This window comes from Trachypithecus francoisi, unplaced genomic scaffold (genome assembly GCF_009764315.1).
Source record: "Trachypithecus francoisi isolate TF-2019V2 unplaced genomic scaffold, Tfra_2.0 Lachesis_group5, whole genome shotgun sequence".
NCBI classification, from domain to species: domain Eukaryota; kingdom Metazoa; phylum Chordata; class Mammalia; order Primates; family Cercopithecidae; genus Trachypithecus; species Trachypithecus francoisi.
The window spans coordinates 26,921,535-27,209,892 of NW_022681470.1; the positions used below are offsets into that span (position 1 = coordinate 26,921,535).

General features: G+C 38.1%; 1 protein-coding gene, 4 long non-coding RNA genes and 1 pseudogene across 6 annotated transcripts; 3 read left to right on the top strand and 3 right to left on the bottom strand.

Moving 5' to 3' along the window:
- The first annotated feature begins 379 nt into the window (after nucleotides 1-379).
- Nucleotides 380-22,701, top strand: METTL11B (methyltransferase like 11B). The gene is made up of 4 exons (XM_033198050.1): nucleotides 380-679; nucleotides 14,942-15,117; nucleotides 20,309-20,558; nucleotides 21,299-22,701. Exons 1-4 carry the CDS (start codon nucleotides 526-528, stop codon nucleotides 21,568-21,570), a joined length of 852 nt encoding a protein of 283 aa, XP_033053941.1. The 5' UTR covers nucleotides 380-525; the 3' UTR covers nucleotides 21,571-22,701.
- Nucleotides 22,702-28,422: 5,721 nt separating this feature from the next.
- On the top strand, nucleotides 28,423-103,731 carry LOC117075112. 2 transcript variants are annotated; one of them, XR_004433852.1, is made up of 4 exons: nucleotides 28,423-28,737; nucleotides 59,241-59,310; nucleotides 60,172-60,298; nucleotides 103,654-103,731. It is a non-coding gene; the product is annotated as an uncharacterized LOC117075112 (long non-coding RNA). The 2 variants fall into 2 exon arrangements; XR_004433853.1 differs by lacking the exon at nucleotides 103,654-103,731 and adding an exon at nucleotides 82,241-82,314.
- On the bottom strand, nucleotides 77,644-80,046 carry LOC117075113. The gene is made up of 3 exons (XR_004433854.1): nucleotides 79,938-80,046; nucleotides 78,335-78,437; nucleotides 77,644-77,889 (listed from the first exon to the last, which is right to left on the bottom strand). It is a non-coding gene; the product is annotated as an uncharacterized LOC117075113 (long non-coding RNA).
- A 12,684-nt stretch (nucleotides 103,732-116,415) lies between the features above and the next one.
- LOC117075602 lies at nucleotides 116,416-130,042 on the bottom strand. The gene is made up of 3 exons (XR_004434060.1): nucleotides 129,951-130,042; nucleotides 124,462-125,437; nucleotides 116,416-116,794 (listed from the first exon to the last, which is right to left on the bottom strand). It is a non-coding gene; the product is annotated as an uncharacterized LOC117075602 (long non-coding RNA).
- A 52,620-nt stretch (nucleotides 130,043-182,662) lies between these two features.
- LOC117074846 lies at nucleotides 182,663-195,515 on the top strand. The gene is made up of 3 exons (XR_004433735.1): nucleotides 182,663-182,911; nucleotides 184,709-184,710; nucleotides 195,505-195,515. It is a non-coding gene; the product is annotated as an uncharacterized LOC117074846 (long non-coding RNA).
- Nucleotides 195,516-213,276: 17,761 nt separating this feature from the next.
- On the bottom strand, nucleotides 213,277-214,376 carry LOC117074042 (annotated as a pseudogene).
- Nucleotides 214,377-288,358: the final 73,982 nt, after the last annotated feature.

Here is a 288,358-nt window from a genome sequence, read left to right on the forward strand (position 1 = left end):
ATGGGTGGCTAAGATGACTTTGAAGGGTCCTTGTAATTTGAGGATTCAGTGTTCTAGGAGGAGTGATGGAAATCAGGTAACAAGATCTCCTGCAAAATATTCACAACTCTTTGAAATGGAAATTAGGCTATTCCAATTTAGAAATCAAATTAAGGCAAATATTCAGGGTGTTAGCAGGCTGCGCTCTTGCCTGTTTGAAGTGGCGGCTAAAGGAGAGAGGCGTACTTTTTCCTGGATGAAGCAGGATCTCTCTCAGCCAGTTTTCATCCTTACTTAGCACCTGCTGGTTTGGAGTGGTGTCACCCAAGCAATCAGACAGGGGGGATGTGCCAAGAGCCTGCCCTCCTCTCCCACTGTGTGCTGCCCCTCCTCCCTACACCCCATGACAGCATGTCCTGATACAGATGGACAGGGGACTGGTTTAAAATGACAGTCTCAAGTTCGTTTAGAAAGAGAAGGCTAATTCAAAGAAACAGCAAGGCAAGCTTCCTTTCTCTGTAGAAATCATTATTATCCCCCTTCATCATGGCCCACCTGGGTGCCCATTTTGCCTTTAGATCCCGCTGGCAGAAGACCGACGATGAACTCTGTCGATATAGCATGTCTTTTATCCTTCACAAAGCCATTCGCAATGACTTCTTTCAGAGCTATCTCTACCTGCTGGAAAAAATTCCCCTGGGTAAGTGAGTCAGAGCTATTAGATAAGAAACAAGAAATGACTGAAGGAATTGCATGAGGTCATGGGGCTTCTAGAAGAGAATTTAAAACAAGGATACTTTTTAGATAAGAAAAACTCCACAACCAATGTCATTGGGCTGAAATGTTTCAATGGAATTCTTTTATGGAGAATACAAAGATTAAGTGCCTAAAATAGAGTCAGGACTTTATTTTGGGATTTCCATGCACCCTCAGACACTGTGATTTGCTTCTCTGGGTGTCCGTTGCCTGAGTATCAGGCTTGTAGAAACTCAGACATGTTTAATATTTACAAAAAATTGTAATTGGGCAAATTTGATAATTCAAAGATGAGAGTATTAATGCATTAATACACTGAGTAAGTGTTAAAAAGAAAGACATAATAGATCAAAATGTGCTTGGGGTATGTATGTATGTTTATGTGTGTGTGCTTGTGTACACACTTATAATCCTCTCTGGTCTTCTTGAATCACAAGAATAGTCAGAGAGCTTTAAAAAAGCAGATTTTAGCTTGGTTTTTGAATATTAAGAAATCAGTAGTCTGTCTCCATTTTTGTTATTTCCTCTAGTTTTCAGAGAATTGGACAACAGAGCAATAAAAAGCTTATATGGTTTGCCTACTCTACTTTTTTCCGCCTCTGTGAAAGTAGTTACTTAAGGGCACCCTAAATAGCACTGAAGAGGAAATAACTTACCATTAAAGAGTAAAGTACCCTCCTCCCTTTGATTTATATTTTACCCTGGTGAAAGCAAGAAGGCTGTGTATCAGCCTAGTCTGTTTTCTCAAGGTCGTCTGAAAGCCCCATTGTGCACTTGAGGTGGTCAGGGTTTCCAGCTGTTGAAGCAGCTACATAATTCTTTGTATTGCATTCAAGCAACTGAATGTTAGCAGCCTGCCAACACCTCTTTCCATAAATCCATTTATGAGGGATCTTTGATTCTAAACATACAAATACCTTCATTTAATATTTATATAACTTCCTTCTAAAACTTTTTATCATCTATGACTTTATTTGATTCTCATAGTCACGCTATGGAATAGATGGGGTAGGTTATCATTATTTTTTTCTACCTACCTTCCCTCCTTCTTCCTTTCATTTTACTTTTTCAAAGGAGGGCAATAAAATTCAGAGATGGTGATATTTAATCTAGATAGAGTAATATCAAAGCAAAGACCAAAGTCCAGGGCTTTTTTTGGTAGATCACAGTGCCCATGAGTAATTCTTTTAGGACATATAATACATCTCATCTATATCCAAAAGGAAAAAATAATAGAGCAGTTTAAGTGGAAGGTGATGATGTTCTAGCCAATTCATATACTGCAGAGCATTGCTTTTCTGGAGACACTCTTCAGGCCATACCTCAATAAGAGTAGCTTTGTAGCCTTGGTTTTATTAGACTGGAGAAAGGTATCAATTACAATAGCTGAGAAGAGAGTCACTAACAGGCAGATGACTGCCAAACTTTACAAATATTTACTAGAGAGAAAAAGAAGTCACCTTTGAAAGCAGCTGAAGATGAATGAAAAAGTAGAATACAATAGTCTCTTCTGAAAAGCAGATGAAAATTAATTTGGTACAAGTGGACAATAATTTATATTTGATCTCAATCCCTTTTATTGTCCAATAAAATCATGGTGATCTTGTGTTTTTCTCCTTTGTAAGTATGCTAATGGTTTACCAATTATTTTCAACCTTTTAAAAAAACATATTATCAAAAGGCAAAGTTTTTGACAAAATATTCCATGGACGCCTAGTGTAAAAGTGAAACTTCTCTGCAAAGGATTGGGGTCAGGACCCTTTCCTTGGTCTAGTCTCTTAGACTCAGACTTACCACTGTCTCCGGAGGCACTTTTTTTTTTTTTTTTTTTCTGGAGATGGAGTCTCGCTGTGTCGCCCAGGCTGGAGTGCAGTGGCGCCATCTCAGCTCACTGAAAGCTCCGCCTCCCGGGTTCACGCCATTCTTCTGCCTCAGCCTCCTGAGTAGCTGGGACTACCGGCGACCGCTACCATGCCTGGCTAATTTTTCGTATTTTTAGTAGAGACGGGGTTTCACTGTATTAGCCAGGATTGTCTCGATCTCCTGACCTCGTGATCCGCCCGTACTGAGACTCTTCTATAATACCTGTGGGGTTCCATAAACACAGTTTGAAAACCATTAGTCTATTCCAAGCCAATATTGCCTTCATTTTACTTATTTGCAACTTTCCATAAATGGGCATTGCTTGTTTTCTCTGACCCTGATGATTTGACCTGGACATTAGTTTCAACTGAGAGTCACAGAGCTAGCCTCATCCACAGTACCTCTTTGAAGATAGAAATCTAGGGCTCCATTAGTCAATATGGACTGGGATATGCTGCAATAACAAATAAACTCTGGAATCTTGATAGCTGAACACATAGAGAATATTGTTTTCTCTTGCTACATCATTTTCAACGTGCATTATTGGAGGTGGAGGGGAGGCTATATTCCACACAGGCAATCAGGGATCCAGGATGATAGAGGCTTTGCCAGCTGGAACATTGCTAGTCACCAGGCAAGCAAATAGAGCAGCCAAAGTTTTGTCTACTAGCTCTTAAATACTTCAGCCCCAAAGGACATCAATTACACCTGTTTAGAATTCGTTGTCCAGAACTTCAAGAATGCTGGGCAATATGAAGGGAGCACATGTATATTTGTTCACTAGCAAATGTTCCTGCCACAGGGAAAAATATTTTATTTTGGAGATAAAAATACCAGACAATTCTTATTTCTGATCAATTCAGTCATATTTAATGTAAGAGATATTTATGGAATTTCATTATTGTCAAAGTACTGTGCATTAGAAAGGATTCAAATATTAATAAGACAGTTTCCATTCTTCTTCAGGATTTTATAATGTGACAATGGATGCAAATCTACAAATAACTATGTATTAATCCCTTTAAACTAAGCGTACAGGGAAATCAGGCTACCAGTTCTGTGAATACTCAGATTTTTTGCGGCTTTTTCCTCTAATGGGAGAAGCCGAATGTTCAGAAAGGAATCTGCATGTAAGTCTTATCTGCCAGTGTGAATTTTATTCAATTAGAAGGTTTCCCTTAATCCTTGATTCACTCATTTAAACTTTGGTTTTTGTCCCAGGAGTTTATAACTTATATTTATGGAATGCAATTGTGTGTATTAGTTCCCCTATTGGACTCTCATTCCCATGAGAGTGAAGACTTGCCTTTTTCTTTCTCTTCTATATCTATTTAGCATTTACCATGGTTCCCGGCACATCGGAAAAACTCAAAAAATATTTGTTAAATGAATTAAATGGCCCCTTACTAATAATTAATTGTGGATCAGCAAAATTCTGAGTTCAAATGTTTGCACTGCTACTACTAGAAAACTGACCTCTGCAAGTTACTAAAGCCTCTGAGTATAATTTTTCTTAAAACTATAGCAGAGTTGATTGAAGGATTAAATGTTGGTATATATGTGAAATAGTCCTCCTCAGTAAATATTAGTTTATTTCCTTCCTCTGAGCCAGGCCTCTTTCAAAGTCACCATGTAGCTTTCTCTAGAACAGGCATTACCAAAGACAATAAACTTAATTCAAAATATGAGAGTTTTCAGGCTGCAGCGAGTATTAATTATGTTTTTCCGTTTGGAAATAAAACTTAGCCAGAAGAGATGCTTCCTCTCCAGCTCTGCTGAGGTGTTTTACAGTCAGCTTCCTCTACTCTTGATAATTTCAAGACTTCATAGAAATGAAAATAAAGCCCTTCTTTCAAAAAGGCTAGGGAACTTCTCCTGTAGGGTCTGCACAGAGAGTTTGTTGTTTGGAGTAATTATATGGAAAGAACGGTGGCTAACCAGACTCTTTGATTCCTTCTTTCCTTCCTTTCTCCTTCCAACTGCCTAGATTAGGCAGCCAGTCTCACTCCAGCACACTATGTGGTGACATTCAGTCATGGAGAAATTTGCTGAAACATCCCTGGCAAGCTTCAGAGATTCATGGAATAGCAAAGACATATGTACTAAAAATCTCCAGTGGAAGACTCAGCTATGCTGTTGAACGTAACGGATCTTCAGGAAGAAGTGAGAACAAGCCTATCGTTGTTCTCAATGTTTTGCATATAACTATCTCAGTTCATTTTCATAACATCTCTATTAGGTGTGCTGTTATTTTCGCCATATGATATTTGAGGAACTGATACCCAGACGAGTTAAGTAACTTGCCAAAGACCTTATGGTGGTGAGTGGAGTAGCAGGATTAGGACCCAGGTGATCTAACTCCATGATCTTTTTTAAACCACTACATAATACAATGTTAAGTTAATGAAAACTTAACTCATGGGGCAATATAAGTTTTACCATATTTTATGATTTAACAGGAATAGAGAACAAACAGCCTATGAAGAACATTGGCTTCCTGTTGAGATAATCAAGATAGGCAGGTCAGTGAGTAGGTTTAAATAATCTAGGTACACCAACCAAAGTTCTGTTAGAAGCTTGGTGTGAACAAGTTTTCCAAAAGTGGCTATTCATGAACAAATAGGATACAGAACAGGAAAACAATTCAGTGGAAATCTCCAATGTATATGCCAGTGCTCAAAGGGTTCCACTGGAGCTGCTGGGATAACATCTCCACGTTTAGTAACAATTATTGAGGAATAACTTAACACTCAATGATTCTTCTAGTGTTATCCACATTTCTGAACACGTAGAAGTCAATGGACATTCATTAATTATATTATTGAGCAAAAGTCTATTACTCCTAGACGTTGTTAAAGGCTTAGCCCAACTTCATGTGCAGAACAATGGTTCTGTGTGGTTTAACAGAAAGACCAGAAGCTTTTGCATTTGAATAGGCACATGCCAGGACCTGGTTATGACATTTCTTTTCTATATGATATTAAGTTACCAAGTCTCTCAGATTCTCTTACTCATCTCTAAAATGATGATTATAATTCTAGTCTTATAGAATCATTGTGACAGTTAAAAGAGATAAAGTGAAGAGGTGACATGAAAGTACTCAGCATAATGCCTGGCACATAGGAGGTATCCTCTCTTGCATTGATCGCTTTTCAGAAGAATCAGTCTCTGAGGAGCAAATTAACTCTGGCTTTTAACTTTGATGGCAAAGACATAGATTGTTTAGCTACGCCTTTGCCATCAAAGTTAAAAGCTAGAGTTAATAACAACATCTCTTAAAAAGCACTTGGAACTTCCAGAATAAAACTCACCGCACAGCTATTAGTATTTTAAAAATTTATTTCATTCCCTTGATAGGCATTGCTGCACAACTCAGCAATGTACAATGATACATTTTCAAATATTTATCGCTACCTGTGCAATACAAATGCATTTTTCTCTTTCAAGCAATGAAGAAAATATAATTTTCCTTTTTATTTAGCGATATATTTTTAGGTACAGAGTATGAGAGGGATGATCTATAGATTTTCTATTTAAATAGACATAGGTTCAAGTTCCAGATATATCACTCTCCAGCTACTTAACCTTGAGCAACTTAGTTAATCTCTTAATGCCTTGGTTTCTTCTTTTGTAGAATGGATATATAATGTTTATCTTACATATTCAGTTCAATATAAATTTTTGCATATGTATTATATATAAACATGTTTGATCAATTATAGTTACTATTTTTTAATTATTTGAGTATGCCTAATTGGAAGGACAGGTATTTCATAAATGATACCAAAGGTATGACTTTATGTGTGCTTATGTCAGTTAATCCCTATCACCATTCAGCTCTTTGTTGAACCCATATATTATTCAAAGAACAAAAAGCTAGCTTTTAGTCAATGAACATTCAAAGAAGGCCCATCAGGAAGTTAGCATAACGTTAAGTGCTAAGGTTATAAAAAAATAAGACATAGCTTTATCCTGAAGAGTTTAGTGTAGAAGAGAGACCTACACAAATATTTTTTTAAAATGTGGTATTACAGTGATAGAGATCACTATAAAATTCTACAGAGGTGCAAAGGAAGCATGGGGACTGCTGAGTCAAATCTCATCATGAAAAATCTGTCTTTAGTATCTCCACTTGACTTCTGGCCTTTTCAGATTTGACAGTAGGTCAAATGGAGAGTTCAAGAAAGAATAGAGAGTCAGGAAGACACTCAGCAAGTAGGCAGGGGATAGATCTCTTGCTGAATTTGAGAAAGTAGATTGTCTTTCCCCAATTTAGAAGTCAGGAAAACACTAAACTAGCCCTCAGTTGAAAAGAAAAAAGCCCTACACAACTTTCAGAATAGGCAGTGCCCTATTTTAGAGATAAGAAACACCAGACACCTAAAGTCTATAGGGAGCAAATAAAACCTAGAGGGTTCCTCTGGGCAATTCAGAGACTTGGTAACGACAGCTTTCTAGCATCCTGGCACATTTAAACCTTGAATTTCACCAGAAACACTGATAAATCCCCTCCACCCCGACTGTTGGTGTAAAATAGAATGAGGAGGGTAACATTTGTTGAGTTTCTACTCTAAACCAAACACCATACTAGGTGTTTTCACATTCATTATCTCATTTAATAATCCCAACAAGTTGTATGACAGGTTTTGATATATTTGGGATATTTGTCTCACCCAAATCTCATGTTGAAATGGAATCCCCAATGTTGGAGGTGGGGCCAGGTAGGAGGTGTTTGGGTCATGAGGATGAATCCCTCATGCCTTGGTGCTGTCCTTACAATAAGTGAGTGAGTTCTTGTGAGAGCTGGTTGTTTAAAATTGTGTGGCACTTCACCCCACCTTTTACTCCCACTCTTGCCATGTGATGTGCTTGTTCCTGCTTCACTTTTAGATGTGAGTAAAAGCTCCCTAAGGCCTCCCCATAAGCTAAGCAGATGCCAGTGTCATGCTTCTTTTACAACCTGCAGAACTATTAGTCAATTAAACCTCTTTGTTTTATAAATTAGGCAGTCTCAGGTATTTCTTTATAGCAATGCAAGAATGGCCTAACATAGACAATTTGTACTGATGAGTAGAGCATTGCTCCTGAAATGCCTGACATGTGGAAGCTTCTGATACTTGAAAATGTGGAAGTAACTTTGGAACTGGGTAATGGGAAGAGGTTGGAAAAATTTGGAGGGCTCAGAAGACAGGATGATGAGGAAAATTTTGGAACTTCTTAGAGTTGTTAAATCACTCTGACCAAAATGCTGATAGTGACACAGACAGTGAGACCAGGCTGCTAAGATCTCAGATGGAAATAAGAAACTTATTGGGAAGTGGAGCAAAGGTCCCCCTTTTTATGCTTTAGCAAAGAGCTAAGTTGCACTGTATCCATGTCCTAGGGATCTCTGGAAGATTGAACTTAAGAGTGATGACTTAGCATATCTGGTGGAATAAATTTCTAAACAGCAAAACATACAAGATGTGGCCTGACTGCTTCTAACAGCTTAACCAAGATTTGGAAGCAAGCAAATGACTTAAAGTTGGAAGTTATATTTAAAGGGGAAGCACAGCATAAAAGTTGAAAATTTGCAGCCTAGCCATGTGGAAAGAAAACTTTTTCAGAGTAAGAATTCAAGCAGGTTGTGGAACAACCACTTGCTAGAGAGATTTGCATGACTAAAAGTGAGCCAGGTGCTAATAGCCAAGATGATGGGGAAAAGGTCTGGAAGGCATTTCAGAGATCTAAGAGACGGCCCCTCCCATCACAGACCCAGTAGTATAGGAAAACTCGTTTCAGGGGACCAGGCCCAGGGCCCTGCTACCTTGTGTAGCCTCAGGGTACTGTTCTCCATATCCCACTCCAGCTCCAGCTGTGGCTCAAAGGGGCACAGGTACAGCTCAGGCATCTGCTATGAAGGGCAGAAGTTGTAAGCCTTGTTGGCTTCCACATGGTGTTAAGCCTGTGGGTGCACAGAGTGCAAGAGTGGTGGAGGCTGCCAAGCCTCTAGATTTCAGAGGATGTATGGGCAGTCCTGGGCACCCAAGCAGAAGCCTGTTGCAAAGGTGGAGCCCCCACACCGAGATAACCTTTACGAGTGTGGAGGAGAAATGTGGGGTTAGAAGTCCCACACAGAGTCCCCACAGGGGCACTGCCTACTGTAGCTATCAGAAGGGGACCAACTGCCTCCAGACCTGAGAATGGCAGACCTACCTGCAGCTTACAACCTCAGTATGGTCCAGCCCAGGAGGGGAGCTGCCCAAGACCTTGGGAGCCCACACGTCATATCAGTGTGCCCAAAATGCGGGGCATGGACTGAAGGATTATTTTGGAGCTTTAAGATTTAATGACTGTCTGCTGGCTGGGGTTCAAGCTTGTGAGGGACCTTTAACCCCTTTCCTTTGGCCTATTTCTCCCTTTTGGAACGGGCATGTTTTCCTAATACCTGTATCCCTATCGTATCATGGAAGTAAATAACTTGTTTTGATTTTATGGGGTTGTAGGTGGAGGAACTCATCTCCAGATGAGATTTATGACTTGAGACTTGGGACTTTTGAGTTAATGCTGGAATGAGTTAAGACTTTGGGGGACTATTGAGAAGGGAATTTGAAATGGGAGAAGGACAAGAGATTTGGAGGTCCGGGGCAGAATAATATGGTTTAGATATTTGTCCCATCCAAATCTCATGTTAAAATCCCCAATGTTAGAAATGGGGCCTGGTGGGAGGTGTTTGGGTCATAGGGACAGGTCCCTCATGGCTTGGTGCTGTCCTCTTTGTGAGTTCTTATGAGATCTGGTTGTTTAAAAGTGTGTGACACTCCACCTCTCCCATTGCTCCTGCTCTGCCATGTGACATGCCTGCTCTGGCTTCACTTTCTGCCATGGTAGAAACTCCCTAAGACCTCCTCAGAAGCTTAGCAGATGCCAGCGCCATGCTTCTTGTACAGTGTGCAGAACTATAAGTCAATTAAACACCTCTTTTCTTTATAAATTACTCAGTCTCAGGTGTTTCTTTAGAGTAACACAAGAACAGCCTAAGAGAGGTATCATTACCTCTTTATAGAGGAAGAAGCTGAGGCTAACATGAGTTATGTAACCTATTCAAGGTCATAAAACTCATTTGCGTCAGAGCCGGCAAACAAATCCAGGGATGTCTTACTCCAACTTTTTCCTTCCTCTCTCTTTTTCCTTTTCTTTCTTCCTTCCCTCCCTTCCCTCCTCTCTTCCTTCCTTTTTTCCTGTTTTACCATTACTTCTTTAATGGCTAAATGGAGACGTACTCATCTGCAAATCTCTTTTATGGAAGGTCTTACCTTTCACAGGGGTATCTCCTAATTGGGCTTTTTTTTTTTTTTTTTTTTTTGCTGTTGCAAAGGGCTAACTTGATCAAATATTACCAGACTCAAATCATTTCAAAATTACTGTCTAAACCTAGCTTACAAGTCTTCTGAAGAATTTTAGATCATTTAAAATTGACAAACAGGTCTAATAGCTGGAATAGAGAAGTATTTTAAAATAGCTATATTCAACCACTTAAAAAAGAAGAAAGAAAAGAGGATACTCAGCACAGAAAAGCACTTAGCTATCAACAAAATTTCCTGTTTGTCAGAAAGTCTTCATTTTATTGCCAACTTGGATAATATTGTCTTGACTTGTTGTCCCTATCTCTGATACTGGACCAATATTTCCTTTCATGTCTAGATTAAGATTTTGAGTGAGTATTTTGTTTTTCTCCAAATTTTTATATTGAAAGACAGCAAAAGTCATCAAATGGCACATTGCCTCAAGGTAAACTTACTTCTTTGCATCTTAGAGTCAGAAGATGAGACCTTAAGCCACAAAATTCTTTTGCTACCTGCAGAAGATTTTCTCAAGGAGGCATTTGAAAATTCTGAGCTTTATCCAGATAATTCATGCCATGTGACATTTCTTTCCTGCTCATTTTTTGATAACCCAATTAAAAAGTATCCTTCCTGGTTAAGGTCTTATGGAGTCTTCTTGCTGCTACTTGCAGGCATCTGCTGCATGCCCAAGGCATTTTTTGGTACTATTCTTTGGGCATGCAGCCATGTGACTTAACTCCTCCATGCTAGGTGTAATCTCCATGAGAGAGATTGAGCTTTATGTTTATTTCCTGAATGTTGTATTGGGGCTTAATAACTGAATCATGAATGAATTGTCTTTCAATGTAAACTCTCCTGGATATCATTAACCTTTCCTAGAAATTTCATTTTTATTCTCCTTCAGAGTAAACAAACTCATACTCTATTTTTCTTTTCACCACAAGTAAATAGTGGAAGCTCCTTGGGAATTCAACTCATAATGTAGGTCAAGAAATAAATACTACATTAAATAAAAAACAAACAGTGTCTAGTTTTTGTCTTGAACTACCCCAAGTTTCATATAGACATTGCAATTCTTTAATTAGCCAGTATATATATTTGTATAGTAAAAAGCCATGTGCTGGTGACTGGTTGACTTATCTGAGTCAATATGCACAATTACAGAAGCTTTCAGGAGGGGAGAACCTGGGGCCGAACATGACATCTCATTTATCTTTTTTTTAGTGAAATGCTGCTGTCAATTAGGTGAAAATGAGAACTCAAGCCCATAACCATAAAAGCCCACCTATTGAGTCTGACGCCTGCTGAGATTGGCATTCACTTGTGGTCTAAATGTTGCTGGCATAATGGACCATTCCTATTTCTAGATTAAGGGTTTTAATAGACTGCACAAACCAGTTGACTTAAGCAGGTGATGATGAGTGTGGCTGCTTTGCTGCTTTGGTTGGATCAAGAGAGCCCTGGGCTATGGCTTGCCAATGATCCCAGAGCAGCATCCAACCCTGGGCAGCCTCTGTGAGCTGTGAGTTCCTAGCCTGATTTTCTGAGACATCCAGAAGAATTTGGAACAGTCATATTATTGGTGATGCCTGATTTTTGTCATCCCTGTTGAATTTATAAGCACTTATTAAGTCACTTGCTGTGTACACAACACTTTACCAAGTGCTAGGGAAGGGAGATTGGTGTAGGTCCATGGTTCTCAATGTTTTTGAATATAAGGACTATTCTTTTAATGTTGTATTTTCTCAGTCAGTAGCTAATTTGTGTGTAGAATAGCAAAAAAAGCTTCTATGTATTTATTTAAACTTTGAAAAGAGTTGAATTTTAAAATAACAATCTATGTATAATAGTTAATCTGTATGGAGGATATAAATAATATTGGTGGCCTCCAGAAAATGATGAACTACATGGAAACTGATTCTTGTTCTTGTTATCCCTTTCAGCAAATTCATGGTGATTCAGGGTACAAACACTGGCTCCAGTGTCTCCAAGTTGGAAAATGCTGATGCAATTCCATAGATGGAACACAGTCATAGTAATATAAGTGGTATTTTTTGGATTTTTAACTTTTAGAATCAAAATTTGGAACTATGTAATTGTTCAATTCTGAACACCATCCAACATCTCAGTCCTGGGGTTATCTGAAGAAAAATGTTCTTAAAGTGAAATAGGTATTTTTCTCTTTGATTTCTTCTACCCAAATTTATGCCATATTTTGGCTTGCTTCATGCCCTGATCATAACATTTTTGAACCATTGTATATTTTTCTTGGAGCTTTCAATTATCTTTTATTTTTGGTGGTTTAGATTAAAAAATATGCCTTCCTTAGAATATTTATAATATCTCCTTGCTTCTTGCCTACTCTGTTGCCTTGGATCTAGCTTATTCTACTTAAAGATATTATTTTTGAAGTCTATGTTTTGTCTTGTAATATAAACTGATTTCTTTCCAGATCTGATACATATCTGTCATTTTGGGATTTCTTTTCATTGGATACCTGGTTAATTACATCATCTTTCATCATGCATCTTCTCTTGATTGTAACCCTCACTGGGCTGGAATATAGCTTCAAGAAACTTCTGAAGAATGAATCTATAGGAGGTAAATATTCTTTGAAAATTTGACTGGGTATTAAGTTTAGTTTGCAAAAATTTGATCTCGGAATATTGGTGGCACTGTGCCATTGTTTTCTAGTGTTTCTGATGAGATCTGTGATATAAGCCTGATTCTAGTCTTTTGAACATAGAGTTGCCAAATAAAATACATGATGCCAGCTAAGTTTAATTTTAACATAATCACCAAATAATTTTTGGTGTAAGTATTTACTCTGGAATGTGCAATATTTCAGGCATACTCAAACCAATAAATTATTCATTATATGTCTGAAATTCAAATCTGTGTGTTGTGTATTTTTTTCCCCCTTGATGTTGCAACCCTATTTGAAGGTCAGCCAGTCTTCCTCCTCTAAATGACTTTTAGATCTTCTTACTACTCTTTCTGTTTTGAAATCTCTTAAAGATGTGCTTAAATGTGGCTTTAAAAAAAAATCTATGCACCTCAGCACTTTGTTGGATCTTACAATCTCTTTCAGCACCAGGGAATTTTCTTCTATTACTTCCTTTAATAATTTTCTTCCCTTCATTTTATTAGTTTTCTGGAATTCTAATTAGCTTGATGTTGGGCCTTCTGAATTGCTTATGTAAGTCTAGTCTTCTTATTTCTGTTCTGCACATCTATCTTTTTGTTTTATGTTCTGGAAATTTACTCAACTCTATATCTTAAAGTTTTTGGTTATCAAAACTTTAATTTCTAATAATTCTTTACTGCTCTTTTAATTATAATTTTCTTGGAATCTTATCTTTAATTTGTGGATGTGCCTATTCTCATATGTCTTCAAAGATATATGAGTTTTTTGTTTTGTTTTGGCTTAAATTCTCATCCATTTCCTGAATTATTTTTGTTTTCTTTGAGGTCAGTTCTGACTATCGCAATCTTTGTTTTTCAGGCTGCTACTTTACTCTCATGTGTTTGGAGATCATTTATCCACATTTAAGAATAAAAAACAAGGTAAATAATTCTAGGCAATGGATAAAGTTTCCTTTGTTTTGTACTTGTCCCCTAAATAGACAAGAAGCCCTACATGTGCAGGTGGATTTTACCATACTCTGATGAATGGGTGTAAGTGACAGCACTTGGAGTCTTCTATATGTGAAAATGAGTAGTATTCTAATATTTTAATGCTAACTGGTCTAGCTCTTCCTAGGCGATTGATCTACTTATTCATTTTAAAGACAACAGACACATTTTCCCTTTCTAGGATTACAGCTGTGCTTTCTGCTGCTTTTAGGAGGGTGCACTTGTCCTCTTACCTAGTTGTTCTCTAGACAGAGTTTTGATTTATGCTGTTTTTTTTTTTTGTTTGTTTGTTTCATTTTTGTTTTTTTGACTTCCATTCTCATTCTTACACTTGCCTTCCTGTTGATTCTAAGTCCAGAATGTAATTTCCTCTTGCAAATATTTTGGCCTGCAAATTCTTTTGCTTTGTTCCATCTGCTTTTCATTGTCGAGAAATTTATTGTAATCATGAATCCATCAGTGATACTCTGTCATTTTCCTCACTATTATGGGTTTAGTGTTTTAAGATAGTTCTCAGGGAATACTGGGAGGGAGAGAAGACAAATGCATGTACTCAGCCTACAATCTTGAACCAGAAGTTCCATCCTTTAATCTACTGTCTATCATTTTATTATGAATGTCTTATGATGAAAATATTTTATATCTGCATGGGTGAATTTTGGTTTGCAAAACACACTTATGTGTAGTCTCATTTATTCCTCAGAAGTTGTAACACATATTTTTCTTACACATTTTTGAAAATAATAAAATGACAAAGTAAATGTGAATGTGCCTGGCACACTACCTAGGACAGAATAGCTGCACAATAAATATTATGTCTCTTTTATTATTTTATTATCACAATGTAGAGTTCAGGCACATTTCTGTAATATTGGTATGAAGACATATTTGGATATGTATTGTTTGAAAAAGATATAAAAACAGTTACCCCTACCTTACGATTAGAAGCAAAGTAATTTTTTCATTAAACTTTATTATAAGCTTAATGAGAAAATTCTCAGAAAACATTTGAACTCAGGGATAAAACTCACTACAAAACTGATGACATTCTTTACATTATTGTAGCTAACACTGTTAAAAATTTTAATACACTGATATAGCTATGGGTTTATTCAACTATAGAGTTATTAAGTCATGAAAATGCCACATGATTGTAATCCATAGATGCGATCTCTGAAGATCAGAGGAGTTAAGACGTTTTCCCAGCATTACGTAGCATGTAAGTCACAGAGCCAAAACTCAAACCCAAATCTTTTGACTTCAAACCAGTGCTCTTTTCTCCACAGCACAGATTCACAGGCTTTTAAAAGGAAATGTAATGCATAAGGCTGAGCTTTTTTTCTTATAAATATTAATAACTATTAATAATGTTTCATTTGCAGTGAAATTGTATGCTTTAACGAGCCAAGTCATCAATGGCGAGATGCAGTTCTATGCCAGAGCAAAACTCTTCTACCAGGAAGTACCAGCCACAGAAGAGGGTATGATGGGAAATTTCATAGAACTGTCCAGTCCAGATATCCAGGCCTCTCGGAAATTTCTTAGGAAATTTATTGGGGTGAGTTATTCAACTGCAGCTTGATGAGAAGGCAAAGTCATTGCAAACACTGAGCTCGCATGCCTCTGTATTGTTACTTAAGTCACGATTAAGCCATATGACCCAGCCAAGAGTTCTGCCTGCAAGCCTGTTTTAAGATGTTCAGAAAGGATGAACCATTTATGATATGATAAATATAGTAACACTGGTTTATCCCACTTGGCATTTCACTCTCCTATCGCCAACTAATCTTACATGCTCCAGAGGAAGGTGAATTAGCAGTGTTGATATAAAATTTGGGAATGAAGAAGACATCTCTTTTAGAGTCTCATAAACATTTCATACCCAAATGATTGATGAGAGATCATGCCCTTTGGGATTTTGGGTTGACTTATTGACTCCCTGTAATAAAAATGAGATGTTGGAAGGAAACACATGATTATATTCAGTTTAAAAACAATGAAGGTAGAATCTTTTTATACTATTTTATACATAGTTTTGATTTTACCTTGAAAGAATGTTACCCTTTTGTAGTCCTGCATTGGGTCAACCCCTACTTCCTTACTGTCATGTCATATGAAGACAGACAGTATATTGTAGGAGTCAAAATTTTGGGCTTTAAGGCTATTGTGGTTCTTCTGCTTAATGTATAAGCAACTTTGAGCTTGTTACTTAAATGTATGAAGTGTCAGTTTTCTCTCTTGTGACTAGGGCATGACAATAGAAGCTACTTCACAGGATAATGTGGAGATCAAATGAAATAATACATGTCAGGTACCTGCTTTAGTGCACAAAATTAGTACCCAATAAAGTTAATTTATTACTATTACTACTAAAAACAGGCTTTCATATAATGTATTCATTCTATTTTAAGGAACTTCATTTTTAGAAAAGACTTAAACCCCAAGAAAGACTGGGTGTGGTGGCTCACACCTGTAATCCTAGCACTTTGTGAGGCTGAGGTGGGTGAATCACGAGGTCAAAGTTCGAGACCAGCCTGGCCAATATGGTGAAACCCTGTCTCTACTAAAAATACAAAAATTAACCGGGCATGGCATTGCACGCCTGTAGTCCCAACTATTCAGGAGGATGAGGCAGAAGAATCGCTTGAACCCGGGAGGCAGAGGTTGCAGTGAGCTGAGATCGTGCCACTGCATTCTAGCATGGGTGGCAGAGCAAGACTCTGTTTCAAACAAACAAACTAACAAAACAAAACAAAACAACAGCAGAAAAGACTTAACCCCCAAGATAAAGCTGCTGTTAGTTCTATCAAAGATGCAAAGTTCTAATTGGTAACAAGTTTTGTTCCAACACATTACAAAGTCATTGGTTTGAGATTTGGTGCCCATTTTATTCTGATAAAGGAAATATAAACATTAGGCCATCAACCAATTTAGTAGCAAAACATTAATATCTCTAGTGTTGAGGTGAGGTTCACTTCAAATCCAATCTTCCTGGAGCACCCAGTGTGTGAGTCCAGAGCCTGACAGTGGATAAAAATGTGATCAGGATGATGTATTTACTGGGGCCAAAGTGTCTGGACATTAGCTTCGGCCATAAAAGACTAGAGAGTCTAGGGATGAAGACAGTGGATATTTACAGGTTAGGTTAACTTGGAGTATTTCTAAATCAGTGCTGCTGACTGGCTTTACTGAATGCTGGTTCTGAGAGAGTCAATCTGCTAAGCACTTTAGAAGCATTGTCTCATTTACTCCTCATGCAAATTCTTGGAGGTAAGTGCTATTATTAGCTCTGTTTTTATAGTTGTGGAAACTGAGGCTTGAAGAGGTTAAATAAGTTGTCAAGATTACACAGCTGGTAAGAGACAGAATGGGGAATTAAGCCCAGCCAGGTCTGCCTGACACCAAACTCCCTGCTGTTAACCATGACATATTTTTTCCATTTGTCTCATGAAACTGAAAAATCCCTGCTTTATTTATTTATTTTTTTATTTACTTTTTTGGTGGACCATAGACCTCGACTCTCCTCCAGCCTGGCTGAAAGCAATCCCTCCTGCTTTCCTCGTGGTGAGGCCGACTTTGATCCCAAAGCATTTCAGAAGCTTAGTTAGTAATCCAGCTGTCTTGTCACTCCGTGTGGAATGCCAAGCTGACCACAGGGATGCTGGTCAGACAGAGCCCATAAGCACGCCCACAGACCTGGGAAAGGAAACAGCCTTGTGCTAGCATATTTATGTTGGAAAAGAGGCAACCTGCTCCTTTGAAACAAATATAAGGAGTCCTTTTTAGTAGACAAGGCTCATTGTAAAACTGTGACTTCTAAGTACAAACACAGTCCCTTTTTAAGGACTGATATTTTGGTACTTTGACCTTCATACTCTAATCTACTAGATTAGTATTCAGGTCAAGATACAAAGAGTTAGGGAATACGATTATCTGACATGACTTATTCTTGTGTCAACTGCGAAAAGAAGATTGTTTAAAGTTGTGCTTTCCTTTCAGCACTTAATGACATGAGGCAGTGGGAAAAGGTGTTTAAACTAGTTGCAAATGTATTTAGCAAATAAACAAATGATACCAAGATGATGTCAATGCCATAGTTGATAACTTTCCTGTTTTAGCTTTCTAGTGGGAAAAAGTAGTAATTCATAAAAAGTCATCAGTATTTATTTGATAGTATTTATTTTTTGACATTTCTCAGAGATTGGATAGCTAAAAAATCTGGGTCTACTAACTTGTTATATTTCATAGTTTTTATACAGTGACATGAGGCCCTTTCATTTTAGTTTTTTAGCTCCACTGGATAAACCTAAAATAATGTTCTTCAAAACAAAATACATAGGCAGAATCAAAACTAAACTGAAATTCCTAATAATGTTTTACTAGTTTATATGGATTCATAAATATAAACATGGCATAATAAATGAAAATGAAAATAACGAAATGGGCTCACACCTGTAATCCCATCACTTTGGGAGGCCGAGGCAGGTGGATCACCTGAGGCCAGGAGTTCCAGACCAGCCTGGCCAACATGGTAAATCCCCATTTCTGCTAAAAATACAAAGATTAGTGGGGTGTAATAGCTAGCGCACACCTGTAATCTGAGCTACTCGGGATACTGAGGCAGGAGAATCACTTGAACCCGGGAGGTGGAGGTTGCAGTGAGCTGAGATTCCCGCCACTGCACTCCAGGCTGGGTGACAGAGTGAGACTCCATCTCAAAAAACAAACAAACAAGACAGTCTTGTTTTGAAATCATACATTGCATGTAGTTCTAGTCATATTCATTCAAGGGCATCAGATTTCAATACAATCACAGTTTCAGGCAGCCATGGTGTCCAATAAAGTTCAGGGTGCTTTGTTGTTCCAGGATTCTACTTCTAAAACCGCTTTCTACACTAATGAGAGCAACAAGACCAATAGAGGCTTTTAAGGCCAAGTAATAATAAGAAAAATTTGAAATGAGAATCTCTTATTGAGCATACACATTTTTAGTAAAGTCATTTCTAATAATGACATAATTTTTCCATCTACTGCCCATCTTTTTGTTATGAATTTACTTAGAAGATGCTTCTTTCACAGCATTCATACTTAGGCCTTTTTCTGAATTAGCTTAGTCTAAATTATATTTGAATGTGACATGTGGCACAGTGTAAGTAAAAATGGCAAACACATGGCAGTATACTACCACTTCCCCTTCTCATGCTTGAGGCAGACATCACTAATCTATCATAGATCTCTTTTCTACTGTCTAAACGAAGCCTTATAATTCTTTGTAACATAGCATTAGACAGATATTACCAAGAGAATCAGAGTTATCACTTGAGGTGACATCTCTAATGTAGAACTGGCTTTGGATTCAGACAGTTCCTGTTCTAATTCTAATTCTGACATTAGTTATGAAATATTAGAAATCAGAATTTTCTCATCTCCAAAATGAGGATAATAATCTATATTGCGGAGTTTTCTTATTATAATTATTATAGCTAAGAGCTTGCTATGTATAAATAATAATTGTGGCTATTATTATTCCATTTTGAAAGAAGTTACAGTTCCTTCACTTTTTGTTCTTCATTGTAATTTCCTAGCATAACGAAGGCCATTTGGGTGGACTAGAAAGCTGGTTTTCTGATGTTTCCCTCTGTTTGTATTTCACCTTTGATCCTTAGCCAATTTTTTTTTTATTCTTAGTTCCTGAGAAATCAAGAGTAGGCTTTTCCCTTAAGATCTTGATTGGCAACTTCAAGTATCTTGTTACTGTAATTTCTAGCACAAAACTGCTTCAGCAGCCATCCCAATTATGACCAAATAATTTAGACCAGCTGAATCTTCATAAATCAGAAACGTTTTTTAAGTTTTATGGAAGCAAGTTTGAGAAAGTTTGCATTGGCTGATTTCTCCCCTACCTCCACCATCTTCCCATCCCCTCACTCCCAGCTAATTTAATGCACAGATGTACTTAAAAAAACCGTTTTTAGAATTTTTATGCCAAATAAATCATGTAGTTTCTGGTACCAAAAAAACCCAGAAAACAACATTTAGCATTAAAAGACACAAGGAAACTTTGCCGAAACTATCTTTTATCCATGTGAACTTGCTGTGTGCCATCAAGGCTGTATTTGAAATAAAATCCTGGCCAGGAATGGAAAAGTTAGCATTGTTCAGCTCAGGTTCCCAAACTTACCATCCATCCAAGAGGAGTAGATAATTCAGAGCCTTCAAAATTTGCCTACAAAAGATAAAATTCAACTATTCCAAACTGAAATGTTTCCATTGAATGAGTCTTTAATTTTAAAACTCAGGAAGGTTCTCACTGTTTGGTTCTGTTTTGCTTACATGGCAATAATCTATAGTGTAGAACCATTTAGCTGTGGATTTGTCTCAAATTTAGTCATTAACGTGTAATCTTCATAGGGCTAACAATGACTCATTTTTTTTTGGAGAAAATTACCAAGTGTGTAACCTAAGATACTATTTTTTAAAAATCTCATTTATAATTCTTTATTTGGATAAAGAAAGCAGGACTAGAAATATTTAGGTATTTTTTGAAAAGATAATTGAATGTATATCTTGATTGTGGTGGTAGGTGCATGGCTATATATATTTGTCCAAAACTATCAAATTGTACACAAGCAATGGTACATTTTATTGCATAAAAATTACCTAATAAAGTTGATTTAAAGAGGTAACTAGGGCGTGCAATTTTCAAGAATGGGTCTCTGTACTTGAAATATCAAGGTGCCTTTCTGCAGGGGCCTGGGAGAGCTGGAACAGACTGTGCCTTGGACTGCGGCTCCGGGATAGGAAGGGTCAGCAAACACGTCTTATTGCCTGTTTTCAACAGTGTGGAGCTGGTGGATATGATGGAATCCTTTCTCCTTGAAGCTCAGAACTACCTGCAGGTCAAAGGTGACAAAGTAGAAAGCTACCACTGCTACAGCCTGCAGGAATTCACACCCCCGTTCAGGAGATATGATGTCATCTGGATTCAGTGGGTCTCTGGTTAGTCCTGCATGACTTTGCCTCTGCTATTCTCCCCTTTTCAGCCAGAGAAGACAGTGCTTGGGGCTAATGAGGGCACCAGGGAAGAGTTAGCTGTAGTACTTCGAGCAGTTAGCTCCCTTAGGTGTCATGTGAACTCCCACAAAACTCTGATCTTCCAGATTTCTCCCTTGACATTTTCTGTACAATAAATTTACATTTCTTTAAGGATTTACGTTGGTTCTTGAACCAACCTAAATGGAGCAAGTGCCTTTGGACCAACCTAAATCCTTGAAGAAATCTAAATACTTGAAAAAATTTCAAAAGTGCAGTCAAAAAGATTAATCCCCATTTATTGGCAGAACTAGACATTCTTAGATTTAAATCCCCAGGAAATGAGACAGCAGTGAATTAGATTTTGGGGTGTGTGTATGTGTGACACAAAGATATAGTAATACAGTGGTTCTTCAGGGGACAGGGAGGGACTTGTGGGGGTAGACAATAATTTATCTCATGCCTATGAGGTTGACAGGCTAGGTAGGATAATATATTTTACAGACAGGGGACAGAGCCTTCTCTAAGAGGGTATGTGTCCCCTTATCTAAATTTTCAAAGCCTCCTGTAACTGAACGAGGCTATTAAATAATTCATGAATGAGTGAACAAATGATCTCCTGATTCTTAGCCGTGTTCTTCCCTACTCACCTTCCATCCTCCCTACCATATCATCCTGTTCCCCCATCCACTTGGTCCCCCTTGTAGGGCACCTGACTGATAAGGACCTTCTTGCATTTCTTTCCCGGTGCCGAGATGGACTGAAAGAAAATGGCGTCATCATATTGAAGGACAATGTGGCCCGAGAGGGCTGTATCCTCGATCTCTCTGACAGCAGTGTGACTCGGGACATGGACATCCTCCGGAGCCTCATAAGGAAGAGTGGGCTAGTGGTGCTGGGCCAGGAGAAGCAGGACGGCTTCCCAGAGCAGTACATCCCCGTGTGGATGTTCGCACTGCACAGCGACAGACACTCCTGAAAAAGCAGCGGGAATGAGCGCCCGGACTGGGCAGTGGTGCTTTGGGACGGGGCTGCTGTCCTTCCAGGTGCCCCTTGTAATGCAGATAGGGAAGGTGAGAAAAGGGATACAATGTATGTCTGGAAATAATTTATGATATAATATGCACCTGTTTTCAGTGGTTATACAATGCCACACTCTGATGAGACGTGCACAAATTCTGTGGATTTTCTGGAAAAAAAAAAAGTGAAATATCAGGAAACATGCTTTAAATCTGTTTGTATGTGTCTAAACTGTACAAGTGTGCATGAAAACAGAAGGCATAAAAGACAGCTGGCCTGCATCAATATTTGTAAAAATCGTCTTTAATAACATCCTTGGCAAAAATGGTGTTTTATTTTGTTTTTTGTTTTTTGTTTTTTTCATCACAAGATGAAATCAACATTCTGTGGGTCAAGGAAAACAAATAATTTAGCTTTGGGGGTTGTTCAAAAAAGCATTTGTTTACTCAAACACACACACACACACACACACACAGAAAGGAAAAGAAACAATGCCCACATATTCCAAACTATCTTGTTCCCTGATAATTATTATTAGAGTATTCTAGTGGGGGCGGGGGTGGGAGAAAATCTAGACTCCTTTCCCTACCTTCATGTTAGTTAAATTTTACTTCCTTCCTCTTTGGTACTACTACTTCTCTTGAACAAACATCTCCCTCTAATTAAGAAGACACTAGTCAAAATCATCTTGTGAACACAAGTCCATTATTTAATTTTGTCTTTAGACTTTCTCTTGGCAGAAAAGGTATCTGGTTTCACTTTCTATTTTGGGTCAGTTTTACTACCCAGTGATGTAATATGGATGTAATTTGATAACAGAGGTCTGCATTACAGTGATGGGAAGTATCTCCTTTCAGGAGAAAATGTTGTGCCCTGAAATTTCAGCCTTTAACATATAAGTAAATATCATTGATAATCTAATTTTAGTCTTTGGTTTTCAACATTGCTTCGTTCATTGCAGCTGCTTCTGGGGTCTTGATTGATATGAATATATACTGAAAAGAGAAGCAGCAAAACAAATGGACAAGGAAACGATAAACCTGAAAACTGAACTAGCAGGACATTGGTTTAATTAAAAATAATCTAAAATTAGTCAAAAAATGTAATTCAATTTTTATTAGCAGAATGCTAAATATAACTGCTGTTGTCTTTAAAACACTTCAACATCTTCACATTGAAGCACATTTGTGCTTGATATGTATTGAGTCTTCATGCAATGAAAATAATTTAAGTAAAGAAGATAGACTACATGGATATGCTATCATCATAAAATAGTATTTTCAGGTCACAGCTGTAATTTAAGAGGAAAACAATTATGATAAAACATTTGATACTTTGTTGTAGCTTTACCTTGGTAGTTTCATTTACTGTGCTGGAAAATTATTTCACCTATTCTGCTCTTGCCATCTTACAGCTGTTGTATGTTACTTGCCATGCTCTGGGGTAGCATGCCACTGATTCCATGACAAGCAAGCCAGGGACCAGAACCAAATTGAATGGTAAACCATTACCAAACAGCCTAAGTGCAGCAAAACAATGGTACTCATGTTTTAGGCCTCTGTAATTCTTAGAGCACATTAACAGAATCTTCTTTTTAGGCTCATCCTGGGAATTTTCTTTTTTTTTTTTTTTTTTGAGGCGGAGTCTCACTCTGTCGCCCGGACTGGAGTGCAGTGGCCGGATCTCAGCTCACTGCAAGCTCCGCCTCCCGAGTTTACGCCATTCTCCTGCCTCAGCCTCCCGAGTAGCTGGGACTACAGGCGCCCGCCACCTCGCCCGGCTAGTTTTTGTATTTTTAGTAGAGATGGGGTTTCACCGTGTTAGCCAGGATGGTCTCGATCTCCTGGGAATTTTCTATTTCTTTCACCAGTATCCTTAATTCTCTTAACCCTTGACTTTCTGCTTTGCCAATATTCACAAGCTGATTGACACAGTTGTCAATATTCTCTGCTATGGGTTTCTGAGCTTATGGAGGGAATGACACAATTTTCCTGCTGATACTGATACCTGATTTTCAACTCAGTTGGGTCATTGAGGTTGATCATCATTCCCTTTTTTCATCCTAAATCACATATTATTCTCCTTAGAAATTTTTCAGATTTTTATTGCTCTGTCCAATTTCCCAATTCTGTATCTATGCTTAATTTAATTGAGAAAGTAGACATTGGGAGTAAATAGTATCAACACCCCTTCTCCCCTGACCTGGCTTTATATTGTTAATAACGGGTACAAAGTAAAGGGTGGCTTGAGGGAAATTGGAGCCAGATCATGTACACTACAGGTCATGTTAAGGTTTGGACATGTTATTCAAAGAACAAGTGGAAGTTCTTGAAGGATGCAAGTAAAGGACTGATTTTTCTGCCTTTGGTAGTTGTCATAGAAACTGTGGAAAGCACACATTTAGCGTGAGACCTACTCCAGTCCTCTTCAATCTAATTGAGTAAGCGAAACACACTGCTCAAGTTTATCAACACATCTGAAAACTAGTGATACAATTGACAACCTATATTATTTCCCAAATACTGGTCCATAGTCCAGCTGCCTCAGAATCACTTGAGGGAGACTTATAAATAGAGATTCTCAAACTTGATCTCCATGATATATTGTTTTGTTAAGTTGGTCACTGATTCTGATCACTAGTTTTGTTTGAGGACATTGATGGGAAAGAGGTGTGGAGCTGAGCTCCTCAGAACCAGAGAAAGGTAAGGCAAGGGAAGCAAAAGTATGGACCAGGTTCAAGGGAAATCGTTGGATGATGAAATCCATAGTCCGCATTGATGCCAGTCCTTCTAAAATATGAATCTGATCATGCCATGTATAAATTTCCTTTTCCAAAAGTTTTATTTTAGGTTTGGGGGTACATGTGAAGGTTACATAGGTAAACACATGTCACAGGGGTTTGTTGTACATGTTGTTTCATCTGACTCAGGTATTAAGCCCAGTACCCAACAGTTACTTTTTCTGCTCCCCTCTCTCTTCCACCCTCACTGCTCAAGTAGACCCCAGTGGCTATTGTTTCCTTCTTTGTGTTGATAAATTTTTATCATTTAGCTCCCACTTATAAGTGAGAACATGCAGTATTTGGTTTTCTGTTCCTGAATTAGTTTGGTAAGGATAATAGCCTCCAGCTCCATCCATGTTCCTGGAAAAGACATGATTTCATTCTTTTTTTATGGCTGCATAGTATTCCATGGTGTGTATGTACCACATTTTCTTTATCCAATCTGTCATTGATGGGCATTTATGTTGATTCCATGCCTTTGCTATTGTGAACAGTGCTGCAATGAACATTTGCATACATGTTTCTTTATGGTACAGTGATTTATATTTCTCTGGGTAAGTACCTAGTAATGGGATTGCTGAGGGGTGGAATGGTAGTTCTGCTTTTAGCTCTTTGAGGAATCGCCATACTGCTTTCCACAATGGTTGAATTAATTTACACTCCCATTAACAGTATATAAATGTTACTTTTTCTTTGCAACCTCGCCAGCATCTGTTATTTTTTGACTTTTAAATAATGCCATTCTGACTGGTGTGAGATGGTATCTCATTGTGGTTTTGATTTGCATTTCTCTAATAATCAGTGATATCGAGCTCTTTTTCATGTGGTTCTTGGCCACATGTCTTCTTTTGAGAAGTGTCTGTTCATATCCTTTTGCCCATTTTTTAATGGGGTTGTTTTTCTCTTGCAAATTTAAGTTTCTTACAGATGCCAGATATCAGATGTTTGTCAGATGCATTGTTTGTAAGTATTTTCTCCCATTCCGTAGGTTGTCTGTTTACTCTGTTGATAGTTTCTTTTGCTGTGCAGAAGCTCTTAAGTTTAATTAGATCCCACTTGACAATTTTTGCTTTTGTTGTGATTGCTTTTGGTGTGCTTTTCATGAAATCTTTGCTTGTTTCTATGTCCAGAATAGTATTCTCTCGGTTGTCTTCCAGGGTTTTTATAGTTTTGGGTTTTACATTTAAGTCGTTAATTCCTCTTAAGTTCATTTTTGTATATGGTATAAGAAAGGGGTCCAGCTTCAATTTTTTGCAAATGGCTAACCAGTTATCCCAGCACCATTTATTAAATAGGGAGTCTTTTCCCCATTGCTCATTTTTTGTTAGCTTTATCGAAGATCAGATGGTTGCAGATATGTGGCCTTATTCCTTGGCTCTCTATTCTGTTTCATTGGTCTATGTGCCTGTTTTTGTACTGGTAACATGCTGTTTTGGTTACTCTAGCCTTGTTGGAGTAGGGTAACATGATACCTCCAGCTTTGTTCTTTTTGCTTAGGATTGTCTTGGCAATTCAGACTCTTTTTTGGTTCCATATGAATTTTAAAATAGTTTCTTCTAGTTCTGTGAAGAATGTCTTTGGTAGTTTCATAGAAATAGCATTGAATCTGTTAATCATTTTGGGCAGTATAACCATTTTAATGATATTAATTTTTTCTTTCCATGAGCATGGAGTGTTTTCCATTTGTGTCTTCTCTGATTTCTTTGAACAGTATTTTGTAATTCTCATTGTAGAGATCATTTACCTCCCTTGTTAGCTGTATTCCTATGTATTTTATTCTTTTTGTTACATTTTTGAGTAGGATTGCCTTCTGATTTGGATCTTGGTTTGACTGTTGTTGGTGTATAGGAATGCTACTGTTTTTTATACATTGATTTTGTATCCTGAAACTTTGATGAAGTTATTTATCAGCTGAAGGAGCTTTTGGGCTGAGACTATAGGGTTTTCTAGATATAGGAAATTCATAGCAATTCTAATTTCAGACAAAACAGATTTCAAACCAACAATGATAAAAAAAAAGATGAAGAAGGGAATTACATAAAGGTAAAGGGTCCAATTCAGCAAAAATACCTAACTGTCCTAAATATATATGCACCCAACACAGGAGCATCCAGATTCATAAAGCGAGTTCTTAGAGACCCACAAAGAGAAATAGATTCCCACAGAATAATAGTGGGAGACTTCAACACTCCACTGACAATGTTAGATCATGAAGTCTGAAAATTAACAAAGATATTCAGGACCTAAACTCAATATTAGGTCAAATGGGTTTGATAGACCTTTACAGAACTCTCCACCCAAAACCAGCAGAATATACACTCTTCTGATTGCCAGATGGCACGTACTCTAAAATCAACAACATAATTGGACATAGAACAATTCTCAACAAATGTAAAAGAACTGAAATCATACCAAACACACTCTCAGACCACAGCACAATAAAAATAGAAGACTGAAAATTGCTCAAAACCATGCAATTACATGGAAATTAAACAACATGCTTCTGAATGAATATTGGGTAAATAATGAAATTAAGACAGAAATCAAGACGTTCTTTGAAAATAATGAGAACAAAGATACAATATGTCAGAATCTCTGGGACACAGCTAAGGCAATATTAAGAGGGAAATTCATAGCACTAAATGCCCACATCAGAAAGTTAGAAAGACCTAAAATTAACAAACTAACTTCACAATGGAAAGAACTGGAGAAGCAAGAACAAATCAACCACAGTGGTAGCAGAAGATGAGAAATAACAAAAAAAAGAGCTGAAATGAAGGAAACTGAAACACGAAAAAACATTCAAAAGATCAATGAATCCAAGAGTTGTTTTTTGTTTTGTTTTGTTTTGTTCTTTTTTGGAAAAAAAAACAAGAAATGCCAGGCACTGTGGCTCATGCCTGTAATCCCAGCACTTTGGGAGGCTGAGACGGGTGGATCACGAGGTCAGGAGATTCAGACCATCCTGGCTAACATGGTGAAACCCCGTCTCTAGTAAAAATACAAAAAATTAGCTGGGCGTGGTGGCAGGCGCCTGTAGTCCCAGCTACTCAGGAGGCTAAGGCAGGAGAATGGCGTGAATCCGGGAGGCGAAGCTTGCAGTGAGCCGAGATGGCGCCACTGCACTCCAGCCTGGTGACAGAGCGAGACTCAAAAAAAGAAAAAAAAAAAAAAAAAGAAAAAGAGAAAGAAAACTGATAGACCACTACTTAGACTAATAAAGAAGAAAAAAGACCCAAATAAACACAATTAGAAATGATAAAGGAAATGTTACTACTGACCTCACAGATACAAAAACAACCATCAGAGACTACTATGACCACATCTACACACACAGACTAGAAAACCTAAAAGAGATGAATAAATTCCTGGACACATACACACTCTCAAGACTGAGCAAGGAAGAAGTTTATTCCCTGAATAGACCAATAATGAGCTCTGAAATTGAATCAGTAATAAATAGCCTACCAACCAAAAAAAGGCCAGGACCTGATGAATTCACAGCTGAATTCTACTAGACGTACAAAGAAGAGCTGGTACCATTCCTACAGAAACTACTCTAAAAAACTGAGGAGAAAGGACTCCTTCCCAACTCCTTCTACGAGGCTAGCATCATCTTGATGCTAAACTTTCAATGACTCTCCACCACCAAGAGGATTAATTTCTGTCTCCTTACAATGGCATATAAAGCCTTTTGTGATTTGGCCCTGGCTTCCCTCTCCACTCCTGCACCTATACTTAAGTACTTGTAGGTCCCATAGGGAGCCATAATTTGTGGCATTTTTACATGTTACTTCCTTGGCATATATATTTTATTTTTAATTTTTGTTAGGCCCAGACCACTTAGATGTTGCTGACTCCAGGAAAGCTTCCCTTACTCCCTGGTGCTGGGCTAAGCACCCCTATTCTGGGTTCCCCTCTGCTTGCCATATCACAGCACTTCCGTGACTTCATAATCGTCTGTTTACTTGCCATCTCCTCTATTAAATTCTGAGCTCCCTGATGGAGTATTCACGGTTAGAGTCTCAGTCTCTATTACCGTCCCTACTACACTTCAGGAACTCGAAAGCTTTGCTGAAATAATGTAAGGTGATAATACAAGTAGAAGGACTTGGGATATTCTTGACTTCTGAAGGAATCAAACAGGAATCAGAACAAAGCAGCAGGAAAATCGACGGGCTTTTTAAGTTCCATGAGAACTACGGTGTGCAAAACTGGTCAAAACAGTAATCAAACAACAATGCAAGTGGCGAGAATCAGGAAGTGCACAGAAACAAGAAGCTGGGTGCACACTGGGATCGGGCAAGCATCTGGGAGAAGATTGTAGCAAGACTGGATCCTGAGGTAAAATCCTGCCTAGTTAGGAAATCTGTCTTTCTCTCTCTCTCTCTCTCTTTTTTTTTTTTTGGAGACGGAGTTTCACTCTTGTTGCCCAGGCTGGAGTGCAATGGCGCGATTTCGGCTCTCCGCACGCAACCTCCGCCTCCTGGGTTTAAGCTGTTCTCCTGCCTCAGCTTCCCGAGTAGCTGGGATTACAGGCATGTGCCACCACGCCTGGCTAATTTTGTATTTTTAGTAGAGATGGGGTTTATCCATGTTGGTCAGACTGATCTTGAACTCCCAATCTAGGGTGATCTGCCCACCTCGGCCTCCCAAAGTGCTAGAATTACAGGCCTGAGCCACCGCGCCCAGCCCTCCCCTTTTTTTTTTTTTTTTTTTTTAAGAGGAGACAATCCGAGGATATGAGCAATCTGAAGTCCATAGTTTCATTAGGTGAGTGTGTACACTTGATAAGAGAGATAGATATGTTGCAATTGTGAGTAGGTTATATTAATAACAAAATCCTTACTCATTTCCTGCTATGCAAGAGGTCAGAAGAAACTAGGTTATAGATGACGTTAATCCTTCTGTGAATGTTGATTAGAGGGTGCTCACCTGATGTCACAGATGAGCTAATTGCAAACATGCCTGCAATCCTAGATGAACTTTGGAGGACCTCTTGATTTATATAGTGATTCATGAATGGGTGCACTCTTCATCTACTTCCTTTTTTGAGAACCTGAGCCACCAATCCTAAGCACTGGCATAGAAGCATGCAAAGTCTTAAAGCATCAGCAGTTTTATAGATTTGGGCCCATCATAAAAATATAAAACAAAGTGAATAAGGTCATCCACGTGAAAGATGATCTGCTTTGTATTATGGACACATTTTGGCCCCATCTTGATTTTTTTTTCTCTCCACCATTTCCTGTAACTGGCCTGTTTTGAGTGATGTATTGGAGAGAAGGCCTGTGTCAGATATCTTCAGCTGCCTGTCATGAGTAATTAAAACCAGTTGTGTTATTGCTTTCCTTAGTTCCAGCTGACTCTTTGATGCTTTGGTGTCCATGCCAAAAAACTACCTCTTATAATCATCAGAGGCCAGTGTTTTTGCAGAGGTCACTGCAAGCTAATTAAGCAAATATGTGAAAAATAGTTTTAAGTTATCTCTATTAGTGGAGTGTGTGTATACATGTATTTAGAGTGGGGGTTGAGGAGAGACTTTTAAAACAATAGCTGACTTCCAGAGCTAGTAATTTGGTGTCAGAGAACTACGTATATATGGCACTTTTGTACATTCATTAAGTTGGCACAGTTTGATCTTTTGTTGCATGACAGACACTGTATTAGTTTCAGCAAATAAACATATAGAAAATGTCTTAAAAGATCATGGGTCAGTAATGGTACAGATAGATACATAAATGATAGTAATAATTCAGTATAAAATGGACTAAATGAGTGGTATATACAAAAAGTTAAAATAATATAGGTAAAAGAATAACTCACTCCATCTCTGGGATTTGGGGGAGGTTACAGAGATTCATTCATTGAACACATTTTTTGGTTTTGTTTTGTTCTGTTTTTTTGAGACAGAGTCTTGCTCTTTCGCCCAGGCTGCAGTGCAGTGACATGATCTTGGCTCACTGCAACCTCCGCCTCCCACGTGCAAGTGATTCTTGTGCCCCAGCCTCCCAAGTAGCTGGGATTATGGGCGTGTGGCTAATTTTTTTATTTTTAGTAGAGACGGGGTTTTGCCATGTTGCCCAGGCTGGTCTCGAACTCCTGAGCTTAAGTAGTGCACCTGCCTTGGCCTCCCAAAGTGCTGGGATTACAGGCATGAGCCATCGTGCCCGGCCTCAAGACATTTTTTAATGCGTACTATGTGCCAGGCACTGCTCAAGGATCTCAGGCTACATCCAGGAATAAAACCAAGGTCCCTGGCCTTATAGAGCTTATATTCTAGGAGAGGTGGAGAGGTCATAAATATAAATAAGTAAATTATTTTTATGTTAGAAAGTGGTGGGGAAGGGAATAGAGTAGAAAAGGGGGATTGGAATTCACGGGGGATGTTTGTAACTTCCAAGAGTGGTCGGTATTGGCTTCATTGAAGAGGTGGCATTTGAGAAAAGAAATGCAAAGATGAGGGCATAAGCCATGTTGATATCTGGGGGAAAAGGGAATAGCTAGTGCGATGCCCTAAGTCTTGAGCGTGCCTGGCTCATTTGAGAGATAGCAAGAGGTCAGTGCAGCTGCAGCAGTGAATGAAGGAGAGAGTGTAGTCATATATGAGGTTCAGGAATATGACTGGGGCAAGATTATGTCGGATCTTGTAGGTCATTGAAAGGACTTTCACTTTTATTCTTAGTGAGAAGTGGAGCATTGCAGAGAAGTGGCATATGACTTATGTCTTAAAACGATCCTCGCCTGTAATCCCAGCACTTTGGGAGGCCGAGACGGGCGGATCATGAGGTCAGGAGATCGAGACCATCCTGGCTAACACTGTGAAACCCCGTCTCTACTAAAAATAAAATACAAAAAACTAGCCGGGCGAGGTGGCGGCGCCTGTAGTCCCAGCTACTCGGGAGGCTGAGGCAGGAGAATGGCGGGAACCGGGAGGCGGAGCTTGCAGTGAGCTGAGATCCGGCCACTGCACTCCAGTCCGGTGACAGAGCGAGACTCCGTCTCAAAAAAAAAAAAAAAAAAAAAAAAAAAAACGATCCTCGCTTCTGTGTCAAGAAATGATAACTGGGGTAAGAATGGAAGCAAGGAGACCAGTTAGACAAGGACTTGGTAAACTATGGTTCATGATCCAAATCTGGCTTATTGCTTTTTGTAAATAAACTTTTATTGGGACATAGCCAGGCCCATTTGCATTACCATAATAGAGGTGAGTAGTTGCCACAATGACTGTATGGCCCATGAAACAAAGAAATACTTACCATATTACTCCCTATGTAAAACGTTGCTTTCCCCTATGTTAGAATATTGCTGCATTTCAGGAGAGAAGTGATGGTGGCTCATACCAGGGTGTAGCACTGAAAGTAGTGAGAAGCGTTTGGGTTCTGCGTATACACAAAACTAAAACCAACTAGATTTGCTGAATGGTTGGGTGAGAGGGTGTAATAAAGGAAAAGTCAAAGGTGAGTGTCAAATGTTTGGCCTGAACTACCAGGAGAACATAGTTTCTATCATGTGAGATAGGGAAAGTTGGTGGTAAAACAGTTTTCATGGTGAAAGAAGATCAGGGATTAGAGCAGCTCAAACTCAACATTGGTGAGTGTTGGTACGACACCAAGTGAAAATGTTGAGGAGCCAATTGAATATGCAAATCTAAGTTCGGGAGAGACTACTAGGCTGGAGATGGAATATTGGGAGCCATCAGCATAGAGATACTGTTTAAGGTCATAGAGATACTGTTTAAGATTACCAAAGGAATGAGTAAAAACAGAGAAAAGAACAAAGGATGAATCCTAGAATGCATAATCATTAAGTTTGGGAAGAAAAGGAAAAACCATTAAAGGATATGAAGGAGGACTGACCAATAAAGTAGACCAGTAAATTAAATCAAGAGTAGGGTGTTCTGGAAGCCAAATGAAGAAAGTTTATCCAGGAGGACAGAGGAATCGAATATATCAAATATTTCTAATAAGTCAGATAAGAAGAGAACTGATAATTGACTGTTGCAATTTTGGTAGACTAGGTAGGACCAAAAATTGGATTGGAATAGATATAATTAAGTTTGGAAAGAGAAGAATTAGAGAGAAGGAGTACAGAAAACTCTTTCAAGGAGTTTTTGCTGGAAAGAGAGACGAATTTGCAAGCGAGTAAGGCAATGTCAGGCAAGGGAAGTAGGATTAAGAGAAAGATTCTTGTTTATAAGATGGAAGAAATAATTTTTCATATACTTTCAACTTTTGTTTTAGATTCAGGGGTATATGTGCAGGTTTGTTACATGGATATATTGTGTGATGCTGACGTTTGGGGTATGATTGATTCTGTCACCCAGGTAGTGAGCATAGTACCCAATAGTTTTTCAACCCTTGCCTACCTCTCTTCCTTCCCCCTCTAGGAGTCCCCAGTGTCTACTGTTGCCATCTTTACATCTATGAGTACCCAATGCATAGCTTTCACTTACAAGTGAGAACATGTGGTATTTGTTTTTCTGTTCCTGAATTAATTCACTTAGGAATAATGGTCTCCAGCTGCATCCATGTTGCAGCAAAGGACATAAGTTCATTCTTTTTTATGACCATGTATTATTCGATGGTGTATATGTACCACATTTTCTTTATCTAATCTACTATTGATGGACACCTAGGTTGATTCCATGTCTTTGCTATTGTGAATATTGCTGCAGTGAACATACACATGCATGTGTCTTTTTGGTAGAATGATTTGTTTTCCTTTGGGTATATAGCCAGTAATGGGATTACTGGGTGGAACAGTTGTTTCATTTTAAATTCTTTGAGAAATTTTCAAACTTCTTTCCACAGTGGCTGAACTAATTTACGTTATTTCCAGCAGTGTGTAAGCATTCCTTTTTCTCTGCAGCCTCGTTAGTGTCTGCTGTTTTTTGACTTTTTAATAGCAGCCATTCTGTCTGGTGTCAGATGGTATCTTATTGTGGTATTGACTTGAGATTTCTCTGATGATTAGTGATGTTGAACATTTTTTTCATGTTTGTTGGCTGCTTGGATGTTTTCTTTTGAGAAGCGTCTGTTCATGTCTTTTGCCCACTTTTTAATGAGGTTATTTGTTTTTTGCTTACTGAATTGTTTAAGTTCCTTATAGATCCTGGATATTAGAACTTTATCGTATGCATATTGTGAATATTTTCTCCCATTATGTAGGTTGTCTGTTTATTTTGTTAATGGTTTCTTTGGCTGTGCAGAAGCTCTTTGGTTTAATTAGGTCCCATTTGTCAAATTCTCTTTTTGTTGCAATGCTTTTGAGGATTTAGTCATAAATTATTTCCAAGGCCAATGCCCAGAATGGTGATTCCTAGGTTTTCTTCTAGGATTCTTGTAGTTTCAGCTGAAGGTGGAAGAAATAATTTTATTGTGTGTATGTATATTGATGGGAAAGATTTGATAGAGATGGAAAAATTAATGATTTAAGAGAGGAATTGCTAACATAATGTCATTGAGTAGTTAAGACAAGATAGAATCTGGTTTGCAAATGGGAAGATTGAATTTTAAATAGGAACATGATAAATAAATCTTTCCTAGAAGCAGTGGGAGTTTATGTGTGCAGATTCTGGAGGGGGTGGTGAGTGTCTATGGAAATCTCTTTTTATTTGCTTTAATTTTCTAAGTGAAGTAGAAAAAAAAAAGATCATTATCTGAGAGTAAAGACTGAGGTGGTGTATTGTGGGTTTGAGAACAGAGGAGAAAGAACAAAATAGCCATCAAGTATACAGTAGAATGAATGCATTGGAACAGTGTAGTATGAGCATCAAGCAGCAGACAGGCTAACTTAAGGTTCATAATCTTGTGCATTTGTCTTCAGCTCATTCTTTTGCATGGTTGTAGGCACAATGATAAATTTAAACAGGGTTGTGATTTTTTTCAAGTGAGTATAGCAGGGACAAGGAATTGAGAGTGTATACAAATAACTGAATATGCTAATTAACCTTAAGATGAATAAGTATGAAAGAGAGGATATTAATGAGGTTACAGACAGTGAAAAGATAGGAAGAGGAATGAATTGCAGATCCTGGTGAAGTTGGAATTGAGGAATTAGAATAAAGTGATAGATGGAAGTTATGATCAGAGAATGGGATAAACTGAGATTATACAGGGATTATTGGTGATCAGAAGGTCTAGGGTTATGAACATATAACTGTATGACTGAGGTAGTATGAGGGTCAGATCACTGAAAAAGAGGAGTTTAAGAAACTGAGACGCTAGAGTGTTAGATCGAATCTCTAATGGGTGTATTGCAGTCATCCAAGAATTAGGACATAAGTCGTATTGGGTAGGGTGAAAGTGAACCAAGAACTAAAATCAGTGGGAAATAAAGGGGTATTACCTGGGGGCTGGTTGGTGACATAAACAATGAGGGATTATGGGTAATATGATTGATGTAAGGTTAACCCCTAGAGTACCTAGTGAGGAGAGAAAGAAAGAGAATAGTTTGGAAATAGCGATGAGGAGCAAATGTGAATCTACTGCACATATGATTTAAATTTTTACGTGGAACTCCAAGGATAAGTGGTTGTTCTTGAGGCAGTGAGGTAGAGTCTGGGCAGGCATAGGGAAATCATTGGGCATTTAATTGCATGTGAAAAAACATGTAATTTAAGATATGGTGAATATATCCACATGGCTCAGTTATCAAATGGGAGCATGGTGGCTACAGATGTAGAGGTATCAGGACATGGTAAAACAAGATGGAAGAAAATGAAGTTGCTGAGACTTGCTAGGTTGGGGCAGATTGTGCAAAGAGGCTACCTAAGGTTTTTAGTCAGGGCACTCATCTCATCAGATTATTTCACAAAAATAAATCTTGCTACACCTTAGAAAGAGAGTTAGAAGCAAAGAAGGCAGCTAGAAATCTACAGCAATAATGAAAGCTACAGATAGAAGGGCTTGAACTTAGGCAGTTCAAGGGATAGATGAAACATTGGGAAGGGAAAATCAATAGGAACTGGTGATCATTTGGTGATCGTGGTTAGTGAGGCAAAGAAAGGAATCAAGGAAGATTTAAAGGTGTTTGACTACAGCCACTGGGTAAAATATATTACCTTTTACTAGTTTAGGGAATAAAGCAGAACAACTAAGATCGATTGACACATTATATATCTTTTAATAGGCAATAACATTGCAGAGTCCTAAGGCATACACCTTATTCTCTAGATAGATGTTTATTTATTTAATGCAACTCAGCATTTCTTAAAGTATCTTCAACACTGGTGAGGATTCCAAGAGACCAATCATATTCTCTTATCTAAATGATTTAGTCAATTTTTAAATAGACTTGAGGACCAAGGATCACATATTAGTTTACTATATATAAAGCAAAGTTGGAGAATGCATCTTGGATCTGCATTCCAAACCTTCTTCCCATGTCCTACCTCTTCCTAACTCACAAGTCTAGATCTTGGGATATGATTACCCCTGCCTGTCCACTGCACCCCATCCCCTCCCCAAAACAAAATAGTCTAGTGTGATGGGTTAATATTTGCCAAGACAGATACAAAGAGATCTACAATCTCCCTTGATCGAGGGAGAATGGACAGCCCTGACAGGAAAGGAGAAAAGGATTGACACATCTCTATGCTTTCTTTCCACAGTGAAATAGGAGCAAGCGAAAAGACCACAGCTTGCTTTGTGAGTCTAATCACTTTTCCAAATCCTAATGAGAGGAGCACTACTTTGACTGTGAGAAGGAATGAGTAAGATATAGAAAAGGGACAGAAATGTCCCCTCTTCCCTTACTGTTCTCTCCTGGAAGTGGAATGGAAATCTTTGCCTCTCTATGGAAATTGAGGAATGGGGTAATAAGCACTTCCCTAGAGAGGAAAGAGTCCATGTTAGATGTAAGCAAACTGGCAATATAAGTGCAGGTAAGGTAATCTAGTCATATGTGGCCTCTAAGTAAGAAAACATACCTTCCTGTGTACAAAATGTAGGGCCAGAGCACTCTAAGGGAAACAGAAGACAGAGAACTCAGGCAATATGTTCAGAACAACAACAACAAAAAATCAAGGTGCTGGGAAAAGATGATTGAAGCTCAGTATATCAATTACATCAATGATTGGATCGCAGGTTGAGCTAGGTGAAAAGAGGAATGTTTAGTATATGGATGCACGGTTGATATAAAACTCAATGGCAAGAATGCAGCCAAGACCTTGGGATGCGACCAGAGATGAGAAAGCTGCCAGAAACCAGGAAATAGACTCTTTCTATTCAAGCTTTGCTTTGCTCTGAACATATGCTTGAGTTTTCTCTTTCCTTGTGGGTGGCATTCTCTGCTCCCTAGTCCACATAACAGAAAACAGGGGCAACCTCAGCTTCCCAGTTTGCATGTTCTGGTTTCAGCCATGGAACAAATGATGGAGTGATGGACTATCTCTGTCTTGGTAGCCCTTGCCCTTGCTTTCAATTCTCATTTCACTGAGAATGGTCACCAATTGTTCTGGCAGAGTCTCACTTCTTGTCCTGTCAATCAACTGTGGCCAGGGAGTAAGGTCACATTTTGCAGTATGACTTTGTCTCTCTCTTTCTGACCACCCCCAACTCTCAGAGGCCTTTGAGCCAAAGCAACTCCATCTTGAATAGGAGCTGGGTAAAATAATGCTGAGACCTACTGGGCTGCATTCCCAAGCAGTTAAGGCATTCCCAGTCACAGGATGAAACAGGAGGTCAGCACAAAATACAGGTCATAAAGACGTTGCTGATAAAACAGGCTGCAGTAAGGAAGCTGGCTAAAACCCACCATAAACCAAGATGGCAATGAGAGGGACCTCTGGTTTTCCTCACTGCTACGCTCCCACCAGCACCATGACAGTTTACAAATGCCATAGCAGTGTCAAGAAGTCACCCTCTGTGGTCTAAAATGGGGTAGCATTAAAAATCTACCCCTTATTTAGCATATAATCAAGAAATAATCATAAAAATGGGCAACCAGCAGCCCTTGGGGGCTGCTCTGCCTATGGAATAGCCATGCTTTATTCCTTTGCTTTTTAAATACACTTGTTTTCAATTTACTCTATGGACTCTGCTCGAATTCTTTTTTTGTGTGTGTGAGATCCAAGAACCCTCTGTTTGGGTCTGGATTGAGACCCCTTTCTGGTAACACAACTATGGGCTATAGGTAAGGAGCACAGTTAAAGGAGGAGGCAAGCTGGGAAGGTACTCCAAAATTGTCTTCAGTGCCTGAATGTCTTCAGGGTCTTCGTTGTCTTCAGTGACTAAGATCAGAAAACAATAAGAAAATTTAAATTCATGTAATATGTCCATGCTATGCCCTAGAGATATAATTAAGCAGTCTCTTGACAGGAACTCTTTAAAAGAGTTTCTTGGGAAGTCAGCTCACACCTGCATTTGGAACCTTAGCAAGAATAAGAAGGCTGCAATTTTCCTGCACCGTTGGATTAAATACATGTACAGAAACGATTTGGGTTATTTCAAGAACAAAAGGATGTCCTGGAAGAATGTCTGATTCTCACCCCCTCTAGGAATATTTGTCAAGAAGGAAAAAGTAATGTGGCAGACAGGCCCTCTGTGTCTACCAGATGTTCTTTGACAATATGTATTGTTAAAACATAAATTACATTATGAGAATCAGGCCCATCAAACAATGAAATACCTAGTGACGTTTTGAGTCTTATTCATTAGGCCTTTCTGAGTATTGCTCTGAGTCTAGCCACCATTTCTTTTTAAAAATCGTATGAGTTAAGGTGTACATCATGCTATTTTGGTATACATGCTGAAATTATTACAATGGGTGAGCAAATTAACATATCCGTTTCTTGAAAGGAAATGTAAGTTTATCTCTGAGATGTGAACTGTTTGGCCTTTCCTTGGATCAGAAAGTACATGAGAAGAACTTTTCTGTCTCTTCCTCACCTCAGCCCTTTGGAATTTCCTTTCAAGTGGTGGGAAAATACTAATAATAAGCACTCAGTGAATGCTAAGTTCTTTACATCTATGAGTTTGCTTAATTCTTTCAACAGCCCTGTGAGATAGGTGTTTGCCCTTTATAAGTATAGAAATGGAGCCTTAGAGAGTTTAAGAAAATAGCCCAAGGTCATGTGACTGGTTAAAGGACCAATCACAAATTGGATCCCAGTGCTGCTGATATAAAAGTCTGTACTCTCAAAATAAACACCACCAATATGATGATGTCTGGGAAACATGAAAAGATTATAATAATTTATTTATATGACTCTGTTATTAGAAGAAATGGATTCAAACATCTGATTGTATATGAGAAAAACTTGGAAGTAGATTAGCAAGTAGAGCTTCGTAAACTTGATATAGTAATTTTCTTGAGTAATTACCTGAGGGTAATTTTCCATTACCCTCAGATGAGTGAGGATAATGGCTTTCCCCTTTCACTCCCAACAAGATTCCTGTCCCACTCATGTATAATGTCAGAAGATTCTTCAGATTATTTTTTCTTTTCTTAAATTTTGATTATCTTTTATTAATACATAATATTTGTACATGTTTATGGGATACATGTGATATTTTGTTACATGTATACAATGTGTAATGATCAAATAATGGTATTTAGGATATCCATCACCTCTATCATTTATCATTTCTTTATGTTGGGAACATTTTAAATCTTTCACTCTAGTTATTTTGAAATATACAATATATTGTCTATTAACTATAGTCACCGCTGTGCTATTGAACACTAGAATTTATTCCTTCCATCTAACTTTATGTTTGTACTCATTAACCAATCTCCCTTCATCACCCCCTCCCCACTGTTTTCCCAGCCTCTGGAAACTCTCATTCCACTCTCTACCCTATGAGATGAACTTTTTTTTTCCCCTCCATATACAGGTGAGAATGTGCAATGTATGTCTTTCTGTACTTGACTTATGTCACTTAACATAATGACCTCCAGTTCCATACATGTTGCTGCAGATTACAGGATTTCATTCTTTTATATGGATAAATAGTATTCCATTGTATATATACCACATTTTCTTTAACTATATATTCACTGATGGACTATTAGGTTGATTACATATCTTGGCTATTGTTAATAATGCTGCAAAAAACATGGGGGTACAGATATCCCTTTGATATATTGCTTTTCTTTCCTTTGGATAAATATGTAGCAGCTGGAGTGCTGGATCGTATGATATTTGTATTTTTAGATTTTTTTTTTTTTAGTTCAGAGGTACGTGTGCAGGATGTGCAGGTTTGTTACCTAGGTAAACATGTGCCATGATGGTTTGCTGCACCTAGGTGGTGTCCCATCACCTAGGTATTAAGTCCAGCATCCATTAGTTATTCTTCCTGATGCCCTCCCTCCTGGCTTCTCACCCTCTGACAGGCCCTAGTGTGTGTTGTTCCCCGCCCTGTGTCCATGCGTTCTCATCATTCAGCTCCCACTTATAAGTGAGAACATGCAGTATTTAGTTTTCTGTTCCTGAGTTAGTTTACTGGGAATAATGGCCTCTAGCTCCATCCACGTCCCTGCAAAGGACATGATCTTTTTATTTTTATGGTTGTATAGTGTTCCATGGTGTACATGTACCACATTTTCTTTATCCAGTCTATTATTCATGGACACTTAGGTTGATTCCATATCTTTGCTATTGTGAATAGTGATGTAAGGAAGGGGTCCTGTTTTGATTTTCTACATATGGTATGCAATGAACATACATGTACATGTATCTTTATAGTACAATGATTTATATTTCTTTGGGTATATTGCCAGTAATGGGATTGATGGGTTAAATAGCATTTCTGCCTGTAGGTCATTGAGGAGTCATCGCACTGTCTTCTATAATGGTTGAACTAGTTTACACTCCCACCAACAATGTATAATTATTCCCTTTTTTCTGTAACCTCACCACCAGCATCTGTTGCTTTTTGACTTTTTTTTTTTTTTTTTTTTTTGAGACAGGGTCTCACTCTGTCACTCGGGCTGGGGTGCAGTGGCATGGTCTCGGCTCACTGCAACCTCTGCCCCCTGATCTCAAGTGACCCTCCTGCCTCAGCCTCCCGAGTAGCTGGGACCACAGACATGTGCCACCATCTCTGACTAATTTTTGTATTTTTTGTAGAGACAGGATTTCATCATGTTGCCCAGGCTGGTCTTGAACTCCTGAGCTCAAGCATTCTGCCCACCTCAGCCTCCCAAAGTGCTGGGACTATAGGTGTGAGACACTGCACCCAGCCTTGACTTTTTGATAATAGCCTTTATGACTGGAATGAGATGGTATCTCATTTTGGTTTTGATTTGCATTTCTCTAATGATCAGTGATGTTGAGCTTTTTTTGTGTGTTTGTTGGCCCCATGTGTGTCTTCTTTTGAGAAGTGTTTGTCCATGTCCTTTGCCCACTTTTTAGTGGGGTTGTTTGTTATTTTCTCATACATTTGTTTAAGTTCCTTGTAGATGCTGGATATTAGACCTTTGTCAGATGGATAGACTGCAAAAATTTTCTTCCATTCTGTAGGTTGTCTGTTCACCCTGATGATAGTTTATTTTGCTGTGCAGAATCTCTTTAGTTTAATTAGATTCCATTTGTCAATTTTTGCTTTTGTTGCAATTGTTTTTGGCATTTTCATCATGAAATCTTTTACTGTACCTGTGTCCTAAATGGCATGGCCTAGATTTTCTTCTAGGATTTTTATAGTTTTGGTTTTACCTTTAAGTCTTTCATCCATCTTGAGTTGATTTTTGTATATGATATAAGGAAGGGGTCCTGTTTTAATTTTCTGCATATGGCTAGCCAGTTCTCTCAGCACCATTTATTAAATAGGAAATCCTTTCCCCATTGCTTTTGTCAGGTTTGTTAAAGATCAGATGGTTGCAGCTGTGCAGTCTTGTTTTTGTGTTCTCTATTTTGTTCCAATGGTCTATGTGTCTGTTCTTATAGCAGTACCATGCTGTTTTGGTTACTGTAGTCTTGTAGTATAGTTGGAAGCCGGGTAGTGTGATGCCTCCAGCTTTGTTGTTTTTGCCTAGGATTGTCTTGGCTATTTGAGCTCTTTTTTAGTTCCATATGAATTTTAAAATACTTTTTCCTAATTCTGTGAAGAATGTCAATAGTAGTTTAACGGGAATACATTGAATTCATAAATTGCTTTGGGCAGTATGGCTATTTTCACAATATTGATTCTTCTGAACGATGAGCATGGAATCTTTTTCCATTTGTTTGCGTCATCTCTGATTTCTTTGAGCAGTGGTTTGTAGTTCTCCTTGAAGAAATCCTTCACTTCCCTTATTATTGTTATTCCTAGGTGTCTTATTCTTTTTGTGGCAATTGTGAATGGGAGTTCATTCGTGATTTGGTGCTCTGCTTGCCTGTTGTTGGTATATAGGAATTCTTGTGATTTCTGCACATTGATTTTGTATCCTGAGACTTTGCTGAAGTTGCTTTCTTTGGTCGGTAGCTATTACTGCCTCAATTTCAGAACTCATTATTTGTCTATTTAGGTAATCAGTTTCTTCCTGGCTCAGTTTTGGGAGGGTGTATGTGTCCAGGAATTTATCCATTTCTTCTAGATTTTCTAGTTTATGTGCATAGAGGTGTTTATAGTATTCTCTTGTAGTTGTTTGTATTTCTGTGGTGTCAGTAGTGATGTCCCTTTTATCATTTCTGATTGTGTTTATTTGAATCTTCTCTTTTTTTCTTTATTAGTCTAGCTAGCAGTATATCCATTTTATTATACTTTTCAAAAAATCAATTCCTGGATTTATTGATTTTTTGAAGGTTTTTTTTGTGTGTGTGTGTTTCTGTATCCTTCAGTTCAGCTCTGATATTGGTTATTTCTTCTCTTCTGCTAGCTTTGGGGTTTATTTGTTCTTAGTACTCTAGTTCTTTTAGTTGTATGGTTAGGTTGTTAACTTGATACCATTCTAGCTTTTTGATATGGGCATTTAGTGCTATAAATTTCCCTTTTAACACTGCTTTAGCTGTATCCCGGAGATTCTGGACATTGTATTTTTTGTCCTCATTGGTTTCTGGGAACTTCTAAATATTTGCCTTGATTTCATTATTTACCGAAGAGTCATTCAGGAGCAGGTTGTTCAGTTTCCATGTAGTTGTGTGGTTTTGAGTGAATTTCTTAATTTTGAGTTCTAATTTGATTGTACTGTGGTCTGAGAGACTGTTTATTATGATTTTCATATTTTTGCACTTGCTGAGAGGTATTTTACTTCTGAGTATGTGATCAGTTTTAGAGTAAGTGCTGTGTGGCAATGAGAAGAAGGTATATTTTGTTGTTTTTCGATGGCAAGTTCTAGATATATATCTGTCAGGTCCACTTGATCCAGAGCTGAGTTCAAGTCCTGAATGTCTTTGCTAATTTTCTTTCTCAATGATCTGTCTGATATTGTCATTGGGATGTGGGATGTTAAAGTCTCCTACTATTACTGTGGTGGGCGTCTAAGTTACTTTGAAAATCTCTAAGAACTTGCTTTACAAATCTGGGTACTCCTGTATTGGGTTCATATATATTTAGGATAATTGGCTCTTCTTGTTGAATTGAACCCTTTACCATTACGTAGTATCCTTTGTTTTTGATCTTTGTTGGTTTAAAGTCTGTTCTGCCAGAAACTAGGATTGCAACCTCTGCTTTTTTCTGTTTTCCATTTGCTTGGTAAATTTTTCTCCATCCCTTCATTTTGAGCCTGTGAGTGTCATTACATGTGAGATGGGTCTCTTGATGACAGCATACTGATAGTCTTTGTTCTTCATCCAACTTACCACTCTGTGTCTCTTATCTGAGGCCTTTAGCCCATTTACATTTAAGGTTAGTGTTGTTATGTGTGGATTTGATCCTTCATCATGTTGCTAGCTGGTTATTTTGCAGGCTTGTTTATGTTGTTGCTTCATAGTGTCACTGATCTGTGTACTTCAGTATGTCTTTGTATTGGCTCATAATGATTTTTCCTTTCCATATTTACTGCTTCCTTCAGGAGCTCTTGCAAGGCAGCTCTATTGTTAACAAATTCTCTCCACATTTGCTTGTTTGAAAATAATCTTATTTCCCCTTTGCTTATGAAGCCCAGTTTGGCTGGATATGAAATTCTGGGTTGGAAACTCTTTTCTTCAAGAATGTTGAATTCTTAAAGAATTGACCCCCCATCTCTTCTAGCTGGTAGGATTTCTGTGGGGAGGTCCACTGTTAATCTGATAGGCTTCCCTTTGTAGGTGATGTGGGCTTTCTCTTTGGCTGCCCTTAACATTTTTTCTTTCATTTCAACCTTGGAGAATCTGACGATTCTGTCTCTTGGGCATAATATTCTCATGAGATATCTTACTGTTGTTCTTTGCATTTCCTGAATTTTAATGTTGGCCTGTCTTGCTAGGTTGGGGAAGTTCTCCTGGATATATCCTTGAGTATGTTTTCCCACTTGGGTCCATTCTTTCTGTCTCTTTCAGGTACCCCAATCAGTCATAGATTTGGTCTCTTTACATAATCCTATATTTCTCAGAGGTTTTGTTCATTCCTTTTCATTCTATTTCTCTATTCTTGTCTGTGTATCTTATTTCAGAATGATAGCCTTCAAGTTCTGATTTTTTTCCTGCACTTGGTCTATTCTGCTATTAATACTTATGATTGCATTGTGAAGTTCTTTTAGTGTGTTTTTCAGCTCTAACAGGTTGGTTTTGTTCCTCTTTAAACTGAATGTTTTAGCTGTCAGCTCCTGTGTTGTTTTATCATGATTCTTAGCTTCTTTGCATTGTGTTACATGTTCCTTTAGCTCAGCAAAGTTCCTTATTACCCACCTTCCGAAGCCTACTTATGTCATTTTAGCCATCTCAGCCTCAGCCCTTGCTAGAGAGGTATTGCAATCGTTTGTAGGAAAATGGGCACTCTGGCTTTTTGAGTTTTCAACATTTTTGTGTTGATTCTTTCTTATCTTGTTGGGCTTATCTACCTTCGATCTTTGAGGTTGCTAACCTTTGGATAGGGTTTTTGTGGGGTGTTGTTGTTTTCTGTTTGTTTGTTTTTCTTTTAACAGCCTGGTGACTCTTCCGAATATGGGCAAAAAATATTAAGTTATGTACAAAGGACCCCTGTATACACCTTTTGGAGTGGTGGATGGCTGCTTGGTAGTGACAGTGTAATAATGGCTTCTCTGAGTCATCGTGCTATGCCTGAGAGAGGTGAGAAGCCAGAGACAGCTGGTCTCAGAGAGGGAACAGTTCTTCAGCTCAACTTCGTATGGGTCAGGTTTTTCATTCCCCATGACAGGCATTAGATTTCAGTGGTCGCTAATCTGAGAACACGATCCAGACAGAGATTAATGAGAAACCCTAACCCTCTCTGGAATGTGGGCAGAGCCTGTGACTGCAGAGCATGGCTCCAGAAAAACTGGTTTAAGAAGCCAGAAGCCCAAATTGTCTAACGTAGGATATTAGACCCTTGGCTAAGGAAAGATGAACACCCTGAACACAGGCCCTGGTCTGGGCTTGGTATGCAATGCTCAGATCATATTCTTACCTTGTAAGTTCGACCCTGTGATGATCGGCAAGAAGGTGACTCAGTGTACAAACAGGCATCTTTAAATGTTAAGTTTCCCTGAGATATTAGGATTATTTAAAATCTAAAGCATGATGATCATGGCCCCTCCTTCAGAGAAGCGTGTAAGATTAATATCAATTTTTGGTGTCCTCCTTCAAGCTAATAATGGGAATGACTTGATTCATTTGTTCAATTGTTCATTCAACCACTAAACCGACAAGTATTTTTTTGGTACCTGATATATGCCAGGTGTTATGCTAGGCACTGGGGACACAAGTGACAATGTGATTTAAGCAACTTGAAAATTTGGTGAAGGGTGGACATAAACATGCACTCAAATAAAAATATAATTTTATGTATTTGTGTATTTATGTATTTAAATTTATTTATTTTGAGATGGAATCTCTCTCTGTTGCCCAGGCTGGAGTGCAGTGGCACAGTCTCAGCTCATTGCAACCTCTGACTCCCAGGTTCAAGTGATTCTTCTGCCTCAGCCTCCCGAGTAGCTGGGACTACAAGCACGTGCCACCATGCCTGGCTAATTTTTGTATTTTTAGTAGAGACGGGCTTTCATCATATTGGCCAGGCTGATCGCAGACTCCTGACCTTGTGATTCGCCTGCCTCGGCCTCCCAAAGTGCTGGGATTACAGAGGTGAGCCACTGCACCCGGCCAATAAATGTATAATTTTAATTGTGTTAAATGCCAAGAAAGATAATAATGGGAGTAGGAGCATCTAATTTATGTTTGAGGCTCTAGGAAGATTTTTCTCCTTAGTTAGTAAATCTTGAATTCTTTGGGGATCCCACTTACGGAAGGTTTATGTTTTTTTTTTTTTTTTTTTTTTTTTTTTTTTTTTTGAGACGGAGTCTAGCTCTGTCGCCCAGCTGGAGTGCAGTGGCCAGATCTCAGCTCACTGCAAGCTCCGCCTCCCGGGTTTACGCCATTCTCCTGCCTCAGCCTCCCGAGTAGCTGGGACTACAGGCGCCCGCCACCTCGCCCGGCTAGTTTTTTGTATTTTTTAGTAGAGACGAGGTTTCACCATGTTAGCCAGGATGGTCTCGATCTCCTGACCTTGTGATCCGCCCGTCTCGGCCTCCCAAAGTGCTGGGATTAAAGGCTTGAGCCACCGCGCCTGGCTGGAAGGTTTATGAAATGAGGACTGCAGTAAGATTCTCTGATGGGATCTCCATAGAAATCAGAGGCTATAAGTGAATTTGGAGGCAGAATAAATTTCCTTTCTGGTCTGCACATTCTCTCACACCGTACATTAGCCAGATATGTGTTATTCCCAGTTTCATTCCCAGCACCTAGACACAATGGCTAGCATGTAGTAGGTATTCATTAATGTTAATTGAATATATGAATAACTTAAAAGCTGACATTCTTATACTTACCTGTTTTTGTTTAAGTTGTTCAGGGCAGAGCTGAAAGTGGGAGACTCCCAGTTTGGGAGATGACCTACAGAATATGTGAAAAGCTTGTGAACAATACCAGACAGAAAAAGATAGCGAAGTCAAAGACCAGTTGGAAGGAAAAGGAATGATCTCATATTGAGACTTACAGGTCAGGAGGAGGCAACAGGTTCCTGCCAGTAAAGCTTTTCATTGCAGCCTTAGTGACTATCATCTAGGCCTTCATGCCAGGATGGCAGAGAAATGCTGTCTCTGTTCTTCACTGCCCTCCAACAGACTTTCAGTTATGAGATGAACAAGTTCTGGGGATCTAATATACTGCATGGGTGGTGAGGGATGTATTCATGAATTTGGTTGTGATGATACACAATGTTTACAAATATCAAGTCATCATGTTCTACATTTGAATATATACAATCTATTTGTCACTTAAATATTTTTATCAAGAAATAAAGAAATGAGAAGAAACCTTTTCAACTCTGGAGAGACCAATAAGTCAGGTAATGGCAGAATGAGGAGGAAGGCGAAGAAGTATGGAGAGTTTGAAATAGAGAACAATGAATAAAATGTATTTTCCTTTTTTTTGTCCATAATAACAAACTTTCTAAGATACGGAAAGTTTATTTTGGTTTAACTTTAGGTAACCCTATTGATATGGCCAAGTTTCCACACTAATGTCAGCAGTAGAATTGTGCAGGCTCTGAAATGAGGGATAATGTGGAAATGATCACTGGCTGGGATAGGACATTGTAATACTTGCCTAGTCTTCCATCTAAAAGTTAACTTACTTAGCTTCAGTGGGCAAAGAATACATCTGGTGACCTACTTAAAACAGGCCACACTTAAAGCTGTCCTGTGTTAAAGGGGACTCTCTTAAATGGACCACCCCGAATGTTACAAGAGATGGTGTCTTTCTGCCAATAAGCTTAGCAGTGTTTTATAAATAAAAAGATGATGTTAGGGAGAAGGGTTCTTCCGCCCTCTTTCTCTTTGTCTCTGCCTCTGTACGTCTGTCTTTTAATTCACATAGAGAATTTTATTATATAAATCTTCTGCTAATCTGTGCAATGACAAAGCAATTTCAACCCAGGAAAAATGATTCTACTCCCTTGCCTCTTACGTGAAATAAGACTGTTTCAGTTTTGTGAAAAACTAGGGCAGACTACATTCTACAGAAGCAACTTTTCTAAGTGACAGTAGATCCTCTAATCACTTCTTGGTTCCTACAGGACTTCTGCTGGGTCCCTGAAAGAAACCTCGCGTTCAGGGCGGAAACACGAAATGTAGGCTAGATGACAGCTGCTTCAAGAATGCAGTTGCTGGCTATCTCCTGACAGGGGGTTCTGTTGTGCTTTGAAGAATAATATGAAAATTCAAGCTCAGAATAAGCTTCTGTAATTTGAAAATTAAAACTCCACCCTAAACCTTCACCAGCATGTGAAGCCAAATCCTTTTAGATGTGCAAGAGGGATCTGTTTACTTTGTATGGAAAATCATTTTCTTTTTATTAGCAAGCTCTAGGGTTTCCTGATGATCTGAAGGGCTCCTGCCTTTCTGAGGGCAGTCCTGGGGCACTCTTGGCACAAATAGAGGCCAGAGAGATTGGAAATATTATTTTGCAACATTTTCTGCCTGGTTTTAAAGTCAAGGAAGACAAATGGTTCGGATAATTTCAGCAATACCTTTGAATGTGAATTGCCTCGTTGTCCTGAGCTGACCTAGTGAGGTTAAAATCAAACCAAACCCAAACAAACAAAAAAATAAAAATAAAAACTGAAACCAACATGCCATGAACAACTCTTCCCTTCCTCAGCCAGCCTGTTTGACCCAGAAAAAGGTAGCTCTCTTTTCCCTATTGTCAAAACCAACATAAGAATCTGCTCATTGCTTTTTGGACTCATGATGGGGAAGGGCGGGGTGGGGTGGGTAGCAGGGGGTTCAGTAATTGTCTTAGTGTTTCTTTTTTTTTTTTTTTTTTGCTGCTATAACAGAATATCACAGAGTGAGCAACTTATAAACAATAGTAGTTTATTTGGCTCACAGTTCTGGAGGCTGAGAAGTCCAAGATCAAGGGACTATATCTAGTGAGGGCCTTCTTGCTGCATTACAACATAGCAGAAGGCATCACATGGTGAGAGAACATGACATTTAACATAAGATTGAATTCACAGCCTCAAGTCCTTTTATAATTGGCATTAATCCATTTATGAGGGCAGGAGTCCTCATGGGAGTCCTCATGATTTAAACACATCCCATTAGGCCCCACCTCCCACCGCTGTTGCACTTGGGATTAAGTTTCCAACATATGCCTTTTGGGGGACACATTTAAACCATTACAGTTGTCATTAAATCTTTTTATTGATGTCACCATGCTCACTTTTATCTTCTTCCTGTTGTTGAATTGTTCACCTCTAATAAGCAAGCCATCCTGATTTGTTCTCATCTCACCTTAAATTCCACCAAGAGACCTCCTTTATCAGATTTATCTTGAACATTCCAGCCCACAGTTATCTCCCCATCTCTCACTCATAGCAGAAATATTATTCAGGTCCCCAAGCACTCTACTACTGGAATCCAGGTATTTTTTTTCCACCCCCCTGCCTCTTATGTGAAATAAGACTGTTTCTAGCAATCTGCTAACTTTTGTGAGCTACAAGATCATCCCTGGATTTCCTACCCAGAGACTAAAACCCTTGAATTTCAGTAGACTTTAGGCTTCTTGGTTCAACCACAGCTCCACCAGTGACTCCACTGTCAGCTCCCTTTGCCAGCTCCCTCTGCCTTTTAAATGCTGTGCAACCCACACTTCCCTTTTCTCTCTACTTTAACATCCATTCACCGACATAAGATCTGCTCTTTGTTCATGTTTCTCAGCCTCCAGCTTTTCTAGTGCCAATGTGCTCCATTTTTTGAGTGATCCTGTCTGTCAACTGTGGTTCATTGTAAAATGAGCATGCCCTAACCTGCACTTCCAGGTGGCTTCATGATATTATGGTAATTACATTCCCTGACTACCATATAGGCAAAATGAAACACATGCTATGAAAGTAGGTATGTGTTATGCTGGTTCACAAGGCAAACTTTAAAAGAAAATGAGTGAGATCCCCTTAGGACCTTTTCCACTGATTGGCCCCTTCTTTGAATGGGGGTTCGTAATAGTCACTGCTTCTCTACCAATAGCGTGAAATGCTTGCTTCTGGATCTTGTTTTTAAGTCTTTAGAACAGAGAGGTGATGATAAGTGGGTACTGTAATAAAGCCTCACTAGTGTACTTGATAAACCTTTTTTTTTTTTTCAGATGGAGTCTCTCTCTGTTGCCCGGGCTGGAGTGCAGTGGTGTGATCTTGGCTCACTGCAACCTCCACCTCCCAGGTTCAAGCTATTCTCCTGTCTCAGCCTCCCAAGTAGCTGGGATTACAGGCACACACTACCCCCTCCTGGCTAGCTTTTTGTATTTTTAGTAGAGACGGGGTTTCAGCATGTTGGCCAGCCTGGTCTCGAACTCCTGACCTCAGGTGATCCACTTGCCTTCGCCTCCCAAAATGCTGGGACTACAGGCGTGAGCCACTGCGCCCAGCCTAGTGTACTTGATAATCTTATGTGCACTATGAAGTTTGAGAAAAGATAAGGGTGGGGTAATGGGTAGAGATGGTTTCACTAAAGAACAACCTTGACCCAGGTACTAAATAGTTACTTTGTGTATGTTCCTTATTTAAATGTGGCAAGAAACTTTCATTTCAGACTTATCAATGGATCAGACTTTTTAGAGTTTATTTCCTAGCTGCTAATTTTTTGGATTGTTATTTAGAGCATGAACTTAAGAAGCTGAGAAATACGAGTTCAAATCATCCTTGTTTTCTGTGGGTAAGCATTTTAGTGCTTTAAAATAGGATTATCAATTTCTCGTCTGTAAAATATGGGAGTGACAGTGCCTACTTAATAGGATTGATGTGACAAATAACTGAGATATTTTAATCAAGGTGTGAATTACAGTGACTGTTCTACAGTAGATACTCAGTAAGTGAGAGTAGTGGTTACAACCTAGAAATATGCTTCTGGCTGGGGAGGAGACACCCAGAATCAATTCTGTTGGTATTAAAATTTTTTCTTTAAGGTTTTGCAGATGAAAAGTAAGGCCATGGTTCATAAAGATTCTGAGTTCAGAGTAATGGACTCATGGGTTCTCACAGAGCTAGTAAGGAAAAAATGAAAGGGAAAGTCAGCATACACACACGCACACACACACACACACACACACACACGTGCACACACACCCCACCCCTCAGTCTTTCAGATAGGGTCTTTAACAGTAAACCAAGGTTCACTTACAGAGTTCCCATAACAAATGAGCATATGGTGAGCATTTGACAGTGGGAAATACATATCCTTTAAGGAAGCTCTTAAGTTCTCGCAAATTCAATAAGAATAGAAGAATGTCTTAAAAATCAGAAGATATCGGAAACATAGGGAAACTCTCAGTAGTTTATTCTTTGTTAAAACTTGCAACATAGAGGTGTCTGTCTATATGTAGCCCTCTGAGTTAGGATGCATTCCTCCACACTACAGCCTGGAGAAAACAGATCTGCGTGTCCTTTAATCCATGACCATTGTAGATCAAGTTACCTCTTTGAAAGAACTTTTCTTTCTCTAGCCAACTAAATGAATAGAAAATGATGTACTTAATTGTTTTCTAAATTGCAATTTTTCTCCCACAGATGTTTTTTATCAGTGTTGAGCCCAATGGACTCTGTCAGTCACATGGGGAGATGAAGTCATGTGGTAATAAAAGAGACGGGGTTGGGGGAGGAAGGGAAATACCATACAGTATATTGTCTAATTGAAAAATGTGCCACATAAATGCTGAACTTGAAATCTCTCCCTCCCCAAGGGCTACTCGTGACAAACAATGCACACATCTTCTGCACTGGAAAGATTAGACTTCTCCCCTTTCTCCATTATTAATTCAGGTCAATGCAAGAGTTTCCTTTGTTGTTGTTGTTTTTTTTTTGCCTTTTTTGGGTTAAGTCATTCTACTGGAATTGTGATGCAAGGTAAGATTCCAAAGTGAAATCTTAAATGCAAAGGTAATGGCATCTGATCCAGAGGGTGAAGGTTACAGTGATGATGATAAAGGATAGCATTAGATTAAACTCTAACTTTGTAGAAGGAAGATGAGAACTAACAACAATATCCATGGATGTGTCTGAGAAATGGTTGCTAATGATAGTGCAACCTAAAATGTTGGGGAGGCTAGGAGAATTACAGCACTTGGAAAATTCAAAAAGGCTCAGGCTTCAATGCATGTTAATGAAAGCTGGAACCATAAGTACAGTGGAGCAGGAAGGACAGAGAGAAGGGAAGGCTGCATGTGTTTTTCATAGCAAGAAGGAGAATGCTACAGATGTAGGACCCATGTCAGCATCAGAGAGATTAGAAGACAAAGAGAGGCTGATGTTCACAAGCAAACCTAAAGAAGTAAAAGGTTATAACTTCCCCCTCCGCCAATAGCCCATTATGGAAAGCAAATGAGAATTGACTGCGGTACAAAAGTGTTGGCCTAGAAGGTCCTCTGAGAGCTCTTTCTAGTTCTCCACCTATCTTCATTTGCACTGCCTTTTACCCTCACTTGACTGTGCTTTAAATTTTCTGTAGGAAGTGACTTGTAACCAGTGAGATAGTAACTAAGGGGCTTTTATCAGCCCTCACTGTCAAGAAGACCTCTCTCTTATGTTGAAAAAAGAAAGGGCTCTTTCCTCTTGTTCTGCCATTATTGAAGAAAGACAGCATCTGGTCATTATATAAGAAACTCAATGAATCACTTATTTTATTTTTTGCTCATTTAATTTAGCTATGTCTCATATTTGACTAAAACTAACTCCAGGGATTTCTCCAGGTTCTTTGATTGCACTGGAATCTTAATGAGTCATCCATTTCTTTGAAATATGAGGATTATTACCCAAGTTTTATAATCCTTTAACTAAACAGTAATTTTTTGTAGTAATATTTGGAATAGCTAGATTCAAACTGCGTAAGAGAGAGTCACCATGTATAATACCAAAGCTTTATGGGGAAAAATCACATTGCATTAAGTTGCAGATGATTAGGGATTTGTCTGGGCTTTAAAACATACTTCAACCTTTCTGTTTCTCAGTGTTCATCTCTGTATTAAAATAAACATCCTCCTCATTATCATGATTGTCATTGTCATCGTCATCAGCATCATCATCACTTTTCTCTTCATCTTACCTTCTTGTTCTTCTTCCTCTTCTTTTTCCCTATTCTGCCCTGTCCTTTGTTTCTGTCCCCTACCTCCTTCTCCTCTTTCTTCTTTTTCTTGTCTCTTCTTGCATTTCTTTTCCCTTTTTTCTTTTACCTATCCTTCTCCTTCTCTTCATGTTTTCTTTTTTTCTCTTTCACTTTTTTCTTCCCCTCTCTCACTTCCTTCTTTCCATTTTCTCTATATATTTTTGACTTTTCACTCTGGGTCAAGGTTTAGTGAAGCCTCTTACTTATGTCATCTCATCATATCTTGGTAATGGGCCTAAATATTATTTTAAGAAAGGCAAAAGAAGTATCAGAAAGGAATAATTAATTTATTTATTTACATGGCTAGTAAATATGACTTTGGGTATCTCTAACTCCAAATCCATGCTTTTAGCCAAAACTTCTCTAGGAGACATGAAAAATATTGGGGGAGAAAGATTGAAATAATCAAAGTTGTAATTAAACTTTAAATTTATAATTTAAGAGTATAAAACATAACTTTAGACTTGTGAAAATTTGGAAGTTAATTGAAATAAGGTAATTAAAATGCTTATATGATAATATGGTTTTGCTGCGTCCCCATCCAAATCTCATCTTGAATTGTGGTTCCCATAATCCCCACGTGGTGGGAGGGACCTGGTGGGAGATAATTGAATCATGGGGGTAGTTTCTCCCATGCTATCCTTGTGATAGTAAGGAAGTTCTCACAAGATCTGATGGTTTTATAAGGGGCTTCCCCCTTCGCTGAATTCTCATTCTTCTCCTTCCTGCCACTTAGTGAAGAAGGATGTCTTTGCTTCCCCTTCTGCCATGTTTGTAAGTTTTCTGAGGCCTCCTCAGCCATGCTGAACTGTGAGTCAATTAAACATCTTTCCTTTATATAATAAATTACCCAGTCTCAGGTATCTCCTTATAGCAGCATGAGAATGGACTAATACAGTAAGTTGGTACTGCACAGAGTGGGGTACTGCTATAAAAATACCTGAAAATGTAGAAGCAATTTTGGAACTGGGTAACAGGCAGAGGTTGGAATGTTCGGAGGGCTCAGAATAAGACAGGAAAATGTGGGAAAGTTTGAAACTTCCTAGAGACTTGGAGGTCTCAGAAGACAGGAAGATGTGGGAAAGTTTGGAACGTCCTAGAGACTTGTTGAATGGCTTTGACAAAAATGCTAATAGTGATATAGACAATGAAGTCCAGGCTGAGGTGGTCTCAGATGGAGATGAGGAGCCTGTTGGGAACTAGAGTAAAGTCCACTCTTGCTGTGCAAAGAGACTGGCAGTATTTTGCTCCTACTTAAAGATTGATGGGCTTTGAACTTCAGAGAGATGATTTAGGGTATCTGGTGGAAGAAATTTCTAAGTGGCAAGGCATTCAAGAGGAAGCAGACCATTAAAGTTTGGGAAATTTGCAGCCTCGCAATGCAATAGAAAAGGAAACCTCATTTTCTAGAGAGAAATTGAAGCTGGCTCCAGAAATTTGCATAAGTTATGAGGAGCCAAATGTTAATTACCAAGACAATGGGGAAAATGTCTCCAGGGCATGTCAGAGACCTTCATGGCAGCTCTTCCCATGACAGGCCCAGAGGTCTAGGAGGAAAAAATGGTTTTGTGGGCTGGGCCCAGGGCCCACCTGCTCTATGCAGCCTTAGGACTTGGTGCCCAGTGTTCCAGCTGCTTCAGCTCCAGCTGTGGCTAAAAGGGGCCAACCTACAGCTCAGTCCATTGCTTCAGAGGGTGTAAGCCCCAAGCCTTGGCAGTTTACATGTGGTGTTGGCCTGCAGGTGCATAGAAATCAAGAACTGAGGTTTGGGAGCCTCTGTCTATATTTCAGAGGATGTTTGAAAATGCATGGATGTCCATGCAGAAGTTTGCTGCAGGGGTGGAGCTCTTGTAAAGAACCTCTGCTAGAGCAATGTGGAAGGAAACTGTTAGGTCAGATCCCCCATACAGAGTCCCCACTGGGGCACTGCCTAGTGGAGCTGTGAGAAGAAGTCCACCATCCTCCAGACCCCAAAATGGTAGATCCACTGACAGCTCGTACCATGCACCTGGAAAAGCTGCTGGCACTCAATGTCAGCCCATGAAAGCAGCCAGGAGGAAGGCTGTACCCTGCAAAGCTACAGAGGTGGAGCTGCCCAAGGCTGTGGGAACCCACCTCTTGCATCAGTGTGACCTGGATTCGAGACATGGTTTCAAAGGAGATCATTTTGAAACTTTAAGGTATAATGACTGCCTCGTTGGATTTTGGACTTGCATAGGGCCTATAAACCCTTTGTTTTGGCCAATTTCTCCCACTTGGAATGGGTGTATTTGCTCAATGCCTGTACCCCCGTTGTATCTAAGAAGCAACTAACTTGCTTTTGATTTTACAGGCTCATAGGCAGAAGGGACTTGCCTTGTCCCAGATGAGACATTGGACTTGGACTTTTGGGTTAATGCTAGAATGAGCTAAGATTTTGGGGGACTGTTAGAAAGCCATGATTGTGTTTTGAAATGTGAAGACATGAAATTTGGGAGGGTCCAAGGTGGAATTATATGGTTTGGCTGTGTCCCCATGCAAGTCTCATCCTGAATTATAGTTCCCATAATCCCCACATGTAGTGGGAGGGACCCAGTGGGAGTTAATTGAATTATGGGAGTGGTTTCCCTCATGCTGTTCTTGTGATAGTGAGGAAGTTCTCACAAGATCTGATGGTTTTATAAGCAGCTTCCCCCTTCACTTGATTCTCATTCTTCTCCTTCCTGCCATCCTGTGAAAAAGGATGTGTTCACTTCCCCTTCTGCCATGATGGTAAGTTTCCCAAGGCCTCCCCAGACATGCTGAACTGTGAGTCAATTAAACCTCTTTCCTTTATAAATTACCCAGTCTTGGGTTGTCTTTATAGAAGCATTAAAGCAGACAAACACATATATTAAATTTTTTTTTTTGAGACAGTGTCTTGCTCTGTTGCCAGGCTGGAGTATAGTGGTGTGATTGGCTCACTGCAACCTCCACCTCCTGGGTTCAAGCAATTCTGCCTCAGCCTCCCAAGTAGCTGGGACTCTAAATGTGTGCCGCCATACCTGGCTAATTTTTGTATTTTTCTTTTAGTAGAGATGAGGTTTCACTATGTTGGCCAGGCTGGTCTTGAACTCCTGACCTCAAGTAATTTGCCCACCTTGGCCTCCTAAAGTGCTGGGATTACAGGCATGAGCCACTGCACTTGGCCAGTAGTTTTTAACAGTATAATCTATAAAGAAGAAATGAAATAAGAATGTGATAGTACTTTGAAATATAGAAAGGTCTTTATATTAAATAATTATTTATTAAATATATTTATTAAAACTCACAGGGGATGCTCAAGGATGAATGCATGTGTTATTACAAAGGACTCAACAGTCCTTGGAAAATGCACATTTGTATTTGTTAGAATCAACTATCAAGTAACAGAGACCAAATTACCATAGCTTTACACTTTACAAAAAGAAGTCTGGAGATGGACTCTTCCAAGGCAGTCACAGTGGCTCATTGATGTCTTCCAGGTCCTCCATTCTTTGTTTCTTTTTATACTACCATTTTGAGTATGTTGGCTTTTGTTCCTTAGACTTGTACCTCATTATGCTAAGAGATCTGTTATAGCTCCTAGGATCATATCTCACCTAATTACATTATTACATTTAGAGACAGAGGGAAAAAGTTCTTCTTCTTTTGAGGATCTTTTTTTTTTTTTTTTTTTTTTTAAAGAAAGGAAATAGTTTCCAGAAACTGCTTCCACTCGACTCCCTAGCACACTTTCTCTTATGTGTCATTAGCCAGGTCTGGGTTACATACCCACTTCTGATCGCTGGCAGAGGAAATGGAATGGCAAGTGGGGCCAGAGAAGGAGCTAAGCTTCTTCAAAAATATAAGATGTCTGCTCGCTACCTGAATATGTTTGGAGTTTAATTAGCAAGTAAGAGGGCAAAATGGATGTTGCATAAACAATGAACACTGTCTGCTATATCACCTTATCCATTTCACAGGGAAAAAATATCTTCCTTAACTTCCCTCAACCGAGAGCAAACCAGTATGGAATATTTTGCCTTGAGGAAGCAAAGATGGGGAAGAAGACAGCATCCTATGGAATGTCACAGTTGGTTTGCCTCTTTCTTTCAAACTTTCATGTATTCTGTTAGTATTCTAATCTAAATACTAGGAGAATTGTGAGCAGAAAAGTAGAGCAGAATGACTGAAAATTAAAGAACAAGACAAGCTTTATTTTTTTGAGAAGAGATATAGACAAGTGAGGGATAGGCATGTAAATAAGTAAATATGTCACTGAAGATAGATGGAACATTACATGTGGCACAGCGCAAGGAGAAACAGAGTTCACTGCAGTCATGACAAAGGGGTGAGACAGGGACTCTGGAAAGGTCTGAAAGATTCAAAAGTAACTTTATCACCCTTTTTAAGAACACAGCACAGTGTGTCAATGGCCATAAGAATAGTCTAATATTCCAGATTGCTAATTGATGATGATGATGATGATGATGATGATGTTAATATATAGTGTTTACAACATGTCAGCTGCTGTTCTTAGGACTTTCTCCATGGTCATTTAACTGCTGTGACCGCACTACAAAGTAGGGTCTGTTATCATCCCATTTTTTTCATGAGGAAACTGGCACAGACAGGTGAAGAACTTCCCCAAGCTTAACACAGCTAGTAAATGGCAGATCTATGATTTTTTTTTTGTTGGTTTCTTACATTCTCCCAATAATGCTATTTATGCACAATGGATGGCCCTTGCAAATAATCATATTGAAAATTTTAATAACGTCTCTTTCATTACAAATTGATTCGGGAAAATTTCAATATTTATATACTTCACTCTTAAACATAAGCACTCTTTGAAAATCATTAGCAATTCTTCAAGAAGCCATCTTAGCAACAGTTACATAATTCACAATAAATATTAATTAAGGCTGTATAAGGAAGTTGAAAAAACCAAAGAACTCTGAACAAGTAATGTATGTATTTAAGTTATATTAGAGCAACAATTTGAACAGCAAAGTATTGTGCACATCCATAGCTCTTTAATTATAGCATAAGGAACATTTTAACATTTAAGGTGATTACACTGAGAGTAGGTGAACAACTGACTTGATCCAATGGAATTTTATCTATTGGCTTATTTCTTCTGTGCCTCTTCTTTCTTAGAATTCTTTTTCAGTTTGCAGTCTATTAGGGCCATTGTGATTACATCTTCAGTTAGCATGGAGCAGTGCAGCTCCATGGGAAAAAGGCATAGTTCCTTGTCAATATCTCTGCTTTTGGTGATCATGGCTTCTTCAACCACTTTTCCTTAACTTATCCAATGGCTAATAATCTTGGATCAATTTCAGAACCACAGCCAAACATTTAAAACCTGGCAGCCATAAGTTTTTCCTTTTCATTCACTTGAAACTTAATTTCATTAAATTACTACCAGCTAGAGCCTTCACCAATTTAGTTCGTTTTTGGATATTTTATCAAGGAGCCTTTCATTGTTTGAATTCTCTAAATGATCAACAACCTTCTTGTGATAGAGCAGGGCCTGGTGCAACAGCTCCTGGGTGGGGACATACAGGCTCATGAGCAGCAGGTTCAAAGCTACTGGCCACCAATGATCTACTCTAGCTGCCATATTGTCAAGGCCAGAACTGGAATTCAACCCAGATATTCTGGCCCCACAGTTCCTGTTCTTAACCCCTGGACTATATTATCTCTCTAGTGTCCATGTTTTACCTACTGTCTTAGAGTACTGAAGCCATGGCAAGGTTATAAATGGTAAAAATACAGCTAATAAAGAAGACCAATCAAGACTGTGTTATAAGGTTGAGGAGAAAAGGACACATGTGGCAATGATAAATTGCAATGTTTGGGGAAAGAAATGAGAATCAGTTATATTTTGAATGGAAACATGTTGGAGGAGGAGAAATTTGCAAAGTAATAATCAGACATGTTTCAGGTTGGCTAATAACCAACTGAGTTCTTAGGTCATCGCCTCTGAGAGTAGCATGGGTTGATGGGCACTGCTGTCCTGGCAGTTCTTTTTTTCTCTTTCTCACCATGTCACTGGCCTTTCTGGTGCACCTGGACCATAATAGCACTACTAGGCTGCTCTACCAGAGTACATTGTCTTTCACTGACATAGAAGAAATACCTTCTGATATTCCAGACACCTGCAATGGGATGGAGAATGGGAAGAGGGGCCTTCATTTTGGTGGCATTTCTTGTCTAAGCAGGGATGTGTCACTCAGTGGCAAGCTCTGCCTCTCAGATAATGAATGGGGCAGTGGATCATCCATTCCAAGGTCTTGAGGCAATATCAGGATACCTCTGAGGCTTAGTTTATAATGTAGTAGTTTCTTCTGTTTGTCATATGGCAAGGCAGAGTGGACTTTCATAATCTTGTTTTTGTGGTCTAGTGGTGAAGTCTTATCTTTGGGACAGCAGCCCAATTATTCATAATTATTGAAGAAGTAAGTCACAAGGTAGTTTCATATATGCATCTGCCTAAAGGTCAGATGGAACTGTGGAACTCCATGACAAGCTCACAGAATGTTCCATTCTCCATCTGCATGCAGCCTGATAACTGTATTTTCACAGAATTAGATACTTATAATATTTAAGGTATTTTGAGGTAATGTATCTCATTCAAATCTCTCTCTTTACAGATGAGGAAACTGAGGCCCAGAGAGATGAAATGATTTTCCATGTTAATACAGAGACAGCTGGTACTGGACCGTATGTTCTTTTACTTAGTAGTCAATGCTCTTTCCTATACACCTCCCTGGCTTGGAAAAATAACATTGTCTGGAAATGGGAAAGATAATTATAACTGGGACAATAGTAGAGAGAAGAAACTTTAGAAACTCTGACTAGAGCAGAAGGGCAAGCAAACCAGTTTGACTCAGCAGTTGTTTGAAACTGAGGCTTATTGGATGTTAAATTATAGGAGCCTCTATCCCATTGACTGAATTGTTTTTTTGTGGGGGGAGTAATCTTCTCACCCACATGAAAGTAAGGAATTCTTCCATAAGCATTTAAGTACTACTATTAAGGGAACTCAAAGAGGTCATTTACAAAATAGCTCATTTACCCTTCCCACCAAGAATTTGTTGCTTTAATTGAGGGGAGTGGTTTTTTGAGAATTGGCTGGCCCCGCATTCAGCTTAAATCATTTGCTTTCCATCTTACTCCTCCTTTCCCTTGACCTTATCTGGGATTTTACTTTATTAATTAACTTGAAAAGTGCTTTCTAGAGGTAGCATGAGCTTTTGGTTAAAAAAAAGTTCAAAAAACACCCCCAAAATGTAGTGAGAAGAAAATCATTTGAATTCCTATCCCCGCCAGGCTTCTAGTTCTCTTTTCTAACGACAGACTCTCAAACAAGCTTTTTCTGTTTTCCTAAGCTATGTCTAATTAAGTATATGTTACTATATAGCTGCCTCTTTTTTACACACGGCACCATATTATTCTGTGTCGTACCCTTTCTTTTTCACTTCATATTTCTTAAAGATGATTGCCTATCTGTGTAGAGATTTACTTCATTCCATTTACATTTTACAATATTGATAAAGTGTATTTTGTTTTATCTCTTTCTAGTGCCTCATGTGTGGCCAGATCCCAGAAGATGAGTTTCTCTAAGAAGACCACATGAACCATCCCGAAAGGCCTGTTGCTTCGAGGCTCAGGAATCCAGGGACCCCTTCCTATTATGTAAACTTCCTGGGTGAGTGTTTTATAGTGAAATCATATGTCAAATTGTGATTCTCAGACAACCTTCCCAGTCTGGCTTAAGAGGAGAGGGTTGTCGGGGGAGGTCCTGGGAAAGCCGACTTGCCTTAAGATTGTCTTCTTGGCTGCTGGGTGAAGCTGCACTCCTACTCTGAGATTTCTCTGAGGAGACATTGGGTTTTCCTGGCAGGCAGAGCTTCAGGCTACTCAGCGGAATGTCTATGGTTCTGTAGCTTCAAGAGGAGCCAGGAAGCTGAGCTTCCAAGCCAAGGGAAACACTGCTTCAGACTCAAGACCACGATTTGGCAGAGACCACAGGGCCTGCTGAATTTAGGAGAGGACTCATACCCCTTCCTTACTCAAACCACTCTTTCCCACTAAAAGAGGATGGAGGTGACATAAGAAATCTGCTTTATTCACCAGCACATAGCAGTTGCTTGGGTGAAATGGACTCCGGTCCCATTTTGGTACAATAGGAAAGGCAAGTGCCTCCCTCTCTATCTGGGAAGAAAGGAGAAGGAAGCCAGAGTGGAAATCAGACATCTCAAGTCTCAGCAGCAGTCTTGGTCTGTGCTTAGACAAATAATCTCAAGGCGACCCAAATCCCCCTGTTCATTCTGAAAACAGACAGTGCCAGAGTGAAACAGAATTAAATTGTTTCTCTTTCATGGCAGCTGAAGTGTAAAAACCATTCTATTCCGACTTGTGGTCAGAATATCCTGACACCTCATAAATTATCTTAAGGGGTCAGGGCTCAGGGAGGTTTGGGAAGGCTGCGAGTCCACACTGCAGTCAACGTTCTGCGCTGCACGGCAGCAGCGGGAGCGCCTCCTTCCTGGTCTTTCCGATAGGCAGGCACCAATGTGTAGGATGTGGAGGAATGTAGTGTCCTCAGAGCCAGTTTTTATGAATTGGGACAAGCATTTTCCCTCCTTTTATGCTTGTAGGATTTGTATGGCCACAGCAACTACCTTCATGAAGGTTTTTAAGGAAGTGAGAAAAGCACAGTGATAGCTTCCATGTCGGACAGAAATTCTAGGGTGGATTTATCTTAGCAGAAAAAAAGACAGGGGAGGGATGGAGACAATAGAGACATATACTTACACAAGATGAAGAACTAGAGAGAAAAAAATGAATCAAGGAGAAGAGAAAGGAAGGTGGGAAGGGGAAACGTGGGTGACAGGAAGAAAAGTTTTCTTGATTCAGATATACACCCCCAAGCGTGCGCGCGCGCACACACACACACACACTGTTTCTAACACACACACTCTCACAACACACTCTCTCACACACACACATACACACACACACACACACATACACATGCCTCCTCAGCAGAGTGGAACTCTTGGACTTCTCTGCCTCCTGGTGAGTTTCTTTTAGCCCCCACATTCATCTGTGCCTTACACACAGTAGGTGCTCCATAAATGTTTGCCTACTGGTAACATCCACATATTGGTCCCCAGAGAAGGAAACAGATTTATTTTGGGAAATTCCAAGTATGTAAAGCAAAGTCATTTGGAGCAAACAGTATTCTGATAGCCTGAACCACCATAAGGTTGAAAGAATCTGGGTATTTGTGGGTGTGTCTGGACATACTGTGTGTGGGAGTGTGAGTGGGTGGTCTGGATGGGTGGGTAATAAGTGACAGGAGGGGCCTTGAAAATATAAAGGGCTCCATAACTACTGTAAAAATAAAACTGGGAATAGCATGCCCAGACCTCCAGTCATGCGGTGACCAAACCTGACCTTGGCAGAGATGAATACATTTTGGAGATGGATTCAAAAATTATTAGTCAATGTTTTTGGTCCCTATGGGCTTTTTTTTTTCTTTTTTAAAGAGCAGCTGGGCGGGTTTTTGGCAAGGCAAATGACTGCCACAGCCTGTAGAATTCCAGAGCCCTTCCAAGCTTTTTCTAGACTCTTTTGTATTAATGCTTTTTTATTTCTGGTTCATTGTTTTCCTAATGGGATATGTCTTCTGCCTCCCCTCTTGGACAAAGGATATGATTTCTCACTGTCTCTGCTCTTAATTTCTTCCTTTATGGAAATTTTGTCTTGAGGACATAATTATGATCAGAAATACATTAGAAATGTATTGTTTTTCCTAATTGTGTCATCCATTCCTGATATCTGCATCTCTTAAACATCAGTGGCTAGTAAAGAGATGGAAGTTAGTAAAACAAGCCACGTCATGGATGGATGATCCTTCTCCCAATTCCTCTGGCCTGGAGAAACAAAAGAAGATCCAAGGCAGAAGACAGTTAAAACCCTGTTCACATCAGGCTTCTAAATAGGTTGCAGTATATGATTTTCTGCAGCTGTCCCAGTGCATAAACATGCTCATTGGAATGTTTTTTGTAATAGTGAAGGGAGGCAGGACAAAAGGAAGTATTGATGGGATGCAGAGGGAAATCCTATACTATCCATATTATAACTGTGGATACCTGACAAGTCTTGAGTTGGTATATGTATGTCTTCATACATATATCTACTAATATACCATAGCAAGCTCTGTGATATGTAATTTAGATTTTTTTAAATTAGAGAAATAGTTCACAAGGTTAGTAACACATCTTTAAACTTTGTGGTTATTTGGGGTATTAGGTGGTAAGTCTTAGAAATAAACTTTCTTAGATGCTGGAGATTACATGCTACAGGTTTAGACATTAAGGAGTGTCATAAAACTAAAATGTTCTCTAAAAGTACATTGATAACAACCTTCATACTATATCTCTATTTCCTTTACATATCTTTTGAGGTTTACCTAACCATTCCCCAACTAATCAGCCTAATTGTTGATTTCATACAACTACCTCCTTCCTGTAATTGCTGTGTACATTTGTGTGTATTTGTGTTGATTTTGTATATTTTATTTCTTTCTCATTAGACCATAATCTCATTGGGGATAGGAATCAGTACTTATCAGTACTTTTTTTTTTTTTTTTTTTTGGCCCAGGGTCTCACTCTATTACTCTGGGCTGGAGTGCAGCACCAGGATCTCAGCTCACTGCAGCCTTACCCTCCTGGGCTCAGGTGGGAATCAGTAATATTTATTCTGTATCCCCAAGTGCCTGGGATTATTTTGTAAATCCTATGCATAGTCAATAAATAAAGAACATATTCTACTCTCAGAGGAGCAATTTAATGCTAGGTTGGCTTGTTTTACTAACTTCCATCTCTTTTCTAGTCAGTGATGCTCAAGAAATGCTGATATCAGCAATGGGATATCACAATTAAGAAAAAAATACACTTTTAAAATTATATAATACTCTTCCAAGTCAAGAGTAAATTGCCTATTAATTTTCCATGGCTTTGTAGGTAGCAAAATGGCATTTAAACTGTAGGTATACATTTCTGATCATAAGCAATTATCCATCTTTTAATCAAATATAAACTATCTAGTTACTAAATATTTTAAAGTCACTTTTTCTTGAGGTATTCTTTTTAATTCTTCTTGGAGCATTCTATTGGACCCCCCACTGTCATCATCTCCTGAATTTTAAGCCTGGTCCTATAGTCCAAAGAATCACACATGGACAATCAACTGAATACATTTGACCTATTTCTGAACAAGGTTCTATGTCCTCTGACACCATTAACCAAAACAACTGACTTTAAGTTCTAGTCCTTATAAAATGCAAAATCGCTGCCCTAGCTCATTACTTCAATCCTCTCCTCAAAATCTTTTGCTGGATTGCAGACTGATTCATGCTTTAGCTCCTTTTCTCCCACTGTAATATTTGGCTATGTGGGTCCTAGACACATTGCAAAATGCATTCTACAGCTTTCTTCCTCTTCTTTCTGGAGATCCAGCATGTCTCCCCTGGCCTATCACCAAACTGCTTCTGTGTGCTGTTCTGCCTATCTACATTAATACCACCCATCCTGAGCTTAGTTCTCTTATGAGACTCCCTTTATTCAGCTCTCTTTATGGGAAGAACTACTGAATGAATTTAGAATGAATTGCCAATTAATCGGTAATGATGTATTTTGGAAAAATGTGCTCCTCATTCTATCTCTTGGAATATAAAATCTTCATCCCAGTGCTTCAAATTCATCCATCTATCCATTAGCCTGGGAGAAAACTATAATTTGTTTTATAAGGAATTCAACCAGGTAGATATGAATTAGTCAGATTCTAACATACAAGATAGATTTTGAACAAAACAATAGGCTTGAGAGGCAGCCAGGCATTGTTGAGAAAGTTTGTTCCAAATAACTTCTTTGCTCCTTTGGCATATGAACAACTTAGCTTGAAGTGCTTATTCTCTGAGAACACCCCTCTAGCCTAGAGAAGATGACTCTTCTGCTACAATCCCCAGGTGAGCTCCATGGCAGCAGAAGGGTAGTAAAAGAAAAGCCCGCCCCTCTTTTGGCTCTAGGGATTGTGAATAAAGGGAGTGGGAGAGTAAATCAGTGAAGCAATCAAACATCTCTCTCCCCGTTTACTATAAGGTAAATAGTAAGCTCCAAGAAGCAGGTTAGGACTTGGGAGGTGGCCACCTTACAGGCTGCCTTAAACTAAGCTGGGTCATAGTCAAACCAACCAGAGATTGTAGTGAGCTCAGGCAGAAGAAACTCTGAGGTCATCCTTTCCTGAGGCATGCTTGGTTCCCTTGTGCACAGACAAATTCCAGAAAGAACTGGAAATCTGGTTAGGAAACTTGGCAAAGCAGGTGTCACTGTATTGGGGAGGGTGAAACGGTTCTGTAGCAGGAGTTGCAAGGCAGACCCCTGGAACTAGGGCCCAGTGATAGTCACAGCCAAACCTCATAAGGGTCTCTAACACCAATAAGAGTTGAGGTGAGGCAGAGTCAGCCAAAGGTCACTGCTGAGCCCACCAAACCCAAGCTAAGACCTACTAGATGGAAAGTTAAACTGACCACAGACCTCAACTGTTGGATGCCAGTGAGGCAAGCAACACCTGTGTTGACAAGGATGGTACCCCAGAGACAGAGGGAGGGGACGTTGCTCCTGAGAACGCTGACTCTTCCTTTATGGACTTTGAGGTCCCACCAGTCATACTCCTCTTCCTCATTCATTCGTGTATCCCTGCCTTTAACCCAGGGCTGGAAGGCTTTCAAAGAAATTAGAATTTTTTTTTTTTTTTAACAAAAATGATGTTAAACACTTCTTAAAATAGACTGTTTATGTTATGGATCAAATGGAATTCCTAAGTTTAACTACATTTTTGGCAATTTTTGTCTCACCTACCTTTTGAGAAACCAGATTGTTTACTGATAAAATACTAAACCTTACATTTTTTGGTCTTTTCATTTGCTCTTCTCATTTAGTGACTCACACCACATGATGACTAGCTGTAGCTGACTAGTTAGCCTTTCCTAGGATATGAATATTTTAATAGGTCATTCTGAGGGGTCCAACTTTGTATACTGAAGGACTTAATTTTAAGGTTTAGAAAAGTTGTTGGCAAACTATAGCCCACAGGCCAAATCCAGCCTACCATCTGTTTTCGTAAATAAAGTTTTTTTGGAACAAAGTCATGATCATTTGTTTACATATTGTCTGTGACTGCTTCAGGGTTATCATGATGGAGTTGAGTAGTTGCATTAGAGACCATATGTAAGTATAGCTTGCACAGCTAAAAGTGTTTATTATCTGGCTTTTTATAGGATGTTTGTCAACCCCTGATATAGAATAATACGTGGTTTTATTGAGCATCTTGTCCAGTACCCTTTCTGGACAGATGAGGCCACTGAGGCCTGAGAATTTAAGGTACACATCCAAGATCACACAAAATGTAAAGGGAGAGATCAGGATAACAAACAGTGGAGTTTTAAACATGGTCAAAGGCAAGTGGGGGAAATCTGTACAGAGTTGAGGTCTTTTGAACAGTCTCATCTTAAATAATGCTCCGAAGATTGCACGATTATTATGAAAAAGCACACTAACAAACCCAAGAGGAAAATAAAAATAATAAATGAAAATCCCCTTCAACCTGTGAAATCACCTGGATTTTATGACAGTGGAAAAGACTCAGTTCAATTAGTGGCTCTGTGCCCCCTATACTCATAAAACCTGCATTTTGGAGCATTCGTATGTTCTTGTTATATATTAGATAAATGAGTCCCCAAAGAGGCTCTAGTGTATCAAGTTACTCAGTTTAGAGATTTGGAAAAGAACCTAAAAAATTGATTACTAGACTCCCAAATGAGACTTCAACAACTGGGGGCTGGGGGTTGTCTGTAACCCTGATCTGTTCTAAAAGGCTGTCAGAGAAGCAAGGGCTACATGATTTAGTGCCACCTCCCAGGCTCTTGGAGAAACACTGAGGAACAGAACATAGACCGGTTGCCACATTGCTACCTCTGTCTTTCATTCCACTGAAGAGTCCTCTCTACTTGCTTTCATTTTACTTCCTAACTTTATGTTCACTTTTTACCTCCTGTAGTTAGGAGCTGGCCCTGCTACTCCATTGAAATAGGGAGGGTGTTTCAGCCCTCACCTCATTTGACCCCTCTGAGATAGCTGACATTTTTGCCCACGCCCTTTTGAATAATGTTCTTTCCTCCCTTGGCGTCTCTAATGCCCTGTTCATGTGATTCTCCTGACTTGTTGCCTCTCACCAGGCTCATCTTTCATCTGTCCTCCGTTCTCAGAGGTGGGCTATTCCTCAGGGTTACGATTTCTATCTTCTTTCTGTCTCTTACATATTCACCTAGGAAATTTACTTATGCTCAGATCTTTAAGTACTAGCTAACTGGGGTTGTCTCCCAAATCTGTTTCCAGTTCACGTGTCTCTTCTGAATGATAGCATTTATTTCCATGTGTCCACAGAATACCTGTAGTCAGTGTGCCACAAGTATCTCAAACTCATAAAGTCCAAAGCTGAAACTATAATCTTTCCCCATACACCTGATACCTTCTCTGGTATTCTAAATTTACTAACCATCTACTCAGCTCTCTCCAGTGACTCCCGGGATCTATAAAGAATGAAGTTTCTAAATTCCACAAAACCTCCCATGACCTGGCTCAGGCTAGCCTCCTTGTATACTTGGCCTCCATTCTGCACACCCTTGCAGTTCCTTACTTTCCTCATTACTATATTTCTATTCCTTTGTTCTCATTGGAGTCACTTCCCTGTTGTTAGTTCAATAAGCATCTATTTAACTTCCAAGATGCAGCTCAAGCCCTGCCTTCTCTGTAATCACCCAACAAGACATCGGCCACTAGAAAAGGAAGGCCAGAATCCTTACTTCCTCACCTTTGCACTTTGAAGAGCTCTGGAATTCATCATCCTGACAGAGCAACTATGTGGCAGCAACCTGCTCCTTTTGGGCAAGGCTCTAGCTGACTGCGCAGTTTGTTGTGGAATTTTCCAGTTCTCCCACCCATCTGGGATTATCTTACTAGCCTTGCTTTAATAACTGTGGGCCAAGTGAGTGGTAATTCTTGGAGTAATTGAGTCAGAGCGTTGTCAGTGAACATTCTTCTAGGGAAAACAATGCAATAACTGGAATGGGGGCAGTCTGGTTAGGAGCGGAGTGTAGCACATTATTCAGCATTTAGTACGTTACAAAGAGGTAGCATAGTGGGGTTAAAGAGCATGGAGTCTGGAGTCCGAAGGCCTGACTTTGAATTCTGGCTCAGCTACTTACTAGCTTTGTGACTCTGGACAAGTTTGTTAGCCTCTCAGTGCCTCAGTTTCTTCATCTGTAAAATAGAGATGGTGATAATAGTACCCCCCAGATAGGATTGTGGTGAAGGGTATGTGTCTGTGTGTGTGTGTGTGAATATGTATATATATGTGGACACACATGTGTTACTTGGAATAATGCTTACTGTTTAATGTGTTACCTCTTACTATTTTTAGCTTGTTAGATGACGAAGGGGAAAACCAAATTCAGTAGCCTTGAGAAAGATCATTTGCAACCAGAGGGTTGAGTAGTCTCCCTCTTTTACACCAGTAAAAACAATCAAACTCTCAACTCTCCAATTAAACTGCACACTGAATAACAAGCTTATATACCTTGTGTTTGTTTAGTCCTTTATACTAGGCAAATAACTTTCACTTACTTTTATATTAGGTTACAGTAAAGCAAGAAAAGAATAAACAGACTTTTGAACATACAATTCTTTATTTTATGTGCAAATACTTTGATGAATGTCTCCTTAAATAGTTTGAGAAGCAATTATAGAAACTTCAAGCACTTGGGAGTTTCAAACACTGTTAACATGAACCACTGTGGACCTCGGTATACATGATCTCTATGGCATTTGCTCTTCACAACCACCAAATCCCAAGAGGTAGCATATGTAGGTTTATTGCCCCTCATTTTCAGTATAAGAAAACAATAAAAAATTAACATACAAGTTCTATTTTCTGACTCCCTATCTGATGTGCATTCCATTGTTCTTTTAAAAATTTTTAACTTTGTTTTATGTGTATAATATTTTTTTAAAAGTTGGGCTGTGCTGAATCAATTCATACCTAGAGATTCTATCTAGAGGCCCTCAGTGCCCTTTTGATAACTTTTTCCAAATTTGAGAAATTTTTATCATAATTTTTATATCTTCATTGTTACTGATGGTGACCAAAAGAAACTAAGGAGAGGTAGGGGATAACAAGAAGTAGAAAATAGTGCAACAAATAAAACAGATGTATTATCTATTTGCCTGTTGCTACTTAGCCAATGCTTTCTTGCGTGATGTTACTATATCTGTCTATATATCTACTTCTCTCTATTTCTAGCACCACCAACTACTCTGTTCCATGCTACCATGATGTCTTGCCTGAATTGCCGTGATATCTTCCCAAATGATCTCCCTAAAACCACACTGACATACTTCTAATATTTTCTCCAATTTGTTGGCAGAGTTACCTTTTCAAAATACAAATCTGATCATGCCCCTCTTCTTTATTTAAATCTCTTCAGTGGATTTCTTTTGGTCTTGAATAAAAGCAAAATTCCTCACTGGGGGCTATAAGACGCTGCATCATCTGACTCCACCTGCTTATGGTAGAGATTGCAAGCTGTTCAGTAATGCCTATTCCTCTTGTTCCTGTGACAGATGGTTTACAGTTTCCGGATTCCCTTACTGTTAGGACCTAGCCCATAAATACCTTCAGTGTGCATTACTCATGATCTTGCCAGGTGACTTCTATGGCAATACTCATGATGACTTTGAAAGCCACATCTTGAAGATAAAGAGTAGTATCAGCATGAATCTCTGAAGTAGATCCATCCTTGATCTGTGATTTCTTGGAAGGCTGTATGAGAAAGAAATACATGTTTATTATAACCTATTGTGGGGTATATTTGTTTCTGCAAGCAAGTCTACCATAATTAATATGTCATATCTTCTGTCTAATCTATCCACAATACTGCCCATGCCTCATTTCTCCACATCAGCTGAATACATCTTTCAGTTCCTCATCCTTGCCATGCTCTTTTATCCCAGGGGATCTTAGCATATGCTATTAACCTTTCCATTAGTACTTTCTGGTTAAATCCTCCTCATCTTTCAGGTCTCAGCTCAGGTATAACCACTTCCTGGAAGCCCTCTCTGAACTCAAGTCCCACTATTAGTTAGGCTCATCTCTTCATGTGCTTTTCCATGGATCTTGTGATGGTTGTGACTCTGCATTTGTGTTTGTGCTTGTTTAGTTATCTTATGCTCCTCCACTAGGGTGTAAATCCATGAAGGCAAGGACAGTGTTTGTTTGGCTTATTTAGCATCTATATAGTGCCTTGACATATAGACAATCAGTAATATTTGTTGAATGAGTGAGTCAGATTGTTGATTTTTATCACTGAGAAAAAAATTTTAAAAATATTTTAAAGTAAAATTTATAGCTGTAAGTTGTGATCCAAAAATGTTTTTTTTTCTCAACATATAATATTATTTGGATGCTTTGTGTTTAAAGACTTTTAATAATTGCTGACATGTCCTAAGATCATAATTTCAGGAAAACAAAGAGATTTGAGGTGACAGCTCTTGATGTGGCAGCCTTTTAGGCAGCCTCAATGGTTTAGCTTACTTGCCCTCAGCATGTTACTTTCCCTAATAGTTGATAACCAAATGCAATTTATGAACAATATATTTCTTCCTGAAGAAACGTCTTGTTTGGGAAAATTTACTAGGTATATTAGTCCATTTTCACACTGCTGATAAAGACATACCCAAGACTGGGTAATTTATAAAGAAAAGAGGTTTAATGGACTCACAGTTCCATGTGGCTGCAGAGGTCTCACAATCATGGTGGAAGGCAAAAGGCACATCTTACATGGCAGCAGGCAAGAGAGAATGAGAGCCAAGAAAAAGGGGAAACCCCTTATAAAACCATTACATCTTGTGAGACTTATTCACTACCACCAGAACAGTATGGGGGAAACCATCCCCATGATTCAATTATCGTCCATCAGGTTCTTTCCACAACACATGGGAATTATGGAAGATATTATTCAAAATGAGACTTGGGTGGAGACACAGCCAAACCATATCACTAAAGAAAAAAATATACAAAGAATAAGTTGTATTCTGGCTATAGTTTAGTGTAGTGAGGGTAGAAAGAGCATGGGCTTTGGATGAAATAGATCTGGGATCTTGGTCTCTAGTTAGGGTTGTAAGATATGTAACTCTATCCCTTGCAACAATTCAGACGTACTTATTCTAAAGAAATATTTATTGTTTGAAATACGTATTTAACTAGCTATCCTGTATTTTTATTTGCTAAATCTGGCAACCTTATTTCTTGTTCTCCACTTACCAGAGTTTGGATAGGAATTTTACCTTGAGAGGATTAAGGAAGATACACTATTTGAAATGCTTAGCATAGTGTCAGACACTATGTGCTGACACTTAGTGTTCCAAAAATATTTATTCCTTTTTAGATTCCACATGTAAGTGAGCTCATGTAGTATTTGTTTTTCTGTGTCTGGCTTATTTCACTTAGCATAATGTCCTCCAGGTTCATCCATGTTGTCACAAAAAAGTCAAACTCAAAGAAAGAGAGTAGAATGGTGGTTACCAGAGGCTGGTGGGGACGGGAGGGGTGATGGAGAAAGGGAACATGTAGGTCAAAGGCTATAAAGTTTGAATTAGACAGAAGGAATAAGTTTTAGTAACCTGTTGTACAGCACAGTGACTATAGTTTGCATATTGCAAACCTGCAAAAAGAGTATATTTTAAATGTTCTTACCACACAAAAATGATAAGTACATGTGGTAATGGATATGCTAAATAGGTAGATTTAGTCACTCTACAATGCATTTATATGTGAAAATATTACATTGTACCTCATATTTATATACAGTTGTCAATTAAAAATGAAATGAAATAAAAACATTTCAAATGAAAGAATAAAAAGAAGAATTAACAGTATTTAAAAATTTTATACTTATTGTTAAAATATGTTAAAATGAAAGTTACTTTTGTTACAATACTAGATTCCATTATTTGTAAACATAGGAGCTACCGTTGTGTGCCATATTATATACCATGTGTTGTTCTAAGAAGCCCTTCACATGTATTATTTTATTCATTTTTTTCAATGATCCCATAAAATAGATATGACATTGTCTCCACCGTGCAGATGAGACACAAAGAGTTTGGGTCACTGCCAACGTCACACCACTCACGGTGGTGCAGCCTCAGATCCCACTGTCAGACTCTGGAGTCTGCTTCTTCACCACCAAGCCATAATTTCTGTCTGTGACAAGCAAGGTCAGGTCCATTATGGATGAGCATCCTTTCATATTTGACAAGACCACTTCCCCTTAGCCCGTTTGTAACCCTGGGGCATGGGTGATGCTGTCCACCTGGTAAATCAACCATCCCTTTTGCACCCAGAGATGATTTTATAGAAATCTAAATATACTTTACTAGGTTTACATGTTAACATTAAAAGAAAAAGAATGTTCTCTGTTTGCCTTTTAGTTGAGGCAACCCTTTGGTTTTATAGGCTTGTTTCAGTAAGTAATTATTCTGGTAATGCCAAGGCCTCCTTTATTGAGTCATAAATGCATCCTGGACAACTCAAAATAACAAGCAGGCCTTTTCCTTTGGGCCTAGCAGGCACACTGTTGGCTAGATGTGAGTTGGCTTGCCTGCCTCTGCAGGTTTCTCTTTCTCTCTGGAAAGCTCCTATGAAACCATGTGAAGCGGGGGAAAGAGGATCAGATAATTGGGATCTTTAAGATGGTTATTATGAAAAATGTTCTGGAACCAATTCAAATACCAATCAGAAACCACATTGTTCTACTAAATCACTTTCAGATGCCATATAAGACACAAAATACAATTATTTCCAGTTTAAAAATATAATGTTCCTTTAAAAAAACACAGCATTTTATTTTATTATTTTAAAAAAAAATCTGCCTTGGCTGGATTTCAGGCCCGTCACAGATGATGTACAGACAGGCTTTGTGCCTTTCCCTTTGGATTCGGGGCCTGTAGACCTCACTGTAATGTATTTTAAAGTTCCTTAAAATGGATGTGACAGCTGTTTTCTTTGTGTATTACTGAAATATACAGAGTTCAGAGGCTCCATGGCTACACTTTGGGCATGTATGTCATTACAGGAATGAAAAAAAGATGATGGCCAAATGCTTTATTAAAATCCCATTAGAAACGCCGGGAGAAATTTATAGCCCCAATGTCTTTTATCTGACAGGTATCAGTTTGGTGAGTTTTCTTTCTTGCCCTTTTCCCTCCCTCCCTCCCTCCCTCCTTCCCTCCCTCCCCCCTCCCTCCCTCCCTCTCTCCCTCCCTCCCTTCCTTCCTTCTCTCCTTCCTTCCTTCTCTCCTTCCCTCCCTTCCTCTCTCCTTCCATCCCTTCCTCTCTCCTTCCCTCTGTTCCTTCTTCCTTCCTCCCTCTTTTATTACCCTACAATTCCCTACTTGACCACAGAACATCTGAGTGTTGTATATACTGCTATAAAGGCAGTATTACCAGATTTCTGTCAATATTTGCTCCTCTTCCTTGTTTTGTACATTGGACACCTTGAGGTCCCTTTCCCAGATATTTTTCTCCAGCTGAGGATTCATTGAGCCCATGATGGTTTGAGCCATACTGTGATGAGGAATAAGGAGTTAACACACCATGTGATTTCAGGAATGATTTCTGTTACAGCAGTTCCCATGTGATCCATCAGGCTCTGAGCATGAATTTTAATGGGCTCAGAACCACTTCTCTTCCCTGAGGTCACTTGCTTTCAGAGTGAATCTTCCACAAACTGGTTGGAACCTGAAGAATTTGCTCTGTCAAGAGAGGTATGGATTTTTGCCTTCAGACCTCTAGGGCATGCTGTCACCCTCTGTGGAACAGTAGGGAAATACCAAATCATTACTTCATTAAATATAGAGTTACTTACGGATTAACATGGAAAAACTCAGACCATAAAGCTGCTACAAGGTCTGACAATAGGAGCAATAGGAACCTGGAGGTCTCATTCTGGTCTGGCTTTGCCACTTACAAGCCATGTGGTCATGGGCAAGTTGCTTTATCTCTGTAGGTTCAGTTCATTTAATGATAAAAGGAGGACTGGCTTTGAAATCTCTGATTTTGTGGAACTAACCCAATGGGAGCAGATGGGAAGATGAAATATTACTGTGAGATAGTGTCACCAAGGATACACAACAGGTTTTTTCCCCAAATGTTATTGGGGAAAAAAGAATAAATAACTCTATACTTCAGGGAACTCAGAGTCACTGATAACACCTCTATTCACTTATCTAATATTTTGTTCATCTCTATTTACCAGCCTAAAAGCCATTTAAGGCCAAGGATGGTGCCACTCACCTCTGTATCCTCACCTCTGTGCCTGAGTGTCATGTGTAGGAAAAAAAGCATAAACCTTAGGTGGTATGGAAAATGAGGAAAGGGGAGGAGAAGGAGAAATCCAAAAGATAGGTGGAAAACCATGGGAGCAAATCAAGGCAGGAAATCAGAGAAATCAAAGCCAGAGAGCATCTCAGGAAGAGCTGATGGCTACCAGCATTGAATACCACAGGTAGGCAAAAACATGCTACAGAAGGGTTGAACAAAAGGCCCTGCAGCTTGGGAATATCAGTGGTCAGGCTATGGAGACTAGAATAGTTCCTGTATTGTTACTTCACCTTGCAACTTAAAAAAAATATATATACAGGCTGCGCACAGTGGCTCACACCTATAATCGCAACACTTTGGGAGGCTGAAGCAGGAAGACTGTTTGGGCCCAGGAGCTTGAGACCAGCCTAGACAACATGGTAAAACCCTGTCTCTACAAGAAATACAAAAAAAATTAGCTGGGGGTGCTGGAGCATGCCTGTATTCCCAGCTATTAGTGGGGCTGAGGTGGGAGAATCACTTGAGTCTGGGAGGTCAAAGCTGTAGTGAGCCGTGATCACACCACTGCACTGCAGCCTGGGTGACAGAGGGAGACCCTGTTTCAAAAAACGTAATCTACGTATATATACAGAAATAGGTTTTTATGTTTTCATTTTTATAAATTGAGAAATTTTATACATATATTTCTCTATATCTTGCTTTTTTACTTTTCAAATGCTGTGAAATTCCTCCAGATCATTTAGGAGAGATCTAAACTCTCTAAGTCAGTATTTTCTAAAGCAGTATTTGAAAAAAATTTGTATATATTCAAGATGTATAACATGATAATGTGTTATACATAAACATTGTGTAATGATTACCACAATCAAAGAGAACATCCATCATCACCCAGAGTTACCATTTGTATATGTGTGTGTGTGTGTGTGTGTGTGGTGTGCATAATAAGGACACTTAAAATCTGATCTTTTATCAAATTTCAAATAATCAAAAAGTAAAAGCATTATTATCTCTAGAAAACAGGGAGACAGCACTGTCACTTAAGGTTGAATAAATGAAATATTGAAGAAGTTAATTTCACCAAACATTACACAGTAATAGAAGGTAAGTGTCGTGAACCCAAAATATCTGAGAGAGGTCTCATTCAATTTAGAAAGTGTATTTTGCCAAGGTTAAGGATGTACCCATGACACAATTTCAGGAGGTCCTGACAACATATGCCCAGGATGGTTGGGGTACAGCTTGCTTTTATACATTTTAGAGAGACATGAGACATCAGTCAATATGTGTTAAGATTGGTTTGGTTGGGTAAGGCAGGACAACTTCAGGCGGGGGCTTCCAGGTCATAAATAGACAAGAGACAAAGGGAGCATTCTTTTGAGTCCTTAATCAGCCTTCCACCGAATACACAGTTGAGTCTGGCTGTGTGAATCTGCATTTTTACATAAACAATAGGGCAGAGGAAGTAATCAGATATGTATTTGTCTCAGGTGAGCCTCAGAGGGATGACTTTGATTTCTTTCTGACCTTTGTCCACAAGGAATTTCCTTGCTGGCAAATTGCGAGGGAGATATGTAGCTTTTTATCTTTGTAGCTATCTTATTAGAAATAAAAAGGGAGGCAGGTTTGCCTGACATATTTCCTAGCTTGACTTTTCCCCTGGCTTAGTGACTTTGGGGTCTTGAGATTTATTTTCCTTTCACAGTGTCAAATCTATACTTCTGATGTGTCTTTTAGTTCCCACTCCCTTTAGACTATATTACACACTTCTTACTGACATGAACGGGGCTGTTTACTGAACAGGGGCAGAATGGTCCAGTAATTGGCTAAGAGTACGTCAAGATCCAGCAGATTGATGTACATACCATCATAGGCTTACTTCCCACGACATCCTTGAATGAAATAAAAGGAAGCATTCAAACTACTTGGTAATAAAGAATTGGAAAAAATAGCAGATTAGAATAAGTAGCCAATGACAAATGGGAAATATGAATACTTGATGACCATTATGTTCAAATGACGATCTCAGCAGAACATTCTGTATCTACAGAAAGGATTGGCTTAAGTAAAGCTATTATGATGGGATTAAATGCTAAGTTCAAATTAGAGACCAACTCCAAAACAGAAAAAGCAAATGTTTTTAAGCAGTATCCTTTATATAATCTGGTATCAGTTTTGAGGAATAACAGAGTACATTCTGAGAAAAAAACAACTGGAAACACCTAGAGGGGAGGGAAACCATGAACTAGAAGTATGGGTTTCTGCATTAAAAATTGTATCAGATTCTTTTTTTGGATAATAGTTTATAACACTAGTGAGAACAAAGTGGAGTAGATGTTATTTATTAGAGTTTTTATGGAGTATGTGGTTCAGAAATTGCAAAATTATATTTTTAATTTGTTTTGAGCATTAATTCCACTTGGCAGAGATTAAAATATGTTGCAAAGACTGCTTGTAGAAGAACCAAGAAAGGAAGAAGCCAAGGTGTTAGAGTTTAGGAAGCAGTATGTTTTACATCTCTTTCTTATAAATATTTTCATTGCTTCTCTGAAAGAAAAATAAATTGGAACATTAATGAAATTGGCATGTAAGTCCTTAGTTTGAGAATGTTAGTGAACGCTAAAGAATGGGCAGAATTGAGAGATGAAATTATTTCTCTTCTTTCTCTGGATTTTAGGAGAGATGAGGAGGAGAAAAATCATTTATTTGTTTATTCATTCAGACATTTATTTCTCCATGGTCACATTGGTGCCATAATAAATGCGACACAAAGATGTAAAAAGAAAATAGTTACTCTTTATTATTTAAATTATCTTCATCTTAATTTTCTTATCTGTAAAATGGAGATTATAACCGCTAATCCTGAGAGTTATTGTGAGCATTAGATGTGATGATCTATGTAAAACAGCACAATGCTTAGTATATAGGAATGATATTAATAACAACAATTATTGAGCACTTAGTATGTGCTAGGTACTCTGTTCAATTTTTTGTATACATTAATTCATCTGATGCTGATAACAAGTTTATGGTGGATGGAATCATCTTAATCCCATTTTATGGTTGAAGAAACTGTTGTTTAGAGAGTTTAAGTAACTTGTCCAAGTTTGTAAGGAGTTTGGCTGAGGTTCAAACTCAGCCTGAGAGTCTGACTCCATTGCTCATACCTGGGAGCTATTATGGTTATTACTTTAACTACTAGGCTAAGCTGAAATTGCAGCAATAGGAATTTAAATTCAGATATAACGTTCTTAACTATAGAGATTATGGGAAAAATGGAATGGAAGTTTTTAAAGTATGAAAATCCTGAGAGACTTTTAAGCACATCCCAGACGTCAGCTGGGGTCCTGCTATCCCTTGGAGACTTAGGTCAATTTGGTTTAAAATTTCAATTTGGTACCAATACAAGTTTAGAGCTACTTCTACGATTTCTGTGAATTCTCAGTGGTGTCCTTCTTCAAGTTTTCTTTGTCTTAGATTCATCCTGCATCATCCAGACACAAATTCTACTTTCCCCAAATATGTCATTAGTTTAGTGGTTTTACTGAAGATCTGAGAGGTTATGGGAGAAGTAACATCACACACAATATTACTAATTTCCCGGCCTTATCTTCATTCTTCCTCATTTTACACAAGTGGAAATATGCTTGATAAACTTGCTGATTTCAACCACCTTGTAACCAGGACCCCAGGCAGGATTCTTCCTATTGGCAGGTAGGCTGATCATGCCACTGCAGGTGAGGAGACAAACCTCTTCTTCATCATCTAGGTATTCTTCTTAAACCTTGAATTTTCTTTCCATTAACAAAAGAAAAATAAAACCAGAATCATCAAAGCTAATGTAAGTCAATCCTTCACTTAAAATCCTCTTGAAAGGCCAAGAGGTCAAAACTAGAAACAGTAAGATTACATTAAAAGTTAGAAATGTTAGTCGGTCTTGGCAGTGAACCTGTAATCCCAGCTACCTGGAGGCTGAGGAAGAGAATTGCATGGACCCAGGAGGTGGAGGTTGCAGTGAACCAAGATCGCGACACTGCACTCCAGCCTGGGCAACAAGAGCAAGACTCCATCTCAAAAAAAAAAAGAAAAAAGTCAGAAATGTTTCCAAAGCATTCATTTGTATGGACCACATGGAGGGGGGATTCCTTGCCATCTGATTTCCAGTTGGGTTGGGCCAAAGGGAATCCTTGGCAGGAGATTGGAAAGAGAGAAGAGAATGAGGTCAAGTTGTTTATTTACCTTGGTCTCCTTTTTGGACACTAAGGGATCATGAGGCCAGAAGGCCAGTCAGTCAACTCCAGGGAGAAAATTGGCAGAAGCATCTTTGCAATGCTTTATGCTCCTGTGGATACATAAGCACATGTCAGTATAGCCAACTAAATACATAGCTTCCCTTAGTCTTGACACATGCAAAACTTTTTTTTTTTTTTTTTTAATTCATGTTGAAAGGAATGTTAGAAACTAGTTTCTTCTTACACGGGAATTGTCTTTATAATAGGTCCTCTTGCCTGCGGGCAATCTGTATAAAAGCAGTTTGGTACAGAGAGATCTGGGTTCCAATTCAGGCTTGGTATCTACTGATTTAATGAAAGGAAGGTTTACAATAGTCAAATCATGTATTTACCAGTACAATTCATCATTTAACATATAATTATTGAGTATCTAGTTGTATCAGGCCCTGTGCTAGGCACTGAGAAAACAGCAGTGAACGACAAACTCCCTGCTTTCAGGGTGCTTACATTTCAGTGGGAACAAAAAATCTGTAATATTCTAAGAGAAAATATACGGCAGGGCAAGAGGACAAAGCATTATAGGGGAGGGGCCGTGAGATAAGGTGACATGTGAACAGAGATCTAAATAGAATAAGGAGGGAGCTGTGGAAATTTAGGGGAAGAGTGTCTTAGGCAGAGGAAGCCACCAGTTCAAAAGCTGTGAGACTAGGGTGTGCTTGGTGTGTTTCAGGAACAGAGCAGAAGCCAGAATGGTGGCTGGAGCTGACTGAGGCAGAAATGGGTCAAAGATGAGATCAGAGAAGTAACCTTACTTTCCTTTTCTAGCAAATTCACCTAATTTTCCTTTCTCTACTGGATTGTTTTGAGGTCTTAAAGTTTGAGGGCAGTGTTTATAAAGTAACTAATAGAATATTCCTCCTGTTCCTCCTGTGATAAATCCTGATGGTTCTGACATGGGGTAGAATTCACACCTTGTTTCTACATTTCTCTAGATTCCTTTCCCATCCTTGTAATAGGCCCAGCAAAAATTCATGTTGTTCAAAAAGACTAAGGAATACTTTATTTTTAAGTCACAGCCTGATTTCTAATCAAGTGAATTTTTTTTGGCATGATTAGAAGTGAATTTCTTCAGCTCCAAATTAATTTCCAGGCTTTCTTTGTTTATTCCATTATGATTTATGTGGCCACGCATGCTTTCTGTAACCTTCCATTATTTCTCTGGATCCATGTTTTGGCTAGGGCAGTCAGTCCTACCCACCATAATATAAAGAACTCTTACAGATTTTTAAGGAAGTTTTTCACTTATTGAAAGTAATAAAAGTATTAATTTCCTTTTCAGATTATTTAAATGGATCATAAAACAGCCTCATTTACTGAGCCTACATTTCCTTGTGTCCTAAATAACCAAGAGAGGGTGTATGGTCTAGGCCACTAAAGCATTTATGCACACTGGTGGTCTGAAAGGTTTAATGTCTCTTCCTGAAGTGATTAATTTAAAGCAGGGCAAGACTGGCTCAGCATTATTATTTCATCTTAAGTGCATCTGGAAATCCAGAGTGAGCCATTATTTAACTCTTGAAGAAAAAGAAATGCATGTTCATAATTCTTACCTATTACTAAAGCAATTCCTCAATTGCTCCTCATACCTAGGAGGCAAAGCTCGTATCACCTTGAACAGGAGACAGGAAGTGGCAGAGTCATTTCTGTCTATTGATGAGGCAGGGACTTAGGGAGCAGAGTAATTGGAGTTTAGTGAGGCATGAGGCTTCTATACTTTTATAAATTGAGCAAAAAACTGAGAATTTATTTATAGAAAAAATAAATCCCAAGAATTAACAACTAAAACAGTTCACCAATTTTATAAACATTACAAAATCAAGAAAAATACATAATATTTTAAATTGATTAACTCCCTAACTTACTACTATGCATTCTTTTTACATTTTTGACTGCATACTCTTTGATGAGACTTTCTTACTAATAAGAGTCTGTAATATTTTATACAGAGAGTATATAAAGATATCTTAGTCTTTCCTTTAGCACAGTTGATTGAAATTTACTTTTATTACTCATAGTTTAGATGACCATAACTATGGCTTACTACAGAGACATATTTGCTGTTTTTTGTACTGCTCCCAGTTTGTGGTCTATCAATATAAGAATTTTGACAGTCCTGATTCTTTTGTTTTAATAGCAGGATTTATTTGCTATATACATTGAAATAATTTAAATGATTGAGCATTTTCAAATATTAAGAACTTTTGAAGTAAATCATGAACTGATGTTAGGAACAATTTTAAGTGTGTCACATTTGTCAGTATGAATTAACCTAGTGCCTTTTGTTTGAGGGGCTTCTCCATATTTTCTTCTCTTGTTTGTGAGAGTCTGCGACATTTCACAATTAATGTGGCCTCCTGTGTAAGCATAAATTAGGAGAGGCCACCAAAGCTGAGATTAATAGCTTAAGTTATTTTCACTAAATTTAAGTAGATTGATTAAATTATTCCACAATGTAAACATGTATCAAAACATCACAATGTACCCCCTAAATAGATGCAATTATTATTTGCCAGTTAAAAAGTTTTAAAAAGACATTTACTTTGTGAAGAGCAAAAAATATTTGGCAACAGTAATCAAATGAAGTTTATATATCATAGTCAAAATATAATTGTATCAGAATTCCTGATGATTAAAGTACATCTAAAAAGAGCCCCTCCCACTGTGCTCCTACCCACTACCAAGGCCTCAAAGAGGTCTCTCTAATTATTCCCACTCTCACTTCTGGCTGTACTCTTACTTCTTACTATGCTGGGGTAAAATGTTTCTAGACTATTTTTAAGAACTATATTGAGCAGCTTCTTCAAACAGGTGTACTTACTCCTGGGAGCACATAAAACCTTTCAGAAGACATGCAAACACAAACCGTTCTAAGGAAATCGATTTCCAGATACTTAGCTTCCACATCCACTCTTTCCTGAAAGTAGTCTGCCTAGGTGCCTCCCATGAACTCTTCATGGCCCTTTCCTTCCCATTCACTTTGTCATCCCTGTTGGAGCTATGCATTGTCTTGCGATGTAATAATCTCTGGGATGTCAAACAAAGGAACAATTTGAAATATTTGTGTCACCTCATTTAATCAAAGCACCATAAACCCTGACCACGTATGAGAACAAAGCAGGCAACCAGGATGATTACTCCCAAATCATTGACAAAAGGAGAGAGAAGTACAGAGATACAGTGGGTTGCCAAAAAGTTGCACGGCCAGTTTGACAACTGTTATTGCCTTCAGGTTGACAAACTGCAAAGCAGCATTGCTGTGTGTGGGTGGGGAGGGAGGAGGAATTGCATGAGTAAGAATGAGATGAGCAATAGTTAGGTGGGGTGGAACTATAATCTTAACAGTTATTGGAGGTTCTGATGTATTTATCAAACTAAAAGATGATCTAAAAGCCATACAATCAGACTTACATTAGGGCAGTCTGTGATAAGCCAAAGTTAATAAAGTTAATATAGTGTGTTGTTTTTGAAAATACAGCATGATAATTAATAGCAACTCCTTTTTTTATACTTGCTTGGTTAACAGGAGGAAATGTAGATAAAGTAAATACTTTTGAGCAATCTTAAAAACCAGGAGATGTTTAATATTTATTTAGAAATCCCCAACATTTTATAAATCATTGTTTTGGCTGCTGGGACAAACTCAGAATATGGAACGCGCAGAAACCTTTCAATTACACCAAGGCTTTCCAGTTAATTGCTACTGCACTGAAGAACAGTCTTCACAACTATACCTAGAACTTATGAGGCCAGGAAGGCAAGGCATTGGTGTGTGTTTTGATTATAGTTAAACTTATCTGGATTTAAAAGGCATTAACTATCTTCTGATTTCTTCCTTTTTCTTCAATTGTACAAGAGTGTTTCAATTGGATATTGCAACTGAAGACATTCACTCTGCATTGATCACCTATGGAGTGATCAACTTTCAACCCTTTGAAGTTTCCTAAATGTAAGCCTTCTTCTTAAATATCCTTAAAGCAGCATTTTTAAGCCTGTAAAGATCCAAGAGCCCAAGAATCCCTTCCTGAAGTACTTTGGGCTTCAGTCATCCAGTTTCACTCTTCCCATTGTTCAGTTACCCAGATAACAATTAACCAGATCCTGGTTTTTCTCTCATGCCTTGTGGCTAAAGTCATGTTTACCCAAATTGATAAAAATGAAAATGAAAATGAAAATTGTTTATGCAGAAATTCATTCTGGTACTACAACTGTCCTTTCCATCACAGTTTTAGAAGCTTGACCATGATATGCAAATTGCATTCTGAGGATGACTAACTAGTCATAGTTGAAGGGTTTGGATAACAAAATAGCAGAATAGGACAGGGCCAGGTAATAGTCCTCATCCAAATTTTACTCCAAGGAACACCAGCACTATTATCAACTCCCACTGCAGTTACATTAAGGTGCGTTTTCCAGAAGGAGTGAACATTCAGACATAGTAAATTTATAGGATCAGCTTCCAAAAGTGGCATGTGTTTCTCCTGGATTATTCTACTCAGAATTGTAATTAGAAACAACGCTGATTAACCCCAGAACACAGTTTCTGGGAGAATCTTCTATTATCCTGACTAATTTCATGAACTTAGAGAAAACAGAAGAAGCTTATAATTAATTATGGCCAATTCTGCAAAGCTAAACCTCTGACAAGCTGTATCTATAAAAAGATATGAGACTGACTTTATTTTTTCTTTTCTGGAAGGAAAGAGGCACTCTGAATTCAAAGGCTGTTTGAAGGAACTGACTGCTTCAGCACTGCCTTGTAGATATAGTCCATTCAAATAAAAGACAATAAATATCTGACTGAATTTTGTCAGCACGTTAAGACATTTATTATAAATGATTTTTAAGATTTAAGAAGAAAATAATGGCCACAGTTCTTCAGAAAACATGCGTACGAATGTGACAAAACACTGTGGTGTTGCAAACTCAAGATAAAATGGAGTGAATGAGAAAACAAATTTCCCCACAGTTAAGTTGTATCACAATGTTTATTTATCTTGAATTCACCCATCTTTATCCCATTTCTACCAGTGCTGCTCTGGCCAAGGCACCTTGCTGAAATCTCCACCTCCACTTGTGCACCCTGCCAAGCCACTCTCTACACAGCTGCCAGAGTGATTACAAAAATAACACGGGATTATGCTACCCCTGCTTATCTAAAATTTGTCAAAATGTCCATTGCATTGCACTTTGAATAAAATACAGATTCCTCTCAGATCTCATTTCTTATCATGTCTTTGTCAATCATTATGTTCCAGCCTCACTGACCTTCTTTCTGTTCCTATAAAATATTCCTGCCTCAAGGCCATAGGTCTACGACCCGCAGTTCTCTTTTTCCCATATGTGACCAAGCTCTCTCTTAGCCAGCAGGGCTCATTTAAGCTCTTTCCATTCTTTCTAGGCATCTTATCAAAATCAACCTGTGTATTATTCATTTATCACATAATCTTGTTTTATTTTCCTCATAGCACTCTCACTTCCTGAAATTATCTTTGTTTGTATGTTTAATGCCCTTCTTTTCCACTAGAATGGAAACTCAAAGATCAAGAAACTTGTCTGGCCTTTTCACTGTTAAATTGCCAGGATTTTGAACAGTGCCTAACATACAGTAAGGGCTCAACAAATAAATAAATGTTCAGCTCCCTTGGCTGTCTCTGCAGTGATCAAGAATATTTTGGTGTCTCTCAAAAGAAGCATATGCTTACAGTAATCTCTGTAGTTCTTGGGTTTGAGTTGTGGAATTACGTGTAGGTGAAACAAAATTATAATGAAAACCTTGTTTTTAAACCCTTTTGAGTAGAGTCTCATAGAACCTCATTTTATAGACAAGTAGGGTCAGGGATTTGGGAAGTGGGGAATTAAATTAGTATTTTTGAATGCTTATTATGTTTTAGACACTGTGATAGGCATTTGATATATGTAAAGGCAATGTTCAGTCTTCTAAATTGAATTCCATATGACTTAGACTATTCAGGGGGATGGGCTTGTGATCAAGACTGTATGAAGTCAGGGATAGCTAGATAGAATTAGGGATAGCAAAGGGACAGGTAGTAAGATTATGGGTGGTATGATATTGTAGAAAAAGTGTGAGCTTCAAATCAGGTCTGAGCTCAAATCCTAATCTGCCACTTTTACTAGCTGTGTGACCTTGCGTAAGGTACTTACAACTTTAGTGTGGCTCATTTTTCTTATTTATAAGAATAGAGAGCAAACAGCATTTACAAATGATTAATTCACAGTGTTGTGAAGATTTAATGACATAATATTTAAATATGTAAAATAACTAGGCCTATTGCCTTTCACATAATAGATGCTTAATAAGTGATAAGTTATTATGATATACATTATTAATTATCTACCCAATTGCTATACTTCCTTTTTTCTTGACAATGGAGCCTTAATTTTGTTCAGAGTAGTAATATCTAGTCCAAATGATGGGTCATGTTTGATGTAAGACAATCATAAGCAACCTGTTTCCCACTTTCCCTGCTTCCTCTGCAACCATAGGTGGTCATGTGATCCAATTCCAGATGACAAAACTAATAGGAAATCCACTGTGTGTGTGTGTGGTGTGTGTGTGTGTGTGTGTACATTCATGTGTGTGCATGCACCTAAGTGAGGGGAGAGGAGCGTCTGGAGAAGTTTTTCTTTTCTTAAAAAGCAAAATCTTTTAATAATAAAATTTAGCACTTGAGCTACATTTATTTTTGAATGGTTTTTAAATTAATATTATTATTTTGAGTCTGGATTTTCTTCTGTCACCCATCTGTAGTGCAGAGGCATGATCACAGTTCACTGCAGCCTCCATCTTCCTGGCTCAAGTGATGTTCCCATCTCAGCCTCCCAAGTAGCTGGGACTATAGGCATGCACCACCATGCCTGGCTACTTTTTCTATTTTTTGTAGAGATGGGGTCTCACTATGTTGCCCAGGCTTGTCTTGAACTCCTGGGCTCAAGCAATCCTCCCTCCTTGGCCTCCCAGTGTTGGCATGAGACAGTACAGGCATGAGACACCACACCCAGAAAATTATTATTTTTAATTGACTAGTAATAATTGTACATATTTAGGAGTACAGAGTGATATTTTGATACATGTATACAATGTGTAGTGAACAAATCAGGGTCATTAGCATATCTATTATCTCAAACATTTATCATTTTTGTTTTGTATTGGGAACATTCAAGATCTTCTCTTCTAGCTATTTGAAAATATACAATAAATATTGTTAACTATAGTTATCCTACAGGGCTATGGAACACTAGAACTTATTCCTCCCATCTAGCTGTAATTTTGTATCCATTAACTGTCCTCTTCCTGTCCTCCGCTCCCCACTACCTTGCCAGTCTTTTAGTAACCACAATTCTACTCTTCTATGAACTCAAGGTTTTTAGCTCCCACATATGAGTGAGAACATGTAGTATATGTCTTTCTGTACATGACTTATTTCACTTAACATAATGTCTGGGTTTATCCATGTTGCCACAAATGACAGGATTTCTTTTTTTTTTTTTTTTTTTTTGGTGGCTGAATAGTATTCCATTTTGTATATACCACATTTTCTGTATCCATTTATCTGTTGATGGATGTATGTTGATTCCATACTTTGACTGTTGTGAACAGTGCTGCCATAAATACAAGGTATCTCTTTAATGTATTCATTTCTTTTCCTTTGGATAAATACCAGTAGTAGGATTGCTGGATCCTATGGTAGCTCTGTTTTTAGTTTTTTGAGGAACTGCCATACTGTTTTCCATAATGGCTGTACTAATTTACATTCTCACCAACAATGTATGAGCATTCTCCTTTCTTCCCATCCTTGCCAGCAAGACTGTTTGTCTTTTTCATAATAGCTATTCTGACTTCTGGGGAAGCTTTTGTATTTCTGATATTAAGACAGAAGTTGGTGATCCTGTTTATTATCCCTTTCCTGCTGACATGAATGTGGAAGCAATGGTTTGTGATCAAGGAGTCATCTTGCAACCTTGAGAGAAAGCTTTGCAATTTTTGAGCCACTGAAGCAATGCCAGGAGAAGCCACTTATTTGCAGACATCCCATGTTTACTTAAGCACTGTTAGGTTGCTGGCTACTGAAAGCATTTCCAACTGATGTAGGTGTGTGTTTATTTGTTTGAATGTGTGTGTGCTCACACATATGTAGGTGGGCAGAGCATTTAAATATAATGGCAGTGAGATATACATTACTTGCACCAAAATTACCTGCTTCAGTGTCACTTAAATTTTTACCAAGTAAAAGCAGGGATAATTGCCACTTTATTTAAGGTCACTTCACACATGACAGAGGTTAAGGATCTGTATTTTGAATTTCATGAATTAAATCTGATGCTCAGGATACCAGTCCCTCCAACATACTTGCTATATTTTATTGTGGAAAGGAATAGCATTTGTATTTATCAAAAGCCAAGTTTAAAAAGAAATTGGCTTTTCATTTTTGAAATGCAAAAACAAAATATATTCTATACATATTTTTGGACTTTGAGTAAAAAACAAACAACATAAAAAAAGCCATGTTAAAAAATCTTATTTTAGATTTTTACTATTTAAAGTGTGTATGAGAAAATGGCTTAAAATAAAACATACTTCAATTAAAATATTTTACTCTGTCATGTACTATATAAAACATATTTTGATATATAAAACATATTCTTAGAAGCCAGAATTCTAAAATAATACTATAATCAAATAGTTTTTAAAAGTTTATATTGAACCACAAAAGACCCTGAATAGAAAAGCAGTTTTGAGCAAAAAGAACAAACCGGGAGGCATCACATGTCCTGATTCCAAAATATACTACCAAGCTATAGTAACCAAAACAGAAAGATTCTGGCATAAAAACAGACACACAGACTAATGAAATTGAATGATGGACCCAGATATAAAATCACACATTTATAGCCACTGATTTTCAACAAAGGTGCCAAGAACACACAATAGGGGAAGGACAGTCTCTTCAAAAAATGGTGCTGGGAAATCTGGATATCCACATGTAGAAGAATGAAATTACACCTCTCTCTCTCACCATATAAAAAAACAACTCAAAATAGATTGAAGACTTAAATGTAAGACCTGAAACTATGAAACTATTAGGAGAAAACATAGGGGAAAAAGTCTATGGCATTGGTCTGGGCAATTCTCTTTTTTGGATATGACCCCCAAAACACTGACAACAAAAGTAAAAATAGACAAATGAGATTACCTCTAACTAAAAAGCTTCTGCACAGCAATGAAAACAGTCAATGGACTGAAGAAACAGCCTACAGAATAGAATAAAATACTTGCAAACTATACATCCAATAAGGGGTTAACAACTAAAATATGTAAGGAACTGAAGTTACTTATTAAGCAAGAAAATGAATAATCTGATTTAAAAATGGGCAAAGGACCTGAATAGACACTTCTCAAAATAAGACATACAAATGGCTGTCAGATATATGAACAAACACTCAACATCACTAATCATCAGGGAAATGCAAATTTAAACACAATAAGATATCACTTCACCCTTGTGAGAATGGCTATCAAAATGAAAAAAGATAACAAGTGTTTTCAAGGATGTAGAGAAAAGAGAACACTCACATACCATTGGTGGGAATGTATGAAAAATGGTATAGAGGTTCCTCGAAAAAAAAAAAAAAAAAAAAAAAACTACCATATGATCTAGCAATCCCATTACTGAATACGCATCTAAAGGAAATGAAATCAGCTTATTCACAATAGCCAAAACATAGGATCAATCTGAGTGTCCATCAACAGATAAATGGATAAAGAAAATGTGGTATATATTCACAAATGGAATATGACTCAGCCATAAAAAATGAATTCCTATCATTTGCAACAAGATAGAAGGACCTGGAGGATGCTATGTTAAGTGAAATAAGCCAGGCACAGAAAGATAAATACCACATAATCTCACTCATATGGAATCTAAAAAAGGAGCTCATAAAAGTAGAGAGTAGAATGGTAGTTACCAGGGGCAGGGGTGGTTGGAGGGTGGTAGGAAAATGTTGGTTAAAGGATACAGAATTTCAGTTAGGTAGGAGGAATAAGTTTAAGAGACAACAAGGTGACCATAGTTAACAATATGTTGTTTTCTTGAAAAATGCTACAAGAGTGGATATAAAATGTTCTCACCACAAACATGATAGCTGTTTGAGGTAATGTATATGTTAATTAGCTAAACTTAGTCATTCAACTATGTATATATAGTTCAAAAGTCATGTTGTACGTGATAAATATAGTCATGTTCCACATAATGATGTTTCAGCCAATGACAGACCACATAGATGATGGTCCCATAAGATTATAATACTTTACCTTTTCCATGTTTAGATATGTTTAGATACACAAATACCATGTGTTATAATTGCCTACAGTATTCAGTTCAGTAACATGCTGTTCAGGTTTGTAGCCTAGGAGCAATAGGCTACCCCCAATAGCTCAGGTGTGTAGTAGGCTCTACCATTTAGGTTTATGTAAGTACACGCTATGATGTTGATACAATCACAAAATTGCCTAAAAACACATTTCTTAGACCTGTTAAGTGACACATGACAGTACATACAGTTTTATCTGTCAATTAAAACAAAACTAATTTCAGGTGCTTAGTTAATTTGCATAATAATAAATGACATTTACATACTATTGCCATGTGCCAGATATTGTTCTAAAACCTTAAGTCATTTAGTCTTATTAACTCTATGGGTTTGGTGTTATTATTACTGTCATCTCCACTTTATGACTGTGGGTCCTGATTTACAGAGACATTGAATAATAAGCTCCAGGAGAGGTAAAATTTGAACCAGCGGCATCTGACTCCAGCATCTGCCCTCTCATTCACTGTGCTCTGTGGCCTCCCAAGTTATATCACTCATTATATTTCATGTGAGTTACAGTACTTGTATAATGTGTGGTGAGCTACATTTCTTAACACATTTACTGTTTGTTCTTTCATCTGAGTGTCTGAAGATATCTTTCTGCTTATTATCCCATACAGGTTGGAATAAATGGGCTTACCAACCACCCTTACCCTCTTCCTCCCAGTAAGCTAACAAATTGGGAGATTGATCACTAGTACCATATGCACTCAAACAATTAGAACAAAACTCCCTCTGAAGCAAATCCCAAACCAAAATTCTTATCTGCCTCAAGAATCAACAGTCAAGACTAATAACCTCCATTTTGTAAATGGAACAAAAGTTTCAAAAAAGATATGGAACAGAGTACTCCTTTATTTGTGCCATGATTAGGCCAACTCTGAGGTGAAGAAAAGAAATAGAGAAAAGCAAAAGTTAGAAGTATTTAATGAAAGAAAGCAGAGAAGTATGAGAATAAAATGTGGAAGAGGAGCAGGAGATTCAGAGATGAACAAGAAAGTTGAGGAGCTTGGGTCTGGTGGGTGGAACAGGTATTTGAAGAGTGCTGGAAAATTAAAAAGTGTGCTTCGACCAGTCTCTCATAGAAACTACAGTTTTAAAGGAAGCTGCCCAGAACTGCCTCTCTGCTTGGATGCTCCTTAGGCATCTAGGAAATAAACAATTAAGCCCAGCTCTGGCCACATCCTTTTTCTCCTGGCATTTGTAGCCTCCTTCCATTCTCCAAACCTTTGATATTATTCCTTAAATTAATCACTTGTTTTCTCTGTGCAGTGTCCCATCCCTGCCTCTGTAATTCTCTCTGTTGTGAACAGCTCTCCATTATGCATTTATCCTGGACCAGACCATGCCCAGGAAGCCACTTTTCCAGCTATAGGGAAACCACAAGAAAGCTCCAAAAATGGAAGTCCCAGCTTGCTCTCCACAATTATGTCATTTTTCTCTCCCTCTTACTTTCAAGTTTTTCTTTTAGTTTTGTATGTGGAATTGGGCTAACAGGAGAACCAGATTGCTAGTACTAACTTTGGGGAAAGCTCCATAAAGGAGTTGCTGTGAAATCTCACTCTCCTGTTATGTAGCCTGACTATTGCCACTTCATCTTCTTTTCACTCCTTAGTGTCTTGGCTTCTTCCCCTACTACTCTACTAAGTCTGATCCCACAAAAGTTTCTAATAACCTCCCAGTTCATGACTCAAATAGAAGCTGTTCAGTCCTTTTTTAAAAATGAATACTGTTTTACAACATTTTTTTGACATTTTTTCTTCCATCTGCAAACCCTTGATGCATGTCTCCCTCTCTGATTGTTCCTTCTAATTTTTTCCCAGTGGTCCCTTTTTCTCTGTCTCATCCTTACATTATGACATCCCCAGAGTTTTGGTTCTGTCCACTCCTTCCCTTTCTTATCCTCCCCCTTTTTTTATTGGTTGATTGTGTTGTCCCTCTATCTCCCCACACCCACCACCCAAAATGTTGAAGGCCTAATCCCTGGTACCTCACAATATGACCCTGTTTGGAAATAGGGTCACTGCAGCTGTAATTAGCTAAGTTAACGTGAGGTCATACTGGAGTAAGGTGAGCCCTAAATCTGATATGACTGGTGTCCTTAAAAGACAAGGAAAATGTAGATGTAGACACATACAGAGAGAGGTCAGTCATGTGAAGACAGAGACAGACACTGGAGTTATGCTGCCACACACCAAAGAACAACTAGGGCTACCAGAAGCTGGAAGAGGCAAGGAGATTTTCTCTACTAGAGGCTTTGGAGGGACCACAGCCCTAACAACACCTTGTTTTCAGACTTCTAGGCTCCAGAACTGTGAAACAATATATTTCTGTTGTTTTAATCCCGGTTTGTGGTACTTTGTTTTAGCAGCACTAGGAAACTTACAGGCCTCTCCTCCCTTCCGCTCATTCCTTCCCCTTCCCTCTCCACTCCTTCCCTCCCTTGATTTTCCTTCTCTTCCCTTCTAGTCCTTTTCTCTTTCCTTCTCTATTCTCTAGATAACCATAACATCTACTCCCATGACTTCCATTACCATAGATACCCCAATAGCTCTCAAATCTCCTAAACTCCAAAGCCAAATTTATTGTTTTCCATTTATCTTCTTTATCTGAGTGTCCTGCCAGCATTTGAAATACAGCACATCCAAAACAGAACTCAAACTTGCTTTTCCATCTATATGCTCTGGCAGATGATGTTTTCCTATGATGACTGCCACAATATATGGCTCATCCTTTTTGTAGTGTGCCCTTGTAACTCCTCCCACTGAGAGCTAGGGGTATGTGTCCTCTCCATGGACCTGGGTGGACCTTTGTGTCACCCATCTGCAAACCCTTGATGCATGTCTGGAGTCACAAATGAATTCATGTAACTTCCAAGCTTAGGTCATAAAATTTCCATTCACTTCCACCTGGTTCTCTTGGCACGCTTGCTATTGAAATCCAGCCACCATGCTATGAGAAAGCCTAGACTACAAGGAGAAGCCACATGTAGGTGCAATGGTCATCAGTTCTAGGTAAAGCCCCAGTTGAAAGCCAATATGAACGTCCAGGCATATGAGTGAGGAAGCCTGGAGATGACTCCAGCTTCAGCCACCATGTGATTGCAGCACATGAAAGATTCCAAGCAAGACACATGTAGCCAAGCACAATCAACTTTCAAACCATAAGAGATGATAATAAAATGATTGTGTTATTTTAAGTCACTAAATTTTGAGGTAAATCATTATGCAGCAATAAATAACTGGAGCTGTCTTCTATTTTGGTTAATGAAACATTTACCAAGTCACATATGTTTGTATTCTTTTTTTTTTTTTTTTTTTTTTTTTTTTTTTTTTTTTTTGAGACGGAGTCTCGCTCTGTCGCCCAGGCTAGAGTGCAGTGGCCGGATCTCAGCTCACTGCAAGCTCCACCTCCCGGGTTCACGCCATTCTCCTGCCTCAGCCTCCCGAGTAGCTGGGACTACAGGCACCCACCACCTCGCCCGGCTAGTTTTTTATATTTTTTAGTAGAGACGGGGTTTCACCGTGTTAGCCAGGATGGTCTCGATCTCCTGACCTTGTGATCCGCCCGTCTCGGCCTCCCAAAGTGCTGGGATTACAGGCTTGAGCCACCGCGCCCGGCCATATGTTTGTATTCTTAGTCATCTGTGACTCTTCCTTCGTACTCCACAAATTCAATCAATTCTCAAATTCCTACCAATTCTATCTCATAATTTTATGTTGAATATATCCCTTTCTTATATTCTCTGTTTCCCTACCTTTTGGAACCATTAAGATATGCATATAAAAGAGGATAAGAAATTAAACCGACTGTCCAGGCTTCAGTCTCTTCCTGCTCAAATCCATCCTCATGCTTATGTGAGAGTGATCTTTTAAAAATACACATCTGAACTGTGCTCCTTCCCTGCCTGCCGCCTTCTGTGTTAAAGGTAATAATGTATAAAAAGATACTCTTCATATGAGGTCCTCCATAATCTAGTTCCCCAAACTACTTTTCCAGCTTTGTCACTCTGCTTATACCCCATGCCCCCTCCTCATTTTGTCCCAGGTAAGTACCTTCCAGGCTCCTCTACCTTTGCTTTGCTTGTGTTCTTTTTCTTCATAAAATGCATTTATCGGCCGGGCGTGGTGGCTCACGCCTGTAATCCTAGCACTTTGGGAGGCCGAGGCAGGCGGATCATGAAGTCAGGAGATCGAGACCATCCTGGCAAACATGGTGAAACCCTGTCTCTACTAAAAATACAACAAATTAGCCAGGCGTGGTTGGGGGCGCCTGTAGTCCCAGCTACTCGGGAGGCTGAGGCAGGAGAATGGCGTGAACCCGGAAGGCCGAGCTTGCAGTGAGCCCAGTTTGTGCCACTGCACTCCAGACTTGGCGACAGAGCAAGACTCTGTCTGAAAATAAACAAATAAATGAATAATGCATTTATCCGCATTTGCTGTCCAATAAGCTCTTGCATATTCTTCAGGACCTATATTACATATCACTGCTTTGAAGAATTTCTCGGATCATTCCCTTGCTCCCCAGAAGTTACCTTCTTTTCTCTCCTATAATAAAACCTTGCAATACTTCTCTCATTTTATTAGAATTTTTCTGTCTAGGCATCTTTCCTAGACTGAGAAATTTACAGCACTAGGACCACTGAATCTAGATCCAGTGCTCAATATTGGTAATTTTAAGAACAATATACAATAAAAGTCACCATCATCCATCCATTATCTATCTATCCACCCATTCATTGTTCTATCCTTCTATACATTCAGCTATTTATTCATTCATTTATTTCCCTATCAAATATTACCTACCAGTGGGACTTGACTCTGAGGAAAGAGTGAGCATATCATCTTATTTTGGTTTAGAGAGTCTGAAAAGTAAAGCCTTGCCTTTGCCTAGACAGTGCATAGGAAATTTTGTGAACAACTTTTTTTATTTTTTGAGACGGATTCTCGCTCTTTCGCTCAGGCTGGAGTGCAGTGCCGCTGTCTGGGATCACTGCAAGCTCCGCCTCCCAGGTTCACGCCATTCTCCTGCCTCAGCCTCCTGAGTAACTGGGACTACAGGCGCCCACCACCGCGCCCGGCTAAGTTTTTGTAGTTTTAGTAGAGATGGGTTTCACCGTGTTAGCCAGGATGGTCTCCATCTCCTGACCTCGTGATCCACCTGCCTCGGCCTCCCAAAGTGCTGGGATTACAGGCGTGAGCCACCGCGCCCGTTCGTGAACAGCTTTAATAACAAAAAGCAAACATGTTTATGAAGCTAAACACTGCAAGAGCCACATTATGTATATCTTTACATTTAAGTCTGACAAGAATACTGGAAAGTAGATTTTATTGTGTAAATCGATACTCAGAGACTAAATATAGCTTGCCCAAGTTTACAGTTAGTAAACGGCATTGCTAGATTTGAATCTGAATCTATTTGATTGTAAAGTTCATTTTCTTTCCCCAGTAGGTCACACTTTATTTCTCTGTTTCGTGTCAGTGGCCATTTCCTTAGTAACTACTGCATTGTCACTCTTTCCAGATCATCCAGATGTTCGTCTACTGGAAATCTCAGTGGGGCACTTATTAGTCCTGACAGCCCTTCCACCTAGCTTCCCAAAGTTTAGTTTCCCCAGCTGTCTAGTGAGCAGTATCTTATTTCTCTTTCACTCAGTTATTTTGAGCAATTCAGGAATTGAGTTTTCATGATGCTGCATAGACAGCAATTAGTCAATTAGTTCAATTAGTCAAAGATGGATTTGGGAAATTCTAATTAGAGACAGTTTTGTGTTCAAATAAGGCATGTAGGGGAAAGTCATAGCTGAGTAAGTAAGGGTTGTGGGTGTGGCTGTGGCATCTGTATATGGGTCTTTGTGTCTGTGTGGGTGTGAGAATGCAAGCACATGTGGTGTCTGCAGAATGAGGCATCTGTAGCTTTGGTGGTTCTGCTGCAATTGGGCATTTGTATTGTCTGCCTGTCCATGTGTTCTTAGGTGCACATGTGGCTTCTCTGTGGGTGTGCCATCATGTCTGGATATGGGTTTCTCTGTGTGCATGTGGGAGTGCTAGAGGAAGAGCTAACATCTAAATAGCTTTTCCAGGCTTCCATCCAGGACCCAAGACTTCAAGCAAAAATGATGCCAGAAGCCTAAGTGAAATTTGTTGCTGATACCTTAAATGGGAGGCATGAAAGAGCCAGAATATGAAATGAAGAATCCATTATATACCCCTTTCCTCTTCTCTTCTTAGTCTTAAAAAACTTCTCCCCATTTCTACCTCATTTCTTATCTGTCCAGGTGAATTATTTTTCACTCAGCCTTTGTGTCATCAAACTAAATGATTATTTCTGTGTTTCCACCTCTAAACACATCTGTGTCTCTGCCACTGACAAGGAGGGAGAGCTGTGAGACCTGGAGAAGATTGGCAGGAAGTGTCCAGCCAGAGGGCACAGGAAGCCAATGATTATCCCGCCATATTGAATAATCAGCTTGACTATACGCCAGATGTGTTCTAACACAGTCCCACCCCTCCTCCAAAATGCTCAAGTGATAGGCTAACACTGTGAGAGAGGGGATAAAAGGTAAAATAACAGCTGGAATTATTATAGAGCATGAAACAGGTCAATCAGCTGTGTGAATTGTGAAACATGAATTCTATTTGTGCTGCATCAAATATTTGCAAAATAAGGGGAAAATCTATGAAAGCATCTAGAGAGAGCTCCAACTAATACCCAAAACAGACTTTGGCCCTCTCCAAACATTTTAACTAGTATCTGCTTTGACTGGTGACCCTGATACATACAAATGAAAAGTTCTTTATTTTTGCATTTCCATGACTTTGGAGTAACAAGAAGCGTAGATTTGCAACAAAATGAGAAGGGGGAGATTGATTCAACATGCCTGAGAGATTAATAGATTTTTGTTCTTCTGTTGAATGGCAGCAATGCAATGGGGACAGCAGTGAGATGCTTCCTCTTACATTGGAAATGGGGGAAGTTCGCCATCTGTGGGAGTAAGTATAGAGACTGTAAATATGTGGCTGAAGTGTTTGGGAACATACAAAACTCCAGTTAAGGTCACCTGGGTGTAATTTCAAGCAGGCAGTTCCAGAATGTGATTTTAATTTAATAATTGGAACCCAATTGTATTGTACTTTACATGGAGAAAAAATTGAGGACATGGAAGACAGTCAGTCTGGATAAATAGAAGAGGGAACTACAGTTGAGCAGCCTGGAGACTGGGAAGTAGGGCACACACAGACTCCACTCACTTCAGGGTATTGTGGGGCGGTGATCCTTCACCCACAGCACCACCTGTAGCATAAATATGAAACTTTGCTTAAGATCATATGTATTTCCATTTGTTTTAATTCTCTGCTTGCCAAATAGCATTTTTTTCTTTTCTGTTTTTTCTTTCTTTTTTTTGAGACGGAGTCTGGCTCGGTCGCCCAGGCTGTGGCATGATCTCGGCTCATTGCAAGCTCCGCCTCCTGAGTTTACGTCATTCTCCTGCCTCAGCCTCCGAGTAGCTGGGACTACAGGCGCCCACCACTACGCCCAGCTAATTTTTTGTATTTTTAGTAGAGATGGGGTTTCATCATGTTGGCCAGGATGGTCTTGATCTTTTTTTTTTTTTGAGGCGGAGTCTTACTCTGTCGCCCAGACTGGAGTGCAGTGGCGCGATCTCGGCTCACTGCAAGCTCCGCCTCCCGGGTTCACGCCATTTTCCTGCCTCAGTCTCCCGAGTAGCTGGGACACAGGCTCCTGCCACCACGTCCAGCTAATTTTTTGTATTTTTAGTAGAGATGGGGTTTCACCGTGTTAGCTTGGATGGTCTCGATCTCCTGACCTCGTGATCCACCCTCCTCGATCTCCCAAAGAACTGGGATTACAGGCATGAGCCACCACGCCTGGCCGTCAAATAGCAGTTTTTTAAAAAAAGGTCTCACTCTGTCACCTGGGCTGGAGTACAGCAGCATGATCATAGCTCACTGCAGCCTCAAACGCCCGGGTCAGGCAATCCTTCCACCTCAGCCACCCAAATACCTAGGACTACAGTTACATGCCACCATACCTGGCTTATTTATTTTAAAATTTTTTTGTAGAGACAGAATTTTGCTATGTTGTCCAGGCTGGTCTCAAACTCCAGGCCTCAAGCAATCCTCTCTCTTTGGCCTACCAGTGTGCTGGGATTATAGGCATGAGCCACTGCGCCCAGCCAGTCAGTAGCATTTTTATTATGAACTGTTCTGCTAATGAGAAGGTGGTACCCTGAATGGGGAAACATCATTATTCTATACTCTGGAAGGAATATGTCTCAAGATGGGTGGGAGGAGAAGCAGTCTAATTGAATTGTTAAACTTCAATCTCCTGTGAGTTTGAGACAGACTTCTCAGGACAGATGATGATGGAGATACATTGACAAGGTAAAGGCCAAATTTAGAATTGTATCACCTGTGAGGCCTGTTGGTGGACAGGAAGCTGGATCTCTTTTGGAAAGCATTCTATGAACCACATTGAATGCTTAATGGTGCTGGGACATTATTTAGAAATAATGCATACAGAATGAGATTTTTGTCCCTAACACTAAAAAGGACTCAGGCTTGGCTGACTTCTGGCTATTTCTTTTCCCCACTCTACAACTATAGTCCTGATTTGCTTGAATAATTTTTGGGATTTTGTGATGGAGGGTTGAGAAAAAAGTGGTAGGTGGGGGGCAGTGGGGGGGTGGTGTGGGGGGAAACAAGAGGTACAAGATAAAAACTGGATGAGTTTTTTAGGGATGGTTAAGGAGATTAGCTGTAGTCTGTGAGAAATATCAATTGGGTCCAGAAATAAGTAACTATTCTTAAAGGAATATGTGTCAACTTCATGGAATTTTTGAAAACACAAGTAAAATACTTGTTATTCTGAAATTATTGTGGTTGGATGAAATGCGTTCTTTTAAATTCAGCACCTGTATGGATCAAAACTACATGGAACATAGCTCTAGGAAGGTTCTGCATATGTTTTATTGCTTACTATTCTAAATTACTTGCCCTAGAAGTTTTAAAATTGATATTTTGCTTGTCTGGCTCAGAGAACCTTCAGCCATTAACTATTAACCCAACCTTTCCCGTTGGTTAGGATATCACATGTTACATTAGATTGTTCTCCAGAGCCCCAGAGGATATACCCAGCTATTAATGGGTCATTTTTCTTGTGGATGTTCCCTCAGCATTTCAGACTCACATGTTCTTAGCATTGTACTTTCCAACCCTTTCTCTCCTTTAGTGTTCCCAATCTCAGTGAATGGTACTATTTTATGCTCAGATTTCTGAATCAAAACCATGGTGACTTCTTAACACTTCCTTCTCTGATATCGAACTCCCAATTTATCTAAACATTTCTAAAATCTGCCCACTTATCTCTATCCCACTGCCATGACCTTGGATCAGACCACCATTACCTCTCGCTTGGATAACTGATACAGCTTCATAACTGGCCTCCCCGTCTCCAGATCTTCCCTTATCCATACCTCCAGGTGAAAATCATGCCTCTATTTGGTTGCATTTCTTTTTTTTTTCCTTTCTTTTCTTTCTTTTTTTTTTTTTTTTTGAGACGGAGTCTCTCGCTCTGTTGCCCAGGCTGGAGTGCAGTGACCGGATTCCAGCTCACTGCAAGCTCCGCCTCCCAGGTTTACGCCTTTCTCCTGCCTCAGCCTCCCGAGTAGCTGGGACTATAGGCACCCGCCACCTCGCCCGGCTAATATTTTGTATGTTTTTTAGTAGAGACGGGGTTTCACCGTGTTAGCCAGGATTGTCTCGATCTCCTGACCTTGTAATCCGCCCGTCTCGGCCTCCCAAAGTGCTGGGATTACAGACTTGAGCCACCGCGCCCGGCCTTTTTTTTTTTTTTTTTTTGAGACAGAGTCTTGCTCTGTCACCCAGGCTGTAGTGCAGTGGCGCGATCTTGGCTCACTGCAAGCTCTGCCTCCCGGGTTCACGCCATTCTCCTGCCTCAGCCTCCCGAGTAGCTGGGACTATAGGCACCCGCCACCTCGCCCGGCTAATATTTTGTATGTTTTTTAGTAGAGACGGGGTTTCACCGTGTTAGCCAGGATTGTCTCGATCTCCTGACCTTGTAATCCGCCCGTCTCGGCCTCCCAAAGTGCTGGGATTACAGACTTGAGCCACCGCGCCCGGCCTTTTTTTTTTTTTTTTTTGAGACAGAGTCTTGCTCTGTCACCCAGGCTGTAGTGCAGTGGCGCGATCTTGGCTCACTGCAAGCTCTGCCTCCCGGGTTCACGCCATTCTCCTGCCTCAGCCTCCTGAAGAGCTGGGACTCCAGGTGCCTGCCACCACACCTGGCTAATTTTTTGTATGTGGAGTAGAGACGGGGTTTCACCACGCTAGCCAGGGTGGTCTCAATCTCCTGACCTCGTGATCCGCCCCCCTTGACCTCCCAAAGTGCTGGGATTACAGGCATGAGCCACCGCCCCCGGCCTTGGTTGCATTTCTATTTGGATTATGCCTTGCTTATATAGTTCTCATTTAACATTTATTTTGAAGTTTCTCATTTGCTTTGTATGTATGTGTTTTATATTGTTCGTAGTCTTAGTCCTAGTTCATAGTCTTAGTTTTCTGAGACTTACATTTTAATATTTATTCTATTTAATTTTCCTCACCCCTTTTTAAAAACAAACAAACAAACAAAAAAAAAAACAGCTGTCAATCAATGCTTCTTACTACCCGCCATCCCCCTCTTTGACCAGAGACCTTCCCCAGGGAATTCTTGCCTAATTGGCTGGACTAGTTACATTGCTATCTCACAAGGGTACATGCTATGTCTTCCTGCATTGGATACACAATTGGTTGGATCCCATGTCTTCCTCTTTCTTGGTTTATTCCAGTAAGTGATGGTCTAGGAAAGGGTGAATGTGAGATCTAATTTTGGAGTCTTTTCGTTTCTTAAAATATATTTATTCTGCTGCTCATACAAATAAATAATTTGGCTAGCTATGAGATTCTAGATTTAAAAATTTGATCCTTGAACTCAAAGAGCTTGTTCTCTAGTACTATATAGTTTTACTGACAAGATGTCTGCATTTCTCTCTGGAGACTTTTATGATCAGCTTTTTATTTTTTATGTTTGAAATTTTTATAATGATTTTCCTAAGTTTGGGTCTTTGTTCATTTGTATTACTTTGCATTTTATAGAACCATCCGTTTTGTATTTGTTCTTTGGTATGGGCAAACTATTGTTTTATCGGTCTGATTATTTTTCTGTTTATTCTATTCTCTCTTCCCAAATCTATTATTTGTTGGATGTTGGATCTTCTGAATAGATCTTTTAAATCTCTTATTTTTCCATGTTTTCCATTTCTCTTTCTTTTTATTCCAATTTCCAGGAAACAAACTAGATGATATCTTCCTGTCCTTGTATTGAAACGTTGGCAATTTGGTTTTTCACTCAGTCTGATGCTCTGTCACATCATATGTCAATGAAACCAAAGCTCCCTGCTACAACCTTGGACTTCTTTCCAAACTTCTCCTGATCTGCATTTTCTATTTGACCCCTGCTCTCTTGGCTTTCTCTTCAATTTGCAGTCCTTTTTATCACCTTTGTTTTTGGCACAGGAAATTCCTGAAAATTTTGTAAGCTACTATAAGACATCTCTTTAGATCCAACAGGGACTTGGAACCATATGTACTTTTATAAGCACTGCTACTATCATACACATTTGTTGTCAGCAGAAATAATCCTCTGTAAAGTTACTACTATTGATCTTTATGTTAAAGTGACTCCTTTTACAGAATGAAGAAACTTTAGTAAATCAAATCAGGTTTCTTAATTTTTCTATTGCTATGGAAACAGATTTTCTTAAGTAGTGTTTGGAGAAATGAGTGGGTACCTCTATTATGTGAAGTAAAAAGAGTAAGAGAAAATACTGGAAATTTTCATGGCCACTTTCTTTCTGACCCTGGGTTAATAATGTGTAGCTTACAGAGTACACAGTTTTTCACTATGTACTAAGCTCTGACAGAGCAGAGATCCTGTCTCTGAGCATGAGGTTGGGTAACTCATTTCTATTCAAGGCTGTGTCAGAATAGTTATAATGAAATTGACTATATTAGCTTCATTGAGAGAAAAAGACCACATCTTGTGATGTAGACGCATTGTATAGATGAGAAAATAGATTCAGAGAAGTCTTTGTTGGAAGTTGCACATCTAGTAAATGTCATTGCCTTGCACACTCCTGCCTCTCTACCTCTCATAATCTTTATGCTCCCTGGAATGATCTCCCTTCTTTTTGCCATTTGAAGGCCCTAGCAGTAGGGCATAGTGATTAAAAGCCTAGGCTCTAAAGTCAGACAACCATGAATTTGAACTTTTGCCCCATTACTTAGCGACTTTGATCCAGTTAGTGACCCAATCCATCACTGTGACCTTGCAAAGTGATTGTAACCATCTAGATCCGTTCTCCACTCTCTCCACCTTGCTCTCTGTCCCAGTAGTCTGACCTCTGTGCATTTTATCCACATGCTGCCTTGATCTGGGACTTCTGGTAGATTTTAGCTAATAGGAAGCCTCAGTAGGAAATTGGAGCATGGGAAGAGAATGAAAATGGAGATGCTTATTTCTCCACTCTTTCCTTCCATTTTCTGTAGGCTGCCTGCATCCATCTACAAAGAGGGATCCTGCCAAGGTGCCCTCCTGACTTAGCTCTCTTTCTGGCTCCCAGTAATTATTCCTTTCCTACTTCCAGGTTTGGGGATGACAATGGCCTCAACAAAATAAGAAGGCATAATGAAGCACCCTTTTATAAGCATTGGTACTATCATATATTTGTTGACAGCAGGCTATAGAATGAACAGTGCTTATAAAAAGGTACTGCACTATTCCTTATGATTTAGTTACACCCTGCCTACATTTTAGTAAATAGTCATTTTAATAAACTTTCCTCTAATTAACCTACTTTTAGGAAGCCATCTATTTCCTTTTGGAACCCCACAAATATATCATTATAAGCCTCAATTTTATTTTCTATAAAATGGGCATAAGAATATTATTTACCTCATAGATTTGTTGTGAAGAATAAATGGGATAATGGACCTAAAGCATTAGGCATAGTACATAGAAAGCACTCGATACATTTCAGCTATTACTATTAATAGTTGCAACATCAATTTTCTCCCATTCTATAGGTTGCCTGTTCACTCTGATGGTAGTTTCTTTTGCTGTGCAGAAGCTCTTTAGCTCAATTAGATCCCATTTGTCAATTTTGGCTTTTGTTGCCATTGCTTTTGGTGTTTTAGTCATGAAGTCCTTGCCCATGACAATCTACCCATCTGACAAAGAGCTAATATCCAGAATCTACAAACAACTTAAGCTTTACAAGAAAAAATCAACCCCATCAAAAAGTGGGCGAAGGATATGAACAGGCACTTCTCAAAAGAAGACATTTATGCAGCCAACAGACACATGAAAAAATGCTCAACATCACTGGCCATCAGAGAAATGCAAATCAAAACAGCAATGAGATACCATCTCATACCAGTTAGAATGGCGATCATTAAAAAGTCAGGAAACTACAGGTGCTGTAGAGGATGTGGAGAAACAGGAACACTTTTACACCATTGGTGGGACTGTAAACTAGTTCAAACACTGTGGAAGACAGTGTGGCAATTGCTCAAGAATCTAGAACTAGAAATACCATTTGACCCAGCCATCCCATTACTGGGTATACACCCAAAGGAATATAAATCATGCTGCTATAAAGATACATGCACACATATGTTTATTGTGGCACTATTCATAATAGTAAAGACTTGGAACCAACCCAAATGTCCATCAATGATAGACTGGATTAAGAAAATGTGGCACATATACAGCATGGAATACTATGCAGCCATAAAAAGGATGAGTTCATGTCCTTTGTAGGGACATGGATGAAGCTGGAAACCATCATTCTGAGCAAATTATCACAAGGACAGAAAACCAAACACCGCGTGGTAGGAATTGAACAATGAGAACACTTGGACACAGGATGGGGAACATCACATGCTGGGGCCTGTCTTGGGGTGGGGGAAGCGGGGAGGGATAGCATTAGGAGAGATACCTAATGTAAATGATGAGTTAACGGGTGCAGCACACCAACATGGCACATGTATACATATGTAACAAACCTGCACGTTGTGCATATGAACTTAAAGTATACAATAAATAAATAAAATGGTTGCAATATCATTCATCTTAAGATAAGGTCAAAATGAATCTACTGTTGATTCTGATTACTTCAGAATTCTGTTTTCCCAACATTTATGCACTTTGAGTTTTTCATAAATTAGTCTGTGGTAAGAAATGTTTATTTCTCATTTTTTTTTCTTTTTCTTGTCCTTTTAATCAATACTTTTCTTGAAAGATGGCTAATAGGTAATAATAGAGGAGCATTTATTAACAGGCAGGCTGAGAGAGATTATGGATTACCTAGATACTGAGTTCCTATTGCTAATGTAACAGACATACACACACACACACACACACACACACACACACACAAATAAAAATAAAAAAGATTACCTGCCTATCTCTGATAGCTTAATCCATCCACAGAGATAAGAACAGAAAATATATTTACAATAGAATAAATCCAAACCCGCTTAGAAGTGTGAAGTTCTGGCAGGAGTTAGTAAGATAAACTAGTTGACTTTAGCTTTCCTAATCTAATTCTATGATTGATTTTGATAGAAAAAGAAAGTAACAGACAGGATGCCCAGGATCACACTCAAAGTCACCAGTACCTAACACGGTAAAATTTTAGTCTGTGTTGATGTAACTTCAGAGCACAGTTTTGTACACGGAAGAGTTTAAAACATCTCGGGAACAGATGTAAAGGCACTTTTTTTCTTTTTTTAGCAAGAAATGTGGTTACTGTCGGCCACCACAGTCAGAACCAGAGGACACCATGCTGGCTAACGGAAACCAGATGCTCTGGTAAAGAAAGCCATGGATAAATATGATTTATTTTCAGCTGAATGACCTTCAATTATCTCCCTTAATGTTTAGACCTGGTTCTCTGCCATATTCTTTCTTTGAGTACTTAAAGAAGAGACCAGCAAAGGGGCACCATTATAGAGTGATTTATGGAGGACATGGACTAGGGTCATCTATGGAATGTGAGAGAAAACAGGAGGGGGAGGAGAAAAGAGGGAGAGGGCGCACGCAAGAGACATTGAGAATAAACTCAAGATAAAAAATAAAAACATGGGAAATATAGTTTTGTGGGTAGATTCCTGGCTAGGAGCCAGGAGTCCTGGGTGCCAGTCCTTCTTTTGGTATTAACTCATTGCGACAGGCTGAACCAATTCAAAATACATTTATTGTGACTCTAGTCTCTTAGCTTCATTATGCCAAGATTCTCCTGCCATCACACAATGGGACTAGTTTTCGTAGATTTTCTAATTTCCAGGAATACTATGTGATTTGATAGTAAGATGATTTGTGTTTCTTCACCCCCGCTCTTTAATCCCAGTGTTGATACCTTTATCTCATATGCCATCCTAAGCCTGTAGTTAAACGTCTTGAAGATGCTGAGACTGAATAGCCATTTTTGTCTCCCCATCCCCTTTCCTGGAAATTCTTCTTGACCACCTTTCCATTTATTAAACCACTGTTTTTCAGCTTAATGACTTTATTTTGATAACTACTGCATGTCCTTAGGAAAAGTCAGTGATGGTGGTGCCAGCAGGAACTATTCATAGTAAGCAAACTGTTTATGAAAAATATAATCTTTAAGAAACAACTCGCTTGTAGACTTACTTCATATCTGTCTTTGCGTTTTGCTAAATTTTTCTCAACAGTTTCAACAGCCACAAGAACATCTCTCTCTAGGTGTCTTACCAAATTGAGACTACTCATTGAGAACGTGAAATTCATCTCATTTCTTTTTTCCTGTCTGCTTGATTCTTTCTCCTTTACTTAAAAGCAATTTCTCTTTTTCTGATCCATTCATCTTAAAGGATCTACAAGTCTTCTAGAAATCTAGATTTGGTAGAATCTCTTCTTCTTCATTATTAAGTTTACTGATTCTACTACAATATCTGTTTTAAAAAATCTGGAAAGATTTATTTTAGAGTTTGACTGAGGCCTCAGGCTAAGAGGAGCTCTAAAAAAATGAATAGTAGAGACAGATCCCAGCCATTTTCTCCTTCTCAACAAACATTTTTTCCATTAGTTCTCTCCTTTCTCCTCTAAATTATATTTTTTCCCTCTGTTTTTTTCCTAAACACACACACTTGCTTTTATTTCTTCTATCTGAAAAAAAAAATAAGAAAAGGAAAAGACTATGTGAGTTTGCTTGGACTGCCAAAGCAAAATGTCAGAGACTGGGTGGCTTAAACAACAAAAATTCATTACTTACAGTTCTGAAGGCTAGAAGTCCAAGACCAAAGAGTTGACAGGCTCGGTTTCCCCTGAGGTCTGTCTCCTTGGCTTTTAGATGGCTGTCTTCTCACTGTGTTTTAGTCTTTCTTCTCTGTGTGTGCATCTCTGTATGCCCTAATCTCCTCTTCTAATAAGGATACCAGTCAGATTGAATTATGCCCACCCTGACAACCTCATTTTAATTTCTCCTTTAAAGGCCATATCTCTGAATACAGTCATATTCCTAGGTACTAGGTTGCCATATGTACCTCCTATGAATTTTGGGGAACACGGTTCAGTCCATAATACAAAGCAACAAAAAAAATTCTAAAATTCACTTTTTACTCGACTTTTCGCTCCTACTACCACATAATTTCCTGCTCCTCTTTACAAAAACAACTTCTCCAAAGAGTTGTATATGCTTGCTGTCTCTAGTATTTTCCCTCTCATTCTGTCGTAATTTTACTCCATTCAGCTTTTTGCTTTCACGACTCCGTGAAAACTACTTCAGTGGCCAAAGTCACTGATGACCTTGCTGATAAATCCAATGGTCATTCTCAGTGCCCATTTTATTTGATATAGCAACACCATTTGACACAGTTGATTATCCTTCTTCCTCAATACCCCCTGCTCCCTTGGCTTCCAGAACAACATACTCAATTGATTCTCCTTTTGCCTTCCTGGTTACACTCAGTCTTTTTTGCTGGTTCCTCCTCTTTTTCCAGAACTATTAATATTGCAACAATCTGGATTCTCTTCTCTATCCACATGCATTCCCTTGGTGAACTTATCCAGTCTCATACTTTTACTATTATGAGTATACTAGACTCCAAAATTTATCTCACTAGCTTTCTCTCTTAAATTTCAAATGTCTATGTATTATTTCCATATGCTCATAATATGTATAAAATTGAACTCCTAATCACCTTCCCCAAACCTGCCCCATTTGTAATCTCCACCTAAATTTTTGGCAGCTCTATCATTCCGGTTGCTTAGACTAACAATATTGAGTCATCCTTGACTCTTCTCTTCTTTCATTCCATGTCTTATTCACCATGAAATCCTGTTGGCTCTAGGATCAGAATTGATTTGGAATCAGATCACTTCTCACTAACTCTGTTACTACTAATTTGTGCCAAGACATTATCTTCCCTCACTTGGATTACTACACTTGACTCCAAAATGATCTCTGTGATTTCATATTTAGCAACCAGAGTGATGCTCTTAAAATACAAGTCAGATCATGTTACTTTTTGAGCTGGAATCCTCCACTCACTTCACATACTACTCAATGAAAAAGTCAGTCTTTACAATGGCCAAAAGACCCTTCATGATCCCACTCTTTCATCTCATCTTCTAATATTATCTCCCTCATTTACTTCATTAGCCATATTGGTCTCATTTTTTTTTCCTACAATACAGCAAGAACATTCTACCTTAAGGCCTTTGGACTAGCATTTTCATCTGAGGCATTTGTTTCTCAAATACTCGCAAGGATAACTAGTCCTCCTTCTCAAGCCTTTGCTCAAATTACACCTTTTCAATCAGGCGTACTCTGATCTCCTTTTTAAAATGGTAAATTGCCTCAAACCCAACTCCATCTATGTGGTCCCTCTGACTGTTCTATTTTATCTATTAAATATAACTTATTACCTTCTAATATAAGATACAATGTGCTTAAGTGTATAATACAGGCATACAATGTGTAATGATTACATCAGGGTAAATGGGATGTCTTATCACCTTAAGCACTTATCATCTCTTCACTTTACAGTCCAATTATACTCAATTTTACTCTTTTAGTTATTTTAAAATGTACAATAATTATTGTTGACTGTAGTCACCCTTTTGTGCTGTTAAATATTAGATCTTATTCATTCTATCTAACTGTATTTTTGTAGCCACTAACCTTCTCTATTCCACTGACCCCCTATATTAGTCTCTTCTCACGCTGTCAAGGCTTGGGGCTTGTACCCTCTGAGAACACGGCCTGAGCTGTACCTTGGCCCCTTTTAGGCATGGCTGGAGTGCCTAGGATGAAGGGCACCATGTCCCCAGGCTGCATATAGCAGGGGGGCCCTGGAGCCAGCCCAGGAAATCATTTTTTCCCTCCTAGGCCTCCAGGCCTATGATGGAAGGGGCTGCTGCCAAGGTCTCTGACATGCCCTGAAGGCATTTTTTCCCATTGTCTTGGCATTAGCATTTGGCTTTTCATTACTTATGTAAATTTCTGCTGCCAGCTTCAATTTCTTCCCAGAAAAATGGGGTTTTCTTTTCAACTGCATTGTCAGCCTGCAAATTTTTCAAACTTTTATGCTGTGCTTCCTCTTGAATGCTTTGCCGCTTAGAAATTTCTTCCATCAGATACCCTAAATCATCTCTCTCAAGTTCAAAGTTCCACAGATCTCTAGGGCAGGGGCAAAATCCTGACACACTCTTTGTGTAACAAGTGTGACCTTTACTCCAGTTCCCAAGAAGTCCCTCATCTCCATCTGAGACCACCTCAGCCTGCACTTCCTTGTCCATATTACTATCAGCATTTTGGTCAAAGTCATTCAAAAAGTCCCTAGGAATGTCCAAACTTTTCCACATCTTCCTGTCTTCTGAGCCCTCCAAGTCTCTAAGAAGTTTTAAACTTTCCCACATTTTGCTGTCTTCTTCTGAGCCCTACAAATTGTTTCAACCTCTGCTCATTAGCCAGTTCCAAAGTTGCTTCCACATTTTTGGGTATCTTTAGAGCAGCACCCCATTACCTGGTACCAATTTACTGTATTAGTCCATTCTCATGCTGCTATAAAGAAATACCTGACACTGCATAATTTAATGAGGAAAGAGGTTTAATTGACCCACAGTTCCACAGGGCTGGGAGGCCTCAGGAAACTTACAATCATGGCAGATGGGGAAGCAAACACCTCCTTCTTCACATTGTGGCAGCAAGGAGAAATGCCAAGCAAAAGGGGAAAAGCCCCTTGTAAAACTGTCAGATGTCATGAGAACTCTCTCACTAACACAAGAAAAGCATGGAGGTAACTGACTCCATGATTCATTTACTTCTCAATGGGTCCCTCCCACCACATATGGGGATTATGGGAACTACAATTCAAGATGAGATTTTGATGAGGACACAGCCAAACCATATCACCCCCTACCATTCCCAGTGACTAGTAACCATCCTTATACTCTTTATCTCCATCAGTTCAATCGTTTTAATTTTTAGATCCCACAAATCAGTGAGAACATGCACATTTTGTTTTTCTGTACCTGGCTTTTTTCACTTAACAAAATGTCCTCCATTTCCATCCATATTGTTGTAAATGACAGGATCTCATTCTTTTGAATGGCTGAATAGTATTCCTTTGTGTGTGTGTGTGTGTGTGTGTGTGTGTGTGTGTGTGTGTACATATCACATTTTCTTTACTCATTCATCTGTTGGTGGACATTTAAATTGCTTCCAAATCTTGGCTATTGTGAGTAGTGCTGCAATAAATATGCGATGACAGATGTCTCTCTGACTTATTGATTTCATGTCTTTTGCATAAATAGTAGTGAAATTGCTGGGTCACATGGTAGTTCTATTTTTAAGGAACCTCCGCACTTTTCTCCATAGGGGTTTTATTAAGTTACATTCTCACCATTGGTGTATGAGGGTTCCCCTTTCTTCATATACTTGCCAGTATTTGTTATTGCTTGTCTTTTGGATAAAAACCATTTTAACTTGAGTGAAATAATGTCTCATCATAGTTTTGATTTGTATTTCTCTGACGATCAGTGATGTTGAGTACCTTTTCATATACCTGTTTGCCATTTGTATGTTTTCTTTTCAAAAAGTCTATTCAGATCTTTTGCTCATTTTTTGATTGCATTGTTACATTTTTTCCTATTGAGTTGTTTGAGGTCTTTACATATTCTAGTTATTAATTCCTTGTCAGATGAGTAGTTTATAAATATTTTCTCCCATTCTGTAGGTTGTCTCTTCACTTTGTTGATTATACCCTTGCTGTGAAGAAACTTTTTAACTTGATGTGATCCTATTTGCCCATTTATGCTTTTATTGCCTGTACTTTGGAGATATTACTCAAGAAAATTTTTCCCCAGATCAATGTCCTGAAGAGCTTCCTCAGTGATTTCTTGTAGTAGTTTTATAGTTTCAGGTCTTAGGTTTAAGTCTTTAATCCATTTTTGATTTTACTTTTGTAGATGGTGAGAGATAGGGATCAAGTTCATTCTTCTGCATGTGGATATCCAGTTTTCCCAGCTTAATTTGTTGAAGAGCCTGCTCTTTCGCCATTGTTTGTATTTGGCATCTTTGTTGAAAATTCACTGTAGATGTATGAATTATTTCTGGGTTTTTTATTCTTTTCCATTGGTCTGTGTGTCTGTTTTTATGCCAGTACCATGCTTTTTTGATTACTGTAGCTCTGTAGTATAATATGAAGTCAGGTAATGTAATTTATCCGGTTTGTTTATTTTTGCTCAGGATGGCTTTGCCTGTTCTGAGTCTTTCATGGTCCTGTGTAAAATTTAGAATTGTGTTTTCTATTTCTGTGAAGAATGTCATTGGTATTTTGATAGAGATTACATGGAATCTATAGACTGCTTTAGGTAGAATGAACAATTTAACAATATTTATTCTTCTAGTCCATGAACATCAAATATCTTTCAATTTTTTGTGCCCTTGTCAACTTCCTGCATCAATGTTTCATACTTTTCATTGTAAAGATTTTTTACTTCTTTGGTTAAGTTTACTCCTAGGCATCTCATTTTTAGCTATTGTAAATGGGATTACATTCTTGATTTCTTTTTCAGATTATTCACTGTTTGGCATGTAGAAACGCTATCAATTTTCATATGTTGATACTGTATCCTGCAACTTTACTGAATTGATCAGTTCTAATATTAATAGATTTATTGTGGAGTATTTAAGTGTTTCCAAATATAAGATTATATCATCTGCAAACAAGAATAATTTGACTTCTTTCTTTTTAATTTGGATGCCCTTTATTTTCTTCTCTTGTCTGATAGCTGTTGTGAGAATTTCAAGTACTATGTTGAATAACAGTGGTGACAATGGGCATCTTTGTAGCATTCCAGATCTTAGAGAAAAGGCTTTTCATTTTTCTCCATTCAGTATGATACTAGCTGTGGGTCTGTCATGTATGGCTTTTATTTTATTGGGGTATGTTCCTTGTATACCCAATTTTTTGAGAATTTTTATTACGAAGGGATATTGAATTTTATCAAATGCTTTTTCAGTGTCAATTGAAATGATCATACATTTTTCCTTCATTCTGTCAATACGATATAACACATTGATTGATTTGCATATGTTGAACTATCCTTGCATGTCAGGGATAAATCCCACTTGGTCATGATGAATGATATTTTAATGTGTTGCTGAATTCAGTTTGCTAGTATTTTGTTGATGATTTTTGCATCAATGTTCATCAGGGATCATGGCCTATAGTGTTGTTTGTTTATTTGTTTTGGTGTGTCTTTTTCTACATTTTGGTATCAGGGTAATATTGGTCTTGTAGAATGAGTTTGGAAGTATTCCCTCCTCCTGTAATTTTTGGAACAGTTTGAGTAAGATTGGTATTAGTTCTTCTTTAAATGTTTGGCATAAATCAGCAGTGGGTCCTGAACTTCTCTTTACTGGGAGATGTTTTATTACTGCTTCTATCTTGTTACTTGTTATTGTTCTGTTCAGGTTTTAAATTTCTTCCCAGTTCAATTTTGGTAGGTTGTATGTATCTAGGAATTCATCCATCTCTTCTAGGTTTTCCAATTTATTGGCATATATTGCTCATAGTGGTCTCTAATGGTCCTTTGAATTTCTGTGGTGTCAGTTGTAATGTCTCCTTTTTCATTACTTGAATTCTGATTTTGTTTACTTGAATTTTCTCTCTTTTTTTTCTTAGTCTGGCTAAAGGTTTGTTAATGTTGACTTAAAAAGAATGACTTTTTGTGTCATTGATCTTTTGTATTGTTTTTATTTCAATTTCACATATTTCTGCTTTGATTTTTATTATTTCTTTTCTTCTCCCAATTTTGAGTTTGGTTAGCTCTTGCTTTTCAAGTTCTTCACAATGCATCATTAGGTTATTTATTTGAAGTTTTTCTGCTATTTTGATATATGTGTTTATTGCTATAAACTTTCCTCTTTTTATTGCTTTCGCTGTATCCCATACATTTTGTTATGTTGTGTTTCCATTTTCATTTGTTTCAAGAATTTAAAAAATTTCTTTCTTAATTTTTTCATTAACCTACTGGCCACTCAGAAGTATATTGTTTAATTTCTATGTGTTTCTATGGTTTCCAAAGTTCCTCTTGTTATTGATTTCTAGTTTTATTCTATTGTGGTCAGAGAAAGTACTTGATATTATTTCAATTTTAAAAAAAAATTTTAAGAGTTGTTTTGTGGACTAACATATTATCTATCCTTGAGAATAATCCATGTGCTGAGGAGAAGAATATGTATTCTGTAGCCATAATATGAAATGTTCTATAAATATCTACTAGGTCCATTTTGTCTATAGTGCAGATTAAGTCTGGTGTATCTTTGTTGATTTTCTGTCTGGATGATTTGTCCATTGCTGAAAGTGGAGTGTTATGATGAACCCAGCCAGGACTAGGTCCTTCCCTTCAAGGCAACAGGCTCCCTTTTGGCCCTTGGTGTGTCTAACGATGTCAACCAGGAGCTAGGGCCTAGAATGGAGGCCTCAAGACTTTGCTGGATGTTCTAGTGTGGCTGAGGTGGTATCCAGGTTGCAAAGCAAAGTCTTCTTTACTCTCCTCTCTCCTCTCTTTAAGCAGAGGGAAGGAGCTCCTCCTGGAGCTGCAAGCTGTTCTGCCCGGGATTGGGAAGGGGTGATGGAAGAAAACTCTTAGCCATCTTGGCTGGCGTCTCAGTAGAACTGCATGCATCCTAAGTCCACTGGTTCTAAGCTCAGCACAGCACAAGGACTTGCCCAGGAATTGCAGTACTTGTGGCCTAGACAGCCTTTTAAGTCTATTTAAAACCCCAGCACACTTTAGCCCTCAGTGGTGGGACTTGCCAGAAATCAGGTTCCCACTGCTGGTATGGGTGATTCCCCTCTGGCTAAGGTTGGTCTAAATGCATTCTTCATGAGTGCTGGTTGTATTCTGCCCAATGTTGCTTTCTGTGACAGGACAGCACTGAGTTCCAATGCAAAGTACAACAATCACTGCACTTTCCCTCCTGCAAGCACATAGATTCTCAATCTGTGCCACACATCTGCTGCAGGAGAATAGGGGAGGGGTGGTGTCAGCAATTCAAGACTCTTGCCTACTCTCTTCAGTGTCTCCTTGCTTTGATGTTAAAATCAGGTACCATGATCACTCGCCTGATTTTTGGTTCTTATGAAGGTGCTTTCTTGTGTGAACAGTTATTCAATTTTGTGTTTCCATAGGAGGGATGATTGCTGAAGGCTTCTGTTTTGCCATTGTGTCTCATCTCTCTCCTTCCTAATTCTGTCATGAGACCCTATGTATGAATTAAGATTGCAACCATCTTGCTCCTATGGTGTTTGTTCATACCTGACACTAAATTTCTTCAGGTGTCATTCCTCACCTCAGTCCCAATTCATACCGGCCTCCCTTCTAATCTTTCATGGCTCATTCCTACATTGACTATATAAGACAGCAGTATTTGTCACATTTAATATTATTGCTGTGGTCTGGATATTCATGTCCCCTCAACATTTCTATGTTGAAATATTAACCCCCAAGGTGATGGTAGTAGAAGGTTGGCCTAACTGGGGAATGATTAGACTCTGTCCTAATGAACGAGATTAGTGCCCTCATAAAAGAGGTTCTAGAGAGCTGCCTTGTTCCTTCCATCATGTGAAGACACAGTGAGAAGGCACTATCTATGAACAAGAAGGCAGGCCTCACTAGACACCAAATCTGACAGCACCTTGATTTTGAACATCTCAGCCTTCAGACCTGTGAGAAATACATTTATGTTGTTTGTAAACCACTCAGTTTATGGTATTTTGTTACATCAGCCTGAGTAGACCATGGCAAATATCAGAACATTATAGCAGTCTCCTCCTTCTTGAAGATGTTCATTAAGTTCTGTACTGGCATTTTTAATGACATCTAAATTTATCTCCCACTTCCGATCTTTTTTCACCTAACTTACTTTTATTGTGTCTAGATTAAGCTTCAAAGTACAGCTATGATCCTATCATACCTTGAGTAGCTCCCAAAGATGGCTGAATAAAGCCCAAATCCTTTGGCTTAGTATTCCAGGCTGCTGTCTATAACCTAGCCACAGTCTACTCTTCAGCCTCATTTCTCACTATGTCCTCAAGCATACCTTAAACTTTAGACGAAATGGAGTACCTGATGCTTATTAAACATAGCTAGTAAGTTTCCTACCTCTATGCTTTTCTTATAGTGTTAATTCCAAATGTAGTGTTCTTCATCCTTTAGCTAGCTCTTGAATTTCTTCTGCCTCAGACTGAGCTTACATAACATCCCTTCTATGAAATTACCCTGAAGCATCCTTTAATGAAGAGACGTTTTCTTCCTTTAAGTTATGACAGCACTCTATCTGAACTTCTCTTCCAGCTATAATTACTTCTGCCTTCTGATATGTTTGTATACATATTTGTCTTTTTTTCCCTTCCCCCAGCTCCCCGCCCCCCACCACCTGAACCCACAAACTGTAAGCTTTCTTTCACTAGTCTGAATTTTATTCATCTTGATGCACTTCACAGCTCTTAGCTTCATGCCTGGGACCTCAGAGACACTCAGTGATACTCAGTTAAAGTCTGTTTAATAGATGTTGACTCAGTTTCTAATTTTCTCTATTGGGCTGTGTAATTCTGTACCAAGTCCCTTCCTCTTACAATATTCTACTCTTCTGTCACCCACTTCCTCTTCTTCTCTGGTCCTTTTTAGTTCTGACTTTACAGTAGATCCCGTGCTTTAAATTACTTAATAAGAAAAGAGTATAAGTGAATTAGGGAATGTCTCAAATCACTATTTCTTCATGTGTGCACTTACCAAATTGGTCCATGTATTTTTAATGCAGAAATACATGTTCTATTTATAGCACTTATCTTTTCATTGTGTGTTATACAGTTTTAAAGTGTTTTTATATTTATTTTCTCATATAATTGTCAAGGTCTAACTGGAAATTCTTGAGGCATATTAGAGACCAAAAGTACTAAGAACCAAACACCTTGGTTGATCCGGAATGGTTCTATTTTAAAATATCCTCTCATGGGCTGGGTGTGGTGGCTCATGCTTTTAATCCCAGCACTTTGGGAGGCTGAGGCGGGTGGATTACCTGAGGTCAGGAGTTCAAGACCAGATTGACAAACATGGAGAAACCTCATCTCAACTAAAAATACAACATTAACCAGGTGTGGGTGGCACATGCCTGTAATCCCAGTTACTTGGAGGCTGAGGCAGGAGAATGAGACAGGAGAATGGCTTGAACCCAGGAGGAGGAGTTTGCAGTGAGCTGAGATTGCACCATTGCACTCCAGCTTGGCCAACAGAGGAGAAACTCTGTCTAAAAAAAAAAAAAAAAAAAAAAAAAAAAAAAAATCCTCTACTGGTATAAGACTATGTGTCTCAGTTTCGGCTTCTGATATTATGTTTGGTATGATAAGCAACCCCTATGCTTTGTTTCTTTCTTGTTCATTAGTACTTGGGGTCCTGAGTGAAGCGAGGAAAGGTATTGATATTTCAGAATAAAACCATAACTGGCTTTGCTGGTATATATTCATTTTGGTAACCTTGTCTTTCTATCTGAAGGAAAATAACTGTCTGAGAATTGACTAACCGACCAGCGTTTATTGAGCATCTACTCTGTACCTAGCCATGTGCTAACTTAGAAAGACCTTGAGGCCGGGCGCGGTGGCTCAAGCCTGTAATCCCAGCACTTTGGGAGGCCGAGTCGGGCGGATCACGAGGTCAGGAGATCGAGACCATCCTGGCTAACACGGTGAAACCCCGTCTCTACTAAAAAATACAAAAAGCTAGCCGGGCGAGGTGGCGGGCGTCTGTAGTCCCAGCTACTCGGGAGGCTGAGGCAGGAGAATGGCGTAAACCCGGGAGGCGGAGCTTGCAGTGAGCTGAGATCCGGCCACCGCACTCCAGCCTGGGTGACAGAGCAAGACTCCGCCTCAAAAAAAAAAAAAAAAAAAAAAGAAAGACCTTGAGGGATAAAACTAAATCTTATTTGTCCTTGTAATCACTCTCTCCCCTCCAATGGGCCAAGTTTAATCTACTCATTAAAACATGTATCGACCCTGTGCTATGAACCAGGCACAGTGTTTAGGCACTCGTATGAGAAGATAAATATGTCTGGTATCTGTTTTCAGGGAAACTATAATAAAGAAGGAGAAACAGTCAATGAAGCAAAATGATTACAATATAGCGTGGCAGGTTCTTAAGGATGTGATAGAAGCACTTAGAATGGCCAGCTCAAGTATCACTCCGTTTTAGAAGCTTTTCCTAGGTCTTAAAAAGGTTTAATAGAGACTCAATTTATGTTCGTTTAACAAAAGAATTATTATGAAAATGTAACCACAATAAAAGGCCAAAAGTAATAAAATGACCAGTGAATGGTAGAGGTAGTGAGTGTAGGATTTTGCAGGAAGATCACTTGGGATGGGTGGTTTATGGGGAGAGCACTGAATTCCCCAAACCTAATCTAATTGATGGCCCCAAGTCTATGGAGAGTAAATTCTTGGTCTGATTGCCTTATCCAGAATTGTAGGTCAGCTTCTGATAAAGAATGTTCTGATATATCCCAGCAGTTAAAGCTGGGATAACTGCCTGGATTGATTTTTGAGTATGTGATACTTTGATCCTCTGAACAGAAATTATATTAATATTCTATGCAGCTATGAAGCTTCCCTTGCTACTCTTTGGGGGAATTTGGGAAAGAAATCCTGAGTGAGTGTGGAAGAAAATCTGTAAAATGACCTAGTTATGCTTATTAAGAGGTAGTGAAATCTCTGTAACCAAAAGATGAGTTCTTCACAGTTAAGAAAGAGAGAGTTGGATTCTATTCTGTGTCATCTGTCATAATCTGCTATCTGTGGTCCAGCAGTTGAATATTTATTACCAGCAGTGATGCGAGAGGTGAGAAGAGCCTACTTTGATTTTCCAGATCTAAGACTGTGTTTTGAACCACCACTTAGACAAATGCTTTGACTTAAAAGCACTGAGCCAGCTTGATTTGGAACTGTCACCATCAAGAGAGAAAATGTCTGGAATACTGCAGTGTCATTTCTGGGCAGTCTGTCTTTTATGACTTGTCATGCACTACTACAGGGAGACAAGTGAATACTGTGTACATGAAATCATTAGTGCTGTCATAGCAGGCAGAAGAAAGACCACCAGGCAGAACACAAGACCACCCAACACAAAAAACACGAGCTCCCATTAGCAATATGGTTGAGACTATATGCCCTTGACATTTGCCTTTCAGAATGTTGAGCCACCAAGCATGCTGTTGGATAATTATTGCTTTGTGATGATATTCAGCAACTCTCACAATGTGGACCACCAGTTCTGGTTTGAGTTTCTTCTTTTTATTAGGACCATCTGAGAATGTCTGTGGTAGAGACTTTGGTGAATTTCATCTGTCCTGTGGCCAAGGGAATGAAAGGAAGAGCAACTTAGTTTGTTAATATGGAAGAATTCAGCAACAAAAAACCCATGACACTTGTCTGGAAGAGGCTTCATTGAGGGATTTTTTTATTTTTCAAACAAAGCATTCTAAAATGTTTTACTACTGCTTATTAAAGGGCACTCTATGCACATAGCCTTATACTAATTAGTCTTATACTAATTTCAGAGCTGTAGTGATATATTTTTAATCCAACAAACCTTTCTGGTTGGTATTTCTATTTCACACAGACTGGGCTATCTCCTGGTTGAAAAACAAGCCGAAACAAAATAAAGCATTTTTTTTTTTCCTAAAATAAGTTTTTTTTTTTTTTTTTTTTAATTATACTTTAAGTTCTAGGGTACATGTGCATAACGTTTATATCATGTATAACTCCCAATGCAATCCCTCCCTCCTCCCCCCTCCCCATGATAGGCCCCAGTGTGTGATGTTCCCCTTCCCGAGTCCAAGTGATCTCATTGTTCAGTTCCCACCTATGAGTGAGAACATGCGGTGTTTGGTTTTCTCTTCTTGTGATAGTTTGCTAAGAATGATGGTTTCCAGCTGCATCCATGTCCCTACAAAGGACGCAAACTCATCCTTTTTGATGGCTGCATAGTATTCCATGGTGTATATGTGCCACATTTTCTTAATCCAGTCTGTCACAGATGGACATTTGGGTTGATTCCAAGTCTTTGCTATTGTGAATAGTGCCGCAATAAACATACGTGTGCATGTGTCTTTGTAGTAGAGTAATTTATAATCCTTTGGGTATATACCCAGTAGTGGGATGGCTGGGTCATATGGTACATCTAGTTCTAGATCCTTGAGGAATCGCCATACTGTTTTCCATAATGGTTGAACTAGTTTACAATCCCACCAACAGTGTAAAAGTGTTCCTATTTCTCCACATCCTCTCCAACACCTGTTGTTTCCTGACTTCTTAATGATTGCCATTCTAACTGGTGTGAGATGGTATCTCATTGTGGTTTTGATTTGCATTTCTCTGATGGCGAGTGATGATGAGCATTTTTTCATGTGTCTGTTGGCTGTATGGATGTCTTCTTTTGAGAAATGTCTGTTCATATCCTTTCCCCACTTTTTGATGGGGTTGTTTGTTTTTTTCTTGTATATTTGTTTGAGTTCTTTGTAGATTCTGGATATTAGCCCTTTGTCAGATGAGTAGGTTGCAAAAATTTTCTCCCATTCTGTAGGTTGCCTGTTCACTCTGATGGTAGTTTCTTTTGCTGTGCAAAAGCTCTTTAGTTTAATGAGATCCCATTTGTCAATTTTGGCTTTTGCTGCCGTTGCTTTTGGTGTTTTAGACATGAAGTCCTTGCCCATGCCTATGTCCTGAATGGTACTACCTAGATTTTCTTCTAGGGTTTTTATGGTATTAGGTCTAACATTTAAGTCTCTAATCCATCTTGAATTAATTTTCGTATAAGGGGTAAGGAAAGGATCCAGTTTCAGCTTTCTACTTGTGGCTAGCCAATTTTCCCAGCACCATTTATTAAATAGGGAATCCTTTCCCCATTTCTTGTTTTTGTCAGGTTTGTCAAAGATCAGATGGCTGTAGATGTGTGGTATTATTTCTGAGGACTCTGTTCTGTTCCATTGGTCTATATCTCTGTTGTGGTACCAGTACCATGCTGTTTTGGTTACTGTAGCCTTGTAGTATAGTTTGAAGTCAGGTAGCGTGACGCCTCCAGCTTTGTCCTTTTGACTTAGGATTGTCTTGGCAATGCGGGCTCTTTTTTGGTTCCATATGAACTTTAAAGCAGTTTTTTCCAATTCTGTGAAGAAACTCATTGGTAGCTTGATGGGGATGGCATTGAATCTATAAATACCTTGGGCAGTATGGCCATTTTCACGATATTGATTCTTCCTATCCATGAGCATGGTATGTTCTTCCATTTGTTTGTGTCCTCTTTGATTTCACTGAGCAGTGGTTTGTAGTTCTCCTTGAAGAGGTCCTTTACATCCCTTGTAAGCTGGATTCCTAGGTATTTTATTCTCTTTGAAGCAATTGTGAATGGAAGTTCATTCCTGATTTGGCTCTCTGCTTGTCTGTTACTGGTGTATAAGAATGCTTGTGATTTTTGCACATTAATTTTGTATCCTGAGACTTTGCTGAAGTTGCTTATCAGCTTAAGGAGATTTTGGGCTGAGACGATGGGGTTTTCTAAATATACAATCATGTCATCTGCAAACAGGGACAATTTGACTTCTTCTTTTCCTAACTGGATACCCTTGATTTCTTTCTCTTGCCTGATTGCCCTAGCCAGAACTTCCAACACTATGTTGAATAGGAGTGGTGAGAGAGGGCATCCCTGTCTTGTGCCAGTTTTCAAAGGGAATTTTTCCAGTTTTTGCCCATTCAGTATGATATTAGCTGTGGGTTTGTCATAAATAGCTCTTATTATTTTGAGGTACGTTCCATCAATACCGAATTTATTGAGCGTTTTTAGCATAAAGGGCTGTTGAATTTTGTCAAAAGCCTTTTCTGCATCTATTGAGATAATCATGTGGTTCTTGTCTTTGGTTCTGTTTATATGCTGGATTACGTTTATTGATTTGCGAATGTTGAACCAGCCTTGCATCCCAGGGATGAAGCCCACTTGATCATGGTGGATAAGCTTTTTGATGTGCTGCTGAATCCGGTTTGCCAGTATTTTATTGAGAATTTTTGCATCGATGTTCATCAGGGATATTGGTCTAAAATTCTCTTTTTTTGTTGTGTCTCTGCCAGGCTTTGGTATCAGGATGATGTTGGCCTCATAAAATGAGTTAGGGAGGATTCCCTCTTTTTCTATTGATTGGAATAGTTTCAGAAGGAATGGTACCAGCTCCTCCTTGTACCTCTGGTAGAATTCAGCTGTGAATCCATCTGGTCCTGGACTTTTTTTGGTGGGTAGGCTATTAATTGTTGCCTCAATTTCAGAGCCTGTATTGGTCTATTCAGGGATTCAACTTCTTCCTGGTTTAGTCTTGGGAGAGTGTAAGTGTCCAGGAAATTATCCATTTCTTCTAGATTTTCTAGTTGATTTGCGTAGAGGCATTTATAGTATTCTCTGATGGTTGTTTGTATTTCTGTGGGGTCGGTGGTGATATCCCCTTTATCATTTTTTATTGCGTCTATTTGATTCCTCTCTCTTTTCTTCTTTATTAGTCTTGCTAGCGGTCTGTCAATTTTGTTGATCTTTTCAAAAAACCAACTCCTGGATTCATTGATTTTTTGGAGGGTTTTTTGTGTCTCTATCTCCTTCAGTTCTGCTCTGATCTTAGTTATTTCTTGCCTTCTGCTAGCTTTTGAATGTGTTTGCTCTTGCCTCTCTAGTTCTTTTAATTGTGATGTTAAGTGTCAATTTTAGATCTTTCCTGCTTTCTCTTGTGGGCATTTAGTGCTATAAATTTCCCTCTACACACTGCTTTAAATGTGTCCCAGAGATTCTGGTATGTTGTATCTTTGTTCTCATTGGTTTCAAAGAACATCTTTATTTCTGCTTTCATTTCGTTATGTACCCAGTAGTCATTCAGGAGCAGGTTGTTCAGTTTCCATGTAGTTGAGCGGTTTTGATTGAGTTTCTTAGTCCTGAGTTCTAGTTTGATTGCACTGTGGTCTGAGAGACAGTTTGTTATAATTTCTGTTCTTGTACATTTGCTGAGGAGTGCTTTACTTCCAATTATGTGGTCAATTTTGGAATAAGTGCGATGTGGTGCTGAGAAGAATGTATATTCTGTTGATTTGGGGTGGAGAGTTCTATAGATGTCTATTAGGTCCGCTTGGTGCAGAGATGAGTTCAATTCCTGGATATCCTTGTTAACTTTCTGTCTCGTTGATCTGTCTAATGTTGACAGTGGAGTGTTGAAGTCTCCCATTATTATTGTATGGGAGTCTAAGTCTCTTTGTAGGTCTCTAAGGACTTGCTTTATGAATCTGGGTGCTCCTGTATTGGGTGCATATATATTTAGGAGAGTTAGCTCTTCCTGTTGAATTGATCCCTTTACCATTATGTAATGGCCTTCTTTGTCTCTTTTGATCTTTGATGGTTTAAAGTCTGTTTTATCAGAGACTAGGATTGCAACCCCTGCTTTTTTTTGTTCTCCATTTGCTTGGTAGATCTTCCTCCATCCCTTTATTTTGAGCCTATGTATGTCTCTGCATGTGAGATGGGTCTCCTGAATACAGCAGACTGATGGGTCTTGACTCTTTATCCAGTTTGCCAGTCTGTGTCTTTTAATTGGAGCATTTAGTCCATTTACATTTAAGGTTAATATTGTTATGTGTGAACTTGATCCTGTCATTATGATATTAACTGGTTATTTTGCTCGTTAGTTGATGCAGTTTCTTCCTAGCCTCGATGGTCTTTACATTTTGGCATGTTTTTGCAATGGCTGGTACCGGTTGTTCCTTTCCATGTTTAGGGCTTCCTTCAGGGTCTCTTGTAAGGCAGGCCTGGTGGTGACAAAATCTCTAAGCATTTGCTTATCTGTAAAGGATTTTATTTCTCCTTCACTGATGAAACTTAGTTTGGCTGGATATGAAATTCTGGGTTGAAAATTCTTTTCTTTAAGAACGTTGAATATTGGCCCCCACTCTCTTCTGGCTTGTAGAGTTTCTGCCGAGAGATCTGCTGTTAGTCTGATGGGCTTCCCTTTGTGGGTAACCCGACCTTTCTCTCTGGCTGCCCTTAAGATTTTTTCCTTCATTTCAACTTTGGTGAATCTGGCAATTATGTGTCTTGGAGTTGCTCTTCTGGAGGAGTATCTTTGTGGCGTTCTCTGTATTTCCTGAATTTGAATGTTGGCCTGCCCTACTAGGTTGGGGAAGTTCTCCTGGATGATATCCTGAAGAGTGTTTTCCAACTTGGTTCCATTTTCCCCCTCACTTTCAGGCACCCCAATCAGACGTAGATTTGGTCTTTTTACATAATCCCATACTTCTTGCAGGCTTTGTTCATTTCTTTTTCTTCTTTTTTCTTTTGGTTTTCTCTTCTCGCTTCATTTCATTCATTTGATCCTCAATCGCTGATACTCTTTCTTCCAGTTGATCGAGTCGGTTACTGAAGCTTGTGCATTTGTCACGTATTTCTCGTGTCATGGTTTTCATCTCTGTCATTTCGTTTATGATCTTCTCTGCATTAATTAGTCTAGCTGTCAATTCTTCCACTTTTTTTTCAAGATTTTTAGTTTCTTTGCGCTGGGTACGTAATTCCTCCTTTAGCTCTGAGAAGTTTGATGGACTGAAGCCTTCTTCTCTCATCTCGTCAAAGTCATTCTCTGACCAGCTTTGATCCGTTGCTGGCGATGGGCTGCGCTCCTTTGCAGGGGGAGATGCGCTCTTATTTTTTGAATTTCCAGCTTTTCTGCCCTGCTTTTTCCCCATCTTTGTGGTTTTATCTGTCTCTGGTCTTTGATGATGGTGACGTACTGATGGGGTTTTGGTATAGGTGTCCTTCCTGTTTGATAGTTTTCCGTCTGACAGTCAGAAGGACTGTCTGTTGGTCTGTTGGAGATTGCTTGAGGTCCACTCCAGACCCTGTTTGCCTGGGTATCAGCAGCAGAGGTTGCCAAAGATAGAATATTGCTGAACAGCGAGTGTACCTGTCTGATTCTTCCTTTGGAAGTTTCCTCTCAGGGATGACTCCACCCTGTGAGGTGTGGGGTGTCAGACTGCCCCTAGTGGGGGATGTCTCCCAGCTAGGCTACTCAGGGGTCAGGGACCCACCTGAGCAGGCAGTCTGTCCGTTCTCGGATCTCAACCTCCGCGTTGGGAGATCCACGGCTCTCCCCAAAGCTGTCAGACAGAGTCGTTCGCCTCTGCACCGCCCCCGCTGCTTTCCCTATTGGACCTCAGCTGTGGGCTGTCCCCAGAGGTGGAGTCTACAGAGACAGGCAGGTTTCCTTGAGCTGCTGTGAGCTCCACCCAGTTCGAGCTTCCCAGCGGCTTTGTTTACCTACTTAAGCCTCAGCAATGGCGGGCGCCCCTCCCCCAGCCTCGCTGCTGCCTTGCGGATAGATCGCCGCAGACGCTGTGTTAGCAGTGAGGGAGGCTCCGTGGGCGTGGGACCCTCCCGCCAGGTGTGGGATATATTCTCCTGGTGTGCCTGTTTCCTTAAAGCGCAGTATTGGGGTGGGAGTTACCCGATTTTCCAGGTGTTGTGTGTCTCAGTTCCCCTGGCTAGGAAAACGGATTCCTTCCCCCTTGCGCTTCCAGGTGAGGCGATGCCTCGCCCTGCTTCAGCTCACGCTGGTCAGGCTGCAGCAGCTGACCAGCACCGATTGTCCGGCACTCCCTAGAGAGATGACCCCAGTACCTCAGTTGAAAATGCAGAAATCACCGGTCTTCTGTGTTACTCGCGCTGGGAGTTGGAGACTGGAGCTGTTCCTATTCGGCCATCTTGCTCCGCCCTCTAAAATAAGTTAATGTGATTTTAAACAATCATAAAGTTTTCATTTTTAAAATATTTTTGTAAAGCAAAAATTAGTTCAATCTCTTTCCTTTATTTGCCTTTGCCTCAGACTTTTTTTTCTTGCCTTTATTTCATTTTATTCGACTTCTGCTTCTTATATTGAATGTCTTGGTCAAATTTTTAAACTTGAATTTACCAATACTGCTTCTCGTCTGACTTACTTATTTCCTGATGACATATTTTTTTGTTCAAGTTTTTTTTTTTTTTTTTTTAGGTTTACCATTGTTGTTGATACTTGCTTCTCTTGTACTCTTGTTCTTTCAGTAAACATTTTATTGAAGTTATTTACAGATTTTCTCAGGCATGTAATATCTATTAACTAACTACATATCTGTTTCATCTTTATGATTTCAATGCCTTTTAAATTCAACTTTTTTTTTGAGGAATTTCTATTCTCTCTGAAAATTTTGAATTCCAAAGAGAATGGATAATCAATCCTTAAATAAGTAACTCATTATCTTAGTTGTCTTAAAGAAACTTATTTAGATTGCAGATCTTTAAATTGACTTGACGTGTTATGTTGTCATTGCTTGTAAAATCTACCTTTAGTGGAAGCAAACAAAAATTACTTTAAAAACATACATAGAGAGGTTAGATTTTATACCTAGTGCAGAAATCTCTTGATTCAAAACATTTGACAAAAATACCGTAAGTTGAAATTGAGTTATCTTCTGCGGAAGCCAATTCTCCAACAGTGTTGGTAGTAGAACTGGGGCTCTTTACTATTCCAGTCTGTTGCTCTGATAAGCAACATTGGTGTGTACAGGTGAGATTTTCATCCAGTTAACATTCATTCAGAGAATTATATCTTCTAAAGCTTTCTAACTCAACAAAAGCAGAGTATGTAAGCATCATACACAGTGCTCAACTACAAAATATTTGATGAATAAATGGCAGGAGCTAAATATAACTAGAAAAAGCTGTAGAACAAAAAAGAGACAAAATCGTAAAAGGACTAGATCCGGAAAAAAACATTCATGAAGATCGTGAATTTTAAAGTTTAGACCCCTGATTCATCTCTACTTATGCATAATCTGTTTTGGAACCCATTGTATATGCCACTATTTCCAGTAACTGATCCAAAATTGAGTTCCATCCTGGAATGTTGTGGTTTCAAAATGCTAAACTGTTTACCAGATAAAGAACAATACAGATTTTTCATCAACTTACCCAGGCCTCTTCTGACCACCATTTCCTTAGTATCCTGACAAGAAATTCCGAGTTTCTCCTAGTGGTATATAAGCTCTCAGGCTTATGTGAATTTGTCTTCTTTCTCACTTAGGAGATTTCTCTGCTTTCCCATGCCCTGCATCATTCTTTCATCCCTAGGGGCTGATCTGTCCATTTCCTGTGGGGTACATGCTTGGCCCAAATGTGTGTAATTATGAAGTTTCCCTTGGGATCTGGGGTGGTGGGATGGGGATAGTTCACGATGCCTGGTGCATACAGTTTGTGTCTCGGGAGAAGAATAGAAAACAATTAACTGAGCATTTGTCAAAAATACTGGCACGTGCACATGTCTTTTAGCTCCCCAAAGATTTGCCTTCTGCTTTGCTAACCTCAGGATACTGGCCAGCCAGATGGAAAGATTGCCAAGCACATCCAGCTCATGTAGCCAGAAGGCCACTCCATTTGAGTATCTGGAAATCATTCTTCGCTCACTTGGGAGGTTCTGGGGCCTCTTTATTTCCTCAGAAACAAGGCCCACCCCAATGATTTCAAGAGCACATTGCAGCCTAGTCTCCACAAGCGAACAAGCTGTGAGAGCTGGAAATCTGCAGCTCCTCTCCTGCTCTATTTAATGCAGTACATTCTTTTCCCAGCAACATAGGTTTATGGCCTCCCAAGACCCTTCTCATGAAAGGTGCTAAAATGCAGTGTCAAGTTAAGTTAAGATGAGTTATTAGGGAAATCTGTAGCTACTGAGAATGAGGTTCCCGGATGAGTATCAGAAGCGACCACAGAAGGTGAGGGTTTGCCTCTTTTCCATCTGTTGTCAGGAATAATAAAGAGAAGCAGAAGGCATTGGTTTGCTTCTCAAATTCCCAGCTCTGCTTCTTACTGTTGCCAATAATGATGCACTGGGTAGGTGATGAAGCTTCCTTCCCATATCTCTTTCCTGGCTTTGGTGATGGACTGGCCACATCTAGAAGAGAAAGAAGTGAAATTCCCTGAATGCAGGTCGGTGGCCAAAGGTCCTACCAAGGTCAGTCGTTGAGTAGGAGAGCTCCTTTACCTGCAGGACCTTACCAGAATGTCTGCAAGGCAATGACACCAATGTGAAAATAAACCCTATCTTTCACTCTGCACTTCTCTTCTTATCTCAGATTAAAATGTGCCCCCCTTTTTAAAAACATCAAGCAAATACAATAAAGATGAAAAAAGTGACTGACAGAAAGATAGAAATTTAGAGGAAATAAATTTATACTTGACTGTTCCTCCTCCCCACCGCTTCCATTCCTTAAATTGGAAACAATACTTCAGTAATGGTCTTTCTAATATATAAATGTAACCATATCACTTTCTTGCTTTCAAGTCTGCAACTGTTATTTAGAGTCAAGTTAATGGTCTTTAGTATAATACTCCCCTACAACCACCCCAAACTCAAGCCAGGCTGAATTGTTGCAGCTCCTTAAATCATCAGGTCCTTTAGAGTTTCCATAGTTGGACACAAGCCACACCCCATACTTGAGATGCCTTTATTTCCCTGGTCTTGCAAAACTGCTGATTTAAAATGCCATTCAGATGTCCCTCTCACTTGCAAATCTTCTCCAGCTCTACCAAGAATAGCACTTGCTGTCTTTGCACCATGGAATTGTGTGTGTATCTTTTATAACATTATATTATTTTGGTTTTGTTGCTGTTGTTCACTTGCATGTGAACTCCTAGTGGACTGATTTCTTTAGGGGCAGGGATTTTGTGTTATTGTCCCATTAACCCCAAGGTTTCTGAATGACTGCAGTGCAGTAGATTCATTACACTGTTGCAGAATGAATGGACAAAACTGGAAAATATAACTAAAGTTTGTATATATTTCCCCATTTTCTAAATTCTCACATCTTAAGAAAGATGCTTTTTCCTCCTTTTTCATATTTTGTTGAAGTAGTACAGTCTTTCATCTCTTCCCTTTATTCCTATCTTTCTTTCTTGATTTTATCTTTTTTTGGAAAAGAAGGTATTTGGCATGGCATCCTTCTCTCTACTCTCATCATCATGGCTGCATTCTCCTATCAGAGACCCAGAGACCTCAGCTCTTGTCAAGCAGCCCTCTCTCATGGCTGCAGCGCCCACTGGGATCTGTGCTCCTTCTCATTCATTGCCCTTGGGGTGCAAGAGTAAAGACCACTTCCCACTATGAACAGTCCCTTGGTTATTCTCCCTCCCTCCAAATGTGTAAATAGTCCCTTCATTAAATGCTCTTTACCCTTTGAGTGAGCCAGAGACCTCAGCTCTTGTCAAGCAGCCCTCTCTCATGGCTGCAGCGCCCACTGGGATCTGTGCTCCCTCTCATTCATTGCCCTTGGGGTGCAAGAGTAAAGACCACTTCCCACTATGAACAGTCCCTTGGTTATTCTCCCTCCCTCCAAATGTGTAAATAGTCCCTTCATTAAATGCTCTTTACCTTTTGAGTGAGCCATCTCTTTCCTGCCTCAACCCTGACTGATACTGTGGTCAACAAATAATAATTGACTTACTATTTATTAATTAATCTCTTAATTTATAAACAACAATAGGGATTTCTTCCACTTAGTTACATCATATCCACAATGATATCTGTAGGAGTCAGGAGCCAAAGTCTTGAAAATGTTTAGGGACCCCAGAGAAATATTCTCCATTGAAGTTGAAATTTGTATTTTCAGTCTTTCCTGTTATATGTCTCTGTCCTACTCATGCAACAAACATTTATTAATCACTGCTTTCTCTTCATTCTTATCTTTGATTTTTTAAATCGTATCTTTCCCCTTTTCTATGTGAGAATATTCTTAGATCATAAGTCAGAGAACTTCGACTACTGGCTATGTAATTAGGCAAGTCTCTGCATCTTGGTTTCCTTATCTATGAAATGGGGAGGATGATGCCTCTCTTACAGAACCCACAGAGCTGCTGAGTAAATCCAATAAAACAATTGTATGTATAATCTGTAATCGCATTTACTACTTTTACTGTTTTTGCTGTTTTCATGTTTTTAATTGTTGATGTCTTTTCCTCCGTAGTGCTTCTTTTTTTTCAAATAAAAGTTTTTTCTTTCTGCTGTTTTAGGTTTTCTTCCTTTTCCATGACATTCCTTTCATGCTCCTTTTCCACAAGTGCCACCCTCTTGACTAGTCTTTTGAAAATACCCCGCAAGACCCCATTAGTCTATACCTCAGCTCCTTTGGGACTGTCCTATTCCTTTTTCTCTCTTGCCTTAGTGGCTTTCTTAAAAGCTTGTTTAAAAAAATATTCCCTCTGTGGTAAAAGGATAAAAATTCTAGAAAATTATAAACTTGTACCTAGACTGAAACAGATGTATAATTCTCCTTTGTTGAAATGGTTTGGCTTTGTGTCCTCATCCAAATCTCATCTTGAATTATAATCCCATAATCCCCATATGTCAAGGACAAGACCTGGTGAGAGATGATTGGGTCATGGGGGCAGTTTCCCCCATGCTGTTCTTGTGATAGTGAGTTCTCGCAAGATCTGATAGTTCTATAAGTGTTTAACATTTCCTCCTACATATGCTTTTTCTGTCTCCTGCCGCCTTGTAGAGAAGGTATCTGCTTCTCTTTCTGCCATGATTGTAAGTTTCCTGAGGCCTCCCAGCCAGGTGGAACTGTGAATCAATTAAAACTCCTCTGTTGATAAATTATCCAAGCTTGGGTAGTATCTTGATAGCAGTGTGAGAATGGACTAATACATTTGTTTTGTGATTTTTGAGAATAAAGTTAATGGTGAATATCAGAAAGGTTTTTAGGGTTCAGTTGATCACAACCTGAATAGTGTCTTCATATGCTACTGTTGTAATTAGTAGTCTAATAACACCACCAAGGTATTGTCCCATTCATCTTTCTATGTATTCTCATTTCTTATTCTTAATATTATTTGCTCAGTGTTTATTGAGCAGATATTTTTTGTCAGACTTTTGTTCAGTGCTGCATTTTTAAGAGAGGCATTGTCTTCACTCCCAGCAAGTGTACAGTTCAGTGGGGATAAAAATGAGCATGCTGGTAATTACAAGACATGTTAGGATAAAACACAAATGAATTTTGTTCCCTGATACATCCACAATATCAAGAACAGTTTCTTGGACATAGCAGGTCCCTAATAAATACTGTTGAATTTATGAATGGATCTTGAGATTCCAAATGTTGAATAGGAATTCATCAGTTAAAAAGAGTGGGATGAGGCATTGGAAGAGGCAGAAGAAATGGCTCAGAGGCAAAAAAAAGCATGATAGTTACGGGAAAGTGCAGGTTTCTGTTTAGCAAGAGCTTTATGTGGGAATGAGATTTGGTGAGAATTGAGCTCAATAAATCAACATATCCCTTGATAATGACTATGACCTACTGTGTGTCTCCCACATATCAAGTACTTTATATAAATTATCTTAAACCTTAGCGCTATGAAAAAAAGTATTATTCAGTCTCCTTTGCTCATTCAACTCAATTTCACCTAGATACAAGTGATGGCAGTGTTCAAGAATAGCCATATACTTGATCCTGGCCATATATTTCTTTGATGACTGATAAGATGGTCAAACCGTGAAAGTTGAGTTCAGCTGCCTCCAGGAAAAAGAATACAGACTTTAGAAATGTTTTTTCAGCTGTTATCACACTCTTATTATGTGGGAATAAATTTAAGAAGACCCTAGGTAGTAAATAATCTGGAGCCTTCAACTGTGGTGCAATGAGTTTTATTAAACAGTTGGATGCCAAGTTTTAGTACAATGTGCAATAAGTAAACCAGAGGCAGTAGAACTGGAGCATAACTCTGCTCAGAACAAAGAACTCTGAGAAAACACTATGTTCTCTGGCTAACCCATCAAAAGGTGTGAGTTTGAAGTGAGCTAGAGCAGAACTGCAGAGATTATGACTTTTTTAAATTCTAAGAACTTTCAAATTAATGGTTGGAAATTTATACTGAAGGCTATTGCTAAGTGGTCCTGAGAATCCTAGGCATTTTGTGCAGAGAAGATCTTATAGATATTTTACTGTAACTTCCTTGTTTTGTAGAGGTGGAAACTGAGGTCCAAGAAGTTCAAGGTCTCACAGCTGGCAGTGAAGTTAGTGCTGTCTCCACTGCACCACATTGTCTCTGCAGAAGTTTTCAGTGTTGCTCTTCTATGAGAAGATCTCTTTAGTTAAATCATAGGATGCACAGAATTTGCACCACTCTTTCTTAATATCTACTTTCCAGTCACTTAGTTGTTTGTTTTTTAAAGTTACTCTAAGCTCCTTAAGGATGTGGAAAAACTCCATGAAGGCAGAAGTAAATTCAACACTAAAAGAACAACTTTTTTCAATCTTGACTTTATTGCCTTTCTATTATTTTTATTAAAGAATCCAAAATCAAATGATTTGTCCATATATATGCTTTATTTATTTTGCACTATGTGGCAAGTATTCATAAAATATTAGTTTAAGAAACCAAATATGAGATAAATTGAGTTACTGGCTTACCTTCAGGTCACATAGGAATCACAACCAGGATCCAATTCTTAAGAATCTTAGTTGACACCAAAGGTGTCTCTCCTTGGAGGGGACTTGGTTCACTGAAAAGGGAGATCATGAAGGCCTCAAAGAAAGCTTGGAGAATCCCCCAAGAAGCATTGCAATAGTAGTTTTCTTATAAAGTGTGAGCTTTTATAAGAGAACTTCATGAAACAACTGTTATGGTGCTTTATTCGGGGCTCTTTACTATCATCATTGACAGTGAAGCTTTAATAGGAAAACAAACCAAAAACACTGGGCTGATGAAAACAAATATGGAAGCATCTGGTACAGTATCTAGCAGAGAGAAGATACTTATTACATCTTTATTGATGGAAAGAAGGAAGGAAAAAGGGATAGGAGAGAGAGAGAAGATGGGAAGGGCTTTTAAAAACAGATGATACATACTAGAGTCTGGGAAGGGTGGGTAGGTGAAGCAGGGATGAAGAGAGGTAGGTTAACAGGTACAAACATACAGTTAGATAAAAGGTACAACTTCTATTGTTCAACAGCAAAGTAGAGTAACTATAGTTACAACAATGTATTATGTATTTCAAAATAGCTAGAAGAGAGTAGCTTGAATTGTTCCCAACACATAGAAAAAATAAATAATCAAAGTGATAAATACCTCAAATATCCCAACTTGATCATTACACAACCTATGCATGTAACAAAACATCACATCCACCTTCCTTAAAATGTAAAATACTATGTATCAGTAAAAAGTAAAAATACAAAATTTAAAGCAGCTTTTAACACATGAAATAACCAGCTGGCATCATAATGACAGGATCAAATTCACAGAAAACAATATTAACCTTAAATGTAAATGGGCTAAATGCCTCAATTAAAAGACACAGACTGGCAATTGGATAAGGCATCAAGACCCATCAGTATGCTGTATTCAGGAGACACATCTCACATGCAGAGACACATATAGGCTCAAAATAAAGGGATGGAGAAATATTTACCAAGAAAATGTAAAGCAAAAAGAGCAGGGGTTGCAATTCTAGTCTCTGATAAAACAGACTTTAAATCAACAAAGATCAAAAGAGACAAAGAAGGACATAACATAATGGTAAAGGGATCTATGCAACAAGAAGATCAAATAATCCTAAATATATATGCCCCCAATACAGGAGCACCCAGATTCATAAAGCAAGTTCTTAGAGATGTACAAAGGGACTTAGACACAATAATAGTGGGAGGCTTTAACACCCTACACTGTCAGTGTTGGACAGATCAATGAGACAGAAAATTAACAAGGATATTCAGGACTTGAACTCAACTCTGGACCAAACGGACCTAATAGACATCTACAGAACTGTCCACCCCAAATAAACAGAATATATATTCTTCTCAGCACCACATCACACATATTCTAAAATTGACCACATAATTGGAAGTAAAACACTCCTCAGTAAATGCAAAAGAAAGGAAATAATAACAAACAGTCTCTCAGACCACAGTGCAATCAAATTAGAACTCAGGATTAAGAAACACACTCAAAACTACACAACTACATGGAAACTGGACAACCTGCTCATGAATGACTACTGGGTAAATAACGAAATTAAGGCAGAAATAAATAAGTTCTTTGAAACCAATGAGAACAAAGACACAACATACCAGAATCTTTAGGACACAGTTAAAGCAGTGTTTAGAGGGAAATTTATAGCACTAAATGCCCACATCAGAAAGCTGGAAAGATCTAAAATCCATACCCTAACATCACAATTGAAAGAACTAGAGAAGCAAGAGCAAACAAAGTCAAAAGCTAGAAGAAGTCAAGACATAACTAAGATCGGAGCAGAATTGAAGGAGATAGAGACACAAAAAACCCTGCAAGAAATCAATGAATCCATAAGCTGGTGTTTTGAAAAGATTAACAAAATAGACAGACTGCTATCCAGACTAATAAAGAAGAAAAGAGAAAAATCAAATGGACACAATAAAAAATGATAAAGGGGATATCACCAGTGATCCCACAGAAATACAAAATACCATCAGAGAATACTATAAACACCTCTATGCAAATAAACTAGAAAATCTGGAAGAAATGGATACATTCCTGGACGCATACACCCTCCAAAGACTAAACCAGGAAGAAGTCGAATGCCTGAATAGACAAATAACAAGTTCTGAAATTGAGGCACTAATTAATAGCTTACCAAACAAGAAAAGCCCAGGAACAGACAGATTCACAGCTGAATTCTATTGGAGGTACCAAGAGGAGCTGGTACCATTCCTTCTGAAACTATTCCAAACAATAGAAAAGAGAGAATCCTCCCTAACTCATTTTATGAGGCCAGCACCGTCCTGATACCACAACCTGGCAGAGACACAACAAAAAAAGAAAATTTCGGGCCAATATCCCTGATGAACATTGATGCAAACATCTTCAATAAAATAATGGCAAACTGAATTCAGCAGCACATCAAAAAGCTTATCCACCACGATCAAGTCAGTTTTACTACCTGGGATGCAAGGCCAGTTCAACATATGCAAATTAATAAATGTACTCCATCACATAAATAGAACCAGTGACAAAAACCACATGATTATCTCAATAGATGCAGAAAAGGCCTTCAATAAAATTCAACACGCCTTCATGCTAAAATCTCTCAATAAACTAGTATTGATGGAACATATCTCAAAATAATACAAGATATTTATGACAAACCCACAGCCAATATCATACTGAATGGGCAACAGCTGGAAGCATTCCTTTTGAAAACCGGCCCATGACAAGGATGCCCTCTCTCACCACTCCTATTCAATAAAGTATTGGAAATTCTGGCCAGGGCAATCAGGCAATGGAAAGAAATAAAGTGTATTCAAATAGGAAGAGAGGAAGTCAAATTGTCTCTGTTTGCAGATGACATGATTATATGTTTAGAAAACCCCATCGTCTCAGCCTAAACTCTCCTTAAACTGATAAGCGACTTTAGCAAAGTCTCAAGATACCAAATCAATGTGCAAAAATCACAAACATCCCTATACACCAATAACAGAGAGCCAGATCATGAGTGTACTCCCATTCACAATTACTACAAAGAGAATAAAGTACCTAGGAATACAGCTTACAAGGGATGTGAAGGATCTCTTCAAGGAGAATTATAAACCACTGGTCAAGGAAATCATGAGGAAACATTCCATGCTCATTGATAGGAAGAATCAATATCGTGAAAATGGCCATAACTTCCAAAGTAATTTATAGATTCAAAGATATTCCCATCAAGCTACCATTGACTTTTTTCACAGAATTAGAAAAAAAAAAAAAACTACTTTAAATTTCATATGGAACCAAAAAATGGCCTTTATAGCCAAGACAATCCTTAGCAAGAAGAACAAAACTAGAGGCATCATGCTACCTGACTTCAAACGATACTACAAGCTACCGTAACCAAAACAGCATGGTACTGGTACCAAGACAGATATATAGACCGATGGAACAGAATAGAGGCCTCAGAAATAATGCCAAATATCTACAACCATCTCCTCTTTGACAAATCAGACAAAAACAAGCAATGGGGAAAGGATTCCCTATTTAATAAATGGTGTTGGGAAAACTGTCTAGACATATGCAAAATACTGAAACTGGACCCCTTCCTTACACCTAATATAAAAATTAACTCAAGATGGATTAATGACTTAAATGTAAGACCTGAAACCATAAAAACTCTAGAAGAAAACCTAGGCGACACCATTCAGGACATAGGCATGGGCAAAGACTTTATGACTAAAACACCAAAAGCAATGGCAACAAAAGCCAAAATTGACAAATGAGATCTCATTAAACTAAAGAACTTCTGCACAGCAAAAGGAACTATCATCAGATTGAACAGGCAACCTACAGAATGAAAGAACATTTTTCCAATCGATCTGTTTGACAAACGGCTAATATCCAGAATCTACGAGGAACTTTAACAAATTTACAAGAAAAAAACAAACAACCTCATCAAAAATTGGGCGATAGATATGAACAGACACTTCTCAAAAGAACAAATTTATGTGGCCAACAAACTATGAAAAAAAGCTGGTCATCACTGGTCATTAGAGAAACGCAAATCCAAACCACAATGAGATACCATCCCATGCCAGTTAGAATGGCGATCATTAAAAAGTCAGGAAACAACAGATGCTGGAGAAGATATGAAGAAATTGGAACACTTTTACACTGTTGGTGGGAGTGTAAATTATTTCAACCATTGTGGAAGACAGTTTGGTGATTCCTCAAAGATCTACAACCAGAAATACCATTTGACCCAGCAATCCCATTACTGGGTATATACCCAAAGGATTATAAATCATTCTACTATAAGGACACATGCACACATATGTTTATTGCCACACTGTTCACAAAAGCAAAGAGTTGGAACCAACCCAAATGCCCATCAATGATAGACTGGATAAAGAAAAGGTGGCACATATACACCATGGAATACTATGCAGCCATAAAAAGGATGAGATCATGTCCTTTGAAGGGACATGGATGAAGCTGGAAACCATCATTCTCAGCAAACTAACGCAGGAACAGAAAACCAAACACCACATATTCTCACTCATAAGTGGGAGTTGAACAATGAGAAAACGTGGACACAGGGAGAAGAACATCACACACCAGGGCCTGTCAGGAGGTGTGGGGCTGGGGGAGGGATAGCATTAGGAGAAATACCTAATGTAGATGATGGGTTGATGGGTGCAGCAAACCACCATGTCATGTGTATACCTATGTAACAAACCTGCGCGTTCTGCACAAGTATCCCAGAACTTAAAGTATAAAACACACACACACACACACACGCACACGCACACACAGAAAAAAATGGACCTAAATTCAAGTAGCTTAGTGTTCCAAATATAATGTAAATGGAATATTTGGGCCTCTGCAAATCATTCTATTTGTAGAATTTGTGACTTACACTTGGAGTAACATTTTGAATTTAATTTCGAGGAGTATTTGAAAAACCAATTTATACTGGACTTTCTTCTCATACGTTTGTGTAATTGAAATAACTTGGCCTTTTGGCCAAAATGTGTAAGATCTATTTTACACATAGCTGCACAGATCCAAATGTCAGCTCTACCATTAAAAAAGTGCATGGAACTAGGAAAAGAGAATCTTCTTAAAAGAGAATTCTCAGTTGACAAATCACATTTGTTATGAAAATTATTATGAGCTTCATTATAATATGCTCTATATAAAGGTACTCTGTACTTGTAAAACTCTGAGGAATTAGTGTTTTATTAAGAAATTTTGTTAAATTACCGAGATGTTTTAGTTTTTAATACTTATATGCTGGACACAATAATGATAGAAAAATCTTTCTGTGTTATATGGGGAAGAGCTCGACATAAAGCAGGATATTTTCTCAGGGTCAGTTTCTGCAGTGTCCCTGTAATTCAAAATCCATAGCACTACCAGTTTCTTCCTCAGAAGGCCCCATTTCTTTTTTCTTTTCTTTTCTTTTCTTTCTTTTTTTTTTTGAGACAGAGTCTCGCTCTGTCACCCAGGCTACATAAACATGTAAACTTCTTTGGCCAAGTCCATTAAAGGCTCACCAAGGACTACCCTTTCTACCTTTGTGGACTTCTGTCTATGAAAAACCCATTGTGTAAGCCCAGGATTTGGATACCACCCTCCTATCCTGAAAATAAGGATAGCAGTTGACATTTATTGAGTACTTATCATGTGCCAAGCAGTGTTCTTGGTACTTCTCACGTTAATCGCCAGGACAGCCTGTGACGTGGGTATTACCATTACTTTCATTTTACTGATAGAGAGCTTAGGCAGAGAGGTTAGAATTTGCTTACGTTGTACAGAATGGTAACTTAAAGGGCCAGGATTAAAACCCAGGCAGTCTGTCTCCAGAGCCCTCACTATTAATTTCTTTATAAACATCCTGCCCCTTTCAGCCTTGCCCTAAGTCTCCCAAATAAATGAAGTCTCATGTGGGCACCTTCTTTCCCGGTTAATGAAAATATTCATGTCCTCTCTTTAAAAGACCACATGTGTTGCAGTTACTAGCAGTGAGTGAGTCTTTGGCCATCCTCAAAGAGAGCCACAGTGTCTGCTTGATAAAAGCCACAATTTTCCTGACCTGCTCTGGGGCTGGCCCCCTCAAAGAAAATGCAGGCAGACACTTGGCAACTGGGCTCTCCCAGACTCCCAAGCACATAGCTGTGTTAGTGTTGGCAGTGGGGGACGGTTTGCTTCCTCCCTGTTCCATGAACTGTCACATCAGCCTCTTTGATCCTCCCAGGGTCTCAAGTGTGCCAAGATCATTACTCCACGTTATTGCTCTGTTTCAGATAATTGCCAGAGAAAACGCTAAGGTTGGTAATGACCAAGGTAAGGAAATATTGCTCCCTGCACGGTATACCATTTATATATTGCATACTCAGAAAGGCTCCAGAGTGGAGGCATTGCTTATTTTTATTGTCCCAAAGCCATGAGGGGGAAAAAGGGGAATGAACAGAAATTGATACATCTGGAACAAGAGCCAGGCATGATTTACTCACATTTTTACCTGACCTGAAATTGCTTATTTAGAAAAAAGAAACATTATAAAGTCTCAGGAAAATGTCATGAATCACAGCCAGCATGATTTCACATTGGGGCTTCATAAACTGTGTGTGTGTGTATTTTTTTTTTTTTTTAAAGCAAAGAAACTGTCCAGGAAAATCAAATGAGCCAAAGGTAGGCCTGCCACCATGACCATCACCATAGCAACCGTGTAAGCGCATGATAGCACAGCACGGGAGCCCCATGGCTCAGGACTGCAAACGGATGGAAACCTGCTGGTTCACTAGAGGCCATTCTTACTATGAAAAGAGGATAGGCACTGACTTGGGAAAGTAACAAGAGACAGCAGACTTTCACTATTACACTATTGCCTCAAAAATGAACTAATCATACACTACATCACTGAAACACACAACTACAGGAAGTCAGAAGAGAGAGGGAGGAAAAAGCTGATTAAAGCCTTGCATTCTACTTTAATAGTTCCCTTACTTCATGTGCTCTTAGCACTTTGTAAGCAATATGAACAGTTTTGAAGCAATTAGATAATAAATGCTATTATTATAGCTACCAGCTGGAAGAGACTTTAGAGACCATTGATTTTTTTAAAAAATTAACTGAATTCCCGGCTTTATTTGGTTTTCATCTGTTTTTTCATTAATGTCCTCTTTCTAGTCCAGGATTTGACCCAAGGTAGCACAATGCATTTAGTTGTCATCTCTCCCCAGTCTCCTCTGGTCTGTGACAGTTTCTCAGTCTTTCCTCTTTTTTCTCAGTCTTCCTTTTTTTTTTTTTTTAAATGACCTTGGTAGTCCTGAGGAGTGCTGGCAAGATATCCTGTAGAATGTTCTCCAATCTGAGTTTATCTGATGTCTTTCTCGTAATTAGACTGGGATTATGGGTTTCTGGGAAGAAGAACACAGAGGTGAAATGCCCTTCTCATCATATTCTATTGAGGGTATATGATAATCACATGACATTTCTGGGGATATTAACCCTCATCACTTGGTTAATGTCATGTTGGCCAGCTTTCTCCTGTAAAGAAGAAAAGTGTAAAGTTACTATTTTTCCCTTTCCCTATTCTGTTGCTTGGGGTTGAGTCGTTAAGCCTAGTCTACTCTCAGGATATGTGTAGAGGGGTGTCAAGTTTCACCTTTTTTAGTGGGAGGTGTAGTTACATATATTATTTGAAATTCTTCTGTAAGAAAGGTTTAACTTTTCTCTTCATTTTTTTTAATTCAGTCATTTATTGATATTGGTGTGCACTCATGTAGAGTCACAGATTGATCATCCCTAATCTGAAAATCCAAAATCTGAAATGCTCCAAAATCCCAAACTTTTGGAGCACTGACATGATGCCACAAGGAAAGAAGTCTACACCTGACTTCAAGTGATGGGTTGCAGTGAAAATGCAGTCAGAACTTTGTTTCATGCACAAAATTATTTAAAATATTGTATAAAATTGCCTTTAGGTGATGTGTATAAAAAGCAGAAATGCATTGCATGTTTACACTTGGGTCCCATCCCTAAAATATCTCATTATATATATGCAAATTTCCAAAAATCTGAGACAGTCTGAAATTTGAAGAACTTCTGGTCTCAAGCATTTCAGATAAGGATAGCCAACTAGTATTTCATATTTTGGGTTATAATCTAATGCCATATTATTTATTTTGTTGAACAAGTTACTTCAAGTTTGGCCATTGGGATTGCCTTTGGGTTGGCTTCTGATTTCCTTTGACATGCCCCCATCTATTTGTGTGTTGAGTACTTCCTTCCTTTTGGCACTGCAAGATCCTCCAGCTTCTTCTATTTTACCTGCCCCAGCCCTCACATTAGGAATTTCTCCAAGGAACCCTGGTTCCTTTTATTGAAGAGTGGTATTTAAAAACCAAAGAAACCATCAATTTTTAACTTCTTCATTGGTCAAATAAAGAAGATGAGGTGCAGATGACAAAGCAAATCACCTGATGCATCATCTGATATTGAGTTAGTGGCAGGCAGGGATTAGAAATCTGGGCCTGACCCCTAGTTTGATAGTGTTTCGATACTCCAGTCCTTGCTATGTATCTCTGCTTTTCCAGCTAGCTTGTGAGCTCCTTTGAGGTAGGAAGTATGTTCTCTGCTCTTTGTAGAGTCTCCATTGTGCCTTATATAAAACTGGGCACGGTGCATATAGTAAATGCATTAAGAGACTCTCTGCTGCATCCTCTTATTTAGCCCCACTCTTCTCTGCTCAGGTCAGACCCTCATTCACTCTTGCTCTAGACTATTGCAATTTCTACAAATACAGTGGTTTCTTCTTTTCTCATCTATCCTACTCGTTGCAAGATAAAAGATGAAATTGCAGAGTTCTGAAAATCTCTTTCTCAACACCCATTTCATAAAGTTAAACTCACAACTCAAACTTACTCCCTTTTTCTGTTTATCTGAAATCGTATGTGATTTCCTATGACTATATTAGCAAACACTGCTTCATCATATATTGCCCAGAAAAGAGGGACCCTCAGATGTAACCTCCCTCAGCTTTCTTGTTTTCTATCACTAATTCTATTTCTATCTTTCACCAACCTTACATTTTTCATTTCTGTTCCAGAAAAAGTGTCCCTACTTCTTTCACAGGTTTTAGTGGGTGTTAAACCTGACTTCTCTGAGATAGGGCTCCAGTGGTTATTATTTCTGAGCCTTAAATTCCTACTCTTTCATTTTCTATTGGTGCATTCTATTGAACACATTTATGGGCTGAATTTTGCCTCATCCTAAATAAATAGATATATGAAAAATCTTCCCTAGCCCTTTCTTCTTTATATCATGCCATTTCTCCTTCCATTCATTTTTACATTACTCAGGAGAAGTCTCTACACACAGTCTCTACTTTCCCACTATTAACTGACATATCCTACCTGAATTTAGATTCCCCCACCTAATTAATCCTTTACAGTATCCCTGAAGTATTATAAATGATCTCTTACAAGATTTTAATGACTCCATCAGTCATGGTCTAGTAGGAAATGGCACATTCAAAGAGTTTAATTTTATAACGTGAATGTTGGTGAGGTGAAATAACCCCGTGGGAGGTTACAGAAGCCAAGCAGAGTGACGAGGTATCCAGAGACCAGCAAGAGTGGGAAGGCAAGTGGAGAAAGAAGTGTTACCAGAAATGAGCAAGAGCTGTAGCTGCCTGATATGAGCTGTGGTCTTAGTAGAGGAAAATTGGCTTCTGTCAAAACTATGGAGCACCAGGGAGGGGGAGCAGAAGAAATTCCCTTACTTATCATTTCTCTTACCCATGATGTCCTGTTGGTGTCTCCCATTGGTCAACCCAATCTTAAGACAGAGGGCAGGAGGCTCAAATAACACAGTTTGTAGAGGTCAGTCCTCTACAGGGTTCAGGAGACAGATAAAGGATTGCGAGGGGCAAAGAGAATAACCAGCATAATTACTTATCTGATTTAACAATTGGGAAGATTTTTCTGCTCACTTTTTAAAGTTTTTCCTCCCTAATGCTATCTCCTGATGTCTTTCAATAATGTATGGATTTAAAAGATAAAAGAGCACCTGCTCTGTTGAGGGGGCTGTGTTAGACACTGGAGATTCAGTGGTGCAAAGAAAAGTGCTCTCCTTTCCTTCAGAAACCTTATGTTCTGAAAATTCCTTTTCAGTCTGCTGTACCAGCTCTTTCTCTGCCTTCCTGGTTTCCTGTTGCCATTCTTCAGAATTCTTTCCTCAGGTGTCTTCTCTCTCTAGGAAACCCAATTTATCCCCAGAGACTTTTGTTCTCATATGTATGCAAAGACTTCCAAATCCACATTCTAAACTCAGCTTCTTTAGCTTATTAGGAAATAATTTAAGGTGCTCAATATAATGGCCTCAATCTTTTTCCTCTTATCTTATGGTCTCTTACATTCTCTATGTTCCTCCTTCCCATAAGAGGATCCAAGTCAGGGTTTTTGTTTTGTTATGTTTTAATCTGTTTTTGTTCATTGATGTATCATAAGTGCCTATAGTAGTATCTGGCACATAATAAGCACTCAATAAACATTTATTGAATAATGAACGAATTCCTTCCAATGAAATCAGATTATTCTCTACTCCCTAACCATATGACCTTGCGTATTTCTGCACTTTTGCTCACATAAATTTTCTTGCATCATTCTAGCATCTGTAATCCAATCCTCCTCCAAGATTCAACTTAAATATCTTTCCTATGAGCCCTTTAAGATACTGCCCAAATAGAATTAATCCATTCATCTTCTGTATTGCCATTATATCTTGTTTATATTTCTGCTTCAGCACTACTATTATTTCATATATTATAGTTAAATGTATGTATTGCTTATCTCCTCCTACAACATCACTAAAATTATCTAGGCTAAGTCATTTATTGTCATTCCTTCCTCACATCTCCAAAGAGCCTGGAAAAGTGTTTTGTTGAATTTAAGAAGCTAAACATTAAGTCCCATCCCAAATACATAAATTAACCTCTCTTGGTCATTTAAAATGTTTAGTATCTATCTCTATACATAATTAATGTATGTCAGGAAAGTGAGGGCATATTGCATCTTTATTTTTGTACTTCTGGAGAGGTGTCAGGAAGTGTAGCTGAAAAACCAATGTCAGATAGCACCAAGTGGATACACCTTTAGTTTCTATAGTCAATGAATCCTCAGTTAGGGTGACCTTTTGAATCTTCAATACTGCAATGCCATACCATCCTCTCTGTGCTCTGAAATTTGTATGATCTAGGCTCAATTAACTCAATTATATTGACAGGAAGTCACATCAATCCAGTTGCATACCCTCTGAAAACTGACTTTTGCAGAAAAAAAAATTTGTCCTAGAGTAGATATTTACAGAGATCCAGAATAAGTTTCTGCTAATTTGTAAATATTAGAAGCATTCATCTAAGTCTATATGGAGATAATTGAGGTTTGTTTGTATGGATTCAATTGGACCTATTTTTGAATCTATTTTTCATACCCATGGGTGGAAAATCAACAGCCAAGTCCATGGTGGACTTTAGCAATCCTGGTCTGCATCCCTTTTTTATTCCTCCACTAACATATGGTGAAGATCGAGCTTCCATGTCTGTCTTTGTATTTTTTGGTCTTGGCTCCTCCTGATCCACAGCAAGTGACTGTAAAGACTAGAACACACATGGAGTTTAAGAACTACTGCATGCAAATTAACTCCTCTGACTTCTAGAATATAAAAATCTCTCACTTCCCTCAGGTTGCAATTAGTTAGAAATTAGTAGAACTGTAGCTTCCCAAGGACAACTGTAACCTTTCAACTAAAAAAAAATTAGACTGATGAAGAAAGAAAGAGAGTGTGATTTATTACTGGTCAGTTCTTTGCCAAACTCACTTACGTTCCTTCCTGGGCATGTAGTAAGAATACATTTTCCAGCCTCTATTAAATCCCTGTCATGTGACTAGCTTTAACCAGTGTAATCTGAGCAGAAGTAATATGTACTACTGAAATATCTGCCCTATAAAAATTTCCTGTGCTTCAAACTCCATGATTTTTTCTTTGAACAGTTTGATGCAAATGAACATGGTAACTTGAAGCCACATGTTGAGGATGACAGAACCACAAGACAAAAGCATCTTGGGTCCTTAAATCACAATGTGGAGGAGAACTGGACAGTGATTAGGAAGACTTATTGGAGACTTTATGTAGTATATTTCTATTACTTTTGGCGTTACAGCAGCTGGTGTTAACGAAACAGAGGAAAAGTCAATGGAAGTGTTAAGAAAGACCAGGGTAGAATAAATTATGCAAAGATTTTAATATAGGGTCATATATATTAGAGATTTGATGTAGTTGGAGTGGCTGCTCATACTAAGTTCCTAGGGAAGGTAAGACAGCTTACAAGTAATAAAGTGCAAACTGAACCTTTATTAACTTTCTTTTTTTTTTTTTTTTTTTGAGACGGAGTCTCGCGCTGTCACCCAGGCTGGAGTGCTGTGGCCGGATCTCAGCTCACTGCAAGCTCCGCCTCCCGGGTTCACGCCATTCTCCTGCCTCAGCCTCCCGAGTAGCTGGGACTACAGGCGCCGCCACCTCGCCCGGCTAGTTTTTTGTAGTTTTTAGTAGAGACGGGGTTTCACCGTGTTATTAACTTTCTCTAGGCCTGATCGCTCATGGCCAGCAATGTGGGAAGGACAATTTAGCATCACAGACATTCGTGAGTCTAAGACTGAGCAGTGTAATAAAAATATATACGTAGGAAAGAAATATTCCTCTAAAGGAAACAATTTCCTGAAATACATTGTCATCTTTTAATTCTAACCTTTTACATTATTGTGAAAAGCAGTTTAATTCATTCCAGTCACAGTGACTCAAACCTCTCTATTCATCTGCTTAAGGAAATCCTCCCTGGGAAGGTTATTCCAGCTCAGAGTGATGCACTGCCTCAGACTTTATGTCAAACCTTTACTTCCCAGGGGGGCAGAAAAAAATCTTTTCGATAACAGATTTATCCAGACTCTGTGCAAGAAGAATTCCAAAACATTTTGTGGTTGGGTCTGGGTTCCATACTCTATACAACTTTCTTTTATCCCAATATATTTTTTTCAAAAATGATGAGATTTAATTTTGGACATGACACTCATGTCATTATTCCCTTCACAAATGTACCTAGAGATTGCTATTGCAAAAAAAGAAAAAAGAAAAAAGAAAAAAAGAAAAATTAGCAGAGAGACATTCTAGTTTTACCAGATATGTAAATGGAAACTTTACAAAGTATTTTGAAATAAAACATACTGAAATCAATATCATCCATGAGATAAAATGTAAAATCAACATACATTATTGACCAAGATTTTTGGCCTTGTCATCTAGAAAAGTAGATACTTTTGCTTAGTTATGCTGAGTAGCCTTGCATGGACAATCCTGGTTTATAATTCTTCTGATGTCAGAATCAGTTCCAGGCCAATGAAAAAAGCTACTAGCCAAGACTTTCATGTGAACAATCTCCAAGTGTGCTGTATGTGGCATGGCCAAGAAAATGTGGTGACCATTTTCTGGAAAATCAGTATAATTTCTTTATATGATCAAATAACTCAGAGTGATTACTTTTGAATAGCTTGAATTTATTTATAAACTTTCTTCTGTACACTTAATTTAAGACATAGACCAGTGCAGGAACTCTACTTAACAAATGCTGAAATTTGATTAACTGGAAGGGGAGTGGGGGCGGGGGTGTTCAAGGAAGTTTTCCGTTTATATATTCAATAAACATCCAGCAATCTTGACACTGACGTGGCAGACACTTCTCAAGCCTTGGCATTCCATTCTTTTCTTCTAGATTTGTGGCAAGACATGAAATAATAATGATAGGAAGAAAACCGACTTATGCCCACAAAGCACCAGGTGCCATGTTCAGTGTTTATCTCTTACATTAATTAATTTAAACACTTAAAGAATTCCAGAGTTACATACATAATGATAGAATTTAGTGTTTCAGCCTAGCCTTAGAAAGGATGCCAAAGCATAGAGTTCGATCTTCTTATACCTCACAATGACAGCTGGGATTTTTATTAAAATGTGTAGATAATTAGATGCCACAAAAGATCTGTTTTGAACCAAATGTGGTTGGTGCTTCAGGGTCATCTGGAATTTGGTGATCAAATACAAATTCAATGTTATTATTATTATTATTGTCATCATTTATTTATAATATAACTCAGCATAGAGCCTACTATGACCAGGCACTGAAATAAGTATATTACTTTCTTATTTCATGTATCCCTTTCAACAACTATTTGGGGTAGATATGGTATTTATTCCTATATTAAATTACTAGTTTAAGATTACATAACTAGTAACAGGCAGGTCTTAACTTAGGCAGCCTTAGGGTATCAACATAGAGCAATATTCACTGACAGTTTTCTAGAAAGTGTCTTTACAGTGGTAAATTCAAAGCTTTGGAAATTCTTTTAACAGTAGGAAATGAAATAACTTAGCTATGTCTGTGTAAACTTTATGGAAGATAAATATGGTCAGAAATAAGTAGGCCAGGGAAGCTTTACCTTTTTGCTTTATTTTTAGAATAAACACAAAATGAAATTCATGCACATTTCTCCTTTTTCTCAACTTAAAAAAAATCTTTTAAACGGCTGGATAATATGCTTACAGTTCTAGTAAACTGATACACTGTATAGTCTGTACACCTTTCTCATACAAAAATCTAGAAATGCTGGATAAAATATAGCAAACATTCTTTTGTAGTCATAGCTGAAAATGGGCAAGTGTCAGGTTCCAGACTCAAAAAGGAGACTGAAAACAAGTGGGGAAGGAAAAAATGGTGGAATGTGTGTATATGAGGTGTGTTTGTCATTAAACCAAGGACATAGTTACTTTTGGCCTTATAGATACAGATGGTGATTCCTTGAGAGCATGGAAGGCAGAGAGTTAGAACAAAGACCATCTATATAGATCCAGGATCTGAAAAGGCTGAATCTTTAATTAAAATGTGAGATGGAAAGGAAAAAAAAAAAATACCTACCTACCAATGATATACAGATATGGCAAGGAAGCTTGTATACCACTATCTGGGTTTTTAGAGGAGGATGAAAAGGATGTCTTCTGATAATTTATAAATATAGTACTCTCTTTGGCAACTGTTTGAGATTTAATGTTGCATGGCCTGCTTGATCTAGAAAACCATAAGCTTAGAAAATAACAGTAAAATTGGCCTGTGTCTGGTAATACTCCTGGGTCACTGGGAGATGCAAACATTAAACTAATTTGGAATTTCACTCATAGGTACAAAAGATTGTCAGAGAAAAAAAAAATCTACCTCATTTAAAGGAAAGTTTCTGTTAAAAATTATAAAGCATTGAGAGAAGTAATCTGCCATGAGTGAAAGTTAGCAAATATGACAAAAAGCAAGGTAGGGATCTCCAAGAATCTGAGATAATTTATTAACAATATGAATTTAAACTGATTATGCTAAAAGCATACCAAATGCAATCAAATAAGTGAATAAGACATGAAAATGAAATATATTTTTAAAATGGTTTACTTCAATAATTTTTTTAAAGTTGTTATAATTAATATTCAGTAAATAGTTTAAACAGTAGATCAGAAGTATCTGAAGAGAAATTAGTAAACATCAGAAATAAGAAAATTTCAAAATAATTTGACACAGAATGAAAAATAATGAGACAAAAATTATGTATAAAAAATAAGTCAAGAAGATTCACTTACTTGATTGGAGTCTAGAAGTAGAGTAAGGAAATGGTGAAGAGAAAATATAAAAGAGATGGTGTTTTTAAATTTTCTAGAATTAATTTTAAAATGAATCCTTCTATGTAAGATTCACAAAAATTTTAACAGGGGAATAAAAATAAATCTGCACTTGTGAATGTTGTAGTGAATTTGCAGAATACTAAAGACCAAACCTTTGAAGCAACCAGATTGAGAAGATAGATTACCTATAAAGTAACAGCCATGGAAATGAGCAAAGTCTATTTCATAAGAACAACTGAGATCAAAAGATAATGCAATAATATTTTAAAGCACTGATGGAAAATAACTGTCTATCTAAAATTCTATATACTGGCTAAATTATCCATTTAAGAGTGAAAGCAAAATAAAAATATTCTCAGTCAAAAACAGAGAATTTATCATTCAGAGACTTCCACTAAAAAAAAAGTCTAGGACAGCAAGGTAATGGTGCAGGATTGACAAATAGACAAAGCAGTGGGGGAAAAAGTTTTAGCTGTTTCATAAATAGAGCTTATAAAATTAGTCATCTATGTGTAAAAATAAAATAAAATTAGTCTTACTTTGTATTGCACACAAAAATATATTCCAAAACATGAAAACTTTAAAAATGTTAGATTAAAATGTCTTTCAACAGAAAAGAATTTACAATATAAGACATTAAAGGCAAAAATTATAAAAGATCGATAGATGTAATTACATTAAAATAAAAGATAAAGTGTACAACCAATGGACAGAGGTTATTTGCAACACATATAACCAATTTTATTCATGAGGATAGGCTAGATTATGACATAACACCAACATTTCAGTGGCTTAAAAACAATACAAGTTTATATCTTGGTTGTGCTACGTGCCCACTGAGTCAGCAGTAGGCACTTCAATTTACACAGAGACCTAGGCTGATGGAGCACCCACACCCTGGTCATTGCTAAGGCCATAAAAGAGATAAATAAAAATTTTAAGGATTCACACTGGCAGTTAAATGTTCTAACATGGAATTGACCTATGTCACTTCTATTCATAATTCATGTGGCAGAATTAGTCAGATGGATCCATCTATTCCCAAGGGAACCAGGACATTAAATCTTTCATGTGCCCAAAAAGGAAGGAGAACTGGGTATCCATAAGTAGCCCTACTGACTGTCACACTGACAAAGTATTTGTATTCAGAATATATAATTAACTAATGTAGATTAAAAAGAAAAAATTAAAATTTAAGAGAAAAAATGAGTGATGGGTTTGAAAAAACAATTCACAGAAGAAACCTAAATGGCCATTAAACGTTAAGAAAAGTTCAACCTGATTACAAATCAGGGAAATGACAATTACAAATAAGTAGATAATATTAAATGACCATCATACTGACCAAATTAATGTATGATAACGCCAAATGATGGTGAAGGTGTATAGAAATGGAAACCCCAGCACATGACTGTAGAACTCTACATCGTTACAATGACCTTGAGAAGAAACTGCAACATTCATTTAAGTTGTGTCTCTCTTGTGTCTCTCCTAGACAAGCTCTCACACATATGTTCAAGGAGACAAGCTCTAGGATGATTGTTTTAGCTCAGTTTATAACATCAACAAAACAAAACAACCTAACTATTCTGCATTAGGGAAATGTGAACTATGTATACAATTGAGTAATGTATTGTAGTAATATAAACTATCTAATTAGATAAATGTCAACATAAATGAACCTGACATATGATACTGAAAACTCAAGTCACAATAAGATAGATTTTTACATTTGTATCAAATATTTTTATTTGCAAAATTTTTAAACATGGGAAAACAACACTACATCTTTGTTAAAGACATAGGGACATATATGTGTACATATAGGAATGTATGTTTCACACATGTATATTAAGTACACAAGAATTATAAATATCATATATAAAGTAATGATTACCTTTGGGAGAAGACAGGAAAAGAACAAGTGGATTTCAGAATCATTTGAAATAGTTTACTTTTCAAAAAATAAAGATCTAAAGCAAACATGGCCAAAAGTTAACATCTGTTTTATCTTGGTGGTGGTATACTGGGGAATACAATATTTTCTGAACCTTTATGTATTTCTAAAATTTCATGATTACAAACTAAAAATGAAAGAAAAATAATAAATACACTTATAATCAGGATGGAGCTTTGAAGTCACACTTTAAATTTCTTCTCTACTTCAAAGACTTAGCAGTGAAAGGTTTGTATTTGTGTATATTTAAAAGGCATAGATGTGGTTAAAACAATAAAACAATGTTAAATATATTTGGTGATCTGATAGGGAATAAGGAGCAAAGCAATAAGCAAGGGAAGAAGACAAGGGCCTGCCAGGCTCTGGAACTAAAAACGGTCTGAAAGAAATTGGACTCCCATGAGGTAATGGGGAACATAACATGTTCCACACATGGCAAAGCATGAGAGCCAGGCTCACTGTGAGAAACAGAAGGCTGCACAAATCTTGTGGCAGACTAAAAACAAACCAAAATGCCCTCAAGAAACAAAACAAATTCAAACTTTTATTCAATATAAACTCACAAACTAAAATGTTAAAACACATGAAGAAACTAATATTTGCAGCAAACATATTCAGTAATCAAATGATGAATTCTGTCTCAACTGCAGACAGTCTCTGACTTACGATGGTTTGACTTACAATTTTTTTACTTCATGATGATGTAAAGCAATACACATTCAGTAGAAATCATACTTTGAATCTTGAATTTTGATTTTTCCCTGGGCTAGCAATATGCAGTGCAATACTTTCTTGTGATGCTGGGCAGTGACAGTGAGTCACAGCTTCCAGGCAGCCACAACATCACAAGGGTAAACAACCACTACTCTACAGTGTACCGTGTTGGCAGCACGTTTTGATATTGTGCTTTGTATTTTTGCATCCCATTGTGTCTACAAAATGCCCATCTATGTAAAGTATTCAACATTTTATTATAAAATAGGCATTGTGTTAGATGATGTTGCCCAACAGTAGGCTAATGTAAGCGTTCTGAGCACGTTTAAGGTAGGCTAGGTTGACCTATGATGTTCAGTAGGTTAGGTGTATTAAATGTATTTTTGACATAGCATATTTTAAATTTATGATGAGTTTATTTGGAATGTAACCCCATCATAAGTCTAGAAACATCTGTAAATGAATATAATAGAGCAATCTAAAAATGATTTTTAAATAATATGTTTAAGATTCTCATATATCAGAAGGCATAATAACCTTATAATATAGAATAATTAATCATGAAATAAAAACCAAGAGAAATTACTGAAAGACAGATGGGTAGATAAAAGAAGAAAATTGAATTATTGGAATTGAAAATATAATAATTAGACCAAAAATATCAAAAAGATGAGTAAATATCTCATATAAGGAAGGGTACAAGAGAAAATTAATGAATTGGAAGATACTACTCAGGAAACTTTCTCAATGTGGTACAGGAATAAATAAAGGATAAAATTAGATGCCTCATTATTTTTTTTTTTTTTTTTTTTTTTTTTTGAGACGGAGTCTCGCTCTGTCGCCCGGACTGGAGTGCAGTGGCCAGATCTCAGCTCACTGCAAGCTCCGCCTCCCGGGTTTACGCCATTCTCCTGCCTCAGCCTCCCGAGTAGCTGGGACTACAGGCGCCCGCCACCTCGCCCGGCTAGTTTTTTTGTATTTTTAGTAGAGACGGGGTTTCACCGTGTTAGCCAGGATGGTCTCGATCTCCTGACCTCGTGATCCGCCCGTCTGGCCTCCCAAAGTGCTGGGATTACAGGCTTGAGCCACCGCGCCCGGCCGATGCCTCATTATTAAAACTTCTAAAAGTAGAGAATAACGAAAAGATGGAAAAACAATATTCAAAGGAATTCATATTCATAGAAAACTTTTTAGTCTTAAAGAAGAGTCCCCAGATTTAAAGTGAATACCAAATGCTATGCAAGATAACTAGAAATAAATTCACATTCTAAACATATTGTAGTAAAACTTCAGACCATCAAAAAATAAAGAAAAAAATTGAACAGAATGAACAATCTCTCTACCAAGGAATGACAGAACATCTAACAATAAGTTTCTCATTTGCAACAATATATGCAGAACACAAAGGAGTACAAACTTTGAGGTACTGTATTAACATCCCCTTCCAATTATATATATATATATACACACACATATACATATATGTGTATATATGAACTATTGTTCTTGAATGAGGAGGAAAATAAAAATATTTTTAGATATATAAAATAAAGTCTGTTTAGCCACCCACAGATGTTTATTGAAAGAATTTTAAAGGGTAAACTTGATTAAAAGAAAAAGTGAACCCAAAAGGGAAAAAAGGAAATGCATGCTTATTGCATAAAACTTGAATTAGAGAAAAGTAGAATAAAATAAGTTATCTATTAGCCATAACATCTGGAGATGTTCACATTTTATTTCCTTTCACTTTAAAAAATTTATCATTAGATTTTGTGTTTTTGTATATAATTATAGTAATATTGCATATTAAAATTTGTATACTGCTTTTTAAACCTAATATGATAACACTAATTTTCCTCTGTTATTATGCTAGTCTTGTAAATATAATTTTTGAAACATTCATAATATTTCAAATTGCTTTTCTGGACATAGACTTTTAAATACATGACTTTGAAACAAGAATAGAAATTTCAAAAATAGTACAAGAAACTTTGATATATAAATATATATCAACATTTGATATATATATATCCTATATATTTAATCACTACAGTATATTTATTCAATGCATAAGCACCCAAGCATGGTAAGTAGGTAATCTTGTTTAAGAAAACATCAGTATACTCAAGATAAAAATACAAAGCAAAGATTAAGTCTGGTTGAAAGTCCTAAAGATAAAAGGAGAAATAAAGAAAGTCTAATATTTTCTGCATAATTCTTACTTATTTTTGTTTTTTTCTTCCCTGAGGTTTATTCACAACAATAAATAAAAGCCCAGAACTAAGAGAAACACTAGATACCATTCAGTGCATCTCTTCCCTACATCTGATGGATGGGTAAACTGTTCTGAAAGTGGGGTAGGCTTAGTGAGATCCTCCACTTCTATGTACAGGGTTTTTCCCAAAAGAAAGCTGCCATGGCAGTTGACAGCCCAGTGGCTTCAGTACTGGATCATCCAAGATCAAAGCCCAACTCTATCTCTTACCAGCTGTGTAACCTTGAACAGAGGCTCTAAGTTAGTTTCTTTGACTGTAAATGAAGCAAAGAAAATATAACTAATGAGCTTAGTGAGAGAATTAAATATGATAATATATATGTGTTCCTTTTGTCTACCTTTTTATTCTTTTGCATCAGTTATAAATGACATTGCTTTCTTAATTTTATTTTCAGAGTGTTCATTGGTAGTGTACAGAAATAAAATTGATTTTTAATATCAATCTTGTATCCTGCCACATTGCTGAACTTGCTTATAATTTTAAATAGTTTTTTTGTGGATTCCTTATGATTTTCTATATATAAGATTATGTCATCTGCAAATAAAGGTAGTTTTACTTACTTTTCTAATCTGATTGTCTTTCATTTCTTTTCTTGCATAATTGCCTTGGCTAGAACCTCCAACACAATGTTGAGTGAAAATAGAATAGATACCCTCTTCTTCCTGATCTTAGACGGAAAAACATTCAGTCTCTCACCATTAAGTATGAGAGTAGCTATCGGTTCTTTTTAAAGTTCTTTTTACCTTTTATCCAGTTAGCAAAAATTACCTTCTATTCCTAGGTTGTTGAGTGAATTTATCATGTTTTCTTGGATTTTGTCAGCTGCATTTTCTGAGTCTACTGAAATGAACATGAAGTGTTTGTCCTTTATTACTATGGTGTATTATACTGATTTATTTCCAACTGTTAAGTCAACCTTGCGTGCCTAGCATGTTTATGTACTTTAAAAATTTAAATAACACTGTATAAACACATTTGTGCATATAATATTTTTAGTATTGTGGAATATATATTTGTATATATTCATCAGGATAAATACCAGCAATATTTATACTGTTGCCTCAGGAGGTAACAAGTTTCCCCTTTTTCACACAGGTGTTCAAATATATGTTAATAATATAGGGGCTCTTAAAGTTAATGTTGTTGTTGTTGTTGTTTTGAGACAGCGTCTTACTCTGTCGCCCGGGCTGGAATGCAGTGGTGCGATCTTGGCTCACAGCAACCTCCGCTTCCCAAGCTCAAGTGATTCTCCTTCCTTAGACTCCCAAGTAGCTGGGATTACAGACGCACACCACTACCGCCCGGCTAATTTTTGTATTTCTAGTACAGACAGGGTTTCACCACATTGGCCAGGCTTGTCTTGAACTCCTGACCTCAAATGATCCACCTGTCTCGGCCTCCCAAAGTGTTGGGATTACAGGCGTGAGCCACTGTAACTGGCTAAAGTTTTTTAAAATATAAGCTTTGCTGACCTCTATTAATTGACATATTTTACACACCTCAAATACTACGAAGGATTCTGATGTAACAATGGAAAATTCTGGAAGTCAGAAGCTCACATCTGAATTCTACCACTTATCAGGCATGAAACCTTCGTCAGTTTCTGTAACCCTAATAAAACTTCATTTTATCACCTTCATAATGGAAATTGTAACATTTTCTTATAGGGTCATTTTAAATGTGTATAGAGCACAATATGGTGTCAGACATTAAAACTGCACAACATATGGTAGTTATTTTCATTACTTCTTGTGGTAGTAGCTACATTTTTGCTTGGCAAAATTTTTAAATACTATTACAATTTTAAGAACAATAGGAAATGACCATGTTTAAATTTTGTTTCCCTGACCATAAAAGGCACTGTTAACTCTCAAGAGAATCAGTGCAAAGATTTGATACCCTAGCTCCCCCAATATAAGTTCTCAGTTGAACGACAAATCCCTGAGTAGTTTGATAGCAACTTTGCAAATCTTATTGTTCCAACAACGTGCATATTTTGGGCAAAAATTTGTGTTAGTAGGAATCAGTTTCTTTAAAGCACATAGAAACCTTGAGACATTAGTGAAAACAAGCAGTGGAATAATAATAATAGCATATGTGTGTATATATGAAACTATATAAAAATGTATAATACTATACATAATGATATATACATATATAATTTCATTTACTCTTAACAACTCTGTGAGTTATTGTTATGATTTTCAGTTGACGAATGAGGAAAATAAGGTTCAGAAACATTGAAGAACTTGCCTAATGTCACAGAAAAACTAGGAGGTAGTGCTGGGCTTGGTATCAGACTATGCTGCCCTCAGAGTCCACTGCACACAACATCACTACATAATAATACTTCCCTTAAAACACACGTTTCTTAGCTTCCTGGGAAGAACCAGAGGAAACAATTCTTTGGGAATAGTTGGATCTTCTAGATGACAGCTTACACAAAGAAAAACAAGAAAGAAAATAAACTCATTAGCAAAAATCATTGTAATTTAAACTTTTAAAATATTAATCTATTTTATAGTATTGGATATAATTTTAAACATAAGTGGGCAATAGACTTGAACACTTTTAAAATTGTCTTTGATGAATGAATTTAATTACACTTATAGCTACAGGTAGGCACTTTCTGCTTCATGATGCTTCATCATGAATATTTAGAGAGTTGCCCAGGGACTTGGAGGGGAACATCCAAAGTATTGATTATTTAGTGACATTAAATGTTTTGGAACTCTTTCCCTTACATGTCAATATTACCCTTCTGTGGTTTTTATTAAACAGTATGTCTTAAAAGACCTTTAATCTGGCTAGAATACAGTTTATATTAAGTTGATTACATAATAAAACAAGCACTGCTGATTGCTTGTGTATGCCAAATGCTTTACTTACATTATCTCATTAATCTTCACAACAATACTTAGAAGTAAGTACTACTGTCATGTACATTTTATATATGGGGCAAAGGAAGGGAGATAATTCACCATGTAATCTGCAAATAGAGATTTTTTTTTGTACTTCTTTCTTTCCAGTCTGGTTGGCTTTTATTTTGTTTTATTGCCGAATTCTCTTGGCTAAAACCCCCATTACAATGTTGAAAGGAGTGGTGAGAGAAGGCATTCTTTGCTTATTTCTGATCTTAAGGGCAAAACATTAAGTTTTTCACCATTGAGAGTGATGTTAGTTGTGTTTTTTTTTTTAATAGATGACCTTTATCAGGTTGAGAAAGTGTCCTTTATTTCTAGTTTGCTAGCATTCTCTTTTGCTAGTTGGAATGTTTATCTCGTCTGGCCAGCTTGAGGCACCCTCCAAGAATAAGCCAATAAATACAAATTGAGAATTTTTGTGGTTTTGCATAGGAGTTAAGTGCTCTGATATTTTTGCTTAAAACTATTATTGTAGAATATGAAGATGAATGAAAAAAATCATGGTAATAATTATTTAAAATTTTCAGTTTACTTAGAATGACAATGAATAGCAAACAAAAAGCACCATGACAAGTTGAGAGTGAAGGTGGAAAAAAGGAAAAGCCTTATGTGTTCCTTTAACGGCATATTTTTCCTGATCTTTAAACAAGGGAAGTCACATTTTCATCTTTCACTGCGACCTGAAAATTAGATAGTTGGTCTTGACCCTAAAATTGTACCAACTTATTCATTTCCAGCACTGGACTGGGACCAGTTTTCCTATTGTGCAGGAACAAAGCCGGTTCCTAGAGATAAAGACATGAATACATATACCCTGTGAACATTGCTCTTCTGAGAAGGAGAAAGGAAGAGACAGGGCTAAGCATCTCCAATTCTCCTCAAGAGCACCAACCAGCTGAGTTACTACTTCCTGCCCCCTCTACTGCCACCCTTCCAGGAGTGAGCAAAAAGATGGAGAGAGGCCACAAGTGTTGCATTAGTGCATACCCTTTACGTAAGAGGAAACACCAGAAGCGGGAAATATGCATTTCCCCCAAATGGGGGAATTCTCACAGGATGACATGTGGGTCACAGATAAATATATATTGCCTCAAATGGAACCTCTTCAAATGAACCATCCTTGATCAAGCTGACTTTGGTGGAAGTAGCAAAAAGGTTCAGAGCCAACTTAAAATATACAAATGAATATTTCCTTGTTTATAAAATACATTTATCATTATTTTACTCACATTCAGTTGACCCACCAAACTAATAGAAGACAAAAATGAATAATATCTGAGATTCAGTTAGGTCACTGGAATATTCATTTTCCTATTTAAGTCTCCTTATCAATACTAAAATCAAGAACAATAACTTGCTTCAAGCTAGGAAGGAAACTCAATATCATCTAATTTTTGCAGACTATCATACTATAATAGGCAAAGTCATCACCGAGTCTTTACAAGTAAAGCTATTATCAGTGCAACTTTTCTAAAAGGAGGTTGAGGAGATAGTTCTTTGTTTAGATGTCTTTGTCTCTCTCTGAAGCTATCATGGTGAAAAGAAGAGAGGTTCTTGAACCATTTCCTAGACCTAAGATTTAACTCTTGTCATCTTCTACAATGTTTGACCTATTGCCTTTAAACTCGAAATGGTCCTATTTTCATTTATTTAAGGTATAAAATGCTACTTGGTTTTTATTCACTACTTCATTTGAATTTGTGGCAATCAAATGGTTTTCAATGATGATCACAATGATTAGGTTTTATACTAGGCTTTTAAAAAAATTAATGTGTTTTCCTACTGAAAAGTATTTTTATTTTCATTTTTAGTGAGTTACATCCTAATGTAAAATTAAAATGTGATAAATGCAAACTTCATTTTTTGGGTTTTTTAAAACATTTTTATTTATATATATATAATAGTTGTACTTCTGTATGTATATAATAGTTGTACTTCTGTGTGTACATAATAGTTGTACATATTTATGGGATGTATGTGAATCATTGATATAAGCATACCATATGTAATGATCAAATCAGGGTAACTGATCCATCACCTCAAGCACTTACCATTTTTTGTGTGTGTTAGGACCATTCCAGTTCCACTTTTCTAGTTATTTTGAAATATACAAATAATTTGTTTTTAATTATAGTCACCTTATTATGCTACCAAACACTAGATCTTATTTCTTCTAGTTAAAAAATAAAAATTATCTAAGTGAATAACAATTGATAAAAGAAAACTAAAGGACTCCTTCTTCCTCTTACACTCCCATTAGCCTTGGGGCATCCTTGCTGAAAACATACATAAAGGAAACTTGAGCCTGAATGTCAAGGTCTCAAGCCCCAGGAATCTAGATCTTAAATGAAATGGCCTGAACCCAGCACCCTTATGGTGACTGGAACCTTCAGGCCTGAGGTCAGCAGAGAAATGGAGAATGAACTCATCTCTAAAGGCAACATGTACTAGGGCAAGCTGGGGTGTGGTCCTTCTTCCATTTTCTCACTGGCTTGGGCAAGGTGTTGATTCGTTATCTATAAAATGGTAAGAGAATCACTTAACTTTTAGGATTCTAGTTATTAATAAATGCCATAATTTAAAAGTGTGCAATATGTAGTTAGCTTATGTCCAGTACTCAATAAATAATAGTTATTTTTGTTTCCTCTGGAATGGAAACAGAGACAATTGAAGAGGAGCAGAAGAGAAAAGAAAAAGAGGAAAACAATGAAAATAAAGAAGGAAAGCAATAGCAACAGAAAGGCTAGTGCTCAGGTGGAGGCTGCTGAGGAATTTCTTATATGGACATTGCTACAGTGTGAATATGATTTGTCCTCACCAAATGTCATGTTGAGGCTTTGCCCCCAATGTCATGGTGTTGGGAGGCAATGCCTTTACGAGGTAATTAGGTCCTTAAGTTGGATTAATGTCTTTATTTTGAGACCAGGTTAGTTCTCATGGGAATGGAGTAGCTCCCTTGAGAATGGGCTGTTATATGGCCAGGCTGCCTCTCCTGTTTGTTTTCTTTCACATGCTTGTTTCCCCTTTCACTTCTCCACCATGCTATGATGCCGTATGAGGCTTTCATCAGAAGCCGCCAGATGTAGCTGCTCAATCTTGAACTTGCCAGCCGACAGAACAGGGAGCTAAATAGACCTCTTTTCCTTACAAATTATCCAATCTCAGATATTCTATTATGGCAAAACAAAATAGACTAAGACAGAAGTGAACAATGATACAGATAGAGATTGGAAATGAACACTCTCCTTTCCACAGTATTATGTTCCACTGACTTCCCACACTACTGCTAATTTGGAACACACAATATTGAGTAAGCAAAAACACAGAGGATGTAAAAAGTGAAAGATATGAGTCAGTGAGCAAGGGAAAATATGAAACAAGGGAAGAAAGAGAAGACATAAATATAATTTGAAAGTATAGAGGAGATGTAGGATAATAAAAATAATAAATAAAAGGTTAACTATTTTGGGTAATAATACAGATTAGCAGGCAAAGAACCACCAACTCTTCTTATTAATTCAACAAAACAGGCAGATCTTAGTTCTGTTAGTTTTGACCTTTAAGTTTTGGGATTTTTTAAAGGTTTGTGAGTAGGCTAAATAATGACAAATGCCTAATTTAAAATTGATTTAGCTGCCAATCCCCTCTCCTGTGAGAATCAGCCGCCAACTCTGCTCTAAGACAAATAAAAATACTTGGATTAATGCATTCAGTAACAGAAAAACATATCTCTTTTCTGATACATCGGAAACAGAATAAATAAGCTCTGCTAAGGAGAGAGACCCATATAAAGAGAGAAGCCTTTTTAGGAAGTTGTTGGGTCAGGGTCTGCACTGTTGAAAGCCAGGGGGAACTGAAGGTAGCAATTCTTGATTGAAAACATGATTCAAGCATTGGTCCAAGTGGAATTTTTAGGGATCACATGTCATGGACACTATTCCGTATCAAATATTTTCTTTCCAGAACACAGTGACTGGAAAGGTTTCTCATTCCAACCGTCCAAAAAAAAAAAAAAAAAGCACCCCCCCAACAAAAAAAACACGGTCTACCCCTCTGATCCCATGCTAGCAGCCCTCCTGGGAACAGCTTACAAGATAAGACAGCTTTGTAACAAAGCACTATTAACTCTCTCCCTTTTGTTGCTCTTCTCAGTGAGGCTGTTTACAAGGGTGCAAATGCCCTATTTTGTAGAGGAGACTTTGACACTGTGCATAGTAAATACAAACAGCAAAGTTATTCTGACAAACTATGTAAGCCAATGTCCTCCTCTTTGATCCATTTTGTGTGTGTGTGTGTGCCTAATTGTTGGCAGGCCAATAAAGCTCAGAGCCTGTGGCATTGGAAGAAAGAGGTTCAAGAAGCCTTCAAGTTTATGCTGTCAGGGAAGGATTTCTGGATTCCTAGCACTAAAGGATTTGAATCCCCTGGCTGCTTTGGGAAAGTGTCCTGTTTGTGTTGGGGGAGTCCCAGGGCAGACTTCCATTACAGAAATTGAGAGATATTGTTGCCTTAGGCTCCAGCACCTTTCCCAGGCTTGTTACATGCCGTTCACTCATTCCTTCATTCAATAGATGTTGATGAAACACTCCTGACTCAGAGCTGGGGAACATGTGAGGCCAGGGAAGGCAGTATGCTAGGGGTTGTTTTAGGAGATGAAAAGGTCACTGACCCTGACCTTGAATAAGCAGAATTGTGTCATGGATGTAAGTAATGCAGATATTAAAGTCAATGTTAGGACAATAAATTAGAGTCAGTGTTAGGACAATATAATAATAAAAGGTTAACTATTTGGGGAAATAATACAGACTAGCAGGCAAAGGACCACCAACTGTCAGAAAGTTTTGAGTCCATGTCCTAGACCCTCCATTTCCTAAAACCACCTTGGGCATGCCATTAACTTCCATGAGGTTCAGATACAGAGAACAGTGCTCACCTTATAGGTTTATTATGAGCCTTAAATATGCTAATGCTTTACGTAGCACATTATTGCCTGTGTCATAGTAACTATTATTAGTATTTTGATAGTCTAATGTTAAAGCACATCTCTTTCTTTCTTTGGACCCCTAAATTAAAATAAAGAAGTATAGCTGTTATTGCAGGGGATAATCCCATCTTTAGTAAATATCTCCAGAGATCATTCTAAATAATGGAGTTGAGCCCAAGGCAACTTTACCAAAAGGTCTTGATCTTTGAATGTCTGAAAATGACTTACGTTCATTAAAAACTGTCTTGTTGGCCGGGTGTGGTGGCTCACGCCTGTAATCTCAGAACTTTGGGAGGCTGAGGTGGGTGGATCGCCTGAAGTCAGGAGTTCAAGACCAGCCTGGTCAACATGGTGAAACCCCGTCTCTACCACAAATACAAAAAATAGCCAGGTGTGGTGGTGTGTGCCTGTAATCCCAGCTACTCTGGAGGCCGAGGTAGGAGAATTGCTTGAGCCCTGGAGGCAGAGGTTGCAATGAGCTGAGACTGTGCCATTGCACTCGAGGCTGGACAGCAAGAGTGAAACTCATCTCAAAAACAACAACAACAACAACAAAAAACCAAAGCGGTCTTGTTTCCACTGTATTGCTTGGTGCTTTGTGAATATAAACTGATCCCCAGAGAGACAGATGCCCATTGCCTCTGAGAGAAGCCCTGTGCCTCCACCCCAGCCCACTCTACCATGTCCAAGACTTTTCTTCCCAGACTATTTGAGAGCTGAGCATTAGTGAACCTCAGAGCTGAGAGGAGCTTTGAAGGTTATCACCTTAAGCCCTGCTGCAATGCATGAGCCAAACCATGTAGCAAGTAAGAGACTCAGGTTGGCTGATACCATTTCCTCTGAAAGTCTCATATTTTTTCTTCTTCTAATTTTAGTTCAGAGTCTCAGGACCCCAGATTTTCGTGGATTAGGCCAAGTGACATTGCAGAGGCTACCTGTGAGTGACCATTTAGTAAATGGGAAAAACAATGATGCCATTTGGGGACTTCTTGTGTTGATGATGGCTGAGCATCAGAGACTCTGGGATTGGTGAAGGGGATGATTGACCAGCCTGCTGGCTTTTGGCATGAACTATGAAATGGTGTGAAAGTGTCAACAACCCCATTGCTTTCACCATCTGTACAGTTTTAAGATATACGCATTTGCTTTGTGTGTACTATTTGGAAATACACTTCTACATATGCATTTATGTAAGAGCATTAGCAGTAACAGCCACAAAAAGTTCCAAGAAGTAGTGACTGGAAGGCAAGGAGAGGCCACCAAACCATCTCCAAAGCCAAGATGTAGAAAGAGGATGAAATGCTTTTTCAAAATAATGAATAATAATAATAATGGTAATAATAACCAGCTACTACACTAAGAAGCAAAGGGTTAAGTGTTGTTGTTCATTGTCACATGATTCTGGGAAAGAGCTGAGCAGGAACCTCAGGGATCCAGGGATCGGGAGGAGGCACATCTTGCTTGCACATGTGGCCTCTACCACAAACACTTCAAAGTGCCTCCTCAGACCGACATAACATTCTGACGCCGACTGTAAATGCCCTTGACACGCAGAGTGGAAAATATCAAACACTCCAACAGTCCCCCAAATGCAGTGTCTCTGCACTGGGAAAGGCCTTAATGAGCCTGCAGTGAAGGGAGGGAGGGGGGTTTGAGGGTAGGGCTCAGAGCCAGAGAGAGGGGAGGAGGTGTAACGGGTGGTTCTGATTTAAAGCTTGTACTGATACATGCTGGCGTATGCAACTAGGCTCAAGCCGCTGTGAATCTAAATGCCCTAGGACCTTGCAGAACAGCCCAAGCATCAATTCCAGGCCTTGCTGAGTCAAGACCCTACTGAGACTGTTTCCCCTTGCACATTCCGGAGCATATGACTCTTAAGTGGAAGAATTTCCCGGCCCATGGAGCTGTACTTTTTCTGCAAAGGAATCTTTGTACCTAATTTTCTCTAGCATGGTCTCCCTCTATTCTTATTGATAACACTTTGCGATGCTGCCCTCTCTTTGGTAAATTTTAATGACAGAAAACTTAAGAAGCTCTTTCATCTCATGAAGGCCCACTTGCATTTCTGTAAACAGGGAGTCTTTCCATGGGGGTCTGTTTGTATCATCTCCCAGAAAACTCTCTACAAACTGAGTCAGTAGGTTAGTCCAGACAATGTGGAAGCAAAGGGCGGGTCCCTTCTTAATGTCTCATCTTCTTCCCCATCCATCGTTGGACCCTTGTGCTGGGTTAGTTCATTCATTCATTCATTCTTTAATTCACTCACTACTTTTGAAACACTGGGGCACATAAAATTCATAAAACGTGTTTCTTATCATTTGAAGATACCATGATATAATAGGGGACAGGGACAAATAAAAATTAATTGCAAACTAGTGTGTACAGTGCTACAGTAGAGGCCTGTTACACAGTGCTCGGATCACAGGGGAGAAAGTGATTATGTCAGTTTTAGGCACTGGGAATCCTTCCCTTAGGAGACTGTATTTAAGTGGGGCTTTGACAAATGGGTGGGATTTCACCAGGCAGAAGAAGCAACCAACACAAAGATATTGGAGAGAACAAATCATGGTGAATTTGGGGAAGGATGAGTTTTGCGTGTTGAGGTGGAGGATATGATAGCAACAGCGATAGAAAAAGCTGGAAAGGTACAAAGTTAAGGGCATATGTGCCAGGCTAGTGCCTTCATTACAAAGTCTGAAGAGTGTAATGTAGAGCTCTTATTCAACCATAGCTGTGTTTTAGAAGGGTACATTTAGTTTCTGAGTGAAAGATGATCAGGAAAAGGGAAAGGCAGGAGGCTTGCTGTGTGTGACAGGCTCTGTAAGTCTGAAGAACATCATTTGCACACCGGAAGAGGAATTAATTTCTATTTGTTCCCAAGTCTGCTGAACTGTCTTGGTACTGCTGCTCCCAACTCCTTAAAGATGTAGCATCTAAATGAATAGTGTTCTAAAGGCATTCCTTTGGCCTTTGTTTTAGTCTTTCCAGTTCATCCATTATAGGAGAGAGAACTTTGGGAAATCATCAAAGCCACTGGTCCATTATAGAGCTACACCCCAAGGGGAGTATGGAGGATGAAGTCCGGCCCCAGGAGAGCATGAACACATTCTTACATAAACATGGAGCAAATGGGAAATTTTAGCCAGAAAAATGTACTGACTTAAAATGCATTCGGTTACTAAGCTTATATCGAATAGGCCCAAGGGGACCTGTCAGAAACTTTCTTGCAAATTATGTTTATGTGTTTTTAGATGGTGTTTGGGTGGTTACAGTTCTTCTAGTATAGTAACCTGGGAACAGTAGATAAATGACTAATAAAAAATGATAATGGAATCCCTTGTGTTAGGTTCTAAAGTTTTTACCTCTTCAGGGAATAAAGAGGAATTAAGCCATGATCAGGAAGTGTTCTGGAAGAAAAGAAGCAGTTGTCAGGGTTGTTGTTTTGTTTGTTTGTTTTTTTACAAAATTTTAATTGTCACTGCTGAAGACCCCAGAATGAAAGGATTAATTTGCTTGATGAACCCCAGTAGATTTTACATAATTTAAAAATAACTAGTGGGACCTGCTCTAAAAATATCATATCTTGTTTCTTCCCACAGAAAGACTGTAGATAGTCAAAAGTCATTGTTTCATCTGGAATATTGGCTCTGATTAAAAGTCTTTAGACAGGACTTGGTTATTGGTTACTGGAAACTTACATAGCTTGGCCTCCATGCACTGACCATATTGAACATACACTTTTGATCTATCCATCTATCTAACCACGCCTACCATTTATAGAACGCCAAGCAGTGTACTGAGGTCTTCATATGCATTGTGTTATATTAGCCAGTCTTACAACAACCGCATAAGATCAGTACTACTATTAGCCCCATTTTACATGTGATGAAATTGAAGGCTCAGAAGGATTAACTTACACCAAGTTAACTTGAAGCAACCAAGGAGTAGACATGAGATCCCAATCCAGATCTGACTCCATTACACTAGATAACGCACTGATATTTCTAAAGAAGGACACTAAAAACTGTTACTTGAGTATGAGGGCAGAGAAAGGGGATTGGATTTGGTTTAACAGAATTAAGTAGCTTGGGTGATTGAGGGGTAGAATCAAAAACTCATCTCCCTTGTCTTTGGTCTGGGCTTTGCTTTTGACCCTCTAGAATGTAGGAAGCAGGGGACCGTTATCCCCGTGCCTGGAGTTGAGTCTCCAGGTCACCCTGCAGAGCTGGACAAAATCACCACTGCAGCAAGCTCAAGGTCTGAAAGCAATTATGCTAGGCCTAAAAATAAATGAGCTGCAAGTAAAACACAATTTAATAATGTCTAATTTATAAATTCCCCCTGCTTTTACAAAAACACCCAGCTCTTACATGTGGAAGTTCTGTGTTTTAGTGAAGGGAAGTGAATTACAAGGATTTTATTCCTCAAAGAAGCTGCCCCTGCCAGACAACCTTTCAGTGAGCTCATTGCACAGGCAGTCTGCCCTCGTGCACTTGGCACCTTGCTCGTCTCTTAATTTAAATGGTCCAGGTGGGCAAGCAAAGCTCCTTGAGGTCCTCCTTGCTCTCTGCCACTGAGGCAAGAGAACAGCCTTTACTGCAGTTCCCCTCTCTCAGCTCCCACTCCTGACAAGATAAGAGGAAAAAATAAAAGCATAAATTTGGTTTTGGTGAGTGTCATCATGTGGCAATGGAAGCAGCAGGTCCCTTGAAATGGCATAATATCAATGTTTTAGATTGAAATAGAAAATTGAGATGCAAAAGGACATGACTATCTGGATGTGCTAAAGGCACCTCATCATTTCCCTGTAAAAATATTCCCTGCCCACATGTCTTTTATCAGTGAATGGGTCCATCACATACCTAGGCACCCACATTGGACTCCTACATTCTTGTTTTTAACCTCATCTTCCAGTAAGTCCTGTTGTTTTTCTCCTGAATGTCTCTTTTCTCTATCTTCTTTTCACATTGTCAGTTGTCCAAATCCTCTTAATTAATCTCCCCGTCCCCACCCATCCTTCACACTGCTACCAGAGTGATGCTTGTAATCAAGGAATAATAATTCTCATTATAGCTAACATTTTGTATGGAAATATACAGAATTTCTACATGGGCCAAGGAACTCACTAGGTGCCAGGTGCTGTGCTAATAACTTTGCCTCTATCCTTTTACTTACTTTGGTAACATCACATCCTGCTCTACAGTTTTTGATGATTCCTTTTACCAGAAGAATAAAATTGTGTTATTTAATACAGTGTCATGATCTGGTCCACTCCTTACCATGATTCACCTCCTGCCACTGTCACCCTTTCACTTGGCACCTGTGTGATCAGGCACTACTCACAGCTCACTTCACACACTCTCATTTTCTGTGCTTTTAGACATGCTGGCCCTTGTCCTCTACCTGCACATCCCCATACCCCAATTTTTAACCTCTGGTGCCTCATTAACAGGATCAGTTTCTTAGATGAGACAGTTTCACCATAGCACACCTTGGAGAATAGTAAGATGAATATTCTGGAACTTTACTACTAAACTTCATTGCCACAAATTGGTGCCCTCAACAGACTATGAATTCTATATTCAAACAATCTATGTCAAAAGGAAGGCTTTCGATCACCATTACAAAACCCAAATCACAATGTTCGCCAACAATCAATATTTAACTAGCTAATCTGGTGATTGGGCTTGTGAAAACACAGTCCTTAAGTGGCAAAGTTTGCAACCAGATTCTCTTGAGGACAGGGCTCTTTGCGTGTTTTGTTTCATGCTTTCTTCCCACTTTTTAGGACTACACCTGGCATATTTTAGGCACTTGAATATTTGTTTTGTTGATACAAAGAGACACTTTTATGACTATGACAAACATTTGGATATGTACATATTTTCCCCATGTTTTATTTTTCATTTTCAATGATGATGAGAGTGTAAACATTTCTTAAAAAAAGCAATTTAGCAATATGTATCAAGCCCCTAAAATAATGTATATCATTTGTGGCAGAGACTGCAAACTGCCTACCCAATATCTATTTCCCTCTTCTTTACCAAGAGGAAGAAGTATGACAGAAATCCTTTATTACTGAGATGAAAGGGTGTCCAGCTAGACTTCTACATTTCCCAGCCTCCTTGCACCTAGGTGTGGCCATGTGACTAAGTTTTTATGACTAGCGAGATGTAAGTGAAATTCTTGTGAGAGGCTTCCAGGAAGTCTCCTTAGAAGGTGGACAGAACACTGATGAAATCCCCTTTGTTTCCTTGTCCTTCCTGAAGTCTAAAAGTAAGGTTAGACTGCAGAATCTTCTGCAGCCATCTTAGACTCGTTGAGTAAAAAAGGGTTTATTACAGGCTCTTAGAAATACACAGAATTTCTAAATGGGTCAAGGAACTTACCAAGCTGAGGAATACTGGCCAAGGACAGCATCCAGGGGAAATGATGTTCTGAGACTCATCCCTCTGCCATGGCTTGGTTGCTCACCACTTGACACTTGTGACAGGAGAATGTCAGCTCATCTTAAAGAATCCAGGCTCCTCCTCCTTGATACCATCCTTTCCAGGGGATCTAGCCTTTCTCTACTTAACCACCACCTCCCCATGCTCCCTTCTGCCTCCCAGTCTTGCAGCAGTGTGTGTGCATGGAGGAAATCAAATCCCTTTAGAACCTGGAGCTACCAGGAGACCTGGAAAGCATCATTCTCCTTTCTTCTTTTCCAGTCCCTGAAGTACAGGAAGACACATGCAAAGGGGACTGGAGCAGGTGTTGAGAGAGCCAGTATGAGGTACTTGCCACTCTCTCAACTCAGCATCACCTGCAGTTCTTTGTGTCAGGGCTGTCATTTTTCAGAATCAGCAGGGATATCCAGCAGTGGGAATAAATAGTGAGGTTTGTTTCATGCATGTTATACTGAGGGAGAAAAAGTCATAGAACCCAGGAAAGAGATGCTATAGAATCACACTTGGCATTTAGAAGACCTCAAAAATGACAGGAAATACCAACTACCAGCTAGGCACAGTCAATTCAATAATTCTGAGGACTCACAACAGCCTCCTAGGTGGGCTCCTGCTCTGACTATTGTTCCCTTCTCTGCACAGTAATCAAAGTGATTGGGATAAAACTCAAGGCACATCAAATTTCTCTTCTGCTCAAAAATCCCCAAAGTCATCCCTTCTCAGGCAGAGAGAAGCTATAATCTGCACTCTCCTTGCTCCCTCCTGGACCTCATCTCCCACTTCCTCCCAATGCACTTCCTCTTGGCTGCTCCAGCGTTTTTTTCTCCACTGTTCCAAGCACATTCCTCCTCCGGCCTTTGCTTTGCCACTTTGCCTGAAATACTCTCCCCAGATATCTGTGTGGGCCTTTCCTAAGTGATACTTTTTAGAGAGGCCTTCACTGGCTGCTCATCCCTAATTTAAGCCTCCCCTATCCACCAACTTTCTACCTCAGTTCCTCTTTAGTTTTCTCTTTGCACTTATTGCCCCCAATGTACCCTATTTTTCAGACATTTGTCTTATTTACAGATCATTTCTTCCCATCTCCTAGAATATCAGCCCAATGCAGGTAGAGATCCCTGTCTCCTTTCTTCATCATTTTCTCCAAAGAAACTAGAGCAGTGCCTGGCACATGATAAGTGCTTCATAGATACTTGTTGAATGGATGAATAAATGAATGTACTGGTTAAATTAAAAAGCCATCAGACTGATGAGAAAATAAAAGAAACTTTTTCCATAGAGGGATCTAATGTAAGTGGGGTTTCTAAGGAGACAGAAAAAGAAATTTTCTAACTCTGTCTTCCTTCCAGAGCTCCTTGGGGTCAGGACTATGGAGGGGCTGTCTGCCAGCCACCTTCTGTAGAGAAACCCTGGAGCCAACACAGTTGTGGCCGGGAAAGAACATTGGCTGAGAAGCCAGGAGAGCAGACTGCATGCAGCCTTGCCCCTACCCTTCCCACTCATGTGGCCCCTGATTTTACTGATGGAGAAACTGAGCTTCTGTGGGCTCCTCCTTCCATGGTGTATTGGCACTGAAGGAATGATTTACTGATAAGTGACTTATATGCCACAGGTGTAACTCCAATGCTTAGGGGCTACACTTTTAGCCTTTGAATTTCCTCCAGAAAGTCTCCTGGCAATAAAATTCCTTCTTTCCACACCATGGAGTGGGGCCACGTCCCCCAGGCTGTGACCTTCTGTAGGCTTACACTGACACTCAGGGTCCACGTAGTTGGCCATGGCCTGCCTCTTTAGGATACCCCATCCCATCTGCTGCCGCAATCTTGCTGTCCAGCTTCCGTTTCTTCCCTAAATACACACGCTTTCCCTGCACCTTTCACATGAGTGTCTTGAAGGAATCCAGAATCATTTTTCTTTAACCTGCCTGAAATTTGTTTTGGCAGAAGTTCTGAAGGCTGAAGTCTTGAGAGATTTGGGCTCTGTTAAATTACAGACATAAGTTTGATGAGGTAAATAAATAGCTCAGGCAAAAACTGGAGTACCCTCACTCTTATTTCTGTGCTTGAAACTCTACCCATTCTGCAAACCCGACTCTAGAGCTGTCTCATCCACGAAGCCTTCCCAGATCACCAGAAGGAAGGGCATCCTACTCTCCCAGTGGCTGGGTGGCAGCAGAGCATGGAAAAGGAGCTGGGCTGATCAGATCCCAGGTCCTGTTAGTGGGTAGCTTCAACCAAGTTCTCCAACTTCCCTGAGCCTCAGATTTCTCAATTTTAAGTAATGATAGTGACAATATATTGCATACTTGAAAATTGCTAAGACTATAGATTTTAAATGTTTTCACCCCCAAAAATAAGTATGTGAGTTCATGGATATGTTAATTAATTTGATCTAACCATTCTACAATGTGTACATATATCAAAACATCATGTTGTGTGCCATAAATAGACACAAATTTTGTCAATTAAAAACAATTTGAAAATAGTAATAGTGAAAATAATAGCACCTAACATTTATCAAGAGCTTAAGCCAAGCACTGTGCTACATACATTACATTATCTGTTTTAATCAATCATCTTTAACAACTCTGTGAGAAAAGGTATTTTATTATCCCCTCTTTACGTATGAGGAAACTGAACGTAAATGGGATGATAATTTATACCTCACTGGGTGTTTAAAAACATATGCATCCTATCATGCAGTAAGCACTCAATAAAGGTAACTTCCTTCTGCATCATACCCACTAAACCAACTTGTAGGTGTTATTCTCAACACTCACCATATATTGTCTTATATAGTGATGTACAGTACTGTACAATCCTGGGTAGGGTATATAGGACAGGAGACAAGGGTTAGAGACTCGAGAATGAGCCAGACCTGGGCTCCTGCACTCAGACATGTTACTTAATCTTTATGCACCTCAGCCTCTTTCACTGTAAAATGGGAGAAAGACTGTTAACTGTAAGGACTCATTGAAATAATATATGAATGTAATCTAGAAGAATGCCTGGCATATAGTAGCTATTATTACCACTATTATTTTCATTAATGTTAAAGTACATATCACTATTTGTTCAGTGTTTTCTGAACAATAAGACAAGTCTGTTCTGTGTTTGTTAATCTGTTTGGGGCTTCATCCTATGCCTGAGATGCTACAAAATTGTTTCTCAAAGTGTATCCAAAGGGCCATCTGCATCAGAATGTCCTGAAAGCTTGTTAAAAGGAAACGTCTTGAGTATCTCCCCAAAGCAAATGAATCATGATCTCTGACAGTGACCCGAAATTTTGTATTTGAACAATCTCTTCAGGTGAGTCCCATGGACACAGAAGTGTGAAGACCATTCTGCTAGGAGCACCAAATATCTGTGAATGAAATAAGCAAATGGGCATATTATTAAGCTAGTGCTAATAACTTTAGGTTACAATGACCCTGGTTTTGCTCCTGACATAGAATTTTTTACTTCAATTGCTCATTTGGCTTTTCCTTGTCCCAAATCCTCCTTCAGTCTATTTCCTTGGTTAGGCGGAATAGCTTTCTATTTAGGCACAGGTCTTCCTTAGGCTCTGAAAAATTCCTGAGAGTTGGTATACCCCAGCTGATTCATCAAAAACATGTGCATAGACGTATGCACACTCTGGGTTCTGGCTCTGAGTATCATCCTGAAGCTCTATTAAGACAAGTTATATTGATGAAGGCTATAAGAAAGCAAATACCTCAAAACTTTCAAAATACTATAATAATAATTTTAATTGGCATATAAATCTTTTTGACCTGAACATTTTAGCAAAAGGAAAAACAAAAAATTGAGTCACATGAAACATATGAATTAAATACATAGGTATTCTGGATTTATTTTTACACCAACTAGATGTTTTTAAAGGACATTTTTTAAAGCATCACTAAAGTAAAAGATTATTGTTCTATGAAGACATGTCATACCAACATTTCAGTAGAACAGTACCCCTTTAAAAATAAAGGGGAGGAAAGACAGAATAGTGATGTGGTCAGCAGAGTAATAAATTAAATTCACCTGGCAGAGTTCATGCTTCAGGTCTGAGGAATGTAAAAGAACACATTTCTAGTGAATGAAAAAAAAAAAAAATCAACAGAAAAAGAGACCAGTTTCAAAACATGAAAGGAGAGGTTACAGTCTCAAAACCCTGACTCCAGCACAAACAGCATGTCCAGGTTAAGAGTCATACTCCCTGGGTCATTTCTATACCAAATATGCAACATTTTACACAAGCCAAACAAAAGCTGTCAAGCCCAACAAACCCCAAGCTAGTTTAATTTCTCCCACAAAAGGACGACAATAACAACCTAGAATTGAACACTGTTTTTTGTATTAATGGTGCGTATATTTGAGGTTTTTAGTTGAGTTGGATAGTAAAAAACCACACACTACAATGACTTCCTCCAGAAGGTAGTAGTTGTCATATGCTAAAAAGCTCAGCCTAAAGTTCTATAGCATTTGCATGGTCTCAGCTCTAGCAAATTTCTCACCCATTTCTGCTTCAATTTCTTCATCTGCAAAATTAGAAAAAGAATTGTACCTATTTCAAAGGGTGGTTGTGAGGGCTCTATGTTATCATGCCTGTAGAGATCTTAACACAGTTCATTGCATACTCTAAGACCTTAGTCAAAGCTAGTTTTTATAATTATACAAGATTTAGCTTGGAGACAAAGATGTCCACCTGTATTGGAATGAATAATCCATGCTCATGACCCTAATAATAAAAATAATGAGATATGATGTTGTGTAGCCCTAGCAGGGAAGCTAAAGGTCACATGGAAACTGAAGAACATCAGGTAAATCCAATTATCTGAGCACTGAGCTGCAGGAGGTGTTTGATGTGCATTATTTGGACATAGCAAGCTGTAAAGGAGATGGTACTTTTAAACAGGCCTTATGTCATCAAGAAGTTTCTATGTCAACCATAATTCATCATAAATTTAGGAAACAGTGCCAAATGCAACCCCAGATTATCGGAGTTGTCATTTCCAGGGATAATGGCTGTTAACTCCTTTTGCTCTGAGATATACAAAACCCTGAATATGAATTTGTATGTTTTCACAAGTTACACTGTAACAGTGAGGGAGTGGGTAATATTTCTGTTTTCTGTTGGAAAGAAAGAGGTCTAAGAAGATAAAACTGCTTTCATAAAGTCAGTCAATTGAAATAGAAACTCCATCTCTTAAGACCAAATTTCAACTTTGGTTCTGTAAAACTCACCGCCTTCACATGGGCTTAGAGTGCACAGTAGCTCTGATTTCCTTTGATTTCATTTTCAAGAGTAATAACTTATAAATTTAAACCAATTCCATGGTTTTTCCTCTCACTGTCTCTCTGGATATGGTTGAGAGTGTTTTTCTTTGCAGCTTCTGAATAAATGTGATGCAGGTGTGAGTCTCGTGCTGGGAAGGATTAGAAGGCAGTGCAGTCATGGAGGCTCTGGGGACCCACACCTTTGGTTTTTCATTACAAGCAGGTGCACCAAACTGGGATCAAATACGAGATCTGAGAGAGAAGAGTTTGCATTCCAGGAAGCTGCCTTGGCTTCCAAGCACGATGCAGCAAGGTAGTTGGGTGAAACTTGAGGATCAGAGAGATGGCTGTCCTGAAAGGAGCAGGACTATGAGGAAGTTTTATATACAGAAAATGGGTATCAGAGTTTGAGATAATGACCAGTCAAGATAACAGAGGTATAGTAGAAGAATCTGTTATAATAGAAGCTGAGAGATCATTGACATCATGCCTATTATTTTAAAACAAATGGACAACAAAGACAAATAGAACCTGTAAAGAAATGATGGTTCTATAACTGACAAGAAGAAAGCAAATGAAATAACAGAAGAGTAAGCTTTTTGGCACCAGTGTTAGTTATCATTCGTGATTCTCAGAAATAACAAATACCTATGTCTAGAAATATATACCTTAGGAAAAAACATCAGAAACACAGCAAAGACTTCTGCTAGAAGATGTTCATCACTGTGTTACTCAGATTAATAAAATAATGGAAGCAGATTTCATGTTCAACAATGAGAGGATTCTAAATAATGTAGCATATGTTAATACAAGTAAATATTGGATGCCCATTAAATAAGCTTTTAAAGACTGTTTTACGACATGAAAATGTTTACAATAATTGTATTTAGTAAAAAAGCGAGACTTAAAACATGTATGCAATGTGATTTTCTGCAAAAGAAACATAAGAACATAAAAGAAACAAAAAAACTGGAGGTAAATGCCATAAAGGAAACAATGATACCCTATAATTAGGTGATGAATTTGTGAGAGATTTTTGTATTCTTTTTTGTTTAAATTTTTAGAAATACTGAAAAATACAACTAGCTTTCAATGATAAGGAGAAATACTATTTGAATAAAGATTATGTAATAAACCTACACAGAAAGATGACCAATGTGCCTGGGAACCATTTTTTTTTCCTACTAAAAGCTACTGAGCATATTAAACCTGGAGAAAGAAAGTTCCAAATTAACCTTACGCAGCACCAACCCCATGGCTACCTTGATTCAAACATACAGGAATTCACCAAGACCACACTACTCAGCTGGCCTCAGGAATGCACATGTCTGAGCCACTTCCCTTCAGCCATGTGGGGAACATCATTCCCATATATTCCCAGAGTTGTAAGCAGTCCAAGTTCTGTCATTTTCAGTGGCTAAAGGGAGGAAGAGGACTACGTGATAGCATGCATAGAATCACATATCATCTCTTGTGCCATTATATCTTACCAGCTTTCTTCAGGCACAAACCCTCCAACATGCTGTTTATTTTTTTCAAGAATTTGTCCAAAATTTGATATGTGTAAAAGATGTCTGTTTAGCCTTCCTTCCTTCAGCGTTTTCACCATTCATTCAAATGTGTGGTAGGAAAAGAAAACTGATTAACTTTAAAACTTTTACTTATCTGCATTGAATTCTATTTATTTTTTGGTTTTTTTAGATGGAGTCTTGCTCTGTTGCCAAGGCTGGAATGCAGTGGCGCAGTCTCGGCTCACTGCAACCTCCGCCTCCAGGGTTCAAGCAATTCTCCTGCCTCAGCCTCCCAAGTAGCTGGGACTACAGGCACGTGCCACCACATCTGGCTAATTTTTTGTATTTTTAGTAGGGACAGGGTTTCACCATGTTAGCCAGGATGGTCTCGATCTCCTGACCTTGTGATCTGCCCACCTCGGCCTCCCAAAGGTTTATTTGGTTTTTAAATGTTCTCCTCTTGGAAAATGAGCATTTTCATATGCTACAAGTAGGAATATGAACTGATACAACATTTTTTAAAAGATCTTTTAGTGATTAAAAACACATATATACGTATGTTCATATAAGTTTACCTACTCGAAAGTATGTATACCCTTTCACCCTAAATGCCACTGCGAGGGGTTTATTCTAGGTAAATAATCAGCAATATTTATAAACAAAAGTTTTGTTTTTGCTTTCTTTCCTACTTTTATTTTAGGTTCAAGTGGTACATATGCAGGTTTATTACATGGGTAAATTGAGTGTCGCCAGGGTTTGGCATACAGATAATTTTGTCACCTAGGTAATCCACATAATACCTGATACGTCGTTTTTCAATTCTTATCCTCCTCCCGCCTTCCACCCTCAAATAGGCCCTGTGTCTGTTGTTCCCTTCTTTGTGTCTATGTGTACCTAATGTTTCACTCCCACTTAAAAGTGAGAACATTCAGTATTTGGTTTTCTGTTCCTGCATTAATTTTCTTAGGATAATGGCCTCTAGCTCCATCCATGTTGCTGCAAAGGACATGATTTCATTTTTTTATAGCTGCACAGTATTCCATGGTGTATATGTACTACATTTTCTTGATCACTTCACCATTGATGGGCAACTAGGTTGCTTCTATGTCTTTGCTATTGTGAATAGTGTTACAATGAATATACATATGTGTGTCTTTATGGTAGAATGATTTATACTCCTTCAGGTAATATACCCAGTAATGAAATTGCTGGGTCTAGTGGTAGTTCTATTTTAAGTTCTTTGAGAAATATCTAGACTGTTTTCCACAGCAGCCAAACAAATTTACATTCCTACCAGCAGTGTATAAATGTTCCCCTTATTCCACGACCTTGCCAGCATCTATTATTTTTGACTTTTTAGTAATAGCCATTCTGATTGGTGTGAGACAGTATCTCATTATGGTTTTGATTTGCATTTCTCTGATGATTAGTGATATTGAGCATTTTTTTGTTTGTTGGCCACATGTATGTCTTCTTTTAAGGAGTGTCTTTTAATGTCCCTAGCTCATTTTTTAATGGAATCGTTTGGTTTTTGCTTGTTGATTTTTTTGAGTTCCTTATAGATTCTGGATATTAGACCTTTGTTGGATGCATAGTTTGCAAATGTTTTCTCCCATTCTGTAGGGTGTCCATTTACTCTGTTGATATCTTCTTTTGCTACGCAAAAGCTCTTTAGTTTAATTAGGTCCAACTTGGCAATTTTTGTATTTGTTGCAATTGCTTTTGGAGTCTTTGTCATGAAGTCTTTGCTTATATCCAGAATGGTATGTCCTAGATTTTCTTTTAGGGTCTTCATAGTTTTAGGTTTTACTTTTAAGCCTTTAATACATCTTGAGTTGATTTTTGTATATGGTGAAAGGTAGGGGACAGTTTCAATCTTCTGTTTATGGCTAGTCAGTTTTCCCAGCACCATTTGTTGAATAGGGAATCCTTTTCCCATTGTATGTTTTTTGTCAAAAATCAGATGGTTGTAGATGTGTGGCTTTATTTCTGGGCTCTCTGGTCTTTTCTATTGGTCTATATGTCTGTTTTTGTATCAGTACCATGCTGTTTTAGTTACTGTAGCCTGGTAGTATAGTTTGAAGTCAGGCAGTATGATGCCTCCAACTTTGTTCTTTTGTCTTAGGATTGCTTTGGCTATTTGGACTCTATTTGTTTCCATGTGAATTTTAGAATGGGGTTTTCTAATTCTGTGAAAAATGTCATTGGTAGTTTGGTAGGAATAGCATTAAATCTGTAAATCGTTTGGGGCAGTATGGCCATTTTAATGATATTAATTCATCCTATCCATGAGCATGGAATTTTTTTTCATTGTTTGCATCATCTCTGATTTATTTCAGCAGTTTTAGAGATCTTTCACCTCTCTGGCTGACTGTATTCCTAAGTATTTTACTCTTTTTGTGGCTATTGTGAATGGGATTACATTCTTGATTAAGCTCTCAGATTGGATATTATTGGTGCATAGAAATGTTACTGGTTTTGGCTGGGTGCTGTGGCTCATGCCTGTAATCCTAGCACTTTGGGAGGCCGAGGCAGGCGGATCACTTGAGGTTAGGGATTTGAGATCAGCCTGGCCAACGTGGTGAAACCCCATCTCTACTAAAAATACCAAAAATTAGCTGGGCGTCGTGGTGGGCACCTATAATCCCAACTACTCAGGAGGCTGAGACAGGAGAATCACTTGAACCTGGGAGGCAGAGGTTGCAGTGAGCTGAGATCGCGCCATTGCACTCCAGCGTAGGCAACAAGAGTGAAACTCCGTCTCAAAAAAAAAAAAAAAAAGAAAAATGAAAGAAAGAAATGCTACTGGTTTTTATGCATTGATTTTGTATGCTGAAACTTTGCTGAAGTTGTTTATCAGATTGAGAAGGCTTTGGGCAGAGACTCTGGAGGTTTCTAGATACAGTATCATATAATCTTCAAAGAGAGATTGTTTGACTTCCTGTCTTTCTATTTAGATGTCTTTTATGTCTTTCTCTTGCCTAATTGCTCTAGCTAGGACTTTCAGTACTCTGGAACAAAAGTTTCTTATCAGATTTTTATTTATAATTGAGAAAAACTGAGAATAATCCAAATGTTTTAAAATAGGAGATAAGTTAAATGAATAGATATTCACAAAATAGTAAACTATGCCATTGTTAAAAATAATGAGAATATTTAATGGCCTGAAAATATGTATGGTATATTGGTAAGCACAAAAAGCACAGTATAGAACATTGTGATGCTAATTTTGTTATTTATTTTTTAAAGGATGACTAAAAGCCTATATAACACAGTGGCAACTATAGTATCTCTGGGTGATTTTTATGTACTTTTTCTACTTTCCTATGTTTTTCAAATATTATATATTGAACATACATTATGTTACTTTATTAATAAGACAAAATAAGTTATAGTATTTCAAATTCCTTTGCATTAAAAACCAGTGTTCTCATATGAAATTTGGTTTAAACAACAACATTGACTATCACATGTCATTGGCATCTTTTGGATAAGACACCAAAGCTCTGGGAAAAGGCTAAGCAAACAATATTTGTTGAGAATTTACTATGTGCCAGATATTTTGGCAAGCTGATCTTATTTAATCCTCATATAAACCACCTGAGATAGATGGTGTGCAGCCTTTCTTTAATTCCTCTTTATATACTGGAATATAGTTCATCCAGAAGATTTTCTCACAAGGGTCTTGTTCAATGTCATTGAAACCACCCTGTATTTTTCAAAATGATGATGATGAACTGATTCCTGAGGTTGGAACTGAAAATGGTTCTGTGATTGTGATTTGAAAGCATCACAAGCACCATCACAGTGAGGACACACAAAGATTTCTGGGAAGGAACTAGTTATTGGCACCAAGAATCAATGTCTAAGACAGATGTCCATGACTTTCATCCAGTCTAGCCTTAAAAAGTTGTAAACACGTATCTCTATGAAGAACCAGAACCTCTCTGAGGGAGATGTGTCTTCATTCTCCTTCCTTTTGGATCTAATCATTTTACCAAATTGCTTGAGAACATGCACTAAAAAACAAAAAGAAGTGTAACTTTTCCTTTAATGGATTAAATAACCAGAAAGTTTGTAAAGTGGAAAAAGTAAGTATGAATTCTATTTTCCCTAAGATCAGAAGTAAAACAATTTAATCTTTTTGAAGAAATCAGATAATTTGGTTTTGGCCTTTAAAGTTCTTTGTTTCTTTTCTGAGTTATTATTTATAAGGAAAGGATCACTTCATTTTATAAATTCTTTCCTCCATCAATTAAAAATACTCTGATTCTTCCTAGTGATTCAGGTTAAAAAAAAAAAAAAAGGTTTCACATAGATGTTTTTCTTCTAGTGGCCACAAAAGTATAGTTTAACATTTAGGGAATGTGTATCTCATCTTTTCTGAAGTTTTATTTATTAGCAATGTGTCATTTTTACATTTTATGAAGAATGCTTCCCAAGACAGTGTGGCTGAATATTTCAACTCCAGTTGGATGGGAGTAAAAAGGCCTTTATAATTATAGGGTGGAAAAGTAATGCAAGCTTCATTTAGTCAGAGCTCTTTGCCCTAGACAACTTCAAAAATTAAGTGACTGAGGGAGGGTCTGGAATTAGTATCTAAATGCGGAATGAAAAAAAAAAAAAGAAACATACCACAATAGGACAAGATAGATTCCCTCTGTTTATTGCTCTTCACCCAACACTTTCCTCATTGCCAAGAAGAGTATTATAAATCACTCCGTGATTATTCTTCATATGTTCCCCAGATTGTAGTTCATTTCCCCAAACCTCAACTTATTGCACTTTGCTGGACTGTAAGATCGGAGTGTGATATTGAAACCAGGCTCAACTTCTTCAGAACTCCACCAGTCATATTACTCAACCTCTGTGGTGTGCTCAGTGCTAAATCTATGGTCGCTCCACTCCCATTAAAAGCTCCCTGGATTTTGTTTAAGCAGGGTGATATCTTTTGTTACCTCTGAGTGGCCTGTGGACAATTTTGGGTAACCCTTGAGAAGTCCACTCAATTTGCCTGGTTTGACATACTTCAGAAGCCATCAAATATAGCACATGTAGTGGCGCTGTGACAGGAAGATTCTGAAGCTGGGGACCAGGAATATATGTTGTCCTAATTACTGAGGGATGCTTTTACCTATCGGTGTATAAGCTCTAAAAGGATATGAATGTGGCTAAGTGTACATGGATCATTAAGCTTTTTTCCTCCTATAAATTGTGATCTTTCCTCCAACTTTAACTTGAATGTCAGGCAATAGGATCACAGCCCCAAGAAGAAAAAATGTTTAAGGCCTGGAGAAGGGAATGGTGGGGAAAAGAAGTAACATTTTTGAAAGTCTCTTAAGTGGAGATATTAAAGGAGGCAGGATCAAAGACATCTTTTCATAATACTGGTAATAATTATTACTGATGATAATTTAAATACTTCATTGTCTCCACTGTATTCAAAGGAGACTTGTGGTTTGGTTGTGCCTCCAGAAATTACAGAATATAAAACAAAGTTGGAAAGTTGCACATGGACCAGACTTTGTAGAAGAAAGAGATAGCATTTTAGATTTAAATAGAAGTCATAGAAATTATTTTGCAAATATAATTTATTAGGGGAAGCAGAAAGAACTCTAACCAAAAACAGAGTAAGGTGTCACATGTGTTTTTTACAAAACAACATAAAAGGGAGCTTTAAGGATGCCTTCCAGAATGCAGTAATAAATATCAGTAATATCATGTAGGGATTGGGCATGATGGGTGGAAACAGGTAAATAATATTATTTACTGGACCGGATTCTAGTGTAGAGGTGAGTAGGGAGAAGCCAAGTTACAATTTTTGCACAGAGAATACCATGTTCTCAAAACTCCTTGCCTCCTCCAAAACATTATATCCATTTGAAGAAGGGTTCTAGCCAGAACTCAGTTCTTCCATGCCCCTCATGTCTCACAGGAAGTTCTGCAAAAACATGTCTTACCAACCTGCACATCACTTATGTCCTGGACTTTCTGGAAATTTCAGCCCTTGTTGGGAGAATAGGATGTTTGTTTTAAGTTCCCTCCACCAGGCCCATAGGAGTTTATAACTGCCTGTAGCTGGTGCCAGGCATGCAGACTGAAGCGTGTAAAGATCAATATAGATAATTGAGTTAGAGGTTGCTAATAATCACTGATGGTTGACAAATCAACAAAAGAATTTATCAAATATCCTCGATCTATAAGGTCAGAGGAATATAAATAAATTTAAGACACAGCTGCATTCAAGGGACCTACAATCTTGTTGTAGAGAGGACATTAAATATTAGTTATTGTTAGGTATTAGTTAATTTTTCATGAATGGCAACATGAATTAGATGATCAATAAAAGCCATCAAGTTCAGACAAAGGAGAAATAGATCACCAGGAACTAGAGTGATGACAAAGTCTTCAGAAAATTTATGAGACCCAAGGAAGGAAGGGAGAGAACAAACACACCTTCACTGATAAACTGTTAGGGGTCAGGCACCTTATATATGTTCTTTTACTTAATCCTCTCACTGAGTATCTGAGGTAGATTTTATTCTTTTTTTTATATATGAGAACACAGAAGCCCAGAGATACTTAGAAACTTGTGAAGGTCACAAAACCAGTAAACAGAAAGGTCAGGATTTGAACCCAGTTTCAACTGCATTCATAATCTTACACTCTTTGTACTTTATTTTGAAGGATGGATGGATGTGATGGGCTGAGAAGAGGTCAGAGAACTGATTTAGAAAACACAGGTGCTGATTTAGAAAACACAGCATTTGGCATGTGTTTTCTAGAGCGGCACCTGCCAGATGATTGAAATTAGTCTAGAAGTTAGCAGCTGTCCCAGTGAAGGAAGGAGAAAAGAAACATGGCAACCCAATACACAGAAGAAGATGCTACAATTGGAGAGTTTTTAGCTAATCATTTTCTTGTTTGGGGTTTCTCCAGAAGCAGACTGAGAGACAAAGATGTAAACGCAAGCAGTATGTAAAAGTCAAACTGGAAAAATTGATAGAAAAGTATAGAAGTGAGACAGAGAAGAGAAGGCAGCAAATACAAGGTGAGATATTAAGACAGTGACCACTGTGGATGACAGAAACTTAATCTTACAGGGGAATCTTTGGAAAACAGTGTAGAAAACAAGCCTCAGATTCCTCCACCCAAGTATTCAGAGAGCTGGAGAATTTGTACACCAGCTCCTACTGGCCATTGATTAAGAACTGCAGGTGGCAGAGGGTACAGTATTTATTTTTCTGGTACTGCTTGTCTGCCATGTATACAAACAGAGCTTTATCTAAGACTTGGAGGAAAAGCCCAAGGAGAAGGCATAAGATACTGACAGCTAAAGCTGGCTGCCTGAATGACATGGTTGAGGCTCAGGGATATGCGCAGGGCATTGATAGCACCTGCTACAAACATCAGTGTCTTTGGTGCAGGCTTTGTGATATTCTCTACTATTCTACCCCCTTTGAAGTGTATGAGTATGCAGATCATTGTCTCTCAGACTTCAGAGTGCATAAGGAGCACTTGGGAAGCTTGTTAACAAACCAGATTCTAGAAACTTACCCATTGAAATTCTGACTCCTATTTCAGAGATGGAGTCCAGGAATTTGCATCATTAATAGGTATCCCAGATGATTCTGACACATAAGGTCCACGTATCACTCAATGAGAAACAATGCCTGAACTCTCCAAGTATTATACAAAAAATATATGAACAAGAGGGAGGCTTTGTTATTCAGTAAAGAGGATGGCTTTTGGATCAAGGTATCCTTGGATTTGAAAGCTGGCTCCATTACTTAATGATCTTAGGAAAGTTACATAATCTCTTTGCTTCTGTTTCTTTACTGATAAAATTGGGGTAAAAGCACCCATCTCAACTGTTTGTATGAGAATTAAATAATGTAACATATAGAACAGTCCAGAGCAGTGTAAGGTACATGGTAAGTGCTCAATGTTAATTCCCTCCTTTTCTTTTTCTTAGAAGATTAAAATCTGTTGACAAAGAAGAACCAATGGCAATTGATTGTTAGTGTTATTTGACAAATTATACCTGGATAATTTATACAAATTATAGAAGAAAACTCAGTGATAAAACAATGCAGGCCTCAGCTCTAAATTTACCCCAAACTTTTTCAGTGCACCTAAAAACTGGGCTATTTTTTGTCTTCCACTTACAATCACATTACGTAGTGATTATCCTGGGGCTATCAAAAGAAATGTTCATATGCCAAGGAACAGATCAGGTTGATCTGGCTTCTAGATCTCGCCCAAGGACCTGACTCTAGATTCTCATTCTTAGACACTGACTTTCTATACTGAGAAGCTACTGCATTTGGTTTATTGGCTCTTTGTGTTTCCAGGAATGACATTTCCAAGCATACATTGGGGAAAAAAAGGATGATACCAAGAAAAAGATTAGAGACAACATATAGTTTATGATTTTGGATAAATCATGCCTGTTTATTGTTATCCCATCATACCCAAATCGGTTGGCAATCAGAATGAATTTGGGATTATAATAGTATTACCATAATATAGACCTAAAAAGATTAATATTATAGCACAAAGCAAAATGCTTTGCACTTAGTAGATCCACAAATACTTGCTGAATTTAATGACATCATTCAGGGCACACAGTCATCTTTGTGCTTCCTCAACAACTCTAGGTATAATCGTTTTCTCCCAATGACTCATCTTTCTCTTAGTCTCCTAGTTTGACCTAAGTGTTAACCAAATCTCTTTTGCCTTAGTTTAAGATAATTGACTTCTACTTTGTCCTTGGAATATTGAGAAAAATATAACAAAGAACGAAACTTTGTTGACTTAACTGCATAAATAACATGTCTAGACTAATAGCAGTGATTTAAAAGGAAAAAAAAAGCTTTCTATAAATGTTGATCCCATTTCCCTGATATGGGTCTTTTGCTATAGCACAGTGCCACCCACAAACATGGAGCAAGGGCATTTGTTTCTTCAAACACAAACATATGAGATATGTATTCCAGCATCTAAACATCACCAGAAAAACAGGCACTGCTGGACATGAAGCCTGAAGCATGAGCCAAGTAGGAAATCACTCTTTTATCTAACCCCATGAAACTGCACCTTCTAAAGCAGTCATTTTCCCCATGTCTACCCAGGAAAGCCAGTGTAGTCTAATCATATAAAGATGGACTTGAGGACTCTGTCTGTACTTAAGGCCTGAGATCACGTCACATCTTGACACCTCATTTTCTCTAATGTAAAATTATGGAGTTGGATGAAACAACTAATAAACTCTCCTGCATCCCTAAAGGTAATTTATTGTCTAAGGGAAACATTTAAGATAATCAATAATAACTACAATTGACTCTCATTATTTGCAGAAAGTATGTTCTATAAAGTAGCCTCAAACACTAAATTAATAGCAAATACTGAACCATTGCTCCTAGGAGAAATACAGAGTTAGGTTCCTGCAAGCCTCTGACCCCAACATTTTTTTATCCACTGATCAATTGATCAATAAATAACCTTGTTTTGTGTATGTTTTTGTTTAAAATACATTATTTAATATATGTTACCGATTTATTAACATTGAAATCATGGTCGAAAGCACTGCAAATCATGACTGGATGGAGCTTATCTAACAGCGATACTTTCTCTGCAAGGCACATTAGAGTCTTCTTGTGCTGTGGATCACTACACGGTACGTTATTAGCACTATAATTGGAGGCCATTCCAAATAGCAAAGTCACCAACAAAGCACAAAAATGCAGAAAACATGGTAGTAAATAGACCATGGAAAGAATACACAGAACACTACCTTATTCCACTTCAGGTGGGAATCTGTGGATCAGGAGACTCAAACTTTTGCCTGTGTGTGTGTCTGTGAATGACCACAAAAGAGCCACAAATATGGATTTGGCAGTTACAAATATGTTTTAGTGAATAGGTACAAAAGTACAGAATCGGCCGGGCGCGGTGGCTCAAGCCTGTAATTCCAGCACTTTGGGAGGCCGAGACGGGCGGATCACGAGGTCAGGAGATCGAGACCATCCTGGCCAACACGGTGAAACCCCGTCTCTACTAAATATACAAAAAAAAATTAGCCGGGCGATGTGGCGGGCGTCTGTAGTCCCAGCTAATCAGGAGGCTGAGGCAGGAGAATGGCGTAAACCCGGGAGGCGGAGCTTGCAGTGAGCCGAGATCGCGCCACTGCACTCCAGCCTGGGCGACAGAGCAAAGACTCCGTCTCAATTAAAAAAAAAAAAAAAAAAAAAACGTACAGAATCTGCCAATAATCAGAATCCACTGTACATTAAAAATATACATTTTGTTATTTTATAATCTCTTGCTTCTGATAATAGCAAATTTTCTCCAAAACCTTAACTTAAAAGCAGTGTAGTAAGCCCCTGAGCTCCCCTATGTATTCGGTAAAATTACAACCCCATCTCACAGATGGTGAAATGTGGAAATGAAGCAGCTTCCTGCATGTCCCCAAGCAATGTGACAGCCGAGCCAAGATAGCTCAGGAGTGTGAAACTAATCCTGTGTTTGGCCCACTGGGCTGCCTTGTTCCTGCTCAGTTACCCGCTGTACGATGTTCTCCCTTCACTGCTTGTTAGCTACATCCTGCACTTAGGCTCTGTGGTGGAAGTCTGCAAATCATTCTGGGACATGCCTTCTGGAATTGAAACAAGTGATTATAACTATCAACCTGTAATTTTGTCCTGTAAGAGTGTTACCTGAGGACTAACTGGCTGTTTTTTTTACCAAAATTTTTTCTTTCAGAGATGGTGTTGCTGACGTTTACTTCTATCCCCTGTGTACAGGCAAAAGTCTCAGCTCCACAGCCTCCTACTCAGGACACTCCAGTCTCATCTATCTCTACATATACGTTCCTAGAAACCATACTGGGCTATTCACTGTTCCTTTTCTGGAGGGAAAGAATGAGTTTATATTTATTTTTAAAATTCTCTTTTCCTTTTCACCATGTCTGTAGCAGTGCTGGGGACATAGAACAGACTCTGAACATATTGATGAAATTGAATTCTATTCTGCAGAGCACATTTCTCCAGCCTTTTCAGGACTTGTAGTTGGAGGGAAACAGTACTATGGCGTATTTTCAGACTTGCTAAACACTTCATATAATTTATCTCATTTAATCCTTAACAACCCTGCAAATCATTATTTTTCCCATGTTATAAATGGAGAAACAGGTCTGAAAGAATTTACATAACTTGTCTAAAGTCACATAGCTAGTAAATGCAGCTGTGATTGAAACTTAGAACCTGTTTTTCCTATGGGTTATGGCTTAATTTATTGGCCGTAGTAATGCCTTCTATTTCACCAGCTGCAGTTTTAACCAAATAGGTAATTTGAAAAAAGAAATAATTTTATTCTACTACTCATTGCCTAGACCTTCATAGGCAGACAAAAAGAGTTGTAGAAGAAAATAAGGATTGGAGTATTTGGGTTAAAACCATCCACGATTTACCAGTTACCCTATAAGATTTACATAAAAGTTTCTCTGCCCAGAAATAAGAATGTAGTCATACACTGGGAGGACCATTTTATGACGTTTATCTTTCAAAGAAACGGAGATTAATGGAAGTAATACATCACAAGTTGAATACAAACAACAGTATCGGAAATCTCTAAACATAGTATACAAAATGGCTTTTATTTTACAGCTACTCATCTTTCACCTAATTACACAGCTTCTGTATTATCTCATAAGAAGATAAGTAACTGACATTCTTTTCTCTCCATTAGTAGCTGTTGGACATTGTTGGTCTCTCTAGAATTCAGCGGATATTACAATTCCCATTATATAGATGAGGTTCAGAAAGCTTAATTGTTCCAAAAGATTCTTTTGCATCAATTATGTGCCAAGCATTGCATCTGACAATAAACCCTGGATTTGATAACATCCTAAGATCCCTTTCAGTCAATAGTCTATTCTTTTCTGTGGCTACTCTAAAGATTATCAAATTCTTTAAATAATTGTGAACCCATTAAAAGTCTTTGGAAGAATGTGTAAACCCAGAAAGATTTTTTCTTTTTCTTTTTTTTTCTTTTTCTTTTTTTTTTTACATTTGCTGAAATCATTCCAAGATTCTCAGGGCTATGATTCTACACCTTTAAGATCTGTCTATAACAATACATTGATCAAAAATCATGAAACCTTTAGAAAGATCCTTGGCGTTTACCTTGCCCAGCTGTCATTTTCTCCATAACATCCATGTTCAGATTTAATATTTCCAGTGGCGATTTTTCCACTGTTTATGCCATTTTGAGAAACCCTTCATGATAGTTATTTAAAATTAATCTCTCAATGACCTTTTTCTGTAAGTCATAACTCTTCTTGAACCATAGAGAACAAATCCAGATAGTTTTAAAAGGACTCTACGTGGTGTGATCATAAGTCCCTGACAATACTAATTTATGAGTGTTGCCCTGGTTTCCTGTCTATTTTAGTATCTATCTCAGACTTTTCATTGTATAATGAAATTTTAGTATAATCAATCATTGCTTTAGAACAAGCTGTAAATAGATGGGTAGGCCTCCCCTTTCCTCTTGCAATTTCTGCCGTGGTCTCATCTAGTAGCACGTGCGACATGCATGCAGTGCACAGCGTTCTTACCCTCATAAATGGCCGAATCTAAAAGAATCACCAGTGGTAATTCATCCCTCTTTCCCTGCCCCTTTCCTCATCACTAATGTTTCTTCTTCAAAAAGATCTTGCTGATGAAATGAAGTGCGCTCAGACATAAGTTGCTAGGGACAGCTAACTCTTTCCAGTTTCAGGTAGTTCTGGGAGATGTATTTGATAATCTTTCACTGCTGGCCACTTGGTATACCAATCAGTTATACTGTGATCAGTGGCAAGGCGTGCAAGATACATGAAGTTACCAACTGGCAGTCAACCAGGAGACTGTGAATGACAAATGTAATAAATTATAGTTCAGGTACATGTGAAATAAGTGGAGGAAATAAAGACAGAGTCATCTTACCTGTGGAGCAAAAAGAGAAGAGTTTGAACAGTTTTTGTATTGTTTTGTCATTTATTGTACTGTGTAAAATTTACAACTATTCACTTATTTCTTTGACAAAGCTTTTAAGTTTTTCCATACATACTTCTAGCAACAATAAGTTAAAAGAAAAAAATTAGATATGTGTGATATGGTTTGACTGTGTTTAGGCTAGTGCAAAAGTAATTGCGGTTTTTGCCATTGGAGGTAAAGGCAAAGACCACAATCACTTTTGCACCAACGTAATATGTCCCCATCCAAATCTCATGGTGAATCGTAATCCCCAGTGTTGGAGGTGAGGCCTCGTGGGAGGTGTTTGGATCATGGGGACATATCCATCATGAGTGGTTTAGCCCATCCTCTTAGAGATATGTGAGTTCTCTAAGTTCTCAGGAGATCTGGTCTTCTAAGTGTGTGATACCTCCCATCTCACTCTCTTTCTTGCTCCTGCTTTTGCCATATGAAGGGCCTGCTCCCGCTTCAGCTTCCACCATGAGTAAATGCTCCCTGAGGCCTCCTCAGAAGCAGATGCTAGTGTCATGCTTCCTGTACAGTCTGCAGAACTGTGAGCCTCCCAGCACTTTGGGAGGCCGAGACGGGCGGATCACAAGGTCAGGAGATCGAGACCATCCTGGCTAACACGGTGAAACCCCGTCTCTACTAAAAAATATAAAAAACTAGCCGGGCGAGGTGGTGGGTGCCTGTAGTCCCAGCTACTCGGGAGGCTGAGGCAGGAGAATGGCGTGAACCCGGGAGGTGGAGCTTGCAGTGAGCTGAGATCCGGCCACTGCACTCTAGCCTGGGCGACAGAGCGAGACTCCGTCTCAAAAAAAAAAAAAAAAAAAAAAAAAAAAAAAAAAAAAAAAAAAACTGTGAGCCAATTAAACCTCTTTTCTTATAAATTGCGCAGTCTCAGATATTTCTTTATATTATATAATAGCAATGCTAGAATGGCCTAATACAGTGTATTGAGTTGAAAAATAAGAAGCAAATTTTGTTTGCTCAAGAAAGTTAATAATAAGCATGTAACATATATAAAATGTTTGTTGGCATTTACCATTCATCGTGTTACAGTGATATACTGACCATATAAAAACCAGAAGATACAAATGTGATGGAGAAGCAGCAGACATTACTGCAAAAGTAAGTAACTAGTTTGTAAAGATTATGTCCCATTTGTAACCACAGAACGTACCCTTCATAGGCTTCTGTGAGATATGACTTTTCATTTAGATCAAATAGCTATTTTAAATTATTTTCAGACATTTATCACTCTATGGTTTTTTTTTTTTTTTTGTAAATGAATTAAGAGTAAAGCAATAGCTGTTAGTATATGGCTCAATGAGCAGAAGAAATTAACAGTTAAATAAGGACAGTTTTGTTTTTGTTTTTCTTTTTTTAGTGACAGTTTTTCTCTATATTGCCCAGGCTGGACTCTAACTACCAGGCTCAAGAGATCCTCCTGCCTCAGCCACCTGTGTAGCTGGTACTACAGGCATGTGCCACTTCTCCTGGCTTGACAGTTTTATGTCAGTGCCATCAAAACACCTCAAGTGAAAAATCAGTTCATTCCAATCTATGCATTTTTTCATCAAATTTATGGAATCAAAGTCAGTCTTTTGGAAATTCATTCTCTTAACAGTGCAAAACATCTGACATTATTATGAATGCCATAGTAAATTCAATGAAAACATTTAACATTCAAGATAAAATTACATGTTTTTGCAATGATAATACAGCACAAATTTTTGTGAAACAATGTTCTTAATACCATCAGAAGCTTATGGAGCAGAGATGTACTTAGAATTGGATCTAGTCATATATACTTCATAATTATGTCCAAATAAGCTATGATATTCAACCAATTGATATGGAAACTATAGTGGTCAAATTGTACAACTATATTTATTAATACTCAGAGTAACCGAACTCCAAAATTTTATGACAAAGCTGATATTAAATTTTAAGAAATTACTTCGGCATGTATGTACATTTTCTTTTTGCTATTTGAAATCAGCTTTTAAAAATGTTTGTGCTTTTGAGGAGCTACTTTGTAAAGTAATGCAAGTGTCCTACAATAAAAATAAACATTTTCGTAAGAGATTTCTCTCAATTGGATTTGAATTATTAAAAAACTCAATTGGAAATATTTAGCAAAAATATCTGATAAATGGAATAGTAAAAGTTCTTTAGCCTTTGAAGTGTATAGACATTGTATATACTGAACTATATTGAATATCTATGTGTGTGTCTCGATGTACACATACACACACAATATATTAAAAACAAACTTGCAAAAAGAAAGACGTTGAAATGTATCCCTAAAAAAGCAATGAAGAAACTGAACAAATTAAATCATGAGGGTTCAAATGACATACCTGCTAAACTTTTAGCTCTAGCAGGCCCTAGTAATATTAACACTAATCAGTAAGGGTTAGCTTTGTGCCAGCAGCTAAGTAAACAGCACTTCAGGACTTCTCTTTTATGGTCTCAACTATAAAGGAGATACAGTTATTATCCCTGTGATTTTTTTGTTTTGCTTTGTATTTTTGTTTTTAAGTTTAGTTTGTTTGTTTATATTAAGAATCTGTAGCTGAAAACAGTGAGGTGGTTTACCAAGGTCACTGAGCAGGAGGGAGAGCCAAGGTATGCTGGTGGTCATGACACTCAGTGCAGCATGGCTATCTGTCCTGTAACTGCTCAACCTTGAAAACCTATGCCTTGCCACCAAAACGATGGTACCAAGCTTTATTTTTCATTAGACTTTTTTTTTTTTTTTCAAATTAAAAGTATTAGCCCCTTCTGGGTAAAATAATAATTCACCCTTTAGGAGAAATGAAACTTTCTGATAACTTTAACTCCTTCATTTTATAAATGAGGACTCTAAAATTCCAAAGTGTACTCAATAGTATCTTCAAAGATACAGTGCAAATGAAAGCAAAGCTGGTCCCAGAAGCCCTGAGGCTTAGCTCTCTCCTCTAATGCATGCTCCTACCTCAGATAAACCTTTAAATCTCCACATACATGTTAGTGTAAATCTGAATCTTCACTCTAACACCCAGAGAGCTTGATAGTGATTCTGTACAGGTAGAAAGGCCCTATGGCCTCAGGATGTTCAGCCAGAAAATTATAATGACATAAAGAAGAGTTGGCCTGGTAAGAAAGATCTTGAGAGAGCATGGACTGAGGGAAAACATGCATCTTGAAGTTGCTTGTATTTGTATTAAGGTTCATTGTTTCTGTGAGAACACTTTATCTGCAGGATGAAAGGAGCATGTGTCTGAAAGTCCTGCCTTCCTTGACTCACTTCCAAAGAAATGAAGGACAGGACCAGTGTGGCTTCTAGCCATCCATGCTTCTGAGGGTCCCCAAAAAGGCCTTTCCCTGGGTATTCAGATGATGCCATCAGCTTAAAATGTCTTTATGTAGGACTGGCTGCACCCAGAAATCTGGCAGTTGAGTGTTGGGAAGAAACTAAGAAATCCTTGAAAAATATGAAAGGATCAAAGGTGCTTACTCACATATTTTCAAAAGAGTTCTGGTTTTAATAAGAATCAAATGAGATCGGATAGAGAAGAATCCAGAGACTGATTCTAGTGTAGAAAACTCCTTGTTGCAACGACCAGAAGAAAGGAGGATACCGATGGGAACATTGCTTATTTGGAAGCAAAGCATTAAACAGTGTGCAGTTGAATTGCTCTGCCCTTGAACCTGGAGGAGTGCGCAGGAGTAAGCAATTACTTGAACAGACACATCTTTCCTAAGAGATATGATCCAAGAAAAATAATGAATTACAACAACCAAAAAACTAAGGAAAAGAGAAGAGATTCTCAGCCTTCCCTCTTACCAGAAAAGCAGTTTTATGTTTCAGGAAGACTTTCAACATAGAGTACTGACTTTATTCATGCATTAGTCAGTCATCAGCACTCTAGCAGTTTGGATGAAAGAATGTTCTAGAGAAATTTTGGATATTCTTCTCTTACCAATCAACCAACCAACCAAACCAACCAAAACTACCCTCTACACACTTTTCTTTAGAGTAAAATATAATTTAAGTGTGTGTTATTACATGAAATAATTGTTCATAACAAAGAAGATCCATTCACTTAGCAAACTCCTAATCTTTAAATAGACCAGAGATAGTCAGTATTCAGATCCACACACATATTGAGACTTCAAAACTGGCACAGAAGGGTCTCTTTTATAGAACCCCGTGAGACTTATCCCTGTATTCTCTGTGAAACTTTAAAAGAGTCTAATTTATATTTATCCCTAAGGGGTCAATGAAACTGATGGCAGCAATCTTCTCTTATAAATTGCAGATGAATAATTAATGAAATAAATTATAATACTAGAAATGAACAACAAAGAGAGAAGCATAATACCTGGTGTTCACAGAGTATGAAGAAAGAGACACTTCGTACACAGGATGTATGAGTTTAAATTGGCATAACTGTTTCTGTAAAATTTTAGTATTTGTCAGTAACTTTTGTAAAAGTTCATCCTCTTTGACCCAGCAATTCCAGTTGGAGAAATGTATCCTAAAGAAATCATGTATGTCTACAAAGACTTAGCTACAAAGTTGTTCAGGATATATTTGTTTAAAAATGAAAAATACATATTGTAAAAATTTTTAAAGGCAATGGAATAAAGTATGGTGCGTTCATTTGATCAGCATTTTATAGCCATTAATAACAGTATTTTAGTAAATATTTAGTCATGTGCAAACATATATAGAATTACACTGTGCAAAATTAGTGAAAAATATTCAGAGTATATATGCCTATGTTGAAATTGGAATGAAATGTATTCAATTATTCATGGCAATTATCTTTAGGTGGTGGGATTTTAAAATTACAGTGATTTTAAAATTACTTTCCTTTATACTTATATTTTCTAAGTATTTATATTTATGGTTGACATATCTGATGCAATATCGAAACTTCCCTTCAACATTAAACTGCCATACTCATAGCCTTGTTCAGCAGACAGCTGCTCTTTGGGCATGGGGGTTCTGATTGGTCCAGGGAAACTTGCCTGGTCCCACATGACCTCATCTCTTAGGTTGGTGAATCTTGTGATGGCACCACCTTTCACGGGTTATGAGAAAGGGATAAAGAGAGGTAGAGAGGGAAGGAGGGTGAGGTGGTTGGTCCCTAAAGCTGCCTCCATTTGAATCGTTCCTAGTGGCAATTAAAGTAGATATGTACCTTGCAATAACTACCTCACTTCTCGTCTGTTTCTTGTAAACAACTACAAAAGCACCATACCAGGAAGCCTAATCTGTTACAATCAGAAAATAATGCTAAATTTTGTTTTCAAATAAAGCTGTAGCAGGGTAATAACTTTTTATGCTTTCTAAATTATAAAAAGATAATTAGGCATATTTTATATTCTTGGCATTCTGTTGAGCAGCATGTGCTTTTCTCAAGAGATTAAAGTTGTCTGCTCTGCTTCTCTATTTTTATAATTGTGAGCAAATAACGATATTGTTTTATTTGAAGCTTGTATAAGACTTTCCCCCTACATGTGAGTCTTAATCTTACAGAAATTCATTTATCATACCTCCTCCAATGCAGTTTTCTTCATTTATTAGTGCATAGTCTTCCAAATGCATTTCTGAGAGTGGCGTTTTAGTAACATCATTGATCTCCAGCCCAGTGTGCTTTGGAAACTCTGAGAATCTACATGTGGTCTGCGAGCAGGAAATATTGTGGTTAGAAGAAATAATTATTGAAGGGATGGGTGAACAGGAGGAAGAGATCTTAATATCAGTTAAGTATGTTTTTTCCTGTCTGTCATATGCTTAGCACTGTGCCAGCCTCTGAGAAGCCATGATGATAAGGATGATTTCTATTCTTAGGGAGCTTAAAACAATGTTATGTTGGACTGGAAGTCATCAGATTTGGATCCTCCCTAGGAGAAATCTATTTTTATGGGTGATCCTCTCCTGAAGCCTGGCCTGGCCACCCTAGAATATGTGAAGCTCTGGAAAAATACATGGAGCCTTTGTCTATATAAACAGTTTTAGTCACCTCAAATCACTATTTCGGTCCCATTCTGGAGGCCCAACCTCATGCAGTCCTTCAAAAGACATTCCACACCAGTCAGTAAGAGTAATCAGCTTGCCGGGTCAGCACCCTGCAGCCTTGGAATAACTCCACAGATGGGAATATTAGAACTCCTCAGGCATCTAATTGGTTCCACACATGGGATAGAGGTTTGACTGAGATCCATGAGGGTCCCTGTATAGGCATGGAAAGCCCTGCCTGGATGACATTGTGGGCCTCACCTGTCTCAGGCACTGGAAGGGGACTAGAAAATTTGGAGGAAGATCCTCCAAAGCACAGTCCCCATAAGGTATGGGGCTTGGGGCAGGAGTTCTTGCTCACCTAGGTCTAATGGCAGTACTAAAGGTAGACATTTCTCTTCATCTTCCATTTTTCAAATGCCCTTCCCTCTGACTCACTTTGTCACATATATACCCAAGGCACTAAACATAATAAGTAATGACTTTGGTAATGGAAAATTCCACCTCCCTCCCTAGAGTCTGACATGCCATCACTACATTTCCAGACAGCTTATCATTAATGACAGCAGTATGAGCACATACACATTTAAATTTACATTCCAAAGCTCCAGACAGATAAGGGAACATGGATAAAAGCTCTTGCTCCTATATTCAGACCATACGACTCCCATATATATAGACATATTTTATTCCTCAGCCACTTAGCTGTGAGGTCATAATGCTGATGAGCCACATGGATTTCTTCTTGTAAACCAAGAGCCGTCCAGCAAATCAGGATCATTGAGCTATTACTACCTGGATAGCACATGAACTTTCAGACAAGTGCTAGAGACCATAGGCAGAAGTTCTGGCAGCTGGAGCCCCAGAGGATGAAAGTGGAACACTGAAAGGAGATGGAGTCTAGTGCATCGTTTGTCCCAGACACAAAGATCCAAATATGAGCCCTGTGGAAAAAAACATCGCTAGTGACAGCTGAAGGAACCTCTCAGACATTCAGCGGCATAAGGCAACTCAGTGTAGCTTTAGAGCACAGGAGATGAGATGTGGTATATACTACATTAAAAGGTCACTGTTTTCCTTTTTGTGGTGCTTTTTCACACAGTGGACCCCTGACCTACAGCTGCATCTTGAGGTTTGGTGACTTAGGAGGTACTAGGAGATGGTACTCCCGGCTCAGGTACCAGTGTCCTCATAATGAACAATGGCAGAGATGACAGTTGTCAGGTGTTCAGGAGTTCTGAGGATGTGTGAATATCAACTATTTATAAATGGGCACCAGATCTAAAAAAAAAAAACAAAACAACAACAAAAAAAACAAAACAAGGCACCAGAAAGGGAGAATAGAAGAGGTGCAGCATTGATCTGTGGCTGACAGACATCAAATCTTTTATTCATACTCCACATTGACATAATATTTAATAGAGATCAAATTTCTTCTGCTGCTTCCCAGAAAAATATTTCTTAGAAAAATGAAAAGAACTTAGGATTTAGCCATAGAACTGAATTCAAATCCTGGCTTTTTAGATTATGAATTGTCTTTTTTTTTTTTAAATTAAAACTCACCTCCTACACAAGAATTAATAGTCTTTGAACAAGCCATTTGATCCTTTGGAGACTTAGTTTCCTCATCAGTAACATGTGGAAAATATTGACTTCATAGAGGTAGTACAAGGATTAAATATGCCTTATAAGTCTGTTACAAAATCTTTTGTGTTACTAGTCATATGGTCACTATTTTCTAAGAGCGTACAGTTATTGTGTTCTTCGAAGGTTACACGAGGATATACTATCCTTGTTCTTCAAAAACATGGACTTCTTTGTTGGATCTGTCCCCTGGTTGCCAGTTACAGTGGTAAATAATTGGGTGTAAGTGCTTGTTTTCTACAAACAGTTGTTGGAGGCAGAAAACTCATTTCTTCAAACCCTTTAAAAGCTACAAGACACTAATGCATGTCTGTGTGCCAGCAGTTTAGAAATGAGAGTTCCCACATTCCTTGTGCCTGGTTTCATTAGTTCACCCCGCCTTGTTGGTGTTAAGGTTTTATAAATAACCAAGACAGGATTGATTTGTTCCATTTCAGCAAACTGTAAAAGAAAACAGTCAAGAAATCACTTCCATCATCATTTCCCCACCAATCACATCACTCTTTAAAATTGGGCATAAGCCTGTGTAGCCTTTCTCAATTAGGTGAACGATGATTTCATTTCAGTAATCTTCAGGGAAGTTATTTCTGGTTTTGCACAAACATGCCAAAATAATGCAGCAGCCTTCATAAAGAGTTCAGTTTGATTTCTCTCTGGCTGAAGGAATATTTAAGATGCAGAAAGACCTGACCACCAGTATTATTAGGATTTATGGTGTTTAGTCAGACCTACCTGGATGTGGCCTAGAGTAATGGAAGGAACATCGAGGCAAGAATCAGAATACACAGGATACTTAAAGATCTCTGGTACTGGGGTTTAAAAGCCTCTTAGGCAGAATCCTGGAAATTCCAGACGAGGGCTGCCTTTTAGATGTGAATAGAGAAAGGGGCAAGAATCTTCAACAAGAGTAGACCAACTTTTGTAGGTTCTACATACTAGATATCCATATACAATCAATCTCATCCACCAGTATAGTCTATAAAACCTTCTGTTGTCCAGATTTTCTCTATAACTTCCCAACTGATCCTTGTACCTATGCCTGAACAGCTTCAGTGGCAGTTTTCCCAAGGCAGCTGTCTTTGGACTGATATTCCCTATATTCTCTTCTAGTTCTATTAATCTATGCCAATGTATGAATATAAACAGGAAATACAATGGTGTGAAGACATAGATTAAAGGCACTTGCCTACAATCTATAGCATCCCACAAAGTTGTTTTTTTGTCTGTAGCCAATGCACACACAAACAATTTTAAATTTGTTTTTATAATGTGTTTTTAAAACATGCGAAACTACCCCCTTTGACACAGGGTGTTGCTTTTTCTCTTCAAGAGAGAAAACACTCACATCAGGATTGATTTAATTTTTCCCCTTTTAAATCATAAACAGTCCTAGTACAAGAAACAGTAGCTGTTATTGATTAAAAGTTCATTTGCTTTGCCTGGGCTGATGATTGATACTTGGAGTGCAGGAGGGGTGTTGGATTTGGGCTGGGGGATTGGAAGTGGGGCAATTTTGTCACATTACCTGTTCTTTATAAGAGTGTTAGTGTTGGAGGAAATTTGGGTTTGGGGTGAGAGCTTTTTTCTCTGTGTAAATTTTAGTAGATGCTGGTCCACGTTTTTGTTTTGTTTTGTTTCTTACTACGCTGGGTTCACCAGCTTTAAGTGCCTGTAGTGCACATGAGCTTGTGAGAGGTCCTCTAAGTGAGCTTTTAATGGTCTGTTGAATAAAGCGCTACCAGTTCAGGAAATGCATGCATTTTATGGGTGCATATTTTCAAAGCCTCTATTTGTGAGTGCCAGTTGAGAAGTGCCTTTGTATGTGGTCTTCACAGACCCAGTATAGCAATAAAGACTGCCTCTGGAAGTATTAAAAAGCAAAGAAGAAATTTCCATGTTCCATTTATGCTTCTAATATAAAAAATAATAATTTTCTGGTTAAAAAAACTTACCTTTGGAAAAGTTATTTGAGCCCATCAGAAAATTACAATTTCACAAGTGTGGCAGTCAGATTCATTGAATACATTTGTCAGTGATATTTGTAATCAAGGCATGGGATCTTAAAGAAGGTAAGAAGTAATCAGTAGTTACAACAGAACTCTTAGTCTTCAGTTTTCTCACTTTTCTGTGTTGTGAACATTACCTCCCTTGTAGTTTTTAACTGTAGCAAACATGTACCAAGTACTAGAAATCCTTGAACTTGTCAGTTAGCAGAACATCTGGAAGTAATAGCAACTTTTGCACAACGCCATTTAATATTGACATATTAAATTTAAAATAACAGAATATATAATATGACGCCAGGTTTTATTAGATATTAATAAAGGCAATGGGTAGCAGCACCAAATGTTTAAGAAAAACTGTGGTGGGAAACCTTAGATTTGAAAGATATTTTATTAAATTTATTTTTCTGAAAAATTAAAAAGACTGCTGTTATTCATATTTAATGGCACAGCACCATGACTAAAATTATGGGAAAATGGTCTTCCATAGAAGGCATAGTTTGATAACAAGTATCATGAGTACAAACGCATGAAAATTTTGAATAAGTTTGTAGAGAGCTTATGTATCATAAGTTTGACTTTTTCAGAGTTGCTCTAAAGTTCCTGGAATTGTCTAAGCCAAAACCAAAGGGAAAATGCAAATAAGCAAATGCTGATGGATTTGACTATACACAATGTAAAACCAGTTTGTTGCATAAAACAACTGTAAGTAAAATTAAAAGAAAAAAGACAAATTGGAAAAAAAATGCAACATTTATTATAAAGCATTACTATAAAATGAGAATTTTTATAAATCAGTAAGAAAAAGACTAATACTCAGGTAAAAATTAGTGGGCAAAAAAGATAAGCTATTTATAAAAGAAGAAATGCAAGCAGCCAATGTACATAGTAAAAATTATTCAACATTATTGCAACAAAATGCAATGAAATTGACATTTATTTATATCAGCCTGCAGGTTTAGGGAAATGGATGCAGCCGTACACTGCTACGTATGTTTGCACAATTTTCAGAAAAATAATTTGGGATCATCTATCAAAAGCCTTTAAAATGTTTACACCTTTAATGTAATAAATAGTTTCATTTCCAGACCTGTTGCTATCTATCTCTCATTGTTTCCCTTACACCAACGGTTTTGTTGGCATTCATGGTGTCACTATTGGCAATTGAAAAATTTTAACCAAGTCTCATTGTCTAATCCTAAAGAACAGATTAAGTAAATTATGATGATATCATACTATGAGCTGTGTAATTATCATGCTATAGATCTTTCCTTATTGATATTAATTTGTATTCATAATATCAAATTAAAAACAAGCTTCAAATATGTATTATGCTATGATTCGATTTCTGTTAAATTATATATGCAGACTAAAAAGGTGGAAGCTTGTATATCAAGTGTTTATGCCATTATATCTGGGTGGGTTGAATTACGTGTGTTTATTTTGTTTGTTTTTCAGCCTAAACCTTTTTTCTGTATTATTTGTGTTAGACTGAGGGGAAAAAAAAACTTATTTTAAGTTCGATCCTGAAGAAGCTATCTAAGGAGATCAAATGACATAGCTAGCCCAAGATATATCATTACCACTAACAAACTTTCTTTTTCTCTAAAAACAACTTCTCTTACAGATTCTTCCTTTCTAGAATGTTTTTCACCCATTTTACTCATGGGTCATCTCATCCAGTGATGACTTTCATATTCCTCCAAGGGATCATAAGATTTGTTTCTATGCAAAAAACTCTCCCAATTACTAGTAATGAAATCAAGCCCCTCTAAATTAAGGTCTTTGTTAGAGAAAGGCCAAGTCGATGAATAGTTTTGTAGGATTTGAATGAATTGATGAATAAATAAGTCAGACTCTTGGCTTTCATCATACTTCCAACCTCTGGAGTAAGAATGTTAACTCAGCCAATTTAATGTTTAGGAAAATCAAAAAAAGAAAAAGAGAACAACATTTTAAAACTTCCATGTCCAAGCATTAAGATACTCACTAATCTTATTTTTGAGCACCTATCCAAAGGAGATTAGAATGCCCAAATCTGTTTAAAGTGAATAAATTTGAAAGAAAAACAACAGAAACAATATACAGGTTTTGGAACTGGTGAGACCTTGGGTGCTCCTAGATCAGCCCTGCATCTTGCAAGGCTCTGAGCCCTGTGGTCTTCCATCCTTGCATCTTGTAAACTGTGAGAATAGATAAGGCATTTAATCCTTCTGAGGTGAAATAATGCCAAAGTAAGGTTGTTACAAATATTAAATAAAATTAAATACATCTTGCATTAGACAATTGATAAATATCAGTTTCCTTCATCCCAGAAGATAAATATGAGGACAGAGGAGGAGAAAGCAGGAAATCTCCCTCTTCTCTAACCCCCATGTTCAGAATTTCAGGAACAGTCCTTGCAGTGTGGTGGGGGAAATATATATGTGTTTGGAGGGAGAGAAATGAGTATATGTTTGGAAGGAGGGAACATTTTTAAATAATTTTAACATCCATCTGAGAAAAAGAACTAAGAAAAATCCATGGTCATAAAGTGCAATACTACTAAGATACTGTAGAGCCTAGGAAAGCTTTGGGCCTGCAACACATAGATCATTATTTTTGAGAGTCAGCACGTTCTCGGCTTGCCCTGCCTGCCAGATGGTGCTGAGCAATCTTAGCTATGCCACTGAATGCCTATTTCAGTTTTGCTCTTTGCCAAATGAGAACACAATATTTTTTATCTTGTAGAATACACCAACAAAATATAATGATTTTTAAAAATGCTTTGAGTGCTAGAGAAGGTAGTACTTCCATTCAAATTATTGTAGTTTTTGTCATTTTTGCTGTGGCTGAAGGTGTGCATTTTATCTTGGAAGTCCAAAGCTGGAGAAAATTCCATCTCAGTTCCAGTTGAAGTAGGAAGTGTTTTGGAGGAGACCTGAAATTTTAGGAGCTCTTGAAACATGATGAATTGGTAGGAAGTTTAACAAAAAACAAACATTTTGTGATGGTGGGGGCTAGGGCTGAGGGCTGGGAAAATGGGAATGGACACGTGGTGTGCACCTCATACTGAATGTGGTTTGAGAGCGTTGCTGTGAATTGGGCATATCACAAATGTGAAACACACCTACCACAAGGTCTACTATTGTGGGTTTGAGTTTGAAATACTGAAGTGTTTCTTTAGGATCAAAGCTTTGGCAAGGGAAGGAAGGTGGGCACGGGGATAGGTTCCAAACTGGCCAGAAGCAAAAACTTCAAATTTTCCTCAGGAGACACGTGGTCTGAGAAAATGCTTTTGGTTGCTCAAGTATATGTGTTCACATTTACTTTGGAACATTTTTTTTTAAATATATATTTCTTAAGTAAAAATGCCTCTTCTTTAGAAATGAGCAATAGCTGGTAGCTGTTGATCTTCTGTCTCTCTGTCTCTTCTCCCCTGTCCTTTTGAGGCCTGTTAGCACTTCCTGCCTGAACCCTCTGGAGGAAAGTGAGAGAATACCCCTAATGAGTCGCAGTCTTTTTCTTCTACCATAAGCCTGGTTAGCTTTATTTGAAGTCAAAATGGCAAACAAGATATGAATGCTCATGTATTTAGAGAAGGGGAAGAGGACCCGGATAGATGAATCCCTTATCTGGGCCCTGGGCCTCACTGTATCTCAAAGCACAGAGAACAAGACCACTCAATTCCATCACATCAGGAGCACCCAGCTGGCAAGGACAGCCCTCAGCATTCACACCAGATGTCTACTGCATCTTACAACCTTCTTGGGAAGTTAATTTTAAAAATAAAGGCAAAGCATACAACTGGCAAAGGTCCTCTGATGGAAATTGGAAATGACAGGGAACAAACAACACAGGAAATAGGAGTTCACTTTAGGTGCAGCTCCCTGAGCTACATCCAAGAAGAGTAAGACAAAATCTCATTCCCTGCCACAAACACACCACTCATCCTGAAGGCCTGAAACTTGGAAAGTAAGTTGGCCTTATTTTCTCTACACCTCTTGACAATTCCCCACTCCTGCTCTTACAGCTTTCTTTTATTCCCTCCAAATGGAGGACTTAAATAAAGTCCCTTCTCCCATTAAGTGCAATAGAAGACTAACTCCTTGAGGCAGGGATTAGATGTTATTTATATTTGTGTTGCTACTGCCCAGCAAAGAGACCTTCATATAGTAGGTGCTCAATAAATGTTTGTTTATTGTATGCATGAACAGATGCATTCAATAATAATTCAAAGTGTGTGTGTGTGTGTGTGTGTGTGTGTGCATGTGTTTTGGGTGGCAGTGGGGGGAAGGCGTGTTTGAAGACTCTCCCCTAGGTCAGGGTACCTGGTACAAGACTGTCCATTTTATATGAGCTATCTCACTCACTCCTTCCAATCCTACAAGGTAGGTCATCAGAACTTCTCAGGAAATGGAGGCATGTAGAGATTAATGTCACATGTGAGATATTGAGGGTTGATATTTAGATTAAGCATGTGCTCCCTCCCTACTATGATGATTGAGACTCTTCCCTACTATGATGATTGAGAGTCTCATTGATTATACTCTCTCAGACAATGATCCAGGCTGTGCCATGCTTACAAGATATGAGGCTGGGTAAACCTCTTTATTGTGTAATTTTAAGGAAGGATTCCCAGAACTCAAATTGTTCCCACCTGATGCCTGAGAGACCAAATTCATTCTACGTTCCTTTCTGAAGGAATCTCTGGACTCCAGAATTAGGGTGGAGTAATGCAAATATTACTGGCATTGAATCTTGGGTGTATTTCCAGCATTTCCTCTAACTGGATATAATACTATGTGAATCAGTTTGTCTTTCTGAGCGTCAGTTTATTCAACTCTCCAAAAGGAGTATATAACATTGCCTATTCTCTCACCTCAAAGGAATGATGTTGAATAAAAAATCCAATTAGATGAACTTCATAAAAAGATTTGATATTTGCTAGATTGTTAAAAGCAGAGACCCGTCTTTTATTTTTGTAAGCTTCACAACACCTGGGAAAGTGCTCAATAAATTTGTGAAATGGAGGAGTTAGGATAACTTCATATTCAAATACAAAATTTTCATTTATCTGGTTCAATTTAGAAAGTTATTAGTACAATCAGAAATAACAAAGATAGAAACAAAAATAGCCAGTCAATTTTATACTCTATTTCTCTTTCTCCTAGATCAGGTGTCATCAACCTAATACAAGAATAAGCAAAAGATTTATTCAGTTGTCCTCAGTGCTAGAACAAGATCAACAAGCTTAAGTGCAGGTGCCTGGCCTATCCAGTACAAGTTTACTAGTCTTGGTTTGTGTTTTACCATATTCTTCTGAATGTAGTCCTTCTCTTGTGATCAGTGCCATCCCAGATGAAGTCTTTGGTTCTTAGAAACAAGAATTCTTTGTTAAAACGAAATTGCCAACATCAGCCTATGTGAATAACCACCCCACAAGTCAAGAATAAAGAAGGTCTTCAGAGCCACTGTCCTGTCCTTCAAACAATAACCAGTTTTTAGGAGACCATTTTTCTTCATTATGCCTTAACAATTGCCACTCTTCTTACCTAATTCAAGCTTTTTTCTTAGGCTTTTTCTTCAACATTCCCTATGTAACATAGTACAAGCCTTGTCATATAAACTGAAAATAGAAAGGAGAAAAAGATGATAATCACCTTGATGGCAGTAGAGCAGAATAAATACATAAGTTAATTTTACCAGGTTTTTGAAACCCTTGGTAGTTTTTCCTTCCCATTCCAAGGTAGCTAAGCTATTTTGTTTTCTTGGTTGAGGGCTTTAGAATGTCAAGGAAGCAAGCATAACCCAACAGATGCTCATAAGACAACCATTGCGTTGATTGAGTTTTGGAGCTGAGCTTCGAGGGACATAATAATAGATTGTTTCAAAGGCATAGAAGTGAGTTCTGGAAGGATTTGAAAGTATCTGATAGGGGAGAGATTTAGGGAGCATCTCTCGGAAAGAAAATGGGAGTCCTGCAGGTCTAGGGAGCTTGGGAAAACAGTAGCCTGCCTGCTGTCTTTCAACAGCCTCTTCCTTTCCAATGAACTGGGGAGATGGCACTAACTTAGAGGACATTGGTTTCCTGGTATATGTAAGGGGGCAGTTTGAGATATGTGGAAGTTCCTAGCTTCAGCAAAAACACTAGAACCCAAGGCTGATATTGAAGTAGCAATATCAGCTGCCCACCTTCAAGGGCACAGGTGTGCTTGGACGACACACATATCAATGGTGACCAATGTCGACCAAAGACGAAAAGGTTACTCTTAATGTTCTGAGCTGCCTAAGACTCTCACAGTTCTTGAATGATACCAGAGAGGTGAGATATTTCCTCTCTCACTATTCTCCAGGAATATCCTCTACCAATGTTACAAATATCTGGGTGTTTATCTTCCAAAATCCTAAGTAAATTAGGTTTTGAAAAATAAATGTATTTGCCATTTATTGCACCCTGGAATTATAAATTAAAGTTCATACTTGTTACAAAATCAACGTATAAGTTTACATCTAAGAATAGGTTATACAGCCCCATGTAAAAATATGTGTAAGCAATTTACTAACATAAAAAAGCCTCCTAATTCATAAATGTGGCTATAAAAAGTCCTTTGGGAAATCCTGGCAGGGACTTCCTTTAGGACTCAGCATTCAACATCTTATTTAATTCCTGCTTGTATTGATTTTTTTTTACTAAAATTGTTTATTTCCTAAGTGCTGTATACTCATTAACTAACTTAGCCACATAATAACCCCATGCAGTAGCTAATATTATTATCATTTTATAAATCATGGAACATGAGTGGCAAAGGCAAGATGAGACAAGATAAGTCAAAAGATCCAGCACTTCTGAGTCCTCAACTGTAAGAAACCCCACTGTCTTTAAAATGGTCCAGAAAAGTTGTGTGTGTTCTCACAGACTAGCAATTATTGATTCTAGCTCGTATGACAGGTGTCTTGGCAAACAGGAAATGGATGACAGAGCCTTATAACAACTGTAATTTTAAGAGACATATCAAGAAGACATGAGTATTGGAGGAGAAACAGATGATTTTCATCTTCCTTTACCACAGCACATAGGAGAATGCAGCAGGTCCACGTGGGTGTCAGAAAACAAAAATCTCTTTCTGTATCTAGCACTTATCACTCTCTATTCTGCTTCAGGATAAAAAGTAAACATGCCACAATAATTGAACCTGCACACTTAAGGTTCTAATAATCAGAGTCTCCTGAAGAGGAGAGGGGAGAGAAAGAAGAAGAGAAAGAAAAAAGGAGGATGAGGGAAGAAAGACAGACATAAAGAAAGACCAACAACATTATTTTGTTCTTTGTTTCCATTGCCTCTTCACGGCTGAATCAGCAAGTGGCACACAAATATTAACTCTGAAAGATATGTGGAAATGTGAGGCATAATCTTTATGATTCTGACAGCTGCTGATAAGCAGCAGCTGAGTTCATGAATTCCAAAGACTTTCTGGGTATATTGTTAAAACATTCCGATGGAGGAGAATTAAAAAATTAACTCTCCCTTCAAGCCTTGCCTACCCTGAAATATTTGGTAATAAATTGGAGTAATGCATTCATTAAGTCATGTGCATTTATGTGCTTTTCAATCAGATCCTCATTCCTCCTAGCCATTCTGTACACTTTTCTTTTTCTTTCCTTGGTTGTCGCCAAAGCATCAGAACCACCCTACCTCTCCAATTCCTAAGCTGCTCTGCATACACAGCATCCCTTAGATCAGCCCCTACTGGGCCTACGTATCTTGATTCCAGCAATAATTGACTGAGCTCCCATGCTACCATTTTCCTTCCAGCTATTCCTGTGGTTTAAGCCAAATACTATGTAGCTCTAACTACTTAAAACAGAGCCTCTGATTAGGACACAGAAAGTTATAACAATTGGATGCAAAGCTCCTGTTCTGAGAGTGACCAACATCCTGGCCTCTGACAAACAGCCAGTCCAAACATACTGGAGACCAAATGGAGCTTTAGTGGAAGGGTAGTTAATTGTGTGTTGGTTCCCATGGACAGAGTCCATGTTTCCATGTGTCATTTGCAGAATATCCAAGAGGAATTATAGGAAAGGCTAGATGAAAGGCTTGGTATGAGTGATAAATAGGGATGAGAGAAGCAGAGAGTGGTTGGGTTAGATGAACTTGTCAGAAGGTTACTTGTGGACATTAAAGCTGGGCAATGTGCCTTGCGTGGCCTGAATATAGGCCCTTGCTTGGATTCTAAATGCCCTATTTTCTTAGGCTCAACATTAGGATCCAATTACCTGCAACAAAGCTTTATTTGATCCACTTGAATTTCTATTTGTCTACAGATATTTGTTGAGTAGCTTCCATGTGCCAAGCACCAAGTGCCAGAAATAAGCAATGAAAAAGTCAGGCAAAGGTTTTTTTCCTCCAACTTGGTTTGATTTCAGTTGGAAAAAACAGAAAACTGATAATTAAACAGGGTTACTTTGGGTCATAATAAGTGTTATGAAGAAAAATAAAGCCGAGTTAAACTGGAGGAGGTGCTAGAGAATACTGGGATGCTAGAAAGCCACTTTAAATTGGATGTTCCAGTGAAGCCTCCAGTACTGAAGGGAGATGTACTTAAGACTTTAAAGATGCAATGGAGCCAGACAGGAAGACATGGGTGGGTGTGTGGGGGGATCACGGGGAGTATTGGAAAGGAAAAGAAGTACTACACAAGACAGAATTAAGGCATGACTTTGAGGATCTGTATGTTCAAAAGGAGGCCCTGTGGCTGGAGCCTCATGAAAGAGGTAGAGAGGAGAACTAGATAAGGTTGGGGAAGCCAGCAAAAGCCACATCATGTAGGTCTGTAGGCCATGGTAGAGTTAAGATTTTATTCTAAATGCAATGAGACGCTTCTGAGCAGTGTGGCCACAAAAACTACATTCTCCTGTCTTCACTACAACCCAGTAATCCATTCTCATAAGTTTGCATTTGACAATCTGACAGCTACATTAAGGATATCAAATCCTAATCTTTGGCCAGTACTGAATTGTTCATTTCTGCTTTGCTTTGCGTAGTTCTCCCAATCTCTTAATGCTCATTCCAGATTCTACTTTGCTTCTGTTCTATATTAGTTTCTGTCCAATTAGCCACGGGGCATGTCACCTATGGGTGGAATCATGTTTTGCCCATATACCCTGGTTAGAATTATAGTGAGTGTTTATTGTTCAAAATGGTACTGCACTGATAAGAATCTATGTCACTGCATCATGAACTCTAAGAATATAGGATTACTGACTATTCACTCATGTCTCTTTACATCAAGCCCTTTATAATAAGGATTAGTTTTCCTCTCATTTGGCATACCCAGCCTCATAACTTCTTATAATTTATTATTCTATTGCCATTAATGCAAGAATATAGACATTAATTCAAATGAATGGCATCTGGAGATTGATTTTACCTTGGATAGTTATCGATGATCAGAAGGCTATGAAGGATGTCTTGCTAAGAAAGGGCCACATGATACCATTCTTTGTCTGCTGCTAGATTTAGATAAACAGTTTTATGTGAAAGGAACAAATTGGGATTTTAACCCAAACCTTCCAGTGTTAATAAGAAACTGTGTATTAAGTTTCTTATTAACTGTGAGTTAAAACAATGGACCTTTAGCTAAATACTGAGTAAAATCAGAGACTCAAGCCTGGAACTAGTTTTCCCAAAAACATACATTGAACAGTTTCCGCTACATAATTTCACAGAAGTATTAGCAATCTGACATTTCCTAGGCATCTGGGCTCATGAATATTTAGATAGATAGAGTGCTGAATACTTTATTGAATGATGACATCTGGCACTCCTATTTTAAATGATACTTCTAGTTCTCAGAGAAATAACATAGATTACTATGAAGGGTATTAACTTTTATATAGGATTCGATTGTTAATGAGAAAAATTTATTCTCTATCAGTCCAACAAGTTTTTTTTAAGGTACTAACCTTGTGCAAGATAATGTACTAAGGTTTAGGAAAACAGTATGAAGTTTCATACTTACAACTTTGTACCTGATATTTGCTGGTTTCTTAAAAGGTTGTTTTTAAAGCCATAGGTATCATTCAAAATGTGTCTACTGAGAAATTTCATGATCTTATTTGATACATTGCAAAAAATATATTTTAATTAAAATCAGAAGCCCAAGGATCTAAGAATTAAAATGGCCCTAAGGAAATTTCTGGAAACGTAGGGGGCCAAGGTGAACTCACAGATCCCAGTTTAAGATTGTTTAGTTAAGGACCCTCAAGGATTACTAATATGTGTGAAAAATTTTTATACATCTTGTCTTTCCATTTCTAAGGCACACAGTATAGATGTCAATTATAGGTAAAGCATATTTGCATTTCCTAAACCCTTGTTTCCTTCTCATTACAAACTACGTGTTTATGCGAGGTTGTTAGTGCAATACAGAATGCTTAGACTTTGACATTCCATACTTTAAAGTGTGAGTTATTGTATATGTCCCTGATATTTATATCTGTTTTTGTTTTGGAAATACAAATTCTCTGTCTTGATGCTTCCTTTCTTCACTAGCACCTCCACACCCCTACCCTGAATCCAAGAACCACAACAGTTCAGGTCTTAATGATCATAGTACCTACTATACATGTCTTTTCTGTAAAAAAAATAAATCATCCAGAACTGATAGCTGCTCATGGAAAGTGCATTACTTTGTTACTTCTGGCAGGCACATGTATTGTTCTTCGGTTGGCTAGCCTAGTGGTGTTTCCAGCAGCTCGGATAACTGGCAACCCCTGCATAATTCCTTCTGTTAGGCCTGTCAAAGTCTTGTCTGACACAGGTAAACTGGACATGACTATACAAATCCATCAGGGCATACAGTGCCACTCTGAACTGTCACACCCTGCCAGATAGTCTCCCTGGTGTGTCAGTGACTGGTTAGAGCTTTCTGGGCCCAGCATAGTTCTTCTCCATGAGATAAGGTTTCTGCAAGCAGGACTTTGCCCTCAAGGTTTACTTTTTATTTAAAACTTAAGGCTTCAAACCTTCGGGTCAAATTCCATTGCCATTTATTTCCCCTTGACACTTTGGATTGAACTGTCCCCCAGGGTCCCTTTCTTGAGACTTGGACCTATCACTCCCCAATTATGTTTCTGACCTTTTTACTCCTCAACCCTAAGTGTGTTTTTTGATCCATATACTGGCATTCCCTCTTTCCCTTCCAGGACAATTTTGAATAAACTTGTAAATAGAGATCCAAGTTATTTTTTCACTTTCATTTAATGGTATTAGTGACTTCTATGGTGCCAGAATCCCCTCCTTACGCTTGCGTCAGACTGCCCTCAGAGGAGAAGTCACTGGCTTTCCCACATTCTTCTGAAGTTGATTGATCAAGCATGGGAAATCCAGAAATTTGCTCCATGAAATATTCCTACAGTTATGTGTTGTGCTCTCTCTAGTTTTTATCGTGCTAAATGGCCCTTTAATACATCTTTGTTTTCTCCTAGACAAAAACTCTCTTAAAGAAGTAGTGCCTATAGTTTTTACTCAGTACTGTGCTCCATGCATACAATAGACTCAACGAGTTATTAAATTGAATTTAAAAATCAGCATCATAAACTCATTAGCTCTGATTTGAGTTTTTAACATAACCTGGTTCATTGATAGCTTTCTTTTTAAAGTTTCTATTTTAGAGAATTTGTATTTTTTCAAGCCTGAAACCTTTAAAAATAGGAGGCTGAAGAATTCCATTGTTAGCCAAAGTGATTGCTGTGTTTTAATTTCAAGGTAAAAATGTACATTGCTTCATCTGTAGCCTGAGTATAGATTTTGTTTGGCTCTTCAGGATAAATTTACCTTATAAAAGATCACCTAAGATAGCAGAGAAAAGCTGCCATTCATCCTTACTAAAAATAAAACCTCCAGGCTTAATGGAACACAAGATGTCTCCCTTGCACGAAATGTAATGTAACTGGGATAGAATTCTCTGTTGGGTTTTTATCAAAAAATGGCCTAGTCTCCTTCTCCTTCTCTGAAGCACTGGGTAGCTGCCAATTCATTCAGATTCTGCAAGCATCTGGTAAAGCTCTGACTTGATTGCCTTGGTCAGATTGGATGGAAGCAGACCCAGGTGTTGCTCTTCTAGATATGGTTTCCATATTATTACCTTGAAGTTGATCTACTCTGTAAGTTCAATCACCTTGAAAATTACCCTCTAGTTTTCCATCAATCACATTGCCTCAGTTAGTCAGTTTTTTAGCTACTTGGGTTTTGTGTGAAATATTTATTAAATTAAATTACACCAATGGACTCTGGGATTCACAAATATGTTGTAGATACACTTATAGTTACTCATCTGACTGAATATTTTCCTAAGGAAAAAAATAGTCAAAGGACTACCTTTTATGAGTGGTCTTCTAGACTGCAAAAGTCCAGATCTTGTCAGGATTCCATAATTTAATTAGCAGAATTCTGACTGACTTTGATTGGAGTGAAGAGCCTTAAAGAGAAGTATTAGTCCTTGGTTGCCAAAATGTCAGGTGTAACTTGAGCATCTTTTTATTGTTAAGACTAAGCATAAACAGAGGTATTTTGGGAGTTAATCAGATTTCAAACCATGTAGAGTTTTCAAGTCTATGTTTGTATTTACCATGGCAATGCTTTGAAGAAATTCTTGACCATACCAATTATTATTTAAAGTTTCTACATGGATAAGTGGGCTGCCTCAAGTAGAAGAAAGATTTATTTGAAACATTTTGTTTATTCACAAGAGAAAGGTTTCAAGTTTTCATATGTTTTATCTGTGAACAACTTTCAAATGTGTAAAATGGCCTTATGACTCAAAAACTCCCAAAAACGTGAGAATTCACTGATGGTAGCAAAGCCCAATAAGGAATTTTAAAGTAAGCAAAGGGGCATAAAATTATGAAATCTTACCAATAGTTTACAAGCAGAAGTATGGTTACCTAAATACCATCCATCTACACACACTCCTCATAGAAATCCCTGCAGGCTCTTGAAAAGGAAAAGAACAAGTTTTATGCTGTAGAAACATAAGAGATGGAGGGGGTAGTAATGCTATAGGACATCAGGTGGAGGTCTAACAGGTGTACAGGCCTCAAAAGTTTCTTGAAACAGAAGGCTTTCAGAAAAATAGAAACCTATACAGTTTCTTTCTACCTCTACTGGCTCATATTGGATTGATTCTCCCTTTCACATTGCCTGACACTGGTTGCATGGGTAGGAGCCCTAGCCTAGGAAGGAATGTGGTAGAGGTAGAAAAGTATCAGTTAGCAGTATGTTATATTCTGTTTTGTTTACTGTTTCCTGTGTTATTATGGTCTCACCAACTAGAATGTGTATCAGTGGGCAAGGATAGATGGAATGTATTAATACTACCCTCTCTACAGCAAAAAGCAGAATACATTGTTCTATGTAACCAAATTCTGGAGCCAGGGGTTTGAATTCTATCAGCCTGTGCTGCCTCTACTTTTTATTATCTCCCCTATACTTGTCTCTTTTTAACTGTCCCTTTATTTGCATGCCAGTCCCATTCTCTCAGACCAGCTTTAAACATGGCTGTCAACAGAATTCAAGTTCACATCTCAGCTTTGACACAAAAATGAACAGAGTCAAACAGTACTTTTTGAATTGTAGTAAAAATGCACCACCATGTTGCATAGTCTCCCTAAGAGTGATTGCATCTTGAAGGCCTTTCATCCGCAAGTGAAATGTCAACATAGAAATCTTAAGTATTTTAGAATATTTAAGAAAGAGACTTTTTCAGTTAACATTATTAAATAAAATGTAAATTTTAGGAAAAATACAGTAAGATGGCAAATATAATGTTCATACACTGCTGATGGGAACATAAAGTGAATAACCACTTTGAATAATGGTTTTTCAGTATCTTAAAAAATTATGGCTGGGCGTGGTGGCTCATGCCTGTAATAGCAGCACTTTGGAAGGCCGAGGCGGGCAGATCACTTGATGTCAGGAGTTCGAGACCAGTCTGGCCAACATGGTGAAACACCATCTCTACTAAAAATACAAAAATTAACTGGGCATGGTGGTGCACACCTGTAATCCCAGCTATTCAGTAGGCTAAGGCAGAAGAATCACTTGAACCTGAGAGGTGGAGTTTGCAGTGAGCTGAGATAGAGCCACTGCATTTCAGCCTGGGCAACAGAGCAAGATCCTGTCTCAAAAAAAAAAATTATACATTTATAGTATAAGTCAACCTTTCCACTCCTAGGTATTTTTACCCAACAGAAATAAAAGCATATATTATTTTTTTAACTGTTTTTGTCTTAAGGTCTGTTTTATCTGATATAAGTATAGTTATTCCTGCTTGCTTTTGTCTTCCATTTGTGCGAAATACCTTTTCCTTCTTTTTACTTGAGTCTATATGTGTTCTGCAGGTAAAGTATGCTTCTTGTAGGAAGCATATAATTGGATCATGTTTCTTTATCCATTTAGCCAGTCTACATTTTTTTTTTTTTTTTTTTTTTTGAGATGGAGTCTCGCTCTGTTGCCTGGGCTGGAGTGCAGTGGCTGGATCTCAGCTCACTGCAAGCTTCGCCTCCCGGGTTTATGCCATTCTCCTGCCTCAGCCTCCTGGGTAGCTGGGACTACAGGCGCCCGCCACCTCGCCTGGCTAGTTTTTTTGTATTTTTTAGTAGAGATGGGGTTTCACCGTGTTATCCAGGATGGTCTTGATCTCCTGACCTCGTGATCCTCCCGTCTCGGCCTCCCAAAGTGCTGGGATTATAGGCTTGAGCCACCGCGCCCGGCCTTACATATTTTTAAGTGGGGAATTTAATCATTTACATTCAGAGGTATGGCTGATATGTAAGGCTTTGTCCTTGTCATATTGTTCATTGTTTTCTGGTTGTTTTGTATATTCTTAGTTCCTTTCCTTTTTTTCTATTGTCTTTGTGGTTTTGTGATTATGTGTAGTGGTACCATTTGAGTTATTTCTCTTTCTCATTTGTGTGTTTGCTTTACTGTTGAATTTATACTTTTGTGTGTTTTCATGATGGCAAATGTCCTTTCAGCTTCAGATTCCCCTGAGCATTTCCTGTAGACCAGTCTAGTGGTAATGAATTCCCTTAGCATTTGCTTGTGTGGGAAAGAGTTTATTTTTCTTTCATTTATGAAGGGTGATTTTGTTGACATAGTGTCATGGCAAATTCTTCTTTCAGTGCTTTGAATATGTCATTCCATTATCTCCTGTCCTATAAGGTTTCTGCTGAGAAATTCACTATTAGTCTGATGGGTGTTCTTTAAAAGGTGTAGATGTGGGCCGGGTGTGGTGGCACTCATGCCTATAATGCCAGCACTTTGGGAGGCCAAGGCAGGTGGATCACAGGGTCAGGAGTTTGAGATCAGCCTGGCCAATACAGTGAAACCCCATCTCTACTAAAAATACAATAAATTAGCCAGGTGTGGTGGTGTGCACCTGTAATCCCAGCTACTTGGGAGGCTGAGGCAGGAGAATTGCGTGAGCCTGGGAGGTGGAGGTTGCAGTGAGCTGAGATCACCCCATTGCACTCCAGCCCAGGCGACAGTGCAAGACTCCATCTCAAAAAAAAAAAAAAAAAAGGTGTAGAGGCCTTTCTTTTACATTTTAAAGACTCCTCCCTTTGTCTTTGGCTGTAGACAGTTTGCCCACAATGTGCTGTCAAGAAGAACTTTTTGCATTATATTCATTTGGGGATCTTTGAGCTTCCTGTATCTGGGTATCTATGTCTCTTGCTAGACTTGGGAAGTTTTTATCTAGCATTTTGTTAAATAGGTTTTCTAATCTTTTCTTTCTCTCTTTGCCCTCAGGGACACTGGTAATTCAAATATTCCATTACTTTATGTTGTCCCAAATGTCACAAAAGCTTTGCTCATTCTTTTTTATTTTATCTTTATCTTTTTCTGACTGGATTATTTCAAAAGACCAGTGTTCAAGTTCTGAGAGTTTTCCTTCTGCTTGGTCTTACCTATTTTTGAAGCTTTCAAATATATTTTGCATTTTAGTAAATGAATTATTCAGTTTCAGAACTTCTGTTTGATTCTTTTTTAAAATAGTTATCTTTCTGGCAACCTTTTAAATTTATGACCTGAATCATTTTTCTGATTCCTCTAAATTTTTTTTTTCAGAATTCTCTTGTGTCTCATTGAGCTACTTTAAAATCGGTAGTGTGCATTTTTATTTAGGATTTTGTGAATTTCTTTAATTGGGATCTGCTGCTGGAAAATTATTGAGTTCCTTTGGAGGTGTTGTATTTCCTTGCTTGTTCATGTTTCCTGCATCCTTACATTGATATCTGCACATCTAGTGTAACAGACACTTCTTTCAAGTTTTGAATTTGATTTCATGGGGTAGAACTTATTTCTGAAGATGTATATTTGTTTTTGGTTGAGTAGGTCACTCTGGCTTTGATATTGGGTGTATGCAGTAAGGTAGTCTCTGTATGATTTCTTCAGCTATGAACAGTGTCAGTGGTATTTGTGATTTCCTTAGTGGCTTAGGATGTAGCTGTGAATGGAGGCTATGATGAAGTTTTTATGGGTACTAAGATGCCTGGTGGGCCAGTCTTCAGGCCCCAGTGGTGGTAGCAGTGGGCTGAGCATACCTGCCCTTGAGCCCCAGAGTGATGTATGCTGCCACTGATATTAGCGGGTCCAGGTAGGCCAGTAGTGGCAGCTGTGGGCAAGGTATGTGGGTGGGTTCTTAGGTCTCCAGGCAGTGGTGTGATGTGGGTGATGGCAGAAGCAGTGGTGGAGCAACCCACTGGAGCCCAGGTGGTCCATTCTGGTGTTGGTGGTGGTTGTGATAAGTTGGGTGGGCCAGTCTGCTGACCTGCAGGTGGCTCATATGGGTGATTGCCAGCTGTGGTGGTATCAACAGGTTGGGTCAGCCCAGCTTCAGACCCCACTAGGATGTTCATGTACCATTGGTGGTGAACTGGGCTGAGAGACCCCCAGGCCCCTAAATGGCATGCTAGAGTAGTAGGGAGATGGGACTGAGTTGATAAACTTGTCCTCAGGTTCCCTGGAAGTGCTTTCAGGCACTGTCTGTGATAGGCAGGGGCAGGTGATCCCTAGGCTGCTGGCAGAATTGTCAGGTTTGGGCAGCAGTGACTGCACTGCAGGCTGCCTCCAGGGAGAACAAGGCCACGCTCAGCAGGAGCAGCTTAAGCAGTAAGCTGTGGAGCTTGCTGTTTGCTTGCACCTTGGTCTCTTAGCAGCCTACAGCAGTAGCAGTTGTATTTGTCCTCAAGGCTTGTTAAAGTGCCCAGCTTTCCCTCTTCTTCTTTGGCCTGGTGGCCCCAGGGAAGATCATAGTGCTTTGGAAACTGGGCTGTCAGAATGGCACTGGCTGTGGGCCTGCTACCAGGGAGGGCAGTGCCACTCTCAGTGGGAGCAGCATGGGCAGACAGCTGTGGCGTGTACCGTTTCTTCACATCTTGGCCCCACAATAGCCTGCAGTAGTGATGGCATTTGTCCTCGGAAGTATGTGAAAGTGCCTGTTTTCCTTGGCCTAGTGGCAGCTATGGCAGTGATGGTCCCAGGGTAGGACAAAGTCCTCTGGGGGCTGAGCTGTCAGAATGACACAATGTTACAGATGCACAGGGCTCAGAAGCCTGTGGGACTCAGCCTAAGTTTCCTTTCTGAAACGATACCTCTATACAATCTCTACACAGCTCCCTTTGTTAGTTTTGATGCTCATGAGGGTTGAGGGGCTCTCCAGTGCCTAGAATTGAAGTTCATGACAAGAATTTGGAGCCCTGAAGGTCTCACTGACTATTTCCCTGCATTTGGGAGCTTCTCCCAGCTCCCGGGCAATCTTGGTTGAGCAAGCTGCCTCAATTCCCTCTCCTTCTTTGCTTTCAGTGTTTCTCATCACTTCTCTGTTGAATTCCAGTGTTCTCTCTTAGTTTTGTGATTATCTACTTGCTATTTTGGTCCTTCTCTGTGGAAGGGGCTCACACTAGCTACATCTGGTCAGCTATCTTGCCTCTGTCTCTCCCAGTGATTTTTGACAAAGATGCCAAGGTATTTCAATGGGGAATGAATTCATTAATCAACAAATGGCATAATCAAAAAGTGAACATTGAACCTTACTTTCACCATACAGAAAAAATTAACTCAAAATGCATCATAGACCTAAATGTAAGTGTGAAAATCAAAAAATTTCTGGAAGAATATACAAGAAAAATCTTCGGGACCTTGAGCTAGACAAAGATATCTTAGACTGGACACATGCTCACACACACATAAAAGATATAGAAATAATAGACACATTGAACTTTACCAAATATAAAACATTTGCCTTTTAAAAAACACCATTTAGAAAATAAAAAGGTAGGCCATGGACTGAAAGAAAATATTTTCAAAAGCTATATCTGATACTGAACTTGTACAAAATACATAAAGAATACTTAATTTCAATTATCAAGACAACATTTTAAAAATAAGCAAAACATTTTTAAAGATATAATATGATAACTTTATTCAGGAGATAATCAAATACGATACAGGGCTGACACTGACAAACAGCCGTGCATAAAAATTATATAAATCTGCTTGCTAGATTTTCCAGAAGAGGCCCAGTCATTACAAACAAGAAAGAAAAACTAGGAAGGTGCCTAAATGCACTCTTTCAAGCAAATGCAAACATTTCCACACTCCCTTGTAGCAAAGGCATCCCCAGGTGAAGGTGGTCCTACTAGCAGGAAGATTAGGAGGCAGCAGCTGTGCAGAAGCCATGCTTCCTGGTCCTGCCAGAGCTCAACGGTAGGCCTTGTTGAACTCCTGGAGGGCCTACCGCTTCTCAGTTGCCTGCTTGAGTAGAGTGGACTCTTTTCACCAGCCTGCCAAACTCCTCCCCAAGTATTTCATAGGAACTAGGAGTTCAGGACTTGTCTTGACTTCTCCATGTGCTACTCCTGTAGGTGACTGGCTCCTTCCAAACGGTCCCTAATCAGACAATGAACTTCCACTTTCTCAGCAGTGTGTCGGACAAAATCTTTATCTCCTCCATCGTCAGCTTAAGGATCATAGCAGCGCACTTGACTTCCAGGTACTGGGCATTGATGTGGTCTAACTCCAAGTGAGTCTTCAGCCAGTGTTCCTGAGGAAGCCTCTGCAGCAAAGTGAGGCAGTGGAGAAGCACCTGGGAGTAGGTGGCACTCTTCTTCTCCAGCAGCACCATCTGCTCCTTTTGCTGGCTGTTGGCATCCTGGCACTGCTGCTCCCTACCCACACAGACCTCTGCAAGTTTCCACACCTCTGCTGTCTTCATGGTTTCACTGTCAGCATCTGAATTGGGATCGTAGTACCAGAGCATAGTGAAACATTTCTTCTTGAGCTGCTCCTCCACTTCTTGCTGTAGCAGAGCCTTCATCCAAACAAAATCCTCTGAGAGTGGCATGGATTCCAGAAGGTCTGCTTTCTCCAGCTCTAGCAGTGAAGGTATCTCCCTCTCCTGGCTAGGACCTAAGAGCCACGTCAGTTCCATTATGAGTAGCTGCTGTTCAAGGGTCTCAGGAAACTTTTTGTCCTCAGAAGTTAAATTTGTGTCTTGTATCTTCACACAGGAGTCCACAAGCAACTTTTGAATCACTCCATGTAAAATCTCAGACCTCAGCCATGTTGTCTTATGCAGTCAAACTTCCTTCCATGCCTTGTTGAAGTATTTCCATCCTTTCTCCAGGTGAGCAGAAATCCCTGAATGCCTTTTGATTTTCTTGGGATTCTAATATTGGAGCAGCTGAAGCTCTTAAGAGGGTGCCAAGAACCTCGGTTGGGGCGGGCTGGCCAGCAGTGTCTGTCTACCCCCAGGACCCATCCCACGCTGGGGCTCCAGAACGCACTCCGGAACCTCTCATTCGGACCCACCGCAGGGGCTAGGGGAAGCGAGGCCCAGGAGAACTGCACTGGAAGGCCCTCCGGGAAGGGGAAGGGGCAGCAAAACATTTTAATAGACAACTCACCAAAGTAGATATGCAGATAGCAAATAAGCACATTTTAAAATATTCAAGATCATTAGTTATTAGAAAAAATGCAAATACTCACCCAACTAGAATGGTAAAATTTCTAAACGCTCACCATTCCAAGTTTTGGCAAGTTATATGGAGGAATGGGAGCTCATACACATTGCTGGTGGGAATGTAAAATTGTATAGTCATTTCTGGATGTTTAAACATATAAATAGACTATAGAGTTAAACATATTCATACTTACCATGCAGCCTAGAAAATCTACTGTTTGTTTTTACTCAAGAGAAATAAAAACATAAGTCAACTCAAAGACACATACTTAACTGTTTATAGAAGTTTTACTTATAGCTCCAAACTTGAAACAATTCAAATTTCTACCAATCAGGAATATATATATATATATATATTTTTTGAGACGGAGTCTCGCTCTGTCGCTCGGGCTGGAGTACAGTGGCCAGATCTCAGTTCACTGCAAGCTCCGCCTCCCGGGTTTATGCCATTCTCCTGCCTCAGCCTCCCGAGTAGCTGGGACTACAGGCGCCCGCCACCTCGCCCAGCTAGTTTTTTGTATTTTTAGTAGAGACGGGGTTTCACTGTCTTAGCCAGGATGGTCTCGATCTCCTGACCTCGTGATCCACCCATCTCGGCCTCCCAAAGTGCTGGGATTACAGGCTTGAGCCACCGCGCCCGGCCATAATTTTAAAGAAAAAAGTTTAGACCTGACTAGAAAGCCTGAAATCACATGTTTTTCTCTGACTTTATAGTCATAGGTAAATGTCATAATGGCCCATTAAAAAGTTTTAAATTTAAAAGGTACCTGTCTAGGGCCAATTATTACCACTATCTCAAAGGGAGGATAATGAGGCTGGAACCATGAGATTTACTCCTTCTCCTCCTTCTCAGTAATTACTGTACACAAGGCACAGTGTTAAAATCAATTTTAAGTTTATGGCCTCCAAACAGATGCAAACTCCATATTGTTTTTAGAGCAAGGCTTTCCTATGTTTCTCTCACATGTCTTGATAGGAAGGAATGTTTTCAAGCAGACATCCATTTCTAGGTCTCTGTAGGAAAACCTGGCTTATTCAACAAGGTTTGAATAACCAAGTGCCCCGGTCAGAGCTGCTTTCCTTATTTGTGCACAACAGTTAAGCAGCATCTTCTGAATTATCTTGCAAAATCATGTATTAGGCTATTCTAGAATTGCTATAAAGAAATACCTGAGACTGGATAATTCATAAAGAAAATAGATGAATTGGTTCGTCATTCTGCAAGCTGTACAGGAAGCATGGTGCTATGATCTGCTTGGCTTCTGGTGAAGCCTCGGGGAGCTCACAATCATGACAGAAGGCAAAGGGGGAAAAGGCATGTCACACAGTGAAAGCAAGAACAAGCAAGAGAGAATGTGGTGTGTGTCAGGGGGTGCCACACACTTTTAAACAACCATGTCTCATGTGAACTCAGAGCAAAAGCTCGCTTATCACCAAGGGAATAACCCAAACCATTCATGAGGGATCCACCTCCACGATCCAAATACCTCCCACCAGGCTCCACGTCCAACACTGGAAATTACAATTCAACATGAGATTTGGGTGGGAGCAAATACCCAAACCATATTATCCCACCCCTGGCCCCACCCAAACCCCATGTTCTTCTCACATTGCAGAGTATAATTATGCCTTCCCAATAGTCCCCCAAAGCCTTTCCCCCTGCAAAGTCTTAACTCATTCCAGCATTAACTCAAAAGTCCCAAGTCTCAAGTTCAAAGTCTCATCTAGAGCTGAGCTGAGTTCCTTACCATCTATAGAGCCTGTAAAATAAAAAACAAGTTATTTACTCCCAAGATACAATGGGACTATAGACATTGTAAACATACCCTTCCAAAAGGGAGAAATTGGCCAGAAGAAAGGAGCTACAGGCCTCACACAAGTTCAAAATGCAGAAGGGCAGTAATTAAATCTTAAAGCTCCAAAATAATCTTCTTTGACTCCATATCCCACATTCAAGGCACACTGGTGCAAGGCGCGGGCTTCCAAAGCCCCTATTTCCCGAAGATATTTCCACCTCTGTGGTTTTGAAGGTTTCAGAACTCCAGGCTGCTCTTACAGGTTGTTGAGCGCCTGTAGCTTTCCCAGGTGCTGGGTGCAAGCTGCTGGTGGATCTACCATTCTAGGGTATGGAGGACCATGGCCCCTTTCTCACAGCTGCACTAGGCAGGGTTCTAGTGGGGATTTTGTGCGCGTGCTCCAACCCCGTATTTCCTCTTGGCACTGTCCAGTAGAAGTTCTTCTATGGGGGCTCTGCCCCTGAGGCAGGCTTCTACCTGGGCATCCAGACTTTTCCACACATGCTCTGAAATCTGATGGAGGGTGCCAAGCCTCATTCACTCTTGCACACTGTGCACCCACAGACTTAACACCAGATGGAAGCTGCCGAGGCTTACAGCTTGCAACCTCTAAAGCCATGGCCCAAGCTGTATGTACCTGGGCCCCTCTGAGCCACAGCTGGAGCTGGAGTGGCCAGAATGTGGGGAGCAGAGTTCTGATGCTGCACAGGACAGCAGAGCCCTGGGCCTGGCCCATGAAACCATTTTTCCTTCTTAGGCCTCTGGGTTTGTGATGTAAGGGCCTCCTGTGAAGGTCTCTGAAATGCCTTTGAGACCTTTTCCCCATTGTCTTGGAAATTAGCACTTGGTTCTTTTTTAATTACACAAACATCTCTAGCAAGTGGTTGCTCCACTGCCTGCTTGAATTCCTTTTCTGAAAAAGCTTCCTTTCTCTGTCACATGGCTAGGCTGCAAATTTTTCAAATGTTTATACTCTGCTTCCTGTTTAAATATAAATTCCAACTTTAAGTCTTTTTTTTTTTTTTTGCTCCCACATCTGAGCACAGGTTGTTAGAAACAGCCAGGCCATTTCTTGAATGCTTTGCTGCTTAGAAATTTTTACCCCCTGATATCCTAAATCATCACTCTGAAGTTCAAACTTCCACATTTTCAGGTATCTTTATAGCAATGCCCCACTCCTCAGTACCAATTTTCTGTACTAGGTCATTCTTGCATCACTATTAAAAAATATGTGAGACTTGGGTAATTGTTAAAGAAAAGAGGTCTAATTGGCTCATGGTTCTGCAGCTTTGCAGGAAGCCTGGTGCTGGCATCTGGTTGACTTGTGGTGAAGCTTCAGGGAGATCACAATCATGGCATAAGATGAAGGAGGAGCAGGCACATCACATGGCAAAAGCAGGAATGAGAGAGAGAGGGTGTGTGTGGTGGGGGGAGGGGGTGGGGGGATGCCACACCCTTTTAAACAATCAGATCTCATGTAAACTCAGAGCAAGAGCTTGGTTATCACCAAGGGGGTGGCCCAAGCCATTCATGAGAGATCTGCCCCATGCCCCATGATTCACCTCCCACCAGGTCCCACCTTCAACATTGGATATTACAATTCAACATGAAATTTAGGCAAGAACAAATATCCAGACCATATCAAACCAAGCAGCAGATAACATGAGAACAAGTTAGGAAGCAGGGCTTTCTTTTGATGTGTTAACATAAAAACCCGGTATCTAAAGTGGAGAAATCTCTTATTTTCTGCCAAACACACCCCCACACACCATGCGTGGGAATATGCACAAATACACACACACTTGCAGTGCCATTAATACAAAGTTCTCCCTTGAGGCAAAAACTTTTGTCATTAGCTGATCCAATGATGAAAAGCTATTTGGTATCGACCTAATAAAACCTTCAAATGAAACCAGCAGAATAACTGTCAGAGTTTCTATATTGAATGTAACTTGAGGAGTTGCTCTGATCCTAGCATAGTCAACCTGCTTACATACAGAAGGCAAGTAAAATTTAATGAATTGAAATGACCAATGCATGTTTTGTTGAAGCACAGGATAAAAAAATGATTTACTGTTTCTGTTTCTATGGCTACATCCTATATCTCATCATTGCAGGGTTAGAAAATGGTTAGCAAAAATCTAATTTGTGGATTTCTGTACTTCCTTGAGTCCAAAAAACTCTTGCTAGCTAGACTTTGGAGCACAAGAAATATAATGTGTGTTTTATACTAATTTTTCCCAACTTTTTTACTGTGGTAAAATACACATAACATAAAATGTATGTGTATTTTAACCATTTCCAAGTGTCAGTTTAGTGACATTAAATACGTTCATATTGTTTCAAAACCATCATCACTATCCATCTCCAAAACTCTTATCATCTTGCAAAACTGAAAGTTTATATCCATTAAACAATAACTTTCCATTTGTCCTTTCCCCAGCCCCTGGCAAGAGCCATCTACTCTGTCTCTATAATTTTGATGACTCTAAGTACTTTATCATATAATTGGAATCATACAGTGTTTTTCCTTTTGTGATTGGCTTATTTTACTTAGCATAATGTGTTCAAGTTTCATCTATGTTATAACATATGTCAGAATTTCCTTCCTTTCTAAGGCTGAAAATATTTCGCTGTATGTGTGTACCATTTTTTTTTTTATCTGTTCATCCATCCATAGAATTCTGGGTTGCTTCCACATTTTAGCAACTGCAAATACTGCTGCTGTGAACATTAATGTACAAATACCTCTTTGAGACTCTGTTTTCAATTTGGGGGCGGCATACGTCCAAAAGTGAAATTGTTCAATCACATGGTAATTCTATTTTTTATTTTTTGAGGAACGGCCATGTTATTGTTTTTCACAACAGCTGTACCATTTCACATTCCTACCAACAGTTCACAAGGGTTCCAATTTCTCCACAACCTTACCAATGCTTATTTTCTGTGTGTTTGGCTGAGTGTATGTGTGTGTGTGTGTGTGTGTGTTTACAGTAGCTGTCCTAAAGGGTGTGATGGTATCTCATTACAGTTTTGATGTGCATTTTCCTAATAATTAGATGTTGAGCATTTTTTAAGTGCTTATTGGCCAATTGTATATCTTATTTGGAGAAATGTATATTCTGATGCTTTGCCCATTTTTGAATTGAGTTGCTTATCTTCTTGTTCCTGTCTTTTAGGAGTTGTCTATATATTCCTGATATTAATCTCTTATCAGGTGTATACTTTGCAAATGTTTTTCTATTCTGGGTTGCCTTTTTACTCAATAGTGTCTTTTTTATTTTTTGTGGGTACATAGTAAGTGAGTGTATATATTTATTGGGTACATAAGATATTTTGATACAGTCATGTGATGTGAAATAAGCACATCATGGAGAATGAGGTATCTGTCCCCTCAAGCATTTATCCTTTGAGTTACAAACATTCCAATGACAGTCTTTATTTTAAAATATACAATTATTATTGATTATAGTCACTCTGTTGTGCTGTCAAATAGTAGATCTTATTCATTCCATTTTTTGAAACCTATTAACCATCCTCAGCTTCCCCCAGGCCCCCACTACCCTTTCCACTCTCTCTGTTCATGAGTTCAATTGTTTTGATTTTTAGATCCCATAAATGAAAGAGAACTTATTTATCTTTCTGTGCCTGGCTTATTTCACTTAACGTAATGATCTCCAGTTCCATCCATGTTGTTGCAAATGACAGAATCTGATTCTTTTGTATGGCTAAATAGTACTCCATTGTGTATATGTACCACATTTTATCCATTCATCTGTTGATGGACACTTAGGTTGCTTCCAAATCTTGGCTATTGTAAACAGAGCTGCAACAAACAGGAGTTCTGATATCTCTGTGATATACTGATTTCCTTTCTTTGGGGTATATACCCAGCAGAGAATTTGCTGAATCGTATGGTAGCTCAATTTATTTTTTTGCATTTTTTAGGAACCTCCATACTGTTCTCCATAATGGTTGCACTAATTTACATTCCCACCAATGGTGTACAAGGGTTCCCTTTTCTCCACATGCTCGCCAGCATTTGTTCTTGCCTGTATTTTGGATATAAGCCACTTTAACTGGGGTGAGATGGTATCTCATTGTAGTTTGATTTGCTTTTCTCTGATGATGAATGAGGCTGAGCACTGTTTCATATGCCTGTCTGACATTTGTATGTCTTCTTTTTAAAAATGTCTATTCAAATCTTTATTTAGCCCATTAGATTGTTAGATCTCTTCCTATAGAGTTGTTTCAGCTCCTTATATATTCAGCATATTAACCCTTGTCAGATAGGTAGTTTGGAAATATTTTCTCCCATTTTGTGGGTTGTCTCTTCACTTTGTTGATTGTATCCTTTGCTGTGCAGAAGCTTTTTAACTTGATGTGATCCCATTTGTTCATGTTTGACAGGGGTCCAATTTCATTCTTCTGCATATGGATATCCAGTTTTCCCAGCACCATTTATTGAAGAGCTCATAGGTTAACTCAATTTGTTTGCAAATATCCTTTTCTATTCTGGGTTGCCTTTTTACTCTGTTGATAGTGTCATTTTTATTTTTATTTTTACGAGTTCATAGTAAGTGTATATATTTATAGGGTACATGAAATGTTTTCATACAGGCATACAGTGTGAAATAAGCACATAGTGGAGAATGGGGTATCCATTCTCTCAAGCACTGTCTCTGCCCCAGTGTATGTTCTTGGCACCTTTGTGAAAAATGAGTTCACTCTAGGTATGTGGATTTGGTTCTGAGTTCTTTAGTCTGCTCCAATTATGTATGTCTCTGTTTTTATGCCAATACCATGCTGTTATGGTTACAACAACTCTGTAGTATACTTTGAAGTCTGGTAATGTGATTCCTCCAGTTTTGTTCTTTTTGCTCGGGATAGCTTTGTGTATTCTGGGTCTTTTGTGGTTCCATATAAATTTTATAATAGGATTGTTTATTCATTTCTGTGAAGAATGTCACTGGTATCTTGATAGGGATTGCATGAAATCTGTAGATTGCTTTGGGTAGTACGGACATTTTAACAATATTGATTCTTCCAATCCAGGAACATGGAATACTTTTCCATTTTTCGGTGTCCTCTTCAATTTCTTTCATCAGTGTTTTGTAGTTTTGATTATAGAGATCTTTCACTTCTGTGGTTATGTTAATCCCTAGGTATTCAATTTTATGTGTGGCTATTGTAAATGAGATTACCTTTTTTCATTTGTTTTTTACATTGTTCACTGTTGGCAAATAGATATGTTACCATTTTTGTATGTTGATTTTGTATTCTGCAACTTTACTGAATTTGTCAGTTCTAGTATTTTTTTTGGTGGAGTCTTTAAGTTTTTTCCAATATAAGATCATATAATCTGCAAACAAGGATAATTTGATTTCGTCCTTTCCAACTTGGATGCCCTTTTTATCTTTATCTTGTCTAATTAATCTAACTATGAATTCAATTATTATATTGAATAACACTGGTGAAAGTGGACATCCTTGTCTTGTTCAGGATAGAGGAAAGGCTTTCCAATTTTCCCCATTCACTATAATACTAGCTGGAAGTCTGTCATATATGGCTTTTATTGTATCGAGGTGTGTTCCTTCTAGTCCCAGTTTTCTGAGGGTTTTTATTATGAAGGGGTGTTGAATTTTATCAAATGCTTTTTCAACATCAATTGAAATGGTCATATGGTTTTTGTCCTTAAGTCTGTTGATATGATGTATCACATTGATTGATTTACATATGTTGAATCATCCTTATATCCCAGGAATAAATCCCACTTGGTCATGATGAATAATCTTTCTCATGTATTGTTGAATTTAGTTTGCTAGTATTTCATTGAGGATTTTTGCATTAATATTCATCAGAGATATTGGCCTGTAGTTTTCTTTTTTTGGTGTGTCTTTGTCTGGTTTTGTTATCAGGGCAATACTGGCTTCTAGCCACATAGAATAAGTTTGAAAGTATTCCCTCATCCTCTATTTTTTAAAATAGTTTGAGTAGGATTAGTATTAGATTTTCTTTAAATATTCGGTAGAATTCAGGAGAAAGGCCGTCAGGTCCCAGGCTTTCCTTTATTGGGATACTTTTTATTATGGCTTTGATCTCATTACATGTTATTGTCTGTTCAGGTTTTTTATTTCTTCATGGTTCAAACTTAGTAGGTTGTATCTATCTAGGAATTTGTCCATTTCTAGGTTTTCAAATTTATTGCCATATAGTTGCTCATAGTAGTCACTAACAATCCTTTGAATTTCTGCGCTGTCAGTTGTAGTGTCTCCATTTTCATTTTTGATTTATGTGGATCTCCTTTTTTTCTTAGTCTGGCTAAACGTTTGTCAATTTTGTTTAACTTTTCAAAAAACCAACTTTTGTTTCATTGATTTGTTCTATCCTTTTATTTCAATTTCATTTATTTCTGTGCTGGTCTTTATTATTTCTTCTCTTCTATTAATTTTGTGTCTGGTTTGCTCTTGCTTTTCTGGTTTTTGCAATGCATCATTAGGTTGTTTATTTAAAGGTTTTCCTTTTTATGATGTAGGTACTTATAGCTATAAACTTCCCTTTTAGTACTGTTTTTGCTGTACCCCATAGGTTTTGGCATGTTGTGTTTCCATTTTCATTTGCTTCAGAACATTTTTCAACTTTCTTCTTAATTTCTTCATTGAACCACTGATCATTCAGAAGCATATTGTTAAATTGCCATGTATTGGTAAAGTTTCCAAAATTCCTCTTGTTATTCATTTCTAGTTTGATTCCATTGTGTTCAGAGAAGATGCTTGGTATTATTTCAGTTCTTTTGAATGTCTTAAGACTTGCTTTGTGACCTAACATATGGTCTATCCTTGAGAATGATCCATGTGCTGAGAAAAAGAATGTATATTCTGCAGTTCTTGGATGAGATGTTCTGTAAATAGCTATTAGATCCATTATGTTTATATTACAGATTAAGTCTGATGTTTCTTTGTTGATTTCCTGTTTGAAATATCTGTCCATTGCTGAAAGTGAGGTTATAAAATATCCAACTATTTTAATGTAGGGGCCTAGCTCTCTCTTTATTTGTAATATTTCCTTTGTATATCTAGGTGCTCCAGTGTTAGGTGCATATATATTTAAAATTTTTATATTCTCTTGCTGAATTGAACTCTTTATCATTATATAGTGATCTTCTTTGTCTCTTCTTATAGTTTTTGTCTTAAAATCTATTTTTTCTGATACAAGTATGGTGACTCTCTGTTTGGGGTTCCACTGGCATTGAATATCATTTTCCCTTCCTTTATTTTCAGTCTATGTGAAATGTGCTTCTTGTAGTCAACAGATCAATGGGTCTTATTTTTTTCATCCATCCCTAGTTTATATCTTTTGATTGGAGAGTTTAGTCTAGTTATGTTTAATATTATTATTAATAATGACTTATTTCAGACTGCCATTTTATTTGTTTTCTGGTTCTTTCGTGGTCTTCTCTCCCTTCTTTCTTTCATTTATATTTTCCTCTAGTGAAGATGATTTTCTCTGATAATATAATTTAGTTTCTTGCTTTTTATTTTTTTGTGTATCCATTGTATATTTTTTTGTTTGGGGTTACCATGAGGCTTGTAAATACTAGCCTATAGCCCATTATTTTAACCTGGTAATAATTTAACACTATTTTCATAGATAAGCAAAAAGGAAATGAATAAAACTCGATGCCTTACCTTTGTCCCCCTGCTTTTTAATTTTTTCTTGTTTCTATTTATATCTTATTGTACTGACTATGTCTTGGAAAGTTGTAGTTATTATTTTTGATTGGTTTGTCACTTAATCTTTCCACATAGGATAAAAGTAGTTTATACATCACAGCTACAGTGTTATAATATTCTGTGTTTTTCTGTCTACTTATTATTACCAGTGAGTTTTGTACCTTCAGGTGATTATTTATTGCTCATGAATGTTCTTTACTTTCTGACTGAAGTACTCGCTTTAGCATTTCTTGTAGGACAGGTCTGGTATTGATGAAATCCCTCAGCTTTTGTTTGTCTGGGAAAAATCTTTATTTGTCCTTCATGTATAAGGGTATTTTTGCTGGCCATCCTATCTTAGGGTAAAAGTTTTTTTTCTTCCCTCAGTATTTTAAATATATCATGCTACTTTCTCCTGGCCTGTAAGATTTCTACTGAAAAGTCTGCTGCCAGATATATTGGAGCTCCATTGTATGTTATTTTTTTTACCTCTTGCTGCTTTTAGGATTCTTTTATTTAATCCTTCACCTTCGGGAGTTTGATTATTAAATGCCTTCAGGAGAGTCTTCTTTCGATTAAATCTGTTTGGCATTTTATAACCTTGTTGTACCTGGATATTATTACCCCATTGAACTAACGTTCTACCCCTATCTCTTTCTCTACCTCCTCTTTAAAGTTAATAACTCTTAGATTTACCCTTTTGAGGATATTTTCTAGATCCTGTAATTGTGCTTCATTATTTTTTTTTCTTTTGTCTCTTCTGACTGTATATTTTCAAATAGCCTGTCTTTAAGCTCAACTATTCTTTCTTCTGTTTGATCAATTCTGCTATTAAAAGACTCTGATGCATTCTTCAGTATGCCGATTGGATTTTTCAGCTCCAGAATTTCTGCTTGATTCTTTTTAATTATTTCATTATCTTTGGTAAGTTTATCTGATAGCATTCTGAATTCCTTCTCCATGTAATCTTGAAATTTTTTGTTTTCTCAAACAGCTATTTTGAATTCTCTGTCTAAAGATCACATAGCTCTGTTTCTACAGGTTTAGTCCCTCATGCCTTATTTAGTTCATTTGGTGGGGTCATGTTTTCCCAGATGGTGTTAATGCTAGTCGATGTTCTTTGGTGTCTAGACATTGAAGAGTTAGGTATTTATGGTAGTCTTCACTGTCTGGGCTTATTTGTAGCTGTCCTTCTTGGGAAGTTTTTCCAGATATTTGAAGGTACTTGTGATCTAAGAGGTATCTGCTTTAAAGTGCACCCCAAGCCCAATAATACTGTGGGTCTTGCAGATGTATAGAGGCACTGCCTTGATGGTCTTGGACAAAATCCAGGATAATTTTCTGGGTTGCCAGAGACCCTTGTTCTCTTACTCTACTTTCTCCCAAACATATACAGTTTCTCTCTCCCTGTTCTGAGCCACCTAAAGCTTGGGGTAGAGTGACACAAGTACCCCTCTGGCCACCACTGTTATGACTGCACTGGGTCAGACCTGAAGCCAGCACAGAACTGGGTCTCACCCAAGGCCTGCTGTAACCACTCCCTGACTGCTGCCTATGTTTGCTTAAGGCCCTGGGGCTCTACAATTAGCAGGTAGCAAAGCCAGCCAGGCCTGTGTTTTTCTCTTCAGGGTGGTGAGGTCCCCCAGGCCTCAGGTGGGTCCAGAGGTGCTGTCTTGGAGTCTGGCACTACAGTCAAAAACCTTAGAAGTCTCCCTGTTGTTCTATTGTATTGTGGCTGAGCTGGCACTCAAACCACAAGATGCAGTTCTTCCCACTCTTCCCTTCCCTTTCCAAAAGCAGGGGAACCTCATCCCATGGCCACTGACACCCCAGGCCGTGAGGAGTACTGCCAGACTACTTCCAATGTTCTCTTAAGGCCTAAGGGGTCTTAAGTCAGCTTATCATGAATGCTGCCGGGACTCGGATTCACCCTTCAGGGTGGTTGGCTCCCCTCTGGTCCGGGGAGGTCCAGGCATACCATCAAAGTGTCAAATTCTAGAATTGGGACCCCAAGAGCCTATTTGGTGCTCTACAACCCTGTGGCTGTGCTGGTATTTAAGGTGGAAGACAAAGTCCCCATTACTTTTTCCACTGCTTTTCTCAAGCGGAAGGAGTTTTATCCCATAACCACCAGAGCTGGTAAGATGCTGAGTCTCACTTGAAGCCAGCAAGTCTCAGAAGCTAACCCAAGGCCCTTGATGTGGTACCTGGGTATTGCTGCTGGTTATTCAGGGCCCAAGGGCTTTTGAATAAGCAGGTGATGAATCCTGACAGGATTGGGTTCTTTTCTTCAAGGCAGTGGGTTTGCGCTGACCCCATGTGTACCTAGAAATGTCATCTGAGAGCTAAGGCCCGTAACAGGGTCCTCATGACTCTGACTGATGCTCCATCCTGCTGTGGCAGAGCTTGTATCCTAGGTGCAAGACAAAGTGCTCCCAACTCTTCCCCCTCTTCTCCTCAAGTGTAAAGAAGGGATGTCTTTTGCAGCCAGGAGCTGTGCAGTCTGGAGTTAGGGAAGGGGTGATGCCAACACTCCCTTGGCTGGCTTAGCTGATAGCTCAGCATGTCACGTGTTCCCCCAGTCCACTGTCTCTGGGCCTAGCTCAGCACTAGGACTCACCTAAGAGTTGCAGTTCTTATGTTCTAGACTGCCTTCCAAGTGTATTTAAAGGCCAGGTGCACTGTAGCCCTCAGTGGTGAGGTTTACAGGCACTCAAGTTTGGACTGCTGGGATTGGCAATTACCCTCTGGCTCAGGCTGGTTTAAATGCTCCCTCCATGTGCGGGCATCAGCTGAGTTTGGTCTGGTTTTCCTTTCTGCACTAACAGAACAGCACTGACTTCAATGCCTCAAAATTGCTGTATTCCCCCTCCCACAGCACCCAGAGATGCTCTCGGCACCACACTGCCACTGCCAAGGAGTGGGGGAGTGGTGGCGCCAGTGATTCAAGGTGTTTTTTTCTATCTCTTCCATGCCTCTTTCAGCAATGTGAACTTAAAACCAGGTGCTATGAATGCTCACCTGAATTTTGTTTCTTATGAAAGTGTTTTCTCTGCATATAGTTGTTAACTGGGTGTCCTTATGGGGAGAATGATTGGGAGAGCCTTCTATTCCACCATCTCATTCTGCCTCCTGCCCCCTGTTCATAGTGTCTTTTCATGCATAAAATGTTTAAATTTTCAGGAAATCCAATTTATCTATCATTTCTTTTATTCATTCATTCATTTATTCATCTTTTAACTTTTATTTTAGGTTCAAGTATACATGTGCAGGTTTCTTACATAGGGAAACTGCATATCACAGGGGATTTGGTGTACAGATTATTTTGTCACCTAGGAAATAAGTATAGTACCCAGTAGGTAGTTTTTTGATACCGCTCCTGCATCCCTCAACCCTCAAGTAGGCCCTAATGTCTGTTGTTTTCCTCTTTGTGTCTATGTGTTCTGTTGCTTAGCTTCCACTTGTAAGTGGGAATATGTGGTATTCTGTTTTCTGTCCCTGCCCTGGACTTGAGAAAATGGCCTTCAACTCCATCCACGTTTCTGCAAAGGGCATAATCTCATCCTTTTTTTTTTTTTTTTTTTTTTTTTTTTTTCTGGCTGTGTAGTGTTCCTTAGTGTATATGTAACATATTTTCTTTATCCAGTCTACCGATGATGGGCATTTAGGTTGGTTTCATGTCTGCTATTGTGAATAGTGCATATGCCTTTATGGTAGAATGATTTATATTCCTTTGGATATATACCCCAACAATGAGATTGCTGGGTCAAATGAGTAATTCTGTTTTAAGTTTTTTGAGGAATTGCCACTCTGCTTTCCACAATGATTGAAAAAATTTACATTCCTACCAGCAGCGGGTAAGCATTCCCTTTTCTTCACAACTTCACCAGCATCTGTTGTTCAAGTGGTGAGGAAAAGAGAATGATTCTACACTGCTGTTGTTTTTGATTTTATAATAAGCCATTCTGACTAGTGTGAGACGGTATCTTATTGTGGATTTGATTTGCATTTCTCTAATGATTACTGATATTACTGAGATTTTTTTATATGCTTTTTGGTCCTCTTTTGTATGTCCTCTTTTGAAATGTATCTGATCATGTCCTTTATCCACTCTTTAATGGGGTTGTTTGATTTTTTTCTTGTTGATTTCTTTAAATTATTTATAGATTCTGGATATTAGATCTTTGTTGGATGCATAGTTTGCAAATATTTTCTTCCATTCTGTAGGTTGTCTGTTTACTCTGTTCATAGTTTGTTTTGCTGTGCAAAAGATCTTTAGTTTAGTTAGGTCCTATTTGTCAGTTTTTGTTTTTGTTGCAATTGCTTTTGGCATCTTTGTCATAACATCTTTGTGCCAGGACCTATCTCCAGAATGGTAATTCTGAGGTTACCTTCCAGAGTTTTCTTAGTTTTAGGTTTTACATTTAAGTCAGCCATTTTAGCCCAGTTAAGAACTCTTGCTGGGCTGGGCATGGTGGCTCACACCTATTATCCCAGCACTTTGGGAGGCTGAGGTAGGAGGATCACTTGAGCCCAAGAGTTCAAGACCAGCCTGGGCAACATGGCCAAACCCCTTCTCCACAAAAAATACAAAGATTAGCTGGGTGCGGTGGTGTATGCCTGTAGTCCCAGCTGCTCAAGAGACTGAGGTGGGAGAATTACCTGAGCCAGGAGGTTGAGGCTGCAGTGAGGCGAGATTGTACCACTGTATTCCAGCCTAGGTGCAGAGTGAGACTCTGTCTCAAAAAAAGAAAGAAAAAAAAAAAAAAGAAAAAGAGAAAGAAAAGAAAAGAAAGCCTCGCTGGGGAAATATTGCAGTAGTTGGGAGGAAGGAAGACACCCTGGCTTTGTGAGTTGCCAGAGTTCTTACATTGGTTCTTTCTCATCTGTGTGGGCCAATGTTCCTTTAACTACAGTGTGTTATAATTTGAATACAGTCAGTAGACTTTTTTCTGGATGTTTTCAGAAGGCTGGGGCTTTGTGCAGGGTCTTTATTTGTAGGTGAATTCTTGTCCTTGATTTCATGGGAGGTTATGTGAGCAAAGTATTTTTGGCATTGAAATTTGGGATCCAGTAGGTAGGCTCTTGCTCAGACATGCAGCTCCTCTCTATTTCCTAATGATTGTAGCTGTGCTCCCTCTCAGTGCTCTAAAAGTGCGCGCTCCTCTCCCACTGAAATGATGGCTGCAGATCTTGCACTCCTGGGCTGCACACCACAGCTCTGTGGTGAGCTCGGGCTTTATGTTCCCTCCTCAGCCTGAAGGCAGCAGGGAAAGGGAACTTGGCAATGGGTGTAGCAGAGGACCTTTCACTTATCTCTTGGGGCCCCACCCCAAAGAGATGCAGAGCTGCTATCAATCTGTGCGATTGGCCCAGGGTAAGAAGCTGCACTGTGGGCCCAAGCAGGGTCTTGGGGTTCTGCCTAGTGATGAGCAAGGGAAGTAAGGAGGTCACCATGTGGGATGGGAAGACAAAGACTGGTCTTTTCTTAGGGCAACTGCAGCTTGCTGGAGGTGTGGTTAAAGAACTTAGGGTCTTTGCTCCTTCCTTAATCCAAGGGCAGCAAGGGCAGTATCACTGCAGTTGTTACCTCTGGGAGCTTCATCTCAGAGAAACACAGAACCATTGTTAAGGGAATCTTCAGCCGGGGGTAAGGTGGCTGCACTGCTGGGCCAAGCTAGGGCTCCACTTGATGATGAGCAGAGGATTAAGGGCTTACAAATTGGAGAGACTGGGCTCCTTTCCATATGGTTACGTGGCATGCTGGAAGCACAAGTGAAGCTCTCAGACTCTTTGCTTCTTCTTCAGACCAAGGGCAGCAGGGGAGGAACTGGTGCCATGGCAATGGCAGAGGGGCTGTCGGTTGCCTTTGGGAGCTCCCCCGCCAGGAAAGCACAGAGCCACTACCAATGGGTATTCTCACCAGGCAGGGCTCCCAGATAGGGATTGCAGAATAGCCTCCCCACACAATCGGTTTTGGTGTCATATCCAATAAACCATTGCCAAATCCAGTGTCATAAAGATTTTTCTATGTTTTCTTCTAAGAGTTTTATAGTTTTAGGTCTTACATTTAGGTCTTTGATCTACTTTGAGTTAATTTTTATATAATGTTAGATAATAATCTAGTTTTTTTGTTTTGTTTTGTTTTTTTGCATGTTGATATCCTGTTTTCCTAGCAACATGAAAAGACTGTCCTTTTTCCATTGAATGGCCTTGGCACTTTTGTAAAACAAAAAATCACTTGACCACATATGTAAGGGCTTATTTTTGGGTTCTCTCTTTTATTCCATTGGTCTGTATTCTGTCTTTGTGCTGGTACCACATTGTTTTGATTACTGTAGCTTTTAAGTAAGTTTTGAAATCGGGAAATGTGAGCTTTGCTTTTCTTTTTCAAGGCTGTTTCAGCTATCTTTAGTCCCTTGAGATACCATATAAATTTTAGGATTGGTATTTCTAATTCTATAAAAAACATCATTGAGGTTTTGATAGGGATCACTAAATCTAGGTATTTTGGAAAGTATTGACATCTTAACAATACTAAGTCTTCCAGTACATGAATATGTAATATTTTCATTTATTTATGTCTTTAATTTCTGTCAGCAATATTTTATAGCTTTCATAGTGCAAGTCTTTCACCTCTTTAAGTTAATTTTAAGTATATATTTTTTTCTTTTTGATGTTATTGGAATTGAAATTTTTTTTCATTCCCTCTTTGGACTGTTTATTGTTAATGTACAGAAATACAACTGATTGTGTGTTTTGTATTCTGCTGCTACTTTGCTGAATTCATTCATCAGTTCTAATAATTTGTTTTTGTGGAATCTTTAGGATTTTCACTGAGGATTTTTGCATCAATGTTCATAAAAGATATTGATCTGTAGTTTTCTTTTCTTGTGATGTTGTTGTCCAGTTTCAGTATGAGGTTGATTCTGGCCTTTTAAGATGAGTTGGAAAGTGTTCCTTCCTCTTCCAGTTCTTAAAAAGTTTTAGAAATATTGGTGGTGTTTAAAATGCATAGTAAAATTCACCAGGGAAACTCTCAAGTCCAGGGCTTTTCCTTGTCAGGAGATTTTTGATTGCTGATTTAATTTCCTTACCAATTATATGTGTATTCATATTTTTTATTTCTTCATTATTTCATCTTGGTATATCTTGTTTCTAGGAATTCCTCAATTTCATCTAGGTTATCCAGTTTTTTAGTTTATAATTGTTCATAGTACTTTCTTATAATCCAGTTAATTCCTATAGAGTTGGTAATCACCATAGTTTCATTTCTGCTTTTAGTAATTTGAATCTTCTCTCTTTTTTTCCTTCGTTCATCTAGCTAAAGATTTGTCAACTTTGTTGATCTTTCCAAAGAACAAGCTTTTGGTTTTGTTGATTTTCTCTATTTTTTGTACTATATTTTGTTGATCTGGCTGTAATCTTTAATATTTCCCTTCTTCTGCTAGATTTAGGTCTAGTTTGTTCTTTTTTTCTGGTTCCTTAAGTTGTATAGTTAATTGTTGATTTGAGATTCCTCTTGTTTTTTAATGTAAGTATAGTTATAAATTTTCCACTTAGCACTGCTTTTGCTGTATCCCATACATTTTGCTATACTGTGTTTTCATTTTTATTTATCTCTACTTACTTTCTTATTTCCCCTTTTATTTGTCTTTGATTCACTGATGGGTTTAGTTTTTACAAATTATCCTGTTTTGGTTGGGGTAGTTACTTTGCACGATGTCTACCTTTTAAAATCTGCTGAGACTTAATTTCTGACCTATTATTTGGTCTGATATTGTTTGGATGTTTGTCTCCTTCAAATCTCATGTTAAAATATGATTCCCAGTGTTGGATGAGGAGCCTGGTGGGAAGTGATTGGATTATGGGGGCAGACCTCCATGATTGGTTTAGCACCAATGCCTTGGTGATAGATGAGTTATTGCTTAGTTAGCTCACACATTATCTGATTATTTAAAAGAATCTGACACATCCTCCTTTCCTCTCTCTTGCTTTCACCCTCTCCATGTGATGCACCTACTCCTCCTTTGCCTTCCATCATGATTGTAAACTTCCTGAGGCTTGCACCAGGAGCAGATGCTGGAGGAAGAGATACATGTACAATCTGCAGAATCATGAGCCAATGAAAACCTCTTTTCTTTATAATTACCCAGCCTCAGGTATTTATAGCAATGAAAGAATCAATTAACACATGTTCTAAACTGGAAAACATCCTTGTGCACTTGAGAAGAATGTGCATTTTGTTGGTGTTGAGTACAGTGTTCTATGTATATCTATCTGTTAAATATAGTTGGTCCAATGTTCTGTTGACATCCTGTTTCCTTGCTTATCTTGTGTTGGTTGCTCTAGCCATTATTGAGAGTGGGGTATTTAAGTCTCCAACTATTATTGTAGAACTGTTTACTTCTCCTTTCAATTCTGTCAATTTCTGCTTCATCTATTTTGATGGTCTATTATTAGATGTGTAAATGTTTATAATTATTTTATTGTCATATTCTATTGAACTTTGAATTGAAACATAATGTTCTTTGTCTCTTGTTACCTCTTTTTTATTTAAAATGTGTTTTTTGTCATTAGAATAGCAACCTGTGTTGTCTTTTGGTTAGTATTTTCATGGAATTATTTGCAGTTCATTCATTTTCAATCATTTGTGTCTTTAGAGCTAATGTGAGTCTCTTGCAGACAGAATATAGTTGGATCATGTTTTTGTTTCTTAATTCTGACAATCTCTGCCTTTTGATTGGAGAGATTAATACATTAACATTTAAAGTAACTACAGTTCTCTGTTGATATCTCTGGAGAATCAGCTCTAAGACTTCCTATGTATACCAAAGTTCACAGATGCTCAAATCCTTTACACAAAATGGCATAGCATTTGCATATAATCTATGCTTATTCTCCTGTATACTTTAAATCATTTCTAAATTACTTATAATACCTAATAAAATGTCAGTGCTATCTAAGTAGTATTACATAGCATTTTTACACTGTATTTTTATTTATATTGTATTGGATTTCATTGCTGTATTTTTTTCAAACGTTTTTGGTCTGTAGTTAATTGAATCTGGGAATGCAGAGCCCACAGATACAGAGGGATGATTGTATTTTAAAGAAGAGAGTTACTTCTGTAATTTTTTTCTATTTGTTTTCTATTTGCCTTACAGCTTTTGTCCCTCATTTCCTGCATTACTGTCTTCTTTTGTGCTTAGCTAATTTTTTGTGAACATTTTAATTTTTTCTCATTTCCTCTGTTTATATTCTACAACTGTTTTTGTGGTTATTATGGCTGTTACATTTAACACCCTAAATTTATAACACTCTAGTTTGAATTTATACCAGCTTAACTTTAATAACATACAAAAACCATACTCCTTGATAGCTCTATCTCCACTCTTTTCAGTAGTTAATATCACAAAATTACATCTTACATTGTGTGTTCAAAACATAAACTCTTTTTATTCTATTAGTCTTTTAACTATTTAGAAAACAAAATATAGAGTTACAAACCAAAGTTCCAGTAATACTAGTTTTTAAAATATGTTAGTTTCACATCATGTAGGAAATAATTGCCCATGTAATAATTAACCTGTATTTCTTTATATGGCTTTTAGTTACTGTCTAGTGTCCTTTCATTTCAATCTGGAGAATTCCCTTTAGCATTTTTTGGAGAGAAGTTCTAGTAGTCATAAATATCATTAGCTTTTTTTGCAACCTGGGAATGTGTTGATTTCTTTCTTAATTTTGAACGACAATTTTACTGGATATAGAATTATTGATTAACTGTTTTTTGTTTTGTTTTGTTTTTTGCTTTCAGCAATTTGGATATAGCTGCCCACTGCCTTTTGGCCTCCAAAGTTTCTGATGAGAAATTTGCTGATAAACTTATTGAGGATACCTTGTATGTAATAAGTTGCTTGTCTCTTGCGGCTTTCAAAATTCTTTTTTTCTTTGGCTTTTAACAGTTTGATCATAATGTGTTTTGATGTGAGTTTCTTTGAGTTCATCCAATTTAAAATTTATTTGGCTTCTTGAATGTTTGGGAGGCTTTCCAACTATTTATTTACATATTCTATCCTCCACTTTTTCTCTCTTCTCTCCTTCTGGGTTCCCACAGTGCATATCTTGGTCCACTTGATGGTGTCCTACAGGTCCTTTAGGCTTTGTTCAGTTTTCTTCTATTTTTTTTTCTTTCTAAGACTCAATAATTTCCATTTTCTTATCATCATGTCCACTGGTTCTTTCTTCTGCCTGTTAAAAATCTGCCTTTGAATTATTCTAATGAATTTTTAATTTCAGATATAGTAATTTTCAGCTTCAGAAATTTTTTTAAATTTATTTTAGGTGTTTTATTTCTTTATTGATATTTTCATTTTGTTTATGCATATTTCTCTTGACTTTCTCCATGTCTTCTTTTAGTTCTTTGAAGATCTTTAAGACAGTTGTTTTAAAGTCTTTGTTTAGTAGATCCATCATAAGACATTTTTTTCCAGGGACAGTTTCTGTGTATTTATTTTTCTTTTAAATGGGTTATACCTGTTTTTTTGTACAATTTGTGGATTTTTTAATTGAAACTCTAGATTTCAATCTAATAACACTGTAACTGTGGACATCAGATTCTCCTTCTTCCCCAAGATTCACTGATTTTTTTCTTTTTGTTTTTTCTTTTATTGTTGTATGCTGTCTTTGTGCTAAGAATCTGTCTGAGGTATAAATTTAAGGTCTCCTCAGGTCTTTTCTGAGCCTGTGCCTTTGCTTAGGCATGTACATTCACTTTCTAATTTTCCCCATTTATGCAATTGCTTTGAATGTTATAGTCTTTAATGTCTTGCTTCTAAAAAGGGGGAGAAATGAAGGTGTCAGGGATAGTCACTTGTTCTTTAAATTTCTTGGAAATCACTTCAACTAGAGGGAGAGAGACTTGTTACAAATCAGGAGAGGTGCAACAATAATGGCTGCCTGCCTCTTTGTCTGCACCTCTATAGTCATAAGCAGTAACCAGCAACCGAAGCACAGATCTCTGATATTTGAAGGATAGGATTCTTGTTGCTCAGCCTGGTTCCTTTGAGGTCTGTGTAAACTGTTTCAGAAACATATGCATGGCCCTCTGCCACCGAGATGGAGGATGGATAGCTGCTATTGTGCTAAAAGCTGAAATTGACTAAAATCAACCACAATTTACTGTTCCTGCCTTCCCCTGGAAATTTCAAGTCTTTAATAGACTTCAAAATTCCAAAATAGCTACATCAGAAAGATTTTGCCAGTGCAGTTATTGCGTAGGTGAGGAAACAGATTCCTGGTGCTTCCTAAACTGCCATTTTCCAAGAGTCTTCTCCTGTTCCAGTTTTAATGTACAAAGGAAAATAACATTGGCTCATCTTGGTAGGAAAGCATCTCTGAATTAGTAAAATATATGAATTAAATCTTTTTAATGTGGGGTTTGATTATTTTTATACTTAAAATAATTGGAGGCTAGCAATATGTTGTTTGCTAAAGTGGCACTCAGGGGACCTCTTTAGTGAGTGCAGAAAATTATTTTAATTATACATACCAAATGTTTTTATTTACATGTATCTGTAAATTTTTTGGAAAATGTTTTTTCTCTTAAGTTGCTTTAAAATCCTATTTACAATCATTTTAAAAGCAAAATTTATTTAACAAGCTCTTCTTTCTCACCCCATTGAACTTACGCTATATAAGTTCCTATCCAATGAATCATCAATATTAAATTAAGGCATTCTAAATTTTCATAAAATTATAGCTATCATGATTATGTTCCACGTCTTCTACATTAACTGTATAAAGCTGGGATCTACATTAAATATTTCCTCAGTGAAGCCGTCCCCAGTCACTGCACCTAAAATTTAAAAACCTCATTATTCTCAACACTCCTAATCCCCCTTCCCAATTGTTGCTTTTCTTCTTAACATTTATTGTTATCTAACACATTATTATATAGCTTAGTTTTTCTTATTTATTTTTTGTCTCTCACATTTGACTATACACTTCATAAAGGCAGAATTCTCTGTTTGTTCACTGCTGTATCCCTGTCACCTATCACCTAGGAAGTTGGTGCTACCAATATATGTTTCTTCAAACCCAATAACTTGCTTAACACCTAGTGAGAAGTTGTTTGGCATGTGTTGTGATACTTGGAGATGGCCATAGTAGATTGAATTATTTCCAAATATTCTAGCATTTAAAAAAATTGTGATAGTGAGAATTACCCAATTTAAATAACCGTATTTCACCCTTGTCTGAAGCCACTTGGAGAGGAGACAGTTTACCAAACATCTTACTTTTGGACCCAGCATTCCTGTAACCCTCTTTGTACACAGTATTTGGACACATAGCGACTCTTTTGTTAGGATTTGAGAGAAAGAGTGAGGAGGAGAAAAACGGCATTTTCTTTTCTGCCGGATGTAAGTAAACCTGGAATCAAGTGGGCCTGGGGCTCCAAGCAACCACCTTGGCATTTCATGGAAACCTAAAAATAAAGCCACTGCCCAAGAGGCAGAACTAAAACATGAGAATACTTAGTTCTAGAGGCATTCGTTGAGTGTCTGGATACAGCTAATGGTTTTGCCCCAACATTTTTTAGTTAGGAGAGCCAATGAATCCACTTACTACCACCCCTGGCAATTTTGTTTTTCGAGGACTTTATTTATTTGTTTGTTTTTGGCTTAAGCCAAATTTAGTTAGGTTTTCCATCATTGCACAAGAAGGAACTGATAAAGAGACTGAATAACTACATCTATAAAATGTACTCCAAAATTAGAGTATTGGGGTTACATTAAAAACTGGGTATAGTGGGTTTCACAAGTAAAATTGACTCCGAAAGAAAAATAACATAACACATCAGCTAAATTGGAAGATAATTTTTTAATCCTACAATATTCTACTATTAGAACTATTTTTAAGATAGATGGAAGGGTGGATGGATGGGTGGATGGAGAGAGAAAGAAAAAGTTTTACTTGAAGGTCTATGGTGACCTTTCAGGGACAGTGTTGAAATCTGGTTCATGATTAAAGCAGGGTGTGGTTAAAAGGGGCAGGGATGGAAAAATGTTTTTTGGCAACTTGTTAGAGATGTGGGGTTAAACTGTTGAAACAGCCACAAAAGTCTATTGCCAGAAGAGAAAAATAAAAACCTTACAGCAGCTTTATGCTGGGCCCAGTACTGTGTTAACTCCTTTAGGCATGGTCTCATTGAGTTCTAAAACTGATGTAGATTTCATATTATTATGAACATGTTAGAGATGGGGAAGTTAGACTGGAGAAGTTAAATAATCCGTCCAAATTTTCACAATAACTGGTGAAGACTGGGTTTGAACCCAGGTCTGCCAAATTCCTAGCCCCATGCTTTTATCAACTAAACCGTAGGTCAGCCTTGTTGCCGCTTCTAATCTAGAAAAGATTTTATTGATGCTTCTTTGCTCCCTTTCATGTTGAGGACTTTTTTTTTTTCTCTAATGATTCTCATATCAAAATCCTCTTGATTGAAAATCATCATGCATGAAATACTGACTCATAACCATGGAAAAGTGTTTTATTGTTCCGGGAAATTTTCTTCTTCTCCGTCCCTCAGTCTGGATTATCATAAGGAAAATGTTTTTTCTCACCTGTCTTTGAATTAAGGAAAAACATATTATTTAATTTTTTAAAGCATGAAATCTCAATGTTCTTTTTTAACTGTGTCAAGGAGGGTTTTGTTTGTTTGTTTGGCTTGTGTCTATTTATTCGTTTTTCTGCAGCAAAGATGCTCAAAGCCTTTAAAATATAAAGGAGGTAAAAATGGGATCTGTTCTGGCTTAGCATGCATCTTTAGATGTGTCTTGGAAATCACTGGTCTATTGGTAAAAGTTGCCTGATAGCAGCACTATTTTCGGGAAGTAGCTTCCTAGAAGAAATTCAGTTTCTTAGCTTCTCCAGGATGGGTTGAGTTCCACTTGATCCTGGCTGATGAATGGCAAATATGTACGTTTGCGAGAGTCTCATACAGGATATACTGGGGTCTGCTTTTACCTTTAATAGGAACACATTCTCAGTCTAGGCAAATGATGGTTAATATTGAGGTGTCCACAGAGAGGTGAGGATCTTGGCCAATTAGAATTGATCTGATTAAGATTTCCTGCTAGCTGAGACAGACTAATTTTTTTCCATTTGTTACATTTTAAAGCATCTTTAAAACTAATTTTTATACTAAAGTGTGAGTACCTGAAAGTTTACATTCATCAGAAGTAAAAAGAAATTTAACAAAACTTATTAAGTTTGAAAAAGACATGTATTTTTTATTGATGACCACCCAGGTATCACACACAAGTTATTTTTCCTTCCATACATACACCTTCTCAGTTTAGGCCAATAAGAATTTTCCTAAAACTAGTATAGTGTATGCTTTGAACATAAGACTTTTGGAAATAAACTTCTTTCAGGCATCCAAATATCCTGGAAGGAAAGTAAGAGGCAGCTTTTAAAAACTTGAAAATGAAGGCGATTAGAAAGAACTTTGAGGAAGGGCAGCTCTTCTGTTGGGAAGGGGAAAATTAGGTTTTGCTATGGGAGCAGAATTCTCCTGGAACAGAGAAGAGAGGAGCCACTGCATGTAGTCCTTAGGCCAGCCGTGTATCCTGAAGAGGGAACACGAAGTTGGAAAGCATCTTTCTGGTGATTTCCCACCAGTCAATAACATGCAGGCTGCTTCTGAGAATATGTAACTAGAGAACATTCCCTCTCTTAACTGCATGGCTGTGACATTGGTAAGCAAGAGTACTTACTTTATCATTCAACTGAGGTCATATTATGTAAAATGATAACTATCACCATGCCCTGCATCAGGGTATTGGGAACTTTGGCATGGTTGCCATGGCATCCTCCTGGCAGGACAATTGGAATCCTGTCACTATTGTTAAATAATGCTGGGCCCTGGCTAGTCTCTACCCTCTGAAGTTATTCTCATGCTTATTTATAAAGGTTACATTAAAACTTATTTTTTAAAGTTGTTAGATTAAAGAAAGGAAATATATGATAAGAGTATATTTAATGTGAGATTCATACTTTGATACATGACACAAAATTCAGTCTTTGAGGGAAAGGTATCACTAGAAATGCATGGCATGTTTGAATCAAACACCACCTGAAAATGTTTTAAGTGCAGATAAAACAAAGACCAAACATTATTAGGCTTATCACTCTATTTCTCTTAAAAAATTAAAAGAGAGAAAGAGGGATAGGGAAATGTGGTGCACATTAAGGCAGCCAGCTATATGCCATGAAATGGCCAGCATTACAGTTATAGATTATTTTATTCTAGGCAGCCTTCTCTAAGAACAACAGTGTATGATTCATAGTAGGCACTCAAATCATTGGCCATCTATCTAAAGTGATTCATCTAGTTTTCAGTCAACAATGAATGAATTAGATAAATAATTCTATAATAATAGTATTTCAATAAATATTCAATAGATATTATTTATTGGTAGATCATTAATTACTATGCAAATATAATTTCCAGATGAAAAGTACAGACCTAAGTCATTAATTGAGACTCTCATTAGGGGGAGGAATGATGAAAAAACAACAGAGAAATTAGAAATCCTGCTAGATGATTTAAACATAATGATACATGTGGTAGTCAATGCATTTAACAAGAAAAGAAATAACAAAAGAAGAATCCACTTTAAAATTCTGTTCTTAGAAGTTCTAGCCAGAGCAATCAGGTAAGAGAAATAAATAAAAGGCATACTAATAGGGAGAAAAAGGCTAATTATTTCTCTTTGCTGATATGATTCTATACCTAGAAAATCCTAAAGACTCTGCCAAAAGGATTTCTAGAACTGATAAACATCTCCAGTAAGGTTTCAGAATACAAAATCAACATACAAAAATCAGTAGCATTCTTATACACCAATAGCGTTCAAACTGAGAGTCAAATCAAGAACACAATCCCGTTTATAATGGCCACAGACACAAAAAACAAAAAACATAAAATGCCTAGGAATACATTGAACCAAGGAGGTGAAAGATATCTACCAGGAGAACTACAAAACGCTGTGAAAAAAATCAAAGATGACACACACACATGCAAAAATATTCCATGCTCATGAATTGGAAGGATTAATATCACTAAAATGGCCACACTGCCCAAAGAAATCTGCAGATTCAATGCTATTACTATCAAACTACCAATGTCATTTTTTACAGAATTGGAAAAATCTATTTCAAAATTTATATGGAACCCAAAAAGAGCTAATAGTCAAAGCAATCCTAAGCAAAAAATAACAAAGCCAGAGACATCATGTCTTCTGACTCCAAACTATAGTATAAGGCTACAGTAATCAACACAACATGGTACTACTACAAAAACAGACACATAGACCAATAAAACAAGTTAGAAAACCCAGAAATAAAGCTGCACATTTACAACCATCTGTGACAAAGTTAGTAAAAATAAGCAATTAAGACTCTCTAATCAATAATTGGCCCTGGGATAACTGGCCAGCCATATGCAGAAGAGTGAAACTGGATCCCTGTCTTCCACCATGTAGTTTTATAGTTCGGGGTCTTATATTTAAATCTTTAATTAAAGATTCAATATTTAAAGATTTAAATGTAAGACCCTGAACTATAAAAATCCTAGAAGAAAACCTAGGAAATACCACTGTGGACATCAGCCTTAGCGAAGAATTTATGACTAAGTCCTCAAAAATAATTGAAACAAAAACAAAATTTGGTAAGTGGGACCTAATTAAACTTAAAGAATTTTTGTGCAGCAAAAGGAACAGAATAAACAGACAACTTATAGAATGGGAGGAAATATTTGCAAACTATATATTTGACCAAAGTCTAATATCCAGAATCTATAAGGAACTTAATTCAACAAGCAGAAAACAAAGAAACCTGTTTAAAAGTGGGCAAAGGACATTAACAGTTAATTCTCAAAGAAAACATACAAGCAGCTAACAAACATAGAAAAAAATGCTCAACACCACAAATTAGCAGAGAAATGCAAACCAAAACCACAATGAAGTATCATCTCACACCTGTCAGAATAATGGCTATTACTAAAAGATTAAAAAAAATATCAGACTCAGGAAGGACTGCAGAGAAAAGGGAATGCTTACACAGTGTTGGTGGGAGTGTAAATTAGTTCAGCCACTGTGAAAAGCAGTTTGGAGATTTCTCAAAAGAACTTAAAACAGAGCTACTGTTCAACCCAGCAATCTTATTACTGGATATATATCCAAAGGAAAATAAATCGTTCCAAAAAAAAAAAAGATACATGCACTTGTATATTCATAACAGCATTATTTACAATAGCGAAGACATGGAATCAACCGAGATGCTCATCAGCAGTGGACTGGAAAAAGAAAATGTGGTGCATACACACTATGGAATACTGTGCGACCATAAAAAAGAATGAGATTATAGCCTTTGCAGAAACATGGATGCAACTGGAGGTCATCATTCTAGCTGAATTAATGCAAGAACAGACAACCAAATACCACAAACATGTTCTTGCTTATAAGTATGAGCTAAATACTGGGTACATATAGACATAAAGATAGGAACAATAGACACTGGAGACTACTGGGGGAGTCAGTCAAAGGCTGAAAAACTACCTATTGGGTACTATGGTCACTACCTGGATGATGGGATCATTCATATCTGAAACCTCAGCGTCACCTAACAAACCTGCACATGTACCCTCTGAATTTAACATAAAAGTTAAAATTATAAAAAATAAATAATTAAAATGTTAAATTTTTTTTTAAAGAATCCTGCTTTTGCATTCTAGAACTTTTCAGAAACCGCAGCAGACGTTCATTTTGTCCAGGCTTGGTGTAAATTAGCATCAAATTGATGGACTGAATTGCTCCATTTTGGTGTGGACAGTTATCAAAAGCTTGGAAAAGAAGTCTGTGCACAAGAGCCTGCAATATGCCAAGAGTCAATCAGCTGAAGAGATCTTTTGTAAATATATAGTTTGCTATGCAGAATATCTTTTAGAGATTCCAGACTACTTGGAATAAAGGAGAAATATCTGGGCCTCCACTTCAAACTCAAAACAAGATCTCATTCAAACGCTAAAAATAGTTGACCAAACTTGTTCCTAATAATGCCTCTGGATTTTGAGATTTGGGCCTGTCAGATCATAAACAACAGTGATTAAGTATCCACTAGGTACAATGCATAAGTGAGATTAGGGTTCCGGGGCGGGGGGGTGGTACAGGAAAAGCGTATGATATGGTCCTTTGCCTCTGAGAGCTTATGACCCAATGGAAAAAGGACTGCCACATAATTGCTTACAAGAAATGCTGGACTAGAGCATGGTTTTAGCCAAATTGCTAAAAAAAATAATAATAAATAATAAAAAAAATTTTCCAAAGTTGTTTAATCATCATGCTTTTGGCAGTCTTTCGTTTCAAGAGTCCCTCCCTGCTTGCTTTATATCTTACACAAAATCTCATGTGGCCTACTCAGGAGCCATGTATTCCAGAACACCACCCACGGAACATACCCAGGTGCCTGCAGCCAAAAACTGATATGTTCCCTATTTAATATTTATGATCTTCCATACTGGTAAAAGACATTATTGTATTGTCATTAGAAAACTTTTCTGGCTAAACAAAGCTAAGGGAAGTTGCTATTAACTTCTGAGACTAGAAACAAATACAATATTGCTGATGGTTGTACTTTCTAATTATTTGCAGATGACCTCAGCCATGTGAATGTACAGAGGGAATGCCAGACTTGAGCACTAGTTTTTCAGCATTAGGATTTTTTTTTTCTTTTTTCAAACCATCAAATTTGTTTACTAATCACTTTAATCAAGATAACTAGGACAAAAGAGAATAGAAATAGCAGTGACTGTGCAAAGAAAGAAAATGGACTCACACATGAAGTGTCATAATCTTAAGTTTGGGTGGGACACAGTAATCATTTGAAACATCCCTTTACCTTCAAGTAGGTCCATTCTTAGAACACCAAGACTTTCTCCTTCACTGTATATGTACATATCTTTATATATTTTATGTGTAAATATATGTGTATGTTCATTTCCACCATGGTACAGTAGTCCATTGCATGAATTCACATACCACAGTTTATTTATCTATTCCACTTTAAATGGACACTTGGGTTGTTTCTAAGAACGACTACTGTATGGACATGCTGCCATAAACATTTTTATACTTGCATTCTGGTGCATGCGTTTCTCTCTAGCAGGGTTCTTAAAGGGTGATCCTTGGGAGGACATCAAGACACTTTCATTGGGTCTGTGAGTGCAAAACAATTTTCACAATAATACTAAGACTTTATTTTCCCTTTCCACTTTCAGTCTCTCATGAATGTAGAGAGGAATTTTCCAGAGGCTACATCACGTGCAATACTGTGCCAGACCAAAAACAGAAGCAGACAGGAAAATCCAGCTTTCTTCTAGTAAGTCAGACATTAAAGACATTTGTAAAACTGTAAAACTATGCTGCTTTTCCCCTAAAATTTGTCTTGCTGTGGAAATAATTATTTTGATTAAAATGTTATTTAGGTTAGCATCTAATTTTAATACTCTTATAACAACATTGTTATTTTAAATAAGTAAATATTTTAACTTTTTCTTATTTTTAGTTTCAAATATAGTAAATATCTATAGATATAACCAATATAAACACAGCTTGTAATAATTTTTGAGAAAATTATTAAGTTTGAGGACCACTGCACTGGATCATAAGGTATATATCTCTTAAAATTTAATAGCTAATGCCATTCTGTTTTCTAAAGATGTTGGATGTTTCTTTCTCCTACCAGCAGCCTATGATAGTTTCCACTGCTTCATATGCTCGTCATCGCTTGGTTTTGTCAGATTTCTGTCTTCAAATCTGATAGAATGTTAACATATATAATTAACATATATCATTACAGACTGGCTTTACATTTTTCTGATTACTAATAAGATTGCATCCCTTTGGCTTTCTTTTTATAAATTGCCTGTTGAAGTTTTTTATGCATTGTTTTCTATTTAAGTGTCTGTCTTATTTTTGGACATGTAAAAACTTGATATATTCTGAAATATAAATTTTTGGTCAATTATACATGCTACAGGTATGGGTTAAAACACAATGCTGATTATTTTTATAGTGTTTCTGTGATTTTCTTGATGAATGGAAGTATTTAATTTTACATAGTCAATTTCTCAGTCTTTCCCTTTATGGTTACTTGAAGAATACTACCCTATCCTGCAGTAATTCTTGTTTATTACTTCCTATAAGCTTTATATTTTTATTTTCAAATTTTGGCTTTCGCCTTATCTGGAATTTACTTTTATGTGTGGTTTCATTTATAAGTCCATTTTTATTTATTTCCCACATGTATTCTCAATTGTCCTAGTATCATTTGTTGAAAATTTCCCCACTAAGTTCTCATGCCGCCTTTGTCATACATCAGGTATCAATCTATGATTTGTCCTGTTTCTGGGCCTTTTTATTGTGTCTCATTGGTCTATTTGTTTGTCCCTGTGCAAAACCACATTGTCTTAATTACTATGTCTTTATAATAAATCTGACTATATGATAAAGCAAGTTCTCACATTCTTCTTCTTTAAAAGTATTTGTGTTCCTGACCCCCTGTTGTATTTTGATCTTATGCTACTTCCCCCAACTAGTAATCACACAAAGTGCTGGACGAGTGCATTAAGCACAACAGTAGGAGAACATTTGTTGGTAGCAGATGAGTGCAGAAGTGAGCATTTAGGGCCCACAAAGGTTTTGTCTATTTCTAGTTTAAATGAATAAACATGTCCATGTCTTAATTCTTAAGAATTAATTTTACCTATTAATAAACAAAATAAATTGGGATGAGAAATTCCATTTGTTAGTCTTACCTGATTTATTGAGCTGAGTCTGATAAGCTAATGAAATGGAAGCAAAGAAAGAGACAAGCATGACTTTCATTTTTCTAAATCTGTGGCTAAATCCTTTATTTCCTCCAAGTTTTCATTACCATATGAGAGTCCAACTCAGCCAAAATGGCTGTGCCTTGAGGCATTTCTTCCTGGAGTGATTTGAGAAGAGAGAAGAAGTAAATCACTTTTACATACTAGAACCTGCATCAGAGCTGGTGCACAGTAGGTCCCAATAAATAATGATTGCAATATTGTCTTAATTACTGAATGACTTTGTCATGACTTAGTGAATGACTTTGTCATTATCTTGAGTCAGGACCTTGCATTTCAAAAAAAGCCTCTAAATATGTGCTATGATCTGATGTTGGTGCCCCCCAAAATGCATATGTTGGAACCTAGTAGCCAATGTGATAGTCCTAAGAGGTGGGGCCTTTGAGAAGTGATTAAGTAGAGGGCTTCACCCTCAGGAAGCAAATTAGTGCCCACGTAAAAGAGGCTCAAGAACGCTCCCTTACCCCTTCTGTCATGTGAGGACACAGCAACAAGGTGCCATCTGTGAAGCAGAGAGCATTCACCAGACATTTTAACTGCTGGCACCTTGATCTTGGACTTCCCAACCTCCAGAGCTATAAGCAATAAATTTCTGTTGTTTTTAAATTACCCAGGCTAAAGTATTTTGTTATAGTAGCAGGAACAGACTCATAATATGCTTCTAAAAATATATTCATTAAGATAAAATATTCAGGCCTCTCCCCATTAAAAAAAAAAAAAAAGGCTTTCCAACTCTACTATTAACCATACCAGATTAGCATCTTCTTTTACAAATCTTCACTTAAGAACTATTTCCTCACTAACTCTTTATTCTTAATTCTGTGAAATTTGGCTTCCACCCCTCTATTTCTCCAGTCACTGCTGGCTCAAAAGTTAATCTCCAAATTGTCAAATTCAAAACTTTTGTTTTTTAATCTGAGGATAGGATCCTTTTTCAAGGATAGCTACTTATAATATAATTCTATTGTTAACCCCCCTTTTCCATGAATATTTTGTCTTTGGTGAACAAAGATTGTAAGTAGTCATTGAGTATAGCTCAAGTGCCAACATCTACTTGAGACTTTCTCTCATCACCCTGTTGAGGAATTATCTCATCTTTCTTAGAAAACCTATGCATTTGCCTGAACATATTTACCAAGTGTGATGGTTAATACTGTGTCGACTTGATTGGATTGAAGGAGGCAATGTTGATCCTGGGTGTGTCTGTGAGGATGTTACCAAAGGAGATTAACATTTCAGTCAGTGGGCTGGGGAAGGCAGATCCACCCTTAATCTGGTGGCACAATCAAATCAGCTGCCAGTGAATAAAAAGCGGGCAGAAAAACCTGAAAAAGTGAGCTGGGCCTAGCCTCCCAGCCTACATCTTTCTCCCACGCAGGATGTTTTGGGCCCTAGAATATCGGACTCCAGGTTCTTCAGTTTTGGGACTTGGACTGACTCTCCTTGCTCCTTAGCTCGAAGACAGCCTATTGTGGGACCTTTTAATCATGGAAGTTAATACTTAATAAACGCCCATATAGATACGTAGATATATAGATAGCCTGTTAGTTCTGTTCCTCTAAGAGAACCCTGACTAATCCACCAAGTGTGTGCATATTATACTGGTGTACTGTTAAATTAGTCAGTTTGTGAAGATCTCTACCACGAAGTGAGATAATGTACTATAATCCCTTATAATAATGCATATTCGCATGTTAAAGCTTTTAATAACTCTCAAAAATAAAATTATTTAAGTTTGGTTCAGCATTTACAAAATCTTTGACATCAAATCCTTTTTCATTTGTAACACCTATTAGCATCTCAGGGGTCATAAATAGTGTATGAAGCGTGATTTAGGAAATGCTATTCTACTCTTCATTTGACTTTCATGATTTGTGCAATTTTAGTTACTTGCTCACACACCTTTTCTCCCTCTCTAGAAGTGCCCTCGAAGTGGGGACCATGTCATACATACTTGTTATTCCCATGAAACCATGCTTTTCTCCCAAGAGCTACTTAAAAAACAATTCAGGCACAGACAAAGCTATAAGCCTGTAGTCCTGGACATTACGGAGGGATTACAATTCTGAATCTGAGGAATTTTATTTGTAATCCAGTAAGAATTACTGGCTTAAAGTCATAGTGAAAAGGTTAACTATTGTACTTGAGTTGAAACTGGAAATAACCGAGAGAGCCCAAACATGGTTTTAAGCTATGTCAAGATGGTTTAAGGAAAGAAAACATGAAATAGATGAAATAGTAAAGTTACATTCCTGGGTGTATATTACGTGGCTGTTAGTAATGTATCCAGATTCGTGTGTTGCAGAGAATAGCCTGTTGATCACATGCATCAGAATTCCTTGGGGAAGCTTGTTGAAATACAGGTTCCTGAATCCCATTGCAGACACACTGAATTATTTGAGATTTGGATCCCACAGTACCTGCAAATTTGTTTTAATACAATTCCTAAATGATTCTATAGCCATTGAAGTTTGAGAACAACTGTTCTAAATGTATAAGGCTTGGCATTTTCAAAGGAAATACTTTTCCCTTTACATTTTAGGAAAGCCATTGCCTTAAGAGACAACATATTTATTCTAATGACATTGCTATTTCTCAATTCAAATTTTTTGGGGGAATACTCCTTTTGTGTTGCCATAACAGCTTCTAAAGCATTTTTTGGCGTCTACTCACTAGTGCAAATCTGCATTTTTAAAGAGTAGATTTGAATGTTAGCAACTGCCACAGTCATGTAGGAGCATGTCTAGTGAGTGAGGCAAATGACCAAGCATATGCACATTTTCACAATCACTATATTTGTAATGAAAATTGTTAAAATGTTACATTTGGCTTGTCGAAACAAATATTTTAAATGTTATGTTTCTAAACAATCCTAAAAATACATTTATGCATTGCTGTTATACCAGAAACATGCACACATAGACATTAATTCAACATGAAGCCTCAAATTTCATCCATGTTGATGACTTTTAAGCACAGATGTTTTCAGATCAAGTTTGTGTATAAAATAAAGCCAGAAGCCACAGTGAAGGGGGTTCATGGGGATTGTATCGTCAATTTTTAAATAACACTTTCACTTGGCTATTGTTGCTTGATCTGACGAAAATCTATTGTTTTAAATATTTACCTTTTGTGCACTAATTTCTGTTTTGACCCCAAGTTCTCTACTGGGTTCTTGGTTTCTGAGTCCTGGTGCCTCAAAGAAGCTCAGTTATTTGAGCAACTCACTACAGATTCATATTCTCCTGGCACCAAGGAGAGACTAGCAGTGACAAGTCAGGAGCAAATCAGCATATAATTTGTTAGGTGTATGAATTAAATGCCATTGCAACTTTCAAGGCCTTCTAAGTTCCAAACAAGCTCACAAAAATAATTTCAACATTACAAAAATTATCAAAAAATCTCAAAATAGCTTTCCCTCAGTTAAATTAAATTTCCCTCAGTTAAATTGTCAAACATCTTACAGAGTCACTTAAGTTTTCTAAGCCTTAGTCTTGTCATACATCAAATATACATAATAGTGAAATTGACTTTAAGGAGTTTTTGCAAGAATTAAATAAAATAATGCAAGTAAACAGCTTAGCATAATGAGTAACACATTAACTGATCAAATGTTAGCAATTGTTACTATCAGCATGTAGAGCAATTGGCACAGTGCTTGGCTTATGTGGTTGAATAAATTACACCTATTGATAATGTTTTGTTTTTTTTTTAAACTGATGAAAAGTCAGATTCTTGCTTTATTGATACATATTAGATAGACGTATTTTGGGGGCACATGTGATAATCTGACACATTCATATAATCAAATCAGAGTAATTGGGATATTTATCACCCTAAATATTTATCTTTTCTTTATGCTAAGATATTCTAATTATTCTCTTCGATCTCTTTGAAATGTACAATCAATTAATGTTAACTAAAGTCATCCTACTGTTGTACTGAACACAAGATCTTATTTCTTCTGGGTGCATATTTATACTCATTAACCAATCTCTTTTCATACCCCCTCCCCACTACCCTTCCCGGCCTCTGATAATCACAAATCTACTCTCTATTTTCATGAGATCCACTTTTATAAGTCACACATATGAGTGAGAACATGTGATATTTGTCTTTCTGTGCTTGGCTTGTTTCACTGAACATAATGACTTCCAGTTCCATCCATGTTGCTGCAAATGACAGAATTTCTTTCTTTTTTATGGCTGAATAATATTTCCTTGTAGATAGATAGATAGATAGATAGATCACATTATATATCACATCTATATATCTCACATTTTCTTTATCCATTCACCCATTGATGACCACATAGGTTGATTCCATATTTTGGCTATGGTGAAGAGCGCTGCAATAAACATGGAAGTGCAGATATCTCTTTGATTTGATTTTCTTTCTTTTGGAGATATACACAATATTGGAATTGCTGGATCATATGGTAGTCCTATTTTAGTTTTCTGAGAAACCTCCATACTGTTCTCCAAGGTGGCTGCACTAATGTACATTCCAACAACAGTGGGAGGGTTCCCCTTTCTTTTTTTTTTTTTTTTTTTTTTTTTTTTTTTTTTTTTTTTTAATTATACTTTAAGTTCTAGGGTACATGTGCATGACGTTTATATCATGTATAACTCCCCAATGCAATCCCTCCCTCCCCCCCTCCCCATGATAGGCCCCAGTGTGTGATGTTCCCCTTCCCGAGTCCAAGTGATCTCATTGTTCAGTTCCCACCTATGAGTGAGAACATGCGGTGTTTGGTTTTCTCTTCTTGTGATAGTTTGCTAAGAATGATGGTTTCCAGCTGCATCCATGTCCCTACAAAGGATGCAAATTCATCCTTTTTTATGGCTGCATAGTATTCCATGGTGTATATGTGCCACATTTTCTTAATCCAGTCTGTCACAGATGGACATTTGGGTTGATTCCAAGTCTTTGCTATTGTGAATAGTGCCGCAATAAACATACGTGTGCATGTGTCTTTGTAGTAGAGTAATTTATAATCCTTTGGGTATATACCCAGTAGTGGGATGGCTGGGTCATATGGTACATCTAGTTCTAGATCCTTGAGGAATCGCCATACTGTTTTCCATAATGGTTGAACTAGTTTACAATCCCACCAACAGTGTAAAAGTGTTCCTATTTCTCCACATCCTCTCCAACACCTGTTGTTTCCTGACTTCTTAATGATTGCCATTCTAACTGGTGTGAGATGGTATCTCATTGTAGTTTTGATTTGCATTTCTCTGATGGCGAGTGATGATGAGCATTTTTTCATGTGTCTGTTGGCTGTATGGATGTCTTCTTTTGAGAAATGTCTGTTCATATCCTTTGCCCACTTTTTGATGGGGTTGTTTGTTTTTTTCTTGTATATTTGTTTGAGTTCTTTGTAGATTCTGGATATTAGCCCTTTGTCAGATGAGTAGGTTGCAAAAATTTTTTCCCATTCTGTAGGTTGCCTGTTCACTCTGATGGTAGTTTCTTTAGCTGTGCAAAAGCTCTTTAGTTTAATTAGATCCCATGTGTCAATTTTTGCTTTTGCTGCCGTTGCTTTTGGTGTTTTAGACATGAAGTCCTTGCCCATGCCTATGTCCTGAATGGTACTACCTAGATTTTCTTCTAGGGTTTTTATGGTATTAGGTCTAACATTTAAGTCTCTAATCCATCTTGAATTAATTTTCGTATAAGGGTAAGGAAAGGATCGAGTTTCAGCTTTCTACTTATGGCTAGCCAATTTTCCCAGCACCATTTATTAAATAGGGAATCCTTTCCCCATTTCTTGTTTCTCTCAGGTTTGTCAAAGATCAGATGGCTGTAGATGTGTGGTATTATTTCTGAGGACTCTGTTCTGTTCCATTGGTCTATATCTCTGTTGTGGTACCAGTACCATGCTGTTTTGGTTACTGTAGCCTTGTAGTATAGTTTGAAGTCAGGTAGCGTGACGCCTCCAGCTTTGTCCTTTTGACTTAGGATTGTCTTGGCAATGCAGGCTCTTTTTTGGTTCCATATGAACTTTAAAGCCGTTTTTTCCAATTCTGTGAAGAAAGTCATTGGTAGCTTGATGGGGATGGCATTGAATCTATAAATCACCTTGGGCAGTATGGCCATTTTCACGATATTGATTCTTCCTATCCATGAGCATGGTATGTTCTTCCATTTGTTTGTGTCCTCTTTGATTTCACTGAGCAGTGGTTTGTAGTTCTCCTTGAAGAGGTCCTTTACATCCCTTGTAAGCTGGATTCCTAGGTATTTGATTCTCTTTGAAGCAATTGTGAATGGAAGTTCATTCCTGATTTGGCTCTCTGCTTGTCTGTTACTGGTGTATAAGAATGCTTGTGATTTTTGCACATTAATTTTGTATCCTGAGACTTTGCTGAAGTTGCTTATCAGCTTAAGGAGATTTTGGGCTGAGACGATGGGGTTTTCTAAATATACAATCATGTCATCTGCAAACAGGGACAATTTGACTTCTTCTTTTCCTAACTGGATACCCTTGATTTCTTTCTCTTGCCTGATTGCCCTAGCCAGAACTTCCAACACTATGTGAATAGGAGTGGTGAGAGAGGGCATCCCTGTCTTGTGCCAGTTTTCAAAGGGAATTTTTCCAGTTTTTGCCCATTCAGTATGATATTAGCTGTGGGTTTGTCATAAATAGCTCTTATTATTTTGAGGTATGTTCCATCAATACCAAATTTATTGAGCGTTTTTAGCATAAAGGGCTGTTGAATTTTGTCAAAAGCCTTTTCTGCATCTATTGAGATAATTATGTGGTTCTTGTCTTTGGTTCTGTTTATATGCTGGATTACGTTTATTGATTTGCGAATGTTGAACCAGCCTTGCATCCCAGGGATGAAGCCCACTTGATCATGGTGGATAAGCTTTTTGATGTGCTGCTGAATCCGGTTTGCCAGTATTTTATTGAGGATTTTTGCATCGATGTTCATCAGGGATATTGGTCTAAAATTCTCTTTTTTTGTTGTGTCTCTGCCAGGCTTTGGTATCAGGATGATGTTGGCCTCATAAAAAGAGTTAGGGAGGATTCCCTCTTTTTCTATTGATTGAAATAGTTTCAGAAGGAATGGTACCAGCTCCTCCTTGTACCTCTGGTAGAATTCAGCTGTGAATCCATCTGGTCCTGGACTTTTTTTGGTGGGTAGGCTATTAATTGTTGCCTCAATTTCAGAGCCTGCTATTGGTCTATTCAGGGATTCAACTTCTTCCTGGTTTAGTCTTGGGAGAGTGTAAGTGTCCAGGAAATTATCCATTTCTTCTAGATTTTCTAGTTGATTTGCGTAGAGGCATTTATAGTATTCTCTGATGGTTGTTTGTATTTCTGTGGGGTCGGTGGTGATATCCCCTTTATCATTTTTTATTGCATCTATTTGATTCTTCTCTCTTTTCTTCTTTATTAGTCTAGCTAGCGGTCTGTCAATTTTGTTTATCTTTTCAAAAAACCAACTCCTGGATTCATTGATTTTTTGGAGGGTTTTTTGTGTCTCTATCTCCTTCAGTTCTGCTCTGATCTTAGTTATTTCTTGCCTTCTGCTAGCTTTTGAATGTGTTTGCTCTTGCCTCTCTAGTTCTTTTAATTGTGATGTTAGAGTGTCAATTTTAGATCTCTCCTGCTTTCTCTTGTGGGCATTTAGTGCTATAAATTTCCCTCTACACACTGCTTTAAATGTGTCCCAGAGATTCTGGTATGTTGTATCTTTGTTCTCATTGGTTTCAAAGAACATCTTTATTTCTGCTTTCATTTCGTTATGTACCCAGTAGTCATTCAGGAGCAGGTTGTTCAGTTTCCATGTAGTTGAGCGGTTTTGATTGAGTTTCTTAGTCCTGAGTTCTAGTTTGATTGCACTGTGGTCTGAGAGACAGTTTGTTATAATTTCTGTTCTTGTACATTTGCTGAGGAGTGCTTTACTTCCAATTATGTGGTCAATTTTGGAATAAGTGCGATGTGGTGCTGAGAAGAATGTATATTCTGTTGATTTGGGGTGGAGAGTTCTATAGATGTCTATTAGGTCCGCTTGGTGCAGAGATGAGTTCAATTCCTGGATATCCTTGTTAACTTTCTGTCTCGTTGATCTGTCTAATGTTGACAGTGGAGTGTTGAAGTCTCCCATTATTATTGTATGGGAGTCTAAGTCTCTTTGTAGGTCTCTAAGGACTTGCTTTATGAATCTGGGTGCTCCTGTATTGGGTGCATATATATTTAGGAGAGTTAGCTCTTCCTGTTGAATTGATCCCTTTACCATTATGTAATGGCCTTCTTTGTCTCTTTTGATCTTTGATGGTTTAAAGTCTGTTTTATCAGAGACTAGGATTGCAACCCCTGCTTTTTTTTGTTCTCCATTTGCTTGGTAGATCTTCCTCCATCCCTTTATTTTGAGCCTATGTATGTCTCTGCATGTGAGATGGGTCTCCTGAATACAGCAGACTGATGGGTCTTGACTCTTATCCAGTTTGCCAGTCTGTGTCTTTTAATTGGAGCATTTAGTCCATTGACATTTAAGGTTAATATTGTTATGTGTGAACTTGATCCTGTCATTATGATATTAACTGGTTATTTTGCTCGTTAGTTGATGCAGTTTCTTCCTAGCCTCGATGGTCTTTACATTTTGGCATGTTTTTGCAATGGCTGGTACCGGTTGTTCCTTTCCATGTTTAGGGCTTCCTTCAGGGTCTCTTGTAAGGCAGGCCTGGTGGTGACAAAATCTCTAAGCATTTGCTTATCTGTAAAGGATTTTATTTCTCCTTCACTGATGAACTTAGTTTGGCTGGATATGAAATTCTCGGTTGAAAATTCTTTTCTTTAAGAACGTTGAATATTGGCCCCCACTCTCTTCTGGCTTGTAGAGTTTCTGCCGAGAGGTCTGCTGTTATTCTGATGGGCTTCCCTTTGTGGGTAACCCGACCTTTCTCTCTGGCTGCCCTTAAGATTTTTTCCTTCATTTCAACTTTGGTGAATCTGGCAATTATGTGTCTTGGAGTTGCTCTTCTGGAGGAGTATCTTTGTGGCGTTCTCTGTATTTCCTGAATTTGAATGTTGGCCTGCCCTACTAGGTTGGGGAAGTTCTCCTGGATGATATCCTGAAGAGTGTTTTCCAACTTGGTTCCATTTTCCCCCTCACTTTCAGGCACCCCAATCAGACGTAGATTTGGTCTTTTTACATAATCCCATACTTCTTGCAGGCTTTGTTCATTTCTTTTTCTTCTTTTTTCTTTTGGTTTTCTCTTCTCGCTTCATTTCATTCATTTGATCCTCAATCGCTGATACTCTTTCTTCCAGTTGATCGAGTCGGTTACCGAAGCTTGTGCATTTGTCACGTATTTCTCGTGTCATGGTTTTCATCTCTGTCATTTCGTTTATGATCTTCTCTGCATTAATTAGTCTAGCTGTCAATTCTTCCACTTTTTTTTCAAGATTTTTAGTTTCTTTGCGCTGGGTACGTAATTCCTCCTTTAGCTCTGAGAGGTTTGATGGACTGATGCCTTCTTCTCTCATCTCGTCAAAGTCATTCTCTGACCAGCTTTGATCCGTTGCTGGTGATGGGCTGCGCTCCTTTGCAGGGGGAGATGCGCTCTTATTTTTTGAATTTCCAGCTTTTCTGCCCTGCTTCTTCCCCATCTTTGTGGTTTTATCTGTCTCTGGACTTTGATGATGGTGACGTACGGATGGGGTTTTGGTATAGGTGTCCTTCCTGTTTGATAGTTTTCCGTCTGACAGTCAGAAGGACTGTCTGTTGGTCTGTTGGAGATTGCTTGAGGTCCACTCCAGACCCTGTTTGCCTGGGTATCAGCAGCAGAGGTTGCCGAAGATAGAATATTGCTGAACAGCGAGTGTACCTGTCTGATTCTTTCTTTGGAAGTTTCCTCTCAGGGGTGACGCCACCCTGTGAGGTGTGGGGTGTCAGACTGCCCCTAGTGGGGGATGTCTCCCAGCTAGGCTACTCAGGGGTCAGGGACCCACCTGAGCAGGCAGTCTGTCCGTTCTCGGATCTCAACCTCCGCGTTAGGAGATCCACGGCTCTCCCCAAAGCTGTCAGACAGAGTCGTTCGCGTCTGCACCGCCCCCGCTCTTTCCCCTAATGGGCTGCAGCTGTGCGCTGTCCGCAGAGGTAGAGTCTACAGAGACAGGCAGGCTTCCTTGAGCTGCTGTGAGCTCCACCCAGTTCGAGCTTCCCAGCGGCTTTGTTTACCTCCTTAAGCCTCAGCAATGGCGGGCGCCCCTCCCCCAGCCTCGCTGCTGCCTTGCGGATAGATCGCGGCAGACGGCTGTGTTAGCAGTGAGGGAGGCTCCGTGGGCGTGGGACCCTCCCGGCCAGGTGTGGGATATATTCTCCTGGTGTGCCTGTTTCCTAAAGCGCAGTATTGGGGTGGGAGTTACCCGATTTTCCAGGTGTTGTGTGTCTCAGTTCCCCTGGCTAGGAAAAGGAATTCCTTCCCCCTTGCGCTTCCAGGTGAGGCGATGCCTCGCCCTGCTTCAGCTCACGCTGGTCAGGCTGCAGCAGCTGACCCGCACCGATTGTCCGGCACTCCCTAGAGAGATGACCCCAGTACCTCAGTTGAAAATGCAGAAATCACCGGTCTTCTGTGTCGCTCGCGCTGGGAGTTGGAGACTGGAGCTGTTCCTATTCGGCCATCTTGCTCCGCCCCCGAGGGTTCCCCTTTCTTTACATTGTTGCCAGTATCTGTTATTCTGTCTTTTGATAAACCCCTTCTAACCGGGGTGAGATAATATCTCATTGTAGTTTTGATTGAATTTCCCTGATGATTAGTGATGTTGAGGATTTTTCATATACCTGTTGGTCATTTATATGTCTTCATTTGAGAAATGTCTATTCAGATCTTTTGCCCATTTTTACATCAGATTGTTTGTTTTTGTGCTATTGAGTTGTTTTAGCTCCTTATATATTCTAGTTTTGAATACCTTGACAGATGGATAGTCTGCAAATATTTTCTTCCATTCTGTGGTTCTCTTCATTTTTTCGGTTGTTTCCTGTGATGTGCAGAAGTGTTTTAGCTTGATATAATCTAATTTGTCTACTTTTGCTTTTGTTGCCTGTGCTTTTGAGGTCTTACACAAAAAAATCTTTGCTTGGACCAATGTCCTGGAGCATTTCCCCAACATTTTCTTCTAGTGGTTTCATAGTGTTAGGTCTTAGATTTAAATATTTAATCCCTTTTTATTTGATTTTTGTATATCATGAGAGATAGGGTCCTAGTTTTATTCTTCTGCATATGGATATACAGTTTTCCCAGCATCATTTATTTAAGAGGCTGTCCTTTCACCATTGTATATTCTTGGCTCCTTCTTTGTTGAAAATGAGTTAGTTGTAAGGAAGATTCTTTAATCAATAATTTAATTAACTCAGCCATACACCCCCCTAAAGTAGGCACAATACCAAATTATTAAGTTTTTGGACACTCTTTAATGTATTTTCTATCCTAAATAAATATTATTAAAAGCATGGATTCCTATATGGAGCCTTACTTTTTGGTTAGGGTTTGTCCATACACTTAAAAAAAAAAAAAAAAGTCAGTACATTCTGAAATTAGCTAAGACTTTAGTTGAATACTTTCCCACCAGGGAAATGACAGGAATTAAACTGAGGTCTTACGCATTCAAATAAATGTTTGCAAGAGCTAAAGAATGCTTGGTGTATTCACAACTAATAAAAATAACCCAGGGTGAAGAAAGATGACTGAGTCATCTCATATTCCAAACCCACTTTTTAAAAATCCTAACTTGAAGGTCAAAAAAGTTTAAGAATCCTAACTTGAAGGTCAAAAAACTTCTCATTTCTATTTTTTCTCTTCTTCTTTCTTCCTTCCTTTCTTTCATTCTTTGTTGCTTTTTTTTTTTTTTTTTTTTTTTTTTGTACTGTGCCCTCTGCCCTCTGCAATTCTTGGCTCTTACCAGAGTAGGGAAAAACTGCCTAAATATCATGAGATAGGTGGCCCTCAGGGGTACTTCTTGTCAAGCAGGAAGTGCCAAAGATCTTGTAAAATGTCCAATACAAATTTTATTTTGCAGACTCTAGGGGTTTGCATCTGGATACACATCTGCATTTTCTGGGTGCTGGGCCAAACTGAAACATTCAGTTTATCCATTGCTAATAAACATGTCAGCAGTTTCTTTGCTCTCACATCTGTTGTGAAAAATGTTATCTTTCCTGAAGTATATTTATTTTGTCTTTAATACCAGCTTTCATGGATTACAAACTCAAGATATGCCTTCACTTAACAAATTCAAAAGCATATGCTGGAAGGTGCCTCACTAGAGTGATGAGATAAATTAAAGATGTATATTATATCTTAGATTGTGAAGAGGAAATGAGCGTAAGGAATAACGATGACTCTCAGGAAGGTTATGTCAATTGAAACAAGTCGCCTCTTAATCAAGTTCATCTCCAAATCTATTCAAGGTACCCTGTGCATCACAGCCATTCAACGACAAGTTTAAAAAATGTATCAGTTGTTTCATTATTAAGGCTGTCTTCAGTCAAGCAGATGACTTCCTTTCCTAAGGAAACCGCCCCCAGGCACTTGCTTCTCCTCTGTTCTCCAGAATACCTGCTTTACCCAATTTACTGATGTTGGTGCTATTAGAGAATCAAATGAGGTTTTGGCTATTAAGATGTCTTAAAAAGAAAACTGTACGTTATTATGTGAAAGAAAAATAATTGCCGATATTTCTTCCTATTTTTATTCTTTCATTTTATCTCATAGTCAAGTATATTTATTTCAAGAATTCATTCCGGCTGGGCGCGGTGGCTCAAGCCTGTAATCCCAGCACTTTGGGAGGCCGAGACGGGCGGATCATGAGGTCAGGAGATCGAGACCATCCTGGCTAACACGGTGAAACCCCGTCTCTACCAAAAAATACAAAAATCTAGCCGGGCAAGGTGGTGGGCGCCTGTAGTCCCAGCTACTCGGGAGGCTGAGGCAGGAGAAGGGCGTGAACCCGGGAGGCGGAGCTTGCAGTGAGCTGAGATCCCGCCACTGCACTCCAGCCCTGGCGACAGAGCGAGACTCCGTCTCAAAAAAAAAAAAAAAAAAAAAAGAATTCATTCTATCCTCAGGAATTCTATCCCATTGTCTTCCTTAGTAATTCCTTACCCTGTCAAAATATTTAATCAGTGGGAAATTGTTATCTCTCTCACATAGGTAAAAATTGCATGTTTCACAAGTATGTAGTTCAAACAAGCGAGTAAGAAAATGTTAGTATCAAATGTATGTTAATGTGATTAGGACTGTCAAAGGTATATGTGTATCCTCTTCAGACTCTGATGTTATGGATATTCCTAATACCATATACCACCCTGTGGAACCCAAAGCTACTTTCTGCCCAACTGGACAATAGCCAGTCCTTGCTAAAGTCAGGGAGGTAATGGTGTGAAATTCCTTAACCTGTCACCTGTTCCTTTAGCCCCATAAGATAAACCAGCAAACTGTGAACTCATTTATGAAGTTATTTGCTAAAGGATTAGAGCAGTATCAGAAAGAAATGTACCATTGAAAGAATGGTGATTTGTTAATAAAAGAAAAATCAAAGATACAATAGAGAGGATCAAAAAAGTCAAAAATTTATCTTCTAAAAGTCTAATAAAATTGATCCACTTTTGGTAAGATTAAAGGAAAAAAAAGAAGGCACAGATGAATAATATTATGAATACTAAAGAGGACACAACTAGAGAAGCAACTCTGTTTAAAAAGATAGCAAGAGAATATCATTAAAGGCTCTGTGCCAATAAATTTGAGGAATTAGGTGAGCTGCACATATTATAGAAAAATATAACTTAACAAAATGACAGAAGAAATAAAAATCCTGAAGAACTTTTTATTATTAAAGAAATTCAATCCAATTAAATCTTCTTACAAATAGCGCACATGGTAAAGACATTTTACAAATAAATTATATCAAATATTTAAGAAACAGGTCATTTCAATCTTACACAAAACGTTTTCAAATAAGAGAAACAGGAAAACTGCCCAACTCATTTTGTGAAGCTTGTTGTAGCCAAGATATTCTTAAAGAGTTATACTGAAAGGACTCACCACACCAGAAATCGTTCCTTAATATAAAATTAATCTAATAAGTACATATGCTATTGGTGCAGAGATAAACACATAGGCCAGTGGAATGAAATACAGAGTCCCAAATAAACTCAGCCAAATACGGAAACCTGATCTATAACAGAGCTTTTGTTACAGATTAGTGAGGAAAGATTAGACTTTTCAATAAATAGTACTGGTCCATTTGCCTACTCGTAAGAAAAAGGAGATTATATCTCATACTACACAGTCATACAAAATCCATATAGCTCTAGAGCAAAATTTTATAGTTTTAGAAAGAACTAGCAGAATAATTCATGAACCCAAGGCAGAGAAAGATTTCTTAAACAAAATTTTAAAAATGCTAATTATAAAGAAAAGTAAAGAAATTTGACTATATTAAAACTAGGAACTTTTGAACATCAAAAGGAAACACCAAAAAAGTTAAAAAGTCACTAATTCGTAGACAATATTTACAATACAATATGAACAAAAAGCTAGAATCTAGAGTATAAAAAGAACTCATATAAATTAACAAGAGAAAGACAGACCATTCATTTCTTAGAAGAAGGCAAAATGCATGAATATGCATTTTCATATATTAGAAGAGGAAACACGAATGGCCTGTCTGAATGTAAAAATGTTCAATTGCATTAATAACTAGGGAAATGCATATTAATATCATGAATTAGATAAAATTTCACACACCGAAATTAGCAAAAAACAAAAACAAAAACAGTTGGATAAATCCAAGTGTTGGAGAGATTGTGGAGTGATGGGAATATAAATTGTACAGCCACTTCAGGAAATAGTTTTACATTACCTAGTAATGTTGAAAATACTTATAGCCTATAGTGTAAAAATAAATTTACTCTTTTATACTCTAGAGAAAATTTTTAATGAATAAGCCAGGAGACATGAATAAACATGTTCATAACAGCAATTTTTGTAAAAATAAATAACTGAGAATACCCAAATATCTATCAATCAAAAGTAGAAAGTATGAATAAGTTGTGAAATAGTCATATAATGGAATTCCTCACTGCAATGAAAACTAATTAAGTAACACGTATTGGTAAGCATTAATTTAACAAAATAGTAAGCAGGAAAAGCAAGTCGCAAAAGGCTATATATATATATATATACACATATATATAGTGCTATGTTTTGAAACCTCAACAAAAGCAAAACTAAACATCTCTTAGGGACATATGCATAAATAGTAAAATTATAAAGAAAAGCAATGGAATAATAAATATTTGGAAGGGAGGCAGATACTATCAGGAGGAGTCTATAATGACTTCAACAACATCAACAATATTCTCTTTCTTAAACTTGATGGTGTACACACAGTGTTTGTATTATCATTTGTTAAAACTGCACACATGCATATATGCAAGAGTTATAGGGATGAAGTCGATTGATGTATTATTTTGTGTGTATTTATTTCAAACATAATATAGAAAGTAAGAGAGAAGAAAAAAGTGTCAAGAATTTAGGATGTGTTAATAAAAAGAAGATGTTAAGCTCAGGAGAACTTAGCAGGGCACTTTGCACCAGGATCTGGATAAACAAAAACAGGCCAATCAGTGACTAAGGGCAGTAAAGAGGTGACAGTGAGCGTCAAGGTTATTTAGTCCTCTTAGAAAGCAATTTTGATCTGAAGCCAAAAAGGTGTTGAAAAAGGAGCTAAGACAGAAGTATCTACAGAGAGGCTGAACTTGGCCAGGTGCGGTGGCTCACACCTGTAATCCCAGCACTTTGGGAGGCCGAGGTGGGTGGATCACAAGGTCAGGAGTTCGAGACCAGCCTGGCCAACATGATGAAACCCCCATCTCTACTAAAAATACAAAAAAAATTTAGCTGGGCGTAGTAGTGTGCACTTGTAATCCCAGCTACTCAGGAGGCTGAGGCAGGAGAATCACTTGAACCCGGGAGGCGGAAGTTGCAGTGAGCCGAAATTGTGCCACTGCACTCCAGCCTGGGTGACACAGCAAGACTCTATCTCAAAAAAAAAAAAAAAAAAAAAAAGAGGGTGAACTTAAACTGGAGGTATGGTGAATGGGTAAAAATGACAGTAAGGGTGAAATAAACAAAGTCTTAATTTCGAGAAAAATTGGCATCATCAACTGGAATTTGGGAATTCGGAAACTCTTTCCTGTGGGAAAGCTGCATCAGAACACTGTTGCCTTTTAAGAATCCACCACAAACATTTCTATTCATAAGGGATCAAATTTTATGTTTATGTGGACCTGGAGTGTATAAAACACATTCTTAAGATGGTCTTTTATAGAAATGAAGTAAATAGACTAAACATGATATGTGAGTTTTCTCCTCCAGAAGTAGTAAAATAATCTTTCCATAAGGTTTTAGAGGACAGCACAAGAACACTTATTAGATGACCACAGAGGGAAAATGAGTAAGTCACAATAAGAATACTTTCATTTAATGTTTACTTTCAGACAACTATGTGAGTGAGTTTGAAGCTTGGCCCAGATGCTGAATAGACTCATGACCTTGGCAAAGTCACAGCATTTCTGTGTGCTCCAATTTTCTCAACTGCAAAATACAGAGTTAGGCCTTTGCTTTCTTCGGTGTTTTCTAGTTCTAACACTTCACAATGCTAAGATTCATAAATTTAATAATTCAATTCCAATTGTGGTTTCCCTATTCATATAGGGAAGCTGAAAGAGAAAGATGCCCACAAAAACTTTTACTTCCCCAAATTTCCCATCTTTCAGTTTGGCTTAAAGAGACCTCCGCTCTAGAGGAGAGGCATGTGCTGGCAGCCCAAAGCGCAATCATCTGCTAGCCTTGAAGTCCTATCCACCTCTACAACATCACTGGAAACTGGGTACTTTATTCCTAAAAAACATTTTTGGGACTGGTGCACTGCTGGCTCAGCCTACAGCAACCCTCCATCTAGAAAGTGCCCTTCCAAGTTAGCAATAGAGGGCTCTTTGGTTTCAGTAAAGAATGCTGGAAGGTGAGGGTGAGAGTAACATATTTTTTCTCTTTTACCACATGAATTTTTGTTTTTATGGCCTTCTGAAATGAAGCGATTTTTAACTTAAAAGCAAATATTTTTACTGCTCTTAAAATGCTAGCATTTGAAAACCAATATATACTGGCTGGCAAATAACGTGGGAAATAGACATGCAGAACCTTAATAATGATTGAATATATAAAGTATTTTTCTTTTGTTTTTATGTGACAGCTGGATGAGTTTCAACTTCCTGCTCACAGCACAGGCTCTGAGCTTCCAAATCTGGGGGTTTTCCTTCTCCTACCCCCGCCCCTCCCCATCTCCCCATCTCCTTCTTGCCTCCTCCTTCCTTTTTGGGAAAACACAAATGTTTTTGATTACATAATAGCTGCAAACTTTATATCTCCCACTTCAGTTGTTACACATCATAAACAGGGGAGTGAACTTCAGACTCCATTAAGACAAAGGTTGGTCTGGATTGTTGGGAGGCCTTTTATGTTGGTATAGTGGGGGGGAAAAACGTTTCTTTAGAAAAAGGAAATATAATAGGCCTGGCTAGAGACTGCACTGACTACCAACCACTAACCATTCAGCCTAGAGAATGACAAAAACCTCAATTATGGTCAAGGCAAAAGTGAAGCCCAGAGTTCAGAACCAATACAGCTCCTGTAGGATTCACTTAACCCAGTGGGAACTTAATATGTGAGGACCAATAAACATCGAAATGTTAAGCAAGGATAGAAGGAACCTGTATAAAAACACCGCGCAATGTGCACACCATATGGATTCAAATTCTCTCTTCTTTAATCTGGAATTTTCTTTTACATATTCATTTACAAATAAGCTTCTGTTATTGCCATAGTGCCTAAGTAAACAATTTGGAACCTGAAAGGGCAAGGCAGCACTTCTCATTCAGTCATCTACAAGTATTTACTGAGGACCTACTAGGTACCAGGCACTGTTCTAAATTCTTTTGCTACTTCAGTGAAAAAAACTGACAAATGTTTGTACTGGAGAAGACAAAGGCAATTTTAAAAAGCAGCATGAATACGTTTATTATAGAGTATTTTAGAAGTGATAAATGTTGTGGAACAATAGAACAAAGAAGAATTGTGTGGGAATACTGGCTCAGGTAGGGAGATGTGATTTGAAATAGGGTGGTCAGTGGAGGCTATGTTAAAAAAAAAAAGTGACATGTGACATGTGATCCAAGGCAATGTTGAGTCATGGGAGAAGGGAGGATAGTGGTGTTTCCATATTTGAAAAAAATAACTATTGGATAACGTCCTCATTTTTCCTATTTCCTTGGTAACTTTTCATGCTCTCTGTTTATCTGACTGCAAATGATGGTCTTTATACCTTACTTGTGAGTACCTTTAATTCAATGTAACATAATCATTCTTTACTGAGCCTCTACTATATACTCGGTACTGATTTAGGTGTTGCGGGTGCATCATTAAGAAGAAAGGTGAGACCTTTGGTGGTCCTGGAACCTCCATTCTAGATACGAGAGGCAAACACATTAAAGAATAAGATGATTTCAGGGAGTGGTAAGGGTTATACAGAAATAAATGGACTAATAGCAGGTGGCTGGAGGGACATCCCTTGATAGAGTGGTCAGGGCCGAACTCTCTGGCTTGGCCCTCAGATCTAAAGAAGATTATAGTGGACAAGTAAAGAGTTTTCCAAGTTTAAAGAATAGGAAGTACCAAATACATGAGAGTGAGAAGGTCAATTCATTGATCTGTTCTAGGAACAGAAGAAGGCCAGTGTAACCAAGGGAAGGAAAGTGGCAAGAGATCACAGTGGACACTTATTATGAGTTGAGTTTTGTCGTTCAAAAAGATGTTGAAGCCCTATCCCCTGTGAATGTGATTTCATTTGGAAATAGAGTCTTTGCAGATGATCCAGCAAAGATGAATTCATTAGGACAGTCCCTAACCCAGTATGATTGCTATCCTTATAAAAGGAAAAAAGTTGGACTCAGACACATACACAGGGAGAATGCAGCATAAAGATGAAGGAGGATATTGGGGTGATGCATCTATAAGCCAAGGAACTCCAAAGATTGCCAGCAACCACCAGAAGCTGGAGAGAGGCATGGAACAGATTCTTCCTCACAGCCCACAGAAGAAACTAACCCTGCTGAAACCGTGATTTAGAACTTCTAGTCTCCGGAACTGTAAGCCAATGCATTTATTTTGCTGAAGTCACTCAGTTTATGGTACTGTGTTACAGCAGCCTTAGCAAATGAATGCAAACGAGGACAGATCTCTAGATATTTAGATTTTAGTATATGTTTAAATAGATCATACTGATGTTGCCACGTCATCATGGCAGTGCAATCAAGGAGAGCCTGATGATTTCTCCCCGAAAGGTCAATAGAGCTTTATTCTTTAGCCATTAAAGGCCAACCATCATACATAGGAGAGCTGACTTGATTTTTGAGGTTGTTAACATTTAGTATTTTTTAAAGTACCTTTTTGGATAGAGGTTTTAAAAAAACTAACATGCGAATTTTTGAGTGCTCAAGTCAATTATGTAATATATCATTTACCCCCTTCTATGATTCAGGAGTATCCATTTCAGCTCACAAAAAATTTAAATTTGAGTGTGATGGGATGTAGGAGGCATTGGAAGTATAAAAATAAATGAAGCTGTGCTCTTGATTATCTTAGAGTCTGATGGAGAAGACAGATACCTAAAGAAATAGTATCAATCTTTGGCAGGGAATAGTAAGTAGAGGTATATATGGGCTCTACAGGAGTACAAATGAAGGAGTCGGTGGTGCTTTTGTGGTGGAGCTGATACCTGAGCCAAGGATTGAAAGTGAATAACCATCTGCCAAAGAAAGGAGAAGCATCACTCCAGAAAAAAGGGAGAGTCTAGCAAACCCACAGATGCACAGCCAGTATCTGTGACTGGCTGCCCTAGAGACAAGAGTGGTGACAGAGACTTGATGGCGAGAAGAGGGGCCTGGTCCTGAAGGTCCTTGGATGGCCAGCCAAGGACCTTGACTGCTGTGTAGGCAGTGGGGATCCACTGGAGAGACGTAAGATGAGACGCACGTTTGTCCATGTATATCAATCAGAGCTCTTTGGTTGCAAACAACTGAAATCAACCACAACTAAAAAGGAATTGTTAGAATTGAAGGAAAAGCTGAAGAAACAGGACTTGGGAAGGATAATTTAAAGCAGCCCCAAGACTGAGATGGCAAGATGGTAGTGGATAGCCTCATCAGAGATGAAGCAGTTACAACTTTGTTCCTTGAAAAAAAAAGTTATTTTGCCAAAATAGCACATGTATAATACATGTGTACAAAACATCAAATGATATTGCAGCAATTATATTGTAATAATTAGGAAAAAATCCCATCCTGATTTCAACTCCAAAGAATTACTTTTAACCATTTTATGTATTTTTCTTTCTAAAATTTATCTCTGTATTTGTAAGTTTAAAAAATGCTTATTCTGCTAACCAGAAGTAAGCATAAAAACATCATTTTCTCAACCATATGGAGAATAAATTAGGGAGACTGGTGGAAATAGAAGCAGGAAGATTAGTTGGAAGGTTACTTGGATAGTAGAGAAGCAATTGTGTCTTGCTTCTATGGCCCTGAATAACTGTAACATTTACACTATTTCCAAATAATGTACGCTGTTTATTTTGAATATAAGCAAAATGGTTATGACAGGATGAAATGTTTATTTATCATAAATCAGGAAATTAGGTCTATATCCAAAATAGTTGTAATGCAGGCAAAGCATGAATATATATTTTAGGGTTGAAAGAAATCCCTTTAACAGCAAAAGAGGTTTGGAATATATGGGTTTCTATCTTGTTTACCAGCAGAAATGTGGACTCAGTCAAAGCTTTCATTTATTGACTGGGTAAACTTTTCAAGAAAAATGAAAACAAGCCTTTAATTCATATATTTAAACATGTTTAAAACATACTCATATATAAATGCATGAAATACAAATATGTGTATATATTTGTATATACACATGTGTATTTCATGCATATGTATATATATTTGTATATACACATATTTGCATTTCATGCATATATATATATTTGAGACTGGGTAATTTATAAAGGAAAGAGGTTTAATTGACTCACAGTTCCACATGACTGGGGAAAACTCAGGAAACTTATAATCATGGTAGAAGGTGATTGCCATGCCTTCTTCACATGGTAACAGAAGAGAGAAGTGAAGTGTGAGCACAGGAAAAACTGCCACCTTTAATACCATCAGATCTTGTGAGACTCACTCACTTTCAGGAGAACAGCATGAGGGAAACCAGGTTCCTCCCTTGACACATGGGGATCATAATTCAAGATGAGATTTGGATGGGGACACAGGGCCAAATCATATCATCTATATACTATATATATATATATATAATTTTCATAATCTACACCTTTGCCTTGATATATTCCTGAATTTTGAATCCCCAAACAATGTTAACCATTTAGATTTTAAAAATCAGCACCAATTTGGATGACCACTGAAATGAATAAGCCATCTGCTTTCATAGGGTTTTCCTAGTGACAAGAAGGGGGAAAAAAAGGACAAATGTGGTCCTAAGTTAGCCATTTCCTTAATCTATTCTGCTAGACTTTTTCATCTGAAGGCTTGATTATTTAAAACCTTACAAAGTTTTTGGACAAAATCCAGAATGTGAAAAATTCCATAAGACAAAACACCAGATTTCTTCAGTGAATAAATGGCAAAGAAAGAGCACACGGAGGAACCCAGAGTTTACAAGAGATATGAAACAATCGCTGCATTCAATGTGTGAACCTTGTTTGGATCCTGATTCAGACAAAACAACTGATCAACTATTAAAAAATACATAAGATAATCAGAAAAACATAAAGAGGTTTGATTATATTAAGGAAATATCTTTTACTCTTCATGGATGTAAAAATATTTCACTTATTGATTTTGTTAATGATCCTTACATTTTAAAGATACTTAAGGAAACTATTTTTTTTTTTTTTTGAGACGGAGTCTCATTCTGTCTCCCAGGCTGGAGTACAACGGTATAATCTCGGCTCACTGCAACCTCCGCCCCCTGGGTTCAAGTGATTCTCCTGCCTTAGCCTCCTGAGTAGCTGGGATTACAGGTGCCTGCTACCACGCCCAGCTAATTTTTGTATTTTTAGTAGAGACGGGGTTTCACCAGGTTGGCTAGGCTGGTCTCAAGCTCCTGACCTCAAGTGATCACCCACCTCGGCCTCCCAAAGTGCTGGGATTACAGGTGTGAACCACCACACCCAGCCAAGAACACTTCTTTTAATGAGATGACATGATGTCTGGTTTGCTTCATGATAATTGAATGACAGGAGGTAAGAATACAGATGAAACAAAAGTAACTTGAGTTGATGATTAGTGAAGCTGGGGTAGGAGCAGGGAAGCTCATTGTGTTGGCCTCTACTTTTGTACATGTTAAAATTATTCATACTAAAATGTTAAAAATGTCGTTTCATATGCAAAATACAGTAATCTCCCTTATCCATGGTTTCGCTTCCTGTGGTTTCATTTACCTGCAGTCAACCATGGTCAGAAAATACGAAATGAAAAATTCCAGGAATAAACAATACACAAGTTTTAAATAGCGGCCATTCTGACTAGCATGATGAAATAACGCAGCATCTCACTTCATCCCTTCTTCATCACAAGAAAAAAGATGAGTATAGTACAATAAGATATTTTGAAAGAGACCACATTCATGTAACTTTTATTATAGTTTATTGTTTTAATTTAGTATTTTGTCATCAGTTACTGTTATTAATTTCTTACTGTGCCTAATTTATAAATTATACTTTATGATAGTTACGTATGTATAGGAAGGAACACAGTATATATAGGGTTTGATGGTATCCATGGGTTCAGCATCCATTAGGGGTCTTGGAACGCAATCCTCACAGATAAGGGGTGATTACTTCCAATACTATGTTGAATAGGAGTGGTGAGAGAGGTCATCCTGGTCTTGATCCATTTTTCAAAGAGAATGCTTCCAGTTTTTGCCCATTCAGTATGATATTGGCTGTGGGTTTGTCATCAATAACTCTTATTATTCTGAGATACGTTCCATCAGTACCTAGTTTATTGAGAGTTTTTAGCATGAAGAGGTGCTGAATTTTGTCAAAGGCCTTTTCTGCATCTATTGAGATAATTATGTGGTTTTTGTCATTGGTTCTGTTTATGTGATGGATTCTGTTTATTGATTTGTGTATGTTGAACCAGCCTTGCATCCCAGGGATGACGCTGACTTGATCGTGGTAGATAAACATTTTGATATGCTGCTGGATTCGGTTTGCCAGTATTTTATTAAGGATTTTCGCATCAATGTTCATCAGGGATATTGGTCTAAAATTCTATTTTTTTGTTGTGTCTGCCAGGCTTTGGTATCAGGATGATGTTGGCCTCATAAAATGAGTTAGGGAGGATTCCCTCTTTTTCTATTGTTTGAAATAGTTTCAGAAGGAATGGTACCAGCTCCTCTTTGTACCTCTGGTAGAATTCGGCTGTGAGTCCTTCTGGATCTGGACTGTTTTTTTAGTTTGTAGGCTATTAATTACTGCCTCAATTTCAGAGCTTGTTATTAGTCTATTCAGGGATTTGACTTCTTCCTGGTTTAGACTTGGGAGGGTGTATGTGTCCAGGAATGTATCCATTTCTTCTAGATTTTCTAGTTTATTTGCTTAGAAGTGTTTATAGTAATCTCTAATGGTAGCTTGTATTTCTGTGGGATCAGTGGTGATATCCTCTTTATCAATATTTATTGTGTCTATTTTATTCTTGTCTTCTTTATTAGTCTGGCTAGCAAGGGGTGATTACTTATCTGAACATAGTGCAAAGCTTTTGGAAAATAATTTAAAACATTAAATTCTATAACCTAAATTGCTACAGAGCATTGTTATAAATATATCTCCAACTAAAGTGGTTATTTAAAAATCATGCTGGTATTATTATATATCTAATACTTCCTGCTCAGTTAATTCCAGTGTACACATTATTTTGATATACCACTTAGTGATTGATGTGTATTACAATTGTAATCTTATTAAATTAGAACTTGCGATGTCTGTTGTTTTCCACCTCACATTTTTACAGCCTCACCCCAGATTCAAGCCCAGGAGGCTTCCAATTACTTGGGCTGACAGTGTCTCAGCTCAAGTATGCTCTCCTTTTTCTCTCTGTCTTGGGGCTTCTCTGATGTCGCAGCGTCAGATGCCAGCATGATACAGTCAGAAGGCATCCACAGACAGCTGATCTTTAAACAATGGTGGATGAGAAACCATATGTAAACACTTTTTCAGTTGGCCTTTGAGTGAACAATTCTGAGGGACATTCTATGTGCTTCTCAAAACATCCTGCTGACATCAAGCCTTATTTACCCATAGAGTGACCAGCTTGGTGTGCACTTTTGTTTTGGCTTTGTGTCTTTTTTGGTTTACTTCCTTGGTTCTCACCCTTCTCCCTAAGACTGTCTGCCAAATAAAATGTTTTACAGAAATTATTACACACTCTGCTTTTGGAGGGGACATAGCCTAAAATAAGACAGTTTTTGAAAATTGTATTACACTTGAAGTACAAATTTTTCTCAAAGATAATGTTATAAATTCTAAAACTTATAGCTAAGACACTGGTGTTTATCACTATTCATTTGTATTCCAATACCTTACGTATAAAATAGGCCTCCATTTAAAACTTCAGACAACTATATTCAGGACAGTGTTTTCCAAATCTGAGTGCACATTATAATGATCTAAGGTGATTTCACCATACTTCCCAAAGCAATTTACAGATTCAATGCTATTTCTCTCAAATTACCAATGACATTCTTCACAGAACTAGAAAAAAACTATTTCAAAATTTATCTGGAACTGAAAAAGAGCCCAAATAGCCAATCCTAAGCAAAAAGAACAAAGCAGGAGGCATCATGCTACATAACTTATACTACAGGGCTACAGTAGCTAAAACAGCATGGAACTGGTACAAAAACAGAAACAGTCTCGATGCAGTGTCTCATGCCTGTAATCGCAACATTTTAGGAGGTCAAGGAAGGTGAGTTCAGGAGTTCAAGACCAGCCTGAACAATCTGACAAGACTCTGTACTACAAAAAAATAGCAGGGCATGGTGGCTTGTGCCTGTGGTCCCAGCTACTTGGGAGACTGAGGTGCGGGGATCACTTGAGCCTGGCGGGGCAGAGGTTGCAGCAAACCCAGATCACGCCACTGCATTCCAGGCTGGGTGACAGAGGGAAACCCTGTCTCAAAATAAAATAAAACCAAAAGCAAGAACAAAAAAACCCAGACACATAGACCCATGGAAATGAATAGAGAGCCCAGACATAAGGCTGCACACCTACAACCATCTGATCTTCGACAAAGCCAACAAAAACAAACAATGGGAAAAGAACTCCCTATTCAATAAGTGTTACTGGGATAACTGTCTAGCTACATGCAGAAGATTGAAACTGGATCCCTTCCTTACACCATATACAAAAATCAACTCAAGATGGATTAAAGACCTAAATGTAAAACCTAAAACTATTAAAACCCTGGAAGACAACCTAGGAAATACCATTCTGGACATAGGAGTGGCAAAAATTTCATGACCAAGATGCCAAAAGCAATTGCAACAAAACCGAAAATTGACAAATGGGCTCTAGTTAAACTAAACACCTCTTCAGCTGGCCTTTGAGTGAACAATTCTGAGCTTCTGCACAGCAAAAGAAACTATCAACAGAGTAAAAAGACAACAGAATGGGAGAAAACATTTGCAAACTATGCATCTGGTAAAGGTCTAATATGCACCATCTATAAGGAACTCAAATTTCCAAGAAAAACACAATAATCCCATTAAAAAGTGGGCAAAAAAGGAGAAGAGGGGCCAAGATGGCCGAATAGGAGCAGCTCTGGTCTGCAGCTCCCAGTGAGACCAATGCAGAAGGCAGGTGATTTCTGCATTTCCAACTGAGGTACCAAGTTCATCTCATTGAGACTCGTTAGGCAGTAGGTCTAACCCACAGAGGGTGAGCAGAAGCAGGATGGGGCATCGCTTCACCCTGGAAGTGCAAGGAGCTGGGGGACAGCCCTCCTCCAGCCAAGAGAAGCACGGAGGGACTGTGCTACTCAGCTGGGTTACTATGCTTTTCTCATGGATTTTGCAGTCTGCAGATCAGGATATTCCCTCATGTGCCTACACCACCAGGACCCTGGGTTTAAAGCATAAAATTGGGCAGCTATTTGGGCAGACACCAAGCTAGCTGCAGGAGTTGTTTTCCATACCCCAGTGGAGCCTGGAACCCCAGCAAGACAGAACCATTCAATCCCCTGGAAAAGGGGCTGAAGCAAGGGAGCCAAGTGGTCTCACTCAGCAGGTCCCACTCCCACAGAGGCTGAAGTCAACCTGGGACAGTCAAGTTTGGTGGGGGAAGGGGTGTCCACCATTACTGAGGCTTTGGTAGGCAGTTTGACAGTGCTAAGGAGGCTGGGAGGTCTGGACTGGGTGGAATTCACCACAGAACAGCAAACTGGCTGTGGCCAGACTGCTTCTCCAGATTCCTCCTCACTGGGCAGGGCATATCTGAAGGAAAGGTAACAGCACCAGTCAGGGGCTTACAGACAAAACCCCCATCTTCCTGGGACAGAGCACCTGGGGAAGGGTGATTTAATCTTTCCTGCCTGCCAGCTCTGAAGAGAGCAGCTGATCCTGACAAGAGGGATTCTCCCAGCACAGGGTACCAGCTCTGCTAAGGGACAGATTGCCTCCTCAAGTGTATCTCTGACCCCCATGCTTCCTGACTGGGAGAGACCCCCCAGCAGGGGTCGACAGACACCTCATACAGGAGAGCTCCGGCTGGCATCAGGCCAGTGCTCTTCTGGGATGAAGCTTCCAGAGGAAGGAGTGGGCAGCAATATTTGCTGTTCTGCAGCTTGCACTGGTGATACCCAGGTGAACGGGGTCTGGAGTGGACCTCCAGCAAACTGCAACAGACCTGCAGAAAAGGGGCCTGACTGTTAGAAGAAAAACTAACAAACAGAAAGCAACAGCATCAACATCAACATAAAGGACCCCCACAAAAAAAAACCCCATTCAAAAATCATCAGCCTCAAAGATCAAAGGTAGATAAACCCATGAAGATGAGGAAAAACCAGTGCAAAAATGCAGAAAATTCCAAAAACAGGAATGCGTATTGTCTTCTAAATGATCACAACTCCTCTCCAGCATGGGCATAAAACTGGACAGAGAATGAGATTGATAAATTGACAAAAGTAGGCTTCAGAAGGTGGGTAATAACAAGCGTCTCTGAGCTAAAGGATCATGTTCTAACCCGATGCAAGGAAGCTAAGAACCTTGGTAGAAGGTACAGGAACTGCTAACTAGAATAACCAGTTTAGAGATGAACAAAAATGACCTGATGGAGCTGAAAAACATAGCATGAAAACTTTGTGAAGCTTACCCAAGTATCAATAGCAGAACTGATCAAGCAGAAGAAAGGATATCAGAGATTGAAGATCAACTTACTGAAATAAGGCAAGATTAGAGAAAAAAGAATGAAAAGGAATGAACAAAGCCTCCAAGAAATACGGGACTATGTAAAAAGACTGAAACTATGACTGATTGGTGTACCTGAAAGTGATGGGGAGAATGGAACCAAGTTGGAAAATATACTTCAGGATATTATGTAGGAGAACTTCCCCAACCTAGCAAGACAGATCAACATTCAAATTCAGGAAATACAGAGAATACCACTAAGATACTCCTCAAGAAGAGCAATGCCAAGACACCTAATCATCAGATACTCCAAGGTTGAAATGAAGGAAAAAAAGTTAAGGGCAGCCAGAGAGAAAGGTCAGGCTACCCACAAGGGGAAGCCTATCAGAATAACAGCAGATCTCTCTGCAGAAATGCTACAAGCCAGAAGAGAGTGGGGACCAATATTCAACATAATTAAAGAAAAGAATTTTCAACCCAGAATTTTATATCCAGCCAAACTAAGCTTCAAAAGTGAAGGCGAAATAAAATCCTTCACAGACAAGCAAATGCTGAGGGATTTTGTCACCACCAGGCCTGCCTTGCAAGAGCTCCTGAAGGAAGCAGTAAATATGAAAAGGAAAAACTGGAACCAGCCACTCAAAAATGCACAAAAATATAAAAACCAATGACAATATGAAAAAACTGCATCAACTAATGTGCAAAATAACCAGCTAGTATCATGATGAAAGGATCAAATTCACACATAACATGAACCTTAAATGTAAAAAGGCTAAGTGACCCCAATTAAAAGACACAGACTGGAAAATTGGATAGAGTCAACATCCATTGGTGTGCTGTATTCAGGAGATCCATCTCACGTGCAAAGACACATATAGGCTCAAAATAAAGGGATGGAGGAATATTTACCAAGCAAATGGAAAGAAAAAAAAAATCAGGGATTGCAATCCTAGTCTCAGATAAAACAGACTCTAAACCAACAAAGATCAAAAAAGACAAAGAAGGGCATTACATAATGGTAAAGGGATCAATGCAACAAGAAGAGCTAACTATCCTAAATATATATGTTCCCAAATACAGGAGCACCCAGATTCATAAAACAAGTTCTTAGAGACCTACAAAGAGACTTAGACTCCCACACCATAATAATGGGGGCTTTAACACTCCACTATCAATATTAGCTCAACAAGACAGAAAATTAACAAGGTTATTCAGGATTTGAACTCAGCTGTGGAATAAGTGGACCTAATAGACATCTACAGAACTCTCCACCTCAAATCAACAGAATATACATTCTTTTCAGCACCATATTGCACTTATTGTAAAATTGACCACATAATTGGAAGTAAAACACTCTGCAGCAAATGCACAAGAATGGAAATCATAACAAACAGTCTCTCAGACAACAGTGCAATCAAATTAGAACTCAGGATTAAGAAACTCACTCAAAACCATACAACTACATGGAAACTGAACAACCTGGTCCTGAATGACTACTGGGTAAATAATGAAATTAAGGCAGAAACAAAGAAGTTCTTTGAAACCAATGATAACAAGGAGGCAACATACCAGAATATCTGGGACACAGCTAAAGCAGTGTTAACAGGTAAATTTATAGCACTAAATGCCTACATCAGAAAGCTGGAAAGATCTAAAATCAACACCGTAACATCACAATTAAAAGAACTAGAGAAACAAGAGCAAACAAATTCAAAAGCTAGCAGAAGACAAGAAATACCTAAGATCAGAGAAGAAAGGAAGGAGATAGAGACATGAAAATCCTTTCAAAAAATCAATTAATCCAGGAGCTGGTTTTTTGAAAAGTTTAACAAAATAGAAAGACTGCCAGCTAGACTAATAAAGAAGAAAAAAGAGAAGAATCAAATAGACACAATAAAAAATGATAAAGGGGTATCACTACTGATCCCACAGTAATACAAACTACCGTCAGAGAATACTATAAACACCTCTACATAAATACACTAGAAAATCTAGGAGAAGTGGATAAATTCCTGGACACATCCACCCTCCCATGACAAAACCAGGAAGAAGTCGAATGCCTGAATACACCAATAACAAGCATTGAAATTGAGACAGTAATTAATAGCCTACCAACCAAAAAAAGCCCAGGACCAGATGGATTCACAACCAAATTCTACCAGAGGTGCACAGAGAAGCTGGTACCATTCCTTCTGAAAATATTCCAAACAGTAGAAAAAGAGGACTCCTCCCTAACTCATTTTATGAGGCCAGCCTCATCCTGATACTAAAACATGGCAGAGACACAACAAAAAAAGAAAATTTCAGGCCAATATCCCTGATGAACATTGATGCAAAAGTCCGCAATAAAATACTGGCAAACCAAACTCAGCAGCACATCCAAAACTTATCCACCATGATCAAGTCTCCTTCATCCCTGGGATGCAAGACAGATTCAACCTACACAAATCAATAAGCAGAATCCATCAGATAAACAGAACCCATGACAAAAACCACACAATTATCTCAACAGATACAGAAAAGGCCTTGGATACAATTCAAAATCCCTTCATGCTAAAAATTCTCAATAAACTAGGTATTGATGGAACATATCTCAAAATAATACCAGCTATTTATGACAAACCATAGCCAATATCATATTAAATGGGCAAAAGCTAGAAGCATTCCCCTTGAAAACTGGCACAAGACAAGGATGCCCTCTCTCACCACTCCTATTCAACATAGTATTGGAAGTTCTGGCCAGGGCAATCAGGCAAGAGAAAGAAATAAAGGGTATTCAGATAGCAAGACAGGAAGTCAAATTGTCCCTGTTTGCAGATGACATGATTGTATATTTAGAAAACCTCATTGTCTCAGCCCAAAAACTCCTTAGGCTGATAAGCAGCTTCAGCAAAGTCTCAGGATACAAAACCAATGTGCAAAAATCACAAGCATTCTTATACACCAATAACAGAAAAACAGAGAGCCAATTCATGAGTGAACTGCCATTCACAATCACTACAAAGAATATAAAACACCTAGGAATATAACTTACAAGGGATGTGAAAGACCTCTTCAAGGAGCACTACGAACCACTGCTCAAGGAAATAAGAAAGGACACAAACAAATGGAAAAACATTCCATGCTTATGGATAGGAAGAATCAATATCGTGAAAATAGCCATACTGCCCAAAGTAATTTATAGACTCAATGCTATTTCCATCAAGCTACTGTTGACTTTCTTCACAGAATTAGAAAAAACTGCTTTAAATTTCATATGCAGCCAAAGAAAAGCCAATATAGTCAAGACACTCCTAAGCAAAAGAACAAAGATGGAGGCATCAGACTACCTGACTTCAAACTATACTACAAGATTACAGTAACCAAAACAGCATGGTACTGATACTAAAACAAATATATAGACCAATGGAACAGAACAGAGACCTCAGAAATAACACCACACATCTACAACCATCTGATCTTTGACAAACCTGACAAAAACAAGCAATAGGGAAAGGATTCCCTATTTAATAAACGGTGCTGAGAAAACTGGCTAGCCATACACAGAAAACAGAAACTGGATCCCTTCCTTATGCCTTATACAAAAATTAACTCAAGATGGATTAAAGTCTTAAATGTAAAACCCCAAACCATGAAAACTCTAAAAGAACACCTAGGCAATACCATTCAGGACATAGGCATGGGCAAAGACTTCATGACTAAAACACCAAAAACAATGGCAACGAAATCCAAAATTAACAAATGGAATCTAATCAAACTAAAGAACTTCTGCACAGCCAAAGAAACTATCATCAGAGTGAACAGGCAACCTACAAAATGGGAGAAAATTTTTGCAATCTACCCATCTGATAAAAGTCTAACATCCAGAATCTACAAGGAACTTCAAGAAATTTACAAGAAAAAAATAAACAGCCCCATCAAAAACTGGGCCAAGAATCTGAACAGACATTTCTCAAAAGAAGACATTTATGTGGCCGACAAACATGAAAAAAAAAAAAAAAGCTCATCATCACTGGTCATTAGAGAAATGCAAGTCAAAATTGCAATGAGATACCATCTCACATCAGTTAGAATGGCAATTATTTAAAAGTCAGGAAACAGATGCTGGAGAGGATGTGGTGAAATAGGAGCACTTTTACACTGTTCATGGGAATGTAAATTATTTCAACCATTGTGGAAGACAGTGTGGCAATTCCTCAAGAATCTAGAACCAGAAATACCTTTAGACCCAGCAATCCCATTACTAGGTATATACCCAAAGGATTATAAATCATTCTACTTTAAAGACACGTGTACACATATGTTTATTGCAGCACTATTTATAGTAGCAAAGACTTGGGGAACCAATCCAAATGCCCATCAATGATAGACTGGATAAAGAATATGTGACACATATATACCATGGAATACTATGCAGCCATAAAAAGGAATAAGTTCATGTCTTTGCAGGGACATGGATGAAACTGGAAGCCATTATTCTCAGCAAACTAACACAGGAAGAACCAAACACCACATGTTCTCACTTGTAAGTGGGAGTTGAACAATGAAAAGACATGGACACAGGGAGGGGAACATCGCACACTGGGGCCTGTTGGGGGGCAGGGGACAAGAGGAGGGAGAGCATTAAGACAAATACCTAATGCATGTGGGGCTTAAAACGAAGATGACGGTTTAATGGGTGCAGCAAACCACCATGGCACATGTATACCTATGCAACACACCTGCACATTCTGCCCATATATCCCAAAACTTAAAATAAGATTTTTAAAAAGTGGACAAAAGACATGAAAAGACACTTTTTAAAAGAAGACTTATATGCAGCCAGCAAGCATATGAAAAAAAGCTCAATATTACTGATTATTAGAGAAATGCACATCAAAACCACAATGAGATACCATGTCACACCAGTCAGAATGGCTATCAAAAAGTCAAGACCGGGTGCGATGGCTCATACCTGTAATCCAAACACTTTGGGAGGCCAAGGCGGGTAGATCATGAGGTCAAGAGATCAAGACCATCCTGGCCAACATGGTAAAATGCTCTACTAAAAATGCAAAAATTAGCTGGGCCTGGTGGCGCACGCATGTAGTCCCAGCTACTCGGGAGGGTGAGGCAGAATAATCACTTGAACGCGAGATGTGGAGGTTGCAGTGAGCCAAGATGACACCACTGCACTCCAGCCTGGTGACAGAATGAGGCTCTGTCAAAAAATAAAATAATAAAAATAATAAAAAATAAAAAAATAAAAAAAGTCAAAAATAACACATGCTGGCAAGGTTTTGGAGAAAAGGGAATCTTTATACACTGTCAGGAGGAGTGTAAATTAATTCAACCATTGTGGAAGGCACTGTGGCAATTTCTCAAAGACCTAAAAACAGAACTACCATTCAATCCAGCAATCCCATTTCTGGGCATATACCCAAAGGAATATAAATCATTCTGCTATAAAGACACATGCACGTCTATGTTCACTGCAGCACTATTCACAATAGCAAAGACATGGAGTTAACCTGAATGTCCATCAATGGTGGACTGGACAAAGAAAACATACTGCATATACACCATGAAATACTACACAGCCATAAAAAATGAATGAGATCATGTCTTTTGCAGCAACACAAATAGAGCTGGAGAGCATTAGTCTAACTAAACTTACACAGTAACAGAAAACCACATACCACGTGTTCTCACTTGTAAGTGGGAGCTAAACATTGAGTGTATATGATCACAAAGAAGAGAACAACAGACACCAGAACCTACTTGAGGATGGAGGGTGAGAGGAGGGTAAGGATTGAAAAAGTACCTATCAAGTATTATGCTTCTTTCCTGCATGATGGAATAATCTGCACATCACACCCTCACGACACGAGTTTACCTATATAACAAACCTGCACATGTACCCCGAACCTAAATTATAAGTTTAAAAAAAAACACAAATTATTTTTGAAAGTGTTATATTAATAATAATGATAATAATAATAATAATCCAGGTGATTCTGATGCTCAGGCAAATTTGAGAATCACCCATCTAGAAGACTATATACTAGGGAAGAGTATCTCCTGAGATTCACAGGAAAAATTATCTTGCCTTCAGGTGAGATTATAATCCATTTTTTTCTGGGTTGGTTTAGATATTAAGGACACAGAATCTACTACATCTTTTAAACATAGAAGATTCTTCTTTATAGCTATTTTGAATCCTTTATGTCACAGTTTAAGATTTTTCTTCTGTTTCATCCTGAAGAAAAGTGAAAAACAGTTTGGATATTTCGTGTCAAAATATAAAGTCTGTATGCTGTTAAATCTCCTTTGATTATTTTTCTAGGTTAGAAAGTCCCTTTCCCTTTCATCTTTCCTCATGTCTCATTTTGCAGCTCTTTACATCATCCTTATAGGTCCAAACCCCTCTTCATGTACTTACAAAATTGAACCCATTTTTCAAACCCTAAAAAAGGTCTGAACAATACTTTAAAAAACTTTTCTAGTAAAATTTCAAGGTTAAGAGTCATGAACAGAAATAGTTATATGTCTTGAAACTGAACAATTCCATTCCATTTATCCAGGATCATCAAGGGGTAACTAAGGCACTTGGAACCAGATCCCTGCTCTGTGAGATACTTGTGATAGAACATAGCAGTTGTTCTCAAACTTTAACATGCATCAGAATTGCCTGGGAGGACTTGTTATATACGGATTGCTGGGACTGATCAACCTTCAGAATTCCTAATTCAGCATATCTGGCTGGAACCTGAGAATTTATATTTCTAATCTGTTTCTAGGTGATGCTGCTGCTGCTGCTGGTCCAGAGACCACACATGAGAACCACTGGACTAGGGAGATTTGTACATCATAGACACATTGGTTTCCCTTGACACAGAATGGATCTCAGAAGTCAAGTGTAATTTTGCAGATTTGGACACTGGGGTTTAAGGAAGCCAAGTGACATTGCTTGAGGCCATGAAGCAGAACCAAAAGCTCTCTGCTCCCATCTCAGAGCTTGCTGATTCTACATTACTCTGCTGAGCCAGTCCCTGTGCCCATGACTCCCATCGTCCCAATAATGTTTGAGGTCTATTAATGTTTCCAAAAGTTAAAGATAGGTCTTTGACTTATCAAAAAATAATATTAACCATTCTGCATAAAAATCTTTCTAAACTGTATTATATTCTTCTGGACCTCACATAGAGTATGTAGGACATACTTGAACCCATTTTTTTTTTTTTTTTTCAGTGAGTGGTCACTACTGTGGTGGGAAGAGTAGGTTTGGTAGGGGAAAGGCAGATACCAAGAGCTCATTCTGGACATATTAAGTTTGAGATGTACATTAGGTGTCTAAGTTAAAATACAAGTAAGAGCTAGAGAATATTGATCTGGAGCTCAGGGGAAAAGTCTAGACTAGAGATATTAATCTGTAAGTCATTAGGACATAAATACATTTTAAAGACCTTTGTTGTACTACATTATCTAAACTCTGAGAAGAGGTAGAGAGGAGAAGAAATACAAGGACCAAGTCCTTAGGGTACTCCAACACTTAAAGACTGGAAAAATGAGGAATTAACAAAGACCAAGAAGGTAAAGTCAGAGAAACCAATCTAACCAAACCAATATGAGAGCAGGTTGGATTTATAGTACAGCTGCAGATAGTGTATAAATACAAAATTGCCAGACCTTGGGGCTTCAATTCAGATTACATCTATTTTCTCAATGAAATAGGAAGCAAGTCAATGAACAAGAATATAAATCTGAAATGAGACTAATCAGTATGGCTGTGTGTTTTTCTCCAGCCGTATTCAGTTGTATGGGGGCAGGCAGGGACTAGACAGTTATGTTCAACTTTCTAAGTTAAATCTAGGAAAATATAGGAAAGTAGTTGATAGACAAGGGCATTAAGGATGTTTGCCAGGGAATTATTAAAATTTAATGATGTAACTAAAGCTGGTTTAAGAGTGAAGTAAAGACAGAAGAGGTTAGGGGGAATGAAAAGGTGGTAGAATCAATGATTCTCCCCTCTGAGCCTCAGTTTTCTCATTTGCAAAATGAAGTTGCCTAAAACTACTTCTTCCTCTAGACCATAAGCCTCCTAAAGGTTAGGGCCATGTTTTATATATTTTGGCACATCTATTGCCTAATGTAGTATTTGGATTATAAAAGATGTTCAATACTTTTAAAAAGTCACTAAGTGAGTGAGAATCTTAGAAAAAAAGGTAAGTATTTTAATAAACAGCAAAACTACATGCAAATGAAGTAAACAGCAAACAATGTCAAGCAACAAATGGTACTCCAAGCTCTATTTTTAGAGAGGGAATACAATTGATTCTGTGAGGCATTTAATATAAGGTAAAAGAATGAGGTCATGTGGGAAAAGGCTAGAGTGCTACATGAAGGTACATATGGAGCCAGCACACTCCTGAGCATATTTCCCATTTCTCCAAATATCATGTGTGGTAAACTGAACCATGACCCCCCAAGAGGCCTTCATCCTAATCCCTGGTGCCTGTGAATATTACCTTATATGGCAAAAGAGACTTTGCAGGTGTGATTACATTAAATATCTTGAGATAAAGATGTTATGCTGGATTATCCAAGTGGGCCCAATGTTATCATAGGGATTCTTTTAAGAGGGAGGCAGGAGATGAGGGAGACCAAAAGTGATGTGGTAACAGATGAAGAAGGATAGAGAGAAAGGGATTTGAAGATACTGTGCAGCTGGCTTTGAAGATATAGAAACATAGCCATGAACCCAAGGATGTAAATGGCCTCTAGAAGGTGGAGGACACCAGGAAATGAATTCTCCCCTAGAGCCTGCAGAAAGAACCAATCCTGCTGGCACCTTGACTTTAACTCAATTAAAATTTATTTCAAACTTCTGGCCTCCAGAACGATAAGATAATAAATCTTCATTGTCTTTGTGGTGATTTGTTACAATGGCAATAGGAAACCAACATGCATGTTTTCATGTAGAATTTAAAAGAGAATTAATGAAAATTTAATTAAAAATAAAGATCAATATATGTGATTCTCTTGCCAGTGTACTACAAATGCCAACTGGTTTTAGCAAATGCAGTTATTTGACTGAGGATAGTTTTGAGGTAGAAGACACTTTGGGAGTGGAATAAAAATTATTCTTCACATTTTAGGGTAGAGGAAACATGATTAGGTAGTTGATAAAACTCTCCAGGGCCACTCAAATATAAAGTTTCTTGCCTTTTTTCACTACTTCCTCATGGGATCAGGTGATTTTCTCCTACAGTGCACTTTGGGACAACAACCCTTTTTCTTTATCTTTCACGCATTCTCTTGTTCTCTAACAGGCCATCTCAAAACTGTTTAGGTGGCAAGGACATTAATGACTATTTTGTTATACAAATTACACCTTTGAAAGTAGATAACATTTCACAACTTAGCATATTAATCAGGTTCTCCCAGCCCCCTCTGATTCAGTTCCACTCTGCTGGACTGTGCCATTTTTAATCCTATTGCTCTCTACTAAACACTAGACAAATCCTTGAGTTGGTGGAAGATGAATGAAAGAAAACATGATGAACCAACTGAAGCAGAAAAAGTGATCAAAGAAAAGAGCACCCCAGGCCTAAAAAATCACAGTCCTCTCTATAGACCTAATTGAAAGTACGTGATTCAAAATTGCTGTTGCTCAAAATGAACAAGCTAGTCTCAGGAGCTTTCCTAATGACTTTGCCATCTGGGAAGGCAGAGAACTTAAAAGATAATTATTTTGGGGGTGGGGGGCTAGCACAAGATTACAAGAATATTAAATGTAAACAAAAAGCTTTGGCCATAGCAAACACTGAAAAACTGTCCACAGGAATAGCTCACCTAAAATCCAGTTAAAACAGTATAAGGCCCCTTATTTAATTGCCCTTAAATAGGAAGTCCAATCCCTAAAATGTATGCCTAAGGGTGACAGAACTCTTCACTGAAACTTCTGCTGTAAGGAATCGTAAGTCACTCTGCGGATCCCAGAGCAAGGAGATCACCTAGTATATGAGCTCCCCTCTAGAACTCACTTATACTGGGAAATGGATTAGGATGGTGATGTAGCTTTGAAAACCCCTGCTTACTGTGAGAAACACTTAAGCTGGTTAGGAGACAGTCAGGACTACTTACCACTCACAAGGAGACAACCAGAGAAATTTAAATAAATGCTTTCAAATACATTAAGGACCCACAAGCCTCAATAGAAAGTAATAAAGACAACATGTAGAATTTTTGCTATCCATTCCTTGAAATGATAAAGTGATAGTTACTCCTTTTATAATAATTTAGATTCAGGTCAACTCCATAGTATCAAGTCATGAATATTCTGTAACTGTGTAGAAACTACAAAAACTGAAGGAATGGTGGCCTGAATTTTTTTGGTGGGGAGCAGTATTTCTTAATTCTTCCTAGCACCTCTGTAACAAATTTTCCTTCTCTATTCAATCTGTTTCAGGGGTGAGGGTGGTAAGTAAGAATCATTTGCTTCATTGCTCTAGTAAGCCTGTGTTTAAGGAATGATGTCAAATCTGGCGTATATGCTAGAGTAGGACAAATATTTGGAGTCATTATAAGTTGTTCAAACCCTCTCAGCATCTGCTATATTGCTTTTAAATATAATGTGTCACAAGACTTGCACTTCCTACCTAGGCAGAATAATAAGGACAATATTTACCATTTTCTATGGAAAAACAATATAACCAGTCAAAATATATGAAACAATAATTTTTAAGATACTGGATATTAAGGAACAGAGAAAAATGGTCCCACAAAAACAGAAAATGAATAAGGTAAGCCCTACAATTACCTCAGATTTCTGCCTTGTGAGAGTTGCCAGTCCATAGCACATGAAGAGAGAATCCAGGTAGACTTTAGGGGACTCCCTGAGTTGAAGAGACAAAGCTAAAAGTCCAGGGAGACCAACATAGCTACAGTTCACAAGACAGAGAACCAGAAAGTACATAGCTGCACAAAGGAAGAAGTCCAAGGACTAGCAAAGTGTCCCCCTTGAGTATTCATTAGAGTACTGATCAATGCATGCATGTAAAGAAACCAACCAAGTGAGGGAAATAACTACCTGAAAAGTTTAATGATAATAGTACATGGCAATTACACAGAACTTGGAAGAGTATCTACCCTTATCACCATAGGAAAATGTCAGAATTTACAATGAATTAAAAAGAGTACATGAGAGGGTCTTGCCTCTGTGGTATGCAATAATTAGTAATAGATCAAATAATACTCTGGTCCCATGTAACAAATCTTAAAAGTTGTATACAAAAAGATAAACTGTTTCTAAGTAACCTAACTGCATCCCAAAAGAAAGCTCAAATATACTTAGAGGAATACAAAAAATATCCAGTACCCAGAAAAGTAAAATTCACAATGTCTGGCACCCAATCAAAAATTATCAGGAATGCAAAGAAGCAGGAAAATTCAATCCATGATGAGGAGAGAAAACAGTATATTGAAACTGCCACAGAACTGACACACGTGTTTGAATTAGCAGACAAGGATATAAAAACATTTACTGTAACTGCATTCCATATGTTCAGAGAATTATGTAAAAACATAAAAGAAATTTTTAAAAACCTAATCAAACTTCTAGTGATGAAAACAAAAATGTCTGCTAATAAATACACTGGATGAAATTAGAAGCAGATAGGACCTTACAGAAAGAAATATAAGTGAATTTGAATATGCATCAGTGAGCTATGGAGCAGCTTCAATCATCATTTATAGATGTATCTGAAAGACAGAAAAGGAAATGCAAAAGAGATACTTGAAGAAATAATGGTCATTTAAAAAACTGATGAAAAATGTAAACCCAGATATCCAAGAAGCTGAATTAATTCCAACTACAAAAAATATGAGGAAAAAAACTATACCTACCAAGGCAAATCATAATCTTTGTGAAGATTTTTAACTACTAATTCAGTATTCTTATATCTTATAATAAAGACTAGAACTATTCAAATTGTTTGTTTCTTCTGGAGAGAGTTTTAGTAATTTGTGTCTATCAAAAAAATTGGTTCATTTTATTTAAGTTGTTGATCTGTTGGATTCTACCAAACATGAAAGGAAGAAGTGTTGCGGGAAGTCAGGGGCCCCAAACGGAGGGACCGGCTGGAGCCGTGGCAGAGGAACATAAATTTTGAAGATTTCATTTTAATATGGACATGTATCAGTTCCCAAAATTAATACTTTTCTTACACCTGTCTTTACTGCAGTCTCTGAACATAAATTGTGAAGATTTCATGGACATTTATCAGTTCCCAAATAATGCTCATAATTTCTTACGCCTGTCTTATTTTAATCTCTTAATCCTGTTATCTTCATAAGCTGAGGATGTACATCACCTCAGGACCACTATAATTGTGTTAACTATAAAAATTGATTGTAAAACGTGTGTTTGAACAATATGAAATGAGTACACCTTAAAAAAAGAACAGAATAGCAGCGATTTTCAGGGAACAAGGGAAGACAACCATAGGGTATGACTGCCTGCGGGGTTGGGCAGAATACAGCCATATTTTTCTTCTTGAAGAGAACCTATAAACAGATGTGCAAGTAGGGAAGATATTGCTAAACTCTTTCCCAGCAAGGAATACTAATAATTAATACCCTGGGGAAGGAATGCATTCCTTGGGGGAGGTCTATAAACAGCTGCTCTGGGAGTGTCTGTCTTATGCAGTTGAGATAAGGACTGAAATATGCCTTGGTCTCCTGCAGTACCCTCAGACTTATTAGGGTGGGGAAAAAACCCCACCCTGGTGAATTTGAGGTCAGACCAGTTCTCTGCCCTCAAACCCTGTTTTCTGTTGTTTAAGATGTTTATCAAGACAATATGTGCACAGCTGAACATAGGCATTTATCAGGAGTTTTTGATTTCACCCTTTTCTTTGTGATCTTTGCTTTGCTCTTTGCCTTGTGATCTTTATTGGCCTCAGAAGCATGTGATGTTTGTTCTCCTTTTTGCCCTTTGAAGGATGTGATCTTTGTGACCTACTGCCTGTTCATACATGCCCTCCTCTTTTGAAGTCCTTAATAAAACCTGCTGGTTTTACAGATCAGGTGGGCATCATGGACCTACCAATATGTGATGTCACTCCCGGTGGCCCAGATGTAAAATTCCTCTCTTTGTACTCTTTCTCCTTATTTCTCAGACCAGCTGACACTTAGGGAAAATAAAAAGGACCTACATTGAAATATTGGGGGTGGGTTCCCCCATAAAAGAAGTAATACCAATTCTGTACAAACTCTTTTAGAAAAATTAAAGAGAAAAGAATATTTCCCAATTTATTATTTGGTTTTAGTATTATTAGGATTCCAATCCAGAAAAAAAGACATAAAGAAAGATAATGATAAATCTAATATTTATAAACAAAGATGCAAAAATTCTAAACAATACTTTATTCAAGCAAATGCAACAATACAAAACAAAAAAATATATACCATGAACAAGTGGGGTTTGCTCCATGAATGCAAGGTTGGTTTAACATAAAAAATCAATTTGTGTAGTTCACCATATTAAACTATAAAAACTAAACCATATATCACATGAATAGATTCAGGAAAGGCACATGTCAATATCCACATCCATTAATAATCAAAACTCTCAATAAACTAGGAACAGAAGGAAACTTTCTTTACTTGAAAAAGGGAATCTATGAAAGATATATTGCTAACATCATCTTTAATGGTGAAAAATTAGATGTCTTCCCCTTAAGTAACAGAAGATAATAAAAATACCCACTCTACTGCTTCTCTCTATCATTATACTGGAGGCTCTACCTAGTCAGTGAAACCTGGTAAGAACAATAAATGAAAGTTATCTAGATGGAAAGGAAAAACTAAAACTGTATTTGTTTACAGATAATATGGCAATCTATGAAGAGAGTCATATGGAATTTATGAAAATGCTACTAGAACTAATAAGTGAGTTTAGCAAGATTATAGTATACAAGATTAAAAAACAAAAATAAATGGTATTTCTATATACTAGAAACAAGAAATAAATTGAAATAAAAAATATCATTTACAATAGCATCAGAAAGTATGAACTACTGGAGGATACAGCTGACAAAAGATTTACAAAATCTATACACTAAAAGCTATAAAATGTTGCTGAAATTAAAGAAGACCCAAGGAAATGGAGAGAGAGATTGTATTTGTGAGTAGAGAAAATCATAGTTAAGACATCAGATCTCCCCAAACTGATCTATAGATTCAATAGATTCAAACTCCCAGCAGGTCTTTTTAAAACAATAGAGAAGCTGAGTATAAAATTCATATGAAATTGCAAAGAACATAAAATAAACAAAACATCTTTGGAATAGAATAAAGTTTTAAAGTCAGGACTTATTTACAGCTACATAAATCATGACATTGTGGTATTTGCATAAAGATATAAAAATAAATCAATGAAAAATAATAGAGTTCAAAAATAGATACACACATATATAGACAACTGATTTTCTACAAAGATTTCCAAGGCAATTCTGCGGAGAAGGGATACTATTCAACAACTGGTTCAGGAGCAGCTGAATATTCAAATGCAAAGTATGACTATTATCATACTTTTTATCATATGTATAAACTAAAAAATGATCACAGAACTAAATGTAAATCCTAAAACTACAGAACTTTCTGAAGAAAGCAATAGGTGAAAATCTTTGTGACCTTAGATTACGCTAAGATTTCTTAGATAGGAAACCAAAAGCATGATCCGTAAAACAGGCCCCCAAAAGTGATAGATTCATGAGATTAAATATTTCTGCTCTTTGAAAGATACTGTTAAGAATATGAAAAGACAAGCCACAGAATGAGAGAAAATATTTGCAAATAATACATCTAAAAAAGAATTTGTATCCAAAATCTATAAAGAACACGTAAAAGTTAGTAATAAGAAAACAATCTAATTTTAAAAATGAGAAAAGATTTGAACACATACTTCATCAAAGATATCTGCGTGGCAAATAAGAACACAAAGAGATGCTCAGTATCATTAGTCATTAAGGAAATCCAAATTAAAACCACATCACTAGACACCTATTAGAATGTGTAACATTAAATAGACTGACCACACCCAATATTGGTGAGGAAGTGGAGGAACTAGAATAGTTGATGGAAATGTAAAATGATGCAATCGTTTTAGAAAACAGTCTGGCAGTTCCTTAAAAAGTTAAATATACACTGACCACGTTATTTCTACTCTTTCATAGAAATGAAAGCATATATGCATACAGAGACTTGTACACAAATATTCATAGCAGGTTTATTTGTAATAACCAAAAACCAGGAAACAATTCAAACATCCAGCAACAGGAGAATGGACAAGCAATGTGTGTTATAGCCATACAATGGGCTACTATTCAGAAATAAAAAGAAATGAACTCTTGATAAATGCAAAAATAAGGCTGTATTTCAAAATAATTATAATGAATGAAAGAAGCCAACAATAAGATAACATGTACTGTATAATTATATTTATATGAAACTCAAGAAAATCCAAACTAATCTATAGTAAGAGTAAAAGATCAGTGATTGCAAGGGGAAAAGGAAGAGGGAGGAGGGACTGCATGGGCGAGAGAACACTTGTGGGTGACTGACATACTGCACTCTCTTGATTATGTTGGTGGTTTCAAACATATATACATTTATCAAAGTCTATTAAATTGTGTACTTTAAATACTTGAAATTTATTTGTGTCAATTAAACTTCAGTAAAGCTTTAAAAAGATCCATTTTTCTCAATTGTTTACCTGCCTTTTTCAGTGCTGAAAATTGAACCTTAATTAAATATTTGCTTTCTG

What these genes read in the sequence shown, in the direction of transcription:
- METTL11B (XM_033198050.1), top strand. Translation starts at nt 526, where the DNA reads ATGGCCCACCTGGGTGCCCATTTTGCCTTTAGATCCCGCTGGCAGAAG. An exon ending in GCTGGAAAAAATTCCCCTGG is followed by an intron (nt 680 to 14,941) that starts GTAAGTGAGTCA and finishes TTTCATTTGCAG; the next exon opens with TGAAATTGTATGCTTTAACG. An exon ending in CTGGATTCAGTGGGTCTCTG is followed by an intron (nt 20,559 to 21,298) that starts GTTAGTCCTGCA and finishes TCCCCCTTGTAG; the next exon opens with GGCACCTGACTGATAAGGAC.